Below are 286,757 nucleotides of genomic sequence, written 5' to 3' on the forward strand. Positions count from 1 at the left end.
GGTTTTTGTCTTGATTTTGATTTTGCTCTTTTCCTTCCAGACTTGTCTGGTTGTTTCTGATCCTTTTCTGTGGGCCCCCTCCAGAAGGTGCTTTAGACTTGTGGCAGGCTTTGGGGCCTTGCTCTGGGCCAATCCCACTTGGGTGGACTTTTACCCACAAGGGGATGGGTAGCTTTGGGTGCTTGATTAGAAACTATGTTATTTGCCTTTCCTGTATTGTTTATCGATTGTATTAAAAGTTCCTTCCCATTAAAGTCTCATATGTTTTGTGTTGATGCGGCGGATGGCAGAACCTATTTAGAGCAGGCAGGTTTGCGGGGTCTGGGCTGCCCCTCTCCCTGCCCTGTAACACTATCTGAACTACTTTCATCCTTACAACCACCTTACCAGGTAGTTCCTGGTAGTACCTTACCTCCATTTCACTGAAAAACAAACTCAGGGCTAGTGTTTCTGGCACCAGAACCCACTCCCAACAGAAGTCTAGAGCCCTGCTTTTAACCGCGGCTCCACACCTCTAATATAAACAGTGATACCACAGGAGGCTGTGCTGAGGGAGGGCAGCCACGGGCTGTGGGATCCCAGCCCAGAACAGGTAAAATGTTGAGAAAGGTGGTGTGTAGATTTAAAATGAAGTGCAACTAGGGCCTCCCCGGTGGCGCAGCGGTTGAGCGCTGGGTTGCGAAGCTGCCCGCGGCCTCTGCGGCGCCGGTTCCATCCCCGGCTGCTCCCCGGCCACCGGAGGAGGGTCCCACATGGCGCGCAGACCTCTCCTGCCGCCCGCTGCTCCCCTCAGCAGTGTACTTCGGTCCTTCTGCCTGCTCTGCTCCCCGCTCTGGCTCTGGTGAATTCTCTCACCTCCCACGCTTCTGATTGTACCCAGTGCTTGTATAAATAAATAAATAAACCTTTTAAAAAAAAAAAAAAAGAAGTGCAACTATAGGCCCAGAGTTACGGGGATCCCAGGAGGCTGGTGGTGGTGAGGATGGTGAAATATGGGGCTGGGGAAGGAAGCAGTGGCCAAATGACACAGGTCCTTCCAGGCTGCACCCGAGTGTCGATTTTGGCCTGAGGAGCCACTAGTGTCCTTAGGGGAGTAACCAACAGAGGTCCATGCTGTGGCAGGTCACCTTGCTGTCCTGTCCCTAGTATATCAGGGGAAACAGGAGCATGATGTGGAGACCGTTAGGAAATGATATAGTAAAAAACTAAGGTAGGGACAGTGGGGGTGGAGATAAGTGGACAAAGAGGAAATATATTTTATAATCTATAATTAACAGTACTTGGTGATGGATTGGCTTGATGAGGATGAAACAGAAAGCAAAGGTGACCGACCAGCTACAGATTTCTAAGGAGCAGTGAGCTGGTGCCCACCAGGATGATAAGCCAGGGGGACATGCATATGGGGGACACGATGAATTCAGCTTGAGGTAGTTGCGTTGAAGTGGGATGTCTAGGAGATGTTCAAGAGACAGCTAGATAAGTGGCTTTACGGCACAGGAGAGGTCTTAGAGATCCTGCTTTGGAGGACACCGGGGATTGGATCACAGAAGTGGGCCAGAGTGCATGGAGTGGGAGGGACAGAGGCAGAAGGAAAAACCTGGATAATGCTCCAATAGGGCTGTTCTGGTGTTCTCTCCACCCACCTCCCCGCCCGAAGAATTTTTCCTTACCTTTTGGTTTCTAGGCACAGTAAATAGACACACACCTTTATCCACCTGGTTTATTGGCAAATAGCAGTAAGTTTGGGATGTGACACCCTTCTTCAGTCAGATTGCTGCTAAAGAAGGTCAGGGAGACATCTTCAGAGTGTGGGTTGGAGGAGGGGGGCATGGAAAGTTAGGGATGGTGGTGGGAGGGCTGGGGCCGAACCCTCTCAGGAGTAACTGCCTGGCCCTCCCAGGGGGATGATGAAGACTGAGATGTCATCCCCGGAACCCAGCTTGTTGTTGGGGAGACGCCAACCACGATCCCGGGGGGTGCCCCGGGCGCCCAGGACCAGAGCTTGGGCCAGAGCCGTGTACCTGCCAGGAGCACACGTGCACACTCAGGTACCAACACATATGGGGAAGGTAGAGAAACAGGCCCTCACGTGATTCCCAAGCACTCTGCCCTCGTCCCTTCCCCTCGTCATCCCCTTGCCGCCATAGGACCCCTACCTGCTGGGGTCATTGGGCTCATAGGCTGAGAGCACCCTGTCCACAGTGGCGGCTACCTCACAGTCAGTGGTGACATCCCACAGGCCATCCGTCCCCAGCACCAGCACGTCATCTGGGCAGTGCTCATACTGTGTCAGGTCATACACCTGCACCTGGTGGGAATGAGGGTGGAGAGGTTGCTGAGGTGAAGGGGCCCTGGAAGAAAGCCAGCTTGAGTCCCCCCAGAGGGAAGGCATGGTTAAGGAGGCTCCTGTTTGGCTCACCTCTGGGAAGCAAGAGAGGAAGGGCTTGATGGGCAGGGTGGAGCTGCAGACCTTGAGCTTGTGGTCACCCAAGCCCCGAGTCACTCCAATGGTGGCCATCACTCGAGCCTAAGGGAAAAAAGGAGGTGCCACTACAGCACTCTCCCGGGCCCTGAGAATATGGACCCCCACCCCTACCCTCTGGTACAACCTCCACCTCCCTAGACAAGTCATGGTGGGTCCTCCGGCCCACGCCCGCCTCTACCATGGAGTTTACCTTTTTGCCCTCCCCACAGACCAGAGGAAACCTGAGATCCTCCAGCTCGATCTTTTTGTAGGCCCTGGGGAGGGGGAGCAGAGGAGGCATCACCCAGGCATCAAAGTCCCTCTCCCCTACTAGCAGCGCCCCTCAAACCCCTCAGGGAGGGCCACATCCCCCCCAACTCCCAGCTGGGCCCAGCTTCCAGCTTCCACCTTGCTGCTGACCAGGGGTTGGTGGTGTTGCCATGGGAACGGGTCCCAGCTCAGAGAGAAATGTTACCAGCCGGTCATGTTCTGGTCCCGGTACAGCATCCTCTGCCCCAACTCCTTGGGCTGCACTCTGCGGGGGAACTCCAGGTGGGTGAATTCACCACCCAGCAGCTCTGGTTTCAGGAAGCCCTGGGTTTGGGAGTGGCCAGACAGAGCAGAGGGCCAGGGGGCATTAGGCTTGCAGCACACCAGGGTAAACAGATGACCTAATGACAGCAGAGCAGCACTGTTCTAATATTAACACATTCACTCAGCGAAGCCGCACAAGAACTCTTAAGGAAGGAACTGACGATGCACAGAAGTGAGAGAATTGCCCACCTCACACAATAAGCAAAGCACTCCAACGGGATTCAATCCCAGGCACTCCAGCTGCAGGCCAGTGTCTGAAAGCACTAAGCCAGATTGCCCCTGGGGGACCTTTGCCTTTTCCTTCCCCCACCCCTGACTACACTTCCTTCCTCAACTGGGCCCACAGTGGGAGCACTGGAGCAGAGCGGCCCCCTCCACTCCTTCCTGCTGCGTCCTCCACCCGCTCAGCCCTTCACTCCATAGTCTGGGGTATGGCCTTCCCTAAGCTCCCAGCAAGGAGCTGCCTGTCTGTATGGCTGGGTGGGAGCATTCGCGGGGATATAGGGTACAAAGAGACACAAGACGCCACAAAGAATGGGAACAGAGGGTTTAGTTTCTACTTACAAGCAGCTGAAGGCGCTGGCGCTCAGTCTCCGGGGTAAACTCCCGGGACATTGGAATGATTTCACCATTCCGGACAATGATGGCTCTGCCCAGAAAAAGAAAAGGTTTGGGCTTGGCTCTCCTCAGCATCCTCATGGAAAATTCCAGAAAGACCCACAATGACTCTTAGGCTCCCTTACCCAAACCCCCATCAGGCCGCCCTTTTTGGCTATTTCAGGCCTCCCCGTGGGTCTGTGATCTCTCCCAATCCCTTCCTATCTTTGCCTTTTTAATACCTGCCATCTCACTTTCTTCTATTCCCCCATCCCAGTGAGTGACACCCTGCATTCCCAAGCACCGCCCCCATACCTGCTGTCACCTGCATTGGCGACGTACACCTTGCCTAGCAAGTAGACCACAACCAGGGCACAGCAGCCCCCCTCCACTTGGTGGCCATGCCGCTCCCGGGCCATCTGCTCATCCTGCCATGTGAGGAAGGGTCAGGGGGGTAGATGGAGAATAGGTTCAGCAAAGCCACCCCCTGCTCCATCTGCCAAAATAAACCAGCCCAGCCTAGTCAAACTGGAGGAGAGATGACTTAGTTGAACACCCCCTTCTTCCTCCCCTCAGAACCAAGCTCTGCTCAGGTTCTCAAAGGTGTCGTGGGTTCTTAGGGTCACCCCCTCAGGCCACCTGACTCCCATGCAGTGTTCACCAGAATGTGTGCCCAGCAGGCCTTGGCCCAGGCTACCACTCACCATGAGCTGGAAGGCATTCTCAAGCGCCCCCACTACCAGACTCTCGTGGGTCACTTCCTTCTGTGAAGTCCAGCAGGAATGAGGAGCAACCAAGTGAGAGTGATCAGATGAAGCTGGATCCCCCGGAGTGGATGGGAGGCAGAGAGGAGGTGGGGAGGGGTCCTGGAGTATCTCTACCAGGTCCTTTAACTGCTCCCGGATATGGCGGTGCAGGAGCCTGGAGGCCATTTCCGCAGCTCCGCCCCCTGCATGTCCATCAAACAGACCCCAGTAGTAGAAGCAGAGGCCCTGGGGGAGGAAAAACCGGAGTTGAGAGTGTGTGGGCATCTCTGTGTGTGTGATGCAAGAAGAGCATCCACAGAAACATCAGGAAAGTAGGAGCTTGGGGTAAGAGGCAAGTTAGATTTATTCATTCATTCACCAAGGACCTATACTGTGTCAAAGAAAGGAGGGCGTCCAAAAAAGCCAAATTGAGAAGATGAAAGATGCAAAACTAAGTGTTGATTAATGAGACCATCCACAAATACGTGGGCATCCACATTTTAAGCGGAAAGTTAACCATTCATAAACGTGGTAGAATCTGTGCCAGATGAAGTTTCCACGCTAGGAGTGAGTTACAGGTAGGTCTTCCACACAGCTCAGATTTAAAACCGGATGCCTGGAATCCATGGGGAGAAGTGTTCACCCATGTCGTTGGGTAAGGAAGTTGGGGGGCTTACCTGACCTTGGCTAGTCTCCCGGGGTGCCCCAGAAACACTCCTCCGCCCTTCCACATACACCACTTCACAGCAAGCCTGGTCCTCATTGTGCCGGCTCTTACCAGCATTGATGACCCTGCCAGGCCAGAGTGACCACATCAGGCTGGACACCAGACCAGGTCCTGGAATAACCCCCACCTTAGACACACACCCCCTCTCTGGCCTGCTGGCCAGGCTGAGAAAGGTCACAGCCACCTGGGATCCAAGCCAGAGAGGGAGGTGGAGCAGGGAGGCAGGGCCAGGCACAGGACACTCTGGGTGCCAGGCCCCACCACCCCATACAACAGGGCGGCATTAGTACCTGCAGGGGGAGGCCCCCACCCCAGGGCAAAGGGAGCTTGCCTCTTGGAGCTGCCGGGGGAGGGGCTGGATGGTCAGCGGGAGGTTTTATTTCCCTGCTCGTCAGAACCCTACCTCCCACCCTGACCCCAGCCAACTGGCCCACAGCACCCCGCCTCCAGGGGCACACCCACCCTTAATCGCTAAAACCACCCAGTGAAAGTTTCTGCTGCCGTGGCTGGGAGGAAGCGCTCCAAGCCGGATCGCGAGAGCAGAACTAAAATAGGACAGGGGGAGCCCACCGAGCTGTGCAGGAGCCGCAGAACCTCCGAGTCTCCCCACGTGCAAAGCCAGGGCCACGGGCCCACCAGCCACCCCCTCAGCGCCCTCAGCGCCCCATCTCCTCGGTGCTCCGCTCTCCCAGCAGATGCATCAAAAACACGCGCTGCTCGGGGGCAAGCCGGCCGCTGCCGACCCCCCCCAGCCCCCACCCCCGGCCCGGGCCGGGGTCCACCCCCTCCCGGGCCCGCCGAGGGCCACGAGCCGAGGGGTGCAGAAGGCCCGGCCCCCTCGCTTTCCGGGCGGCCCCTCCCCCGCCCCGGAGCAGCCGGCTGCCGCCGGGTGTCGCGGGCTATTTCTGGGTGTGGAGGGGGAGGGGCGCGGGAAGAGGGACAGGGAACTGGGGCTCTCGGGTCGGGGAGCCCAGGAGCTCGTCTGCCGGCCGCCATCTCTCCTCCTCAGAAGGTCTCCCCTCCCGGACACCCCCGGCCCCTCAGCCTTGAGCCGTGGCCGCGGCAGAGAACCGGCCAACTCATCCTCCGCGGGGGCCTCCACCCCCGGCGCGCACAGGGGCGCACGGGGTCCGCGGCGGCGGGAGGGGGTGGTCCGCGGCTGGACGGCCCCCCGGAAGGCGAGACCGGCCGGAGCGAGCGCCGGGAGGGGGTGCGGCCCGGAGCCCCGCGGGTGGCACGGGTCCAGGGTAAAGGGTAGTGCAAGCCCGGGTCGCGGGGGGCGGGGGCATCCGAGCGCCGGGGATGCCGAGCAGGGAGGAGAGTGGAGGGGCCAGTCCGGGTCGGGGTGTCCCCGGGGGCGCTCACTCGGCGTAGCCCGTGCTCCAGGGTAGGCGGCGGCCGGTGTCCGGGGGGCTTTGCACGGCGCGGCCGGCGTGGTCGTCGGCGCGGCGCAGCCCCCCCGGGCTCAGCTGCAGGAAGGTCGGTCGGGAGAAGCTCGCCCGAGCCTCTGCCGTCTTGGCGGGCGCCGCGCCCCCGCTCCCAGGCTTCGCCGGAGGGCTCCTGGGCGCTTCTGGAGGGGCGGCGGGGGGCGCCGAGGTGGCGTTGGGCAGGTCCGGGGACTTGGGGCGCGGAGGCGGGGCGCCCCCGGAGCTCACCAGGTGCGCCACGGCGGAGCGCACCCGGTTTAGCATGCTGCCTCCCCGCCCCGCCCGGCCCTGGCCCCGCCCCTCTCGGTCCTGGCTCCGCCCCTCCGGGCCCTGGCTCCGCCCCGCCCGGCCTTGGCCCCGCCCCGCCCGAGCGTGGCCCCGCCCCGAGCTTGGCCCCGCCCCTGGGGCTCCAGGTGGGCGGCGCTTGCTCCTGCGAGCTCGGCGGCTCCACCCGCTCCGGGCGGGCAGGGCAGGTGGCGGCCCGGGCAGGTGGCGGCGGCCCGAGCTTCCTCCCGCTCCCGGTCACCGGGGACCGCCCGGGAGCCCGCTCGCCGCTTCTTCTCTGCCAGCCTCCAACTTCAGCCCGCCTCCGTTTATCTGGAGAAGGGTCTCTTGCAGGAGGAGGTCGCGAGCAGGAAACCCTGTACCAGCCGTGCCCTACATCAGACATCGGTTAAAACTTCCCCATTGTAACGGGAGGGGGTGTCTTCTCGCCCTTGTTGCGTCGTGGCCAAGCTGCAGGGAGGGTGATGGAGCTGATGAGCTCAGAATGAAACCAGCCGCTTCGGGACCGCTGGGTGTGAAGCACCTGGTGTGACAACACCTCTGGCGGGGGCGGCTGCAGCGAGGAGAGCGGATGCTGCGCGGCGTGGGGGTGGCAGCCACGCGGGCTGAGCCGACCCGGCTGGAGGAAGGAGCTGGGGGAAGGCAGCTGGGCCTGAGACCACCTCCAGATCTGGGACAGCGGCTGCCACTCCGACCAACTCCACTTTCTTTTTCAGAACCCGATTTTCCCCCACATTAGGATCTCCCCGGACCACAGCGGTTCCAGTTAGTAGGAATATCCACAATAAGTACATAGGCTTACTACAGAGGAGGCCCCTATAAAGCACTCTCCATGCATTAGCCATGTATACCGCACCCCAGGCCTTGAAGGTGAGTTTTCTTATGTTCTCTTCGCAGGTGAGGGAAGACTGGACCGCTCCTGTCCTTTGACATGACTTGCCCCAAGAGGCCACATAGCCTGCGAGAGATTCACGCCCATGTCGGTCCTTGGAGGCCCAGACCCGATTCTGTCTTAAGGACCAAGCTGATTTGTTGGGATGGGGGGAGAGGGGAAGGGTTAAGAGGGGGATGGGTGTACAGACACACCACCCAAAGCAGCGATAGTGAAGGCAAAGATAAACAGCTGGGACTACATCAAATTAAAGAGCTTCTGCACAGCAAAAGAGACAATAACAAAAACAAAGAGAAACCCCACCAACTGGGAGAACATTTTTGCACACAACACTAATGATAAAGGACTGATCACAAAAATCTGCAAAGAGCTGATGAGACTCAACAACAACCAAGAAAATAATCCTGTCAAAAAATGGGCAGAAGAGCTAAAAAGAAACTTCTCTGAAGAGGAAATGCAAATGGCCAACAGGCATATGAAAAAATGTTCAACATCACTTGTCATCAGGGAAATGCAAATCAAAACTACCATGAGATCCATCTTACACCAGTGAGAATGGCACATATTAAAAAAACTAGCAACAACAAATGTTGGCGAGGGTGTGGAGAAAAAGGAACTCTCCTGCACTGCTGGTGGGAGTGCAAACTGGTCCAACCACTATGGAGAGCTGTGTGGAGATTTCTGGACCTACTAAACATAGAGCTTCCATATGATCCAGCAACTCCACTCCTAGGTATTTACCCAAAGGACACAGAAACATCCATTCCAAAAAGCACCTGCACCCCTATGTTTATAGCAGCACTGTTTACAATAGCTAAGCTTTGGAAACAGCCCAAATGCCCAAAAATAGATGACTGGATCAAGAAGATGTGGTCCATATACACCATGGAATATCACTCAGCCTTCAAAAAAGATAAACACATGCAATTTGCAGCAACATGCATGGCGCTGGAAGGGATCATGCTCAGCGAAATAAGCCAGAAAGAAAAAGAAAAATACCGGATGGTCTCACTCATAGCAGGAATCTAGAAAACTTAAATAAGGGACCAGGAAAATGAATAACTATAAGAAAGTGAAAATCAAAATCAACAAAAACTATGAACCAGAGACACTCTATGGGGGGTGGGGAGGGGAGGGATTGGGGTCCAAATAAGGGGGTTGCAATTGTATGGGGAATATAAAAATAAAATTTATTTAAAAAATAAAAGAGGGGGTAAGTGGCAGAGAGGAGAGAATGTTCCTTCTCTCCCTCCACTTCTCTGCAGGCAGGTGCTGCCCGCCATCCAGGGATGCCGCGCAGGTTCTGTGCCCGCCGCCAGAGGGCGACAGAGGCCGGGCCAAGTAGGGGAGGCTGCGCGGGGAGGTTGGAGCTCCACTGAGGCCAGAATAATTGTTCCTAAATCTGGTGTCAGAGGATTAATCACCGAGCCTCCAGAGACACCTCCTACCCCGCAGACGGTGCCCATGGGGACAAATCCCCTGTGACCCTAATGCAAGTCGGATTAGCCCTCAAGGGCCACTTGCACTAAGTTCACGCTTGGGAGTCCCTGCCTGGCCTCCGTTCAAGGGTGCTGTCCTGAGGAGAACCCCATCTACTCCCCGGGTTAACCGGTGCCTCAGAAAGGGTGGCTTTCTCAGCAGCTTCCGAGAGAACATCTCAGATTGGTCATTCGGTGGTGCAGACTTGCTGTAATTATGCCTGCCTGGGCAGAGAGGGCCAGAGAAAAGAAGTCACAAGTTAAAAACAAGCAAAAAACAGACCCAAAGGCATGTAGACCAGCAAAAGCAAAAGCGAGACAAAGATTGTGCTACTACTATGGGTACGTCCCTCCCGTCTGAGCAAAACAGAAACCAGCTCTCAGAGGAATGGTATAAACCGCAACAGCTAGCCAAAGACTGCAGAAAAAGTACAGCATCCCGGCTATGTTTATTATTCAGTGTTTCTGGGACAGTTTACTTGCCACCTCTCCATGTCCCCCAGCTTCCTCATCTCTGCTCTGTGCATCCCACCGTGGCCCCTCAAGTGGGCCACACAGCTGGGGACCCAGACCCCACCCCACCCCCAGCTCCAGCGCCAAATGGTCAGCAGAGATGACAGTGGCACCCTGGGGCTCCAGAAGAGCCCCCCAGCCCTCCCTACCCACATGCTAAGGCTCTCCTCTCCCGGAGCTTCTCGCCTGCTATTTCTGGCTTCATCACACCTCCTTCACCCTCAGACTGCCCCAGAACTGGGAGGTCACCACCTCTATTCACCCCTGAGGCAAGAGAGGATGAGAGGGCTTGGGGGCAGGGTGGGAAGAAGCAGCCCAGTGAGACAGACTTCTCTGCTGAGGAATGAGTCTGCTCCCTGCGGGGCCCGGCCCCGGGATAGGGCATCCCCAAGATGGACCCTTTATCCTGGGTACATGCGTGACTGGCTCAGGGTCCAGAACTGGGCATTCTGGGCCCTGCCTCTCCCTCCCCATTTCTGTAACCGCGAAACCCTCTGATGGGGATAAATTCCCAGACCCTCTTCTGTCCTCATTTGCCTAATACTTTCACGTGCAAAATCTCATCCTATGAAGAATTATACATTTGCAATTAAATTTTAACAGCACAGGGCTAACCACATCAATTCAGAGCTCTTCCACCCCATGCAGCAGCCCCTGGGTACTGTGGCAGGTGAGTATGGGGTGCGTTAGAATGAGAAACTTAATTTCTAATTTGTTTTCTTTTAGATTCGAATTTCCAATAACCACTTGGTGGGCAGCACAGCTCAAGCATCTCCACGGCTCAAAACCCCTGTGGGTCCGGGCAGTCACTCCTCACTCAGCTTCCAACCCCAGCCCCAGAGGTGCCCCGACCTCGGGGGATTTGAGGGCGCTCCCTGAGTCACCCTGGCCTGCACCAGGACAGAACCCGGGGAGCTGGAGGTGCCCTCGGGCCTCGCCGTGCCCTCTGCCGCCAGGGGCCGCTGCGCCCGGCGCGGGGCGCAGGGGGGGCGGCCCCCGCGAGGTGGAGGCTGCGGTACAGCTGCGCGATCCTCGACCTGCCGGCCGCTGCCTCGTAAAAATCCCCGCTGAGTCTCCAGGGCTGGCGACGCCGAGCCCGGCGCTGCCCTTCCTTGCCCAGAATGGGGTCCGGCAAGCCGGGGATACCAGCTCGGCCAGACCCGCGCCGCCTCCGGGACGCAGCAGCTCGGTGAGGGGCGCACGCTCCGCGCTGGACGGACCCCGCCTGCCTGGTCCGGGATCAGAGCCAGGAAGAGCCTCGGCCGGGCCGGCGGAACCTGTGGGCACCGCCCGGGACAGGTAGGTCCTCCGCGTGGCGGCTCAGGATTTGGAGGCGGGTTCAGGGTTCAGGGTGGGGATCTTGGGGGTGCCGCGGAAGAAAGTAAGGGAAGGTTCGCATTCTCAGCTCGCTGCTGGTATGCAGGCTGCTAACTCAATCCTAGCATGGAATTGGGGTTTGGGGGAAACTGAGGCAAGAGTGAGGAAGTCCAAGGACAAATCCCCAAAGCTTTTTCCCTCCCGGTGTCTCTGAGGGAAGGAATAGCCTGCCAAAGAAGCCAGTTCAAGAGTCCACCCCCCAGGGATTTGGGGTTTGGGGTGCATAGGACAAAAGAGAGTTGAGTGGACGGGGTGGCAGCTCAGAGAAGTGGGATGGGTCTGCCTGGGAGAGGACAGGCTGCCTCATGACGGAAATGAAGTTTCCTGGTGGGCACAGGAGAGGGGCGCCCACTAAGAATGCATCTAGCGGGGTGGGATGCTCTTGGCCCATGGAGACACCCACCCCCACAGACACCACTGCTCCATCTGCCCCCAGAGTTCTCTCCCAGCTCTTGCTCTGGGGCTGGGGCTTGGGGTGTTGATCCTCACTGTCCTTCCTACCTGCCTCAGGTCCGCCTCCCTGTGCAGGGGATATGGGAGAAATGGAAGGCTGTGGGGGCTGTGGCCAGTCTCTCCTGGCTAGACCTGGAGGACCCCCCCCTCTAGGGTCTAGGGCCTTGGAGTAGGAATGGAGGAGAGGGTGGCAGAGTTGAGCCCATTCCCTGTGGATCTAAGGAGCAGGTGTGATGGGGCTGGGAGGTGGAGGGGAAAGGATTTCGGTCTCGGAGTCTTTGCTGGGGGCCTTGCTTGTAGCCACAGAGTCTGCAAGGGACCCACTCTGGTCTTCAACTCCCTCCAAGGCCAGAGAGGTGACAGCACCCCCTCCTTTCAGCCCTGCTCCACTCCCAGCCTCCTCCCAGGCTGACCACTCTGTGCTCCCACAGTCTGCAAGGATCCTGCCGGTTCCTAAGGCTGGGGAGAGATTCTGCCCACTCTCCTAGTACTTTGGGGAACAGCTTCAGAATGGGGTGCTGCTTTAGTGCCCAGCTCACTCTCCTTTACCTTCCTCCTTCACCTCCTGCAAGGCCAATCGCTCCCTCTAACCCTTGCACCCACCTCACCGCCACCTGCTCCCGTTCCCCCCACCTCCCCCAGAATCTTTCCTATTCCTCTCGGTAGAGTGGACCTTCTGTGGATGAACAGAAGCTGAAGGATTCCCCAAAAAGGTGAGTTTAAAAAAGGGAAGAGATCAAGCCCCTGGACCCAATTTGGTCTCATATTCCAGCACTCAGGGGGACCCCAGTGAGGCCCCCAAGGGGCCAGCAGTGCAGCTGAGGGGCTGGTCCAGGTCGGCCTCTGGGCTCCCAGCCCTCTGCTGTGCTCAGCTCCCAGCTGCTCTGTGCCAGTTTCCCAGGGGTTCCCTCCACTTTTAACCCACACTCTGGGATGGATTTGGGAGTCCTCTAGGATGGAGCAGAGGGGGAAGAGGAAGAGCCCAGGCTGGGTGATGTGGGTGTGTGGGAACATAACAGCGTCTGCCCTCCCAAGTGCTGTCTGGCCCTAGGCAAGTCATTTGACTGGATTAGCTTCAAATTCATTCAAATCAAGTTGCTAGTATACATTCCTACCATTAAAAAACCCAAAAGAGGGCCTCCCCGGTGGCACAGCAGGTTGAGCGCAGTGCTGTGAAGCTGTCCGCAGCCTCTGCAGCACCGGTTTGATCCCAGCCGGCCAGGGAGATTCCCACATGGTGTCCAGGGAGCAACCCGCAGGGTGCAGCAGACCTCTTCTGTCTCGCCCACTGCTCCCCTCAGCAGTGTTTTAGGTCTACCTGCCTGTTCTGTTCCCCTCCTGTCTCTGGTGAATCCTCTCACCCTCCTGTGCTTCTGGCCTGTACCCCAGTACCCCAGTTCTTGTATAAATAAATCTTTTTTTTTTTTTTAATAGAGGCATGTTTTATTTATTTATTTTGTTTGTTTGCTTGTTTTGTTTATACATGCACTGGGTACAGTCAGAAGCGCGGGAGGGTGAGAGAATTCACCAGAGCCAGAGCGGGGAGCAGAGCAGGCAGAAGGACCGAAGCACACTGCTGAGGGGAGCAGCGGGCGGCAGGAGAGGGCTGCGCGCCATGTGGGATCCTCCGCCGGTGGCCGGGGAGCAGCCGGGGATCGAACCGGCGCCGCAGAGGCCGTGGGCAGCTTCGCAACCCAGCGCTCAACCGCTGCGCCACCGGGGAGGCCCAAATAAATCTTTTTTTTAAGATTTGTTTATTTATTTATTTGTTTATCTATCTATCTATCTATCTATCTATCTATTTATTTATTTATTTATACAAGCACTGGGTACAGTCAGAAGCGCGGGAGGGTGAGAGAATTCACCAGAGCCAGAGCGGGGAGCAGAGCAGGCAGAAGGGCCGAAGTACACTGCTGAGGGGAGCAGCGGGCGGCAGGAGAGGTCTGCGCACCCTGTGGGACCCTCCTCCGGTGGCCGGGGAGCAGCCGGGGATTGAACTGGCGCTGCAGAGTCTGCGGGCAGCTTCGCAACCCAGCGCTCAACCGCTGCGCCACTGGGGAGGCCCTAAATCTTTTCTTTTCTTTTTTTTTTTTTAATAAAAACAACCCAAAAGAGAGAGCAGTAGGGAGAAACGTAAGTTTCCCCCGTGTCTGTCTCTCAGTCAATGGGTTTCCCTCCTTGGTGGCAACCAATGTTACTGTATTGGTACGTTCCAGAATTAACTTATGTGTGTTTGAGCAACATATTAATCCTTTCCTTTTACAGATCTTATATATACTGTCCTGCCCTTTGTTTTTTTCCCCCCCTTAAAGGATTATCACTGGCGCGCACTGCGTGCGTCCGTCTATGAAGCCCCACTCATTCTTCCACAGCCGCCTGGATGGGGCTGCCTTGGTATGGATGATCCACCTTGCATTAGCCAGATCTTCATTGGTGGCTGATAAGTTGCATCCAGGCTGAGTATCAATTCGCTTATCTGTAAAATAGGAACTAATAGTCCTACTTCGTAGGACGGCTGTGGGGGATCCAGGTTGTGTCTAGGAGGGGCCTGGGTTAAGTGCTCAGAACATGAGAGCCACATGACTGTTTCCCCATATCTCGGCCCTCCATGGGACCATGTCTGGCTCGTCCCCAGGCCTCTCCTGAAGCTCATCTCCATGAAGCTTTTCATGCTCTCCAGGCTGGACAGTCTCCCTCCCCACTCCCCTTTCTTGCTGTCTGGGGCCAGGCTTGTACCCGGCACCCCCAGTGGGGGCACCCCCAGTGGGTGGCAACAGAACTGCTGGGACTGGGCATTGGGGGGCTGAGCCGGGTGTGTGCCTCTCGTTGCAGGATGCGTGAGAGGGCCACGAGGAGCTGGAGCAGAGGTGGCTGGGCGTGGGCGCTTTGCCTGGTGGGGCTGTGGACCCTCCTGGCCTCGGCTTCCTTGCAGCCTCCGACTCCCACAGGTTTGAGGGAGGTAGAGGTGCCTTGGGAGGGGGTTTTCCAGGATGCCTGAAGAGCTAGACACCATCTTGCTCTGCTCCATAGCCGCAGAACTGAAGCAGAGTCAAACCTGCATGTTCTAGGGATTTGGGCAACTCCTCTTTCTTCACTCAGGAAACTCCCAGCTCTGCTGTCCCACCCAGAGAAGGCCTGGGGAGACCCATCGCTCACCCTCCCTTCCAGGTCCAGGCTGGGTTTCTGCAGAGGGAGAGGCTCTGGGTTGGGGCTTAAGTCCAGCCTCCTGGCCTAATTCTCTGGCTTTCCTTCTGGAATGGCTAAGCCTACATAAGCCGATGATCCTCCCCACGCATTGTAAACCCAGGGCCCTTCCCCTCCCCACCCCAGGAAGAGGGGGCAACGTTGGTGGGGGTTGGCTTGGGACTCAATTTATCTCTTGCTCAAAGGCCAGATTCTACTAAACACAGTGTGGCCTCACCGGGGAAGGAGGAAAGGGACAAGAATGTGTGAAGGGCGGGAAGGTCTCCTCCCCCAGCAACTGGAAATCTTTTAAACCCCCCACCCCGCCCAAGCTGGGAGGAGGGGCTGAGGAGCCACAGGGCCGGGCGGGAGGGGAGTTGTGGCTGGACCCCTGATGTCCTGCTGGTGCCTTCAGCGCAGGGGAAGCAGGGCGCCTGCGAGGTGATCGCTGCTCACCGCTGCTGCAACCGGAACCGCATCGAGGAGCGCTCCCAGACCGTCAAGTGCTCTTGCTTTTCTGGCCAGGTGGCCGGCACCACGCGGGCAAAGCCCTCCTGTGTGGATGGTGAGTGAGAGGCTGGACCGGGCTGGGGGGGTCTGATCAGAGAGATAAGGTCTGCCAGGCCTGGCCATCTGCCGGGATACAATTTCATGCCTGCTTCAAGGAGTCTCAAATGATGGGGCAGACTCCGGGGGCCTGGGGGGCAGAGTGACCCTCTTGTTTCATAGATAAGGGCAGCTCCTGTTCTGAACACGCCTGCCTCCCTCCCTCCCGTGGGCATGTTCTTCCTGGCACAGGCACTGCAGACACATTCCCTCACACCTCCCAGCAGACTCCAGGCTTCACACTCACCCCTCAGACACCCACAGTGTCACCTGCTGCTCCCGCCAGGCCTCTTACACATGCCCAAGGCTTCCAAGCCGGCCTCCCTCGCCCCCACATGCACACACGTGCGCGCACACACGTAGGTCTCCTGGGTGTTCTTCGCACCCACCCCCTTCCCACAGCTCCTCCCAGCATATTTTCTCCTGTGTCTGTGTGTTCCTGGGGCTGCGTGCTCACATGCACAACTACTCGTGCCCTCCTGGTCCGGGCACCCTTCCAAGCTGTTCAAACACTCGCTCACATACACTGGGGTGGGGGTGGGGGTGTTGAAGGCTGGGCCTCTGCTGAGGACCCAGCGGCCCCACCTTCAGCATGCACTGTCTGTGTTGAGATGTAGGGTCAGTGTTGAGATGTGGGGTCAGTGTTGACACCCTTGTGTGCTCAGGTCTAGCCTGAGGGCTGCCTGCCTGGGTGCCCTGAGTAGAGGAGAGACAGGGGTGCTGCAGGGCTCCAAGCCCGGGGCACGGGAAGGGGCACCTCGCTGTGCATGGACCCCCAAGCCCAGGACTGCTTGCTGTGCTCACTTGGAGCTTCCCTCTCGGCCTCCTGCCCTCACAGCCTCCATCGTCCTGCAGAGGTGGTGGTGTCAGATGGAGCCCTGCCTGCCGGGGGAGGAGTGTAAAGTGCTCCCAGACTTGTCAGGGTGGAGCTGCAGCAGCGGGCACAAGGTCAAAACCACCAAGGTATCCAGTGATGGACACTTCACCCCAACCTCCTCCTTCCCTTCCTCTGGGGTGGGGAGGGCACAGGAGCCCTGGGGTCTGGGAAGTCACTGCCCCAAGGTGAGACCTGGGACCATGTGGACATACCTCAGGCAGCCCCTAGGACCTGCCCTGCCTGCGACCCAGCCTTAGGGCCTCAGGATGTGAAGTCCCATGTCCTTTGGGCCAAAGTCCTGATGCTCCCTAGGCCTTGGGTTCCTTTTCTGACTAGAGCAAGTTTGCCTCCCAGAAAATGTCAGATGCACAAGAACAAAGCAGAGCATGGAAGAAACTGTCTAGATAGTTAAGGGAGGACTGGCTGCACTAGCCACAGGGCCCTGCCCTGTATGGGTGTCCCTGGTATCCATACTCCCCGGATTCTTTTTATTTTTTTAATTTTTTTTTATTTATTTATTTATTGTGGGACCCTCGCCGGCGGCCGGGGACTGAACCAGTGCTGCAGAGGCTGCAGGCAGCCTTGCAGCCCAGCGCTCAACCGCTGCGCCACCAGGGGAGGCCCCTTTTTTTTTTTTTTTTAAAGATTTATTTATTTATTTATACAAGCACTGGGTACAATCAGAAGCGTGGGAGGGTGAGAGAATTCACCAGAGCCAGAGCCGGGAGCAGAACAGGCAGACTGACGAAATACACTGCTGAGGGGAGCAGCGGGCGCAGCAGGAGAGGTCTGCGTGCCATGTTGGGGCCCTCACCCAGCGGCCGGGGATCGAACCGGTGCTGCAGAGGCTGTTGGCAGCTTCGCAGCCCAGCGCTCAACCGCTGCGCCACCGGGGAGGCCTGGATTCTTAACTGCCTTCAGCTCATGCCTGCCTGCCATCTCTAGTCAAATTGCTGCACTGTGACAACCCCTGAGAGGGTTATTATTTTCATGATTTGCTGCCTGCCACACAGAATGAGGGGTAATTCAAATAATATCCAATCCGTTAGCATTCTACTGTGGCCAGGCCAAGCAGGTGCGTCGCTTCAAGCCAGAACTCTGTCTTTTCTCCTTCTTGCTCCCCTCTGCCCATTGCATACTCAGTGCAAACAAACAAATTCTTAGAAAAGACAGAAGGAAAGACAGCCTTGGGGGTTTTGTAGAACGCAACATTTTCATAAGGCACAGAACAAAGAAACGGTGAGGTCAGATGGAAATTAGGGCTTCCTGTCTCAGGCAGGGTGGGGAGACAGCTGGTCTGAGTCCATTCCAGACCAAGAGAGCGAGACCCACCACAGAGCTTGAGACATTTGTCACTATTTTCTGGGGCTGGGTTTGTAGCCTATGAAAACCGAGCTTGCAATTTGGGAAGCTACTCTGTGAGGCATGGGTGATTCTTGTTTGCATAGGTCACCTCGCTATGCTGCCCCCAGCTAGACTGCTTTAGGGGGAGGGACTTGGTGTCAATGACCTACACTTGACCTGCATGTCCTGGGGAGTCTTTGGTACACGGGGATGGGATATAAGCTTCCCCATCACTTTCCCTCTAGGTCACACGATAGCTCTTGGGGGTCACAGCCTGGACAGGACAACTTGCTTGAGCCATGGACTGAAGGATGGTGTCCAGTTATCAGCAGATATGGAGATTCACTTACCTGGACTCATACCCCGTGACAAATGTGACATTTTTTCCAGGTGCCTTTCAGCTAAGCATCTCGGAACATATGGACAGAACCCCAGCCATATACCCAGTGTGGGGTGGGGCTCTTCTGGGGACACAGAAGAAGGTCAAGATACACTGATGCCCTTATGGCATGTCCAGTCCAATTGGAGAGTCGATGAAAGACAGTTGAGATCTTTTAGGTTAAAGCAGTTAAAGCAGATGGCACTAGATTGTGGCTTCTGGGCCATATGCTACGGGCATGTTGGGCACACCCTGCCCTGAGCCACCTACTGGCACAAAAACAAGAGGTCCCACTGTGGCCCACCACCTCCCTCACTCACATCAGCAGATTCCCCAGTACGATGCTTCGGGGTTGAAGGACAGCACTCTCCCTCCTACCAGACCAGTTGAACTCCCTTGAATGGGACTGGATTGTCCAAGGGGATGGGAGCAGAGATGAAGCCAAGCAACTTTCCCTAAAAAGTTTCTGCTGAGGCCTGGCCTGGATCAGGTGATTCCGTGGGTGTGAGATGGACAGGACCCTAAAATCACTGCCATCCTAGCCCTGTAGGCTTTCATTTGTTGGCTTGTTTTAACAGATGAGGAAACTGAGCCCCAGAAAGGTGACTTGCCCAAGGCCTCACAGCTTGGACTCCCAAATCTCTAAGACCTCTCACCGTTTACTTAGCTTCCATGTTGGGATTCCAGCCTGGGCCTTCCATGTTGCTTTTATCTCAAAACAGGAACCTGCAAAGACTAGGCTGGAACACGCCAATGTTTTTCTCAACAGATGCTCCAGCAGGAACTTTAACCAAGGTCACTGCTCTCCAGTGACTGTCTGGAATACTCCAGGATATCTGCATACCAGGATGTGGGGCTGTTGGGTCACTGCTCTGCCCTCAGTCCCTAAAATTCCAAACAGACCCCAAGACAGCCTGGAGGTCACTCAGCACAGTAACACGCAGAGCACCCTGACCTGCTGCCTCATTGCTCACTCTGGGTTCTTATGTTCTGGCTTCGCTGGGCTGGTCAGGAGAGGAGCCCCTGCTGGACTGGGTGGTGCCTCTGCCCTGGAATGAGGATTGGCACAGTCAGGCTGGACCCCTAAACTTCAGAGACACTGGCCGCTTGGATGTGTCATCGATTAGAGAATTACAGCTGCATAGATTGCTGGCATTAGCAGGGATCAGCTGGGATGACCCGGATGGCAGGGATTACAGGGGGTGGGTGGGCCTTGATGGGTGGGTTCTGGGTAGAGACCAACCTGACAGCGCTGAATTCTGACCTCAGAGAAGACCAATGACAGGACGGTTGCTGCTGAATCATAGCCCACCCTCTCTCCCTCTCCTGCAGTAAAACCAAGAATGTCCACCCCACTCCAGAGTTTGCCTTAATGGTGTGGTTTGGGTAATAGAGTGAGTAGTGACATCAGCTGTAAATCTCAGAACTCTGCCCACTTTGAATCTCTGCAGACAGTGGGGTAGTCAAAGAGGAGGTCAAAGGTCATCATCACCTCTTTCAAGGCTGGGAAATAGATTAGGGACTGGACCAACTTTTTCTGCAAGGGCCAGATAGTAAATATTTCAGACTTTGCAGGTCACCTACAGTTTTTGTAGCATATTCTGAGTTTTTTTTATTGTCTTTTGTTTGTTTTGTTTCCTTTTGTTTTAAAAACCCTTTTAAAAGTGTAAAAGCCATTCTTAGCAGGAGGGCTGTACAAAATCAGACCCAGCAGCCTTGGAAGGTGGCCAGCCCCAGGGAACCTTTGAAGGCAGGCCAGTCTCCACTCAGGAGCAGCCTCCTGGCCTGACTTCCATGCGGCAGGAGCCTGAGCATGAGGGCTGCGTTGGGTTTTGTTTTTCTTCTGATGCTTCTTGAGAGATGGCTGAGTGAATTATTTAGGCTACAAGTGAGACAGCCCTAGCAGAGTCAGACAATAAAAGCCTGCTCTCCTGGAGGCCAGGGTATGGGTTTCCAGGAGGGAGCCAGAGGACTCCAGACCCATGTCCATCTGCTGCATCCACCAGCCACTGGGCTCTGGGCTGGGGGGGTGAGCCTGAGAGTAGGGGATGATGCCTACTTTGTCCTCCCGCTCCAGGCTGCCAACTCTTGTCAGCCTCTGTCTCAGCCAAAGTCCATGTTTCCTGACCCGCTCGAACCTCCCTCATCCTGCTTACAGAGAAGACCGCTTTCCTTTGGCACATGCTGGAATTGCTAATTCATTTTCTAACCCCTTAAAGGTTCCACTTCCTCTTGACTTATTCATATATTTATTTGGTGGCTTTGATAGTGGCCTTTATATGGCCAGGGCCCCGCGCAGAAAGGGCTAGCAGAGAAGGGACAGCATCCCACCTGGCATCAGTAGTTCCCTAGGGGCCATCTAATGAGATGTTTATGTGCATTTTCTAGCTCCTTCAGTGGCAGCTTAGGAATGCAAATTAATTTACCCGGAGGTTGTTGGGGTTATGTGTCTTCCTTTTCTCCCCTTAGTGGAATGGATCTCAGATTATCTGAAGTCAGCTGGTATTCCTCAGTGGGAAGGCCTTGGGAAGATTGCCAACTGCAGGAGATCATGTGGGTAATTTCTGTGACCTTCTAGCTGTGTCACTACAGTCAATGAGTGACATCCTAATTAATTACCCCAGACAGTTGGCTAGAGTTGAGGTAGTAGCTCTTAAAATCATAAACTTAGAGCTATAAGGGATTTTATTTTTATTATTTTTTAAGATTTATTTTATTTATACAATAGTTGGGGTACAGGCCAGAGGCATGAGAGGGTGAGAGGATTCATCAGAGACAAAGCGGGGAACAGAACAGGCAGATAGACCGAAGTACACTGCTGAGGGGAGCAGCAGGCGAGACAGAAGAGGTCTGCCTGCCCCACCATGTGGGTACCTCCCTGGCCAATTGGACCCTCGCTGCAGAGGCGTGGACAGCCTCACAGCGCTGTGCTCAACCCCCTGCGCCACCAGGGGAGGCTCTAAAAGGAATTTTAGAGATCAGTTAGCCAGCTCCCTCCTCTGACAGATGACGAAAGGGAGACTCAGAAGCGTTAGGTGGCTTGACCAAAGTCACACAGCAAGCTGGTGTCTGCTCAGAGACCCAGAGAAGCACCACTTCCCCTGTTGCACATCCCCTCTTGCCCGCAGTGCAAAGAGCCTGAAAAGAAACCAGGATTTGAGCAGGAGTGAATGTGTAAAGAGTCTCAGTCTAAAATTACCCAGCACAAAGAATGGGAAGCATTAGAGATATAGACACAGAAAGAAGAAGCAAAGAGCACAAGGAGGGATTGAGAACACTCCTTCAGAAATGGTCAAAACACCAAAAACGCAACACGAGATAATTAGAGGGAAACTGAAGCCACATTCAAAACAGGTGAGTTTCGTCCTTTCTGGCAGACACAGAATGGAAACCCTATGAATCTTTGGAAGACCTGGGAAACCAGCCTCAATGGCTCCGGGGCCTGCAAACTAAGACCAATAGGCCAAATTTGGCCAGCTGACTGTGTTTGCAAATAAAGTTTTATTGGAAGGTAGCTGTGCTCATTTCTTTATATTGTCTATGGCTACTTTCCTGCTCTGACAGTGGGCTGAGTCATTGCAAAGAGACCAGATGATGCACTGGGCCTGAAATATTTACTTTCGACACTTCAGAGACAAAGTCTGCAAACCCCTGCCCTAGCATTGCTGTGTGAACTCACCGGTCCAGCATAAACTGTGTTAGTTGCCCACAAAATCATAAAAATGGTCATTCACAGCAGTGATTCATCAGGTGGTATGTATACCCGTATACATGATCAGACTTGAGCAAATGCTAAAGGCAAAGCCAGTTGCATGAACAAGGCCCCTGTGCCCGTGGCTCCTCATCCTCACCAGATGTCCTCCAGGTAGTTGACTAAGGAATAAAAAATATTCTGACCTGCTTTCCAGTGGTTCTGCCTGGTCTAGGTTGGTTCTACATGATTTGAACAACTCTGCTCCACTCAGAGAGAACTTGAGGGAGAGCAGGGGCAGGGGAGTCTTCTCAGTGTGCAGAACTTTGAGCATTACACACAGCTGCTCATTTTGCCTGGAAGGAAAGATGGCAAGAGGCACAGACAGACACCAAAGAGGTTTGGGATGTGCCTGGCAATAGGTTTAGTTCCCACCCTTTGGGGCTTTGGTCTTCCCTTTCACTCTGGCAAGGTCATTTCTTTGACTTCTCTTTACCCAAAGGGATTCCCAGACACAGCTTGGCCTGCTCTGGTCAGGGCCTGGACTGAGCCCGAGGAGGCACAGGACCAGCTTCTTTGATGTGCTTTTTAGACAAGAGTGGGGAGGGGGACACTGACTACTGTTCACAGCTGGCTAAGACCCCACAGAGTTTCTTTCAGGCAAGCTGGGGGGTCCCTTCTGTTTCTGGAGCCGATGGACTGAACGGCAGTAGTAGCAGGAACTGCTCCCAAGTCCCACCTTGCACCCTCTCTAAAGGCTGCGAAGGTTGAGCTGAGAGGCATGGAGGCCAAGAGGATAGGAGTGTTGAATTTTTCACCTCAGGAGTGGTGCTTGGGACAGTCTTCAAGTCTGGAGGGTCCAGTTCCCTCCTCCAGGAGCTCAGTCTCTTCCACCTCCCAGCCTGCACGCAGGTCCCGGCTGCAGAACCAGCGCCAGTCACAGTTGCTGATTGTCTGCTGACAGCTGCTGATTTTTAGATTCCGTTGCTAGTGAACCGGCTGAAATTAACAATCCTTCCGGAAAAATCTTTTAATTAAGTTTACACAGAAACAATTGGTTGCAATTGTAGACATTTCTCAATGAGAAGGGGTGAGAGAGGCAGAGGAGAAAGGAGTGGGGGGTGTGTGGGGACTGGCGTGAATGGGGTGGTCAGGGGAGACTGTAGAGCGTCTGCAAGTTTGGGGGAGGGAGGTGCGTTTCTGCTGTCAGCAGTGCAGGCTGCAAGGGTGGGGTGAGCAGGGTCTGGCCTTCGGCTCCAGAAGCCCTCTCGCCGCTGGAGACTGGGCGCTGCAGCCGGCGACTGGAGAGCACAGGTCCTTGTCAGCAAGGTGCGCCTCTGCGCGCCATCCGTGGGACCCCGAAGGCGAGCCGCCGCTGGGGTCGCGAGCTCGGGGCTCCCCAGGGGAGGTGGAGGCTGAGCGAGGGGATTCCCTGGCGGAAGGCGCGGGCTGCGCCCCAACGCCCACTAGCCTGGGCAGCCTGGCGCGGGGCACAGCGCCCTGCAGTCCACTCGGCGCCCCGCAGAGGCTGCTCGTCGCCCTCAGGTTGCGCTCGCCCGCCCAGCTCCGCCTGCCTGGGTCGCTCTCTGGCCCAGTCAGATGAATCCAGACCTCGGGACGTGACGGTGCAATTCAAAGGCTCGCGGAGTCCAAGGCCGGTCCCGCCCAGAGGCCGCGCGCCGTGCGCCCTGGCTGGAGCAGCGGGAGGGAGGCGTGTTTGGGTTGAGCGGCGGGGATCGCTGTCCCCACTCCAGGAGTGGGAGCGACAGTGCAGGCTCCCGCCCACCCGCTCCTCTGACTCGCTCTTGTACCCAACTCGGGGCACGCCCGCCAGTTCTGGGGCCCAGGAGTACCCCGGAGCTAAGTTGTGGATTCCTCTCAAGGGCTGCCCGAGTCCTGTGCGCATGGAGAGGAGCGAAATGTGCAGATAGCGCCTGTTCCAAATGAAGCCCCAACGGGTGGTGTGCCTCCTGATTTTTAAAATTCAGCTTTATTGAAGTATAGTTAGTGTGAAATAACATGCACCCATTTTTAAAAACGAAGAGAACGAATCCACTTAAATTTATTAGTTTTCCAATAAGTTTAAATCCTTGAGAGGCCCAGCATGACACGGGGTTCGGGGCGACCCCTGTGGTCTCAGCAGGAAGGTGGCTTTGGGATTTGGCACCAACCTGGCAGCAGTTTCAACAGACACGTCTTATCTTTCCCTAAACGACTATTTTATTGGGTTTGCCACCAGGAGTCACTGTGTTGTACTTTGCTTTGTGCACACAGGCACATCTCTTGCGTAGATAGAATTCATTTTCATCTTGAGCATAAACACCTTCAATTTTAAGAAGAGAGGCATGCTCCCTCTGATTCTGGGGGCCCCCACTGTGGTTAGTAAAAGTGGCCTGGGACCACAGCCTTCCAGGCATATTCTAGAAGTCCCGCCCTTGGGGCCCAAGATGGCAGAAAGAGCAATGCACCCATTTTAAGTGGACATTTAGATAAGGTGGGACACATCTGTACACCAGAGCAATTCCATCTCCTTAAGAGTTTTTTTTTAAAAAAGATTTATTTATGCATACAAGAACTGGGGTACAGGCCAAAGGTGTGGGGGGTGAGAGGATTCACCAGAGACAGAGTGGGGAGCAGAACAGGCAGATTGAAATACACTGCTCAGAGGAGCAGCAGGTGAGCCAGGAGAGGTCTGCTGCGCCATGTGGGTAGCTCCCTGGCTGGGGATCGAACTCATGCCGAGTAGCTGCGGACAGCTTCATAGTGCCGATGCTTAACCCCTTGTGTCACCACGGAGGCCCCTCAGCTTGTGATTCTGTCCTTGATTCCCAGGTTCCAGGGCCTCCAGGGTTGAGCTTCTGAGTCTCTTAGCAGGTTGGTTGGGCTCTAACTTGTCTCCTTCTCAACCTTCCCTGCACGCCCTCTCAAACCCCAACTGACCTACTGACCTTCTCCCTGAGCAGTCACCCAGTGACCCAGGGTGGAGATGCGGTGGAGGAGGGAATGACAGTGATCCCACATTGGCAGCTACTCCCACAGAGGGGAGCACTGCAAGGGGTGCAGAGATCAGTGCGGAAGCCACCAAGTGCCAGGGAGGCCCCGAGCATCCTCCAAGAGCCTATTGCTTGGCCCCACATCTTGGCCCTGCATGGGTGGCCTTGCCATGGGTGGGCGGCCCTGTCTGAGAAGCGACTAGCAGAGGGAATGGTCCTGTGCCGCCTCCAGGCTGATCCCCCATGGTTGGTCCCGCACGACTGATGGGTATCCTGGGTCCACTTGCTCTAGGTTCCCCTTCACCCTTGTACCAGCCACTCACCATCCCCAAATTCAAGTCCTGGCCTCCCTCAGCCCCTTATGAGGACTCCGGGAGCTGCCAGGGCCCGGCCTCCAATGAGCACTCTGCTGTGACGTCCCCGTGTGGAGGAAATAGACTTGGGGCTCGTCCAAGGCCAGTGACGCACCGTGGTTTGGACTGTGGCCTTGGAGCCAGGCCACTGGGCTCTGAACCAGTTCCACCGCTTATTATCTGAGTGTCTGTCAGCAAATTATTTTAACCTCACAGTGCCTCGGTGCCCTCATTGACAAAGCCCAGCTAATGAGAGGATGTCCGTGACGTGTCTGTGCAGAGCAACTGGCGTAAAATGAGATTTTCTGTCCCCTGGGGTGAGTGGGGGTAGGGCTGGGATGCGGACTGGTCCCAGCAAATACCAAGCACCACTTTGGGAAGTAGGGGGGCAACACCATGCTGGGGGCGGGGGGGGGGGGTGGGGTGGCGGGGGCAGGGCACACATCTTCCAGAGGGAGCTGAGTCAGAGGGCACGGCCTCCCTTCTGGGTGGGAGCTGGAAAGCACTGGGGGGTGGGGGGTGGGGGGGGAGGGACCTGGGCTCACCTCTGGCAGCGTCACCTTGGGCACCAGGAACCTGCCAAGTACACGATCCACCAAATAGCTCTTTCTACCGAAGAGCAGGGATGGGAGAGATTTCAGCCCCTTTCTGGAAGTCTGGCAGAGAGGGCGGCGGGAGGGAGGGGCTCAGCTCCAAGTTTCTCTTTGGATGTTTTCTCTGTCCTTCGGCTGAAACTGGTGACTAATTTCATGAATGGTTAAAACGTTTTCCCAGCAAATAGCAAGGGAAGGAGGGAGAGGCAGGTGAACGTGCATGAAGCTCTCTTAAGCACCAAGCTTTCTTCTGCAGAAAATGAATTGCCCCGCAGAGGAAGCTGCTTCTTCCCATTGAGGTCTGTGGGGCCGGGGGCTTTTTCCACAGAGTAGCCATGTCGAGCGAGTCAGGCTTTGGGCCACAGAAGCAGAAAGACGGGATTAGAGTCTGGTTCTGCACTTACAGCTCGTTGGTGTTAGGTAAGTGACTTCCCACCTCTGAGGCACTTTCCTGGTCCAGGGAAAAGCAACTCCTACTTGATCGAATGAATCTGCAGATTCGAGAACAATCATGTAATGTCTTTCTATGCAGTGGGCACGTGGAAGTAGCTTGCTGTCACGTTTCTCTGGTTTGTGGGGCACAGACCTATGTGTGAGTGTGTGCAGCATGACACAGACGTGTGTGCGGGCCGGGGGTTCGTGGTGTGGGCATTCGCGCCTGTGGGGTACAGCTGTCTGTGACTCTCCGAGGGTCTGCCCCTGCTCTCTCTGCAGGAGATGAGTCCACCTTCCCCATCCTTCTGTGGAGGTTGCTGTTGCTAGTCCTTCCCAGCCTCCTGAGGCGTGTGTGTCTTTGAGGTTATTGCATAGAACTCGAGGAGAACACCCTTCCCCTCTGGGGTGCCCCAGCCCCTCTACAGCTCTATCTGTGCTCCTCTTCCAGCCTCTCCCTCTCTGGAGGCTAATTAGCATTCACAAACATGTTCTTTATGGTTCTATCTTCATTGTTAAATGTGAATGGTAAGTGAGGTTTCTAGTCTGAAGTTTCTCCTTTGAAGTCTTTTACCAAGTCACCGGGGAAGGTGAAGGCATGGAAGCCACGTCTAGAATACTTAGATAGGGCCTGGGAGCTGTGGCCACTGCAAGGGAAGGGCACTGCCCCCTCCCTGCTTCCAGCAGCCCTTGAGCACCCCCTCTGAGGTCCTCCACAGGAGGGTGGTAATGGTGGATGGCTCATCTGCACAGCCTACACCACGCAGGCTCCCAGAGTCCACAAACTCACCCACCCTCACCACGCATGTGGGGGCAGCCCCGCCCCCATCAAAGGACAGCAGGGACCACCTAGGATAAGGTGTGATAGGCTCTGGAGTATGGGGTATGAACTGTCCAGGCTCTTACCCCCCAATCTTTTTCCCCTGTACCCACTAACTCCCAGCCCGTTATAGCTGAACTCCTACTTAACAGAAAGCACCAAAAAATGAATATTTAGCATGGGGTACAAATACTATTATTAATTCTAACAATATCCATACGCGGTAGGTACTTAAAAGTAGCTCCACTTTACAGCAGGAAATTGAACATCAAAGGTCACGTGGGTAAGGATGCTTCTGTTTTTTGGGGTCTTGAAACTTTGGTTTGTTGCTATCAGATTATTTTGATCTTCATTCCTCCCATTCTGACTACCACATAACACATGCTCCTAAAAGGCATTTCAAAAATACTGAAAGTAACAAAGAATATAAAAATCATTTGTAATCTGTGGTAAACTCTTTTCCTTATGACTTTGATAATATTTGTGGGTAGTGAGATGCTCTTTATGAATGCGTCAGTGGTAAGAGACAACTTGGCTACTGATACAAAGATAAGAGGTATTTGCAAAAATATATTCATTTTTCTTGTATACTGGGAAATCTGTACAGAGGCAGTTACCTACGCTGCTGACTTAGTGGTTCAACAATAGATTGACATCTTGAATATGCGCTTAGCATCTGCCTCAGGGTTACAAAATGACTGCTGCAGCTCCAAAAATCACACCAGGTTCAAGGTAGTAAGAAGAGAATGAAAGGGCCTCCCTGGTGGTGCAAGGGGTTAAGCACCGTACTATGAAGTGATTCGCAGCCTCTGTAGCTCGAGTTTGATCCCCGGCTGGCCAGGTGGCTGACCCACATGGCACAGCAGACCTCTCCTGTCTCGTCCACTGCTCCCTTCAGCAGTATATTTCAGTAGCTCCACCTGTTCTGCTCCCCACTCTGTCTCTGGTGAATCCTCTCACCCCCAACACCTCTAGCCTATACCCCAATTCCTGTATGCCTAAATAAACCTTTAAAAAAATTAAAAAAAAAAGAAGAGAAGGAAAAGCACTAGCATCAACTACTCTTTATGAGAAAAGAAAAAGCTTTCCTAGAGGCTCCTGGCTGACTTCTATTTATAACCTATGTGCCATAACTCGGTCACAAAACAACTCCTGCTTTAAGGGGGCCTGGGGAAAGCATTTTGCTCCTCCAGACTCTCAAAGTGAAGTGGGCAGGGAGAAGAGGGATGGGCACGGGAGTTGTGTCAGCCAAACGATGGTGTCCGCCACAGACGCAAGGCCCTGACTGGCCAGGTCTGGCTCTCATGTGCACCTCTGGAGCTGTGATGGACTCTGCTGTCCCCCCCAGTCATGTGGACCAAAACGGATGGAAGAAAACTGGGTGCTCTCAACATAAAGGGGAGATGCACACTAGGAAGGCAAGAATGAGAGTCGTTCCTTGCAATCTGCATCCATTAGCTTTTACTGTATACCAACTCACCCCCAAATTTAGTGGCTTCAAATAGGCCTTTGTGATTCCTCACTGTTCTGTGGATCGGCTCAGCAGATCTGCTGTTCTGGGCCTGCTCAGATGACTTCCTGGGTCCTTTCCAGTTCTCAAGAGCCAAGTAATGATAGCCCCAATGCCTGGAACCTTCTGTTTCTTTTATAGTAATGTTAGTCTACTTCTAGGATTCCTCACACTTCCCTCTGGCTACCCCTGGTATCCATTAGCTTATAGATATATTTTTTTAGGATCTGTTCACTTGTTTTATTTATTTATTTATTTTTAGAATTATTTTTATTTATTTATACAAGCACTGGGGACAGTCAGAAGCGCGGGAGGGTGAGAGAATTCACCAGAGCCAGAGCGGGGAGCAGAACAGGCAGAAGGACCGAAGTACACTGCTGAGGGGAGCAGCGGGCAGCAGGAGAGGTCTGCGCGCCATGTGGGACCCTCCTCCGGTGGCCGGGGAGCAGCCGGGGATCGAACCAGCGCTGCAGAGGCTGCGGGCAGCTTCGCAACCCAGCGCTCAACCGCTGCGCCACCGGGGAGGCCCCCGTTAGCATATTTAAAAGGATCTGTATCCTACTGAGTATATTATATTCAGATATAGGTTAGTTTTTGAGGTTCAGCATTAGGGGCTCCACATAGGTAATTTTGTAAAATCCTCACCGTCAACCCTCTAAGGTACTGTGTCCACTCACAGAGGAGGCAGTCTGGAAGAGGTCAGGTGACCTGTTCAAGGCCCCTCAGCTAGTAATTCTCAGTGACCAGTCTATTCATTTTCCATGCTCTTTCTGACAGACCACCACTGTGCACTGGCTTCCTCAGAAAACTGGACCCACCACCATGAAGTCAAGTTACTGCAGAAGTTTCTGGAAACTTTCTTTTCCGTGGAGAAATAAATGAAGTGACAGTTACTTTTGGACTAAGGACTCTTAGTGCCCTCAAGCAATTGAGCACATATATAGGACTAGAAAGGTGTTAGGGCTGAGGTGGTGAGGGAACTCCCTTCATCATGGGACTCCAGAATTGCCCACATGGCCCACAGGGGAGAGGATATTGCCCCTGCCCTATCCTGCCAGTGTTCAGGTTAGGGATGTACAGGGGCAAGAAAGGAGTGATGTTTTCCTAACTCCCCTTTGCAGAGACAGCTCTCCAAATAAAACTTCTCTCGCTATCGATGGGCATTCAACTAGAATTTTATGCACCATTGACGAGGAAGGTGGTACTTCTGTTGTTTTAAAAACCCGGGCTTGCCTGTGTCTGCTGGCTGTTGTACTGGTGAGTACACAAAAACAGCAGGCTCAAAACACTCAGTGAGATGCAAGATGAGGAGCATGTATTTCAAGCACATTTTTCCTCAGGGCATTGCTGTTCACTAACAAATCACATGATGCATTTGATATCGTCTTTTTTGACAGCATTTATTGTCAACACAGGTAACTTCATGTTTAACTTCAATATTAAAGAATTTGAGCTGCTGTTGGAAATGGTTCTTTTCTTCTTCTTCTTCTTTTTTTTTTTTTTTTGCATTAAAGAACCAGGGTGTAGGCCAGAGAAGCAGCGGGTAAAATGGGGAGTAGAACAGACAGATCTACTGAAATACACTGCAGAAGAGACAGGAGAGGTCTGCTGTGCCATATATGTGGGTTAAATCCCTGGCCAGGATGGAACTCCAGTCGAAGGGGTGATAGCACTGAAACCCAACACCTAGGCCATCAGGGAGGCCCCTGGAAATTGTTTTTTATTCTTTCTGAAGGGAAACCCCACTATTCTTTTTTGAAACTTCTCTTCTGGAATTAAGATAATTGAAGAGGATCCTACGATTGCAAATTTTAAAACACTGCTACTCTTTACAACTATTTGTGTGAATCAGGATTTTTTTTCTCTGTGCAACCAAAGTAAAGTGAGAAATAAATAGGAGACCTAAACAGGAGACACCTATCATCCATTATCTCAATTTCAAATTTTCCTAATCATCCAACCAACCTCTTGATCATTAGTTTAATATTCTAAATCTTAACTTACACAACACAGGCATGCATACAAATTATAAAATTAGAAGTTTACATGAATTATATGAATAAGCACATTAATTGATAACACACTCATGTTTTATATACTGGAACTCTTGCTTGAAATTCAATTCTGAAAATTTTTTCTGCCCTCCCATTATCTTGATTTCACAACAGCCACGGGTAATCAAGGTCTTATCATGATTCCCATTTCACATGGAAGGAAATAGGCTCAGAGAGGTTAGCTCACATCCCAAAAGAAATAAACATACAAATAAATAAAGCAGCAGGAGGCAGAGCTAGCACTTGAAACCAGCTCTCCCAAGTGCAAATTCGGCTGCTCTCCATGGTACCTCTCTGCTCTCCACCCTTCCCCAAACTCCTTGGGCTATGTGTGCTGAGGTTGATGTTTAACCAGAAGGCACCAAGGAATGGGAGGAAGCAGTAGCAACAGTTGCTTCCTCGGCGCTGAGAATTCTCCCCAAGAGCCCAGCATATGGGTGTGCTGACAAGTTTTCTCCCCAGAATCTTGCAAACACAAAGCTCCCTCCAGGAGGCAGGAAGCATGACCTAGTAGGGATTCCCCTCTGCCAGGGCCAAGGAAGGTGGACCAGGAGCCAGATCCCTCAGAAACCTTCCTGCAGATGTTGTTCCCTGTCACTCTGGCTTCAGGAGAGGAACAAAACCTTAAATTTCTTTTCCAGGGTGGGGTGTGAGTGCTTCCTTTACTTTGAGTTGAGGCAGGAAAATGTAACTTCAGCCCTACAGGCTTTGTGGAGTTTGTACACCACTCATCTTCTAGAATGAGGGTCATTAGAAGCTTGATGAGCCGTACATTAATGGACACGCACATCATCAGTCACCGCCAGGGCTTCCTGCGGCAGGCCCTTGGGTCCCTTGCAGCAGGTGGAGCAAGAGAAATATCCTCAATTATGCCCACTGCTGTCCTGGGGACATTCCTTAAACCTTGGCACTCTGCCTCCCGCCCCCACCTCTGGTGTCCCCATACCCCTCTGCAGTTTATTTTCTTTTTTCCTTTTCTTTTTTTTTTTTTTCCTATCAGCCCTCTGCAGTTTAATGCTGCCTTCCTGGTCATGAAATGCACCCAGGAAGTTACACTCCCTTCAAATGTCTTGTCTGTCTACTAGACTTTCCTTCCCTTGGGGTTATTTTTTGAGCATTGCTTCTCCCGAGCCCCGGCTTCCTGCTTTCAAGGACAGCTGCCCTGTTCTCAGCACACCCCCAGCCACATGGGATTGGCCCCAAGTCAGTTTTCCCTGAAGGCTGTAATGGAATTTGCTCTTGAGCAGTAGTGGTAGCTAATATTTCCTGAGCAATGTTCTAAGCACTTTCCTGGCATTAACTCCCTGAGTCCCTACCCCAACCATGTGAATTAGGCACTGTTATTAGCCTCATTTGTAGACACAAGTTTAACTTGCTAGAAAATTGCAGTCAGAAATCTAGATCCCTATCTCCCTCCTCACCCTCCTGTCTCTTTCTCCTCTTGCAAAGTTTTCAACATGCAGAATGAATTCCCATATTCTCATCACCTGGATTTAACAGCTCTTAACATTTTACCACACTTCATATTTTATTAAAAATCTAAAAGATAAGTACTTAAAAAAATCATTGCCATAATATATGATCACATTCAACTAAATTAACAGTAATTTCTTCATATTCAATCCTCAGTCCATGTTCAATTTTTTCTGACTTTATCAAAATGTCTTCTTACAATGACCATTATTTTGTATAAATGAGGATTCCAAAGTTTACACAAATTTGACTGATATGTCTCCTTAGTCTCTTTTAATCTAATCTATAAGACTCTCCCTTTTATTTCTTTTTTTAAATTTTTTAAACTTTTTTTAAAGATTTATTTATGCATACAAGAGCTGGGGTACAGGCTAGAGTTGTGGGAAGTGAGAGGATTCACCAGAGACAGAGTGGGGAGCAGAGCAGGGAAACTGACTGAAATACACTGCTAAGGGGTGCATCAGGTGAGACAGGAGAGGTCTGCTGCGCCATGTGGGTCGCTCCCTGGCCTGGGATTGAACTCATGCTGCAGTGGCTGCAGACAGCTTCATAGGTTGCTTCTTAACCCCTGTGCCACCAGGGAGGCCCTCCCTTTTATTTCTAAAGGTATTAACTTGTGGAAGAATGGCTGTTTCCCTGTCCTGGACTTGGCTGGTACGTTCCTGCAGTATCATTTAACCTGTTACTCAACTGGAAACTAGCAGTCAGAACTAGAGGCCTGACTAAGCGCTGTCGACGGTGCTCTGCCCCCACCCCACCAGTCACTCATGCCTACAAGTCAAATGTTGGCCTCTGGCTGCCTACGAGCTTCTTGTCTCACTGTGACACATTTGCCTGTGCTCTGGGCACGCTGGGGAGACAGGAGAACTGAGGTCCACAGACTCCTCCTTCACTCCATGGACCGAGAGATAAATGCCTCCTTTTCTCGCTCCTTGGCCAGAGTGACTCTGATATTTGTTCGACCCCGTCCCTGTTCTGCAGCGAGGGTGATTCTGGCATCTGCAGTGTAAGTCTCGCTTTCCCACGCCTTATTGGACTTTCCAGGAGCAACCTCCCATATCAAGTGCTTAAAGAGAATCCTGCCCCCAGGGTCTGCTTCTAGGGTTACACAAACCAAGGCAATCACATTCCTGTTCATGCTCTTTGAATGACTACGTCCAAGGTCGTGCTGTGCACTTCCTGTTGCCTCGCATGGAAGGAATATGGTATTCAGCCATCCCACTTTTATCAAAGAAAAGATTGATCCATGGGTTCAGATAATGTCAGTCTGATCCATTTACTATAAATTTCCCAATGAGCCTAATGGCTACCTAGAGTCATTATTTCATCATGAGTAATAATGATGGTGGTTTTCTATTTCTGTAATTCCTCCTGAAATTATTAGCTGTGATTCTTAAGTTAAAAATATCTTATCATCTGTTTGATTAACCTGAATCCAATTTCTACAAGAGAGGCAGGACAAATGCTTCATTCATTTCTTGAATCAATTTTCAGAAAAAAGATTGTTCCAGCAACCTCCAAAGGTGGCAAACGATGGATTTTTTATTTTAAAGTCTAATTATAAAGTCTGAGCTTTTGCTTTTTGATGTGGTATCACCCATTGCTGTCATTACTCTTGATGTTCATATTTTCCCAACTTCAGTTAACGGGGACTGATCAAGTCGACTGTTGTGTCCTTTTGACATTACCCTCAAAGCCTTAAAAAGTTCCACTGATTTCAGGCAAGACAAGAGGCCTCAGGCTTATCTTGTACTTTTTTTTTTTTTTAGATTTACTTATTCGTGCATACAAGAACCGTGGTACAGGCCAGATGCGTGGGAGGGTGATAGGACTCACCAAAGACAGAGCAGGGAACAAAAAGGCAGATTGACTGAAATGCACTGCTGAGGGGAGCAGCAGGCGTGGCAGGAGAGGTCTGCTGAGCCATGTGGGATTCTTGTGGCCGGCCGGGATCAAACCCACGCTGCAGAGGCTGCAGACAGCTTCACAGCGCTCTGCTCAACTGCCTGCGCCATCAGGGGAGGCCCCTCTTATACATTCCCAGCTCCAGATGGAATTAACCGTTTTCCCACAGAGCCCTGGTTCCTTTCAGCATGCTGAAATGAATTTGTAGGGCCAAGGTGGAGGTTCTTCGGCCAGGGTGTCCCTTCATCAAACCCAGCTTCTATGTTCCCACATCTAAAAGTCTATAAAATTCACTCTTGCCCAAAATTGTTTGGGGACGATGTTCTGCTGCTTGTGAGGCCCTGGAGTCTCCCAGTCTATGGACTGTTTTCCCTTGAATAAAGGACACCAAACATTACCAAACAGTTTTGGTTTTGTCATTTGACAGTGGGAAACAGTTTTTGAGAATACAACATGAAGACGAGCAGTGTTCACGACTGTCACCTTGTCTCTAATTCTAGGTCTTTTTTGGTGAACAGAGCTTAGACATGCATCTTTCTTAGAAAAAATAATTTTTCCTAAAAATTAAGTTAAAAACAAAATGTTTACTACAGAAAAGAAAAACATTCTGTGCTCAGTTATTTACAACTGAAAATATGTGTGATGTTGAAGTGAAAATAATTATTGAGCAAATGAATATAATAAAGATTCCAGCGGAACTCCCAGCCCAGGTGCAATGAACACTCCAACGCAGGCAACATCAACAAGTTTGCTTATTTACATACAGCTCCTTCCCTTTCAAGATTCATGGCCAGGGCCTCAGCACTCTTATCTACAAGGTCGGGCAGCCGGTCAAGCTGGTCTGTCTCTCCAAGGCCATCCCCGAATGCCTGCATCTTTCCCCCCTTGCCTTGCCACCCTTGTCTGGGGACTTTGCCGCAAATGGTTGTGCCTGCTGGAAAAAACGATGCTATCCGTGTAACAGGTAAGGACACAGTTGTGTATGAAAGGAACCCCTGGTCTTTAAACAGGTCTTTAAAGTTTACGGGGCTCCCCAGGTCTGGGACCTCATGCATGAGTAATAAAGCTTCTCCTGACCTCACCATTCCTGAGGTACTGCTTGTTCTTCCTCTGCCTGGGTAAAAAGTAGAATTTATTTCTACAACAATGGAATTCATACTTCTTGGTTTTTTGTTTTTGCATGTCATTTGTATCTCTTTTATTCTGATTATTTTATCTTAAAAATTAGAATATATTAAAAAATAAGAATCTAGTCATCAATACACTAGTGTAATAGGGTGACCACATTAATGGTGAAGGGGTTCAGAATAGGGGCCCCCAAGCTGTGCCTCTATAGCATATAGATTATTTTGAGCCGAAATCAGTCAAGTCTTTGCAGGTTCAAGATAAACTTTTATCATTCCCTTAATTTAGAAGAATGTAAATTGGGGGGTGTGTGTCTTATCCAGAATCAAGATTCTTTTTTTTTTTTTTTAAAGATTTATTTATTTATTTATTTATTTATACAAGCACTGGGTACAGTCAGAAGCGCGGGAGGGTGAGAGAATTCACCAGAGCCAGAGCGGGGAGCAGAGCAGGCAGAGGGACCGAAGTACACTGCTGAGGGGAGCAGCGGGCGGCAGGGGAGGTCTGCGCGCCATGTGGGTCTCTCCTTCGGTGGCTGGGGAGCAGCCGGGGATCGAACCGGCGCCGCCGAGGCTGCGGGCAGCTTAGCCACCCAGCGCTCAACCGCTGCGCCACCGGGGAGGCCCCCAGAATCAAGATTCTTACCAAAAAATAATATTTCTATCTGCATAACCTATCTACATGACAGGACAAACATCTAATCACACATCTGCTTTTCTCTTGTGTTAATTACCCTCATTCCCTCCTCTTAATTATCCTCATTCCATCCTCTGGAAGCCCCAGGCCTCTATCCCATCCTGTAGATCAGAGCGACACATTTTTTTTTTTAAAAGATTTATCTGTTTATGCATACAAGAGCTGGGGCACAGGCCAGAGGAGTGGGAGGTGAGAGGACCCACCAGAGACAGAGTGGGGAGCAGAACAGATGGATCCACTGAAATACACTGCTGAAGGGAGCAGCAGGTGAGACAGGAGAGGTCTGCTGCACCATGTGGGTCACCTCCCTGGCTGGGGATTGAACTCGTGCTGCAGTGGCAATGGACAGCTTCATAGGTTGCATCCCAACCTCCTGCGCCACCAGGGAGGCCCCTCAGAGTGACATATTTAACCTTACATTTAACCTTACTGTCCTCTGACCTCTCTGTCTATGTGGGTTCTCATACATATGAAATTGGTTTTTCTCTCCTGCTAATTTGATCATTTGAGCAGACTGAGAAGAACCATGAAGAGTAAGGAAAAATTTCCTCCCCACGAGAGATAATAAGTGTCTGGTTTAGGAGAGGAAAGAGGGCGTTAGTTCGACATCCACATGAGCAACTTCTTTACCACTTGAAAGCCTCCCCCTCCTGCTCAGCTCCCAGCCCCCCGCCACAGTAAACACTAGCCCTCTGGAGCAAAGCTCCTGATCTCCACCTCTCAAGTGGGCCGCAGTCCTTCCATGCCCATGACTTCTGCGAACGGCACCACCATCCACCATTCAGGCAAGGCAGAAGATTCATGTCACCCCAATTCTCCCATTCCTGAGTCCCAACCACTACACATTCATCCAAAGCAGCAGCATCAAGTATTTACTGTGTTTCAGCACCGTAGTAGGCCCAGAGAACTCCTCAAGGAGCTCACAGGCAAGTGAGAAATTACAATTCAGAATGATTATAATCCAGTGAGATCACCTCTTATATTGTCTCCATTTTACAAATGGAGTTTTCAAAAGGACAACTTGTCCAGGCATGAGAGAAGCAGGTGGAGCCATGGAGAAGGCCAAGATGACAGGGGAGCCCAAGCATGTATTATTTCCTCTCAGAACAAACTAGTGTCAAGCTTTAATGAAGGGACTAGAAGCGGTGGAGGGGATTTAATTCCAAGAATGAAGTCCTTCCTGGACTTGGGTCTGGAGATTTCCAAGGCCAGTTTCTGTTCTGGCCACCTCTGCTGCTTGGGACTTTTGCTGGTGCATTCAGGGACCACGTTTCCCTTCTACCCTTCTTAATTCTAGCTCCAGCCAAGCCAGGGACTGGCATAGCCTCCATTGTGGAAAGACCACGGCTGGGCATCAGGCTGGGCCCTGACAGGGAGCGCCCCTTGGGGCACATTGTCTTCTCTGGGCTTCCAGTTCCTGACTTGTAAATTGGGAAGTGAAATCTCAGCCTGGTCCCCACACGGTTGTTGTGAGGGTGAAATGTGGTTGTGGAAATTCCCTGTTTTCTGGTTTGACCCTCCCACTCCACAATCCCAGGGCGGAAGTGTCTTCCCCAGTCATCGCTGTTCCCATTGCCGGGACGAGGCCCTGGCACAGAAGCTCAATAAAAACAGGCTGGGTTATTCATTGTAAAGTGTCTCCTCAGCTGTCAAGTATCACGGCCTAGGGTTATGTTTATTGCTGCTTGTTTGATTTATTGATTTTTAGCCCCTCCGACCACTCTGGCTACTTCATACAAGAGCGAGAAAAAGGTGGTGGAAGTCTTCACTAACCCTCTCTGTAAGGAAAATGGGTTGAATCAGGCTCTTTTTCACCTTCCCGCCACTAGTCTTGTTTCCTCCCAGCTTCATCACCCACACATGCTACTGTGTTATTGCAAAAGGCGCTTGGGAGCTCGAGCACAGGCCGGGGTGCCTATAATTACGGACACCAGGGCTGAGAGGCCAGAGAGCACAGGGTGCATGACATGTAGATATGGACCCCTGGGCCGAGAGAGAGGAGAGAAGCCAGATGAAGGGGGAGGAGAGAGTGTGGAGCTGGTGGGGGCTGGGAGGTCAGTTGCAGCCTTGCGGCCTCCCTGCCCACTGGTCTGCCTGTGTGCCTGGTCCCCTGCTCCAGCATGAACCTGCCCACCCTGGGGTGGTCGCCCCTGCAATGTCCTGAAGCAAGACCCTGAGACTCAGATGTGGATACATCTGAGGGTGCCCGGTGGAGGTGGGAAAGTGAGCTAGGGAAAGGAAGGAAGCTGATAAAGGGGTGTTATCAAGCCAGTTACTGTGAGGCCCATCCTGCCAGGTCACTTCAGGTAACCGGGAGGGACAAGCCAGAGTCATCTCAACAGAGGGCCAGAAAGCCAGAGATTCCTCCCCTGTCCTTGTCATTTGCCGAGGGCTGCTCAGAGAGCTCCCTGTTTGCCAGGCATGCAGATACCCTGACAACAGCCTTGGATGTGCAGAGGGAATGCCGGTGGGGGGCACAGGAGTCCACTGAGGTCTGGTCAGGATGGTTCCAAGCCTGGCTCACTGTAGGGTAAGTAAATGATGTCAGGCTTTTCTGCCCTCCTGCCATCAGGATAGATGATGGATCTGCGGTCCTGAGCGCATGCCTGATGGCGGGCACCTGCAGTAGGGTGTGGGCATGCGTAGATAGCATTCACCTGGGCTAAGGCTGGGCTTATAAGGGCGGCGTCATGGGGACCTCAGCAGAAGTAGAGCAGAGAGCCAGAAAGAGCAGAGCAGAGATCAGAAGAGAACGAAAGCAAAAGGAGCAAAGAAGACATAGCCCCGAGAAAACGCAGGAGAGCTCAGATAGAGTGAAGACTTGCTGGGAGGCAAGACATCACCTGCCTCCCAGCACCCAGAACCCCTGCCTGCTGTGTACCTAGTAAATCACAATAAAAGCCTGCAAAAACCACCGAGGACTCTCCAAGGGCTCACTCCTTTACTGTCTGCTCGGCTCATAGAGACCCTGCTCTGGCCCTTCCTGCCCTTATACCCAGCCTCTTTGGAGCCTCATCCTCAGCACCTGTGGACAGGTAATGCTTCACCTTCCCTCGCTGGCAGTGGCGAGGTTAGAGGAGTGAAGGGGGGCGATGCACTGAGAAGTGGGGGGTGATGGCAACCGGCAGTGCTGACCAAGGACAAGCCCTGCTCTCCCAGCACAACACGGACTTAGAAATCAGATGCCAGAGAGAAAGCTGGGCAGGTGTCCCCAAAAGGGAATGGTTTTAGAGTCAGATTCTTGATTAAATTTCTGAGTTGGATAATGATGGAAGCAGGACGCCAGGCTGTGCCCAATTACTGATCAATTTATACCCAATCCACGCCCGGACCTCTGGGAGGAAAAGTCACTTTCATCTCAGCTCCAAGCTTTGTTTCAGTTATTGCTCCCCAGGCACAGGCGCTGCTCGGGGAGAGGAAAGCTGCTGGGAAAGTGAGCTGTTTACCGTCTGGCAGGAGGAGAGGCCAGAGCAGGACACAGTGGATGAAGCGGGTCCCTTGGACACGGACCGCTTGAAGATCTGGACGTGTAGAGAGGGCAGTGGGCAGAGCAGAATGAAGGAAAAGACCAAGAAAGGGACAGTTCTGCGCTGATTCTGCTTTTTCCCCCTTCAGTGGCCAAGGCCACTGCCAGTAAATCCATCAAACCAATTTGATACAAATCTTGTTGGAAGAAGTTACTGTAATTTGGTTCACTGGCAGGATAATTAGGTTTGACTTAAGTTCATACTAGTCTGCAGTAGCTGCATAGTTTTTTTTTTAAGATTTATTTATTTATATAAGCACTGGGTACAGTCAGAAGCGCTGGAGGGTGAGAGAATTCACCAGAGCCAGAGCGGGGAGCAGAGCAGGCAGAAGGACCGAAGTACACTGCTGAGGGGAGCAGCGGGCGGCAGGAGAGGCCTGCGCGCCATGTGGGACCCTCGCCTGGTGGCCGGGGATCGAACCACCGCTGCAGAGGCTGTGGGCAGCTTTGCAACCCAGCGCTCAACCGCTGCGCCACCGGGGAAGCCCAGCTACATAGATCTTGATGAATATGGTTTTTAAAATTCCTGTGTTCTGATCTTAGGACAGGAGAGAGAGAGAGAGAGGGCCCAGTGGCTTCAGGGCCCAAAGAGGCTCACAGTTGGGTTTCTTCCCTGCACCCCACCCCTCCTCATGGCCTGCTTCCAAAGCCAAAGGGGTCCTGATGGTGAATGGGCCATCAGGCTGAAGAGGATGGATAACTGAAGGCTGACAGGGTAGTGACTCCTGTTTTGCAACCATCCCAGGCCGGGGAGGTTCATCGCTGGTTCTTGGAGATGAAAAGATAATTTTGGAGCCTTCTGTAGATTTTTACAGGCGCTAATGCTGAATCAGGAGACAGGCCAGCTCCCTCTCTCTATTGGAAGCCTCAGTGAGGCTGCCCTTATAGCCCCTCGCCACAGGTGTCCTCATTTACATACGCACATGCCCAGTGCTTTCTGAGCACAGGTGTCCATCATTACGGGTGCCTGGGTGCTCGTGCAAGACCACAGGTGCCGGTCATAGATGCTAATGGCGAGAGGGCAGAAAAAAGCCAGATAAATTCATTTTTCCTACACTCCCTACTTCCTTAAATCTAAAAGTCCAATAACCCTTGATCCAATCAGTCAACAAACAGTATTCTCTTTTAGAGATCTTTATTTTACAGTTTCTGCTGCAGCAAGCTTGGCAAAATATTCTTACCAATATTTTTAATTACCTATAGTTTGTATTTAAAGTCATACACATATTCCATACAAATTTTGTGCCTAGAAAAATTGCTCTGAATAACAACTATTTTTTTTAAAGATTTTTTTATGCACACAAGAGCTGGGGCACAGGCCAGAGATGTGGGGGTGTGGAGGGGCGGTGAGAGGAGCCACCAGAGACAGAGTGGGGAGCAGAGCAGGCAGACTGACTGAAATACACTGCTGAGGGGAGCAGCGAGCGAGACAGGAGAGGTCCGCCTCGCCATGTGGGTTTCTCCCTGGCTGGCCAGGGATCGAACTTGTGCTGCAGAGGCTACGGACCACCTCATAGCGTGGTGCCCAACCCCTTGCACCACCAGGGAGGCCCTGAATAACAACTATTAATCAGTCTAGCAAGCATTATAAGCATATGCTGTTCTCAGAAACAGGAGGCTTTTATGTATGTTTGTTCTAACAACAGGCACTGGATTCTTAGAGGCAATAATGGGAGGTCAGAGGGGAGAAGCCATGTTCTGGAAGGGTAATAAGGAACCACTAAAGCCCTCGTAGCAAGACAAGGTCTGTGGGACAATAAGTCATATTTTATTTCTGACTTAACACTACAAACCTCTTTTCTTCAAATGAACAAAACACAGACCCTGATTGCAGTCCAAACCAAGCTACACACATAAGATGCATTCGGGAGGTCCACCTTCAGGTTCTGGACTTGGGGAGTGTGTGAGGAGCCAGGAAGAATGTCCTTAGGGAGAAGAGGGCCTGGGCAGGAGCATCTGAGGGGGACCTGGCCCAGGGCCATAGACATCTAGGAGTAAATGTCCTGGCTGAGGAAAGTGAGTGTGTAAAAGAACGGGAAGGCCAGGCAGGAAAGGTCACACATGGGTTTTCAGCCCCGAATCAGACTCCTCAGAAGGTATATGATAAAGGAAGGTCAGACCAGCAAGGTGACCTGCCAGGTGGGGCAGGCGGATTAGGAAGAGGTGAAGCCTGGGGCGCTTCACTTAGGAGCCTTAATCAGCTTGGCAGAGCACAGAAGAGTAATTCATCCATCACCACACTTCACCGACTCCCCTTTCTTCTGTGTTGCCAGTGCTGTAATGGAGAGAAGGGGATAAAGCTGAAGCAGAGTGACTGTCTTCACTCTGTCAGACCTGGCTGGTAGCTACCTGCACGGCCCCTGGGGTGAGAGCACCCCATTCGCTTTGGTGCGAACAGGACGCTGCAGGATTCTGTGACTTGGCTCTGTTTGGCGGCAGCGGAAGTCAGTTCTGGGGATGGCAGAGGTTTGTTTCTCTGCGGCAAGAGCTAGCAAATGAGTTTTCAAGTAATTTTCTCCCCTTTGTCCCTTAACCCCAGGAGATTGGTGAGATAGTTACAGACAGTTCTTGTCATTTGCATTTCAAAGTAATACATGCAAAAATAATACCTCTCAGCGCCCACTCCATTAGCATATTAAAACAAGTTGACTTTGGGTTCTAGCTTTTCATCTCTTTCTCATTTTATTTATTTTTAATTAAAGATTTATTTATTTTACTTATGCATACAAGGACTGGGGTGTAGGCCAGAGGTGGGGTGGGGAGCAGAACAGGTGGCCAGCAGTGGCAATAGTTTGATAGTGCTGAGACTTTAACCCCTGTGTCATCAGGGAGGCCCCCCCCCACCATTCTCATTTTAACTCCACATTCCCTCTTGCATTCTTTTAAAACAGGAGGAGGAGCATTTGGGGGATGGGGGTAGAAGTGAGAAAAGGGGAGCTGGGAACTATTGACTCTCAAAGTGTGGCTGAACTCAATGTGTCTATCTCTTGGTGGGCGCCGGGGAGGAGTGAAAAACACTGCCAAGGCGGATGCACAGAACAGGTTGGCTTCACCTTGGGGCACAGTAAAGGTTCCTGCCCACTTGTCCCAAAGAAGAAATCTCTACAATTGAAGGTTAAGAGATTAAAAGATGAAAGTCAGATCCCCAGCCCGGTGACCTGTGTTTGTCTGCGGACTGCCTCGCCTCCTGCCACCCACACGTCCCTCCCGCTCCTGGCAGTAAACAAGTGAGGTGTGCAGCTCTCTACAAAGTGCTGGCAATCGACAGGCTCCCTCCGTGGCCAGACTCTACTCACTCTTTAGGCCAGACTTTACTCACTCTCTAAACCCGCTTCTGGATTCGGACTTGACCTGGCCCTCCCTGCTGTGTGCCAGCACAGCCCAGCCTTAGCAAGGAATCAGTTTAGTGAGAAGTCCCCACCCTGGAGAGCAGAAAAAGCTCATCTCCCACCTTTTGGTGTTTCCATCCTTGACTTGCCTTTAGCAAGAGTCCTGCCAAATCACTTTAGCAAGAGTCCCTCTACTTTTGATGTCACCTCTAACATTATCCATCCACTGAGCCCTCATTCTACTCCTTGTTTATCTCCAGCTGTCTTTGCTCACTGAGGGTGGAGCCCCATCTCTCTCCTCCACTGCAGTGCCCCTGTGGCGGTGGTCCTGAATAGTCTTCCTATTTTAACAAGTGTCAGAATCACTCTTCTTTAACAGAGTAAGAATAAAGTGAAGTGTGCTGCAGCACCAGCACCACAGGGCAGTTCTCTCAGGGTTAGGGCAGATGGATGAAGGAGAGTCCCGCAGCCCTCGGGGCATTTTTCAGGCTTTAATGCTCTCTCAGGGAACCTGGTGCACCAGGCAGGGAGGCTGGCACGCAAGGAGGCAGGCATGAGCAGGGCGGGGCATGCTAGGAGGGAAGCAGGCAAGGCGCCTCCCAGCCTCCAACAAGCTCTTTTTTTTTTTAATTTAAATTTTATTTTTATATTCCCCATACAATTACAACCCCCTTATTTTGACCCCAATCCCTCCTTTCCCTGCCCCCCAGCCCCCCATAGAGTGTCTCTGGTTCATAGTTTTTTGTTGATTTTGATTTTCACTTTCTTATAGTTATTCATTTTCCTGGTCCCTTATTTAAGTTTTCTAGATTCCTGCTATGAGTGAGACCATCCGGTATTTTTCTTTTTCTTTCTGGCTTATTTCGCTGAGCATGATCCCTTCCAGCGCCATCCATGTTGCTGCAAATTGCATGTGTTTATCTTTTTTGAATGCTGAGTAATATTCCATGGTGTATATGGACCACATCTTCTTGATCCAGTCATCTATTTTGGGGCATTTGGGCTGTTTCCAAAGCTTAGCTATTGTCAACAGTGCTGCTGTAAACATAGGGGTGCAGGTGCTCTTTGGAATTAAAGTTTCTGTGTCCTTTGGGTAAATACCTAGGAGTGGAATTGCTGGATCCTATGGAAGCTCTATGTTTAGTAGGTCCAGAAATCTCCACACAGCTCTCCACAGTGGTTGGACCAGTTTGCACTCCCACCAACAGTGCAGGAGAGTTCCTTTTTCTCCACACCCTCGCCAGCATTTGTTGTTGCTAGTTTTTTTAATATGTGCCATTCTCACTGGTGTGAGATGGTATCTCATGGTAGTTTTGATTTGCATTTCCCTGATGACAAGTGATGTGGAACATGTTTTCATATGTCTCTCCAACAAGCTCTTTATGCGCTTCCCCTGGGCATTCTGGTGTTCTCTCGTGGTGGTCTTGCCTCTTCTGCAGTCACGTGACCCCCCTCATAGCCGCCCTCCCCAGCCCTCCTCAGTCTTTGAGCTACGCTGCCTTTACAACCCGACCTCCAGCTCAGGTGTGCCTGATGTCGTTTTTTTGTGGAGTTGCCGGTCCTTGGGTTTACTCTGGGAAAGGTTTCGCCTGAGCTCCCGTTTTGGCGCCCCTCAGTGAGTTTCTCCACGAGGCAGAGACAGTAGTGACTTTAAAGGACAAGTTTATTAGATAAGGGGTAGGATAGTAAAAGACACTTGCATAGACACAAGCGGGCAGGAAGAGCTGCCCCTTAGTGGGGGCAGCGTGAGATTTTATCCTCTTCTTTTGGTGGGGAGGGGATCATCTTTGCGAGTGGTCAGATTGTTAGATTTTTGCAGATTTTGGACAACTATTCAAAATCAGGAAGGGACCAGAGATTCCAGGGTGGGGAGCAGAGATTCCAGAGTGAGCTCAATCTCTCTATCTTTACCCTCAGGTCTGTGCTCCACTCCCTTTAGCAGTCTGATCTTGCTTGGGCCTTATGACTTGTGATAAGGCACTGGTGCCTAAGGGTCACGTCCTCTAAGTTAGGTTAATGGCGCTGTTATTTTCTTCTACCCCCACCTCTTGTGAGTCAGATTCTGGTCTTGGGGCACCTCCTTTTCAGTCTTTCTATTCTTGTCCTCCATCATGCCCATTCACACGTGCCCACACCATGCTCCCCACAATCAGGCACCCGTGCCCCATGCTCATGCTCCTCACCTCCTGCCACCCACAGGAGAGATGCCTTCTGCATCAACATGGTCAAGGCCACAGGTGACAACCACAGAGGCTAGTGGTGCAAAAAGCCTGATTAATTCATTTACCCTACATGTGCCCATTTCACATGCATCCTCAGCCCCCCACTGCCAGCACGAGTCTCCCTCCTCCACAGCAATCCCGCTGGGTTTTGTTGCCACTTTCATGTGGGTGCACCTTGCTGCCTACCTCTAATTAGAGATCTCTATGTAGGCGAAATCCTAAAGATCTTATTGATCTTCATCTCTTCCAAAAATTTCACCATGCCTGACCCATGACTAGAAGTCAACACACAGGGTGACCACATTTTCCAAACCACAAATTAGACCTTTTGCTGTTCCCCACATGGTCTGACAACATGTTATATATGTTTAAAATAGGAACTTGTAGGGGCCTCCCTGGTGGCATAAGGGGTTAAGACACAAAACTGTGAAGCATTCTGCAGCCTCTGTAGCATGAGTTTGATCCCCAGCCAGGGAGCTACCCACATGGCACAGCAGACCTCTCCTGACTCCCCTGCTGCTCCCCTCAGCAGTGTATTTCAGTCTCCCTATCCTGTTCCCTGCTCTCTCTCTGGTGAATCTTCTCACCCCCACCTCACACCTCTGGCCTGTACCCCAGCTCTTGTATGCATAAATAAATAAATCTTGGGCCTCCCCTGGTGGCGCAGCGGTTGAGTGCTGGCCTGCGAAGCTGCCCACAGCCTCTGCAGCACCGGTTCGATCCCCAGCCACCAGCAAGGGTCCCACATGGTACGCAGACCTCTCCTGCCACGCCTGCTGCTCCCCTCAGCAGTGTATTTCGTCAGTCTGCCTGTTCTGCTCCCTGCTCTGGCTCTGGTGAATTCTCTCAACCCTCCTGCGCTTCTGACTACCCCTTGCGCTTCTGAGCGCTGGCTTGCGAAGCTGCGCGCGGCCTCTGCGGCCCGGTTCGATGCTGCTGTCCCACATGGCGCGCAGATCAGCAAACTGTCCCCAATGTATAAATAAATAAAGCATGCCTCTAAATAAATAAATCTTTTAAAAATAAATAAATAAATCTTTTAAAAAAAGTAGGAAACTTGTAACAGAGACTGGTGAGAGGGTCACATGCCATGTCATTTCCACACCTCCTGGTTCAGGCCCTCACCATCCGTCTCATGAACTACTCAAGTAGCCTCCTACTTAGTCTTGCTGCTTCCTGGCTCTCTGTCATTAAATTCACAAAATCCAGTTGCCCATTTGAGGATTCCCCCTTTCCTTCCATGTTTAGGAGCATATATCATTTGGGGTTTGCTGGTTTCAAGCAACAATGAGGGACTCCAACTAAAGCAGGAGAATTCCCGGAAGAATACAGGACATCCTGTAGCATCACAGGAATATCTTGGGAAGGACAGGAATTAGGGAATCTAGGTAGCAAGACCTAATAACTTCGTCAGAACATAACAATTAGGGTGATCAGCACCCACCATCTCCCTTCTTTGTGTTGCTCCACTCAAATTTCAGATTCCAAGGGGAGAGAGTGAACGGCGCACCTGGGGTCTTGGGCCAACCTCTTGGCTGAGGGGTGTCTTCTATTCCCTCCCAGATCCACCACCCACCTACCCCAGGGGGATAACCTATATGGATGGGCACACTTGCCCTCTGGCTGCCCACTGGGTTTTGCAATGTTGGGTCCCAGCAGGAAGCTGCAGGGAGGCAGGAAGGTGAGATTAGGGCACTGACTTCACCATTTTCTTCCTTATGGAGTTGCTTGGGATGAGCTGTGACCCCCCCACCGACGATGTCAGCTATTCTCATGGCAGCCCTCGCAAATCACCCTCTCCTCTTGGGGTGCGAGAAGTAAAAAACAAACAGCTGGTTTCATTTTGTGCCTTTCTACAATCTAGTAAGAACAATATATAGATGCACAAACTATTAAATAGGGATTATATAACTGGTGATTCTGGCTATCAACTAAATGAACTTACATTTGCATTTGAAACTGGAACTGTGCAAAAGAAAGAGGAACAGTAAAATTTATGTTAATTACTCATTGCTATTGTTTTAAACTTAGAATGACATTAAGTAGCAAATAAACCCTGTAACAAGCCAAGAGAAATTGTGGAAGACAGGACTTTGTATTGGCAAGATGAATGGCATTTTTTGGAACAAGGGGCCATCCCACCCCACTTATTAGTGTTACCTGGGAGGCCCTGATGAGGTCCCCCCACCCTTCAGCAAAAGGGAGAAGCAAGAAAAGAGATCAGAGCGAGTTGGGGAAACAGGCAGGATGCCATGTTGAAGTGAAATTGCCCTGTGAGTAAAAGCACCCATAAAAAAGACTGCTAGGAATTTTAGGAAATTGGGCCTCCCTGGTGTTGCAGGGGTTAAAGTCTCAGTGCTATCAAGCTATCACCAGCCACTGAGGCATGAGTTCAATCCCCAGCCAGGGAGCTACCCACATGGTGCAGCAGACCTCTCCTGTCTCGCTCACTGCTCCCCTCAGCAGTGTATTTCAGTCCCTCTGCCTGTTCTGCTCCCCACTCTGTCTCTGCTGAATCCTCTCACCCCCAACACCCCCACACACACACACACACGCCTCCGGCCTATACCCCAGTTCTCATACGCATAAATAAAAATAAACCTAAAAAAAATGGAATTCTAGGAAATTTCTAATGGATTCACCTGGTAAGCTTGAAAAGCCATATATTTATGATCAAAAAAATTAAATATAATCAATTGAAATGTTTAACATTGCTTTAGTATCATGATCTATTATATTTTCATGATAGAGTTTCTTACTTTCTCTAACAGTAAATTAGCATCCACATGACCATAAAATAATGAAAAGGCAAGTGAATGACAGAGTCTTGGGGGGGCATCGGGGGGAGTTCTAGCAGCAACCTCTGAGCCTAACCCAGAGACCGCCCCTCCAGCCTGGCCAGAGATTTTGATTCTCCGCATCACATTTCTTTGCACTTAAAATAGCCAGAGTGGCTTGTCTCTGGCAGGCCCCTGGTGATAAATGGTCTGCGAGCACAGCCGGCCGAGGGAGCCAAATCGGAGAATTGAGAGGAGGGCACTGGCTGCTGTGCGTTTCTCTCTCATGTCAACAATAAATCCCTCTCTAATCAATGAAGCCCATTTACTCCTTACTGCCCTCTGTGGTAAACCAGAAGAGCTAGACATTGGGCTCCACTTCAGATATTGGGAATTATCTGCTGGAGAAAGCTGTGTCTCAGCCCGGCCTGCTTTTATCTAGTAGATGATGCTAAGATTCCCACTCACAGGGTGGTTTAAGGCACTCCTCATGAGCCTTCCAGAAGTTTCATCAGAAAACAGAATGGGGGGCCTCCCTGGGAGTGCAAGGGGTTAAGCATCGCACTATGAAGCAATCCACAGCCTCTGCAGCACAAGTTCGATCCCCTGCCAGCCAAGTAGCAACCCACATGGCACAGCAGACCTCTCCTGACTTGCCCGCTGCTCCCCTCAGCAGTGTATTTCAGTCAGTCTGCCTGTTCTGTTCCCCATTCTGTCTCTGGTGGATCCTCTCACCCCCCACATCTCTGGCCTGTACCCCAGTTCTTGTATGTATAAATAAATCTTTAAAAAAAAAAAACAGAATGGGGCTGGAAAACACCACTAAGCCACATCTTCCATCCCTACAAGATTTATTTCTTGAGGCAAAATAACTAGGACACCAAAGCCCTCCTACCTTGGTTCCTAGAAGCTAGTTTCCCTTTGGCTGATACTGTGAAACAAAATGTATTAATACTCGTGATGGGTGATCAGCCTTCAATAAATAATGCTGGCTGTTCTAATGTACCTGGCATGAAATATTCAGAGCTATTAATGCGTTTCAGTTTAAATAGTCACCAGGGCTTTCGTCCAAATCAGTGGTGAGCTGAGGTCCTATCATCTCTTCCACACAGATGGGGTACAGGGTGCAGGCTGGGAGTTTCAAGAGAAGGTAGCAGCTGGCTGAGCCTGTGCAGGAGGTCGGGAGCTGTGGGGCACACCAAGGCAAGATGTGATGGGGCAGTGGCCACGGTCCTTGGTGTGGCATTAGCTACACTGACGACTCAAGGTCAAGGGAAATTGGGTGGGAGGGGGCATCACGGGAGGCTCTCCCTCTCCCCAGCCTGAAACGTGAGCGTTTGCAATGCTTCCAGTCCCTTGAGGCTGTGCAGGGTATCTGTAGGACTAGACAGAGTGGGAACGAGGACACAAATGACCAAGCATTAGGACCTCCCCCGCAAACTCTGGCTAAGGAGCTTGAGGAGGCGCAGCTGGCTTGCCCGTGCTTGCTGGCGGACAGGTCCATAAATCATGTTTGCTCGGGGGCTGTCCTGAGTGGCAGGTAGTGATGGTGGAGCTGAGAGCTGAAGGCTGAGTTCAGAGAAGTGGCCAGTCTGAACCTGGTGGGCTGCAGTGCTGCTCCTGTTTTGTGAATTTGTAGGACCTTAAATCAGATGTACAGAAATGGGGGCAGGGGGCGGGGGGCGCTCTCCAGACAGACAAGGGCATTGTCGAGGCCCCATCACCAGTGTCCCTACATCCTCGTCAGCTGTCTGCCGTTTCCCACCCTGCCCCACCCCAGGAGAAGTTCACCAGGAACCTGAGCTAGAGGGACAAGCAAGGAGGACGAGGTTACTGAGCTCAATCAACGCTCCTGCATCTTCTCCCTGTCCTGACCGGAGCTTTGGAGAGAAAGATTTGCAGTAGAACAAGCTCTCGAAGCTCTGCTCTCCCGGCCACCAGCTGAAGGCCTAAATATTTTCTCCTCCTTAGTCTGGGAGTGCTGACCTCCCTCGCTCCTGTGACTCTTCCCATCTCTCCATCAACTTGGGCCACTTAAGTGCTTTCTCACGGGTTCTGCCAGCCAGCTCCCAGCAACTCCCTTCTGAGCTCAGGGTTAACAGACCGAGGCATTTGCCCTTAACAGACCGAGGCATTTGCCCTCATGGGGCAGCGGCTCCTTGGATGCCTGCTTCCCCGGCTTTTCCTTTACTCGCCTGTCGGGTAAGGAAAAATATCAGGCTTTTCTGCCCTCCCACCATCAGGATAGATGATGGATCCTTGCGGTCCTGAATGCATGCCTGATGGCGGGCACCTGGAGTAGGGTGTGGACCTAGGTAGATGGGATTCACCTGGGCTGAGACTGGGCTTTTAAGGGCAGCGTCACGGGGACGCCAGCAGCAGCAGCAGAAGTCGAAGTCGAAGCAGTAGCCAAAAGAGAAGCCAAAGAGAAGCCGAGAGAAAGCCGGAGAGCCCAGATAGAGTGAAGACTTGCTGGGGGCTGGGAGGACTGCCAGCCTCCCGGCCCCCAGCACCCCTGCCTGCCACGTACCCGCTGAACCCCAATAAAAACATGCAAAACCACTGAGGACTCTGACTCCTCCTTTACCCGGTCTGCATGGGATCAGAAAACCTGCACTGTGTCCTGTCCTGCCTTTACCCGCCACACCTCAGCGCTCAGAGCCCAGGAGGACAGGATGGAGGCAGCCCTGCTCAGGCTGAGGGCAGGGGCCAGACCCGGGTGTGCGGGCCGTGCAGCTCTTGTCTCACCTCCTATACTCTTCCTTGTGACACTGGGGCAAGAAAGTTTAAACTCCCTTTCTGTTCCGTTCCTGCAGGGTCAATGAAGCTATCCGGCTTTTTCTCGCCCTCCTGCCCACGAATGTGGATGCGCGGGGCCGAGGGTGCAGGGCACGTGTGCCTTGACCGCGGACACCTGGGCCCAGAGAGCCCGGGCGTGCAGGTGTGAGAGTGCTCACTCCTGGGCTGAGGGGGTTGGAAAGGCAGCGGCGGCAGCACGGCTAGACTTCTGCGGCCATAATAGGCATCTTCAATTTAACATGAACCAGTTTATGTCTCCTCTTCCAAACATAGTGTTGTCTTCTCCATCTCAGTGGACACTGCTATCATCCATCCCTTGCTCACGCCAGAAAGAAAAGATTCTCCCCTCTCTCAACTCTTCCTTTTCTCTTCAAGCCATCAGCAACTCTAACTCCTGAGCCTCTTTGCTGCTTCACTCTCCTCCAAGGAACCATTCGGCTCAGGCTGAGTTGGGTGGAAAATTAGAGCTCTCCACAGAAGGCTTCTAGAGTGTTCCACTGCAGAATCTCAGGGTGCAATGACTTTTCTCCCTGAACAAAAGGAAGTGGGGTGACTCCAGAACCGTGAAATTGAGGAGAGGGGCGGGGCCCCTCGAAAGGAGCAGGATCTTAGGGAGCTAAAAATGGAAAGTTGCTCTTTTTGATGACTTCAGCCCCTCTGCCTTGGGGCGGGGAGGGGGCTCAGGCCCCGCCTCATTACCTGCACCTCACTGGGACTGTGGGCTGTACTGGGGAAATGACACATAATTATCCATAATGACTTCGTGGAGGCTCAGCCCAGGTAGGAGCCCAGATATTTCAAGATAATGGTTTTTCTCCCCTTTTTATTCTGTGTTAGCTCCCTGCATGGATTGAAAGGTGCTTATTAACACAAGTACCCTTGATAATTAGGTTGGTCCTGGCTTCATTAAACACAGATAAGCTTTCTGCTTCTGGGTGCAGATGAGAAAAGGAGTCAACACCCCGGATTCTGTCTTAAACAACTGTCTGGGAGACAGATAGTTGGGGGTGCTTCCTCTCCTGCTCCTGGGTTGCACTGAAGCAGGGGGAGAGCAGTAGGCAGGATCCCCTGGGGTGGGAGCAACTGGAAGAGATCTTTCTTCCCTTCCTGCCATCCACAAGCAGAGCCTGGGTTGGCTTGTGTGGGGCTCAGGACCAGAGAGTGTTGGCGCTAGCAGGGACCTCAGGCATGAATGCTGCTGTGCAACCATCCCAGGCCAGGTAGCTTCATAGTCGATGCACGAAGACAAAAAGAGAATTTTGGAGCCTTTGGTATCTCCATCGTGCCTTTAATGCTGAATCGGGGCACAGACCAGCGGGCAGGGAGGCAGCATCCAGGGGAGCCCCCTAGCCTCAGAGTAACACTGCCAGAGCTAAGACTTTATCCCCCCTTCTCGGCCCAGGTGCCCGTGTTTACATGAGCACACACCGCGCGTTATCTGGGCCCAGGTGTCCATAATCAAGGTGCGCGTGCCCCGTGCCCATGCAACTCGGCCCCAGGTGGCCGCGCGTGCCCTGTGCTCACGCTCCCAAGTGCTTTTACATGAACACATCCCGTGCGGGCAGTGCAACCTGGGAGGGACGCAAGGCTGCAGGTGCCGGCCCTAGAGTCTATCAGCAAGAAGGCAGAAAAAAAGCCCGATTTACTCCATTATCTATACAGATGTCCACATATTTGTCCCACAGAAGAGATTCAGCTAAGGGGGCTGAGGGAGGAGCCAGACTTGCCCGACATCACACAGCCTAGCTGTGCCAAAGCCATGCCCAGAATGCAGGTCTTTTTTGCTTGCTCCAGGCTCAGTGATTCCTACTGTGCCCCCCAAAATGGTCACCAAGACCAGGAGGTGGAAGAGAGGAGAGAAAGCGGGTGAGCACAGACACATGAAGTGTAGAGAGAGGGGTGCCTGTCTGGGGATGGGGAGCGGAGGGTGGTTGAGTCCTGGGTTCCAGTCTCACGTACCAGGCATGTGGGCTGAGCGGCTGGTCAGCCTCCCCGAGGCTCGTCACCTGCTCTGCCTCCCAGGGTGACAGGAAAGAGCAGGCCTGGGAAGGTGCCTTGAGAAACTAAGCCCATCCAGGGGTGCTGAGAGCTTGCATCATGCTCACTCTTCACTGTCTCCCCCGTTCTCTCTGTCTCCCCCACCCCAGCCCAGGGTGCTCTCCGAACCTGTCCAGCAGGCAGCATCAGCAACAGCTACATCTCGACCTGCTTTCTGAATTATTCAGCCCTCCTGTCCCCAACCCACGCCCAGCCCTGCCCAAATAGGCCGCCTTTAAATAGGCCTGGGGAAGACATGTCTCCTCCCGGTCACAGCCTCTCTCCGCAGCGGGGAGCCCAGCGTGGTGGAGAAGGCTCATCGCCACTGGCGGTTTGCCCTCCACTGTGGCTTGTGATGGAGTCGGCCTGGGTCCCAATTCTCGGGAACAGGCCGCCTTGAGCCTCACCCTGGGCTCCGTCCTCCGCAGGGTTGGTCCATCTATCTCTGCTGAGCACTTGCTGAATATTTAATGTCCTTCATCCAGCAAGACAGGCCAGTGCAGGAGCTGGGAGGCTGGCTGGGAGCTCGCTTTGCCTCAGGCTGGCGCACAGCTCACCCAGGGCAGCCAGCGGTGGCGTGTCCCACTGCCCAGGAGGATTAGCTTCAGGTGGTCTTCGCTGCGCCTGGAGAAACTTGTGTGTGGACTGTCGGGAAGCCTGGGTGTGGGTGCCGCAGGGGGCAGGCCAGGGTGGAGTGGGAGAAGCAGGGGGGCTGGTGAGGAGGGGGGACACCAGAGAAGGAGGCCTTCTGAGTGGGGAGCTCAGGCCAGCCAAGTGGGCCTGCGTCTCTGCATCTTACACATTTGTGGGTCCTGCAACCTGGACAAGCCAAGGGTCCCATCGACCTTACTCTACTTCCTGTCCTGTAGAAAACCAGTGCTTCCTGCAATCAGCAGTAGTTTTGCTCTTTGAGGGGTTCCCAACCCTCCTGGCCCCTCAGTTTCCTGCCTGTGGCCCAGGCCCTGCACCCTAAGTGGGGTGCAGCCTCAGTCTGCACCACTGGCATGCCCTGTGCCCCTGTGACCATGCCGAGCCTTCCTCTCATGTCCTCTCCTGAGGCCGGACCTGACCCTGAAGCTGGCAGCCACCTGGCACCCCGCCTTTCTCACACCCTCAGCCTAGGTGTTCTGCACATGACTCAAATCTCTCTTGAAGCAGGTTCAACCTGGACCCTTTTCCTTTCCTCCACAGGGAAACCGGGAGGCTTCTCACATGGAAATGAGGCTCCCCTCCTCCCTCTGAGGCCAGGGATCAGATGACCTGCCCAAGCTCAAGGACTTTGCACGGCTGGGGGTCCGGATCCCAGCCACCCACTGACTCCACCCAGAAGCAAACAGAGCCCTCACCCTTGCAAGGCGCATCCTGCTTCCCCATGACCCCCACATCCATTATTGAACTCCGGGAAATCTCTGGGGATCCCTAGGCAGGGCATAGGGGAGAGCCCTGGAGAGGCACACCGAGCTCCATCTTCAGTTCTGCCCTCTGGTCTCCTGCCTGAGGCCCTCTGAAACCCCAGGGCTCACTTGCAAATCCAGAGGGTGGCGTCCATCTTTCAGGCTGCAGAAGTCGGAAACTCCATCTGCCCCACGAGAAAGCCTAGACGCCCAGGCTTCAGGACAGCTTGTCGGGGCCCCAGGCCTGCTGGCTCGGGGCTCAGTCTCCCACACCAAGGGGCTGACCCTCACCCACAGCCCAGACTCCGAGCCCTGTGTGGAGGGGGCTCAGGAGGACTCCTTCCTGCATCCCAGAGCCTCTCCCCACCTCTGCCCAGTGAACTCTGACCTTCCTAACAAGCACACAGCAGAAGGAACTTCCTCTCAGAGCAGGGCTTAGGGGAGCCTGACACCCCCAAGTTCTTTGGGGGCGCTCCCTGCGTGTGTGACTACCTTTATTTCTGTCTCCCCAATCAGTCTGTCACCCCAGGCAGAACAAGCCAGTGGTAGTGGTGCTGGGGGTCGAGCGAGCAAGGGTTTCCCTGAGTCCTGTTGGGAGGGCTGGGCGATGTTTCCAGTGACCGTGGCCTCAGTAAAGGGCTTGGGCCGGGGTCCAAGAAGCATGTGGGCCCCTCCGCTAGGATGCAGTCACCAGGGTGGGTGCACTGGCCCATCAGGCAGGGGTAGGTGGCAGACACGACGGGACACCGCCATCTAGGGGCACCCGGAGCCAGAGCAACAACGGAGGAAGGGACGAAGCGTGTCCACTGTCTTTCCGAGCATCTCCCCTCCCTTCCACACATTTGTGCAGACTTATTTTTGCAAGGTCAGCAGAGGCTGACCAGCAGAAGCCAGAGGAAGCAAGTTCTGAGAGGTTAGCTGATAGGTTCTGACAGGTTATCCAGCCGCTGTTACGGGGCACATGAGCAAAAGCCAGAAAAGACGACCAGCAGGAATAAGCTCAGAGTGTCGGCCCCTCCAAATCCCCCACGGGGCACAGGCAGCCCTGCCCCCCATGAACTTGTGACCCGTGAGGACCAGGAGCAAACATGTCAGGCAATAGGAACCCACACCTCTCCCTTCCCCGACCAGACCCCCCCACCCTCGATTTCCCGCTCTCCTTGAAAACAACGAGTCACTTAACCTCGGGCAGGGTGGTGGATTTGAGCTGGGTCTCCCCCTCGATTTTGCGCTATTGGTCCCACAAAATAAAACCTTTTCCCTCTCCTAAAAGCCCTTCGCTGGTGGCGGGCACCGGGCCAGTTAGGGTCCTGCCAACATCTCGATGCAACTGCTGGAAAGTCTCGGAGCCAGAAGACTTTCCACAGTTTAGCTGCTTCTGTGTCCCTGACCTCGGGAAATGCGCGAGATAATAAACCTTTGCTATTTTAAGCTGCTACACTTTGGGGATAGTTACCCGGGATTAGATAATGGATGCATGCCCTTTGAGAGGCGTAGGACACTGAGAAAATATTCGGAGGTTAAAAAGGAGAGAGTCTGGATTGGCTGCAGGAGCGGGGCTCATGTGCAGGGGCAGGGGCAGGGTCCTGGCCTGGGATGCCAACTTGGGGGGAGCCGGAGGAGGAGGAGGCAGAGAGGGGTGAAGGTACTGTCCGTCCACACGCTGGCTCCCGTCTGGGTTTGCTGTGTGGTCCAGTCTTGCAGAAGGTCAGTGTGAGGTCCCTTGTGTTTTGAACCTACCTTGCTGAAATTATTAAAAAATTGGTCTTTCTTATCAATAATGACCATGTGCAGGATGTGGGGGCAGCTAAATGGTGTTATTGAGCCCTTATCAATATGAGCACATGGTCACTGACACCACAGCCATGACAGCAATGTCCATCATGACCATTTTTAACTTGAAATACCAACATCCAACTCTCTAGAGTGCTGGGTCTGGACAAGGCTGCCCTGCTATCTAAAGAGCTCTGGGAAAATCTTGAGACACTAGTTTCTGCCGCAACAAGGAGACTCCATTCTGGCAGTGGTGCTAAAGCTGCAGTTGTCTCAGGAAGGTCTGGAGGCATTTGCTCCCACCAGACAGCAAGGGGCAGTGTCTCAGGAAGCTAAGGGACACCTGATTCCTGAGGCTACTCTCTGCAGGCAGAGGCTCTAGCTGTGAAGCATTCCTTGGAAGGAGCAACCTAGGGAATAGCCCAACCCTGACACCTTTGTCCTCTGGCATCCAGCTCAGTCACAAGGGACTTTCACTTGACCTTGGCACCGAGTGTCCTGACAACCCACCGGTGGAAAGGTACATCCCAACTAAACTCAACCTTATTGCTGTCATCCGTTGCCAGCCTGGACCAATAATGTAATTCATGCGTCATTGCTAGGATGAAGGCCCAGTTAAGGGGCTATTCGTGAACACTGGCTTATTAAGAGCAGCGTCAGAAAAAAACATACCATCACACTATCACAAAAGACACGGTGGCATTGGCCAAGGAGGATGTCTACCTGCCACATACTCATCCTACAGGTGCTGGCACTTGCCATGTGCACTCCTGGGCGCAGTTGTAGGCATGCAGGATTCATTATGGAGCAAAACATATGGCAAATGTTCAAGATCCCATGAGGCCAATGGCTCAGTCCCACAGGAGGCCCTTACTTCCAGGCACAAGGCCCTGCTGGCCACCTGCACTCATTTGAACCAGCTCTAAATTAGGAGTTCTCATCAATCCTTCCTCAGGTCCGAAAATTTGTTAGAATGCATCACAGAACGCCAGGAAACACTGATTATGAGTGATTTATTATAAAGGATACAAGTTAGCAACAGCCAGATGGAAGAGATAGTAGGATGTGGGGGCAAGGTTTGCGGTGAGCAACAGGGAGACTCCAGGCCTCTAGGCCTACCACATCCCAGCACTTTGGGTATTCACCAACCAGGAGGTTCTTTGAACCCCACTGTTCAGGGGTTTTTATAGAGGCCTCACTCATAGACATGACTGATTAAATCACTGGTTGTTTTAATGTGATTAAAACTGATTCAACTCCTGGCCCCTGGCTCCTCCCTGTAGATCAGGGTATGGGGCCAAAGTTTCCATTTTCTAATCCTGCTTAGGTCTTTATGGAGACCAGCCCTCATGTATTAAAGTCCCAGATACTGGGCAGCTAATTAGCATGTAATATAAAAGACACTCATCACTTCAGAGATTCCAAGGGTTCTGGAATTTGTGTCAGGACTAGAGATAAAGTTCCAATATATTTTTCTCATTTTGCCAGTCACATACTATGTGACTCCATTTGTTCTATTCTGGAAATGGCAAAAGAACAGAAATCAGATCAGTGGCTCCAAGGGCTATAAGCAAGGGTACTGAGGGACAACAGAGGGCAGGGGGGGAATTATTTTGGCCATTAGAAATGCTTTATATTGGGATGGCAGTTATTTGATTAAATACCTCAAAACTCATCAAACTTGATTCTGATAAAAGGGCTATATGAAAAGTACACCTTAATAAGTGTGACTTCAAATAAAAGCTATTTCCTTCATTCATCTTTTGCAAATGCCCTGTCCCCAGAGGATACAAACTGTACTGGAAGGGAATGAAATAAAAATTCCGTCAACAAACACCTGGCATGACTTCTGCACGAATGTCCACTCTCTGTGGTGAGCACCAGTAGCAGAACATGGCTTAGTAGAATATTTCAGGTATCATTGGCCCAAAGCCCCTCTGTTTATCCATGATTTCAGACTGGGAGTTTCTCCTCTTCGGGGTCTCCTGTTGTGGGGCTTTTCTGTTCTCTGGGTCCCGCTGTTGTAGTAATTTCTTTTGGCTCCTGTTCTTTACTGTCCTTTTTCCACTGCTTCTCTGCTTCCCGTTCTTTTGCCAGAAGCCGATAATTGATGCCCATGCTAATGAAGAAATAAATACCCGCGATGGTAAGGATTATGCCACATGCCCAGTAGGTGTACTTGTAGTCTCCATACACATCATTGAGACGACCTAAAGGGGTCAAAAAAAAAAAAAAAAAAAGTTGTGTGCGTAAACGTGATCAAGTGTACTCTTTCCAAAATAAAGTTTAAGGATCCACGTGAAAGATGTCAAGGTAATCCTCAAAGAGACTACAAATGGCATTAGTCTAAAAAGGAACTGATAAAAATAATCTGGACCTTTTTATTTGTAGTGTCATACAGATGTTGAATGGCCTTGCTGAAAATAGGGTGTTAGAACAGTTAGTGGGGTCAGGAAGGCTTCTCTGCAAGGGTAAACTAAGAGACTTACAACAGATGTTGTCTAGGAGAAAGGGGGTGGGGAAGGAATCCAGGCAGAGAACAGTGAGACAAAGCAGGGATAGGAAGCTCTGCCACTGAGAGGGGAAGGGAGGAGGGTCCTGTTGCTGGAGCAGAGAGAGAAAAAGACAAGGGGTAGGAATCCAGCAGGAGAGATGGGGGAGGGCGAGGTGGGGCTGGGCCTGGAGGCCTGTAGCCACTTAGGGTATCTGAGCTTCGGCTTAATGAGGAAAGCATGTGGAGAGTTCCAAAACTCAAGAATAGCCAGAGTGGATACAGGTGACCCAGTGAGAAGGTGAGTTAGGATCTGCCAGAGAGTGGAGGGGACTGTGGACAGGGCGGGACTTGTGCTGGGGGAAAGTGGGCAGATTAGAGAGAAAGAGGTTTAGGAGGTGAAAACTAGCAGGACTTGGAATCTCACTGGGCATAGGGAGGCGAGAGGGTGGGGAGTTTTCAAAAGTCAGTACGTCTTTTAAGTCTCCTTCCTTACCACATGATGCCCCAACTTAAAAAGCACGAGTCATATCCAGAGGAAGCCCAAATTATTTTACATAATAAACACGTTAAAAGAGAAGTGATTTGGTATTCTCAGAGAAGAACCCATCAGGTCTGATGGTCTCTTATTAGCTGTGTGATCTTGGGCAAGTACTTTCACTTTTATAGAAGCTTCTGTTTCTTCATTTGGAAAGTGAGGATGGTAACAGTTCTACCTCATAGACTTGTGAGCTATGACTGGATCTCTAAAATCACTAGGATGGTGCCTGGTAGCTACTGTAGTTATTTAAACTTTATTACTAAGATAGATGCCACAATTAAAATCACCAACAGTACCTTAAAAATGGAATGATATTGGGGCCTCCCCTGGTGGCACAGTGGTTGAGCGCTGGGCTGCAAAGTTGCCCGCAGCCTCTGCAGCACCAGTTCGATCCCCGGCCACAGTCAAGAGTCCCACATGGCGCGCAGACCTCTCCTGCTACCCGCTGCTCCCCTCAGCAGTGTATTTTATCAGTCTACCTGTTCTGTTCCCCGCTCTGGCTCTGGTGAATTCTCTCACCCTCCCGCGCTTCTGACTGTACCCAGTGCTTGTATAAATAAATAAATAAATCTTTAAAAAAAAAAAGGAATGCTATTATACACTTTTAAACAATAAACACATTAGTTTCATGATTAGGACATTTTATTTCCATACTTAAACTGTAATAGCTTTTCATTCCCCTTTCAACTTGATGCTTCATTTTAATTTAATTCTTTAAGCATCTGGGCAATCATTGTGCTCCAAGTCAGCACTGAGGGCACAGAAAAAGGAAGACTTCTCCCTGCCATCAAGCAGCTTGCTGATCTCTACTTCTGCCACCTTTTTTTAAAAAAAAATTATTTATTTATGCATACAAGAACTGGGGTATAGGCCCACCAGAGGACCCACCAGAGACAGAGTGGGGAGCAGAACAGGCGGATCCACTGAAATACACTGCTGAGGGAGCAGCAGGTGAAACAGGAGAGGTCTGCTGTGCCATGTGGGTCACCTTCCTGGCTGGGGATAGAACTTGTGCTGCTGTGGCTGCAGAATGCCTCATAGTGCTGAGACTTAACCCCTTGCACTACCAAGGAGGCTCTTCTGCCACCTTCTTAATCTTCTACTCTAACCTTCTACTTTAAACAGAACCACAGAAGTAAGGACACATACTGTACCTAAAACCGGTGGTCCCAGGAGGATAGGACAGCATTCCACAATGGTCACCAACCCCACGGCGCTGGGGAACCTCTGAGGTCCAACAAGGTCCATCAGTGTTTCGAACAATACCGAGCTAAACCATCCAAAGGCAAACCCAAGGAATCCGGCATAGACACAGAACTCAGCATAGCTAGAGGACAAAGGTGCTAGCATATGACACACTCCAATTGCAATACAGGAAGCAGCAAAGAAGTACTGAACTCGAGGTCTTACCCACTTTGTGTTGGCTACAAGTCCCAAAGAAGGTCTGGCTACCATGTCAACACAGGACAGGATAGAAAGAAGGAAGGCAGCCTTCTCACTAGGGAAATGTTGACTCTTGGCATAATTGCTAAGGAAGACCAAAGGTGTGCCCAGTCCAAAAGCCATGATCACACTCCCACAGAGGTAGAGTAGAAAGCCTCTGTGCGTGAACAGGGTTAAGTCCAGGAATTTGTTAACTTTTTGAAAAACTGATTGTTTCTCTTCTTTGAGTATTCTTCCATTGCATTCTGTATTTGCATCACCTGACTCTTTTTTTGCATCAGATTTTCCAGCTTCCAAAAGGGACTGTTTAGACTTCTCTTTCCCTGCGCTGCCTGGTGGGGGCCCTATTGGTCGCATCAACGATCCAGCTACACAGCAGTTTAGTAGTAAGCCCCCAAGGATGAGGAAGCTTCCTCTCCAGCCAAAGACATTAAAGAGAACCTGATTGAGGGGGGCCAGGGTAGAGAGGAACACAGGGCTGCCTGCCATAGCCAGTCCATTTGCCAGTGGTCGTCTTTTGTAGAAATACTTGCCAATCATGGTCAGAGCAGGATTCAAGTTGAAGGCAAGCCCAAGGCCTGGGAAGGAGAAAGAAAAATAATCATGTACTATAGTATATGTGAGAAACATACTTATTATTAATTAATCTGAGAAACTAAATGGAAAGAACACCAACTCATCATTATGAAAAACATTATATCATTAATGAACTGTTATTATGAAAATTCACAGTTCCTTTATGCAGTAAATAGCAAGCTATAACATTAAAATAATAATTCTTAGTTCAGCAACAAAAAGAACAATAAATGTAGCATTCTTTAATTTCATAACTTTAGCTTTTGTGAGGATTAGGGATTAAAAACAAAAAGGAGAAAGGGTAAATTTTATAAATTCATAAAGTAAGATGAATACGCAGTAGAGGACATAGGGAACAAAAAAGAGAAAGGGCATGAGGAGGGAGGAGAGAAAATATTATTGGGCGGTAAAAAACACATTATCGGGGCCTCTGGGGTCGCACAGGCGGTTGAGTGCTGCACTGCGAAGCTATCCGCAGCCTCTGCAGCGCCGGTTCAATCCCGGCAGGCCATTGAGAATCCCACATGATGCAGCAGACCTCTCCTGTCTCGCTCGCTGCTCCCCTCAGCAGTGTATTTCAGTGGATCTGCCTGTTCTATTCCCCGCTCTGTCTCTGGTGAATCCTTTCACCCTCCCGTGCATCTGGCCTATACCCAGGTTCTTGTATAAATAAAAAAATCTTTTAAAAGAAAAAAAACACATTATTAAGATGCTAACACTACTTCAGTTAGCTCATTAATTCAATGCAATTTCTACAAAAATCTTAGGTATTTTGTTTTTTAAATATGGTAAAATGACTCTACACCTGGAGACAAATGCATTAGAAATATTTGAAAAGGATAAATGATTGGTCGGTCCAGTCCTAACAGATATATGAATACATTATATAGCTACAATAATTAGAACAGTATGGTACTTATTCAAAATTAGAAATACTGATCAAACAAAGTGAGCAAAAAAGTCCAGAATCATAACTAAAAGACATTTAAACTAATAAGGAAATAGTGAATTTTTCAATTAATGGAGTAGGGACGGATCATCAGCTCACTAAGCTACTCAGTATTCTCCCATTCTTGCTCCCCTATGAGGTAAACCTCATGAGGATGGCCTCTCATTTCAATCTCTCCAATGACTGCCCATTTGTTCCCTTTATTGCTTGAAAATACATCTGGCTTCTCTACCAGAAAACCGCTGCTTTGTACCTGACATTCTTAATTTGAGCTTATTGAGTGACTGCATTTCTTCTTGGGTGGAAAGGGTCATGAGTGTGAGTACCAATGATCTCTCAACAGTTTGTCACACTCCTTTTACATATCACTGTATCTTTCTTTTTTAAAATTTTTTCTTTTTCTTTTTTTTAAAGATTTACTTATTTATTTATGCAAGCACTGGGTACAGTCAGAAGCGCGGGAGGGTGAGAGAATTCACCAGAGCCAGAGCGGGGAACAGAACAGGCAGACTGATGAAATACACTGCTGAGGGGAGCAGAGGGCACAGCAGGAGAGGTCTGCGTGCTCTGTGGGACCCTTGCCAGAGGCCTGGGATTGAACCGGCGCTGCAGAGGCTGTGGGCAGCTTCACAGGCCAGCACTCAACCACTGTGCCACCAGGGGAGGCCCTCTTTCTTTTTTTTTAAAAGACTTATTTATTTATGCATACAAGAACTGGGGTACAGGCCAGAGATGTGTGAGGCGAGAGGATTCACCTGAGACAGTGGGGAATAGAACAGGCAGACAGAAGTACACTGCTGAGGGGAGTAGCAGGCGAGTCAGGAGAGGTCTGCTGCACCATGTGGGTTGCTCCCTGGCTGGCCGGGGATTGAACTCGTGCTGCAGAGGCTATGGATTACTCCATAGTGCACTGCTTAACCCCTTGGGAGGCCCTCACTGTATCTTTCTTAAGACAAAAAAAAAAAAAAAAAAAAAAAAAGATTGAAAAAAGAAGAGAAACTCTCCACTCATTCATCCAATAAAAAACCCCCAAAACATCAAATACCACCTCTAGGTATATATCTAAAGATTAATAAAAGGTGTATGTGCTCCTATGTTCCCTGCAGCATTATTCACAATAGCCACAGCATAGATCCAAATGCCCACCGAGAGACAACTGGATAAAGACATTATGGAATACATGCTCGATTGTTGAGACAATTACTGAATGCTTCCCCTCATTTGTGCAACAGAAATAACTAAAGAAAACAAACTGACAAAAGAACAAAAACACTTCTTAAACTCTGAAAAATATACTGGCTACCAGAGAGGACAGGGTGGGGGGAGTAAAGAAGAGAGGGTAGAGGAGGGAAGTTGACAGAGTGTGGTCCTGGGGATTTGGTGAAGGATGAATCATGTGCACGCATGGAGGTATGAAGTTGTACTCCCCAAATTATACAACTGGGGAAACGAATGGCAAATCAATAAAATTTGAGAGGAAAAAGGAAAAAAGTAACACCTATGAAGTACCAGAACTTGCTTTAAATACTTGCTTTTCTGGTACTATTAAATTAACATACCTGTCACTCTTTAAAATGGCAGTGTCATACCTTTTCTTTTTTTTTTTTAAGATTTATTTATTTATTATTTATTTTATGTATTTATACAAGCACTGGGTAGAGTCAGAAGCATGGGAGGGTGAGAGAATTCACCAGAGCCAGAGTGGGGAGCAGAGCAGGCAGAAGGACCAAAGTACACTGCTGAGGGGAGCAGCGGGCGGCAGGAGAGGTCTGCGCGCCATGTGGGACCCTCCTTCGGTGGCCGGGGAGCAGCCGGGGATCGAACCAGCCTTGCAACCCAGCGCTCAACCGCTGTGCCACCGGGAGGCCCAGTGTCATACCTTTTCTAACAATGATGTTTCACTTCACAAAAGAACTGGTGGATGATAGAAAAAAATTCAATGCTTGAAAATACATCTGTCACAACTCACCTCCAATGAGTCCAATGCATACGTAAAGTCCCTGCACGGTGTTACTGAAAGATGCTGCAATCAAGCCACAGCCTGCCAAGCAGCCGCCAGCCATCATGACGGGGCGACTGCCATATTTATTCACCAGAACACTGCTGATGGGACCTAGAACATAACCCACAACAGAGTGATCCTGAGGAAAAGCTCAGCCCTCACACCAATGTCCCAAGGCACATCTACATGGCATTAATGACATGAAAGGCTGCCAACACATAAATCCCCCATCCTGCAAGATGAACAGGCACAACAGAAGGCAGAAGAAGACACTTTCTATCTTTATTTCCGTGCCACAGGTTTGTGTAATGGGAAAAACACAGCATTGATTGTACAATTTCTATAGACCTAGAATACACTGGATGGCTTTAAAGCATGAAAAACCTTAACCTCTTTTAAGGCAGAATACATTACAAATACACTGGCTTTAAGGAAACTTCATATATCGAGGATATAAGCAACATATATGTATGGTTATCTGGAGTAAACACACAAATATGACATTATGTGCAAATCCCATCAAATGCCAGAAAACATTTACAAACTAGCTAAACAATGATAAAATTACGAAACACAAGTATCCATACCATAATCACTTTTCTTCAACACTATACAGGTGGTCCAAGCCCGCTCAGTAAGATAGGGAGGAAGTATAACTATCAGTATTTATAGGAGATACATTTGCCTATCTAAAAATTTTAGGAAAAAATCTACCAATAAACTATTGGAAAGAACGATAGGTTAGGAAGGTTACAGGATATATGATTAAAATACAAACATCGATTGCCTTTCTGTGTACCGGCAACTAACACAAGACACCTTATGAAAGAAAGTTATTATCTTTTTTTTTTAAAGATTTATTTATTTATGCATACAAGAGTTGGGGTACAGGCCAGAGATGCAGGGGGTGAGAGGATTCACCAGAGACAGAGTGGGTAGCAGAACAGGCAGACTGACTGAAACACACTGCGGAGGGGAGCAGCAGGTGAGACGGGACAGGTCTGCTGCACCATGTAGGTTGCTTCCTGGCTGGCCAGGGATTGAACTCGTGTTGCAGAGGCTGCAGATTGCTTCACAGTGCGGTTCTTAACCCCTTGAGCCACCAGGGAGGCCCCAAGTTATTCTTTTATAAAGACACCTGTTTTATAACTGACCTAGTAGAGTATATAGTTGCTTTGTAGCTTTTATTGTTAAAAGGAATGAAAAGTATGAATCCAATAAACTAGCTTCAAGGACTAACTTTTTCGATATCTTACTGATAAAGGCATCGAGAACAGAGAGCACTTGATTCAGAGCTTTGGTCAGCCGATGAAAAGTTGAAGGAGTGGACCCGCCGGGGCACTTACCTCCACCATATATGACGGCAAACATGATGGAGGATATCCACGACACTTCACTGGTGCTGGCGTTAAATATTTCTTCAATTTCTTTGTAAAATATAGAAACAGATTTGCCAAACGCACAAGAGAAGCCAATGGAAATGAAAGCTCCAACCAGCACTGCCCACCCCCAGCCTCCATCTGGGGGGGTGTATCCAACTGGACCTCCAACTGCCATTGTAAGGAAAGATGAATTCCAAAATACAGCTCAATCCCAATATCTAAAGGATATGAAATTAAAATAGTACATAACAAGTAGGTCAACAACAAAACACGTCCATCAACTTGCTTACATTTACATTTCAGATACCTAAAATGTTTTTCAATGTTATTAGTTCTCCTTTAAATACAGTAGAAAAACTCTAACAGCCATAGCAGAGAGGCCTAGGAATATGTCAGAGCTTATCAAAGCCCCCTGAAGACACTTCATTTTCACCTAGTTTTTCCTTATAGATATTTGATCAGCCTTTGTGTTTGCACCAATTGTTTTCCAACATGGGTAGCTGAGATGTTAAATAATTGCCCAGAACTGTTTTTTCACAAATATCTTAGGGGAAAGGCTGTTTGGACTGACAAAACTCTGAATCAGGTCAAAGACAAGCCTATGGGTTGGGGTTTCCAGGAACTGCGAGTCATGTTAAAGAATGTTAAAGTCGGGCCTCCCGGGTGGCGCAGCAGTTGAGCGCTGGGTTGCGAAGCTGCCCGCAGCCTCTACAGCGCCGGTTCGATCCCCGGCTGCTCCCCAGCCACAGGAGGAGGGTCCCACATGGCACGCAGACCTCTCCTGCCGCCCGCTGCTCCCCTCAGCAGTGTACTTCGGTCCTTCTGCCTGCTCTGCTCCCCGCTCTGGCTCTGGTGAATTCTCTCACCCTCCCACGCTTCTGACTGTGCCCAGTGCTTGTATAAATAAATCAATAAATTTAAAAAAATGTTAAAGTCTCAGGGTATGAGACTCTTCGGCAGGCTATAAATCCAGTCTGCCCCACCAGTGGCTACTATGGTGCTGGTTTTCAGGGCAGTTATGATTGCAAGGACATTTGTTTGCAATGCTACCACAGAGTTGGGGAAAGAAGGATGGGAAGAAGTCATGTTAAAACATAAATCTTGCTATTCTTCCTGAGATTCAGATTTTTTTTTAAGATTTATTTATGCATACAAGAGCTGGGGTACAGGCCAGAGATGCAGGGGGTGAGAGGATTCACCAGAGACAGAGTGGGGGACAGAACAGGCAGACTGACTGAAATACACTGCTGAGGGGAGCAGCGGGGAGACAGGAGAGGTCTGCTGCACCATGTGGGTTGCTCCCTGGCTGGCCGGGGATTGAACTGGCGCAGCAGAGGCCGCCGATTGCTTCATAGTGGGGTGCTTAACCCCTTGTGCCACCAGGGAGGCCCCAGATTCAGATGTTTTGTTGACTACATTCTTTTTGGATTATTGCAAGCCTCAGATAAAGTTTGAGTTCTAAAATGTTGACTTTAATAATTTTTGCTAATGTTTTTCTAATTGCTTTTATAAAGGAGCAAATTCTCAGAGGGACTTATTCTACCATCTTACAATTGGTTTTTGAATATTAATCTTTAGTTTGGCAAATTTACAAGCATTTCAATATTTGTAATAGTTAACTAGTAGATTCTTGCAGGTTTTCTGCATAATCATATTGCAGTTTGTTTTTCTCTTTTTAAATTCTTAAACCTCCCCTTCTGAACACTCCCCCCTCCATTGTGCTGAGTTCATCCTTAGTACAACTGTTGGATAGAAATGGTGATGGTTGGTATAATTGCTTTCTAAGGCTGTCATAAGAAAATACCATAGGGATCTCTATGGTAGTGCAAGGGGGTAAGTCTCAGTACTATGAAGCTATCTCAGCCAAGTTCGATTCCCAGCCAGGGAGGTGACCCACATAGTATAGCAGACCTCTCCTATCCCATCCACTGTTCCTCTCAGCAGCGTATTTCAGTACATCCAACCTGTTCTGCTCCCCACTCTGTCTCTGGTGATTCTTCTCACCCACCCCACACCTCTGGCCTACACGCCAGTTCTTGTATGCATAAATAAATAAATCTTTTAAAAAAATACCATAGACTGACATCTTAAACAACAGAAATTTATTTTCTCAAAGTTTTAGAGGTTAAAAGTTTGAGATCAAGATGTCAGGTTTGGTTTCCTCTGAGGCTCTCTCCTTGCCTTTTAGACAGCTGCTTTCTCACGGTGTGTCTACATGGTCAGCTCTTTCATGTAGATGTCTGGTGTGTCTATTCTAAGAACACTCGTCATATTGGATTAAGGCCCACCCATATATCCTTCTTATTTTAATTAACTCTTTAAATGGGCTATCTCCAAATACTGTCACATTTTAAGGGATGGGGAGTTAGGGTTACAAAATGTGAATTTTGGAATAAAACAATTCTGTCCCAAAGAGTTGGACTTGTGTTTTGTGATTTTAAAGGCAATGCAACATTTCATCGTCAAGAAATGTATTTACTCCAGGGTTTGGTAGATATACTATTGGATTTATGAAGCATTATGGGTGCTGGGCAGTCCTTAAACATGAATCATGTTTGCCCTAAGTGAACATTCTGCGGACTCAGAACTCATCTGCTCTACCGACTTCCTTATTATTGGATGACTCAAATCACAAGCCAAACCAGAACCTGGAAGTCACCTTCCTTTCATTGGCCCTCATACACCATATCTGACCTACTAGATAGTTCCTGGACTTGTTCTCCCTTCATGTTCACAGTCACTACACCTAACCTCAGGTCACCACCTCCCATGGGTCAATATTATAGCATCCTTAATTAGTTTCCTTTCTTTTCACCTTTCTGTCTTCCCTTTGCAGCCCAAGTGATTTTCTAAAAGTAAAGCTGGTCATTTTGTTCCCTTTCTTAAAACTCTTAAAACAGATATACCACCTTAAGAATAACCTCTTAACAGGGCTTCCCTGGTGGCGCAGCGGTTGAGCGCTGGGTTGTGAAGCTGCTGGCAGCCTCTGCAGCGCCGGTTCAATCCCCGGCTGCTCCCCGGCCACCAGAGGAGGGTCCCACATGGCGCGCAGACCTCTCCTGCCGCCCGCTGCTCCCCTCAGCAGTGTATTTCGTCGGTCTGCATGTTCTGTTCCCCGCTCTGGCTCTGGTGAATCCTCTCACCCTCCTGCACTTCTGACTGTACCCAGTGCATGTATAAACAAAACAAACAAACAAACAAATAAAAAAAAAAAACCTCTTAACAAAGTATTCAAAAACCTATTTCTTTTTTTTAAAAAAAAGATTTATTTATTTATTTATACATACAAGAACTGGGGTACAGGTTAGAGGCGTGGGGGTGTGTGGGAGGATCCACCAGAGACAGAGTAGGGGAACAGAACAGGCAGATTGACTGAAATACACTGCTGAGGGGAGCAGCGGGCGAGTCAGGAGAGGTCTGCAGCGCCATGTGGGTAGCTCCCTGGCCAGGCATCGAACTTGTGCTGCAGTGGCTGCAGATTGCTTCATAGGTTGTGTCTTAATCCCTTGCTCCACCAGGGAGGCCCTCAAAAACTATTTGATTCTCAACTTTGTGTGCCTCTCCAACTTCCTCTCTCCCTGCCTTTCATCTGCACTATGCTCTGGTCTTAATGGAGCCCTTGAAGCTGTGCTCTCCCATCTTCTGCCTCTGCATATTTCTGTTCCCTGTGCCTAGTCCTAGCTCTCCCACTGCTGACTGCTAGTCCTGACTGCTTTCAGGTCTCAATTTTCCTAAATCATCAGTATTAGACTTGGCATTTCTGCTGTGTGTACCCACAGCACCCTATCCTTACCTCTGTGGTAACACCTGCCAGTATAATTTGTTTGCCAGTCTCTCTCACTGTGCATGCCCTTGTGAGCAGACACTGTATCTGCTGTTCAATGATACACCTCATTATCTAGAGTAGGAAGGTTCTGACAGATAGTAAGTATATTTGTAAAATTAATTGATGCCCCATTTTGCCAATGAAGAGGTATCTAAGGTTGTTAATGACAGAGTCCTTAACCAAAGCTAAGTGAGGCTGATTCTAAAACTATGTACTTTAATGTACTTTTTAAGAGGAATAAAATGTATAGACTGCTGGGTTGTCAAGTTATTCTAATTGTAATACTACATAGTACATATTAAAGATAGTGATACTAAACAAAATCACTACAAATGAACATTAATTTACAAGATGTTTTGCTGTAACCAGATTAATGCTGTCATCCAGAGTATGCTTATCCTACAACTGATATGTTACAATCCAGTCTTCTTTAAATCCTGAACAATCCCAAGGGCATAGTTGTTTTTTTTTTTTTCCAAGTGAAACCTGGTCCTATCACTTTCAAAATTTCTCCCTGGGGCTGTGCATTCTGAATTTTATTTGGATTGTTTCCCCAGATTTTATACCCTAGGGGCAGTGCACCACACTAAAATCTGGGATGAGTGAGGTAGCCTTTCATTTTGAAAAGAAAGAGGGAGGATTTGTGTGAAATAAGTTGCTAAGTACTGAGGTATCCATTCCCATCTTCAGGAGAGATCACTTTAAATCTAGGATCCGTATCAAACTGAGATCTGCAAAACAGTTCCATGAAACTACACCACCATTTGAAAGGGAAGGTGACTTGCCCCAAGACATTTCACCTACCAGTAGAATAACAAAAATATTTTCAACTTAAAGTTTTCTAAGATTTCCACCAGAATTATAGAAGCTGTAACATCTCAGTTCAAAGGAAACGATCTGGGTTCTAAGAGATTACATGAAATTGCAATGCTACAGAGCATGAATTTTACAAGTTTATCTCTGAATTAAGTGTCAAAAGACAAAGTTAATTCATCACAGACTATTTATGCTTAAATCTACATGCCTACTCAATTACATCAGAGCTGTACTTGAAGATTCACTTGGAACAGTTAACACGTACTGCATGTGATTAAACTCTGGGCTTAGTTGCCAGTTATGATTTCTCATAATTCCTCATTTTTTTTTTATCACCCAGCTGTTGCCTCACAGCCTCAGTAACATTGTCTTGTATTAAAACCTTTATTCTATAGTGTCAAAATTATATTGAAAACTGCAAGATTTAGAAAGAAAAGGGGATTAAAATATAACATCCAAAACAAAAATCCAAAACCTAGGCATTGACTCAAGATAGTTCCGGTAAATTAACAAATTCCTTTCCTCATTATTTGAAATTTCTTATTTTGGAATACTTTCTATATAGAGATCCACTTTTTTCCCCTTCACATTTTAAAAAAGACAGAAGAGGGCCTCCCTGGTGGCGCAGCGGTTGAGCACTGGGTTGCGAAGCTGCCCGCAGCCTCCGCGGCGCTGGTTCGATCCCCGGCTGCTCCCCGGCCACCGGAGGAGGATCCCACATGGCGCGCAGACCTCCTCTGCCGCCCGCTGCTCCCCTCAGCAGTGTACTTCGGTCCTTCTGCCTGCTCTGCTCCCTGCTCTGCCTCTGGTGAATTCTCTCACCCTCCCGCGCTTCTGACTGTACCCAGTGCATGTATAAACAAAACAAACAAACAAACAAACAAATAAATAAATAAATAACATGCCTCTATTAAAAAAAAAAAAATAAAAAATAAAAAAGACAGAAGAGTCAGAAGTGATAGTGAAAAAAAGAATAGAGACTATCCTTTAAATTCCTTTAAGTGTAAAAGAGTTTTGCTTGGTAGAATTTTCGATTATAATCTAGAATATAACCCATACATTTTCCGCATCAATCCAAAGTAGACTCTCCAAATCAAAACCTAAGTGGACTATTTTATTTGTCTCTGACTGGCTCTGTCCCAGAGTTTGAAGCAGAAATGTACAGGCTCCTTTGAAATAACAAACAAGTATGAATGTTCTGTTGGGATATCATTTATATTGGGTGATAGTCATTCACACTGTCCTTTTGAGCAGAAGTTACGGTATCCCCGTGCTGACATCTACTTCAAACAGTTTGAGGCCAAGATGGGAGAATGAGTCACAAAAAAGAAGCCAGCAGAATGTTCTTTTTTTCTTTGGGGGGAAAAAAGATATGAATTGAACTACTCACAGAAATGTTTAACACTTTAACTAGCTTCACAGTTTTATAGTTTTTTTTTAAGACTTTTTTTTAAATGTTTATTTTATTTTTTTTTTATAGAGGCATGTTTATTTATTTATTTGTTTGTTTGTTTATACATGCACTGGGTACAGTCAGAAGCGCGGGAGGGTGAGAGAATTCACCAGAGCCAGAGCCGGGAGCAGAGCAGGCAGAAGGACCGAAGTACACTGCTGAGGGGAGCAGCGGGCGGCAGGAGAGGTCTGCGCGCCATGTGGGACCCTCCTCTGGTGGCCGGGGAGCAGCCGGGGATCGAGGAGCAGCCGGGGATCGAGCCGGCGCCGCAGAGGCCACGGGCAGCTTCGCAACCCAGCGCTCAACTGCTGCGCCACCGGGGAGGCCCCACAGTTTTATAGTTTTAAGTAAAAGTATCTCATAGGTTTTGATAACTAAAATTCGACTTCCAAGTTTTATTTTCATTCCAAACTTGACATCCTTACATTTGTCCCCTTGTAGTTCTTTCTTGTATAATTATCGTTTAATATTCCAGGAATGAATCTAAACATCATTACTGCTACATCTGAGCTCATGACTTCACAGGAATAAAATTTTGGTTTTGTAGAGTACCTGATAACCCACAAGACTAATAAATTGAGCATTCTTTGTCAGGCATAAGCATTACTTACAGTAAGCAGAGATAAATGGTCATTTGCAATGTCGTTTGAGAAGGCATTTATGGATGCTAAGTATCAAAAAGGAAATTTTGCTACCCCAAGACACACTTATAGGTTAAATCTAAACATTTTTAAGTGGTGACAATGCAAGTCTTTGAATATACAATCACTACAATAAAACTCACTTTCTTTATAATACACTTCCAGTGTATTCCAATCTGTGTCACTTTCTTAAAAAGCACGTGTGCATCTGCTGCCCTTCCCAGCTGTTTTCTGTGACAAAACACAAATGTCACCATGGCCAATGACCACTGACGTGGTCAGCAAATCCGTTTCTAAATTGCTGAGCCATCACCTGCAATAGGAGGGTCAACGACCCCTTAGGGGTTACCGCAGTTGAACTGCGTGACAAAGTCCTGCATCTTAGAAGGTTCCTGAGGACTAGGCTCGGGGCTAATTGAAGTGAAGTAACCTGGACCCCCAGAAACCAGGACCCCTCCGACCCCGGAGTAACCCCCAAAGTTGCTCAAGACGCCCCCATTCCACTCGACTGCGCTGCGGGGACAGGAGAGACAGCCCCTTAACAAAACTTAAACTCTGCTAAGGGGAGAGACAATAAACCAAAACAATGCAACTAGCTACGGGGCACCTGACACCCCAAATACTATGGACAACAGGGTCGGCTGAGATTTGGGGAACAAAAAAAGGGACTTTCTACGGGTGGAGCCAAGTCGTGCAGGATCTAGAAAGGGCGACGACTCAATTTGCGAGGGTGAATGCCAGGGGCAGGAAGGGGGTCTGCAGAGCAGGATCCTGATCATGGGGTGCACGCCAGGAACCCCCCACGCCAGGAGAACTCTCCTCCTACACCACGACCCGCGGAGGCGCGGCCCGGGGCGCCTTGAGGCTCGAAGCGAATCGACCCCCTCGACTCCGGGGCGCGCGCCCTCGGCGTCCAGATCAAAGCACCCCCGCCGGGCACCTGCCCGCCGCCCTCCGCCCGCCTGCCCGGCCCCGCGCGCCCGACCCGCACCCCGCCGCCCACTGACCGTTCGCGCCGGGCGAGAGCGGGGCGCGGGGCTCCCGTCGGCACCTCGCGCCGCTCCCGCGGGGAAGCTGCCGGACCCGGCCCGACGGCTGGGAGCGCGGCCTGGACCGAGGCTCGCCAGGCCTGAGCCTGCGCGCGGCGAGGCACCGCCCCCCGCCCCCCGCCCCCGGCCCCGGCCGCCCGGGCCCGCCCCCCGCCCCTGGTCCCCCCGCCCCCGCCGCCGGGCCCCGCCGCTCCGCCCGCCGCCACCGCCCCGGGCCCCGCCGCCCCGCGCCGCCCGGCCCTCAGGTGTTTCCCGCCAAGCCTGAGGCGACCCGCGCGCGCCCGGACGCCCCGAGGCAGCCGTCGGACCAAAGGTAATTCCAGCGGGTGTTTTGGGGGGCGCCTCCCCTGCGCGCGCCGGAACTGTGGGGGGGGGTGCTGTGGACATTTTCCTGAGAAAGGCCCCCAAGTCCCGTCGCCCCGGGGCCTGGTGTTGGCAGAGCCAGGGAGGGTCTCACACCGGGGCGCGCGCTGAGGGGATGATGTCGGCTTTTAAGAAATGCTAAGAACGTCTTCAGTCAAGGCCCTGCCTTTGAAGAGCGGGCGGGTTCTGGGGTGTGAAGTTAGTTGAGGGAGAAAAATCAGTGTTTATGAAGCATGATAGAGCCTGGCCTGTAGCAAGCGGTGTTTGTTAAAGAAATAAGTAAATAGAAAAGGAAATTAAAACAATTCTGTTTACCATAGCATTAAAAATGCCTAGGGAGGGCTTTCCTGATGGCGCAAGGGTAAGCACCGCACGATGAAGCAATTCGCAGCCTCTGCAGCACGAGTTCGAACCCCGGCTGGCCAGGGAGCTACCCACATGGCGCAGCAGACCCCTCCTGTCTCTGCACTGCTCCCCTCAGCAGTGTATTTCAGTCAGTCTGCCTGTTCTGTCCCTCACTCTGTCTCTGGTGGATCCTTTCACCCCCCTGCATCTCTGGCCTGTACCCCAGCTCTTAAAAACACACACACACACACACACACACACACACACACAAAACAGTCTAGGGAGAGCTTAAGGACTTTATGCAGTCTAAAATTAACAGCGCCTACAAAACTACCCCTACTTCGGACACGAGTTGCAAGTTTGGGGAGTCCCAGGGCCATGTCACTTGAGATCATTTGGCCACAAATTTGGGGTTTCCACAAACCCTCAGGCTCCATACTTTCCCAGAAAAAATTCAGAACTCACTGCAAGCCTTTGTACTCAGCATCGTGTTTATTCCAGGGAAAGGAGACATTGAAATTCATCAAGAGAAGAGCAACATCAGGCAGAATCTGGGGGGGTCCAGATTGAAGAGCAGCACAGCCCAGATGATGTTACCTCCTCCCAGGTAGGATATGTGGCAATGCTCACACAAAGTATTGCCAGCCAGAAAAGGCAGCAAATCTCCAGTTCCAATTTCCCTCCCCACCCCCAGGATTGAGCTGTTATTTGTTGCAAAACTCCAACTCTCCAATCACATGTTTGGTCATTTTGTTATTAAGTGAAATTAGAAAGTCACAAAAGGTAAAAAATTGTATGATTCTGTTTTATGAACTAGCCTGAGTAGGTAAATCCATAAGAAACAGTAGATTAGTAGTTGCCAGGGGGTGAAGGAAAGGGAGTAATGGGTATGAAGTTATCTTTGGGGGAAATGAAAAGGATTTGGAACTTGATAGGGAGAGGGTTCATATCACTGTGAAGCAAACCAAGCCATGTTTGCTTCAAAAATGGTTAACTTTATATCATATGAACTTGCCTCCATAAATAAACCAAATAAATATGGACTAACAGATACCCCATGAATATAATGAAGTTTATGTGTAAATAGGATCACATCTGATTTTATAATTGGAACTTTGTATTTTTAAAGAGGACTCCTCGTGTGGTAGTCAGAATAAGTTCCTCATCTTTGCACAAGATGTCATGTCCTAACCCGTGGAAACTCTGAATGTGTTCTGTGACATGACAAAGGGAAATTAAGGTTTCAGATGGGATTAAGTTTGCCAGTCTGCTGATCTTAAAATAGAGAGATTATTTTGGATTGTCTGGACACACTGTATGTACTTTAAGAGTCCTTAAAAGTGAAAGAGGGAGGCAGAAGGTCGGGGTGATGCAGTGTGAGGAGGACTTGCTCTGCTGGTTTTGAGGGAGGTAGGAGGACACCAGCCCAGCAGTACAGGTGGACACTGGAAGCTGGGAAAGTCAAGGAAACAGATTCTCCTTTCAACACCCCAATTTTCAATTTTCATGGGGGACTTCTGACCTCTAAGAGGATAAAGCAACACAATTAGGTTGCTTAAGCCACTAAGTTTCTGGCAATTTGTAGTCATGATGAAAAACTAATATAGCCAGGGTAAATGTGTATGTTTCAGGTCCCACAAAGCCTGTATTTTCCCATTGGTAGGGAATTTATTGTTATGAAGAGTACAAGCTTTGTAGTTGGAAGATCTGGGGCTGTGCTTTGCTCGCCATGTGAGTCATTAACTAAGTAATTAAACTCTTCCAAGCCTTATTTCTTCACCAAGTGCATTGGAGATAATACCTTCAGACCTGCTGTTGTGAGAATCAAAAGAAAAAATGGTTAGTAAAAGTTGGAAAATACAGCAAGAGTGTTTATGTGTTATTATTCTAAGTTGTCAGTAAAAGGTGCTTAAGAGGGTGAAGGTCGAAGTGCCTCTCACCTCCTTAACTGGAAACAGAAATAGTGAAAGTGAGGGAGGCACTAGTTTGAGTGATCTGGATAAAATGATAAAGTTGACACAATTCTTACTATTTTTCCAGATGTCATCCTGGTTTTAAGTCAGTAAAAGCTAGGAAGTTTAGAGTTGACCAGAGCTTGGAAATCAAGTAGCCAAACCCCCATATTTTGCACAGGTGGACATTGAAACCTAGAGAATTTGAAAAACTCCTAAGGCCATCAGCAAATGAATGGTTTGACCAATGAATAGACAGTTCTCTGGGCTTCACTGTACGAGAAAGATACCCTTTAAGATCAAAAAATGTTCCGCGCAGACATCTTTACTGCAAACTAGAGAGGATGTAGTGCCATCTAGTGGTTTCTCATTTTATCTTACAAATCCCTGTTGCAGCCCATTTCTGTTTTAAATAAAGGTTGAGAACAATTAGAGACGGTGCAGGTAGGCTGCTTCAGAGAAATACTTTACAGCCACTTGCAATCTCAGGAAGATTTCAAGCAACTTCCAACTTAAGAAATGAAGGACAGGAATGAGAAACACCATTAAAGCCTGAAGGGGTTTTGTAAAAGCAAAATTGGAAATTTACTTATGCTAAATACATTGCTCAAGTATTTTATCTGGAAAATAAGAAAAATGAATTTCTGTTGTGTTTTCACTGACTCACTCAGCCGCCTCACTTTCATTCCCTCATTTAATTTTTCTCTTGGGTGACAAATAACAAATCTTAACCTTATCTTACCAGTAATAAACCTTTTTGTTTTATTGATATAGTCCTCATGACCTAAAATTCAGCATTTTAAAGAGAACGCATAACATGCTTTTTTAGTATATTTACCATCACCACTATCTAGTTGCAGAACATTTACATATCTCCTCAAAGAAGCCCTATATGTTTAGCAGTTAGTCTAATTTCCCCCATCCGTCCATTCCCTGACAATCATTAGTGTGCTTTCTCTCTCTATGGCTTTGCCTTTTTTGGATAAATCATATAAATGGAATCATATAATATGTGACCTGTTGTATCTGGCTTTTTTTACTTAACATTTTTAAGGTTCATCCGCTTTACAGCAGATATCAATACTTCATTCCTTTTCATGATTGAATAATATTCCATTACTTGCATTTTAAAAAAAGATTTATTTTTATTTATGCATACAAGAACTGGGGTGTAGGCCAGAGGTATGGTGGGTGAGAGGTTTCACCAGAAACAGGGTGGGGAGCAGAACAGGTACTGCTGAGGGGATCAGTGTGCGAGACAGGAGGGGCCTGCTGGGTCATGTGGGTCAGCTCCCTGCCCAGGGATCGAACCCATGCTGAAGTGGTTGGCAATGGCTTGATAGCACTTAGACTTTAACCCCTGTGCCACCAGGGAGGCTCTGTTTGGATATATATTACATTTTATTTGTTCATTATCTGATGGACATTTGAGTTTTTTCCACTTTGGAGCTGTTGGGATAATGCCTCTGTTAACGTTTGTGAACAGCTTTTGTCTGAATACATGTCTTCATGTCTCTTTTAAGTTTAAATAAGAAGTAGAATTGCTGGGTTGTATGGTAACATTGAACTATTTTTGTAACTGCCAGACTTCCCACAGCAGCTGCATTGTCATTTTATAATCCTACCAGTAATGTGTACAGGTTCTACTTTTTCTATATCCCTAATATTCCATTATTATTTATTATAGTCATCCTTATGGGGGTAAAGGAATAACTCATATGGCTTGTTTTTAATTTTGGAATAGCTCTTTCCCTCCTTTTTTATTTTTATTTTTAGTTGTGGTAAAATACACAAGACGTAAAATTTACCTTCTTAACTTTTAAAGCTCATTAGTGTTAAGTAACACATTATTGTGCAACCAATTTACAAACCTCCACCTTGCAAAACTGAAACACTCTACCCATTTCACAACTCTGCTTCCTTCCTTCCCCTGCCCCCTGGCAGCTACCACTTTGCATTCTGTATCTAAGTGCTTGATGACGCTAGGTATCTCATACGAATGAAATTAATTTATATTTTTCTTTTGGTGACTGGCTGATTTCACTCAGCATAATGTCCCCCAAAGTGCATTCACATTGTAGCATGTGTCAGAATTTTCTTCTTTTGTCAGGCTGAATAATATTTCCATTGTATGTATACAGTACATTTTATTTATTTATTCACCTGCTAGTGGACCTTGGGCTTGCTTCTACCATTTGGCTTTGTAAATAACATTGCTTTGACTCTGTGTGTATAGTGCTTTCAAGTCATTTGCTGTATGGCCAGAAATGGAGTCTCTGGATCACATGTAAATCTACTTTGAATTTTTTGAGCAATTACCTTACTACTTTCTATAATGACTGCACCATTTTATACTCCCACTAACAGTACTAGAGGGTTCCAGTTTCTCTTGTTTTCTGTTTTTGTTTTTTTTTTAATCATAAATAACCATCCTAATTGGTGTGAGCTGGTAGCTCAGTGTGGTTTTGATTTACTTTTTTTTTAATATTGTAATTTGTTTTTCAAAGATTTATTTATCCATACAAGAATTGAGGTACAGGCCAGAGGTATGGGGTGAGGGGGGAGGTTGAGAGGATTGTACCATGTGGGTAACTCCGTTTCACAGTGCTGTGCTTAACCCCTTGCGCCACCAGAGAGGCCCTTGATTTACATTTATCTAGTAACTAATGACGTTGAACATCTTTTATGTGTTTGCTGCCTGTTTGGGTATTTGGAGAAATATATTTCAAATCTTTTTTGTTTTTATTGTTAAGTATATGCATTCTTTTTTTTTTTTTTTAAAGATTTATTTATTTATAGAAGCACTGGGTACAGTCAGAAGCGCGGGAGGGTGAGAGAATTCACCAGAGCCAGAGCGGGGAGCAGAGCAAGCAGAAGGACCGAGGTGCACTGCTGAGGGGAGCAGCGGGCGGCAGGAGAGGTCTGCGCGCTATGCGGGACCCTCCTCCAGTGACCGGGGAGCAGCTGGGGATCAAACCGGCACTGCAGAGGCTACGGGCAGCTTCGCAACCCAGTGCTCAACCGCTGCACCACCGGGGAGGCCCAAGTATATACATTCTTTATGTATTCTGGATACAAGACCCTTGTCAGATAATATGGTTTGCAAATGGATTCATTTTATTTTATTTTTTATTTTTATTTTTTTTAAGATTTATTTATTTATGCATACAAGAGCTGGGGTATAGGCCAGAGATGCAGAGAGTGAGAAGACTCACCAGAGGCAGAATGGGAAACAGAACAGGCAGATTGACTGAAATACACTGCTGAGGGGAGCAGCAGGCGAGACAGGAGAGGTCTGCCTCATCATGTGGATTGCTCCCTGGTTGTCCGGGGATCGAACTCATGCTGCAGAGCCTGCGGATAGCTTCATAGTGCTGTGCTTAACCCTTTCGCCACCAGGGAGGTCCCTCAAAAATTAATTTTTGTGAAATACTCGGAGAAGTTGAAGGGGTGGTCAGTATTCACTTAATTTCCTCCCACAGACATCCAATTGTTCCATCACAGCTTATTTTAAAACTTTTTCTTCCTTGGGCCTCCCTGGTGGCGCAGTGGGTTGAGCGCAGTGCTGTGAAGGTGTCCGCAGCCTCTGCAGCGCGGGTTCGATTTCCGGCCAGCCAGGGAGATCCCCACATGGCGCAGCAGACCTCTCCTGTCTCGCCCGCTGCTCCCCTCAACATTGTCTTCGGTCCATCTGCCTGTTCTGCTCCCTGCTCTGGTGAAACCTTTCACCCTCCCATGCCTCTGGCCTGTACCCCCGTGCTTATATAAATAAATAAATATTTTTAAAAAAACACAACTTTTTCTTCCTACATTAAATTGCTTTGGCTATTTTGTCAAAATCAATTGAGGTATGTATGCGTGAGCCTATTTTTGGGTTCTGTCATATACCATTGGTCTATTTGTCAATCCTTATGCCAGTACCACCTTGTCTTTCATTATTATATCTTTTTATTTTAATAAGTCTTGAAATTAGATAGCATATGCCCTAGAGCTTTGGCTCTTCTTCCAGAGTATCTTAGCTGTTCTGAGACCTGTCCATGTCCATATAAATTGTAGAATAAGCTTTTCAATGTCAGCAAAAAAGACCTATTAAATTTTTCTTGGAATTGCAGGCTATCTGTAGAACAAATGGTGAGAATTGTCATCATAACAGCATCAATTCTTCTATCCATGAACATAATATACCTCTTTACTTCTGTAGGTCTTCTCTAGCTTCTGTCAGCAATGTCTTATTTTAATGTAGCGGCTTTGCAGCTTTATTAAAATTATTCTACATATATTTTTGTTATTTATTTATTTATTTATTTATATTTAAAAAACAGTTTTATTAGGGAAAGGGACAGAAAAATAAAGGACATGTGTATAGACACAGGCAAGCAGGAAGAGCTGCCCTGAATGGGACAGGTTTGCTAAAACAGGCCTGCATGGTTGCAGGTGGGTGGCCTTGAGGAGAGCGGCCTCTACTGAGGGAGGTCAGTGAAGAGAAGATTGGCATGGTACTGGTCACAGGCAGCCAGAAAGCTGCTGCCCTGCAGAGGAAGAGAGTTGGTGAAGAGAAGCACCTGCATAGGCACAGGTGGGCAGATGGAATGCTGCTATTTTTGTTATTTTAAATAGTGTTCTTGTAATTTCATGTGCCTGTTAGTCATCTGTATGTCTTCTTTTGAAAATTGCTATTTAGCTCTTTGTCCATTGTTTTCTTTTTGTTGAGTTGCATGAGTTCCTTGTAGATCTTTGATATAAGCCCCTTCTTAGATAAATGGTATACAAATATTTTCTTCCATTCAGTAAGGTGTATTTTTCCAATTTTTTTTAAAGATTTATTTATTTATGCATACACGAGTTGGGGTACAGGCCAGAGATGCAGGGGGAGAGAGGATTCACCAGAGACAGAGTGGGAAACAGAATAGGCAGACTGACTGAAATACACCACTGAGGGGAGCAGTGGGTGAGTCAGGAGAAGTCTGCTGCGCCATGTGGTTTGTTCCCTGGCAGGCAGAGACTGAGGATTGCTTCACAGTGTGGTGCTGCTTAACTTCTTGCGCCACCAGGGAGGTCAGTAGGGTGTATTTTTGTCTTGGTTAGGTCTCTTTCACTGTGCAGAAGTTTTTTAGTTTGATGTAGTACCAATTGTTTTTATATTCTTTTCTTTTCCTTGGAGATGCAAAGACATTACTGAAGCTTACGTTGTGAAGAGTTTTACCTGTGTTTTCTCATGTGTATTTTATGGCTTCAGGTTTTATATCAAAATCTTTCATTCATTTTGAGTAGGTTTTTTTTTTTTTTTTTTTTTTTTTTTTTGGTGGGACCCTCGCTGGTGGCTGGGGATTGAACTGGTGCTGCAGAGGCTGCAGGCAGCCTTGCAACCCAGCGCTCAACTGCTGCACCACCAGGGGAGGCCCTTTTTGAGTAGATTTTTGTGTGTGGTATGAGACAGTGGTGTAGTTTCATTCTTTTGCATGTAGCTGTCCAGTTGAAACTGTCAGAATTACTGAGGCTGAACTTTTCAAGGTTAGGTTGACCCACCCAAAGTTCTGCTCAAACTTGCACAATACTTTGAGTCAGAACCTGGTCCTGGAGGGGGTTCAGACAGCCTAGTTGGAGGGGTTGTACTGGCGAAGACCTCACTGCTTCATCAGTAGTGTCTGGATGAAGCCCTCTGTGGAATTTGTATAGCATTTTAGAAGCTCCCAGATTTCCTGACTGCTCTCCTCTTGGCTCTCCAATTCCAATAGTTCATCAGTGTTGAACTCATTGGACATGACACATCTGCCTCCTGCCATGGTGCAGCTCCTCCAAGCTCCCTTCAACCACTTCTCCATGCCCAGGATCTGCCACGGTCTCCATGGTCATACTTGACAATGAAACACGCCCTAGGCTGTGGGCCTGTCACAGAGACTACAGTTTGCTCAGCATCTGCTTGCCCTGCCACTGAACTGCCATCTGAGGCCGAACAGTGGTAGCAGCTGTTTTATTTAAACCGCTGTCAGTGGTTTTATTGTTGCATATAGTAGTGTTTCACAAAACCACCAAGGACTTTGCAAACCATTCTGGAACTCTTACACTCCATGCATAGTCTATTCTGTAGAGACTAGAAAGGTGGTGCTGATACAAGCAGTGTCAGAGAAAGTCTGCTAAAACAGAATTCAAATAAAATCCAAAGTTCTATGGCATAATACCCAAAAGATTCATGTTTCAAGCAAAAATCACTCAGGCAAGAATCAGGAAAATCTCTCAATGTGAATGAGAAAAGACAACAATCAGATGCCCATCTCTAAATGACACAGGTGTTAGAATTATCTGACAAAGGGTTTGAGAGTAGTCATCATAATGCTTCAGTGAGCAGTTGTGAACACACTTGTAACCAATGGAAATATAGAAAGTTCATAAAAAAATAGGAGGCGCCAACTGGAAATTTTAGAACTTAAAAATGTAATCAACAAAATTAAAACTCAATGGATGGGATCAACAGCAGAACTGAGGGAACAGAGGAAAGAATCCATGAATTTGAAGCTAGAATAACAGACATTATTCAATCTGAACAACAGAAAGAAAATAGAAAAAAATGAACATAATCTCAGGGATTTATGGAGCTATAACAAAATATCTAACAGTTGTGTTGCCAGGGTCTTGGAAGGAGATGAAAAAATATTCAAGAAATAATAACTCAAAATGTCCTAAATGTGGCAAAAACATAAACCTACAGATTCAAGAAACTAAGCCCCAAATAGCACAAACCCAAAGAAATCCATGCCAACACACACACCATAATCAAATTTCTGAAAACTAAAAGCAAAGAAGAAGTCTTGCGAGCAGCCAAAGACCAGAAATGCTTTTTCTGTGGGGGTGTGGGGGTGCTGGGAGGCTAAAACAATTTGAATTGCTATGGGTTTTCTCAGCAGCAACCATGGAAGCTAGCATTCTTCAAGTCCTGAAAGAAAGGAATATCAACCCAGAATTCTCAGTAAAAATACCTTTCAGGAATGAAGGAGAAATCAAGCCATTTTCAGAAGGACAAGTAAGAGAATTGGCCCAGCACATCTTCCTTAAAAGAATGACTAAAGAAAATAAAGAAAGAATCTTAGAACATCAGGAAGTAAGAAAACAAAGGAAAGACTAAAAGCATAATAGAAACATATTGGGGTAAGTGCTATTTTGATTCACTGAATAGAGAGGAGCTCCCCACTAACACACATCAACTAGCTTAGATTTTGGTTTTACTAAGTCATTAAATTTTTGTTGTATACTTTTTTTCGATTGCGTAGTCTATTTATGCTGGTTAATTAAGCCATAATGGGACATTTTTAATTTTCATTTGTCTATTATTTTCATTGTAAATCTTTAAAAAATATTAATATGAAAAATAAAATTGTCATAAAAATCAACGTAACTTACCACATAAACAGAATAGAGGAGATAAATCATATAAGCAGGAAAAAAATTGGCAAAAAAATACTTGAAGGAGAAATTAATTAGAGAGGGTGAAGAATGCATGAATTGAACATAGAACTGAGTCAGAAAGACCTGCCTTCCAATCATGACCATGTCATAAAATATCTTGCACATTGCTTAACATTTCAATGATTGTTTCTACTTTGTAAAATGAATTGTTTGGAAGACTAGAGGAGAGATATATCAACCACCTGCTGTCTAGCACATAATAGGGATTTAATACATGACAGTTATTAATGTCATATTGTCTACATATATGTTAAAGTCTTTTTTTTTTTTTTTAATAGAGGCATGCTTTATTTATTTATTTATTTGTTTGTTTGTTTTGTTTATACATGCACTGGGTACAGTCAGAAGCGCGGGAGGGTGAGAGAATTCACCAGAGCCAGAGCGGGGAGCAGAGCAGGCAGAAGGGCCGAAGTACACTGCTGAGGGGAGCAGCGGGCGGCAGGAGAGGTCTGCGCGCCATGTGGGACCCTCCTCCAGTGGCCGGGGAGCAGCCGGGGATCGAACCGGCGCCACAGAGGCTGCGGGCAGCTTCGCAACCCAGTGCTCAACCGCTGCGCCACCGGGGAGGCCCCATATATGTTAAAGTCTTATTCTAATGGAAGATATAAAAACAAAGGACCTGTTTAGAAAAACAAATGAAATAATGCTTATATTATTAAGAGGTTCCAGAGGATTAAATTCTACACTATATAAATACCTCATTTATTTATTTATTTATTTATTTATTTATTTATACAAGAACCGGGGTACAGGCCAGATGTGCGGGAAGGTGAGAGGATTCACCAGAGACAGAGCGGGGAACAGAACCGGCAGACTGATGAAATACACAGAAGTCTGCTGCGCCATGTGGGACCCTCGCTGGCCGGCTGGCCGGGATTGAACCCGTGCTGCAGAGGCCGCAGACAGCTTTACAGCACTGCACTCAAGCACCTGCGCCACCAGGGGAGGCCCTAAATATCTCATTTAAAGTTATGATTTTAAAAAATAATTAACTGCTCACATAAATAAAAGTTATGATTAAAGTAGACCCTCAGTGGATGGAAAGTGAATGTGAAGAGAATTCACAAACAGAAATGAAAAGAGTAGGTTTTGACACAAGTGGAAGGGAAAATGTTAATCTTTAAGAATTTTTTTTCAAGTGTGATGGCAAAATTAAAGGAAAAAATATATATTCCTTTTCTCTGTGTGCCTACAATCCACTATCCTATTAGGATTTTCTCCTGTGGGGTGTCTTGGAAGATGTTTTAAGAATAATTTTTTAAAGTGTCTCTTCAGGGCCTCCCTGGTGGCACAAGGGTTAAGACGCAACCTATGAAGCAATCTGCAGCCTCTGTAGCACTAGTTCGATTCCCGGCCAGCCACAGCACAACCCACATGGCGCAGCAGACCTCTCCTGACTCGCCTGCTGCTCCCCTCAGCAGTGTATTTCAGTCAATCTGCCTGTTCTGCTCCCCACTCTGTCTCTGGTGAATCCTCTCATCCCCCCACCCCACACCTCTGGCCTGTACCCCAGGTCTGGTATGCATAAATAAAAAAATAAATCTTTAAAAAATATGAAGTGTCTCTTAATTGCAAAAACTTAGGAAAATGTTTAATGAATATAGCCAACTATGGTGAAGTTGGGGTAAAATAGGCACACTCATGGAACTGTGACAGCAAAAATTGAAAAAAAAATAGCCTTGAAAAGTCAGAATTCTATAAAAAATAATGCAAGATAAATTAGGTTTTATATTTTATTATTCTCAGAAAATGTTCATTACTACTTGACAACAAACGATGGAAAGGTCAGGGTTAGATTGACAGTCTCAAATGTGGTGAGTCCTGTGGAGTCCAGGAGTTACCCCACTGCTCCTGCCCTTCCAGCGCTTGGAATGTCCTGTATCAAATCCCACGCTGCTTAGAAACCTGCACTCTCTGTGCCCTGCACAGAGCCCTAGCCATGAAATGGATTTGACAGCATAGCCCAAAGGGCAGTGTAAGAGATTCAGCAGGATAAAAACAGCATTCCAGCAGGAGAGACTAGAACTGATTACTGAGCGTCTCTCATGGCACCTTAAATCCCTCCTAACATAACTAGGACTATTTATTTCTTTTCTGTGGCTTGTTGACGGAAAAGCTGCACATGTTGAGCTCCAATTCAGACATCAGAAATTAACATCTCTGCTAAAGAAAACTGCATCTTCATCCCCACCAGCTGGTGACTGAAAGGCCCTCATGATGGAAGAAACTTTGTCAGAAGTCAAAGTGAGTTTGGGTAATGCCACTTGGCCACATTAGCCTTGTCCTTTGACACTGTGTCTTTGGCTGACACTGTGCAGTAAAATATATTTATATCCATGATGACTGATCAGCCATTAATAAATCATGTTGGTTTGTCTACTGTACTTGCCATGAAATATTCAGAGCTCAAATACACTTATTTAAATGGTCACCAGGACTTTAGTCCAATTCAGTGATGAGGTCAGGTTTTATCGTGTTTTTGGACGGCTGCATGTAGAGCTCAGGTCGAGAGTTCTAGGAGAAGAGCCAAGTGACGCACCCCAAACCATGGTGGGATTTAGTGTGGTGCAGGAATATGAGACGGGAGGAGGGCCAGAGCCTTGGTTTCTGGGTGCTAGCCCTAGTCTGACAGTGGCTTTGCTCAGTGACTCATGCATTCATGGAAAGTCACACCGGGGTATTTTAGGATGTCTTCCCCAGCCCTTGAGTGTAAACACTTAAAATGCTCCCAGTGTCTTGAGGCTGTAAGGCAACATGAGAGAGTGGAGGTATGGACAGAGTTGGGAATGGGGCTAAATTAACAAGCGCAGGAAATTAGGGATGACTGGATGTTGGGGAGGCTCGGCTCAGATATTCTGTATAGAGATGGTGGACACATCTATAAATCATGTCTGACGAGCTGTGGCGCTGAGTGGCAGGTGGTAAGTGTGGGGAGCGAATGAAGGGTGAGTTGACACAAGGAATTGAATCTGCCTGCAGTGTGGAGAGTGGCTTGTTTTCTGGGCAGATTCCATCTGATGAACGGGGTTGAGAGCGCAGGACAGAGGGAGCAGACTCAGCATGATGAAAACAGCAGCCCAGCCAGAGAGACTAGACCTCGCGACGTACCCCTGTTCTCTTTTCATTTTTAGGATGTAATCAGAGCCCAAGGAAAGACAGGGTTGAGATGTAAGCAATGCAAGTGAGGTTCCTAGGGCACAAACTTAAGGACACACTCACTCTTAGGGACCAGCTCTGCGTTCGTCTTGTCTTGAGAGTGTCTCCTTATATTTTGTGCCTTCTTGCTGGCAAGGGAATCCTCTTCAGTAGACAGCGGTGTTGCCCAGGCTCCCCCACCATGCATGTCCCCTCTCTCCCTATTTCCCAGATCTCTGAAGTTTCCCCCACTGCCTACCCCAGGTACAGTACCATGAGAATTTAATCTTCGATTAGGTTTGAAAGGAAGAGCGGTATAATTTAGTTCCAATCAGACCTCCCTGCATTCTCTCCTGCCTAGACCGAAGCTGGACATGGGGAGTGATTTCCACAATGGACACATCTCCCACTTTGCAGATCAAGTGCAGTTGCACAGCTAGGTGATTTCTTAATTTTGGGGGGATGCTCGCTTCTCCTGCCTCTTGCCTCACTTCCCATTGCTTCTCTCCCTCTATCAAGTGCTTTCACTGCAGATTCTCTACACTGTCAGCTCCAGGGTGCTCCATTCTGATCTCAGGGCTCTTGGATGGAGCCACTTTCTCCATTATGGTGACTCTCTTGGACGCTGCCTTCTTCCCTTAATCTTTGCTTTATTCAGCCACCTCTTGGCTCTAAGACCTTTGGGGCCAGCTCCAGGGTGAAGGAGACCCTGAGGACTCAGAATGATTTTAGGCAGCTGGCAAACAAGTGTGGAATTTCAATAAATCTTCCTATTTCCCATTAAATAATTTCTAGTTTTATTTCTCAGATATGTATCTCTTCATAGACTGCAGACACCCCTGGAAAGGCCAACTCTTTAATTTGTTATCAAGCATGCCTTGTGTGCATCAAGGGGATGTTATGAATAGATTTTGGTAGAGAGGTTGAGGCATTAGGTGCCATGAATTAAAGAGGCTTCTAAAGGACAAAGTAAGGGACCAAATGTTGTCCATGACAGTGTTACACAGAGCCTTCCTCAAAGTCCCCCTCTCATCAGTCCTCTATTTTCCATTCACTTTGTTATCTCCTCCTCTCTTGGCACATTCATGCTGTTGACAGGAAACCTAGTCCCTCACTGTCCAAGACTGCTCAAGAAAGCTGCTTGAATGTTCTTAGGATGTGGCAGCTGGCTTCCCCTGGAGTGTGGGACCCAGGAGAGAACAAGAAGAAAGCGCTGCTGCTTTCTCTGTCCTAATCTTTAAAGTCAGATACTGTCACTTCTGCTGCATTCTAGTCAATAAAAGTAAGTTGTAAAATCTAGCCCACAGCCTGAAAGGAGGGAAACCTTTGGAAGAAAACAAAAATCTGTAGACATGGGATGAGCCACTGGCCTCCTCCATCCTAGTTAGTCCATCAGCAGGTCCCACTGTTCTATATTCCAAATTTATCTCAAACCTGGCCATAATATTCCATATTATTAAGTTATGATTTATACACAGAAAACTTGACCCCTTTTTGGGTTAGCACTGCAGATTATGACACGTATGTATAGTTACATAAGCAACACCAGAATCATGATACAGAAATGGAAACACAGCCCATGTGCATGGATTAAGGCTTAATATTGTTAAAATATTACCCAGAGCAACTACCCAAAGGAATCTGTAGATGCAATGCAACCCCCATCAAAATCCCAATTTGGGGGGACAGAGGAAATTCATTTCCACATGGAAATATGCTCAGTGTCACTAATCCTTAGGGAAATATAAGTCAAAACTATATTGAGATGCCACCTACACATATTATCAAAAAACAGAAAACAAGTGTTGGCAAGAATATGGAAAAATTGGAATTTTGAGTACTGTTGGGAATATAAATGGTATAGCTACCAGTATGGTGGTTCCTAAAAAAATTAAAAACAAAATTGCGATATGATTCAGCAATTCTATTTCTGGGTATATACCCCAAACCATTAAAAGCAGGGTTTTTTTTTTTTTTTAAAGATTTTTATTTATTTATGCATACAAGAACTATGGTGTAGGCCAGAAGTGGGGGGTGTGAGAGGATTCACCAGAGACAGTGGGGAGCAGAACAGGCAGATCTACTGAAATACACTGCTGAGGGGAGCAGCGGTTGAGACAGGAGAGGTCTGCTGCACCATGTGGGTAGCTCCCTGGCTGGGGATCGAACTCATGCTGCTGTGGCTGGCTACAGCTTCAAGGCAATGAGACTTTAACCCCTGCACCACCAGGGAGGCCCAAAAGCAGGATCTTAAGGAGATTTGTGCACCCCTAATAGCATTATTATTATAGCTAAAATGCAGAAGCAGCCCAAGTGTCCATGGATGGGTGGATAAACAAAATGGGATCATACATATGAGTATATACATACCTTCCATATCTGTATCACCATTCCAAACATACGGGATAATATTCAGCCTCGGAAAGGATTGGCATTCTGACATGTTACATGAGTGAATATCAAGGACATTAAGCTAATTGAAACAACCATTCACAAAAGGACAAAAACTGCATTATTCCATTTATATAAGATACTCTTAAGAGCTCTCAAATTCTTAGAGACTGGCTGGAATGAGTGGCCGTGGTGGTGGATTGGGGAGTGATTGTTTATGTCAGTTTTATCAGATGAGAAGAGTTACGGGAAAGGATGGTGATGATGGTTTACAACATGATGAAAAACTTCTGAGCTGTAGACGTGAAAAGGATTAACATGGTGAATTTTATGTGGTATTTTGCAATTAACATTTTTTGAAAAAGTGGGGAAAAGGCAAGAAAAAATACAGAATTTAGGTCAGTGGCTACTTACAGGGAAAGACAGGCGGGAAAGTGGAGAGAGATGTGCGTTATTAAGTGATGTTGCAACCCTGACGGATGCAGCCTCCCAAGTGTTAACTATTACGTTTTCCAGTTAACATTTTGGTTAACGACATCCTTTTACATGCACGGAATACTGAAATTTTTTTTTCTAAAGATTTATTTATTTATTTATTTATTTATTCATACAAGCACTGGGCACAGTCAGAAGCGCGGGAGGGTGAGAGAATTCACCAGAGCCAGAGCGGGGAGCAGAGCAGGCAGAAGGACCGAAGTACACTGCTGAGGGGAGCAGCGGGCGGCAGGAGAGGTCTGCGCGCCATGTGGGACCCAGCCGGGGATCGAACCGGCGCTGCAGAGGCCGCGGGCAGCTTCGCAACCCAGCGCTCAACCACTGCGCCACCGGGTCAGGCCCGGAATACTGGATTTTAAGCTGTGAATAACACAAGATTCGGAGGGAAAAGGCGGGGGCGGGGGGAGTCTGGGGTGGGTGGGCCAACCCGGGTCCGAGGGGACCCGCAGGCGCGGGCCGGGGGGCGGCCAGGACGCGGGTGGACCCGGGGCCCAGGGCCGCGGCGGAGCAGGTGCGCATGCGCAGGGGCGGGGTCCGGGCGGCGAGGCTGCAAGGGCCGCTCTGGCCACGCGGGGGCGCCCTGCACCCGCACCTCCCGCCCGGGGAGCCGCCTCGGGGGGATCCGGGGGAGCCCTGGGGGGAGGAGGCAGAGAGGGGTGAAGTGCGGTCTGTCCACAGCCGGCTCCCGCCTGGGCTTGCTGTGGGGCAGCCTTGAAGGTCAGTGTGGGTCCCTCTGGCAGCTGGACGCACAGCCGGCTTCAGGCCCGGGGGCCCCTGCGTGTGGGTCGGGGGTGTCTGCCTGGGCGGGGGGGTGTTTGCGCTTGGGGCGAGCGGTCTGCCTGCGCTGCGCCCCGAGCAGGGACGGCGTGTCGGGGTGTGGGTTCCCCAAGGACTCGGGGGCGGGCGGGCGGCGGCGGGGAGAGCCAGGTCCTCTTGCCCAGGGTTGGGGCTGGTGCTAACCGGGGGCCCCGACCCAGCCCGGGCGCGGCCACGTCCCCAGCAGGGGCGCCCCGGGTCTCCACGAGGAGAGGTGAGCCTTTGCCTCCGGGCCGCTGTGTCGCTGTTCACGGCCCTTCCCCAGGGGCTGGAGACCCCGAAGCCATCTAGCGGCCGAGCGGCGCCCCCACAGGCTGATTCCCCGGCGCCTGCCAGGCCTGGGGCGGCCCGTGCTGCTCAGAGCCCGGGGGGCGCCGCGGTGTGCCCGGAGGCGCTGCCCAGCGCAGGTCCTGGGACCCGAGGAACTACACTCCTCACCTTAGGCCAGGTGTTTCCCGCCTGAAAGCTGCCGGGTTCTGCACCAGGTCTCGGCAGGGGTGAGCGAAGGCAGCGGAATGTGCCACCTCAGATCAGGCCTCTTTGGCACAGGATTATTTTGAGTGGATTATTTTGAGAAAGAAGATACAGGAGAGGCTCCGAAAACAGTGGAAATTACTCTTGGGAAGGATTTACACATTTATAAAGGCGCTCCCCATCCGTCGGGCTGTCTCCCTGTCTGCCCAGTAGCCCTCGCTGCGGACAGTGGGGGCACATTCCTCAGCCCCGTGCTTGCCCGAAACCCTGGATAGTGCCAAACCCTGGATGTAGAAAATGTTTTTGCCTGTACGTACATGTACATTTGCTGTGATAAAGTTTAATTTATAAACTAGGCACAGTGAGAGACTGTCAACAGTAGAACAATTCTAGCAATATACTGTAGTAAGTCATGTGAGTGTGCTTTCTCGCCCTCAAAATATCTTTTTTAAAAAAAGATTTTATTTATTTTTGTGTAGAAGAACTTGGGTGTAGGCCAGAGATGTGTGTGGGGGGAGAGGACTCACCAGAGACAGAGTGGGGAGCAGGTGGCTCTACTGAAATACACTGCTGAGGGGAGCAGCGGGGAGACAGAAGAGGGCTGCTGTGCCATGAGGGTCAGGTCCCTGGCAGGGATCTAACTCAGGCCTCAGGCAGCCCTAGTGCTGAGACTTAACCCTCAGGCCACCAGGGAGGCCCATCTCTCAGAATATCTTATGGGAAGAGAAGATTTGGTGGGGGGAGGGCTGAGCCCTAGACTCCCCCCTCCCTCAGGGCACTGGTGCTACCTTCAGGGCTGGGCGCACACCAATTTTCCCACCAGGATAAGGAGCCAAACTCTGGCCCCGATGACTGGACACCACCCTCACCCCCAAACTAGAGGGGACAACATCTGCATAGTGCTTCAGTCCAAACTCCACCTGTGACCTCCAGAGCCAGAGGCTGCTGTGGAAGAGGGAGCTGGGTGGCTATTTGGAATCCTTGAAAAGGGAGTAGTGCAGGTGGGGGTCTCGCTGTCTCTTTCCTCAGAGCTGCTGCTGACTGTGGCCCTCCTGCTGGGTGGGTGGCAGACCTTCACCCTGGGGTGGGAGGGTGGGAGCTGGCAACCTTAGCCCTCGCAGCCCCCCTGCCCGTCCTGTACCTGCAGCTGCACCTGGCAATATTTGTAGGTAACTGCACCTTCTTCCTCTTCCTCTGCCTTGCTAGTTCTCCCTCTGCCTCTAGCCTATCAGGTAAAATAAATAATTTTTTTTCTTCAGTTGCCCCTTAAATTTGCATGACAGCCTTACCCTTGTTTACCTTCCTTTCCCTGGTCACCTCCATAACTGGCCTCCCCAGACACTCCAACTTTCTTCCGTTTGTCTTTAGCTAAGATGGTACTTAAGGTGGTGGCTTAGACCACCTGGGAGAGCGAATTCATTTTCCGCTGGGTCTCTTCCATGCATACGTTAGGAATACATGTTTATAAACTGCTTGTCTTTCTCTTGTTAATCTTTTATTACAGGGGTCTCAACCCACAATTCAGAAGTGCAGAGGGGAAATTATTTTTCCTCCCTTATAGGGGGAATAGCCACTTGGGGCCTAAAGGCTTCTCCCCATCGCCACCCTACCCTCCACCCTACTAGTGCACACGAGTAAGCTCTGCCAGCTGTACCCTGGCCTGATGTCTCAGCCGGGGATTTGAGAGCATTAGGGATGGTGGAAATTAAATCCAGGGTGGGAGCCTCAGACCTGGAGGCTGAGGCGCTGGATCATATGCCAGAGCAGGGGGATTCACAGGCCTCTCTGGACTGGAGGGGGAGGAAGAATAGTAAGTCCCAGAAGTTGTGGGTGCCTGAAACAAGTCGGGACAAGAGCAGGACTCTGCAGTGCCCCAGCTGGGGAGGGAGAGAGGGGACTGCACCTCACAGGGCTCCAAGCAGGCCCTCAGCGAGCTGGCCTGGGCTCTGTAGACCCTATCCTTTCCAGGAGCTTCTGCTCTTAGGTCCAACCAGACAACCAGAAGGCAGATATGTGAGGCTATCTGTCTGGGACACACCTCCCTAGGAAGTAGTGCCACTTGGCAGGGAGCAGGGCCCCAGAGAGCAGGGTAAGTGGCCAGGTAGTCAGTACAGAGGCACTGGTGTCAGACTGACATGGTTAAAATTCCAGTTGAGCCGCCTATTTGGTATCCATGTGATCCCAGACCAGCACATCACTTAACCTATCTGAACCTCGGTTCATCATCTGCAAAATGGGAATAATTTAGAAGATTTAGAAATGAGGAATGTAGAGTGTTGTTATTTTCCAGTGCACACACTCTCCTAGGGTGACTCCAGGCCGCTGACCTTTCTACCAAGCAGGCGTCTATTCTAGGCTCAGAGGCTAGAATTTACTTGTACTGCTGTGACCGTGAACAGGTAGGGAGTTCACGTTACCTCGCCGGAAGGGGCAATGTCTAGCCATTGAAAAGTGCCTCTGGGAAAATGCCTTGATTCCAAGTGAATATCTTGTATGATTGCAGCAAGTCCTGTGGGTCAGTGGGCAGGTAAGCCTCTTCCTGCGTCTAGGATCTCACAGCCAAAGGCAGGAGAAAGAGGCCACAATGGGTGGCTGTTCCAGAGGTGAGGCCTCAGGGGCCTTGTGTAAGGTCCTGCTGATGTCCTTGTACCTTCCTGTGGGGAGGGGGTTAGAGGTCGGGGTCCAGTTCCTCCAGCGCTGGGAGAGGAGAGAGGGCCTGATGTAGGCTATGTGTCCATAGCTTTTCCCTTTTCCCTGCCCACCTTCAGCCTCCCGACCCTGCTGTGGAGTCCCTTAGTCATCCACTGAAAACCCTCTTGGGTGAGCAGGGAAAACCTCCCTGGTTCTTAGCACATAATAGCTGCTTAATAAATAAATGTTGGTGGAACTGGTGTGCAGGCAGGCCATTCGGTTGATGGGAGCAAAGGGGCTTTTCTCGAACTCAGGGCAGGGGCAGGGAGCCTGTGGGTGGGCACCACCCTGGTATCAAGTGCCAGGAGTAGATGGGGACCCCACCCTTCGGGTGTGTCTGCTCGCAAAACCTGGCAGCCACTCAGGCGCCTCTGCTCATGCTCCTACCCTGCTCCTAAACTCCCCTGAGTCTGCTCTGCCTTTTCCCTCGTCCGCCTCCAGGCAGCCATTATTTCCTGCCCAGTTGGCGACAATATCATAAGTGAAATCCTGCGGTCATGTCCTCTGCCAGCCTGATGCACAGGCACATCCAAGTGCTAGTTCTAAAACCAGGACGGTAATGCTTCTTCTCCCTGCTTGAACACCACCGTGGCTCCCCACTGCCCACAGGATGAAGCACAGGTTCTTCCAAATGACAGGTGGAGCCCCATGAGACCTCCATGCCGCTGCCCGCCTGCCCTCTCTCCCTCCCTTCCTCTCCCCTCTCTTTGTTTCTGTCCCTTCCCCTTTCTTGCGGTCTCTCTCACACACACACCCTTGTTTCATCCTGTTTAGTGTGTTTAATTTCTGGTTCTTGCTTCAGGCTTCCTACCAGACACCAATGCTGCTGGAAAGCCGGCACTGACTTCCCCCACTCCGCCCCCAACATAGGTGCCTCTGTCCTCACAGCTCCCTGAGCTCGCTCTGCACGCACCTTTTCATGACACACGTCTGCATTGGCCACTTTCCTTTCTGAGGCCAGTTTCTGGTGCCCCTGGAGTCTTAGCGCTGCTGCGGGGCAGGACCTGTGCTCGCTCCTACATCCTCCCTGGGCTGGCCACGACGGGCATGAGCGTCAGCCCTGGATGATACCCACTAACGCTGCCTTTCCCAGCCTGACTCCTTCCAGGGTGGTGGCTGCATATTGTGCTCCAGGCTTAGACCCTCCGTGGGGCTTAGCAGGTGGGAGGGATGTCGTGCGCCAGGCTTCTGGCAGGGGTCCGTGCAGACACGCATCCTCCTCCCTGCCCTGCCCGGGCCCGGGGAGCAGTTCCTCTGGCGCCTCAGCCTACCATCCTGCCCCACCCAGCCACCAACCCTCTACCACCACTTTGTGCTCGAAGTGCCTCAAGTGCTTCCTGTTTCCTGCGCTGAACTGTGGCTGACACATTATTATCCTCATTTCACAGATGAGGAAACTGAGGGACAGAGATGTGGTCTTCCCAGAGCCACACAGGCAGTGAGCGGGGCTGAGCCCAGAGCCCCTGGCCTGCCTTGCCTGCGGGAGCCGGTGTGGGCATGGGCCAGGTGTGGCTGAGGGGCCGCTGGCTCTCTGGCAGTGGGCTGACCCCCGGGGGGCAAGGGTCCTGAGCAGGTTCCCAAGGTGCCTGCCCCTTCTTGGGATGCAAGGCTGGGCCTGACCCGATGGCACAGAGGGGCTAGGGAGGCTGCTAGAAGAGCACGCTGTCCGAGCGCCTTGTCAGTTACCTCCCGGGGCGGTGTCAGGATTTGCCAGCCCAGATCAACAGCGACTGGAGAGACACGGCAGCCATCATGGCAATAGCTAAAGGGGCGAGGAGGTGGGGTCATGGGGCCTGTGGGTCAGGGGGCGCCTTGGTGGTGAACTTCCAGTGGTTTGGCCTTGTAGGCACTCCAGGGCCTGATGAACAGCTAAGGCTGAGGTGTGGACCACGACTCAGGTAGGGACGGGCAGGTGCTCAGACTGGAATGTTCCTGCCAGCAGGCTGACCGCAGCCTTTCTTATCTGGCAGCTCAGAGTGTAGGGGAGACTGAAGGATTACCTGGTGAGGAGAAAAGTAAATCAAGAGTTGTTTGATGTTCCATGTAGCTGAAGGACTTCTGTCTTCAGCTCACTACATCTGAGGGCACGGAGCCAGCCCCCGCTGCCCGACACGGGCACCCCAGTCGCCAGCCTCCACTCTAGCTCTTCTCCCCCTGTTTCTCCCGCCTCCTCCCTCCCTCCTCCTGCTCGCCTGCCTCCTCCCACTTCCTCCCGCCTGCCTTTTTCTTCTCTTCCATAGACCCAGTCAGTGAGTGCCAGGACACAGCAGGCTATGCAGAGACCCACCACCCCCACCCCCTGCGCCCCCGCCTCACAGGACCGCAGTCCAGGGGAGAAAACCCTTTCCTGATTGGCACCAACACCATGTTCTTTGCTGGTTGCCTGAGGTTCTGGGAACGCTGAGGGGACCCACCAGTAGTGAAGACTTGCACCCTGAGACGTGAGGGTGCTTCTCCTCCACCACCTGCCAACAAATTCTCGCCGAGGTAGAGTGGTCGGAAAAGAAGGGAGTCTGTCAAAGGGTTTCTATAGAGCCGGCACTTTTCCTCGAGACAGTGTCTGTGTTCACAGACCTCTCCTCTGTGCTGGGCCTTCCTCAGACCTGGCTGTGGGAAACAGTTCACTGGAGTCCCTGAAGCTCACGTGCTGGACTTCATAGCTCTTACAGACTGTGTGGTGAGCACTGATTTGTTACCCTTGTAGACCGTTTTTTGAAAACAGATACCAGGCCTCAGTCATGGTTTTATATTCCTAGCCCAGGGCAGGGGCGGGGGCCATGTGGCATTCTCCCCTGTCCGCCTCAGCTCGCTCAGGCTGCTCTGCTCCAGGAGATAGGAGCCACCTCCTGCAGAAGCTCCTCCAGCTCCGGAAACCCAAAAGGACTTCTCACATGGCATGGCCCTCCCGCTGCAAGAGCCCAGTCTGGTAGGGGTTTCGAAAAGCAAATAAGTACAGTGCACTGTGGTGCGAAGGAAAATTGTGAAAGACTTGAAAGCAGGCAAAGGCTTCCTGGCGGTTCTTCCAGGGGAATGCTGTGCATGCCCCAGGGCTCCAGGTTATTGGGTTCTAGAGGGGTCCGCACTTTTGATTGCTTTTGCTAGGCTCTTTATAGCTCTGCAGGATGAAAGTTCACAAGGACCTGAAAGCTGACTTAATGGAGGGAGGGTGGCCATTCAGATGTTTCCTGTCCGGAGTGTGCTGCAGATTGTTCCAGTTCATGGCCATGCAAATGAATTTTCTTCGGTAGAGAAGAAATCTCCTGAAGTTTATTTCTCACTTAGAATAGTCTTAGAATCTCCTGGTTCCCTCCTTTCTTTTTCATTTTTTTGATATTTAAAGAGGAGGTTTAGGGCCTCCCTGGTGGTGCAGCGGTTGAGCACTGGGTTGCGAAGCTGCCCACAGCCTCTGCAGCGCTGGTTCGATTCCCGGCTGCTCCCCGGCCACCGGAGGAGGGTCCCCACATGGCACGCAGACCTCTCCTGCCGTGCCTGCTGCTCCCCTCAGCAGTGTACTTCGTCAGTCTGCCTGTTCTGTTCCCCCCTCTGGCTCTGGTGAATTCTCTCACCCTCCTGCGCTTCTGACTGTACCCAGTGCTTGTATAAATAAAAATAAATAAATCTAAAAAAAAAAAAAGAGCAGGTTTATTAGAAAAGGGATAAGATAGTAAAAGACACTTGCATAGACACAAGCGAGCAGAAAGAGCTGCCCCAAAAAGGACAGGTTTGCTAAGAGAGGCCTACGTGGTCACAGGCGGACAGCCTTGAGGAGAGCGGCCTCCACTGAGGGAGGTCAGTGAGAAGTCCTGGCAGGTACAGGTCACGGGCAGGCAGGGAGGCTGCTGCCCTGTGGAGGGAGAGAGTTGGTGAAAAGAAGCACCTGCAATAGTCACAGGTGGGCAGACGGAGTGCTGCCTGGTTCCCCCCTTATTGATGAGTTATATCAACATTTGTTCATTTTTTACCTGTATGAAGCATGACTTTACCATTTTGAAAATGATCCTCTAAGAGTGGGTTAAGAAATAGCTAAGGGGCCTCCCTGGTGGCACAGGGGGTTAAGCACAGCACTGTGAAGCTGTCCGCAGCCTCTGCAGATGAGTTCGAGCACCGGCCGGCCAGGGAGCTACCCACATGGTGCAGTAGACCTCTCTGGTCTCGCCTGCTGCTCCCCTCATCAGTGTATTCCAGTGTATCCACCTTTTCTGTTCCCCACTCTGTCTTTGGTGAATCCTCTCACCCCCCACCACACACCTCTGGCCTGTACCCCAATTCTTGTATGCATAAATAAATCTTTAAAAAAAAAAAGAAATAGCTATGGCAGAGATAGTGATAAATAATACTTATCGAGGTTTCCAGGAACGAGTTAACCTATGGGAAAGTCTGAAATTAAGAAATTCAGTTGGGCTGGAGAGTAGGGTGTGGACTGCAAAATGGCAAGAGATAAGACTGAAGTCTGCTGCAGTTGATCAAGAAGCCATGGCTCAAGCTAAGGAGTGTGGACTTTCTCCTCTAACTACAGAATTTTAAGCATAGGAGTAATATGAGTAGATGAGTTTTATTATTTTTATCTTTATTATTTTCTTTGAAGTTATAAAAGTAATGTGGAGAGTCGGCCTTTTTAGAAGGATCATTTCGGTAGTGGTGTTAAGGCTGAACTGGAGGTGGAGAGAATAAAGGTCAAGAGGCTTCTAGAGACCAGGCCTACTGCAGGGGAAAAGAGGTAGTGGGAAGAACAGGGGAGCAGTTTAATCTACCCATTGGGCGCTGAGGAGGTGGGTGGGGGGTGGGAACAGGGGCGGTAGGGAAGCCTGGAGCTCAGGCAGAGGTTAAGCAGTTCTCTAACATGCCTAGCTCATTAAAGCCCCAGTTCTCACTCATCCTTGACATTTGAGAAACAAGATAGTACTTAGGATTTGAAAGGAAAATGTCGTTTATCAAGAAGGGTGTCCACAGCTCCCATTCTGAAAAGCATATATAAATAGGGCCTGATACTAAGCACCCAGGGCCAGAAGAGGGAAAAGAGAAAAAAAGGAAATAAAAAAAAAAAAAAAAGCAATGAAGAGAAAGGAAAAGAGAAATCACAGCAGACAGCCCGCATTTATAAACCTTTTTTGGATAACCTTGTCCGTACAGATTGTCAGCACACCAGGTGATTTTGCATCCCAGCCCAGTTTGCCTCCTGACTTCTTCATGGCTGCTAGCCACTTCCTCTTGGGACTTGGCCAGAGTAAGCTCAGGAAATACAAACTTTTATTTCTGGAATCAGTGTTAACACATTAGGAAAGGAAATCCACAAGTGAAAAAATCTCATTATAAATCCCAAAGCCAAGGAAGAGGATGGTAAGTTTGATTGTTGGGGTCAGGGCCATTGGACCCAAGTTTGTGCAGGACCAGAGTGATTTGTCACCGTTCACCCTTTAAGATGACCAGGTTTTGGCCTCTTCCATTCTTGTGTTTCCAGACTTCCCTCCATTTAGCTTAGCCACAGAGAGGTCTGCAATCTTGTTTTGTGCTCTTCTGATAGCAGGGAAGGAGGCCCAGCTGAGGGGCCCTTCTCATTATACCCACCTCTCCAGGGTTTTGCATGAATCAGGTGATAGAATGTACCTGAAAGGCCTTTGTACGCTGATGAGCCACACAGATGCCACCAGTTATTCTCTGTTGTTGTGGCCGATGGTTTAGCTGGTATGTCCAGTACTGCGCTATGGAATATTCAAGCAGATGATGATTCTATTTTTCAAACTACTATGCACTCAACAGTATGCTGTGTACTTTCGCACTTAATCCTCACAATAATTTTATCAGCGGCTCAGAGAAATGAACTTGCTCAAGAATATAGTGGGTTTTTTTTTTTGTTGTTGTTGTTCTTTTTGGGCCCTCTCAGGGAGGGGATGGAGACTTCCCCATGTGCTGCCCCATCACAGCATTTAGGGCACAGTCCTCCCCACTAGACTGCAAGCTGAGAATGTCAGGAAGTTCATTGTTTTAGCCCCTTATCCAGCAAATAGTCAGGCATGTAAATATGCTCTCAAAAATACTGTTTAGATGGAATGAATGAGCACAGACCTCATATCCATTGCTGTATTTACAAGTTACTGTTCACTGTCTTCCCCAACAAAAAGTTAGATGTGTGGGAAGACATACTATGTTTTGTTCATGGGTGGATTTGCAGCCTAGAACATGATTTGGGTAACAGTAAGAAGCCAATAATAAAGACCTGTGTGGACAAAGTCTACTTTTTTGGTGACATCAGTATATCCTTTTCTGATGATTTCTTAGTCTGATAATGTTTAAGACAGTAATACTGTGTCTCAGGAAGGTGCTGAATGCTCAGAATCCTGAGTCAAATGTTCATTTGCAGCTGAATATTGACCAGAAGGGGAACCACAGAAATGCTGCCCCCAAGAGATGCTCTGGGCAGGAGGCACAAGCTGCCCCTGGATTCCACACACCACATCTTTGGTCCAGCAACAGCAAAATCATAGCTTGAGACCACTGTGCTCTTGACTTCCATGTCTATTCACTTCCCTTTCAACAGATGCAAGTCTTGAGGGACAAAAAACATGATCTGTTTGTAATAATCATCAGTTTCATTTTCTTAGTTATGGTATGTGTCTCTTGCCAGAACTCTTCTAGATCAAATGTAGCCTGTTCCTTCTGTAAAGCATAGAATGTGCTACATTAAACTTTTCTTTTAGTATAAAAGCAAACATTTAAAATATGGAAAATTTAGAATATTGAAAACATGTAGGAAAAAATCAACTTGAATTTTACCATGTTCACAAAGTGATAAGCCTGTTTTTTTGGTTTGTTTTTAAAGATTTATTTTATTTACGCACACAAGAACTGGGGGTAGGCCAGAGGTGGGGGGAGGGTGTAGTGTAAATGATTGTTAGGCTTTTCCTTATGTCATTAGGATGGATGATGGATCCCTGCGGTCCTGAATGCATGCCTGGTGGCGGGCATCTGGAGTAGGGTATGGGCATATGAAGGTGGGTACACCTGGGCTGAGATGGGGCTTATAGGCGGCATCATGGGACGCCAGAGGAACGGAATGACTAGAAGAGAGAGAGAGAACAAGAGCAGAACCAGGAGAGACCACCAGAGAGCCCAGAAAATGAAGACTCGCCGGGGTCTAGGAGGCCTGCCAGCCTCCTGGCCCCCTGGCCCCCCTGCCTGCCTTGTACCTGGTAAAATCTCAATAAAATCTGAAAAAGCCACCGAGGGCTCCAGGACTCCTGCTTTACCCATCTGCGTAGGATCAGAGATCCTGCTTTGTGCCTTCCCACCACTACAGGGGGTGTGTGTGAGAGTTTTCACCAGAGACGGAGTGGGGAGCAGAACAGGCGGATCTACTGAAATACACTGCTGAGGGGGAGCAGTGGGCGAGACAGGAGCGGTCTGCTGCGCCATGTGGGTTAGCTCCCCTGGACATGGACTGAACCCGTGCCACGGTGGCTGCTGATAGCTTGATAGGGCTGAGACTTTAACCCCTACGCCACCAGGTAGGGCTGTGATAAGCCCATTTTTAAATGTCTTTTTCCCTTTGCGTGTGTGTGTATATATTGTGTGAAAACTACATGTATACACACACAGAATGGTTGCGTCTCCAGAGTGAGCTGTCATGATAGTGTTTTTTCATTTAACATTGTGCCATGTTTATAGCATAAGGACTTCAAAACCCCCATTAAGTAGTTATGGATACACATTTTAGGATTTTTCAAGGACTTGTTCTGCAAAGACAGACATAACTTTCTTATGTAAGTTTTATATCTGCAATTCTTAAGGAAAACAGGTGAACTCATGGTACTAGACACATAATTTAAGTCACATCACTGATGTAGGGGGAAAAAACAGCAATCTTTCAGTTTACACCTAAGAACACTGCTAGGGACAGAGAAGATTTAATCATGATTGTGTGGGGGAGCAAGTATATGCCACCCCAAAACATGTCTTTGGCAAAAGGTTTACTTCAGGGAGGGGCTCTGAAGGCCGGATAGAAGCTGCTTTTGATGTTTACATCTAAACTTCTCGCTGTCTTTCCCAGCTTGCGAGATGGCAGGTGGGAAAGCTGAGAAGTCAGCTACTAAAGAGAGGATTCCTAAAGCCAAGAAGGCTGATGGTGGAAAAGTAGAGAAGGTAACCCCAAGGCCAGAACACTCAAGCAGCTGAAACCCTGGCCTAGTCAGAGGGATTGGCAGGTATTCCTGATCTGCAGTTTTCCAGAGAGGCCATGTACTAGGGGAAATATTCAGCCGCTAAATCCAGAATTTAAGAATAAAAAGGCTCTTGCTACTGTCACAAAGCTACTTGGTGTGACAAGAATGGTGGTACCTGGTTAAATTTCACCAAATACTTAGATACTATCCCACTGAAGATGTGCCTCGAAGGCTGTTGAGCCATAGCAGCCTACTGTGGTTACAGATACACCAGTGTGAGAGGGGGTAGGGGAGAGGAACATGGAACAGGCGCCTTTTCCCCTGCCCCCACTTCTATGTAGCCATGAACCAGGTTTGCTGAGTGGGGAGCAGCTGGGAAGGAGTAAGGTGGATATACAAAGTGTGGTGGAACAGGGGTCCTCCCTGCTGGTGCAAGAGGTTAAGTCTAAGCACTATGAAGCAATCTGCATCTTCTGCTGCACGAGTTTGATTCCCCGCCAGGGAGCAACCCACATGGCACAGCAGACCTCTCCTGTCTCACCCACTGCTCCCCTCAGCAGTGTGTTTCAGTAGATCCGCCTGTTCTGCTCCCCACTCTGTCTCTGGTGAATCCTCTCATCCCCCCTCACCTCTGGCCTACACCCAGCTCTTGTATGCATAAATAAATAAATCTTTAAAAAAATTCAATAAATAAAACAGTCACTTAACGTAGGACTAAGCGGACACAGACTGGATTAGGAAACCCAGCTGCTTCCAGCACAGCACACAATGCAACACGGAATTAGCCGATTACCAAGGAAGAAATGGCACAGAGTAGCCCTGTACTGGATTTTAGTGTTGGCTGTTACCAAAATTGATATTGAATAAATTCCTTAAGCTCGTCGCTCCAGTGGGGAAAACTGAGTGATAAGGTTTAGTTCTGGCTCTGAGCCAGTTTTTTTTTTTTTTTTTTTTTTTTAAGATTTATTTTTACTGGGCCTCCCTGGTGGTGCAGCAGTTGAGCGCTGGGTTGCGAAGCTGCCCGCAGCCTCTGCAGTGCCGGTTCGATCCCCAGCCGCCAGGCAAGGGTCCCACAAGGCGTGCAGATCTCTCCTGCTGCCCGCTGCTCCCCTCAGCAGTGTACTTTGTCAGTCTGCCTGTTCTGCTCTCCGCTCTGGTGAATTCTCTCACCCTCCCCGCTTCTGACTGTACCCCAGTGCTTGTATAAATATATAAATAAGTCTTAAAAAAATTTATTTTTACTTATTTATGCATACAAGAACAGGGGTTTAGGCCAGAGGTGCGGGAGGTGAGAGGGTTCACCTGAGACAGAGTGGGGAGCAGAACAGGCAGACTGACTGAAATACACTGCTGAGGGGAGCAGTGGGGAAGGAGACAGGAGACGTCTGCTGTGCCATGTGGGTCAGCTCCCTGGCTGACCCTCATGCCTCAATGGCTGGTGATAGCTTGGTAGTGCTGAGACTTTAACCCCTGTGCCACGAGGGATGCCTTGAGCCAGTTTTTAACCTTGTTTCTGAATACAGCAACTTCAGAACTTGAGTCCATACCATTCAGCTAAACAAGCTTCAACTACTGAATGAAAATTAAGTTGGAATGGGAAAAATGACACTACACACCTGCTTTATATTAAAAAACACCACCACCATTGCCTTTACTTGTATTACCTCCCCCATGGTAATCCTTATTTTTATAGAAGGGAAAAGCACATAGAAGTTATGTTAAGTCCACAGAATATGGCACAGTCCAAACTGAAGCTGAGGCTGCCAATAATCATAGCAGCGCCCTCCTCCATCTGCCATGACACTCAGGCACAGAAATGGAGCTTGCATCGTATCCTTAAGGGTAACTGCTCTGGATGCTTTTATTAGAATGTGACCGAAGGGTACCCAGGGGTTCTAAACTATCAAGGGGTACATGCTCTGAAAGGGATTTGGACATTTTTGTGCATAAAGGCAAAAGCAGACTCTTAGTGTGAAAGATATTTAATAGAATTAACAGGCACAGAAGGGAGAAAAGAGAGGACACTTCTAATGATAGTTTCCCAGTAAAATTCCCAAATTACCCATCCTCATATGGGCAAATGCCCAGTCATAGAGGGTTGGCTTGAAACAGGGCAGACAAGGCCTGAAATTCTGTCACGAGTCTAAGGTACTTTCTTGTGGCTTCTCACAAGAAAGCGGTTAGTTAAGCAGGTCCCAGAGAGGTGGGGACAGGAGATATATCAAGACAATGGCTGCCATTGTCTCTGCCAAGAACAGCCTCCCTCATGTGTCTCACCCACAGATATCTTCCAGGTCCCCATGCCTCTCCTGCAAGTCTCCTTCCCAGTAGTACCAGGCTGCAAGTCAGGCTGCAGAAACAAGAGAGATGGGCCCACCTGCCTCCTTTTTATGAGGCAAACATGGCTGCTCAGCTCTGCCCCTAGTTACCAGTAGCTGCCCCACTCAGGAAGTCCAGTTGATGGCATAATGGGACTTGTAGCCTTGGGCAGCAGCATGTAAGTGGGGGCAAGGAAAATGGCACCTCCCTTTCATGGAGGTGTATCTAACACTTTTAGAGAGGTGGTTTCAAAATTCCTCTCCTGTTTGTCTTAAGGAAGAATGGAAGAAAATCAAAATAAAATAAGTATATAAACAAATCCCAGAGCACAAAAAGCTGAATTATTTCATATCAGCAAGGGACAAACTGAAACTCGATAATGAAAACTAAAGACACAAATGTTTTCCTCAAGAAAATAAACATTTGAAGAAACATTTCTAAAAAAATGTTTATTTAAAAAAGTCAGCCTCTTACACAAGGTTTTGTACCTATCTACACTTTCGTTAGGTCAATTACAATATTTTAAAATGTATTGACTATATATAGTTCATTCAATGTCTTACCATTATCTTCCTGCTTCAATTAAAAGATATTAGTTAAAAAAATTTACAGTTTTCATTCTAGTCCATCCTCCCTCCTATCCTTAACAGAATCCATCTCTTTACTTTTTAGTAATTGAAAAGGGTCACAAAAATTTTAGGTAACTCTGGAGAGTAAGGATATGTCCATAATTCTAACTTCTTTAAGGCCTCAGAAAAAATAAAAATTTATTAAAATTAAGCATACTTAGCAACTTCCCTCCTAATCTTATCCTCATTGGTCATATCCCTCTTTAGCAAACATTGGGGAAAACACACACACACACACACACACACACACACACACACACACACACACAATACTCTCAGCTCTAAGATAGATGCAGAAATAAAGAGAAACATCATAAATCGAAGGGCAAAATTCTAGGAAGAACAAACAATAAGTTCCAACTCTCATAGCTTTACTGAGGATTTGGAAAAACCTTAGGTGACTCCAGCTGCTATTTGAAATAGCTGTCTACATTTAATTAGATATGTTGTATTTTCTAAGGAGGCACAAATATATAGTTTGGTACATTTTAATACAAACTTTAACAGTGAAAAAATAATACTAAGTGATCTATAATCATCTAAGATGTTTCTTTGAAAAGGGGAGCAAAAACAGTAATTTAGTAATTTAATGATATCAATTCTCAAGCACTTGGCTTCTAATAAGCATCCCATGAAAAGATACTGGAGATGTGCTGATAAGTACAATATGTCTAGGATGGCCAAGAAGTTTCCAAAGTTTTATGATTTAAATTTCCTAAATACATAGCTAGCAGGCCCATATGCCAGGCAACTATTGATGATGCAAAGAGATCTTTTAGTGGGGTCTTATAACCCCCAATTTTCAACCAGTATTTCTGCTCAGAAATCTTCCAGTGACAATGCCTGACAATATATTACAAATAACAATGAAGCAAGATTTATTTTAAATTTTAGATTTGCCTCAAAATAAGTTAGCTTTCCTTTTAATGTAACACTTAACATAGATGAATTCAGTAGAATGGTTTAAAAAATTAAGGCTCCCCTAAAGAGTTCTAAAGACTAAACTTAAGGCACATATTATAATCTTCATGACACTGTTAAAAGCTAAAATTAACCAAAAAAAAAAAAAAAAGAAAAGAAAAGAAAAGAAAAAAAGACTTCCTTCCCTCATTCTTTGCCAACCATTCCCTCCCTAAAAGGACATGTCATGTTTAATTCAGGCTGCTGGGAAGGAGTGAAACAAAAATCCCATCAATGAACACTTGCCATGATGTCCACACAAATGTCCACATTTGCATTGAGCACCAATGGTGGATTACAGGCTTGCAGAATATTTTAGATATCTTGGGTCACAAGCTGCTCCATTTACTTTTTGGCCCCCTGGCTCAGATTTGATTCTCCTCTTCTTTGGGGCTTCCTTCTGTGATTTTCAGCTCTTGCGATTCTGCTGCATCAATCACTTCTTTTGGTTTGTCAACAATATCTATACTGATCTCCTCCTCTTTATTCTCCTCTTTTTGCTTCTCTGCTTCCTGTTCTTTTGCCAGAAGCCGATAATTGATGCCCATGCAAATGAAGAGATAAATGCCCGCGACAATAAGGATGATGCCACATGCCCAGTAGGTGTACTTGTAGTTTCCAAACTTATCATTGAGATAACCTAAAAGTGTCCAAAAAAAGTTATGTTGGTAAAAGTAAAAAAATTAACTTTCCCAAATAAAACCTAAGGATCCACTCAGAATGATGTCAACCCAATCTTTCAAGAGTCCACAAATGACAAACCAGACTAAAAATGAACTGCTAAAAATGATCTAATCTCTTGTTTATGTCACATTTGATTCTGGATAACCCTACGTATGTGATTTCCAGCAACTTGAAAAAAAAATTAAATTTTGGCAAATTTGAATTTGGAAAGTTCTAGAGATCATTTGGAATTAATCCTCTCAATATGCCATGGAAAAAATTGTTGCTTGAGAAGTTGAGGAGTCTTGCCCAAAGCAATAGCGCTAATTTCAGGCTCCCAAGACAGTGCTGTGGCCTGTAGTCACCTTAGGGTATCTGAGCTTCGGCTTAATGAGGAAAGCATGTGGAGAGTTCCAAAACTCAAGAATAGCCAGAGTGGATACAGGTGACCCAGTGAGAAGGTGAGTTAGGACCTGCCAGAGAGCGGAGGGGACCGTGGACAGGGCGGGACTTGTGCTGGGGGAAAGTGGGCAGATTAGAGAGAAAGAGGTTTAGGAGGTGAAAACTAGCAGGACTTGGAATCTCACTGGGCATAGGGAGGCGAGAGGGTGGGGAGTTTTCAAAAGTCAGTACGTCTTTTAAGTCTCCTTCCTTACCACATGCTTACCATGCTTTATGCCCCATCTCATAAAGCATGAGTCATATCCAGAGGAAGTCCCAATTATTTTACATAATAAACACGTTAAAAGAGAAGTGATTCGGTATTCTCAGAGAAGAACCCATCAGGTCTGATGGTCTCTTACTAGCTGTGTGTGATCTTGGGCAAGTACTTTCACTTTTAGAAGCTTCTATTTCTTCATTTGGAAAGTGAGGATGGTAACAGTTCTACCTCACAGACTTGTGAGCTATGACTGGATCTCTAAAATCTTGTGGTAGCTATTGTTATTTTAGCTTACTGGGGCCTTTACCCGTTAGCTACTGTTATTTAAATTTTATTACTGAGATAAATGCCACAATTAAAATCACCCACAATATTTTACAAGTGGAATGATATTATACACTTTGATACAATAAACATGTTATTTTTATGATTAGGACATTATATTTTAATAAATACTTAAATTTGCAAGTTTTTCATTCCCCTTTCAACTCAATGCTTCACTTTATTTGATTTTTTTAAAGATTTATTTATTTATTTATACAAGCACTGGGTACAGTCAGAAGCGCGGGAGGGTGAGAGAATTCACCAGAGCCAGAGCGGGGAGCAGAGCAGGCAGAGGGACCGAAGTACACTACTGAGGGGAGCAGTGGGTGGCAGGAGAGGTCTGTGCACCATGCGGGACCCTCACCTGGCGGGCAGGGATGGAACCAGCGCTGCAGAGGCTGTGGGCAGCTTCACAGCCCAGCGCTTTTAACTGCTGTGCCACCGGGGAGCCCCTCAATGCTTCACTTTAATTCAATTCTATACGTGCCAGCACTGAGGGCACACAAGTGAGGAAGCATTCCCCTCACCGTCAAGAAGGTTGCTGATCTCTACTTTCTGCCACTGTCCTAAAAATCTTCTATTCCAGCCTTCTATGTTAACTTAGCATAGAGGAAAGTAGATATACTATACCTAAAACCCTAACCCACAGAGGTAAGGACACATACTGTACCTAAAACCGGTGGTCCCAGGAGGACAGGACAGCATTCCACAATGGTCACCAACCCCACGGCGCTGGAGAACCTCTGAGCTCCAACAAGGTCCATCAGTGTTTCAAACAATACTGAGCTGAGCCATCCAAATGCAAATCCAAAGAATCCAGCATAGACACAGAACTGAACGTAGGTGGTGGAGAAAGGTACTAGCATATGACACACTCCATTTGCAACACAAGAAGCAGCAAAGTAGTACTGAATTCGAGGTCTTACCCACTTTGTGTTGGCTAAAAGTCCCATAGAAGGTCTGGCTACCATGTCAACAAAAGCCAGAATGGAAAGAAGGAAGGCAGCCTTCTCACTAGGGAAATGTTGACTCTTGCCATAGTTACTAAGAAAGACCAAAGGAGCAAACAGTCCAAAAAACATAAGTACATTTCCAGAGAGGTACAGCAAAAAACCTCTGTGCTTGAATAAGGAAAAGTCCAGGAATTTATTAATTTTTTGGAAGACTGATGGTTTCTCTACTTTGGGGTTTCCTGCAATTAGATCTGTATGTGCATCAGATTTTCCAGCTTCCGGAAAGGACTGTTTAGACTTCTCTTTCCCCACGCTGCTTGGCGGGGGCCCTATTGGTCGCATCAACGATCCAGCTACACAGCAGTTTAGTAGTAAGCCCCCAAGGATGAGGAAGCTTCCTCTCCAGCCAAAGACATTAAAGAGAACCTGATTGAGGGGGGCCAGGGTAGAGAGGAACACGGGGCTGCCTGCCATAGCCAGTCCATTTGCCAGTGGTCGTTTTTTGTAGAAATACTTGCCAATCATGGTCAGAGCAGGATTCAAGTTGAAGGCAAGCCCAAGGCCTGGGAAGGAGAGGGAAAAAGAGTCATGTACTGTAGTAAATATGAGAAATACATTTGCAATTATCTAGCCAAAGATATTAAAATAAAAGGTATAAATAACTGAAAGGAGACAAAAATCCTCATTAGAGGACATTGTGTAGTAGTAAAAAGTGGGTTCTAAGCCACAGCACCTGCGCCCAAATGTCAACATTGGTATGGGGCTTAGCACACGGCAGAGCATCTGACTGCAAATGTCAGCTTACCACTTACCGCTGTGTAATGTTGGCCCTCCTGAGGCTGTTTCCTAATTTGTAAAAAAGGCACATAGTAATGTTCTGAGTAAAGCTGTTAGAATGGTGTCTGGCATGTAGTAAGCACTCAGTAAATATTAGTTGTATTATTGTAATATTATTTGAAGGTGAATAATACTTGTCAATCTAGCAAAGTCACCTGAAGGATCAATATTAGAACCAGGGAAGATCCTTAAATAAAGTTATGAAATAGAGAAAACAGTTCTACAATAGAAAATGCAATACAAAATTATTCCATCTACAATGGTACCAAAAACTAAAAAATGTGTGGAGAATTAAAGATCCTACGACACATGCACACACAAAGATTTTGGATAATAAAACACAGCACTATCAAGATGTCAATACTCTCCAAGTGAATGCATTAAGTTAATGCAATTCCAATGAAAATGTCAGTGTATTTCATTTTGGAGATGAGGTAATTGACTCTAAAATATACTTGAAGAACAAACATATGTGCTTCAAACAGTAAATTTTGGGTGGTGCAGTAGAAGGAGTAGGACTAACCACAACGGGTAATTTTTCCTTTCAACACACACATAAAAATATTTTTAATATTTTTAAATCATATTAGTTACTTTAATATTAGTTACTTTAAAATGTGTAAGAATTAGAAATAGAGGTTCACACTTTTTCAGAACAATAGATATTTAAAAACTATAATCATTAGAACAGTATTGCTCTGACTCAAGACAAACACCAAGCAATGAAAGTCAACAGAAAATTCAGGAACAGACTTGAAATATGTAAGAAACAATGTAAGATAAAAGTGACATTCAAAATTTCTGCCTGAAGTGTCACTCAATAAATAGTGCTAGAATAAGTAAACATGCAAACAACTTCTAGATGCTCTCCCAGGCCCCCTCTGATTCCCTGTCAACATATGTTTCAGTTATTCACAGAGGCTTAAACCAATATACCAGAGCAGGTCACTTCCCTATTTCCAACCTGCTAATGGTTTCCTATCCTTAACATTCACCCTGGTCCTCATATACCTCCTTGATCTCACACCACTTGACCAGTCTCACCCAGAGTGATAAGCATGCTACTGAGTTAGGGTCTACATTCCCCAAGTTTTCAGAAAGCTAGTTCCCTACTGCTACTGCGATCTCTATTAAAGTAACCTCTTCCATGAGCCATTACCCTTGTTGACTACCCACTCCTTTCCTGTCAGAACAGTGTTCTGAGACTTTGTAATAACATTTATCACTATCTGACATTTTTCTTATTTATTGATATGCTTATGGTAAGTGCTCTCTGCCTCCTCTCCATGACTTGGCCTGACTTGTGCTCTATCCCCATAATACCCAGAACAGTAGCTAATGTACATGTGGTTGCTGCTCAATAAATGTTTGAGCAAATGAACAAACTATTTCTAAGAATAGTATCCCAGGTAGGTACAGAGAAGACTGAGTTTTGTATACCTGATAATAACAGATATTTAATGAGGAAAAAGACTAAAATCAAAAATTCTTTTCAAACAAAATTCAACAGCAAAAAATTGAGAACAGATACTTATATAATTTATGTTCACAGCAGCATTATTCACAATAGCTAGAAGGTGTAGCAACTCAGGTGTCCACAGAATGGACAGATAAATGTGATATATGCACATACAGCGGAATATTAACCTTAAAAAGGAATGACATTCTGACATATGAACTTTGAAGACATTATACTAGCCACAAAAAGAGAGGTATTTAGAGTCATCAGATTCACAGAGACAAAGCAGAATGGCGGTTTGCTGATTAATGGATAGAGAATTCAGTTTTGCAATATGCAAGACTCTGGAGATAGATGGTGGTGATGGTTGCAGAAAAACGTGAACACAATACCGCTAAACTGAACACTTATAAATGGTTAACATAGTAAATTCTATTTATGTGTTTACCAAATTAAATACGAGAACATTAATTTGGAAATATACTCATGTCTTCTGGAAAGAGATATTTTAATGTGTCAAGTTATTGTACATTATTCTTAAATCAATAAGAAAATGAATACACAAAAATGGTAAATATTTTGTAAAACAAAAACAAAACACATACATAGTTACAAACATAACAATATTTACTCTCCTAATAGTTAAAGAGATCCAAACTAAAACCAGGAGATACTGGTTCACTGTTTCAACCAGTAACAGTTACAAAAGCAAATATTCCATTGTTATCAAGCATCTATCCTCGCTCATATATTCTGGTGGATTTATAAATGAGTATAGCCTTTCTAGAGGGCAATTTTGTTTTAATGTATTTTAAAAAAGCAAAGCAGTTCCACTTTTACAAATTTATCCTAATATCATTGTAATCAATACTGCTTAATAGTAAAAAATGTGGAAAACAAAAACCCTAAATATTCAACAATTAACTAAGTCACTGTTCAAATAAAAATTGGGATCCTTATATAATGGAAAAAGAGATTTTAAATGTTATTTCTATCAGAATATTCAATGTCATGGACAGATGGTCATGATATACTACTAATTAAAAAAAATAGTTACAAAAATACATCATCTGATATTTTTCCTAAGAAATAGTCATACTTTTTAATATACTAGTGATATATAGATAAAAGTCTGGAAGGATATATATGTTGACATGTGAAGTAATATACTGGATTGTGAATATATGAGTAACACTTATGATACTCATCATCAATTCATTATCTTAATTTGGCTATTAATAAAAGCAAGGAAGGGATTATCAAGTGGATCCTCTCTCTCTTAGTAATGTATTGCAATACTCTTATCAGATCATTTCTGCCTTATGTTGAATACTCTCCTGCTCCAATAGAAGCCCATGGCTCACAGGAAGAAGTAATGAGAGAATAATAACCAACAACCACTCTTGCTACACTATGGGACACGTTTTATCTATCGCCACTGACTGTTCTTGGGACAAGGGACAAAATGATCTCTTCAGTTCATTCATTCATTCAACATTGAACACTTACCATATGACAGCAATTTCTTTAAAAGTTTGCTTTTCTTTTTAACGTACTTACGGTTCTTCAAAATGATAAATAATTTCTTTTCTTTCTTTTTTTTTTGGGGGGTGGGACCCTCCCGGGGGCCGGGGAACGAACCTGCACTGCAGAGGCTGCGGGCAGCCTCGCAGCCCAGCGCTCAACCACTGTGCCACCAGGGGAGGCCCGATAATTTCTATAAGTAACTTCACTTGAGATTTCAAAGATGAATATGGGTAAATATCAAATAGCCAGCAATAAATTAATGCTTAAAAATGAACAATAGCAACTCACCTCCAATGACTCCGACACACACATAAAGTCCCTGTACAGTGTTACAGAAAGAAGCTGCAATCAAGCCACAGCCTGACAAGCATCCACCAGCCATCATGATGGGACGACTGCCGTATTTATTCACCAGGACACTGCTGATGGGACCTAGGAGATAACTGAGACTTAGTAGTATAGAGGAAAGGAACTACTCCCCCACATTTACCCAAAGCATTAATGACAGGAAATGACAGGTCCTTCAAAATAAACACAACAAAAGGCAACGGGAAGAACAGTCATAGATATGAATACGGGAAAATAAAGATACTAAAAATCATTATTGTATATCTCCTTCTCCCACCCCAAATGTTAGAAATTTATTTATTTAAGCTACTTTGTTATACAGAAAGTAAAAAATACGGTTATGATCTTGGTGTACCTGGTAGTCAGTCACATATTGTTGACTCACTAACCACAAATATCCACCCTACGGCAAGTTCTTACACAGAAACTTAACAAATCTTAAAATTTTGTTGAGGAGACGTCCCCAAGTGTAATGGTGGATTTCCAAGCAGGACTAAATGGAGGAAGACAGACTGTCACAGGGATTCTCTGGCTCTCTTTTTGGATGGGTGGGTGTCTTGGGGTTTATATCACAGCTGCTGTTTCCTGCTGTTAAGCAGCTATCAAATCCATGTGAGCACTCTAGCCAATACCGAACACTTCTTTTTTTGCTCTTGATTTGGGTTTTGTTTTTAATTTTTTTTTTAAACAATATTTTCTCCCCCCCACCCCCTCAGGTTGAGATGATTTGGGGTCTTAATCATGTTATCCTTCATCATCTGTTTCTCTCTCCCCCTTTACACAATTCCCACTTTCTTCCTGCTCATAATCATATCTTCATCAACCTCTTCTGTCCAAATTCATCATCTTCGCTGGCTTGTCCTCCACCTGTGCTACATCTTCGTTTCATCTTCCTTCCCATCACACTCTTCCTCCTCACCAGCATCATCCTCTCCTCTGCCATCATCATTCTCTTGATCTACACCATCTGCCTGACATTGGAGTCAGGGACTACACTAGCTTCTGTAGAAGCCACACAGCACAGTCAGCGGGGGCAGAAGCATGAAGATGCTGGCTCAGCAGTCCTTCAGATCAATAACTTCACAGCTGAACAGGCTTTTCAGACATAACCACGTCTAGCCCTCCAAAGAGTCTACTGTCACTGAGTTCATTTAGGTCATTTGAGGAGATTTAAAACATTATTAAAGTACTCTAAATTCATAAATTCAGTTGTTAAAGCCTCAGTTCTCCCGTGATTTGACTTGCAGTTCCCTAGGCCAAGATCTGAACCAGGTGCTGTGGTCTGCTATCTCAGCTCCAAGTGCATCCCCCTCTTCATGTCCATGGGTCTTCTTCCCCCTCTTCAAACTTAACTTTCCTGGCAAGTGCAAAAAGAGAGGAGGTATCCTGGCTTGCGTGGAGAGAGACATAGGAAGGAATCTGTCTTCTCCCAGCAAAGGTGGTGGCCTGGTCCTAGGTAGTGGGCAGTGTGAAGACAGGCAAGAGGAGCCCCTGGAGCCCAGGAGCTAAGTTACTCAAAGAGTGGAAAGAAATCCGAGGGGAAGGGGGACCAGAGTGCTGCGCTGGTCTCACTACCCCATCCCCACAGTAAGTCTAGTTACTATCCATCACCATTCGCAATCATAAATTTTTTTTTCTTGTGGTGACTTAAGATATCTCTTTGCAACTTTCAAATATGCAATTCTGCCATTACTAACTACAGATAATATGCTGTATTTACAGTCCCCTGCCTTATTAAGACTACTTTAAAAACACAAAGAATGGGGCCTTCTGGTGGCACAGTGGGTTGAGCGTAGCTCCGTGAAGCTGTCCGCACAGCCTCTGCAGCATGGGTTAGATTCCCGGACGGCCAGGGAGCAATCCACATGGCTCAGCAGACCTCTCCTATCTTGCCTGCTGCTCCCCTCAGCAGTGTTTTCAGTCTCCTGCCTGTTCTGCTCCCCGCTCTGTCTCTGGCGAATTCTCTCACCCTCCCGCGCCTCTGGCCTGAACCCCAGTCCTTGTGTAAATAAATAAATCTTTAAAGAAAAAAACATAGAATGTACATATTCAGACTATACTTTTGATCTATTTCCATAAACACTACAGAAAATGCTTTTCAGCGTTGTAGTATGGTGTACTGAGATTACAAAGATAGGCTCTAGCCTAACAGGGAATCCAAATTCAAATTATATAATGAATATATATGTATGTATGCAAGAAGGCATAAAAGCTTTGGATATTCTAGTGTTTCAGAGGACCAAGTCTATCTCTCAGATTCAGTTAATAAGTGGCTGCCAGAGGAGACTTCAGGCTCAATCAGGGATATGAATAAAAAAGTTTTCATTGACCTTCCAAGTTATTTCTGAAAAATATTAGGCCACAGATGATTTGGAAATAATCTGAATTTTATAGCTGGCATAAAATGAAAAAAATGAAATACTGAAAATTCATTAAATATTTCCATTAATGACAACATTTTCTATAGTTAGAATCACAGGGATCAAAATAAAGGCACAGTGTTTTACCCTGTGAAGTGGAAATTAATGCTGTCATTTGCAGTATTTTAAATTCTAGACTTGTAGTGTTAAATAACATTCTGTGGAACTGAAATACATAAATTTACACTTTCAGGTTAAAAAAGGAAAAACTTAAATAACAAACCAGGAGTAGGCAACTGAGATCTGATAAAAATTATACTTAAACTATATCATCAGATTATATCATCTGTACCAAAGCACAAAAACAAACAAAAAGCAAAACAAAAAACTTAACCACTCATATCTCAAATATATTAGTATTCAAATATATTAGTATTCATGCACAAATTAAAATGATAATTCTTAGGGGACAAATCATTTTCATGTCAATAAAAACCATTTAAGAAAAATTCTGCTGCAAGACTCATGATAGGCAATTTGTCTTTCAGTTATTTTAGGACAGCTGGCCCTAATTAGCTATCATTAAAAATAGAGAGGTACGATTCATTACAGTCCTATTCTAGCACAAACTCAGAGAAATGTGCTAGTTAACTCTGGGTAAGGACAAAGAAGAAATTGTTTTCCCAAAGGGAAGTGTCATGTGCAGTTAGTACAACTGACCTCACTCACTTTTCATGCAAAGTGCAAGGGGCTCTCAAATTCTTTGGCAACATGTGACAATTTGGTTTGCAGTCAGCTTAAAGATACACAGAGCACTGGAGAACCTCTGGATATTTACTTTTATTTAATTTTTTTAATTAATTTTTTTTTAAAGATTTATTTTATTTTATTTATTTATACAAGCACTGGGTACAGTCAGAAGCGCGGGAGGGTGAGAGAACTCGCCAGAGCCAGAGCGGGGAGCAGAGCAGGCAGAAGGACCGAAGTACACTGCTGAGGGGAGCAGCGGGTGGCAGGAGAGGTCTGCGCGCCGTGTGGGACCCTCGCCCTGCGGCCGGGGATCGAATTGGTGCTGCAGAGGCTGCAGGCAGCTTCGTGGCCCAGCGCTCAACCGCTGCGCCACCAGGGGAGGCCCTATTTATTTTTATTTTTTAAAGATTTATTTATTTATGCATACAAGAACTGGGGTATAGGCCAGAGGTGCAGAGACTGAGAAAATTCACCAGAGACAGAACAGGCAGACTGATTGAAATACACTGCTGAGGGGAGCAGTGGGCGAGACAGGAGAGGTCTGCTGCACCATGTGGGTAGCTCTATGGCCAGGGATCGAACTTGTGCAGAGGCTGCGGATAGCTTCATAGTGCTGTTCTTAACCCCTTGCACCACCAGGGAGGCCCCTCTGGATAATGTTTATAACAATTTCTTCAAACTATAGTCAAAACCTGGTTGGAAATTCTGGCAAATGGAGTTTAAAGCCTGCAAAGTCCCTTTTGATTTCCCTGAACTTAAAAAAATACTACAATCTAACACCATGCTCTTTAAAAAGCACTTAACAGACAAAACTGACATATGTTCAAAAGTTAAAAGGCACAGAAACATATATAGTGGGGGGAAAAACTCTTCCCTGCCATCTAGTTTATCTCTCTCTAAAGCAACAAGATCACTAGTTTCTTCTGTGTGATGAAATTATCTACTTAAATTATGACTTCAACTATTTATTCCTGTTTCATATATTTATGTTATTGTCCCAACAGAATGATAAACTTCTCAATGGCAAGGACCAAGCTCTCTCACTTGGAACAACTAGCCCAGCTGCAGAATATGTGCTCAATAAATATTGGTTGAATCTGCTATCTGCTTAGAAAGGGCTAAAGTATTTACAGTTGAAAAATAGGAACTTTATATTGGCTATTAAAGAGCTATATGTGAAAATAATCTGTGTACTAAACTGACAACAAAAACAAGATTAACAGAAGTGAAGACTTAGCTAAATAAACAACATGAAACACTGACAATCCCAGTAAATAAATATGCTTGTCCTTAGAATTCCTGCTAAGCAACTATATATTTTAGGGGGCCTCCCCTGGTGGCGCAGTGGTTGAGCGCTGGGCTGTGAAGCTGCCCGCAGCCTCTGCAGTGCCGGTTCGATCCCCGGCAGCCGGGCAAGGGTCCCACATGGCACAGCAGACCTCTCCTGCCGCCCACTGCTCCCCTCAGCAGTGTACTTCAGTCCTTCTGCCTGTTCTGCTCCCTGCTCTGGCTTTGGTGAATTCTCTCACCTCTCACGCTTCTGACTGTACCCAGTGCTTGTATAAATAAATAAATAAATCTTAAAAAAAAAAAAACCTATATATTTTAGGTATCTATTTTAGTTATATAAGTAATATAGATTTTTATTCACGTGTTAAATCGTGAATTATCTTCGAAGGTGAAATTAACTTTATTTTAAATGACTTTAAATAAGCAACTTACTATCCACATTCCTACACACCAAAGGGGAGGGAAATGAGAAATTTAAGTTCAGAGTACAGGTGAAAGCTTTCAGAACTCATAACATCACAAGGAACAAGGGGAAAAGTTTATTCAGTTCTTTAATTCTAAAGCCATGAAAAGATTTTACTTAATACTTTTTTTTTTTTACTTAATACTTTATGCTATTCAGGTTTGACTAATTGTTGCAACATCCATTTTATAAAATCTGTATTCATGTTGTATCTCAATAGTCCAGTAGAGAGCAACGAGAAAAATCAGGTGTGCACATGTGATTTTTCTGAGCTTTTTTAAGCTCAATGAATCTGAGTTGTTCTTCACAATTTTTCATTCTGTCTCAGAATACTACAATAGCACAAACAGCAAAAGTGGTCATTGTTGAAGGGAATGAAAAATGTGACTCTAAATATAAAGCTTTGAGAAATAATGTTTTTGAAACAGCTCACTAAATATGACAGATTAAAAAAGTTACCTCAAACTAAGCCTCTGGTACTTAAAAATTTTAAAAGCAGGCTGTAGTGGGAACTTACCTCCGGCATACATGACAGCCAGCATAGTAGAGGATATCCAAGACACTTCACTACTTGTAGCATTGAATATCTCTTCAATTTCTTTGAAGAACACAGTAATAGATTTGGCAAATGCGTAAGAGAAGCCAATGGAAATGAAAGCTCCAACTATCACTGCCCAGCCCCATCCTCCATCTGGGGGGGTGTATCCAACTGGACCTCCAACTGCTGGGGGCATTTTAAGTGTAGATGAATTCTAAAATACAGTTCAAATCCAAATATCTAAAAGACACAAAATTTTAAAAATAGGTTAACAATAAATCACTCCCACCTATTATCCCCAACCACAAAGTACTACCGCCCTTTAAACCAAGTCTCAAGTAACAGTATTTTTTTTAAAGGATCATTATTTATTTTTGCCTAGAAGAACTGGGGTGTAGCCAGAGATGCAGGGGGTGAGAGGACTCACCAGAGACAGAGTGGGGAGCAGAACAGGCGAAGTGACTGAAATACACTGCTGAGGGGAGCAGTGGGTGAGACAGGAGAGGTCTGCTGTGCCATATGTGGTTTAGCTCCCTGCCCAGGGATCAGACAGAGTCCTCATTGGTGACAGCACTGAGACTTAACCCCTAGGCCACCAGGGAGGCCCAATAGTATTGTTTCTCAAAGTTCTTATCACTTAGAAGGTAATGCCTATTATCCTCTAAAGATAACAGCAGAAAGAGTCTTGGAGTCATGGTATTGCCCATAGTGTTTAGTAGCTTAAAGGAAAATAGCCTCTCACCATTTAAGAAACCACAGATGAAATAAATCCTTTTCAATATATGTAGCCTTTATAGTTGCTTCAGAAAGAATTAAATACCTCAGAATCAACCTAACCAAGGAGGTTAAAGATCTATACAATGAGAATTACAAGATTACTAAAGAACTTCAATAGTGATATAAAGAGATGGAAGAATAGTCCATGCTCATGAATGGGGACAATCAATACAATCAAAATGATCACCCTGCTCAAACGATATACAATTTTAAAGTAATCCCCATCAAAATATGTTTTATATGGAATCATGAAAAGCCTCAAATTGTAAAAAAAAAAAAAAAAAAAACCCTGGAATAAATCCATGCACACACCAGCACCTCATATGATAAAGAATCCATGACCACAAATGGGGGAAAGACAGTCTCTTTAACAAATGGTGGTGGGGGGCCTCCCTGGTGGCGCAGTGGTTGAGGGCTGGGTTGCGAAGCTGCCCGCAGCCTCTGCGGCACCGGTTCGATCCCCGGCTGCTCCCCGGGCACTGGAGGAGGGTCTCACATGGCGTGCAGACCTCTCCTGCTGCCCCCTGCTCCCCTCAGCAGTGTGCTTCGGTCCTTCTGCCTGCTCTGCTCCCGGCTCTGGCTCTGGCGGGTTCTCTCACCCTCCCACACTTCTGACTGTACCCAGTGCTTGTATAAATAAATAAATAAATAAATAATAAAAAATTTAAAAATTAAAAAAAAAAAATGGTGCTGGGCAAATTGTAAAGCCACACATAAAAGAATGAAATTGGATCACTCACTGAAACCATACACAAAAGTAAACTCCCAATGGATTAAATATTTAGATATAAGACCTGCAACAATAAAATACATGGGAGAAAACATTGGCAATAGGTTCCATATCAACAATAAAGATATTTTTGGTGGTTCAACCCATATGGCAAGAGAATTAAAAAATAATTGGGATTACCACAAGTTAAAAAGCTTCTACGCAATGAAAGAAAATAGAAGGCATCCTACTAAATGAGAGAAAATATTCACACAATATATAATTGATAGGGGATTTATATTCAAGATATATGGAAAAAATCCAGTTAATAAATGGGCAGCAGATATAAACAGACAATTCATAAAGGAGATCCAGAAGGCCACGGAATATGAAAAAAATGTTCATCATTACTTCCAATTAAAGATACAGATTAGGGCCTCCCCGGTGGCGCAGCGGTTGAGCGCTGGGTTGCGAAGCTGCCTGCAGCCTCTGCAGCGCCGGTTCGATCCCCGGCCACCGGAGGAGGGTCCCACATGGCGCGCAGACCTCTCCTGCCGCCCGCTGCTCCCCTCAGCAGTGCACTTCGGTCCTTCTGCCTGCTCTGCTCCCCGCTCTGGCTCTGGTGAATTCTCTCACCCTCCCGCGCTTCTGACTGTACCCAGTGCATGTATAAATAAATAAATAAATCTTTAAAAAAAAAAAAAAAAGTTTAAAAAAAAAAAAAAAAAGATACAGATTAAAGCTACCATGAGATACCATCTCACACCTGTGAGAACAGCACAAGTGCTGGAAAGGATGAAGAGAAAAAGGAAATGTAGTATGTTGTTGGTGAGAATGTGAACTATGCAAACATTAAAGAAAGCAATCTGGATTCACCTGAAAAATAAAACTGAAAATGGAAGTACCATAAAACCCAGCAACCCTCTTTTTAGGCATATATTCATAGACTATGAAACAATCAACAAAAACCCCAACATGTTCCACAATGTTCACACCAGCAATGTTAACAATAATTAGGACATGGAAGTAGGCGATTGAATCAAGAAGATGTGGCATATACACATCATGGAGTTTTATACAGCCATAAGCAAAGACGGAATGTAGGCTTTCGAGAGAATTTCGTATAGCAAAGTCAGAAGGATAAAAACAAATATTTGACATTTACATAGCAGACAATTCGATAACATAACACTTTCAAAAATTAGTGCACATTAATAAAAATCCCGAGTTTAAGAGAGAGGAATGGAGGGAAAGGATTACAACAAGGTTATGTTGTAAAGTTCTATTTTGGCAGACTTGGCTTTATCTTTTTTTTTTTTTAAAGATTTATTTATGCATACAAGAACTGGGGTACAGGCCAGGGGTGTAGGGGGTGAGAGGATTCACCAGAGACAGAGTGGGGAGCAGAACGGGCAGACTGACTGAAATACACTGTGAAGGGAGCAGTGGGTGGGGCAGGAGAGGTCTGCTGCGCCATGTGGGCTGCTCCCTGGCCAGCCGGTGATGGAACACGTGCTGCAGAGGCTGAGGACAGCTTCACAGTGCTCCACAGTGCTTAACCCCTTGCACCAACAGGGACGCCCTTGGCTTTATCTTTTTACCATCCAGGTAGCTGGGATAAATTTGCCTGCCAGCTCCTTTTGCTTCTGTATGTCTCCTTCTGCCCCTGAACAGATTTTATCCCTGTTATCATTGTTTAACTATTTTTTTTGTTTTGATTTGCTTTATCACTTAACATTTACATACAATAAAACTGACCAATTTTTAAGTGTACAATTCAGTGAGTAACTACTGCCACCATTACAACAGGGCATTTTTATGATTCCAAAAAGCTCTCTCGTGCCTTTTTGCAGTATTGCTGAGTCATACAGAATTTCCAGTTTTATGTTCTTGAGCTAGCTCCATACTGTTTTCCACAGGGGCTGTACCAGCTTGCATTCCCACCAACAGTGGATGAGAGTTTCTTTTTCACTGCAACTTCACCAAATTTATTAATTCTGTTCTTTTTTATATGGCCCATTCTCACAGGGGTCAAGTGATTTCTCTCTGTGGTTTTAATTTGCATTTCTCTTATAGTAAGTGATGTTGAACATTTTTCTGTATATCTGTAGGCCAGCTGAATAAATGTCTTCTTTAGAGAAGTGTCTATTAAGGTTCTTTGCCTATTTTTTAATTGTGTCATTTGTTTCTGTTTTTGGATTATGTAAGTACTTTGTAAATTTTGGAGACTGACTTGTCGAGGTGTATGGTATGCAAATATTTTTCCCCATTCTATAGGTTGCCTACTTGTTTTTGCAATGGTTTCTTTTGCGGTACAAAAGCTTTTAAGTTTGATATTGTCCCACTTACTTGTTCTGGGTTTTATCACCTTGCTGTGGGGTTATATTCCCTAGTGCATCTGTGGTAGATAACTTGTAGTGTGTCCCCTATATTTTCTTCTCAGTACTCTATGGTTTTGGTTCTTATGTCTAAATCTTTAATCCATTTTGCATTTATTTTTGTGTATGGAGTTAAATTTGGATCTTGCTTCATTTTTGTGCATGTGGCTATCCATGTTTCCCAGCAGCATTTATTTAAAATGGAAAACCATTGTATGACCTTAATTCCTTTGTCAAAGATTAACTGTCCATATTTATATGGATTTATCGCTGGGCTTTCAATTATGTTCCACTGGTCTGAATTTCTGTTTTTGTTCCGTAGTTATACTGTTTTGATTACTCTTTACTGTGTAATATTGTTTGAAGTCAAGAAGAATGATGCCTCCATTTTCCCTCTTTTCTCTTAACACTTTAGCTATTTGGGGCACCTTGTGGTTCCATATATATTTGATATTTGTTTGTTCTATTTCCTTAAAAAAAAGTCATGGGTATTTTGATAGGTACTGCATTAAATCTATAAATTGCTTTGGGTAATGGCCACTTTAATGATGTTAATTCTTCCAATCCATGAGTATGGGTTATCTTTCCATTTCTTGGTGTCTTATTTATTTCCTTTTAAGAGTTTTATAGTTTCCATTGTACAGTTCCTTCACCACCTTCATTAAATTTATTCCCAGATACGTCACTTTTTGGCATGATTGTAAATGAAAATGTATTCCTCATGTCCCTTTCCTCTGATACATTGTTTGCACACAGAAATGTCACTGATTTTTGTGTATTGATTTTGTATCCTGTCGCTATATATTCATTTGTTATTCCTAGTTTTTCTGTAGAATCTTTTGGTTTCACTACATTTGTTCCTTTTTATTATTGAGTAATATTCCAATACCACTATATAACAAATTGTTTATTTATTCACTTGTTGATGGACATTTGTGTTGTTGTCAGTTTAGGCTTCTGTTTTTAGCTCCAGAATCTCATGGATCCCATGTGACCTGCTTCACAAAACTTCAAAACCAGTGACTAGACATTGAGACCTCTGTCCTAATTTAGCCTTACAAATTTCATAATTCATTGACTGGCAGAATTTAAGTCAAATCCAGAAACTTAGTTGCAAGGAAATCTGGGAAATGAAGTTTTTTAAGCTTTAAAGCCTCTACAATATAGCACAGTACACTACAAAAGAACTGATTATCTACCAGAAACACACAGTATACCATTTATACAAAATTTTAAATCATGTAATTAATAGTATATTGTTTATTGATATACACAGCTATACCAATAGCTTTTTTTTTTAATTTACTTATGCTTTCAAGAGCGGGGGTGTAGGCCAGAGGTGTGGGGGTGAGAGGATTCACTAGAGCTAGAGCGGTGAGCAAAACAGGCAGAGCTACTGAAATACACTGCTGAGGGGTGCAGTGGGCGAGACAGGAGAGGTCTGTTGCACCATGTGGGTTAGCTCCATGGCTGGGTATTGAACCTGTGCTCCAGATAGCTTGATAGTGCTATCTATCAAGAGACTTAACCCCAATAACTTTTTAAAGAGTATATGTTGACATTATTATAGATTTACTGGGTGTATCCCAAAAACAAAAAAAAAATGCTGTAAAAGTTTAAGTGTTTACTCTCAAGATTTGTAAACAAGCAGATACACAGATATTCTGGCAATACACAGCAGACCAGCAGATCATGTTGAGTAGTGCTCCTTCAGAACTATCTGTGAGAAATGGCTAAAGAACTCTATGCAGGGTCATCTCTCCCATAGTTTCCTGGCATTGGAATGTCTAAGAGAATGCTCTAGTCCAAATTGGTGTGATTGAATATGGACTGGAAAGAAATCATAGCAATTATATATTTATTTCTGTGTGGGGTTCCCCCTGGTTAGCTTATCAGGATAGATGAAATTATGTCATAGTAAAATATAATTTTTGACCTGCTCCTGTTTGTTGATATAACATGGCTGATGAAAAGTTTAAGTTTCCAAGGCAATAGACTATATAAACATACCCTCCATATTCTCCACAGTAGAGGTTTAATTAATATGTGAAGATATTTCTGAGTTTCAGATAGGTCCTAATCTTTCCAAGCATAATTCTTCCCTCAAATAATATTTGCATAGCCAGAATGTCTGGTGTGTCCTGACATCAGACACCTGACCCATTTGAGGGCCCCTAACTTGTTCTCTATGTGAAAAGTGTCACCCGAAAATAGTATCTTTTCTTTGGAAGTGTATTCTTTAATCTACTTTATTCTTAGTATGCACATCATTATATGACACATCTTTATTGCCCAGAGGCATAGTTTATTTTAGGGCTAACTCATGGTGCTGTACATTCAATGGGTCTGAACAAATACATGGTACCATTTATCCATCATACGGTGTCATAATGAGTAGTTTCATTGCCCTAAAAATCCTGTGCTCTATTCATTCTTCCCTCCTCATTAACCCTAGGCAACTACCAGTTTCTTTACTGTCTCCACAGAGTTGCATTTTTCAGAAAATCATAGTTAGTTCAGAGTATGCAGCCTTCTCAGATTGGCTTTTTTCACAGTTCTGTGCATTTACATTTCCTCCATTGTGTTTTCATGGCATGGTGGCCCATTTTTTTAGCCTGAATATTTCATTGTTTGGGTGGGACACCATTTATTCATTTACCTCCTGAAGGGCATCTTGGTTGATTCAAAGCTTTGGCAAATATGAATAAAGCTGCTACATATTTCACGTGCCAGTTGTATTTTATGTGCTTTAAATATATCAAAACTGGGGGACCTCCCCTGGTGGCGCAAGGGGTTAACACGCAGCACTATGAAGCTGTCCGCAGCCACTGCATCACGAGTTCAATCCCCGGCCAGGGAGCTGACCCACATAGTGCAGCAGACCTCTCCTGTCTCGCCCGCTGCTCCCCTCAGCAGTGTATTTCAGTACATCTGCCTGTTCTGGTGAATCCTCTCACCACCCCCTGCCCCCACATCTCTGGCCCGCACCCTAGCTCTTGTATGCGTAAATAAATCAATCTTTAAAAAAAATATATATCAAAACTTTGGTATGGGCCTCCCTGGTGGCGCAAGGGGTTAGGACGCAACCTATGAAGCAATCTACAGCCACTGCAGCACAAGTTCGATCCCCGGCCAGGGAGAAACCCACATGGCGGAGCAGACCTCTCCTGACTCACCCGCTGCTCCTCTCAGCAGTGTATTTCCGTTGATCTGCCTGTTCTGTTCCCCACTCTGGTGAATCCTCTCACCACCCCCTGCACCTCTGGCCTGTACCCCAGTTCTTGTATGCATAAATAAATCTTAAAAAAAAAAAAACAAAAACTTTGGTACTAAAGAGTTTTAGCCCAGTTTATAGAAAAATATTCACCATATATTTTTTTGTGGCAATTTCCTTTTATTTATTTTTTAAATAAAATTTTATTGATTTACCATTGGTTTACAATGCAAGTTTTGGGAGCATAGCTTTACACCTCAACATGTATATACACCTCAGCACACCCACCACTAAAGTTCTAATGTGCTTCATGTTATCAAACTGAACCTCTCTACTCTTTTTCTCCTGCCCTGTCCTCTTCCCATTTTCACTTTGGTAACCACCACATTTTCTCAGAGTTTGAGTCATTTTTGTTTTGTTAGTTCATTTATCTTGTTTATTTACATTCTACATATGAAGAAAATCATCCAGTAATTCTTTTTTAAATTACTTATATTACAGTTTTTTACATACAATATAAATGTTTAACAGCGGTAGGTCATCCACAGGTAAGGTGGAGTGGGCCACACAGTGGACCCCAACATTCGGGATCCAGCACCAAGTTCTGTGCAGCCTCAGTCTCTCACTCTGACTCCAAATAGAGTGAGATGTCACCCTCCTGCACTGGGCTTTTCACGTTGCAGAGATGATGCAACTATGGACACTTTTCCTGTGAGTGGGTCCTGCCCAGGACCTTGGTGACCCTAGCCAGCTTGTATCGATGCATGTATCTTTTTGAATTAGTATTTTTACACACACACACACCTTTTTGGATAATACCTAGGAATGATATAGCTGGAACATACAGTATTTCTATTTGTAATTTTTTTTTCAAGATTGATTGATTGATTGATTTATACAAGCACTGGGCACAGTCAGAAGTGCAGGAGGGTGAGAGAATTCACCAGAGCCAGAGGGGAGAGCAGAGCAGGCAGATTGATGAAGTACACTGCTGAGGGGAGCAGCAGGTGCGGCAGGAGAGGTCTGTGGGACCCTCGCCCGGCGGCCGGGAATTGAACCGGCGCTGCTGAGGCTGCAGGCAGCTTCGCAACCCAATGCTCAACTGCTGCGCCACCGGGGAGGCCCTATTTGTAATTTTTTTAAAAAGATTTATTTATTTATGCATACAAGAGCTGGGTACAGGCCAGAGTTTGGTGGGGGTGGTGAGAGGATTCACCAGAGACAGAGTGGGGAACAGAACAGGCAAACTGAGTGAAATACACTGCTGAGGGGAGCAGCGGAGGAGACAGGAGAGGTCTGCTGCGCCTTGTGGGTTGCTCCCTGGTCGGCCGGGGATCAAACTCGTGCTGCAGAGGTGGTGGATTGCTTCATAGTGCGGTGTTTAACTCCTTGCGCCACCAGGGAGGCCCCTCTATTTTTAATTTTTAAAGGAATTTACATGTAGGCTGTATTAATTTGCATTCCCACCAAAAGTATAGGAGAGTTCCTTTTTGTCCACATCCTGGCCAACACTTACTGCTTCCAGTCCTTTTGATATAGATCATTCTCATTGGTGTCAGATGGTAACTTGTGGTTTTGATTTGTATTTCCCTAATAGAAAGTGATGATGAACACTGTTTCATGTGCCAGTTTGCCATCTGTATATCTTCTTGGAGAAGTTTCAATTCAGATCGTCTATTTTTATTGTTTGTTACTTTTGGTTGCTGAATTGTATGAGTTTTTATATTTTTGGGTATTGACTCCTTGTTGGACATACGATATTTACCATATAATCTAATTAGCCAGTCCATTTTAAAACCAACCAAGCAAAACATGTCAGTCATATCTAATTTTAAGTGAAATCTAAGCTGATACACATCTTTGTGATAACCATTTCATACTCTAAATCTAACTCAGAAAAATAAAGAAGGAAGAAGTTTATTGTCCAGATGGATTAAGACCCACCTCTCCTCCAATATTTCTGACCTAAACCCTCTTTGGATTTCTGTCATAGGACTCTATCTGTGTGGGATTATTCTTCTGACATTTTCCCTTTTGGGGGGGGTCTGCTGAGATTTTTATAATCTGTGGAGGTGAACCACAAAAAGAATTGAGATGAGGGCCTCCTTGGTGGGTCAGTGGGTTGAGCGCCGCGCTGTGAAGCTGTCCGCAGCCTCTGCAGTGTGAGTTCGATTCCCGGCCAGCCAGGGAGATACCCACATGGCGCAGCAGACCTCTCCTGAATCGCCCGCAGCTCCCCTCAACAGTGTTTTCGGTCATCTGCCTGTTCTGCTCCCCGCTCTGTCTCTGATGAGTTTTCTCACCCTCCTGCGCCTCTGGCCTGTACCCCAGCTCTTGTATAAATAAATTAAAAAATCTTTAAAAAAAAATTGAGGTGAGAGATATACCTTTCTTTTGTATTGGGAGTAAGGACTTTTAGATAAAGCAAATTGTAAAGGGAGAAGCAGAAAGATCTTACACATCCATTCTCAGAAGAGATGATTTTTAGTTAAGGATACATCTGAATCTGAGAATCTGGACAGTAATTCCCTTAAAAATATAGCCCAGTTTAAAGATCTTTGTCCTAGGGCATTTCGTCTACCTATGATTCAGATGGGATAAACATATTTACAAGTTGACGTTTTCTAAAGTTTTTATAGAAATGAATAAAAAGCCATAAAAAAGTTCAATTCTACTTAAGGAAACAGTCTTAGTTCTAAAACTATGTAAATGGAACTGTTCCAGGCATTAATGAGTTTTTCCTTCATCTAAATCTGAAAAAGAAAGAAAAGCACTTGAAAATTTTCAATCAAAGAACCACTAAAAAGATTAATTCATCTCAGAATGTTTACACACAGAGACACCCACACACAGAGGGTAGAACTATTTAACACATCAGGCTCCGACTGGAACAGCTAATACGTGCTGGACATGATTAAATGTTGAGCATAGCTGCCAGCTATGATTTGTCCCAGTTAAAGCAGTTACATTTTTCAGTCACTACGACTTGCCTCATGAAGCTAATAATACTTTATTCCTCAATGTCAAAATCAGATTTAAAACTTCAAATCTTTAAAAAGAGTCATAAGGAAATAAGAACACGTATAAGAAATAAAAGTATCCAAATTTTGAAAAAGAGAACACTTCAAGAAACCAGACATCGAGGCAAAACAATTCTATGATCATCTATAAACAGGCTATCCTTAGTAAAAATTCTAAGGATGCGTATAGGGAAAAAGTATGTAATATCAATATCTAGACATATTACTTCCTTTTAAATTGACCAAATATTAGCTATACACAAGATTTGATCCCAAAAAAACAAATTATGAGAGTATACCGCTTGCACAGTACTCAGAGCCCCTGTGATACCAGGGAACACTCAAATCCAGAGACTAAAAGGGATTGAAGTTTCAGATTTTAATCCTTATGATGTTCAGAGCAGCCTCCCTATTAGCTTAGCTATTATTGTATGACTCTCCCTAAGTAGTTGCCTGAAAGTGATGGAAGCTAACAATGTTAAGGTGTGAGAAAGTTCATCAGTTCACCTTGCAAAGGACAATGGGAAACAAAAACCCTAATTTTTCTTGGCAAAGATAATGGTAACAAGAATCACCTTCTAGATTTTCAGACTTAGCTCCTTTTTTTAAATTCTAAGGAGCTGTGCGAGTAAACTGCAAAACTTAAGCTGTGCTCCACACACTCGAGGTTCTGCCCAACTCAGGAGAAGAGTTGCAAGAGGCCTTGGAATTCGCTTTCATTATGTTCTCTACACTCTCTCCATCAACTTGTAAAACAAAGCCGCTGTCTTTCCTAGAATGGCAATGACCAGTTTGTGAACTTTGAAAAGGCAGAAAGTATCTAAAATCAATAATCTTAATAATCTTAAAATAGATTACTATGTACAGTTTAAGGTTTCAAGTTCACATGGAATCATTTAGTGAAGAACATGGAATCATTTAGTGAAGATATCGCTACTATAGTAGCTAATCTAATGTGTTTTTAGCTGTCCCCAGTGCAACTTTGTACCTTATAAATCCCAATTTTCAAGATCTACCATTTTACCATTTTTGCCTTATTTTCTACTTTGAAAGTGAAGAAAACAAAATAGAAAGCACAAGTGAAAGAAGAAATATAACTACTGTACACCTGGCTATTCAAACACTCAGCAGATATGAAATGCATGATTTTGATCAAATTTCTTATAAAGAACCTAAACAAAAATTCAAGCCTGTCTCTATGAACTTCCAACTGTTTGCATCTCCCCTTTCATTCAGGTCAAATCCAAGCTAATTACATAAAGTTAAACATACTCTCCTTGAAGGGCAATTTAACAGTTTACTAACTAGAATGCTTAAAGAAGGATTCTGGATCTCTCTTTCAGATTATAAGAAAATGGATTCTACATATTATTTTCACTAGCTCATACTTATAAAATTCCTAAAAATATTTTAGTTACTAATATTAATCCATATTTTCCTATTATTTACTTGGTCAAATCATCCCACCAATAAGTAGAAAGTATTTTTTTTTAAGATTTATTTATTTTATGCATACATGAGCTGGGGCACAGGCCAGCGATGTGTGGGGGGGTGGTGAGAGGATTCTCCAGAAACAGAGCAGGGAGCAGAACAGGCAGACTGACTGAGATACACTGCTGAGAGGAGCAGCGGGAGGTCTGAGACAGGAGAAGTCTGCTGCGCCATGTGGGTAGCTCCCTGGCTGGCCGGGGATCAAAATCAGCTAAGTCTTTCTTTAAGACAACAGATTTCAAAGGTTTGGGTTTTAAGCAGATGTGTAGTTGGGAAGAGGCATACTAAAATAGGCTTTTCAGATAATTATGGCTATCTATCTTTGATACTACACTGAAAATTGATAAATGATTGTTTCGTAATGACTATGGAATCTAAGGACTACCACTCTTGAGTATTGAGGTCCTTGAGGGATCTATACAGGTAACATTTTTACCTGTCTGTATTTCTAATATGATCTAGAAAAGGACTCTTCTGTTTCAAGTAAATTTATCATGTGCTAAAGTATATGTGATGAAGGGTGTTTTGTTAGATTTCAGGTCCTTTTTATGATCTCAAATAAGACAGAAGGGTGTATCAGAGGTTGGGGCGGGGTGGGGGGCGGCGGCGGCGAGTTCTTCAGCCATAAAAAACTAATACCTCTCCCAGTCTTTCTGCTACCTTACTATCCACTGGAGTCTTATGCACATATTATTCAAACATGACATTTTTCTACCTTGTGAATGACAGTTTTCTGTGAAGGATCTTTGCTATGTATTAGTTAGCTACCTTTTGCTCAGCTGAGCAAAATCTCAAGGCTGAAATTTTTTGAAAAGGCAAAAACACTAAGTTGTCAATGACATATAGAAACATATAGACAAAGGCCCAGCATTGAAAAAAAAGATTTACAGAGAATGAAATTTAGTACAGGGATTTCCTGGTAATCAACATATCACCTTATATATCAACATGGTATTTCTGTTAGAATCTAGTTTACTTCCAGTATTCCTAATTCTAATGGGGAGAATAAAGGGGTTACATTTTAAGAAAAAGGGAAGAAAACTTTCTTTTCTTGTAAAAAGATGAGTTTAACTATTCACTCACAGAATTACTTACACCAAAAGTTTCACACATCTTAAATTTTGAAGACTAGAGACTAGTTATATACTAACATTTCCATGCAAAGTTTTACTCATTTCAAAAGTTTTCATAGGAAATACCTCATTCCTTTCCTTTTTAAATCCTTTTAAAATTTATTTTAAAATTGACCTGGTTGGTTTAATTGTTCTTTCAGCACTTGGCTAAGTGAAGACTTCTTGAGGAGACTCACTTTTATCTTACCAGCTGTACCAGACATTTTGATTTTCCTGCATGTACCTATGCTGGCTTGGCTTTTAAGACCGGGGTAACCTAAAGCAGTGGTGCCTCCTGTTGACCAGTATGTCCTTTTTTCCCAGGGGAGTAACATAGTTGACTTTGTCTACCCTTGTTTATTCATTCATAACTTATGTTGCCTACAGCGTGATTCCATTATAACTGTACATACAGACACCTGTTAAAGGTTCCTTACACCTTATCCTCCTCTACCTCTGTTCTTTAACAGTAGCCATATAAAAGTATCTTTTTTCTTTTTCTTTCTTTCAAAAGTGCCCATTTTTGTTAATATGTATAAAAAATGCTGATGATACAGACAGTATCAAAGGAAAGAAAGCTTGTAAGTATATATTGTAATTATGATTGACCTAACTGGTTCTACTAACTTCTCTTGAAGCTTTGAAACATCCGTGATAGTTATTTTCAAATCTGGACATCCTTATCTGCCTCCTTTATCCCTATGAGTAAACCCCAGTATTAAAGAGAACTAAGTTAACTGGATCTCAAAGTTTTTGTTTCACTTAACAGACATCCAGTACTCTAAGCTCCTCTGTGGTGTTGCTCAGAAATACCTACTCAAATACTCATATTCAAAGTAAGATAAGTATACAATCATAATAACACATCTATTTATAATATTTATCCACCCAGTATATTTCTCCTTTGGATTCTGGAAAAAGGTGGGTCATATATTAGTAAGTTGAAATGTCTCACTTAGATCTTGATTTGCTGAATATATTTTGGGATTACTACAGAAAACAGAACACATACAGGTGTTCCAGAATATAATCTGGAATTCTATCCCACTCTTGAGGAACATACCCTCTAACTTCCCTTTCTTCACTGCTACTTATATTCTTAGGTTTTATGAAATGTGTAATGATTCCATATTTGAAAACTCTTGCCCAAGCAAGAAATAAACCTGTGAGAGGGAATAGGACTTGATCTCAACATAGGCAATAGTCAGTTTTTCATCCTGTGAGAAGCAGGCAAAAAGCAATAAATATGGTGATATAGTAGTAATTCAGAAAGTGAGACTGATCAGATAAATTCTAGTGTCAATTTGTATTCAGTAATTTTTTTTCTTTATTTAAAAAACAAAACCAAAAAGATCCTTTCCTGCCTCTTTGACTGTAGAGGGCACTAGGTTGAAAAAGTATAACAAAACTGGAGGGTTATTTTCTGGGTTCATATTTTTCTCTTCTCAAAACTAGAAAAATCGGATTCCTTAAAGTTCATCAAATTCTTAATATTTGGTCATGAAGGAGAGGTTAATAATTAATGGCCTATAAGCACATACCTAAACTAATCAGGGAAATATCACTTAAAAGGAAGTAACAGACATATAACTTACTAGATTCTTTAAAATGATATCCAAGAACAATTTAATAAGATGTCATAGAGGGAATTAACTCCATGTGGTAAGGTATATTCAGAAAAACAGTAAGGATATTGGTGGGCTGAATAGAACCTACAGTTAGGTAAAATTAGAATTATGGAAATTGCCAGTTAATGAAAAGTAATTATTGCAAATTACTGAATGTGCTTGTATCACATCATGTGAATTTTGAACAAAATTATACTCTTTTTGCCTTTGTTTCTGACTTGGCCTTTTTTTAAAATCTGAGTAATACTGGAAAGGATTCAGGGAAAAGGGAATCAGAGAAAGAAACTATACTTTTCATAGGAAAAGTATACTTTTCTTTTTTTTTTAAAGATTGATTGATTTATTTATACAAGCACTGGGTACAGTCAGAAGCGCGGGAGGGTGAGAGAATTCACCAGAGCCAGAGCGGGGAGCAGAACAGGCAGACTGACGAAGTACACTGCTGAGGGAAGCAGTGGGCGCAGCAGGCGAGGTCTGCTGTGCCACGTGGTTTGCTCCCTGGCAAGCCAGGGATCAAACTCGTGCTGCAGAGACTGTGAATTGCTTCACAGTATGGTGCTTAACCCCTTGCACCACTAGGGAGGGCCAAGTATACTTTTCTTTATTAAAAAAAAACAAAAAAACAAAAAACAAAAAACACAGAAACAAAAAGATCTATATTTTTCATAGGATATAATAATCTGCTTTAAAAAAATATATTAAAGAAACTAATATATTTTTAAAATTTTTTCTCCCTGGTGGCTTAGAGGTTAAGTCTCAATGCTATCACCACTAAGGGCCTGAGTTCAATCCCTGGCCAGGGAGCTGACCCACACAATGCACAGTACACCTCTCCTGTCCCGCTGTTCCCCTTAGCAATGTATTCAGGAGATCTGCTTATTCTGCTCCCCACTCTGTCTCTGGTGAATCCTCTCACCCCCTGCACATCTGGCCTACACCGCAGTTCTTCTAAATACACACACAAAAATATAGTAGTGGGTTTAATAACCACAGTAGTGTTAAGTTTAAACAATTTCAAGTAGTAGAAATTACTGTATTATTACATGAAAAGATGTGTTTTTTTTCTATTGGTGACAAGGCCCTACTAATAATGTTATTATGGCTTGTTGTCTGCATTCATAGTTGAAAGAAATCTAAATTGTACTTAGAGGTTAATGTAAAGATTTTTCCCAACCAAGGTCACAGACTCCCTGTATTCCATCTACAATGGAGGCTCAAGCTTCATATTAAATCCAAGGCTAACACCCCCTGATAGGGAAACAGGAAAGATGGTTGATGATGAGAAAACTTAGCTTAAGTTCTTAAATCTCAATTTACAATGAGCAATATCATTAGGCTTTCATTCATTCAATAATATTCAGAGGATTTATAAAAAGGAATAAAATCACAAGGGAGAAACATTTTTAAACCAATGATTAAATATGTAGCTTTATAATACCCATATTCTTGGGGGAATTTCCCCTTTCTATAGGTTAAGTCATTATAATCAAACCAGATTCAATAATATTATGAATTGTGGTTAACAACAGGGTAGTGTGGACAACCAATAGAGCCGGCCCCTACTTCTTTTACACCATGATAGGTGGCATTCCTCAGGGGCTCAGCCTTTGCAGCCAGTCTCACTGGTGCGTACTATGACCTCAGAAGAGAAATCACTGTTACCATAAGATTGTTAATGTTTTAATCACTTCTCTCCAGGACACAGTTCATCTGCACTATTCTTCCTGCTATACAGATCCATTATAAAATGGATCCTATGACATAGTTGAAAGAAATCTAAATTTCAGCAAAAAAACGTGGACAAAAAGTCCAGTTTGTCAGGACAAATTATAAGGAAGAACATATACAACTTTAAAAGTTTAATTGAAACCATATATTGTAGAAGCTTAAATATCTCCAGATAAATAAATTTGGTAGGCAGTAGAAAGGCATGAGAAGTTAATGGCAGGATCAGAACTGCAGCACATTGTATATAAGTCAGAGTGGAGAGTAGGGATGGCAATGATGGAATGTACAAGGTCACTGGTGGCAGCAACCTATCCCAGCAATAGTAAGAAAGAAAATGGGAGCATGGAGAATATGGACATAAGTGATCACAAAGGGGAGAAGGATCTGGCACATAAGTGTATCTGATAGGGCAGGGGATCTACTAGGGAAATACTATGAGGGTTTAAGCCTGACTATCTGAAAGAATGGTAGAAGGAAAAATTAGGTTTGCAAGATGAAGAGAAAATTGAGAAGAGGTGGAAACAATGAGCATTAAGCAACATAGTAAGAATGAAATACCCAAGAGTTAAGAGGAAAAGCAAACTGTTGATAAAAAGAGTAGCCAATTTCTATTGTCATGGAATTTAAAATCTATAATCTGGTTATAGAGATTTGGATTTGGCAATGACACTACCAGAAATTCCCAAAAAGCTATGGGGACAGATAAACTCTTCAAGAAAGAACAGAGAAAACCAAAGAAACCTCATCAATTTAAGAACAAAATTTCTAAACATTCCAAATACTAAAATTCATTTGAAAAGTTAACATCAAAAGTTCTAAAAACGTTTCAACAAAATACTGGATTTTAAAAAGAACATACCTTGATACATTTAAATATATTTCTCCAAAAAGATAGTGTCTCAATCATACATGATATTGTATTAAAACACAAACTTTAACTTGCCCTTCGTATTTAAACTACTTCTCTTTAGGGCCTCCCCAGTGGCACAGCGGTTGAGTGCTCAGCTGCAAAGCTGCCTGCAGCCTCTGCAGCGCTGGTTCAATCCCCGGCCGCAGGGGAGGATCCCATATGGCATGACAGACTTCTCCCACCGCACCCACTGCTCCCTATTTCTTCAGTCTCCCTGTTCTGTTCCCCACTCTGGCTCTGGTGAATTCTCTCACCCTCCCACGCTTTTGACTGTACCCAGTGCCTGTATAAATAAATAAAATAAAATCTTAAAAAAAAAAAAATACTAGGGGCCTCCCTGGTGGCACAAGGGGTTAAGCACTGCACTATGAAGCAATCCATAGCCACTGCAGCATGAGTTTGATCCCCGGCCCGCCAGGGAGCAGCCCACATGGCACAGCAGACCTCTCCTGACTCGCCCGCCGCTCCCCTCAGCAGTGTATTTCAGTTAATCTGCCTGTTCTGTTTCCCACTCTGTCTCTGGTGAATCCTCTCACCCCCGCATCTCTGGCCTGTACCCCAGCTCTCTTGTATGCATAAATAAATAAATCTTAAAAAAAAAAAATACTACTTCTCTTTATAGAGGGATTCCAGTTAACCAATTAAGTTGGAATGTAGGATCAAAGGTACAATTAGTTTATTGCCATTTGTCACTCACCCATGCAATAAGGGAATGAGACTGTTAACATAGCAAGATGAAGGGCAACCAACTATCATATATGCTTCCTGGTGGAAAAACACAGAAACACACATGAATTATATGTGCTCTCTCCTACTTGCAGAAATCAACTCTGAACTGATCTAAGCTTGCTCAAAGTTTTCAATCTAGAGCTACCAATTTACAGGAAATACAGAGGATAGAGGGACCCCAATGGGACACATTTAAGAAAATTCAGAGTGAGGGAAACTGCAAGAAAAGTAATCCAGTTCCTTCAAGCCAAATTATCAGAAAAATAAGGGGAACCTGTAAGATTAAAGATGGACCAAATCAAAGAAACCAATTATTTTAAAACAATTTAAGAAATTTGAATGCTGTTTGGTTTTTAAGGGATGTTAATTTTTAAAGATGGGATAATGATAGTGTGGTTATATTTTTAAAAGTCCTGTCTTTCAGAGATACACTGAAAATATTTACAGATGGTGTCATTATATATCTAAGATGTCCTTCACAACTCTCCAGTAGGCATTTTGAGGATATAGATGAAACAGTAGCAGTAACTCAATTGTTAGTGCTTAAAATCTTCCATAATAAATTATTTAAAAGGGAAAAAAATAAGAAAAACCATCAGTTAACAACAACAAAAATGTAAGAAATGGGTTTAAGTTTAGTTTCTAAGCCTTACAAGTTGAGCAGCCCTGGGTTAGATATGCAACCTCTTAATGTCCCCACTGGTTAAATGAAGACAAATACCACCTAATAAACTCATAAACTCACACATTTGCTAAAGTCATAAACCCGGGAGATATCTTTAACTCCCCTGGCTCTCCCAGTCTCGCATATATGGGTCTACCACTGTATCCCCTTCCAATCTTCTGCGCCCTCCGCCCCCCATCTTGTCTATCACTTGGTCTCATAACACTCCTATAACCTTCCTCCAATCAGTTCTTTACATTGTATGCAGAGTTATGTTCCTAAAATGCAAAATCTGATCAGGCTATCCCCAGTCCTACCTAAAACCCTTGAACTTAGTTGGCTTCAAGACAATAGTGCCTTAATTTTTGAAACCTAGTCTGGGGCCTCCCTGGTGGCTCAGGGGTTAAAGACACAGTGCTATCAAGCTATTGCCAGCTACTGCAGCACAAGTTCGATCCCAGCCCCACCTGGCCAGGGAACAAACCCACATGGCACAGCAGACCTCTCCTATCTTGTCCCTGCTCCCTCAGCAGTGTATTTCAGCAGATCCGCCTGTTCTATTCCCCACTCTCTCCGATGAATCCTCTCACCAACGCCCCCCCCCTACACCCCAGTTCTTATATGCATAAATAAATCTTAAAAAAAAAAAAATCTAGTCCCTTCCCCAATTCCTTAAAAAGACAATATATATTGTTTACCTCCCCACTTCCATCTTTTCCCATTCTCTTTGGCCCCTCTTTATGCTTTAGTTTTGGTGAAATTCTTTCAGTTTTCCTAGTGAACCATGTGATCTGTGGCTATAGCTTCAACACTTGTTGGGAACGCTCTTTCTACTATCACTCCTTGGCTTCATTAACTTCTAATCATCCTTCAATTTTCAAATTAAATGGCACTTCCTGAAAGAGGCCTACCCAGATTGCTTTGAGACTAAGTTGGGTGTCTTCTCACACTTCTACAGTATTTGTTACCCTAGGAACCTGTACTTCCTCTATCATCACACTCAATGCTTATTTGTAAAGAGCACTTTCACGATAATTATGCATTTATATGTTTTCTATTTAGACCATAAACTCCGGGAGGGACAGGGCTAGAAATTCTTCACTGCAAAATCCTAAGTCTCTATTAGTGCCAGGTTGCCAATAACAAATTGCTGAATACATAAAAATTCACCAACTTTCTAGACTGTATTTCTTATACCCAAGTCCCATTTTCCTAGTCCTCACGTGTAACACCTCACTTGGTTATGTGGGTATTTACAGGAGCCTAAATCCTACATAGGGATATATATTATAAAGTGGAATTATGACAGAATGGGAATGAAAGACATAAGAAGATGGAGAAGGCCATCATTCAAAACACGTATTTTCAATCTGAGATCATTTATATCCATATTTACAATTTCATTTATATTTAAATTTTAAAGAGTGCCAATCTAATTAAATGGGAGTCAAGACACACATAATTCTCACTCGACCATTAACGAATGTCAAGACCTAAGATAATATGTCACGTAACTTCCCAGTCTCAGTTTCCTAATGTTTAAAATAAGGGCCTCTCACTAGCTGGTCATTAAAATCTCTTCCAGAGTTATTATATTCACCCATATTTAAAAGGCCAAAAGATATACAAACTATTGAAACACTAAGCAGTTGGTTTCATCCTGTGATGGCATGGTCCTTTTTTCCTCTTTCATCGCTCAGGTATGTTATAGCTTATTAAGCTTACAACTAAACTTTTACACCTATTCAGCTATAAAAGTCTCACAAAATGCTCCCCAGACTATTAACTTGCATACTTAACAAGGGTCACTACAATCCTGGGTAAGAACAGCATCTATCTAAACCCTGAATTACTGAAGTATGTTCAACTTTTTAAATACTGTCTTAAGGCCTAGATTGTCTTGAATTCTTGATCATTTCTATGACAATTCAAAGGCAAAGTTGTAGCTCAGGGTACAGAACTTGGATTTATGGGTACTAATAAATGTCTAAATAAAAAGCTGAAGACTGGGGCCTCCCCGGTGGCGCAGCAGTTGAGCGCTGGGCTGCGAAGCTGCCAGCAGCCTCTGCAGTGCCGGTTCGATCCCCGGCTGCTCCCCGGCCACCGGGCGAGGGTCCCACATGGCGCGCAGACCTCTCCTGCCGCCCGCTGCTCCCCTCAGCAGTGTACTTCGTCACTCAGCCTGTTCTGCTCCCGCTCCCGCTCTGGCTCTGACATATTCTCTCACCCTCCTGCGCTTCTGACTGTACCTAGTGCTTGTATAAATAAATAAATCTAAAAAAAAAAAAAAAAAAAAAAAAGCTGAAGACTGTTTGCTTTGCCTCACCCGAGGGATAGCTGACATCAAAACTGTTTATTAATGACTAATTCCTCCTCAGTCTTCCAAACCCTCAGATTCACCCTACCACGACATTCCAGAAGTTACTAACCCCACATTTGTTTAATCAGGCCACTGACAAGAACACATTTCAAAACCAGAATAATTTTGGGGGGGAAAAAAAAAAATTCAAGACCAGTTACCGGTTAATATATTACTGTTATCAGCGGACACCCAGTTTACAAGCAGACATGTGGCTAAAGGCGGAACGCGTTTTATTCTTGGTCAAGAAGCACCGCCAGTCGCTAAACTGCGTGTCGGTCGCACCAAGTAAGTTATGGCACAGAAACGAAATGTTCAAAATGTTACGTGGGAAAACAAGGATGTACTTGGAACAAAAAGCGTGCATCTGCCCCAGGGTAATACACGCTCTCCTGCGGGCTCCTCCGGACAAGGCCGCCTCGCCTCAAAGTCCAGGAGCCCGAGGGCGCCGCGGACGTTCCGCAACCACCACAGGTTGAACGACAAAGGGCCCCCGTCAGCACCGGGCCGGGCGCTGCCAACTGCACCGGCCCCTGGGCCAAGTCCACTCGAACCCTGCAGTCACGCCTCGACTGCGGGGACTGCAGTTCTCCAAGACACCGCTGCAAGCCACCAGGTGGGCCCAGGATTGGCTGGCCCGGAGGGCTGAGGCGGGCATGCCACGAGTCCAAAATAACTCCCGCCCAGATTCCCTTCCCTCCTCTCCCCTTGCCTCGGCGGAGCAGGGCGCCAGGAGAGTCAGCAGGCACCACGTGAACCAGCCCCCGGCGTCCCTTACCCTGATCAAAAGCATCTCTTGAGACGCCTACTCGACTCGAGGAGGGAAGCGACTTCCCCAAGGTCACTGGCTGCGCGGCCGGCTCCCCGGCGGCGGCGGCCCGCGTGGACGGGCGCCGCTGGCCCGCGCGGACGGCCGCGGGGGGCGGCTCGGCGGGGAGAGGCGCTGTCCGCGGCGGCGCCTCAGGGTCTCCGTCCCCCGCGCTGCGCCGCCGGGCCCCGCGGCTGAGGGCGCCGGCGCCGCGGCCGGGCCGCCCCCTCTCCGGGGGGCTCCGGTCTGGGGTCCCCCGAGTCTCCCTCCCAGCCTCCCAGCGGCGAGCGAACCCCGGGTCCACGCAGAGCGCCGCCGCGGCCGTTACCCGACTAACCGTTATGCGCGGCTCGCGGACGCGGCGCGAGCGTGAGGCGGCGGCGCGGCCGGGGCTCGGCGGCGTCCGGGGTCTCGGTCGCGTCCCGTCCCGTCCCGTCCCGTCCCGTCCCTGTGACGCTGCGCTCGCTCGGCACCCACGCGCCCGACGAGTCACGTCGCAGCTCGCCGGCACTTTGTCGCGCCGGCCCGCGAGGCCGCCTTATAACCGGCGACCCGGAGCATGCGCACAGGGGGCGGAGTCGGCCCTCCCGGCCGCCGCCCCCGCCCCTCAGGAAAAAATACCCGAACCGCGACTCGCGCCTCCACACGCTCGGGCGCGCGCGCCCGCCCGCCCGCTCGTTCCCGCGCGCCGGCGCCCCCTCCCCGCCACGTGACCGGCGGCCTGGCGACCCGCGCTCGGCCCTCGCGCGCTCCGCGCCGCCCGCCGCCTCCGCGGGGCTCGCCTCTCGGCCCCGCCGGCCCGGGCGCCCGGGGTGACCTCCACGCGCCCGGGACACCGGCGCCGCGCGCACCCCTCAGAGTGCGGCACGGAGAAGGGGAGAGCCGCCCAGGGCGCGCGGGGCGGCCCCCCACACCCGCCCGGGCCTGGCTCAGGTGGCGGGGCGGGGGGCGCGCGAGGAGGCGGGCCGCGGCCGGGGCTGGAGGGAGCCGGCGGGGTTTGAATGGATGCGGGCGCGCCCCGGGCCCGGGCCGAGGCCGAGGCGCTGGCCTCTGCGGGCGCGCGTGGCTGTGGCCGCGGCCCTGAGTTGAGCGGCCCCGGGCACCCCCGCCAGCCCTCGGGGCCTGTTTCCTGTTCTGCGAGATGACAGCAGTGATGGAACCGACCTCCTGGGCTCTTCGGGTGGGTTTCACGAGGTTATGGAAATTTCGTGCGGCAGAGCCTGGCCCCGGGCTTTTTGGGCGTGGTGGGGATTAAGCGCAGAACTCCGGGGAGAAGAGCGAGGCAGAGGGTGGTCCCCAGAGTCTGGTGCCCGGAGGGAAGATGTGCACGCGGCTCGTGCTTCTGGACAAGGAGTGTTTGGGACAAAATCAATTGTTAGCTCACTGTTTGGAAGGGCTGGTCTGATAGTAGATCCCCTGAAGGCGCTTGCAACCCTCCGAGGTAGGTGCTGCAATGGACATTTTACATAGTAGGAGCCTGAAACCCACACCCTTAACTTCGGGGAGGTCGCAGAGTGGCCAGCATTTGAAGGCAGGCTCCAGAGCTTTGTTTTGTCTTAGAGCTGTTGTAGGTTCTTGGGCAAGTCCATATACGATGCATCTGTCAAAGTGTTCAAATTAAATAAAGTAGGGAATATCTCTGAGGTCCAGGACTTTGGAGAAATATCAAAAATGTGTGAGTCTAGGCTACTGCCTCTAAAGAGCTTTCAAGGTAGGCAGAAGTCAACTTCAGAGCGCCTACTCTGCCCGGCCCTAACTTTCCCTCTCCCCCTCTACACACTTAGCACCACTGCCTTGTTAGTTTGGCCTTAAATATTTGTCTTTCGGATGAAAAACCTTAGATTGTGGTGGTGTGGGGCTTGATGGGTAGGGTTCTGAGGACTCCCCTGTGCTTCCCCCCCCCCCCACTCTGCCTCTGCTCATGCAGCAAAAAGTTTTCAGTAACATTTCAAGACATTAAAAAATGGTATGAAATTTATGGCCAATGCTGCTTATGAGCAGTCACCGTTTTCTGTATTTGATAAATTCAGAGAAGATCGGCACTTAAAGTCGCTGCAGTAGCCAGGACTTAGAACGGCAGTGCTTTATAATTGTCAGGTTGTAGTATTCAGGGTGGATGGTAGGAGAGTTAAGGCTAGGGAGACAAAATTGGACTGGTTCAGATATGAACCTAGCAGGACCTGAATAATGGTATGTAGTGGGGAATGGTGGCATAGGATGAGTCCCAGGAAACCTCAAAATTAGGCTTATAGAGGAGCTGAGGGTTTACATGATGGATCCAGGAGCCAGATCTCCAGAATTACAACTTTGATGACTTGGCACTTACTAGCTCTGTGTCCTTAGTCATGTCACTGTACCTCTGTGAGCCTAATTCTATGTAAAACAAGTATAATACCTACCTCCTGGGGTTATAATAATAAAATAAGTATTTGCTTCAGTGTCTGGCATATAGCACATACTAAATAAATGTATAATCATGGGATAACATAAAACATAATCCTAAAGATTAGCCTTAAAGGCCTCTAACTTGAATAAAATCTACTACAACAGTGTTATAACATTCCTTTCCTTGAAGATATCCACCCAAGTTGTATACACCTTAGGCTTCACAAAATTCAGATTTATGGATTTGCCCCAGTAGGATCTGTAGTGTTGTGAAAATATAGACCTCAGAATCAAAAGACTTATTCTTATAACTTACTATCCATATTAGGGTGGGCATTTAATTCACTTGACTATCCTGGACCTCAGTTTATGACCTGGATAAATTGAAGCTGTTGTGATCATCAAATAAGCTAGTATTTGCACAGCACTCAGCAAGTACTTGTGAATGAACATTATTAATATTGGTCATTAAGTGCAAGAGAGGGAAAGATCAAAAGCAGCTCAGTTCTTAGCCAAAAAAGCAGAAACAGGGCGGGTGAGCTAGCAAAAGCGATGAAATGATACAGGTAAAATTCTTGCTTTTCTGCCAAGTGTCCTTCCTGATTATGACACATCAAAGAAATAAGCTAGTAAGTAAGTACAGGAGGAGGTTGAAGATTTGCCTGTACAACCCCCCACATTTTACAAAAATGGAAATTGAGGCCCAGAGAAGCTAAAAAGTTTTCTAAGGCAACCCATCTAATAAATAGTATCAGTATAACCAGCTCTCCAGCCTGGAGGTTCTTCTTACTGTACCAAGTGCAATCTTTAAGAAAAAAAGCATTTCATCATGGTGTCTTTCAAAGTCATTACATCAAAACCAAAAAAGGCATTTTGTTCTCTAGCGGCTTTTGACTTCACAAATCTCCCTAGATTCACTTTTCGGTTTTAAAGGTTAATAAACTGGATGATGTCTGAATAATGCTATTTACAAGCTTGTTAAATGACCAATACTTTGGAAGATTTCAAGGTAACAGTTATAACTTCAGAAATTAGTAATGCCATGAGAAATGCAGATGCAAAATCTGAAAATTTAGAGCACTTATTCAAGTTGAATAAGTTACTCAATTGCTTTATGTGGAGGAGAATAATAAAATCTCTGTAATTAAATTACAGAGGAGAATAATAAAATATCTGTAATTAAAATACTTCACTTACATTACCTCATTTAGTCCATTTCAGTGATGTAGGAAATAGGAAGGTGCTATTTTCTCCACTAACACCAAACAAAGCAGGAACGGATTCTTTTAAAATAGTAATACTTCATTGATTAAGAACACTCCCCAATTTATAATTTATAGGAATAGGGAATATGAAAATGAAATTTGTTTTGTGCCATATATGAAAAAAAATTGCTAAGCAAATAAATGTAAAGGAGATAATGCTAATCCTGAAAACATTCTTTAGAGACCTCTCTCACCCACATCTTCTTCCTCTAGTTTCATGTTAGATGTCGAGTGTAGTCCTGCTGCTTTCCACGGACTCAGTCTGGAGCTAAGATGAACTCCACCCTTAAGGGAAGAGTAACTCCGACTTGGTGAGAGGTACTTCATGCCCCTTCCTGGCCTCTGCCCATTTCTCCTTGACTTCTCTTGCTCTGTTTTGACCCTTCACTTAATCTCACCAGCCTGTTGGCATCCTAATCAGTTGACTTTTCTGGCTCTCTGCTGACTAGAGATGATTCGTTCAAAACAGCTTAGCAGAAAAAAAATTGGTTGCGATAAAATTTTTTTCAATGTGACTAGTCAGTCAAAAATGAATATTTTCAACCACTGACTTGTGGGATGTTTGGTAATTTTGGTGACCAACAATTTCCTTTACTGCTCGTTTGGGTCTTTGAGAGGTGTTTTTGGTGCACAAATATGTTTTTCAAGGAAGGATCATATTATATATACTACACATTACTTTTTTGATATTTGTAATGGCTTGATAGTAAGGGACATTCACATTATTTTCAGATAGCTGTCAAAAATTTATTAAAACAGACATTTTGGGGGAAAACTAAAAAATTATGATGAACTAATAGTAATGCTTAAAGACTTTAAAGTTTTAAAAGACTTAAAGAATTTAAAGGTTGCAAAACAATCCATATAGGTAGTGCAACAAGCGTATTCCTTTTGGGCCTGTTTATCCTCTAATTCAATTTGTTTTCAACCAAATTGCCTGAGGCTTATCTCTGGCAGTCTAGTTTCCATGCCCTCACTCCTTTCCGTGGTATGATATGACTTGCCTCCTGCTCTTTGTCTCTGCCAGCACAGGGACACTTGGGCCCTATGAACTTTGTGGCCTAAAATTACTGTGTTTAGGATTTTTTCCTTGTAGGCATGGTCCTGCATAGTTGCAAGACTTGTCTACCTCCCTGCCTCTGATGAATTCTGAGCTTTTCCCCTTTTTCTGTTTTTCTCCCTCCTACTTTCCCTTCTTCCTTCCAATCTTTCCTAAGGTATTCTCCGCAAGTGGCATGGGGGTTGGAGATGATGGTGATGATGATGATGTTTGATGATAGCTAAGATTTATGGGGTACTTACAATCTATACTAGATGTTGATCTAGGCACTTTATATACATAACTTACGTAGTACTCATAAAAATGTTGTAAACCAGGTACTTTCATAATCCCCATTTTACAGATAGGTACAGAGATATAGAGTAACATATCCAAGGTCACATCATCAGTTTTGTCTGGAATGATCAGGAAGTAGTCATCATTTAGTTCTCACCAAAAATATATAAGCAGAAATTGTCATTTGTAACTACTAATACCATGGAGACAAATCCGAGGACTTAAAGGCCATCTTGACTAGGAGGACCCTGTTCTAGGTTCCTTCTATCCCTGGTGGAGCTAAATAATCATGATGAAAGCTATTGGCTTAACCACACTTGAAGCCAGAAAGTGTACTGCAGAGAACCACCCACCACCCCCGCCCCCCCCCCCCCCCCCCCCCCCCGCTTATCTGAATTTAGAATAGTTGTGAACCTCTAGGCAACTAAGTTTGGGGGAGCAGAAATGTAAGGACCTGTTTTTTTGAACATTTTAAGATCACCTGTATTCCAGGAAATTCTGGTTGTCCTGGCGCCATATTTCATTCTATGAGGTCTTTCAGTGTGAACTTGTACCTTAATGTCCTTATGCAACAGCAGCAGCAGGCCAGTTAGCGCTTCTGAAAGCTGCCCCTCAAGCCTGATGTGACTGAAGATAGTGGGACATGCAGTGAAGGCACCCTCTAATCATAATGACTGGCTTTGTGTATCCATCTGCCTGTGGAGCCAGACTTGAGTATTCTGACTGGATCTTGTTATGCTGTACTGGGGAACAAGCCGAGGCTTAAATAAAGCACAGAACCCAATCTCTGGTGACCTCTGAGAACTAAGAATCTGTCCCAGTGCCCTGCATCACACAGGTAATGTCCAAGGGCTACCAACCCCACTTTTTATTTTTAGCATTTTTTTTTTTAAAGAAGGCCCGTTTATTTATTTATTTATTTATTTAGACATTTATTTATTTATACAAGCACTGGGTACAGTCAGAAGCGCAGGAGGGTGAGAGAATTCACCAGAGTCAGAGCAGGAAGCAGAGCAGGCAAAAGGACCGAAGTACACTGCTGAGGGGAGCAGTGGGCGGCAGGAGAGGTCTGCACGCCATGTGGGACCCTCCTCCGGTAGCTGGGGAGCAGCCGGGAATCGAACCGGCGCTGCAGAGGCTGCGGGCAGCTTCGCAACCCAGCACTCAACTGCTGTGCCACCGGGGAGGCCCTATTTTTAGCATTTTTTTGTTTAATCTTAACTTTAAAAACAATATTAATTTTTAAATATTTAAAAGGTCAGATTTATTATAAAAAGGGAAGGAAAGGGAAGGATGCTTGCACAGACACAAGTGGGCAGAAAGAGCTGCCCCTGAAAGGGACAGGTTTGTAAAAGAAATGCCTGCGTAGACACAGATAGTCAGTCTTGGGAGGAGAGCTGCCTCTGCTGCTTTGCAAAACGAGAAGGTTGGTGACAAGAAACACCTGCATAGTCACAGGCAGGCAGGAGAGCTGCTCTCAAAAAAAATTTGAAGTAATATTGTTTTATAACATAACAGGTTTCAGATGTGCAGCATTATAAATCAACATCTGCATATACTACACTACGTCTGCCACCAAACACAGTGGTGTACGGTTTCCATCCTCTACCATACAATTGACCCCTTTAAACCTGCTTTACCCACCTCCCTTCTACCTTCCCTACCAACTCCACTTCTGAGTTGTATATTAGGAGAGTGAAGTCTCAGCACTCCCCACCTTACCTGATGTATAAATCAGAAGTTCAGATGTTAAACCTACTGTATTGTACAATGACAGCATTATATTTTTGTGGTCAAAGGATAAGGCCATACCCTCAGAGTAGGATGTAAAGCTTTCCCTAAATCATGAGGGAAAGGTAACGGCCTCATTATCAGTCCTTTGAAATAGGGAATTCTCATGCAGAAAACCTTGGAACATGAACAAGTGGAAGGTGGCAATTCTGAATTTACCTTTTTTAGAGTTTGGACTGAGAAATGAAGGTAAATATTCATGCTTTGTAAGTGTTTATTGATGCACCACTCTACTTGCCCCTGAAGTTTAGTCAAGTTTAATCTAAATCAAGAGTTCAAACTGAAAAATCCTTCAAGTATAGGGAATGTTCACCATCCCAGTATAAGATGATAAAGAGTGATGGTAAGGTGTCCAGTACTGCCAGAAGCACTTCTCTAGACAGCACGGACCATAGTCCAGGTTTCCCTGACATTTCTATATAATATGTAATTCCATGATGCAGAAGAAAAATAACACTTACTCTTAATCAATATAAAGGGGAAAACAACAATAACAAAATTGTGTGGAGTTTAGAAAATGAGGATGGGGGGGCCTCCCTGGTGGTGCAAGGGGTTAAGACGCAACCTATGAAGCTATCTGCAGCCACTGCAGCACAAGTTCGATCCCCGGGCAGGGAGCTACCCACATGGTGCAGCAGACCACTCCTGACTCACCTGCTGCTCCCCTCAGCAGTGTATTTCAATCAGTCTACCTGTTCTGTTCCCACTCTGTCTCTGGTGAATCCTCTTACCCTCCCCACCCCCGCCCCCCTGCACCTCTGGTCTGTACCCCAGTTCTTGTATACATAAATAAATCTTTAAAAGAAAAAAAAAAGAATATGAGGATGGGTAGGCTCCTCTGGAGTGGGTCAAGCAGATTGCAGCAGGGTAGTCTATTTCAGCTTTGTCTCTACAAAAAAAAATGAGAGAAATGGAGGTATTACATTACCTGACTTTATATAGCAACAGTAAAGAACAGTACAGAAACAAATACACATATATCAAAGCTTAATGTATGATAAAGGAGCCATGCCTATACTAGTGGGAAAAGGAGGATGTCTTTCACAATGGTGCTGGGAAAACTGGGCTGCCACATGTAAAATAAATGTTGAGTCACTCTTACTTGGTACAGAAAGATAAATTCCAGATGGAGTAAAGATTTAGCTATAAGGCCTGAGGCAATAAAGTACATAGACTAAGACATTGGCAGTATTTTCAATGATGAGCCTGTTTTTGGAGACTCATTCTCTATGACAAGGGAAATAAAAGCATAAATAAATAACCAGGATTACCATAAATTAAAAAGCCTTTACATACAAAAGATATATGTAAATAGATTGAAAAGACATCCTACTGAATGGGAGAAAATATTTACACATTGCACAACCGAAAAGGGGTTAATATATAAAATATATTAAAAAACCTCTACCTGGGCCTCCCTGGTGGCGCAAGGGTTAAGACACAACCTATGAAGCAATCTGCAGCCATTGGAGCACGAGTTTGATTCCCAGATGGCCAGGGAGCAATCCACGTGGCTCAGCAGACCTCTCCTGACTCACCCTCTGCTCCCCTCAGCAGTCAATCTGCCTGTTCTGTTCCCCACTCTGTCTTTGGTGAATCCTCTCACCCCCCACACCTCTGGCCTGTACCCCAGCTCTTGTATGCATAAATGAATAAATATATCTTTAAAAAAAAAAACCCTTTACCTTCTAACAAAGAACCCAGTTAATAAATGGGCAGCAGATCTGAACAGATATTTCATCAAAGAGATATCCAGAAGGCCAACAGAGACATGGAGTAATGTTCATCATTTTTGGCAAGGGACATGCTGGTTGAAACTACAGATATATCACCTCACACCCATGAGAATGGCACATAGTTAAAAAAAAAAATAACATACCCAACAACAAGTGTTGGAGAGGACGCGGAGAAAGAGGAGCCTTGTTACACTGGTAGGAGTGTAAATTGGTACAACCATTTTGGAAAGTGATCGGATTTACCATAAAAAACTAAAAATGGAAATGCAATATGACCGAGCAATCCCACTCCTGGACATCTATTCAAAGAACACAAGACCAACTAAAAAAATATATCCTCTATTTTGTTTATTGCAACACTATTTACAATAGCTACGACATGGACGCAACCTAAGTGCCCTCTGATTGATGACCAGATCAAGATGTATATCCACACTATGGAATTGTATTCACCCATAAGGAAAGACAAAATACGGCCATTTATAGCAAAATGGAAGGCCAGGGGTATTATGTGTAGCAAAGCAAGTCAGAATGGCAGACAACTATTTATTAGATATTTACATAGCAGATTATTTAACAAAATACTTATTGAAAACTAGTGCACACCAATTAATGAAGTGAGGTTAAAAGGGAAGAGGGACAGAGAAAGCATCTGAGGGATGTCAATGATGGTGGTGGGGGAAAAATTAGGCAATTTTTTATAAGTGCTTAACCTGGCATTTAAACCTACGTCTACATAATTCATATCCTGTATTCTGAAATGCTAAGCTGTTTTCATTTATTTTGTTCAAAATTCTGAGGTCTGAGAGAAGGGTGGAAGCGAGGGGGATGATAAGAGACAAGAAATATAGGCTACATCATAGTCCCAACCTTGAGCCTCCAGCATTTGTATGTAGTGTTTCTTCTGAGAAAGCACTTCAACCTGGTGAACTGTGTGTAGAATAACATGGAGCTGAAAGAGACAGACTGGCAGGGAAGCAGTGATAGTAATTCTATTATATAATTAAACCTCTTCATAACCCAATTTAGCTTCCCCACTAATTAATGTGAACTAATAAGGTTTCATAGCTATCATATCTACTAACTAGTTTATTTTTTTTTACATAATTATTTACACTGTAATATATTGCTTAGGAAGGCCACCTCCAAATACAAGTGAAATATAATATGTTTCATTTCCTATTTACTTAATAGGCTACATGAGCATTTTGGAAGAAGTGAAGAAGCATTTGCTTGAGAATTAAATTCCATATCTTGCCCTACCTCCCCGGAAGACCTACTTTCTCTCTCTCTCTTTTTTAATTATATTTTCATAGGGCTTACCAATTCAGGAGAAAGGGTTCTTCTAGGCTGTTAGTGCTCTCCTAAGTACTAAGCACCTCAAGCAAAAGTGTTTATAGTCTTTATACTTTAAGATTCAGGCATTCCAGACTCCTAATGTGTGGCCTCCTCTTTAGAATGCAAAAACCATAGAATTCAGAAATTATCTTGAGAGTATTGGACATTTTGTGATCTAATTTTTAATTCTCCATATAAATAACTTTTCCTGTGGTTAGCACAGCAAATTAAATTTCTCCTTGTTTTCACATGAGAGAAAGCTAGGGGGAGGAAGAGAATGGGTATATTTTAATGTAGATAAGAAAGCCCTAATGCATCAAGGATAGAGTTTCTACCTCTAGATTAGAGAGTTTAAGTTATGTGTTAGTGTTTGGTATGACTTCCTGCCAGTTTGGAAATTTACCCTCTTTGGAATAATGCCTACTAGAAATTAGGACTCTCTTTTCAGAAAAATTTTTGCCTGCTCATTTTCAAAGAGATTGGAGGCTGCTTAAGAACATTTTCCACCTCTCGACTATCCAGTAATAACACTGTTATTTTCCCTCTCTTCCTTCTCATAGCTTGGAAGGTATCTAAAAGTAAAGATGTTCAAAGATAGAAGCACCTATAGAAGAAGGCTGAGGACATTTTCATGCTTCTAGCAGCCTTCCTCCTGGCCTTTCCTCTTGGCATTCTACTGTTATCAGGAAAAATTAAACAAATAAAGATTAGGGCCTCCCTGGTGGCACAGGGGTTAAAGACACAGCGCTTGACAAGCTATCGCCGGCCACTGCAACATGAGTTTGATGCCCGGCCAGGGAGATAACCCCATGGTGCCTACATCCCAGTTCTTGTATACATAAATAAGTCTTAAAAAAATTAAAAAGATAAAGATTACTCTATAGGCCTCCCGCAGTAGACTGTCTTTCCTGGGAATTTTTTTTGTTAATTTTTTTTAAAATTTATTTATACAAGAACTGGGGTACAGGCCAGAGGCGTGGGAGAGTGAGAGAATTCACCAGAGACAGAGCAGGGAGCAGAACAGGCAGATTGCCTGAAGACACTGTTGAGGGGAGCAGCGGGTGAGGCGGGAGAGGTCTGCCGTGGTAGCTCCCTGGCCAGCCGGGATCGAACCCACGCTGCAGAGGCTGCAGACAGCTTCACAGCGCGGCGCTCAACCCGCCTAGCCACCGGGGAGGCCCTGATTCAGTTAAATTTTATGACACCAGAATTTGTTGACAATTGATAATTATTACTGTATAATTTTTTTCTATTTATTTTAAACATTAGTTATCTCTTCTTTTAATTCATTTGGGAAAGAATAACTGAATTTTTCTCAGTCTTTAATGCAGGACAAGAGCTAAAATGGTAAAGGACATTGCCTCAAAAACTAAGTGTTTTTTTGTTAACAGTTTAACTTTCTATCTTCTTCAAAATGTATCTTTATAAACTTATAAACTGGGACTGTTTCTTCTTTTAGTATCATACATATTGCTTTGTCTGACCTAGTTGTGGCTAATAAAAATTTGTTGATTATTTCAAAATGGTGTCAGTATAATAATAATGAATGACAAGGCAGCTTGCCTTCGCCTCCCAAGATTGCCTGCCTCTCTTTTCACTTCTCCTTTTCCTAATAAACCTCCCCTTTTAAAATTAAAAAGAAAAGATGATGATAAAATTTTTTTAACCAATTCAGACTTTTTCTGTTCTTGAAAAAACACTTAGTCTTATGCCATTATGAAATGTCGCCAGCAGCTAGAGGAAGATTAATAAAACTGCCATTAGACAAGTGTGGGAGCTGACTTTTTTTTTTTTTTTTTTTAAATTTTTTTTTTTTTTTTATAGAGGCATGCTTATTTATTTATTTGTTTTGCTTGTTTGTTTGTTTGTTTGTTTATACATGCACTGGGTACAGTCAGAAGCGTGGGAGGGTGAGAGAATTCACCAGAGCGGGAAGCAGAGCAGGCAGAAGGACCGAAGTACACTGCCGAGGGGAGCAGCGGGCGGCAGGAGAGGTCTGCGCGCCATGTGGGACCCTCCTCCAGTGGCCGGGGAGCAGCCTGGGATCGAACCGGCGCCACAGAGGCTGCGTGCAGCTTTGCAACCCAGCGCTCAACCACTGCGCCACTGGGGAGGCCCGGGAGCTGACTTTTTACTATTAATTTGTGCCTTTTCTTCTTACAGAGATGTTCTTGCCAGTAAATAGTAATTCTTCTACAGATTTAGGAGATGCAGGATAATCACTTTGTTTACTTGGAAATTTTTGAAGTGCTAACCTATAATCAACTCAAAAAATGTTCTTCTGTCAACCAAAGTTCTTTTCTTAGCAGTGTCACACACTTCTGCCATTTCTGAAGGTATTTATAGGTATTCACCATTTATGACTTTAAAGTTTGTTACAGTATTTGTGCTATATTCATAACATTCCATCTAGTAGAGATATGTTTGTAACAACATCACTGCTATACATTGTGGAATCCACAAGACTTTCATAATCAAAGTGCAAGTTTATGACATTCATTTTACTTAATTCATTTGTTTATTCATTTAATCATCCATGTTTATTAAATCCTACTATATTGAGTAAAATTTTTATAATTCTATTTTTTTAAGATTTATTTTTATTTTATTTATACAAGAATCGGGGTACAGGCCAGATGTGCGAGAGGGTGAGAGGATTCACCAGAGACAGGGCAGGGAACAGAACAGGCAGACTGACCAAAATACACTGCTGAGCGGAGCAGCGGACGAGACAGGAGAGGTCTGCCCCACCATGTGGATTGCTCTGCTGCTGGCGGGGATCGAACCGGCACTGCAGAAGCTCTGGACAGCTTCACTGCACTTCGTTCAACCACCTCTGCCACCAGGGAGGCCCTATGATTCTATTTTCAAATTATTTTAAAATGTTTAATGCCTGTACATGTAACAAAATTTTGAATGTACAAAGGAAAAATCTTGCACCCCAGTTACTCCACCATTTACCTCACCTCCCCAGAATCAACTGATATTATCAGTAACATCTTTATGCTACCTTTATATCCTGGAGGTATTCTAAATTCTATGTAAATGTAAACATATAGCTATTGTTTTTGTTTATAATGGAAGTATATTGTATACACTATTCTGCACCTCTTCTTTTTTCAAATAATAGCTTCTAAGATTTTGCTCTAGATTTTATATTCGATAACCACGTTTCAATATTAAAATGTTAAAAAGACATTGCTTTCTTTAAAGTCAACAAGGAGTTTGTTACACAATCAAAAATGTATTATAACCATTTACCTTTTCTAAAAATCAAACCCTAGAAATAGTTAATACACATGAAACAACTCAAAAAACAAAAAAGAGAAGTTAAAGGAGAATAATAATAATAGACATATGCTTAGAAAAGAAGGCCAGGAAAAGCTGGAGGGACAATAAGTTATGTGGATATGCTTTGTTATTCTACACATGGCCAGTGAATTACAAGCTGTTCTTTTGAATGATCAACTCTCAACAATAACCTGCTCAGCCAGTAAATCAGAACTCAGCAAGGGGATCCTGCAGGGCTTCCAGTGTATCTAGCTTGGTGTTTCTTCTAATGCTAAAGCTTGGTATTCTTTCTAGCTTAGGGTTTCTCTACATTATAAAGGGGTGTCTAAAAATCAGCACTCACCTATATTGCTTTTAGGAGTATTCTAGTCATGAGTATCTTTAAGGAATAATCATATATTCTTATACAAATTTATTCACTGTGGGGTTATAATAAAGACTATAAACAACCTTGCTGTCTAATAATAATGGATAACTCAAAAAGTAATGTTTCTAAGTGATGGATTGCAAATTCAACCATGGGAAACAAACATGCTTTAGAAGAATATGGGGAAGTGACTGTGACATTAAGAATGCAGATTCAGGGACCTCCCTGGTGGCGCAAGAGGTTAAGCACCGCACTATGAAACAATCCGCAGCTACTGCAGCACGAGTTAGATCCCCAGCCAGGGAGGTGACACACATAGCGCAGCAGACCTCTCCTGTCTCACCCACTGCTCCCCTCAGCAGTGTATTTCAGTCAGTCTGCCTGTTCTGTTCCCCACTCTGTCTCTGGTGAATCCTCTTACCCCCCGCATCTCTGGCCTGTACCCCAGCTCTTGTATGCATAAATAAATAAATCTTTAAAAAAATGCAGATTCAGAGCAGTAAGTACAAAATGATCACAATTTTTTAAAATAAAGATGCATAAAAAGTAATATTAGAAGAGCATAACTAGAATTCTAATGTTATCCCTATGAGGTGGATTACAGGGTGGTGTTTATTTTCTTCTTTATTGCTTTATTTGGGTATTTTTAAGTGATGCCATAACTACCTGAAAAAAAAAAAAGGCAGACATTCTATATAGAGGTAAGCACAATTTGAAAAAAAGCAAAGACTTTGCAATCTCTAGGTCTAACCTACCTGACAAAGTGGCTCTTAGCTGGTATATGAACAGCTGACCTCTACTGTGTCTTCACAGGAAACCCTCCGCGCCCATATCAACAGGGGAAGAGAACAGCTGTAAGTGACCTGTGTTCTGATACGGTTCTAGCACCTGGGCAGAATCTTTTCAGTAACCTGTGCTTTGTCACTTTCTAACAAGCACAAATACAAAGCACTTGGTCTTGAGACTTAACCAGGCCACAAGATTCCAGACCTCCTTGAGGGTAGGAGAGATGGGTTCCAATAATATTCGCAGCGTTTGGCTGTCATTTTCAGATGCTTCAGAGACAAGTTAATGAGCAGGCACCATGCTAGGAAGAGAAAAATGAACTTGGATCTCCAAGGGTATGTACTCTGAAGCTGAAATCATGAGCCAGAATATCTGATGTGTATGTGTCTCAAACACAATGAGGGAAGAAGGGAGGGCTACGGATGGAAATGTCATACGCAGCTGCTTTTAGCACTTGGCTCTCACTGATGGAGCTTCCACCCCACCCCCTGCCACTACACCCACCCTCTTCCTGCATGAAAGCCATTTAGGGCTCTTTAGTTCTCATCCTGTTCACTGTGAAATAGGCTATAATTTATATTTATTGCATCAATCTAGTTCGTGGCTGGTTGATGTTCATGATGGGCTGTAGGAGTGACTGGCTCATCTACTGTTTGGGTCAGGAGCATGTACCTGAGACAGATGATTGTGGGCGCTACCCTGAAAGATAAGGAATATGGCATATGGTTTTAATTAAGCTACTTATTGATGTCCTCTGAACAAGTCACTTTCTTCTACCACTTTTCCACCTGTACAATTAAGCCTGTAATACTGTATGACTTCATAGTGGGCTTCAGAAGACAAGCTATTTCCTTCATCTAGAATTCTTTTCCCTTCACTTTTCCATTGTGTCCTTATCCAGTTGAAGTTGAAACATTAATTTCTTGTGGAGACCTTCCCCGACTGCTGCTCAATATCAGGTAGTACCAATACCAGTTCACACTATAGCACCTAATATTTCCCGTTCTGCAACCTATGTCATACTTATTAGAGTAATTATTTCCTATTAAACTCTCAGTTCTATTAGGGTAGGAATCATATCTGTCTTTTGCACCTGAATCTTCAGCACAATATATTGGGTTATTACATTTTTGGTGCTTAATAAACATTTGTTGAATGGATGAACAATGAAATGTATCTTATAATCACTTGGAGATTCCTTTGTGAAAACTCAATATTGAACTCTCTGTGCCTTCCTGATCATTATGGTAATATCAAAAGCAAGTGTTTAATGGGGGCCTCCCTGGTGGCACAAGGGGTTAAGACGCAGCCTATGAAGCTGTCCCCAGCTACTGCAGCACGAATTTGATCCCCGGCCAGGGAGAAACCCACATGGCACAGCAGACCTCTCCTGACTCACCCGCTGCTCCCCTCAGCAGTGTACTTCGGTCAATCTGCCTGTTCTGTTCCCCACTCTGTCTCTGGTGAATCTTCTCACCCTCCGCACCTCTGGCCTGTACTCCAGCTCGTGTATGCATAAATAAAAATTAAAAAAAAAAAAAAGCAAGTATTGAATGAAAGCCAAAAGGACTGCTGTTTATTGTCGGGCTCAGGTATTGCCTGACAACAACTTGCCTTTCATATCATCACAATCTAAACTCTTGTCCTCATGGCAGATTGTTCCCAGTTCCCTAGGCAGTCATTTCCAGGAAGATGGCAGTCTGTGTTCATTATAAATAAAACCAGGAGTCCAAACTGGCTTTCAGAGTTGATTATTGCATTTCCTCATATTTTAGGACCAATTTAAAGAATCATTAAGCTTCCATAGAAAGATTTCATGTTATCTATAATTACACTTGGGAATGAGTTTGCCAATTTCAAATAAATTCTTACCAGAATACCTTCTTCTTATTAACACTAGTTATTTCTGAAATATTAACCAAAACTTGAGAGTATCTAATTCTATCTAGAAAATTTTTCCAGATTAGATTTATAGTTGAACTAAAGAAAAACAACTTCAAATGCCAATGATTAATTGATTGATTCAGTAATTATTAATGAACACTGTAAGTCAGGCACTATTCTAGATATTTGGGGATATCAGTAAATAAAACAGACTATTGCGATATAAACCATATGAACCCAATATCCTATTGCTCCTCTGCTTTCCCCAGTTTCCTTTTAATAAATTTGGGGTTATGTGATTACTTTTGGCCTGTGAAGAAAGTGACTTTATCACTTTAAGGCTAAGAAAGTTGTGAGCTGATGTGTCTCCACTAATCCTATTTCTCCGTGTCACAGAACCTCAAAGACTACCTTCTCCACATGGGTACAGTTACAAAATGCTGGCACCTGAGCAACACACAACAATCTCCACTGGTTGCCAGCCTGTGCTATATATAATATATAACTTATGTGAGATAGAAGTTTTTGTTGGTCAACCATTAAGAATTCAGGGTTTGACTACTGGGACAACCAGCATTAACTACTGTAAGTACTACAGTCCCTGTTATTTATTTAATAGCTCTCATGTACTGGCATACTTCTAAACCATTGTAATAATGACTTACTGTTGCTAAAACACTGACAATTCACTTTTCCTGCCAAAAGGGAGGCATGTTCATCAATATTCATTCTGAGCTACTACATTCATTCTCTCTAGATGTGCTGCTTTTTAAAAAAGCGGTAGCATTAAGATTGATATAAGTCTTGAAATTTTACAGGGAAAAAAAGGATTTTAGGCTTAAAGGACTAAAATATGTTGAGCCATTATACTGTTTCTATAACTGAGTAGCTTATTTAATCTGCCTTTTTTTCTTTACAGATGAAATTGGGGCTAATCTCCATATTTTGTTCCTAATGTCACAAGGTTATTATGTCGACTAAAATTAGCTAACATAAACTGCAAAGATGTATACAAATGTAATCTGGCCATTCTCTTTGAATATAGGACAACCATTTGTAAGGCACAACTATATATACCATTCATAAAATAAATTAATGCTGCAAGTTATTCTATGACACATATGTGCTTTCTTTTTTTTTACAATTTATTTGTAGGTATAACTTTATTTTTCTTTTCTAAACAACCATTCCTTTTGTCCTCTGTCCCTTTCCCTCCCATCCCTCTTTCCCTCAGAGCCCTCAGGATTTTTATTGATGTGCACTGGTGTTTGAAAATGTTTTGTACTATTTTTTTTAAGATTTATTTTTTATTTATACAAGAACTGGGGTACAGGCCAGAGGGGCAGGAGGTGAAAGCATTCACCAGAGACAGAGCAGGAAACAGAACAGGCAGACTGACTGAAATCCACTGCTAAGGGGAACAGTGGGGAGACAGGAGAGGTCTGCTGCACCATGTGGGTTGCTCCCTGGCTGGCCGGGGATTGAACCCATGCTGCAGAGGCTGCGTACAGCCTCAGCACTGTGCTCAACCCACTGTACCACCAGGGAGGCCCTGTTTTGTACTATTGTCTGCTGTGTAAATATCCAGTATTCTTATGGTGCCCACTTACTGTGCTACATATAATTCTCTCAAATTATGCATTTTGCCCTTTCTTATGGCTATATAATACTCCATGGTGTGTATATACCTCATTTGATCCATTTGTCCATCAATGGACAAGTTGACTGTTTCCATGTCTTGGCCATTGTAAATAATGCTGCTATGAACATTGTGTTGATGGTTTCATATTCTGTGGATATATACTTAAGGGTGGGATTCCCAAGTCGTATGGTATTTCCATTTTTAGTTTTCTAAGGTAAATCCAGATTGCTTTCCATAATGGTTGCACTAGTTTATATTCCTACCAAGTGTAACAGGTTCCAGATGTTCTATTTTAAAGATTTTTTTATTTATTTATGCATACAAGAGCTGGGCAGAGGTGTATGTTGGCGGGGGTGGAAGGATGAGAGGATTCACCAGAGACAGAGTGGGGAGTAGAACAGGCTGATCGACTGAAATACACTGCTGAGGGGAGCAGCAGGCGAGTTGAGAGGTCTGCTGTGCCATGTGGGTTCCTCCCTGGCCGGGAATCAAACTCGTGCTGCAGTGGCTGAGGATAGCTTCATAGTGCGGCGTCTTAACCTGTTACACCACCAGGGAGGCCCTGTTCTATTTTAGAGCCTTAGGCTCAAGTCAGTAATCCTCACTCTACACCCCCACCCCTCCAGGTCTCCAATAGTGCACCCACCCTTGTCCTGTGTGCTAGTTCTCCTACCCCCTTATCCAGTGCAGTGCCAGGTCCCAGGAGTCCCCCATGTTGGCGTGTACCCAAGTCATCAGCTGCAGGTAACTGCACAGCAGCTGCCTATCACTCTTGTGAGTTGTACTGTCCCATCATCACTATAAACAAAGTTCACTTAAAATTCTTCCAATCCCTTTCTGCTGGACCCTTGCTCCTAGTTATGTTGTGGTGTCTGTTTTTCCCTCATGGAGCTTTTGATTTTGTTTTACTGCGTTTATTTGCGAGTAACTGGAGGAGGTGAGCCCAGAGTCTTCTCCCCACTATACTTTATTACTCAGCCCTTGTTAAAGGGCTTACTTAGGTTTATTTAAACATTGATTTTTATCATATGTCACGTTTGTTCATTAAAAGGAAATTGTTAAGGTAGTCCAAATTGTCTTCATATTCAGAGCTGTCTTCTGAATCACTTTTCAAATCTAAGTCAGTGCTGTCAATGTTTTTCAATGCGGTTTTGTCTATGTTGTCCTCTGTGCTGTGGAGGGCACTGGTGATTCAGCATTCCTTAAGCGGGGCCCGCCTTTTTTTCTTTTGAGATTCTCTTTCAAGCTTTTGACATCTTTTCTCCTTGCTTTGATGTTGGTGCTCTCTGCATCTTATTGAAAGAGCCACTGGGTGGTTTTCAGACAAGAAAAAGTATTCTTGTTTCTTATCTAAGTGATGCTTAAATGTTGTTGTCTGAAATGCCCATGGGTTTCAGTTTTCTATTCATGCCACCAGGAATAAACCAAGTTTGCTGATGAGCAGACAGTAGCAGCTACATTGAAAGTGCCGAACAGTAGAAACAGCTGAAAATTGCCAGTTGTCTCAATTTCAGATATGTTAAAATGTGGAAATAAATAAGTCTTGGGATAGACAAAGTATTGCCTTTTTTTTTTTTAACAAATAAACATATACAATAAGGCCCTAAAAAAACTCATTTACCCAGGAGCTCACAGGTCTCTCTTTATTTTCCATCCCATTGTTAGCACTCTAATCCAAGACTTCACTATCTTAAATCTTGGACAGTGCAATAAAATGAGTTTGGGGTGTACAGGAAAGAGAATTGGCTTTTACTGAGTGTGACTCAGTCCTAGCATTACTCTTGAGGACAAGTCACTGCTCTGGGCAAAATTTCTAATTCATCAGTCTTTAGGGAAGACTTAATATATGTTAAGCACTTTGTAAACAGCAAAATCTGTACACAGAGGGAAGAGAACTAACTTTTGTTGAGTACCGGCAACTGTGCTGGGTACTTTGCTTGCATACTCTCATCGATCTGATGTAAATGCTAAGGTATGTGTGTCTTAATGGTCACCTTGCTATTTAATCCATTGTATGCTTTCGTATTTTTTTCTAAAATATCCTTTTTGTTGCCTCATGCTTTAAAGCAGAAATTTTCTATGACTACTGTTTGAATCACAAACAAGTTGATGACTGTGATCACAGATCTGCAGTCTCCTACTTGCTCTTGACTTGTAGCCAGAAACATTTGAAATGAAACCCTTAGGCTACCAGTTACTGCCTTCTCTGTGACTCTGGTGCCAAAAATAGCCCCCAAGGACTATGCGGAAAATTTTTACTTATGGTAAAATGTCCCAAGTGGATCCAAGATTCAGGTTGTTGAACTGAGAGATGTTTAGAAAATTTATACAGATTCAGATGCACAAAAAGTTGGTATCCAAAAAACCTGGAAATAGAAACTAGAGACCCCAGCGACAAGGAGATTATGTTTGGAACTTTACTCATGGAAGAAAAAGTTAAAAAAGCAAGAAATCTAATTCTAGGGAATAGAAATATCAAGCAGGACCCCCCCACCCCCGCAAGCCTGATTACCTTTGAGACTGATTCCTTGAATTGACTTAGTCTCTTCATGTCCTTCTAGCATGAACAACTGGAGCTCTTGACTGGAACTGTACCTTAGACTACAAGTTAGGATTATTGATTCAAGTTCAAAACCTAGAGGGATGTGGGGTTAAGTTAAGCATGTTACTGCACTAGGCATTTGAAATGCTATCTTGATAGATGGGGGTGAGGTGGAATGGGGTATGTGTAAAGCAATGAACTTTATTGTATGTCCACAGAATAGAGGACTTTGTGATGCCTCAGAGGAACAAAGACCCAGAAAAACTGGGGAACTCCAAAGACCCATTTCAAGGTCACCTTCTGCACAATACCTTCTCCAACAGCAAGGTTATAATGTTTAGTTTGTACTCAGTGTAGCATTCATATTGTTTCCTAATTGTAAATATGTATTTACACATTGACTTCCTGTTAAAATTTTAAGCTTGAGGGCAGTAAAAGCATCTTTTAAAAAATATTCTGTATGTACAATACCTAGGATAAGTGTCGTGCAGAGCGAAGAAAACTTATTAATGTCCCTGCTTCCTTTTTTTAATTTGGAACTGATTATATCTAGCATGCTCTCTGTAAAGGTGAGAACCCAGATTACTTTTTGCCATTCAGCACATGTTTTTCCGTGAACCCAGCCACTCCAGAAAATCTATCTTATTTGCAGAACTATTGCAAAATCTGACACTCCTCTTCACTTCACTGGAATGCCCTTGTAGTTGCCAAATGTTGCCTTGCCTCATGAAAATTCTTGGCCAGACCTATGGATTGCCAGCCCTTGCAGCTGTTGACCCTTGAAGTCCAGTTCTCCCATAACATCAAATCAAGCAACATTTCTTAATGACCTAATAAGAACGGACATTGGGATAGTTGCCACTGAAAGTGTGAAGATATGATGGCTGCCCTCAAGTAATTTATATGAAAACAAGCCTATGAATATATAAATATCAGGTGGAGACTTGAGTGACAAGAATAGTAGAAGGGATAGCAAAGGCTATGATAAAGAAAAAATGACTAAGGATTTATAGGAAGAAGAGACTTCGTTTCTACCATTTCTGTCTAGAAAGCCAAGAGTCCAGTGTAGAAGCTCCCCATGCCGTTTCCTTTCCTGTCCCTCTCTGGCCATGCACTTAGGGAAGTGAAATGATGTTCTTGTCCCATACAAATCACTTGACCCACCTTTTGGGCTTTGGGTTCTCACCTGAGTTGCGGTTGGTGACTCATGGCACTCATTGAGATTCCTGCAGTGGGAAAGGTGGACCCTCCACTCTTCACCACTAATTCTGTATGTTAGAGTCTCTACTCTTGTTGCTCTTTTTCTTTTTTTAAGTTTTTAAGATTTGGGGACCTTGTCCACAGATATATATTTATTCATGTTATCACAAGACTTACTCTATTCCCCTAGGATATTGGGCCAGAATATGTATGATCTCGCCCTTCTGCCTGGTGTGTAGTCTTCCTGGAATTGACTTTTCTTCTGAGATGGAGAGAGTTTGTCAGAAGCAGCTTAATAGCTACTGTCTCCTATTCCTTCATCTCATTTTCCCTGCTCCCTCCCTACCCTCTCTTCCTTGGCAACTTCATCTGTTTCCCTATGAGAATGAATATTATCCCATTCCAAGTCTTCAATCAGTGTGTTCTAAAAGGAGAGAGAGCCTAAGAGTATGAGTCAACTTTATTCCTAGTACTGAACCCTGTTTGTGCTTGTTAGTTGCCATGAGGAACAAGGAAGAGAAGTGCAATTTCTGTTTCTCTATTAAAGGGAAGTGAATGATAATCAATTTCATTAATTTAAAAGAGATACATTTTTAAAAAGGTGATAGATAACATGAGCTCCTGTTATGTGTATGTAGGTCATTGCAAAGTGTTTACTTTATGGTATTTAGCACGTTAAAACTAATCTTGGTGTTGGCATCTTAAACAGAAACAGAACCAGACCCCCCCACCCTCCGGCCCCAACCCAGGAGATTAAAAGCCCTCTGCTAGGTGGGAATGCTGTCCTTCAGCTTTCCCCATGTGGAGAGTGCTACTGTCCTTCTATCCATACCTTATATTACGGTGATTTATGCATGTACTTGTTGTGTCTCCTCTTTGAGGAGAGAATCCATTGTCTTATGATGTTGTTACTCTTCATCTTACCAGGTGGTACTCTGCGCATGCCAGTGCTCAGCAGATGTCTTTGAAGCAGGCAGTCAAGCAAACCTAGATAATGTGGTAATGTGTTGCTGTGATTGCCTGGTTTCATGGAAGTCTTGCAGTAGTGCATGTGCCAGCTTTCTAAGCGTTAAAAATAACAACTCTTAATAGTGGGAGTTACCTGTGGCAACTCATGGGAGCCAATGATAGCAAGAGAAAGGACAGGGAGTCCTGTTGGTGGCATAGTCACCCAGATCCTCACACAAGCAGAGCAAAGGAAGAGCTCTGAGGAATGCCATCCAGAATGGAGCCACTGTGGAGTGCCCACACTCAGCAGCAGCACCTCTGACTTTCAGTGTTTGGCAGGCAGACTCTGAGACACCCCGCACCAGGTCTCACACAGAGACTAAAGAAGGGGAGGCTCCTTCTCTGGCCCCAGATTGTAAACTTGAGAGGTTCCCTGACATGAGGATTGCTGAGAGACTGAGCAGATGCAATAGGAATGCCTGTGCTCTTCCCCGACTGCCTATTTTGGCCATCACCCTGCTTTTAGAATCTGCAGTGGAGGGGGTCAGAGACTTGAGCCAATCTAAAGATACTGGAGAAAGATCTGGAAACTACCTCAATGGGTAAGGTCAATTAAGACAAGAAGGAGTGCCTAGAGGGAAATGTTCAGAAAACAAACTTTTTGCAAGAATCTGGAGTCATGAAGGGGCCAAGTCTTCCCACTCAGCCAATCCCTAAAATGACGGGAACTTCATTCTAATGAAGGTTGGGAAATCACAGTATCTTTAGTGGCTCGATCTGACAGGCTGGTCGCCTGGTTGGCCTTTAGTGAAGAGAACCATAGCTTGTCTTCCCTAGTCAGCCCTGCCCTTTCTCCTGTGCACCAACTCCCCCGAGAGCTGGCACAGTCAGGGATTCTGTAGAGTCATGTAAATCTTCCTCCAAGCAGTCTGTCTCTTCAGTAGCTACAGAAACAATGTTTGTTACTTTTCAGCTTTCTGCAGATGGGCAAAAATCCATGACCCTCTGTTTATGAAGCCGAAGAGCCAATCCACAAAGTCTTTAGAAAGGAAGATGCAGCTTCCCTCAGAGGGGTCTTGTCTCCTGTTGCTGTCAGTGTGCTGGAGCCTCAGCAGGAGGACTCCCCACCAAGAACCTGGAACTAAGTTGTCCTTTAGACTTAGACCTTCAAATCAAGGCATAATGGATCAAAGTAAAGCTGTTCAGAATCAGTGAAAAAGAATTGAGCTACAATCTGAAAAAAATTAACCTAAATTCAAGAAAGAATAATCAGAGTCAGGACAGGCCAGCCCCGAAGACTTAGGGTAAAAGAGGATCTAAGGGGCAAATGCTGGTGTTGTCTACCCAAGCGTTTTTAGGGGAGAGCTTATACTGGCCAGCCCAGTTCTAGAGGAAGGTAAGTTGAATGAGTTGGGTTTTATCAAACATTCATACATAGAATAGATCCCCTTGTTTCTAATTCCAAACTCTGCAAGCAATCCATTCTTCCCTCCTGATTCCTAACTGTGGTCATAGGACATGGATGTTTTGGCCTTGGCTCTTCTATTTCTAGTCATTACTTTCATAAACTGGTGTTCTGATTTTTGGATACCAGTCTCTTGTGGCTTGAGTCTGCTTTGGGTGATGAATCCACAATCTGAATTAACAGATTGTATTTCTAAGCCCTTAGGTCTGAGGATTAGCACCTCACCCTGGTCAATCACCAAGGTAAGATCATGCCATGGAGGACTTTTTGGTGTCCCTGGAAACTCCCTGACTGACTGGTGTTCAGTATCCTTCCTACTCGGATATCAGGCTTAGTGAGGGTTTTGTTTGTACTGAAGGACTGGCAGGACAAGAGTTGTTCTTGGGATCCTGGTCTGGAGTCAGACTTTGGGTATATTCTTTCTTCCATTTCTAACTTAAGCAAATTGCATAATGTTTTTGTGCCTCAGTTTTTCTCATCTGTGATTTGAGGATAACAATAAATGTCTATCTCATAGAATTGTTAGTGGAAAAAATGAGACAAGATCTTAAGCACTTCATGTAACATCTAACATAAAATGGTGCTGAATAAATAATAGTTAATCTTGTTATTGTAGCTCTTTCTAGATGCCAGGCACTGTGCTGAGCATTGATAGATTTGCCCAAAGACAACAGCTGGTAAGTAGGAGTTGAACCAGGCCAAAGCTAATGTATTTGTACTAAACTAATTAGGGTTAAACTGTTCTTGGTAGTTTAGCAAACAGCAAAACTTCTACTTCAAAAAATGTCCTCTCCTAGAAAGGAATGAATTTGAAAGATTGTATACTTTTTCCTAAGCCTATGCAATACTACTCTCTTGGGCTTATCTGAAAAATATGTGATATATTTTTTGAACATCCTTAACAAGGGCAAATCTTTGTTCTTTAAGAGAAGATTTGATCTCCCTTAATAACTAAATCTTACTCAGTGCCAAGTCCAGTAAATAAAGTGGAGAATTTGAGCGGGAAATCCCATCTTTGGTTGAAATGCGTGTGACCTAGAAAGCAACTCCAATATATAAAGAACTCATACACTTCAGCAACATAAAAAACAAATAACCCCATCAAAAAAATGAACAGAAGATCTGAATAGACACTTCTCCAAAGAAAACATACATATAGCAAACAGGCACATGAAAAAATGTTCATCATCACTTATCAGCAGAGAAATGCAAATCAAAACTAGAATGAAATATCACCTCACCACTGTGAGAATGGCCTCTATCAAAAAGACCAAAATAAGTGTTGTAAGGGTGTGGAGAAAAAGGAATCCTGTGCATTGTTGGTACAGTCTTTATGAAAAACAATAGTGAGGTTCCTCAAAAAAATTTTAAAAATCTACCATATTATCCAGATAAATAGATCCCACTCTGTCTATCCAAAGATTACAAAAACTCTAATTTGAGGGGCCTCGCTGGTGGTGCAAGGGGTTAAGACATAACACTGTGAAGCTAACCACAGCCACTGCAGCCCGAGTTTGATCCCCGGCCAGGGAGGTGACCCACGTGGTGCAGCAGACCTCTCCTGACTCGCCTGCTGCTCCCCTCAGCAGTGTATTTCAGTCAGTCCACCTGTTCTGTTTGCCTCTGTCTCTGGTGAGCCCTCTCACCCCCACACCTCTGGTCTATACCCCAGTTCTTGTATGCATAAATAAAAATAAACCTTTAAAAAAAAAAAACCCTCTAATTTGAAAGGATATATGTGCCCCTATGTTCATGGCAGCACTATTCACAGTAGCCAAAATAATGACACAACCTAAGTGCCCATGAATGGATGAATGGATAAAGAAGATACGGTGTTGAATATACACAATGGAATACTACTCAACTATTAAAAAAGGTGAAATCATTGCACGTGTGAAACCTGGATGGAACTTAAAGGGATTATGCTAAGTAAATAAGTCAGAAGAGAAAGAGACAAATGCTGGATAACCTCAGTCATATGTGGACTATGAAGAAACAAAGCAAGGAAACAGAAAAAATAAACACTTGCACTCTAACTGAAGAACTGACATTACCAGATGCGGAGAAGAGCGGGGAGCAATGGTTTGTGGTGGAGAGTACTGGTACTTTGGTAGTAAACATGGTATAATAACATACATTTGAAGAACCTGTGCTCTTAAAACAGATACAGTGATGTATTTCAATAAAAAAGATAGGGAATATGCCTCCCTGGTGGCGCAGGGATTAAGGACAGCACTATCAAGCTGCTTCTAGCCACTACAGCATGAGTTCGATCCCTGACGGGTCAGGGAGCAACCCACATGGCACAGCAGACCTCTTCTGTCTCACCCGCTGCTCCTCTCAGCAGTGTATTTCAGTCAATCCGCCTGTTCTGCTCCCAATTCTGTCTCTGGCCTGTACCCCAGTTCTTGTATGCATAAATAAATCTTAAAAAAAAAAAAGATAGGTGGGCCTCCCGGGTGGCGCAGCGGTTGAGCGCTGGGTTGTGAAGCTTCCTGAAGCCTGCGCAGTGCCGGTTCGATCCCCGGCTGCTCCCCGGCCACCGGAGGAGGGTCCCGCATGGCACGCAGACCTCTCCTGCCGCCCGCTGCTCCCCTCAGCAGTGTACTTCGGTCCTTCTGCCTGCTCTGCTCCCCGCTCTGGCTCTGGTGAATTCTCTCACCCTCCCGCGCTTCTGACTGTGCCCAGTGCTTGTATAAATAAATAAATAAATCTTTAAAAAAAAAAAAAGATAGGAAATAAAATACTGGTAACAGAAGGAAAAAAAAAACAATTCAGCAGTTTTTGTAGTAGTAGCAAATACTTCATTGTCACAAAAAAGCATTTTCTATTGTTGCTGCCTTCACTTTCCTATCACACCTGGTCATGTATGGAATGAAATAAGGAAATATGTGTTTATATTAATAAATTAGGCTAGCTACAAAGGGCTGGATTATTGTAATTAATTTCCCTACTATCATTGATATGAAAGTATGCTCATCATACCTGTGAATCAAAGTTGGAAGGGGTGATTATAAAGAGGGGAGGGATTGAAAATTAAGTTAATAGAATTAAATATAAGATCAAGTAGTTAATAGAATTAAATATAAGATCATGTAGTGCAAGCTAGGAAAAAAAATAACACATGTGCGTTATTTTTATTTTATTTTTTTTTTAAATAAGTTTTTTTTTTTTAAAGAGGCATGTTTTTTATTTATTTATTTGTTTGTTTGTTTGTTTGTTTGTTTTTTATACATGCACTGGGTACAGTCAGAAGCGCGGGAGGGTGAGAGAATTCACCAGAGCCAGAGTGGGGAGCAGAGCAGGCAGAAGGACCGAAGTACACTGCTGAGGGGAGCAGCGGGCGGCAGGAGAGGTCTGCGCGCCATGTGGGACCCTCCTCCAGTGGCCGGGGAGCAGCCGGGGATCGAACCGGTGCTGTGGAGGCTGCGGGCAGCTTCGCAACCCAGCGCTCAACCGCTGCGCCACTGGGGAGGCCCTGTGCGTTATTTTTAAACCTAACAAGCAAATGAGAAGAATACTTGGAAGCCTTAGTAGATAGAAACAATCTAAATTAATGATTGTCAGGAAAAAATGGTAATGTATTAAGCTGAATTAAAGGAAGCATGGATTCTAAACAAAGGAGGTGACATTTACTCTGCTTAGATTTCTAAGTACTACAATTTAAGAGGGATATGATCAAGCTGAATTATATTTAGAAGAGAGTAATATTCGTGGTAAAAGAATATGAGAATGGTTAGATGTGTTGTTTGAAGGTGAAAATATTGGGGGTACGATTTCTTTATTCCCCACGTACAATCACTTGGGGAAAGGACTCCGTTCATTCCATATAGTAGCATGGAATTGGATAGGAAAGGTGAGTGGAAGCTTCACGGAGGTAGATTTCTAGTTCAGAATGCAAAAGAAATGTATAAAAATGACATGAAGTTTCAGGAAAATTTCTTCATATCTTGAAGTGCTCCCACAGAAACAGAAACTGAACAACACTCTTTCCACCCAAAAGAGGGCTCAAACCTATCAGATCCTGTTTTTAATCATTAGCATTATCCAAAAGCTGCCTTAAGCCACCCATATATGTTGTGAAGCAAGAGTGACCAACTGTCCTGATTGTCCCAGGACAGAGTTCCTTGGGGTGTGGGAATTGGAGTGCTTACACTAGAAAAAGTTCCACGCAGACCTCCATGAATTGATCACGCCAGAGGTGAAGGAGTAGACTCCGCTAAGGCATGGTTGTGACAAACATGGTATGCAATAAAACCTTCATGGAACCAACACGTGGATGAATAAGGGCATTTCCCTTTCTCATTTATATACATGAAATTTCTATATACATGAAAATTTCTTACACCAACAAATTCATGCACATTAGATTTAAAATGTCCGAAAGTATATTATATTGTGCCTTGTGCTCCTATTCATACAATATTGAATATATATTTGTCTTTTTTTTTAATAAGAAAAAATTAGAATTGGGATATAGGGCAATAAAAAATAGGTGAGACAAGTTTTGAAGTCTCACAGGTGGGTTTGAACCTTCTTTTGTTAATTACAAAATGTCAAGTTACTTAATCTGTGTCTTGGTTTTCTCAACTATAAATTAGGGATATCTCTGTACCTCCTGCACAGAATTGTGTCCCATCCACCCTATTAAAGCTCTCAGTAAATAGGAGGTTTTGTATCATTGTTAATAACCACCAGAGTTATTATCTGAGCTAAAAAGCTCCTGCTAGTTGCATTGTCTTCTAAATCATCTGAACAGGCACTGCTGTCTAGTTGGTAGTTTTATTTTTTTCACCTTGTACATAATTACTGACAGAGGAAGGTGGTACAACAGATAGAGCCGCTGTCTGTTATGAGTTCTCTGGTCTATATACTTGATCGCTTTACCTTACCCACAGTTGAATAATTATGAGAACACTTAAACCTCCCAAAGAGCAAAGTACATGTGGTTTTTGATGTCTATTTACCCTTTTATGTCTAGTCCCTGGACTGTGTTCCAAATACTTGGGAATTCTGGCAACATTTCCTACCCTTACGTGTGGCATCACAAAAATCAATCTGCCAATTTTACGAGCAGTTTGAAGTTAAAATGATTATGTTCCAACATAATTCTGCAAAGGCTCTTCTCTTTGTTCTGCCACTCATTTTGTCAAAAAATAATTCTTTATTCTTTTATGGTTCCTCAGATCCTGAAGAACTACTCAGACTCAATTGCTTCTGAACCTCATTCGTTTTCAATCTAACAGTAATAGTTTTTCCCTTACAGCATTGTCCTTGATCCCATGCTGAAAAAGCAGTAAATAAACATGCACTTGAGATCCATCAGGAGAAAATTCATATAAGCAAAGGAACATGGCAGCTTCCATGGCTGTTCCCTTCACATGGATGCACCCTTGTCTGTCCTCTCGCCTGGAGACCCAACCCTTCCAGGCCGGGTCTGTGGACTGCCACTTTGCCACCTGTGCTCCTCAAGTCAGGACTGGACAGATCACCCATTGAAGTTGTTCTCTTCAACCAGTATTTTCTTCTGGAAGAGAGAAAATACTTCAGAAGAGCAAATAAAGTCAAGCACGCTGCCATTAGTCACAGGTCTGCTTGAAAACCGTAGAATTTTTAAAAATCTCTTCAGTCCGAAGTTAACCTATTTGAAACTGACCCTTGGGAGTTAGCCTCCTGTCTAAAGGTTTAGCTGTAAGTAAACAATCTAAAAAAAATTAAAGACCTTGTTTTTGATCAGACTGTTCAAAGAAAGACTTTTGTGGGTAAAAGTTCACTAGGCTAAACAATGGAGACATCTGAGAGTAGAATGTGGCCCTCCCTCATAAAACAGGGGGTCTTAGTCCACCTTGACTAGGCACCTTCGTGGGAGGACATGGGCAAAGACAGCTTGGTTCACTGCTCAGAATTTTGCAATATTTGATCTTTGATATTAGGAGAGTTGATTAGAAGAGACTATGTCCCGCAGTTAGGTATTTATCTAGGTCTAGGGAAAACTGGGAACAAATGTCAACGGGGTTGGTCTTCACTTAGCAAATAAACTCCTGAATCATTTTTAATGATTAAAAAGCAAAAGGAAACAAGTAGCAGCTTTCTCACTCCCTTGGCGTGGTATCAGCCACACTGTGGTTTCTCAAGCTGCCTTTAAAAAAAAAAATACAGAATCGAAAAGATTACCAGCCAATCAGACCCACCCCCGATTTAAATTTTATCTTTAACCTTTAGGAGATAGAAAAATAAACTTAATCCTTCCTTAATGAACCCCCACATTAGGAGAGGCCTATATTAATCACTTTTTCAAGAGTGTGAAGGTAACTACACGTCTGTGAATTTGCCTGTGAATTCTAGTTGTGGCAATCATATGTCCTAAATGATCAGATTTTACTTATATACTTTATTTTAGAAGTTCTTTATTCCACAGATCATGGAATTAAGAAAATTTTCTTTTTGTAAAATTAGGATTATTTTAGCGATTGCCTCATAAATTCTGTTAACAAGCATGATGTTTAAAGCTGTTTTAGGCTGAGGGAAGTTTGTCGAAGAACAGCGTTCTTTCATTTCCTTATGACATTTTACCATGGTAATAGTCATACCCATATGACTAATGCACACCAAAAGAACAGTGCTTATCACAGTCACTGCTAGAATTATCCTGCCCCTCTCCTTAATCTAGTGTAAGTGGCCCTTGCTGTGGGGTATTGACCACACAGACCTGCTAGTTCGAGTGATGTCCATAGTCCACTCTCATATCTCTCATGTCACTATGGTTTCATCCCAGTGAACCCCCAAAAAAGTACAGAAGGGAGATCAGCAAAATAAATGCCCTTTTTCCCACTCCCCCCCACCACCACGTAAGAGAAAGTTGGTTTGGAGAACAATGAAATTAGTGATACAAGTGGACCGTGTGATGTCTTTTTCCTACTCCTTAGTTTCAGTGTACAATGGGAGTCCTGCTGTATGACCTGGCTGATAATCCCAGATATGCCAGCAAGACGTCACATCTTTCCCAGCAGTTTGCCTTGGAGGTAACTCAGTCTCTAATCTCTCTCCCCTTTCCTGGGGTCTGCTGTTCCTAACCTCCGCGGTGCTGTGTGGATGCCCACCCACCTGCGGGCCGATCTAGACTTTACCCATGGAGTTACTCTCATTCCAGGAGCTGTCTCTTGCTGTTCCCAGTAGTTTACTCTCTGATTGTTCAGTCAGAAAAAGCCCTAAATGCTTCAGATAGCTCCACAGCGCAGTCCAGGTGGCCTTTGGCACTCTGGTGCCACAGAAGAATCATGTGGTCACATGGTGACCGGCCAAGTGTGACCCTTCATCACTGTGAGCAGCAGATATGCTTCTTTATTCTTAAAATTGTACATGCAGTCAGTCACTGTTGGAACACAAGTGTGTGCCTGTGTGTGCACGGGCGCGCGCGCACACACACACACACACACACACACACACACACACCCCTTTCAAGGACAAATGTTAAATTAGAGATACAATATAAAACCCTCCTGCTGCCTATAAAGTGAATTCATCCCATGGACATGTCTGAGCGGTGTAGTGTTTTGTCGTGGCTGCTGTCTTTAAACAGTGTTTACTGTCTTTAAAAGGAACGTGTCATTCTCATTTTCCCCAGTCCCTCTTCCTTCCTGTCGTTTCCACCGAGTTTCATCAGCCATTTATATACTAGCCTGACCTCTGCAAATGTATTTCAGAGTTTGAGATCCCTATACCTAAACCCAGAATGATGATGATACACATTATCGAATTACCTTGACTATGTGAACATATTTCTTCCCTTCCCCCCACCCCCTTCTGCTTTGAGACTTTGCCCCTTGGATCTTAATGTCATAATAGGCCACTCCTTAGCTACTCCCTGACCATGTGAAGTTTCTAAATGTTCCTTTAAGGATCTGGGTAAGTTCTTAGCAAGACATATTCTCTACCCCTGCCTTTGAACTCCTGGAGATGAAGAAGATGGCTGAGTCTTCATGTCACTTTAGTGGAAGTCATCTTCCTAGTTCTTCCTCAGTAGTCTCACTGATATTGTTTGGGATACTAATAATTGAGGAATAATTCCTTTCGCATATAGTTTTGGGTTTTTTAAAAAAGATTTATTTATTTATGCATACAAGAACTGGGATACAGGCCAGAGGTGTGTGGGGCGAAGATTCACCAGAGATAGAGTGGGGAACAGAACAGGCAGACTGGCTGAAATACACTGCTGAGGGGAGCAGTGGGTGAGACAGGAGAAGTCTGCTGTGCCATGTGGGTAGCTCCCTGGCAGGCCAGGGATCGAACTTGTGCTGCAGAGGCTGTGGATAGCTTCATAGTGCTGTGCTTAACCCCTTGTGCCACCAGGGAGGACCTCAAATATAGTTTAATGATTTTTCATTTCCTTCGGTTTTGCCACCAAACATTTTCATTTGTTCAACAAATATTTATTGAGCTCCTACTATGAGTCAGGCATACTCATGCTGGAAATAGAGCAATGGACAAAAAAAAGTTCCCAGCCATCATGAAGTTTACATTCTACCAAGGGAAACAATTTTAGTCTCCACAGAAGAGAGCCTATTGTTAATGTCTGAAATGCAGAACATTTAATACATTTTGGCTTTAATTCAGAATTATCTGGTTTGCATATGCATCTTTCAGGAGATTTTTATCTCAATTCTAAGTAATTACATAGTATTAAATATTCATTTAGTAATAAAATGTTCAAATCTAACCAGTTTTTGACTAGTTAGTTCAAGAGATAGGGAAGATTATAAATGACACCAAGGTCATTAACTATTGGGCTTATTCTAGGCACTAATTAGTTCATATCCTTGAGTCTCACAGCTGCAGAGCACTTTGCCAACCTGACCATTCCTTCAAAAACATACAGTTGGAAATGAGAGAAATTGTGAAATGATAGCTTACTTGTCTATTAGCACTGATGGAAAAAGAACTCAGCATCCACAGCCTGACGGTGGTTTTCTCAGAAGCATGCAGGACACAGGGTCCTCTTCAAACTGAAAGCTCTCCAGGCTCCCTGGGTCTCCACCAGCAGGAGGACCAGGAGAGGGTTCTTTTCCTTGGATGAGATCTTTGGGATGGGGTTGCAGTCCCTTTATTCCTGAGCAGCTTCTGTGGTATAATCCTCTGTCTTCAAGAGAGTCTCTGAATTAAACTATTGATGCAGATCATTTATTTATATATTTATTTTAAAGATTTATTTATTTATGCAGACAAGAATTGGGGTACAGGCCAGAGGTATGGGGGGTGAGAGGATTCACCAGAGACAGAGTGGGGAACAAAACAGGCAGATTGACTGAAATACACTGCTGAGGGGAGCAGCAAGCGAGACAGGAGAGGTATGTTGTGCCATGTACGTAGCTCCCTGGCTGGGGATGGAACTCGTGCTGCAGTGGCTGCGGATAACTTCATAGTGCTGTGTCTTAACCCCTTGCACCACCAAGGAGGCCCTGATGCAGATCATTTAAAGGCATTACACATATGAGGGGATGTTTTGGAAATGTAAGCTGATCATTGTATTCTTCAAACACCTCTGGAGGACCTGGCTGCCAAGGTCCACATATGTGAAGGTCTAGGAAAGAGTTCATTCTAAGGGAAGAGAGGGTCACAAGACAGGATCGGAATGCTGGGCACAGACTAGAATCATGTTTGAATCCTAGGGGAAGGGAGCTAAAATAAACGACATGTAATAATGTCATACCTAAAAAAAGTAGTTTCCACAAGGTCTCTGTGAGCCATCAAGACTTTAAAGCAGCCCTTCTAGATCTGCTGAGTCACGGTCAGAGCATATTTGGGGTGAAGAGTGCTTTTAGCAGTTGGAATGTCTATTACAAGCATAACAGGCTGGAATGGGCAACATCGGAGCCTCAGAAGAGGCAGAGACAACATCACTGCAGCAAACACTGGCGTTGCCGCAGACAGCAGTCGCCTCAGGTGCTTTTGGCCCTAACTTACATGACTGAAGGTACAGGTTAGTTTCAAGATGGCAGGAAATTGCAATGAAATGAATCAGAGAGGAAAGAGAATGCACAAAAGATCTGTAAGTATAGTTAAGATTCCAAAGATTTCTCACTAGCAGAGAAGGAAGTTATAAATATGAAAAGGAGGAAGACCAAAATGAACTCAGCAGTGCTAGACTGAAATTGGAAATATCAATATGAGCAGCTTGTGTTATAAGTTTGTGTGTGTGTGTGCGTGTGTGTGTCTGTGTGTGTGTGTGAGAGAGAGAAAGAGAGTCTGTTTTCTAAGAGGACCTATAAACAATGAAACACCTGGACAAATGAATATACTCAGAACCCAAACCTTTCTAAATATTATTCTCTACTAAAGAAATCAGGGCTTTGTAGAGAAGTGGCGGATTTCAGGGCTAGTGCTATGAAAATACAAGAAAAACCTAGAATATCTTGTTTCAACAAGTTAGGAAGCTCAAGAAATTTTGGAGATGTGTCAAAAGGATAATTTGAAGGGATCCCACTATCCACATCAGGGACAATGAGAATCATAATAAATAGGGTTAGTAAGATTATAATCCTTTGAATAAAATAGCAATCTGTGGATCTTAAGGTATACATAAATAACTAAACAAATCTTTCCCTTAATTGCTTATAGGCTTATAAAATCACCATTTGGCAGTCAAGAATCATCAGTGGATGCTAAAATTAGTGGGTAAAGTTTAATGAGGAGCAGGATATTTAGGAAGTCTCAAAGTATCTCCCCACAAGATGTTGGTTAACTATAAAGGGGGGAAATGCTAATTTTAAAATGCAGAGGCCTGACTTGCAACATACATTGACACGGGGCACCTGATGAAGGGGCTTTAATGCTACCTTAACTGAGTCATTGGAGGTAACTGCAGCCATAATGGAACAAGTAAACTCCTAGTATATACTAAAAAGATCACATCACTTGTGTGGCATTCCTACTAAGAATGCACAACCTGAACCTAATCATGAGTAAACATCAGACAACCCACGATGAGGAAGGAACACTAACTGACCTGTCACTTCAAATATGTCAAGGTCATGAAAAACAAAGTGTGCAGAATCTAGTCCAGTTTAAAGAAGGTTAAAGATGACTTGACAACTGCATGTAATACACAATCTGGAATTTTCTTTTACTCTAATGGACACTAGTGGGACAATTGAGCAAAATTTGAATGATAGAACAAAGAGAGCAAACATTTTAAAGAGAATTTGGTGGTGCTTCTGTCTGTGATCTGTGTTGGTTTTTAGTCAGCTTTGACTTCTGCTTCCAAAATTTTTTTATATTTTTAAAATATAAAAGAATATAAAACCGTTTGCTCCAGTATTTGTTTGCTCTCTTTACTCTATTATATCTATAGCACTTGTGGAAAGGAAATAGCCATACTGAGAGACAAATTGTATTTGTTTCTTCAAAAAAAGAAAAACAAGTAGATGGTTTATTCTAAGAATCTCCAGGAACTTATACTCTAAACGTCCATAAATACATATTCTAGAGACTCTTATCATCCAGAACCCCACTGCAGCTTCTCTTTAATCTTTTTAAACATCCTGTTATATAAATTGCAGCTGCATCTATAGCAGGAAGAATAAGACATAATTGGTCAAACATCAAAAGCACTTGGGTGGGTCTTACACAGACCTTTAGTTTTCTTTCTTACCAACGTCATGTGCTTAGATTTTTTCTTTCAACCATATTAATGTATTTTTTGCTTGTTTCTTCTTTTTCCTTCCTCCTAACTAATTACTATGAATTTTGGCCAGGTCAGGAATTTTTCCCAGAAAGAGACCCCTAAGTAATAAAAAGCAGACAAACAGTACCTGAAGATAAAATGTAAATTCTTTTCAGTCCCCCCACCCCATCCCTTTGACTTCTTTGTCCTTACTGAATGGGATTCATTGGTTTGCACGTCCTCAGCTTTGTAGAAGCTCAGGTCTTTCACCTGAGCTATGCTAGGAATTTCCTACTGACTTTCCTGGGATGGTCCTCATCACCCGGGAATATGTATTCTATAATGTGATATTACATATATAACGGCAGCATTAAGTCAAATTTTGGAGGGGCCTCCCTGGTGGCACAGGGATTAAAGACGGGACTATCAAGCTATCGCCAGCCACTGCAACATGAGTTTGATCCCTGCCAGGGAGCAACCCACATGGCTCAGCAGACCTCTACTGCCTTGCCAGATGCTCCCCTCAGCAGTGTATTTCAGTAGATCTGCCTGTTCTGCTCCCCACTCTGTCTCTGGTGAATCCTCTCACCTCCCACCTCTGGCTTACACCCCAGTTCTTGTATGCATAAATAAACAAATCTTTTAAAAGAAAAGTTTTGGAAGTCATTTAGCTTATCTTTGCTTCCAATGCAGACATTTCTCCCTTAACTTTTTTGACAAATGGTCTCCAGCCAGGACTCAGTTATTTGTTATAACAAGGGACTCCCTGTAGTGTAGGGCAACCCCTCCATTGCTGGACAGCTCTCATTGTAACCCTTGTTTCTTGCTGTGGTTCTTTGGAGTCTCAGAGAACAATAACCCTTCACACATGTGGTGATTGCTAATTTGTTCTATAAAGCTACTGAGAAGGTCTCAGAATGATTTTTCAGATCCCATTAAATAAATGCATAAAACATCCAAAGTTAAAAATAGTTAATTCTGGAAGGTCAGTTCATACTCATGTTTCTATTTTCTCGCTTGTACGAGAAAATTCTAATTTTCACAGTCAATATTTATAGGGCAGTACAGTGTTTCTTCTAGATGCCAGTTCCTGGCATGCATATAAATATCCCACAGTAACTCTGAAAGATAGGAGTTTTAACTATGGCATAGAGGGATTAAGTAATTTGCTTGAGGTCATCCAGCTAAATAAGTGGCTAAAAAGAAATTGAACCCAGATTTGCCTAATTCTTAACCATTTCTCTTATAATAAGAAAAACTACTTGTTTTGGTGATGGGAGGATTTTTAGTGTGTGTTCAGATATTGATGCAATATGCTAGATTTTTGGTGGTGAGTGTTGTATGTAAGACACTCCTGAAGAGGTAGGATCTATTTCTGAATCATACACAATGTAAAGCAATGTTACCTTAATGAAAAGAAATTGCAGAAAAATCCAATGTGCGGTCTCCCTGGTGCCTAGGGGTTAAGTCTTAACGCTATCATCACTACGGCCTGACTAGGGCCTGAGTTCCATTCCTGGCCAGGGAGCTGACCCACATGTGGTGCAGCAGACCTCTCGTCTCACCCACTGCTCCCCTTAGCAGTGTATTTCAGTAAATTCCTTGTTCTGTTCCTCACTCTGTCACTGGTGAATTCTCTCACCCCCTGCACCTCTGGCCTACACCCCAGTTCTTCTACACAAAAATAAAAAAATGAATGTTTCATTCTTTAAAAAAAAAATCCAATATGCTAGATTTGACCTGAACAGCATAAAGAGCACTGTGATTATCACATGTTTTGTTGGTCACAGTACAATCTCTTAATGTCCCAAAGATGACATCTGATTTTTCACCTGTGATAATGAGATTATTGGTTCATGCAGAGATTTAAAAAAAATCCCTTGGTTCTTATTTTCTTTTTCTTTTTTCCTTTGAATCCCTCTTACCCCTTCTCCATCACCCCACCAACTCTTACCCCTCCTGTAACCATTTTATCAATCCAGTTGTTACTATTTTCCCCACGCTCATATAATCACATGTAGACAAATACAAATGCATTCAATACAGATTTTTTTTGTCATTTAGAAAGTGACCACATTTTTGCTTGTTTCTTTTACTAAAACACTTCCTTGTGTAAAAGCCCTCCAAATAAACTAGTGGAGTACAAATTTATTTCTTTTAATGGATGGACCAAAATGTAGCTGCCCTGTAACTTTTACACCACTCCCCTATTGATAGGTAATGCATTGCAATAAGGATTTGTATGTGTTGCCACTTAAAACACTGCTCCAGGGCCTTCTCGGTGGTGCAAGGGGCTAAGACACAACCTATGAAGCTATCTGCAGCCACTGCAGCACGAGTTCAATGCCCTGCCAGGGAGCTACCACATGGCACAGCAGACCTCTCCTGATTCACCCACTGCTCCTCTCAGCAGTGTATTTCAGTGGATCTGCCTGTTCTGTTCCCCACTCTGTCTCTGGTGAATCCTCTAACCCCCCCACCTCTGGCCTGTACCCCAGTTCTTGTATATATAAATAAATAAGTCTTTAAAAAAAAACTGCTCCAGTAAATATCCTTGCACATATATACTATGATGTTTTTAATGCAATGATTTTATTTCAGTGGGATAGATTCCCAGAGCTGAGATTGCTAGGTCAAAGGTTATATGTATTTTTAAAAGAATAACTACTGCCAACTGTTGCTTTCCAAAAAGGTTGTTACCCTTTTTATTTCCATAGCTACACATGAAAATACCCGTTACCCCACATCCCTCCAACAAAACGTAATACAGGGTCCTCCCTGGTGGCACAAGGGTTAAGATGCAACCTATGAAGCTATCTGCAGCCACTGCAATGTGAGTTCGATGCCTGGCCAGGGAGGTGACCCACATGGCACAGCAGACCTCTCCTGACTTGCCCGCTGCTCCCTTCAGCAGTATATTTCAGTAGATCTGCCTGTTCTGTTTCCCACTCTGTCTCTGGTGAATCCTCTCACCCTCCCGCACCTCTGGCCTGTACCCCAGTTCTTGTATGCATAAATAAATAAATATTTTTTTAAAAAAAGGTAATACAGCCTATTCAGCAGCCATTCTAATAAAACTTTTGTGAAACTACTTAATGTAATAAAGTTAATTTACTGCAAATCAACAGCAATTATAATTCTAATTAGCAAAATATTAAAACTCTTTCAGTCCAAATCAGCAACTACACATTGAGCTTTTAATTTAGTATACCTCCCAAGTCTTTAATCTTAAAATTAATGTGTAATGAATATGTGCATATAACAATATGCATACATGCACAGATCAATGAATTATTACAAAATAAATACATCCCTATAACCACCACCCAAGTCAATAGACATTACCAGCACCTCGATATTCTTTCTCACGCTCCTCCCAATCACTGTCCCCTTGAGAACCATGGTTAATGACTCTTAATTTTACTTGGGGTTTTGAAATATATAGAGATAGAATGATGCAGCTTATACTTTTGTGTATGTCTGTTTTATTTCCCTGACAATTATCTTTGTGAAGTTTCTCCATGTGGGTAGCAGTAGTTCACTCATTTTTACTGATGTTCATTGTATGAATAATATACACAATTAATTATTCTATTTTTAATAAACTTTCAGGCCCTTTGGAATCTGAAACCTGTTATCCAATATATTAGCCACCAATACTCCCAGTCTTATGTCATTAGAAATTTGATCACACCTTCTCTGTCTATGCAAGCCATTGACTTTGCCAGGACCAGACAGATTTGGGCCAGTCAACTAGAAGTCTTTCTTCAGGGCCTCCCTGGTGGTGCAAGGGGTTAAGACACAACCTATGAAGCTGTCTGCAGCCACTGCAGCATGAGTTCGATCCCCGGCCAGGGAGCAACCCACATGGCACAGCAGACCTCTCCTGATTCACTCGCTGCCCCCCTCAGCAGTGTACTTCAGCAGATCTACCTTTTCTGTTTCCCACTGTCTCTGGTGAATCCTCTCACCTCCCACACCTCTGGCCTGTACCCCAGCTTTTGTATGCATACGTAAATAAATCTTTAAAAAAAAAAGGAAGTCTCCCTTCAAGTTAACCTTAATACCCCAATTATTATTGAGAAACTTGTTCAATTTACTAAAACTATAGCTATCTGCAGTATCATTTAACATACCTTCCGCACCTTATCTGATTCAAATTAGTAAATATTTCTTGAAAGTCTACTACATTTCAGATGCTGACAGGGGCTGGAGCAGTGAACAAAAGAGCAGAGCCTGGGCCTCCCCGGTGGCGGTGGCGCAGCGGTTGAGCGCTGGGTTGCGAAGCTGCCCGCAGCCTCTGCAGCGCGGTTCGATCCCCGACTGCTCCCCGGCCACCAGAGGAGGGTCTCACATGGCGCGCAGACTTCTCTTGCCGCCCGCTGCTCCCCGCTCTGGCTCTGGTGAATTCTCTCACCCTCCCGCGCTTCTGACTGTACCCAGTGCTTGTATAAATTAATTAATTAATTAATTAATTAATCTTTAAAAAAAAAAGAGCAGAACCACACACTCGTGGAATTTACATTCTGTTTGATGAGGCAGATGTAAATGAAAATATCATTAACTTGATAATTTTATTTAAGTGTGTGATGAAAGTGAAACAGGGCAATATGATAAGAAGGGAGGTGGACAGCTTTAGAAGGTTCTAGCCACTTAAGAACGGGAATATATCATTCCAGACAAGGGAGCAGCAGCCCTGAGAGCCTGGAGGAGGGGATGAGCATCAAGTTTGGTGGACCTGGAGTGAACTGTAAACAAGCAGCAGAGGAGAGGTAGGCATGAGCCAGATCATTTAGGATCTTTCTCTTTTTTTTAATTTTAATTTATTTGTGTGTAGAAGAACTGGGGTGTAGGCCAGAGGAGGGGGCAGTGAGAGGATTCACCAGAGACAGAGTGGGGAACAGAGCAGGCTGATGTGCTGAAATACACTGCTGAGGGGAGCAGTAGGGAGACAGGAGAGGTCTGCTGAGCCATATGTGGATCAGCTCCCTGGCTGGTGTTCGAACTCAGGCCATCATGGGCTGTTGTGATGATAGCACTGAGACTTAACCCCTCGGCTACCAGGGAGACCCCCCCTCTTTAGGATCTTGAAGTCCTTTTGTTCTGGTTGTAATGGTGGAAGGGGAAGGAGATGCTGCAAGGACTTGCCACCCAGACATGAAAAGTGTGTCAGCAAACAGCCTTGAGCTGACAGGCTTCTGCAGGGTCTACCTCAGTAGCAGAGAGCCTCTGCTACCTGGGGACTTGTGCTTCCTGGGCAGACATCTGTGACTGGGGGAGGACAGGGCACTAAAGCCTCAGCCATTGTGATCTGGCCCTAGACAATTCTGATTTACAATGTTTGCGTCAAAGCTCCTGATGGCTTGGTCAAGGCTTTGTTGAGTTTGAATCACTGATTTCTTCCTCTGCCCACTCCTGCTTCCTCCCCATTCCTTTCACAGGTATTAAACCATAACATCTTGAATCCCAAACTAGTTCTTCACATCTCTGGAGAACTCAACTTGTAACAAATGGGAAGCCATTGAATGATTTCAAGCAACGAATCAGGTGGTCTGATTTAGTTTTCAGAGCACTCCAGCTACTGAACAGAGAATGGACTGTGGGAGGTACAGTGAGAACAGTGATGTGAGGGGAAGGTGACCTCACCTGAGAGGAGAAAGAAATTAAGCAGACGTAGATGCACTTTGGGTTTAATTTGTTTATAGAATTCATAACTGTCGTTCATCCCAAGCATTTTAATCAGTTGTTTTGCTGAAAACTAATTCAGCATGCCTTTCTATGCTTTTCATCTTCCTGTCCGGCATTCACTTCAAGAAAAGGAAAGAGCATTAGTTTGGGCCTGGGTGATACAGCCCCTAGTTACCTGGAGAGTCTCATCCTCACACACTCTCTTCTGTTTGCCATTCCAGCTCCTTCAGCTCTTTCCTGTCCCTTGGTGTGGCAAGTTTACTGCTGCCTCACACTTTTTCCACATGGGGTTTTTCCCACAGTGCCTTCAGCATTCCCCACACCTTGCTTACTGACATTCTGTTTATCCTTCAAGGCTCACCTTACATGGAGCTTCCTCACAGAGGATGGCTTCAGTGCTCTCCCTTCCTCCAATGAGGCTAATACCTCTAATTAAGTGCTCACAAAAAATCCTGTGTTTTCTTTCATAGCATTTATCACAAGTTATAATTATAATTGTTTATATTTTTTGTCTTCCTCAGTAGAGTTCCACAAGCTGCAGGAACATACCTGTTTTGTTTTCTGCTTCATGCCTGGTGCCTTGTTCAGTACCTGAGAGAGACCCAGTGGGTGCTCAGCAAGTATTCACTGAATAAATGGTGGGTTGTACTCATATTGACACCCAAGATCAAAACATTTTATTAATTATTTTATTTTATTTATTTATGATGTAAGAGCTGGGATGTAGGCCAGAGGAGGGGCCGGTAAGAGGATTCACCAGAGACAGAGTGGGGAACAGAACACGATGATCTGCTGAAATACACTGCCGAGGGGAGCAGCAGGTGAGACAGGAGAGATCTGATGCGCCATGTCAGCTCTCTGACTGGGGATCAAACTCATGCCGCAGTGGCTGGCCATAGCTTCATAGTGCTGCATCTTAACCCCTTGCACCACCAGGGAGGCCACTTTAATTATTATTTAAACTATATGTAATGTTTAATGTATATTTAGTTATCATTTCTCAAATTATCATACATCTTGTGAATTTAAGTAGAATGAAATAAAATCTAACCTTCAAATACTTTCCAAATGCAATAAGCTTTCTTTAGAATGTTAATTTCTGGACCTCCCTGGTGATGCAGGGGTGAAACAACACACTATGAAGCAATCCGCAGCCTCTGCAGCACAAGTTTGATCCCTGACCAGTCAGGGAGCAACCCACATGTCGCAGCAGACCTCTCCTTCTCATCTGCTGCTCCCCTCATCAGTGTTTTCAGTCCCTTTGCCTGTTCTGTTCCTCACTCCGTCTCTGGTGAATCCTCTCACCCCCTGCATATCTGGCCTGTACCTCAGCTCTTGTATGCATAAATAAATAAATCTTTAAAAAAATAGAATGTTAATTTCTCATTAATAACTTCACGTTATATGTGTAATCATTTAAAATTTTATTCATTTATTCAAAAATGTTGTGCACAAACATGACTATTTTAAATGTTAATTTTTTTAATTTAATACATTCATATGGTAAGCAAATCCATCAATTCAGAAAAGTTTAAGTATAAAAATAAAATCCTTTTTCCTATCAGCTATTCCTATTTTCTAGAGTCTAGAAGCAACCACCATTGACAGCGTCTTATGTGTTCTTCCAGAAAAGTTGCATGTACACCCCGGCATGATAAACACCTAAAAATACATAAATGGGTGTTGTATTTTACATACCGTTCTCTTCTCATTTTGTAATTACCTGGGAGATTTGTCTCATACCTATAAATTTATTTTATTGTTTTTAAATGTTGCATAACATTCTGCAGGATGAATTATAATGTATAGAGCTTGTGCCATATAAGCAGAACTTTTTAAAAAATGTTTTAGCTTTTTTGGAGGGGTGATATGATGATGACATTTCCTGTCTTGTATTAGAACTGTGTTGTTATACTCTCTCTGCAATTGATTCTCTTAATTAAAAACAAAAAGAAACAAAACCAGCCCTTAGGGTGTGATTTGCAACAACAAATTCAACAGGGAACTCAGAATCAGTAAGTGGTTTCTGAATTCACCTATTGGGGAATAGATGATGGTCCCTGATTGCATTTGCAGTAGAGACCAAAATTAAATTATCTGAAGGTAACTGCAAGTGCGGATCATTCATTAGAAGAGTTTGCCAAAAACAGCTGGAAACAGGACAGAACCTCTATGGAGGAGCAGAGCTGGGCAGAGGCTCAGTCCTGAGCTGGAAAGGCACAGCCAACACAGATATGAACTCTGCCTCCTAACCTGTTTCAATTCTTTTTTTTTTTAATTTATTTATTTATGCATACAAGAACTGGGGTACAGGTCAGAGATGCTGGGGGTGTGTGTGTGTGAGAGGATTCACCAGAGACAGAGTGGGGAACATAACAGGCAGATTGACTGAAATACACTGCTGAGGGGAGCAGCGGGAGAGGTCTGCTATGCCACATAAGTGCCTCCCTGGCTGGGGATCGAACTGTGCTTCGGTGGCTGCACCACCAGGAAGGCCCCTGTTTCAATTCTTAAAGAAAATTTGATTAATAGTGGAGAAGTGTCACCTCCTAAAAGAGTGTCTTCGTTGTTTTCTTTCCATTGTTTTCCTTGGTCAACAGTGAGCAAAGCTTAAGGATCTCGGTTCAACTGTGCCCTTGAGAGGTCAATGTGATCCAGTATTGGGAAGGCGAGGAAGACACTTGTTAGTAAACTCCTCACATTTCACCTATAAACAAAATCTAGTTTGTGTCAAGCTGATTCTTCTAGAAATGTATGGTTGTGGGGAAATTCATCACGTTCAAAAGCCTTACATTATCTTTTGTCTCAGTAGCTGACTTGGGGTGCAGACTAAGGAAGACCCAGAAACTTGGGGCCATGTGAGCCATGGCCAAAGTGGTACAGGCAACACCAGAAGCCCGCAGAGGTGGGGTCAGGTTGGTGGAGTGCATTCCAGAGTCATCTTTGACACGGTTACCCATGTGTCTGGAACAGTTGTATGAAGCATCACCACTTAAAAAGGAGTCAGAGCTTCTGTCCAGTGTCAGCCTCAGTAAACTGCGCTTTGGTCAGGGAGCAGATACGGTGCATGTTGCCAAAAGCAAGCCTGGAGCTGCTCCTAGTCCTGAGGTGGTAAAATTGGGCCCCTGCAAAGTTCTGGAGGAGGGAGAGCTCCCAAAGCGATCTGGCCTCCTGTAGGCCAAATTCTTTAGTAAAAGAGCTGAGGTGCTGTGTCTTGGTGCTTGAAGCCAGATGACATAAGGTTCATTAAATGCTAGACATGTCTTTCAAAAAATAAATCCTGAAATCATATTTGCTTTAGTGTGGATCCCTCAGGGCTTCTGCACATGGGTGTATGATTGAGGAAGGGAGTGGAGAGAACAAAATATAATAGCTGAGAAAATAATGATTAGGTTGATGGACAGAAACGCCTTGAGGCAACATACCTGAATTTTACCATTACCCTTTTCGTGTGTGGTTCTGGAAGCAATGTCCCATCTTTGTTTAGTATAAGGGGGAGCTTTTTCCTGGTAGGTCACTGGGAAGGTGGTACCAGGTTGGCAGAGGATTTGAACAAAGCGTTGGCTCTCACGACACTTCTCAAATCACATCACGTACACAGAGTGATTTGATTTCTCTTCTAATGCCTAGAACCCTCTCTGCGGATGCTGAAAAAGAGTCTCTGGATGCTCCACCGTGGTCAGGCTGGTTGATGGTCAGATGAGGAAGGAGAGTCACTTTTCAAGTTTCATCTTTTATATCTTTTGAATTGGTTTTAAGAAAATGTATCATTTTATTTAAAAAAAAAGTTGTTTTTCTAAAGACTTAACTAAGTTGTTTTTCTAAAGACTTGATTAAGGCTGAGAAAAGAAAAGTAAGATTTTTGTTCTCTGGTCAGCATAGCCTCCTGGATTTACTTCATTTCATCCCCTACTTGTTTGCTGGATTTGTGATTTCATAGTGTGCTATTTTAGCTTAGGAGCCTCTCCCTGCAACCACACACTCAAAAAAAGTTAGCTCTACTATCCTGACAGGACGGCCTCCGTGGGCCACCTCATTTTCTTCCATCCTACTTTCTGTTTTCCGTGGGCAAACAAGACATATTGTTACAAGGAGACCATCGGCCTTAAGCTGGAGATCAGAATCACAGTCAGATGCCAGCCCTGCTACTTATTAGCTACGTGACCTTTTGCAGGGCACATAAAATGCTCTGGGATTTGGTTGCCTCCTGTGGGACCCGGGAAGGTGCATTCACTAGATCAGGGGTTAAAGAGCGTGGTTCAACTCCTGTTTCTGCCACATGCTGTGTGACCCTGGTCACACTGCTTGGCTGTGCACTTCAGTTTCTACCTGGGGGTGGGAGGATGCAAGATAATTCTTCCTTCCAGGGGAGTTGGGAAAATGAGAGAAGAGACATAAACTGCCTGTGTCCAGGACACACAGGCTCTAAAGCCCCATTAGTGTCTTCCTTTCCTGTATCTTCTTCCCATTTTTTGTTTAGTTTTAACTTTATAAAATGGGAATGCAAACTTTGTAAGACCTGCCTGCTAAGCAGATCCCCTTCCTCTCACAGTGCTTTATAAACTGTAAAGCAGAAAACAGACTGTGCTTGTTTTGGTACCAGGAGGATGTGGGCTCCCAAGCTGTGAATTTCTCTGACCTCTTAATTGTGCTTGAATTCCAGAGGAGAGCTCTGTTTTGTTAGGTGGAAATTAGGTCAGCCTTTCCAGGAGCTCACCCCAGGATACAAGCTGAGGCTGACGGCACCCCTCCAAAAGACCCCACGGAGCCACCTAGGGAACATGGGGTGGCTATTTTTCCTGGGAACCACCTGGATGCTGCTCACTCCCTCACAGGAGAGAGGCTGCTCAGGCTTTTGAAATACTTTATTGAAAACCTATTCACACTTAAACGGAAGCCAAACTGTGAGGGATGCTGCTCCACCTCCTGCTGCCTCTGCTACTGCTGCTAGTTATAATAATAATAGTAATAATAATAATAATAATCGACCACACCCGCTGTTCACTATGCATGCTATGCTCTGGGATTAGATCAGAATTCCTTCAACCCAGTACTTAATTTGGTTTTTAAAACTTTTATTGCATTTCTATCTTCTCTGAAGTTCTACTTCTACAGACACATCCAGGTTTAAAATAAAAATTCTTAGACACATAAAGAGAAGACAGAAAAATGAAAAATTAGCCATTTTAATCATTTTAATTAAAGGGAGAGAGACGTGGAAGTTTATTTATTCTTTTAAAGATTTATTTGTTTATGCATACAAGACTGGGGTACAGGCCAGAGGCTTGGGGGATGAGAGGATCCACCAGAGACAGAGTGGGGAACAGAACAGGCAGACTGACTGAAATACACTGCTGAGGGGAGCAGCGGGTAAGAAAGGAGTGGTCTGCTGCGCCATGTGGGTAGCTCTCTGGCCGGGGATCAAACTCGTGCTGCAGAGGCTGTGGACAGCTTCATAGATTGCGTCTTAACCCCCTGCGCCACCAGGGAGGCCCACAATAATCATTTTGATGTGGATTCCAGGTGTGTCCAAATTATTACTCTCCCTAAGTTGTTGCCTTAAGAAAAAAGACTGGAGGGGCCTCCCAGGTGGCGCAATGAGTTAAGACACAAGCTATGAAGCTGCCCACAGCCTCTGCAGCACGAGTTCGATCCCCCAGCCAGCCAGGGAGCAACCCACATGGCGCAGCAGACCTCCTTTGACTCGCCTGCTGCTCCCCTCAGCAGTGTACTTTGGTCAGTCTGCCTGTTCTGTTCCCCACTCTGTCTCTGGTGAATCCTCTCCCCACACCTCTGACCTGTACTCCAGTTCTTGTATGCATAAATAAATCTTTAAAAAAAAAAAAAAAAGACTGGAAAGAGTGAGGAGAAAGTGGTATTCATTGCCCTACAAACATTTTAAGCAGGTCACTTTTCAAAAGGCAGGGGCGGAATTGGAAGTTGAACCACGTGTGCTGCCCAGCGCAGGGAGTCTGGCCATGTCCACCTTGGTAAATATGCCGCTGACTGACTGGACTGGGCCGCCTGCCCAGAGCCAGCCACATCCAGGAAACCTGACAAATCAGTAGCATCCGTGACTTCTTTATTTTTATTCTTTATGACTAATCAGTCCCTCTGTACCCTGATAATGGCTGGGACGAGGCATTTCTAGTACATATAGGAGCAGGGACACACGTTCTCTCCTCTTTCCTTTCTAAAGGACAATGTCAAGGACACATCCAGGCCAGGTCAGAAAATGTTACATCAGAGATACTGCTGCTATTTTTACCCCCACTTGCCTTTCAAGCAGAGCAATTTATGTGATGAAAAATAGCGGAGACAAACTGTCCTGGTATCTTCAGAGAAGAAAAACAGTGGATGATTTTACATTGCAGCAATTTTCTCTGGTGGTCACATTTCCCTTTTCTTCTTTCATTTTACTTTTTAATATTCTCTATGAGGATAGAGCTAAAGAGACTTATTACATCAGCCCAGGCCCGGAGACCTGCAGTTGCTATTCAGGATTTAATCCATTCCAGGCTGTCACCATAGATTTGAGTCAAGAGAGACTAAACAGAGAGAATGACAAGCAGTCGTGGCTGGATTTGCTTTGGTCTGGAAGTTTCCATATAGGCCGCTTGCACCCACTCCCAACCCCACATTCACCCACTGACCCCCTCTTGGATCAATTATTTTTATTTTCCAGACCTCAGTTTTCTGCTCAGCAAAATAAGAAAAAATCACTTCTGTTTCACTTAGAGAGGTATTTGTTAAGAGAATAAATGTAAGTGGGCCTCCCCTGGTGGAGCAGGCGGTTGAGCGCAGCGCTGTGAAGCTGTCCGCAGCCTCTGCGGCTCCAGTTCTATCCCAGCCAGCCGACGAGGGTCCCACGTGGCGCTGCAGACCTCTCCTGTCTCACCCGCTGCTCCCCTCAGCAGTGTGTTTCGTCAGTCTGCCCATTCTGTTACCTACTCTGTCTCTGGTGAATCCTCTCACCCTCCCGCGTATCTGGTCTGTACCCGGGTTCTAGTATAAATAAATAAATCTTTAAAAAAAGAATAAATGTGAGTAAAGTCTTGAAAGGACAGGAAGGTCATGCAGCTCTGATTCAATTCAACCATCACTTCTTTTTTTAAAAAAAGATTTATTTATTTATGCATACAAGAGTTGGGGTGCAAGCCAGAGATGCAGGGTGGGGGTGAGAGGATTCACCAGAGACAGAGTGGGGAGCAGAACAGGCAGATCTACTGAAATGCACTGTAGAGGGGAGCAGTGGGCGAGACAGGAGAGGTCTGCTGCACCATGTGGTTGCTCCCTGGCCGGGGATCGAAATTGTGCTGCCGGGGCTGCGGATAGCTTCATAGGTTCCATCTTAACCCCTTGAGCCACCAGGGAGGCCCAAACATCACTTCTTCAGCTGGTATTAGGTTCTAACAGAGTATCACATTGTACCTACCTTTAAGGAGTCAACAATCTGATAACTGGAGAAAAAAGAAATTTACAAAGAACTTTAATGCCAGGCAGCAAATGATAGTAACCCCAAGTTTCAAAAGATGGAATGTTGAGAGAATTAAGACAGCATCAGTGGATGTTTCTACATGTGTTAGGGGGAAAAGGCTGTCCTAAAGCTAATTCCATACAGGCTTTGTGGACTCCACCCCCACCCCAGGCCAAAGCCAAAGACACTGGGAACTCCAAATCCCATCCCCACCCAAGGGAAGGTGGCTGGGACCTGAGGGTGGGGTTCAGCAGCCAGGTGGGTATAAAGCCTGACACGTGGGCTTTGGAGGGGTCCCCCATTTTGGCTCTCCACCAGCTCGCAGCGTCCGGCCACTCGGAGAGTGATTTTTGGGTTTCCAGGTCGGCGGATCGGGTAGGACGCATTAAAGACTTTATTTCCCTATTTTCTCCCTGAGTTGTACATTTTCTTCTTTCCTTTTCCCTTGTAAATGAACCTTTTGTGTGTGCCTGTAGTAGAGTATTCATAAGTCCCTTGTAAGCGCGCGGGTGAGGACCCACAGCCAGGCAACCCGTTTTATATCGGGGCTGCCCTATAACACATGGAAGAGCACATTTGAGATAGGCAGGTAGAGAATAAAGATGAATGTGTGGAGGAGCCCAAGTTCAGGACATGGTCAGGGAACATGTGAGGGAGCAGTGGGCAAAAGTGGGGACCCCTCCTAGAGAGGCCAAGGAGTTTGTGTTTTGGTTACCAGAGGGGTTGGGGGATGGGGTGGAGGGAATGAGGGAGGGAGGCAGAAGGGATATGTACACAGTGGTTTGGTGGAGAGAACAAAAAGGTGTGACTCTTATAGGTAAAAAAATCTTTTTAAATAAATAAGTGATACATAACTAGTACTCCTGAGGTTCCACTCGATTTTTGTCATGAGGTATACAAATATGTTTCCCTTGATGCCTGGGTGATTTTATATTGTAATGATGTCTGCTGAATTTTCATGATTATTTGCAGATTGTTGAGGTATCAAGGCTCATTCTGTCTGACCAGGTCATATTTCATTAGTTTCCAATCATCAGTGGGATTTCAGCTCGTAAAGTCTTTTGTGTCCATCCTAATCTTGTTCCAATCAATGATGATGTCACTTTCTTAAGGCAGTGATAATATGAGCCCAAACTTTTAAAATGCTGTCATGCTTGTTTTTTTTTTTTTTTTTTAAAAAAAGAAAAAAAGTCTGTGTTTTATTCCATAGTTGAGGAGTGAGGAGATTGAATGAAGTCATACTTTAGGGCAGCTGCTGTGGGGTGGGGGTGTGTGTACAGATTGGAGAGATAAAAGGAACAGGTGCTTCAATGACGGTAAATGGCAGCGTTCTGGACCTGTCACCCACACTGAATCTCTGCTAATGTCAAATATTGTTAAAGAGAGAATGTCCCTCTCATCTCTTTCCCAAATCTGTTTTAGGTGGTTCTGTTTTCCAAGCATGAGCCTCTCTCCCCAGCAGAGGGTGAGCTTCCCAAGAACAGGACCCTTTATTTTTTCTTTTCTTCTTCTCTGTACCAGCCTGGCTGTAGCCTTCACTCAGTTGAAAAGACACCCACACACACGCCTTTAGGACCCAGCCTGTCTTCAGCCCTTCAATCAATATACCCTTCTCCTCCAACACAATGGCTCTGTGGCGGAAATGTTTACTGAAGGGGTTGATCCCTTTGGTTTAAGACTTTGTTATCGGAGATTAAATTGCAAAAACACTACCTTTTCAATGCTAAGTAGCTCTCAATACTTCAAAAGATTTTAGCCTGCCAGGCAAATATCATTTATTAATTAATTTCATTTCCCCTAAGACGACCAGCCTATTACCCTGAATTGATGGGATTCCAGACAAAAGCAAAGGAATCTGAGTAGCCTAAAAAGAATGGACGGTTTCTGTTAGGCTCCTTTGAAATGGAGAAAACAACTCTCAGACCTCCTTAGAGTCTCCAAGGTAGTGGGGGAGGGTGGCAATGAATGTCCTGCTCCCCACTGGAAACCCGTGCTTCTTACCTTTTGTGTGAGAATGCCTGAATGTCTGGCATTTTAGAGAACTCTGTCTGACAGTAAGGGAGCCAAGAAAGGGAAAAGATTGGGGCATCTGGGAATAAAGGAGAGAGGAAGGGATGGATGGTGAGTCAGAAGGAAGGACAAATTGAGGGGCAGAGAGCCATTCTGGGTGTTTTCCTGCCTTCGTGTTGATGCCTGTAGTTTTTAGTTAATTAACTAAATTAGAGGCCGCTTTGGTTCAGTTGAGAAGGCAGTATGGAAGGACAGAAAGATCTTGAATTCTGAAGAGAGGCATATTTGAATTTTAATTTCTGCTGCTTCTCACAATCTGATAACTCTGATCTTAGGGAATAAAATAGCTACTTGTTAGGATTGTTCCAAACAAGATAGATTATGTAAAAAATACCTCCTGAAAGTAATAAGCATTGAATAAGGGTGATTTATTAAGTCTCGAGAGCTGTCATTTTGCTTTGATTTAAGAGGCCTCAGAATAAGACAACTTACATAATTCAGACTAAGAATTTCAAGTCTCTGATCTCTAAAAAATATGGTTGAAATACACTAGAAAGACAAATACTTTCAGGAGATGATTGTGGTCAAGCCAAAGAGCATGACTTGAATTTACTGATTTTCAGGGAAGATTGTTGGCCACCAAATTGTTGTTGGAATTTTTCATTTGGCTTTCTGACATCATCATCTTGCTCAGTTTTAGATGAAGAAAAAGATCACCAAGTGACGTTATTGCAAGTTAAAGAGATAATTTTTGTTTATTTCTGTTTTTTAATTTTTATTTCAAGACCTGCTGGGTTGGAGGCTTAATATTTTAAGGGTCTAGTTTTAGCTTCCACAGACTTCTTCCTGATTTTCTTTCTTTTTTATCTTCTGTAAGGCTCTAGCCCCAGGGCCCTGTCCAAAATAATGGTCCTATGGCTGCAATGACTCTAGAGAATGCAGGGAGGAATTGAGTGGGGGCAGGGTTGGTTGACTAGTAACCTAAGTGCCCCTGAGCTAGACGAGGGGGGTAATGTTGGTTTGTTTTCTTTTTTAAAGGCATCTCTAAGCAGTGACAACATTTCATACGAAATAGTTATTTTTGCTGGATTCCTGAGCCCCTTAACTTCTAAGAGTGCAAAATAAAACTAAACACCCTTACCTCTACTGTAATCAATTTTAAAAATCAAAGAATGAGTAAGGTAGGTATGAGCTCTCACTGCCCCACCTGTCCCCTCAGAAACTGGTTTGGTCTGGTGGGGGTTGATGGATACTTTTCTCTCTCTAGAACCTAGAGTAGAAAATGAGTATTTGGCAGGCCACTCTAAAATTGGATAGATGCTCTACATACTAATATAACAAAACAGCAAGGCCATCACAAGGGCAGGTAGGGTCTCTTGAGACCTTCCTTCCCACTTCTTCCTTGGTTTAGATTCAGCTTAGAAAACCCCTTCCCAGGGAAGCCTTTCCTATCTCTTCACCCTCCATGAATCTGGGTTAAGTGTAGACTTAAACCCCCACCCCTACCACCCATTGCCTTAACCTCTGTGTAGCATTGTATTGAACTGATTACAAGTTGATTGTCTTGCCAGAACATATATTTCTCAAAACATTTTTTTCACCCCCATCTGTAGAAACTAATCCAAGATCTGGTATGTAATAGGTTCTTCATACCAGTTTGTTCATGGAAGGAAGGGAGAAAGACGTTCCATCTGTTCCCCTTTTCACCCCCCCCACCCCCCCCCCCCCCCCACCCCCCCCCCCCCCCCCCCCCCCCCCCCCCCCCCCCCCCCCGCCTCTCTGCTCTACTTGAGAGGACACTTTCCACTTCAATTACCAGCAGGGAGCAGCAGTACAGGTTCCTGAGCACTTAAAAAAAAAAAAAGAAAAGAAAAAAGAAAAAGTGCATGTTGAGCTCCCAATTCATTAAAGTTTCTCCATGTACTAGGTCTCAGTGATCTGGCATATAATAATCGACAATGGCAGAGAACCACATAAAAACAGGCAAAATGTTAATGGACAAAACAGCATATTTTAAGATTTCTCCCCATTGAAATCAAATTTATTTCTTTTGGGCAGAATCTAGGTCCAAATAAGAAAAGCTAAGAGTTCTAACCCTGTTCCTGATGCTGGTGGTGACTCAGGGGCTTTGTTTTAGTTTCAACTTGTTCTTCTGTAAAATGTATTTTAAAATGTGCCTTGTGATCTATTAGGAGGTTGTGTCATCAATTGAGAGCATCACAACTGGCATTTTAAAATTGAAATCCTAGGGCAGGGTGTTAAATATAGAAAAAACAAAATGGAGTCTTAAAGCTGGGCCCTCACCCAGATGTAATACCTAATCTCAATGCAGTTTCATCCTCCCCCAAACTGATCCTAAACCAGTCAATTTGCATAAATATGGAAGACATCCCTCTTTCCCCAGGGAAGGTGCCTACCTGAAATAATCTTTTCTTTTATAAATGTGTGCCCCACATATGTGTCTATAAATATCCTCCAGTTTTGTAACCCTTTGCAGTATCTAGATGAGCTGCTATCTGATTCATGCATCATTTAATGAAAACAATTAGATCCCTAAATTTGTGAAATTTGTTTTCTTTTTTTTTAAATATTTATTTATTTATTTATACAAGACTGGGCACAGTCAGAAGCGCAGGAGGGAGAGAGAACTCACCAGAGCCAGAGCGGGGAGCAGAACAGGCAGACTGATGAAGTACACTGCTGAGGGGAACAGCGGGCACGGCAGGAGAGGTCTGCGCGCCTTGTGGGTTTCTCCCTTGCAGGCCGGGGATCAAACTCGTGCTGCAGAGGCTGCGGATTGCTTCATAGTGTGGTGCTTAACCCCTTGCACCACTAGGGAGACCCCAGACTTGGTTATTTTTAATCAAGAAGGATTATAAGATTTTAAAAAGTTTGAGGATCCAGGTGAATAGTCAGGAATGCCTCCCATCATTAACCCCCCCCTCCACTGACTCTTTTCAGGGTGACAAAGGCAACCAATGTGAGCAAATCTAACCAGAAAGACATTGACCTGGGTCTTTGAAACCCAGCTGCAGAATGACTGGGGTGAAGAGTTCAGGCCACAGTGCCAAGGCCGTCTGACTTCACAAGTTCCTTCTAATTTTCAGACTCCAAGATTTTTAGGATTTAATGAAGAGACGAGAAGGGATAGAAGGTTGTAGCAGGTAGCCACTTTGTTCTGTGAACCTTAGGACTAGAGTTCTTCATATATAAGTTTATGCCTCCTGCTCTGCCTAAGATACTTCTGGAAAGGGCTTAGTGAAAAGCCATGAAAGAATGGATTGTTTTCAATGCTTGTATCATAAAAAGATATTAAAGACCACCTTTCTAGAATTTTCAACAAGCTTTGAGTCACTGCCTGGAAATTAGAGGTGGGTGGGCTACCCACCTGGGCTCTAGTCCTTTGCAAGTGATCAACCAAATGAATTTTGACATCTGGTTTGGCCTCTCTGCTTCTCATCCTTTCTTTCCATTTTTTTTTTTTTTAAGATTTTTATTTATTGGGCTTCCCCCATGGCACAGCGCAGCGCTGTGAGGCCGTCCACAGCCTCTGCAGTGCCCATTCGATTGCCGGCCGGCCAGGGAGATTCCCATGTGGCGTGGCAGACCTCTCCTGTCTTGCCTGCTGCTCCCCTCAGCAGTGTGTTTCGGTCCTTCTGCCTGTTCTACTCCCTGCTCTGTCTCTGGTGATTTCTCTCACCCTCCCGTGCCTCTGGCCTATACCCCAGTGCTTGTATAAATAAATAAATCTTTAAAAACATTTATTTATTTATTTATGCATACAAGAGTCCGATCCCTGGCCAGGGAGCTGACCCACATGGCGCAGCAGACCTCTCCTGTCTCTCCCGCTGCTCCCCTCAGAAGTGTATTTTGGTAGCCCCACCTGTTCTGCTCCCCACTCTGTCTCTGGTGAATCCTCTCACACACGCCCTGCCACTGCACCTCTGGCCTGTACCGCAGATCTTGTATGCATAAATAAATAATTCTAAAAATAAAAATATAGTGCTATGTACTGGAGATGACACCTGTATTTTATTTATTTATTTTTTTAAATAGAGGCATGTTTTATTTATTTATTTGTTTGTTTGTTTGTTTGTTTGTTTTTGTTAATACATGCACTGGGTACAGTCAGAAGCGCGGGAGGGTGAGAGAATTCACCAGAGCCAGAGCGGGGAGCAGAGCAGGCAGAAGGACCGAAGTACACTGCTGAGGGGAGCAGCGGGCGGCAGGAGAGGTCTGCGCGCCATGTGGGACCCTCCTCTGGTGGCCAGGGAGCAGCCGGGGATTGAACCGGCGCCGCAGATGATGAAGGTAATGTCAAATTACTATGATATTTACATTCCTTAGGATTCATTGAAATACGACTTCTTATTGTATTGGTTTTTGCCAAAGAACAATAACTGAATTTTATAACTCTTTATGTTTATGATGAAAATTTTTATTTTTATTTTTATTTTTATTTTTTATTTTTTAAAGATTTATTTATTTACGCATACAAGAACTGGGGTACAGGCCAGAAGTATGGGGGGTGAGAGTATTCACTAGAGACAGAGTGGGGAGCAGAACAACAGGCAGATCAACTGAAATACACGGGTGAGACAGAAAAGAGAGGTCTGTCCCATGTGGGTTGCTCCCTGGCCGGGGATCAAACTTGTGCTGCAGTGGCTGCGGATTGCTTCATAGGTTGCATCTTCACCCCTTGCACCCAAAAATTTTTAGATACCAACTTAGAATTTACAAGAGGGCACATAGTTCATTTATTTGTTTGTTTGTTTGTTTGTTTGTTTATTTTTGTGGGACCCTCGCCAGTGGCCGGGAATCGAACTGTACTAAAAGGGGTCAATTGTGTGGTGGAGGATGCAGTATACATGATGATGTTGAATTGTAAGGCTGTACATCTGAAGCCTATATAAGGTTGTAAACCAATATTGCTTCAATATAATTTTTAAAAAAAATGAAAATGAAAAAAGAAAAAAATCAGAGCTGCACATGCCCTGTGAGTCACATCAGTATTAAGGAACGTCATGAAGAGCCTCCCTGGTGGCACAGGGGGTTAAGGCACAGCACTATGAAGCAATCCGCAGCTACTGCAGCACGAGTTTGATCCCTGGCCAGGGAGGTGACCCACGTGGTGCAGCAGACCTCTCCTGTCTCTCCTGTTGCTCCCCTCAGCAGTGTTTTCGGTTTGTCTGCCAGTTCTGCTCCCCACTCTGTCTCTGTCTCTTTAAAAAAAAGGAAGGACATGAGTGGAAACTGAGGCTGAAATTATCCACAGGCCAGTACCCTTTGGAAAGTTTTTACATACCCAGACCACTGGCAGCCCTGCTAGTTTCTGTGTCAGCTGTTCCCTGTCTCCCCTCGATGCACACACCCCACATACATCTGCCTTGAGAAAGAACTGGCTCTGCCTACTGCACTGATTAGATGCAGGCTGCCCTGGTACAGTGCTGTGCCACAGCGGCCACCGGCCTCAGCACACTGCCCATAAGCACAGCATGCCTGACCTTGAAAGGTCTTGTTCCCACGCTAGCTGCCTTTCTGTTCTGATGGAGGAGCTACAGCCATTGCCTGCTGTCTGCCCCCAGCCTGTCCATGCCCACCAATGGCTGCATGCATGGTGCCATAGGGCACCCGAGCACACTGCATGCCTTGCAGGGGGAGGATGAGCAGCTCCTGAGCACGAACTCACCCCAAGTCGGCTGCCTTGCAGATGTGCATGCAGGTGATTGGCGGCAGGCTGGGTGGTGGCAGCTGCAGCATGTTCTGTGGGACTGACAGCTATGAACATGAGACCAAAGTCCCAGAGCAGGGCAACTCAACAAGGGGCAACTGCCGCTTTGGCCCCTATGGGACGGGTCTGGAGGCTGTTCCTCCTTCAATATCACTCTAAGCGCCTTTGGGTGTCAACTGTCTTGATGGTAACCAGCTCATTCCACCAGCCTCTGAGTCTAGAGGCTCTGGGGTTGGGAGGGTTCAGAGCAGGGTTCAGAAGCCTGGGGCACAGTTACTGAGTACATCTGTGGCTGTAGAGGTAGAGGCTCCATCTCCTGCCCAGGGGTGAAGGAAAGGCCTGTTGTGACTCTCCTGCCAGTTGGGATGAAAGAAACAGTTGATAGAAAGCCAGCCTATTATCTGAACCCAGCCCCCTCCAAACAATGCTCTGGTTGATACATTCTCTGCTCCTTTCCAAGGAGGAGGCTGCTCTATGAAATCTTCTGGTTTGTCATTAGAAGGATCTGGACTGACTGTTCTCGGGGAGTTCATCTTATCAGGATTTTATCCAAGCAAGCGCTGACCCAGATCTATACAATCTATTCACTGTGGTTGGTGAAAATGCGGCCCATCACTGGCAGCCTGAGAATTATCTCAGGATTGTTGACAATGCGCATTCTTGGGCCCCACTCCAGACTCCTAAGTCAGGATTCCTGGGTACAGCCCAGGAAGTTGTGTTTTTATAAGTTCTCCAGGTGTGTGTTTGTGTGTGTGTGTGTGGGGGGGGGGGTTTGAGAGAAAATTTGTGTATATCCAATATAGTATGCCATACAGTACTGTCGATACAGTACTATTTTGGATGCATGTACATCCTCTCTCTCATACACACACATACACGCGCACACGCACACACACGTGCACACACACACACACACACACACACACAGCTGCCCACAGCTCCTGCCGGTGCTAATGCCACAGGGTGGTTTCCCAGTGGTTTCCCTCAGCAGGGCGTTGGGATTTGTTTTTCTCCACTGTGGACCTTGTTCTTTTCCTGCTGCTTCCAAAAGGTTGGGAGAGAAAAGGGAGCGAGGAGGAAGGCTGGAGGGAGGGGGAAGGGGTTAGCTAAGGCAATGGAGCTTTCAGGAATGAAAAGGAAAGTGCTTAGTGACAATGTTCCTTTGTGAAGCGTTAGCTTTATGTTGATGGAGCTGCAAGTCATTAGCAATCTAGGCAGCGGACTGGAGTCGCCCAGGTCATCCTCCATGGCCAGATCGCCCTCTGCTGCTGGCTGATAAATAACTGTGGGATTCTAGAACTGCCAAGGAAAAGAGTCTCTGGGGCAGGGGTGGGAGAGAGGACGTGACTAAGGCCAAGAGTTCAGTCACTACTTAGCGCAGTAGAAGAATCTCGCTAAGATCCTGTTTGCAGAGGAGGAAGAAGTAGCCAATTCAGTGGGTGTTTCCAGGACTGATCCTACAAAAAGTGGGATTCTGCCAAGATCTCTTCTGGCTCCCATGAATCTGTGGATGAGGAAAAATAATTTTCTCTCTAACCTTCTAGGTTCTTGGCTGAGAAGCTCCCTGTAATACAAGACATTAACAGGAGGAAAAACAAACAATTTTAAAACAGGTATCCATCCTGTATACTGGGGAGACACCCAGGAAAGCTGAGTAGCTCCCAGAAATAGCCTTCACCTTAAATACCCCAGTTTGGGCAGTTTCCCAGAAAACCGCCATACACAAGGGCACGTCGTTGTGTAGATTTTAGTTGCTGCCTTCTCAGTAGATAGGCGTTTCTGGAGATCTGCTCACCTCGGGGCCTCACAAACGTAAATTTCCCTCATAAATATCAATGTCTCTTACAAGAGGGCCACTTCTACTAGGTTTTCAAAGCTTTTCCAGAGGCTGCTGTGGCTTCCAAATAAACAACCCAAAATAATCCTTATGCCAAAAAGTCCTATTTTGGAGGGTGTGTTGTGCTCCCCTTCAACTTCAAGACACTGCTTGATTTGGCTTCCCCTCCCCCACCTTTAATTTTTGCTCACCATCACCTCCCCTCCCCTTGAAAAGGAAGTGTTAGGGGGAAAAGGCTGTCCTAAAGCTAATTCCATACAGGCTTTGTGGACTCCAACCCCACCCCAGGCCAAAGCCAAAGACACTGGGAACTCCAAATCCCATCCCCACCCAAGGGAAGGTGGCTGGGACCTGAGGGTGGGGTTCAGCAGCCAGGTGGGTATAAAGCCAGACACGTGGGCTTTGGAGGGGTCCCCCATTTTGGCTCCCCGCCAGCTCACAGCTTCCGGCCACTCGGAGAGTGATTTTGGGTTTCCAGGTCGGCGGATCGGGTAGGATGCATTAAAGACTTTATTTCCCTATTTTCTCCCTGAGTTGTCCATTTTCCTTATTTCCTTTTCCCTTGTAAATAAACCTTTTATGAACTTTTTGTGTGTGTCTGTAGTGGAGTATTCATAAGTCCCTTGTAAGCGCGTGGGTGAGGACCCACAGCCAGGAACCCGTTCAATATCGGGGCTGCCCTATAACAGCGGGAGTGTTTAATATAGAAAGAGGGATGGAGGAAAAAGAGACTTTTTTTGGTGTGGAGGCAGCTAAGAGCGATTAGTCAAAGCTCAGACTTTCTTTTAATCTCATTTTCTCTGAGTCTTTGTTTCCTTTGTCTCCTTGAGAGCGCTGTGTCCTTCTGTCTTTCTTCTCCTGCCAGGGAACTCTTACCCCACAGATGTGGAGTCAGCCCTTCTCTCCAACTTCATTGCCCCACTCTATTGCCATTGGGAGTTGTGGTTCACATGGGTCACTGGTGAAGAGAGCAAAGATTTGTTCCCAAAATAAAAGCTCAGGCACAGCAGTTGCTCCTGCCAGCCACAGGGTAGTGACCCATTTCCTCGGGCTTTTAGCTTTTGGCCCTCCCCCTCCTGACGGGAGCCAGCCACTGGTGGCCCTTAGCCCTCCACCCTTCGCTCCAGGAGCTTCTGCAGTGAGGCCCTGCTGCTGGGGAGATGCCTTCACCTTTCCTAAGTAATCTAGTCGGTTTCTTCATTGCAAGTAAAGCGGCGTGTCTCTAGCATTTCTGTGCCTGGACATGGACTAGAAGGCCAAAAAAGGAACATTATCAGGGGCTCTTGGGCTGGGGAGTGTGGTCTGGTCTCCGTAAACACAGCAGATGGGGGTGATGTAGAAGAATGATTACTAGAAGGTGTGATGGTGACTGTGTGTGGAGATGGATGTTAACGAGACTTATTTGGTGATCATTTCACAATATAGAGAGATATTGAATCATATCTTACACCTGGGACTATCCTACTTGTATGTGGTAACTTCATCTCAAGTTAAAAAGAGAGGGTGTAAATCACTCCATAATTAGGCGGGCCCAATTATGTAAATACAGGGTCTCTTCAAAAATCACACAGAAATTCAAGGTGGCAACAGCAAACATTATATGCGGAGCCCCTGCAGGTGTGGGGGAGCCTGTGCGATTGCCCAAGTCAAAAGCCCACAGAGTCAGCCTGGTGGAGGGTCACCAAGGAGAGTGTGGGCGTTAGGTTTCCCGCCATTGCAGTAGCATTCATTCTTTGCTCCTCAAGGTCAGGCTTTTTTCAACACGTTCTAGCTGTTTCAGCAGTGCTGTGGGGAGGAAAGGTGGAGCTTGTGTCCAGTTTGGGGAGACGTCACAGGGGCGGATTGGCAGCAGACTCTGGGAAGAGCCAGTCCCCAGATGGTATCAGGGGGTCATGGAGCTGTGGCAACTGCAATGGTGGCAAATGTATTTGAGGCGGAAACCTGCTAAGACCAGGATCCTGTTGGCTTTCTTCAGGGATTTCCTGCCATAAACGAGAAAGAAAAGGGGAATCCAATGAGAATCAGCATCCCATTCTCCAGAAAAGAGGACTTGGAGTCATTGAAAAGTGTATATTGAAGACATGAGACCTCATCCTATAGTCTTGGTGTAATGAAGTCTTGGGACACTTCTGGTTGTATAATCAGGCATAACTGATATGACTGTGCTTTGTAGCTAGAAAATTAAGTATAGTCTCACCCTTTCAATTTCCATGAATCACTGGAGCCCTAACTGCCTTCAGTGGTAGGAAGTCCAGAATCTCCTTGGAGATCTTCCCATCATGGGTCAGGATTGTCCAAGAACGGAGGTGGGGTTCTGCATCTCAGGCCAGGTCCTTGTTTTGGCTGCAAGGGGTCACTCAGAGAGTAAAGCACACAAAATCTGGGTGTTCACTGAGGTTGAGAAAGCAGCACTGTGCTAGTTTAATTTTATTCCCCTCCCTTGCTGCGTAGAACCAGTGCTATATTTATGGTTGAATGAGCCAAGTACTTCCTTCCTGACTTTTTTCTCAGAATTTGAAAACCCTGACTAGCATTCAAAAGCTTATTTTTCATAAACACTAGTCATTAACATATTAAGACTCAAGCAACATGCTGATGAAATTGAATATTAAGGGGTATCATAAAAATATTTAAACATGTTTAAAATACATTTTTGAATGTGTTTAAAATTTGCATTTGAAATGTGTATTTATGAGTCTCAATAATTAAAACTGCTATTTAGAATGAGAGTTAATTGTTGTCTCTTCTCCCTTCTAAGGCAGATGATAAGATGTTCAAGGAAATACATTTTTGTTTCGGTGCCTTCGCTTCCCCAAGTCTGCTGGGGAAGGAGAAAGGAAAAGAGATTTTGACTGACATTGAGGGATTGGATCTGGGGAAAAAGTTCACCAGCAGGCTGAGCAGAGTTATAAGTCTAACTCTGCAGAGAAGCCTGGGGTTAAGTAGGTGTGGAGAGGTCAGTGGTTTTGCATAACAGAGGGAAGAGAATTGAGCTTCTGGAGATCAAAGGAAGGGTAGGGCTCTAAAAATTGAATAAAGGAATAGGCCTTTGGGAAGAAATGATAATCAAGATTCCATCAATGGATGATGGGATAAAGAAGTGGTATCAGAATACATGTGGGCATGCTTGTGGGTATGCGTACCACCCCCCCCCCACATACATACATACAGAGGAATACTACACAGTCATGAAAAGAATGAAATCTTGCCAGTTACAATAACGTTGATGAACTTAGAGGGTGTTATGCTTATAATACTGAGACAAATACTGTATGATTTCACTTATATGTGGATCTAAAAAACTAAACTAAAATCCTAAGACAGACTACCATAGGGTAGAAATTTTGGGGGAGGGGACTCAAGGAGCATAAAATAAATAAGTCAAAGAGATATGATGGACAGCATGGAGACTATAACCAATAATATGGCTTTGCAAATTTGAAAGTTACTAAGATGGTAAATAGACTCAAAGTGATGGTCATTTTACAGTGTATACAAATGTCAAATCATGATGTTTCATATCTGAAGCAGATAATGTTGTATGTCAATTATATTTCAATAATAATAATAAAATAAAGCATTGGTTTGGGTTGCTTGTCTTTTATAATGTAAGCAACCCCCTATCCCTTCCCTCATCTTCAGTAAAGTCTGCTACATACACAAACATCTTAGACTAATAATTAATAAAACAACATGTTATACTTTCAATGTATCATACTGCTTAAGTGTTTTACATACACTGACTTATTTAATCTTCATTAAAAACCTTATAGAATCAGTAATATTCCATTTTTTTGTGAATGAAGAAACTGAGGCACAAAGAGTAAATAATTTTTCTAAATTCATTCCTGGTTAATATACTTCGAAACATCACTAGGTATTAACATGCTATTATTTATTTAAATGCCAGTAATTCAAAAGATTTGAAAAATGATACAGCAAATACTTGACAATCATTTTAAATTACCAAGCTATAAACTGGTGGAGAGCTATCACATGGAGGGGCGTAGGCTAGGACTGATTTTTGTTTGTTTTCTCTTCTGAACTAAAGGAACACTGAGGCCAACATTCTAGACACTGAAGACCCTGTAAGGAGAATGGCATTAGCACAGCAAATGTAAAGAAAAGACCAATGTTGAGGAGGAATTGAAGTTGAAGAGAGTAAGGAGATGGCAAATGAGCTTTAAAAATATGCCCAATAGAGGGCCTCCCTGGTGGGACAGGGGTTAAAGTCTCAGTGCTGTGAAGCTATCGCCAACCACTGTGGCATGAGTTCGATCCCCAGCCAGGGAGCTGCTATCTCACATGGCACAGGCAGACTTCTCCTGTCTTGTGCTGTTGGGGCAGCAGGCCACAGTGGTAACCTGAGACCTAACCCCTAGGCCACCAGGGAGACCCCACAATACATTAATTTCTCTGGAAGCAGGAGGTAGATTTAGATTTCTATTAGAATAATTTATTTTTTCTAGCCATAATGGATAGAAGCCAGTAGCTTTCTTTGTTGTTTGGTCATATTTACCATCGTTAGCTCATAAAATTATTTGCAAATAAAAGTGTGAAATAGTAAATAATAATAAGAAAAAGACCCAGCTTAAAAAATATTTTGTTTTATGTGAAAAGGTGGCTCCACAGGGCATTTATTAGGACAGTTGGTCCATATATTCTACATGTAAGGAAAGACTTTAGTTATAATCATTAAAATTGTCCCAAAATAGAATGAGTTACTTAGGGGAAAAAAAAAAAAAAAAAAAAACCAGACACGTAAGTGTGTGTGTGTGTCTGTGTGTTTAGGTTCTAGGTGCTAGAATATGTTAGTGGCCAAATCTCCTGGCCTCAGGAAGTTAGTTCCATTCAGTATTTTGAAGTTTCTTACAAGGTGTATTCATGATAGCTGGTGACTCTGTATTCTTCTAGGAAGTAATGACAACTGATTTGGGTCTATAGTAGGTGACAACTTGGACTGGTGAAATTTCAGGCTGCATGCTACTCAATGATTACTATTTTAAAATATCTGTATAATTAATGCTTAAGATTTGATAGAGGGGCCTCCCTGGTGGCACAAGGGGTTAAGTCTTAGCACTATGAAGTAATCTGCAGCCACTGCAGCGCCAGTTCAATCCTGGGCCAGGGAGCTGACCCACATGGTACAGTAGACCTCTCCTGTCTCACCCGCTGTATATTTATCTGCTATATTTATCCCCTCAGCAGTATATTTCAGTCAGTCTGCCTGTTCTGTTCCCCACTCTGCTCCCCACTCTGTCTCTCTCCCACTCCCCACCCCTCTGGCCTACACCACAGCTCTTATATACTTAAATAAAATAAATCTTAAGGGAAAAAAAAGACTTTATAGAGATGTTAGCAACAACACTGAAAAGAAATGGTTATCATGTTCCCACTATCACTCTACCTACATCTACCTCACAGTTTTTTCTGGTGTTAAATTTTAAAGTTAAACTGGGCCTCCCTGGTGGCGCAGTGGGTTGAGCGCAGCACCGTGAAGCTGTCCACAGCCTCTGCAGCGCCGGTTCGATACCTGGCCGGCCAGGGAGATAACCACATGGTGCGGCAGACCTCTCCTATCTTGCCTGCTGCTCCCCTCAGCAGTGTCTTCGGTCCGTCTGCCTGTTCTGCTGCCCACTCTGTCTCTGGTGAATCCTCTCACCCTCCCGTGCCTCTGGCCTGTACTCTAGTTCTTGTATAAATAAATAAATCTTAAAAAAAAAAAGTCAAACTAGCTTGTGTGTCTACACAGACTTGTACCCAAACATTCAGAGCAGTTTCATTTGCAAGAGACAAAAATTGGGAATAACTCAAATGTCCATCAATAACGCGTGGGTGAAGACACTGAGGTACATCTGGACTATAGACTATAACTCAGCAATAGGATGATCTATTGATGCACACAGTATGATGGAATTACAGGGTGTGAAAGAAGCCATAGAGTACATGTTGTGCAAAATAACTTATATAAATTCTAGAATTTGTAGATTAATCTGTAGTGACAAGACCTGTGGACAGGTTAGATAGGTGTGGGGGACAAAAGGTGGATGACAGAGGAGCATGAGAAAGCTTTGGGAGTGATGATGGATGGTGCATTATCTTGATCGTAGTTATGGTTTTGCAGGTGGATACATGGGGCAAAACTTGCTGAGTTGCATGCTTTAAAAATAAGCAGCTTATGTTATGTCAGTTACACCTCTGCACAGCTGAAAAAAAAAAAAAAAAGAAAATGCATGAAAGGAAAGGAAATACAGGAAACTGTCATCAGTAATTACCTCTGCAGTCAGGACTGGGGGCCGGATGACAGTTTCACTTTGTTGTTTACTTTTTTATGAAAACAGCCAAATAACATGTTTAAACAGTAAAGCTATTCACATGAGTAAAATAAAATAGCAGGCATTTTTGAGTTCATTAATTTCTGGGCTCAATTTCTGGACTCAGAAATTAATGGATTTGGAAAAACTTTTCAAAATGGGTGCATATAAAACCAAAAAAAGCTGCCGTCAGGAGGTCTGCTCTGAGGTGGCCTAGTTACTGAGAACCCAAAGGCTGAGCTGTAAACTCTCTTCAAGGTTCCTCACATTCCTCTTCCCTTGGGGTCAAAGTCTTTGGATTCAGCAGTAATCAGAGAATACAGTCTGCCTCTCTGGGATTAAAAATAGAAGTCGTTAGTTTAAGAAATGTGGTCATTGTTCTTTTTAAACAAGATGTACTTAGTACTTAATCCATGTAAGTCACTGTGTTGGACACTAATTGTCTTCATTGTCAGTTGTAATCACTATTGTAATCAGTAATGAGTATTGTAATCATTATTGTCATAGCAAGGCACTCTGCTAAAGGATTTTTCATGCAATATCTTTTTTTTGATGTAATATTTTGATTAATCCTATCATCTATGATCTAGGTATTATTTTGAATCCTCATTTTACAGATGGGGAAATTGAGGCAAAGAGAAGTTGAGTATCTTACCCAAGATTATAGAGCTGGGACTTTATTTATTTTTTAAAGATTTATTTATTTATGCATACAAGAACTGGGGTACAGACCAGAGGTGTGGGGTGTGAGAGAGGATTCACCAGAGAAAGTGGGGAACAGAACAGGCAGACTGACTGAAATACATTGCTGAGGGTAGCAGCAGGGAGACAGGAGGGGTCTGCTGAGCCTTGTGGGTTGCTCTTTGGCCAGCTGGGAATCGAACTCCCATTGCAGAAGCTGTGGATTGCTTCACAGTGCTGTGCTTAACCCCTTGCACCACCAGGGAGGCCCTTACAGCTGGGACTTTAGTCTCGACCACCTTCCTCCAGAACTAGTTTACTTACCTATCACATTGTACTGCCCCTCCAGAGATTTCAGACCGAGGTATTGAGGTATTCATGGTCTGGGGGCTGAAGGGGTGGAGGTAGAGAGACTAGCATAGAACACCTGGACCCCACCATTGATACAGGATGATGAAGTGGTATAGAAAGTATATGACAAGACAAAGAAGGCCCCTGACTCCATTCGGGAAAATGGGGGTAGTGGCATTTGAATGGGGTTGGATCTGAGGATGTGAACCCCTGGATAGAGGCTGACTCTAAGTTACTGGTGAATATTGGACTGCAGGGGGAGGAGGTCCTGAGTGCCCTAACCCTGCATTGTTCAAGGGTCAGCTATGGTTTAAAGAAAGACTAGATAAGTGCAGTGGGAGATATGAATGGAGCCAACTTATGAGAAGCCTTGATGAGTGTTGAGGAGACGTGGAAATTGTGCGGGATCCAGCCAACTGACATCCACCATTAGTTGAGTCCTTGAATGTGGAACCCCTGGGTAGAAAAAGATCTGCCTGCAAGTGACCCTGCACAGTTCAAACCCGTGTTGTTCAAGGGTCAGTTGTATTTGCTTTTCTCCAAATCCGATCTGCTTTCATGTTTCATTCTCCAGTGCCATTTGCACAGGCAGTTCCTTTGCCTGCCACACCCTTTCCTTCTTCTCACGGCAAATTCCCTCTGTTCTTCAAGGTCAAACTCAGAGCACCACCTCAACCACCTAACTAGGAGAATCTAAGACTTTTGCCACAAGTTCTACGAGACCATGAATGCAAATGGATTGTAACTTTGAAAGAAGAGGAGTAACTACTCTGTTTATTCGCCTTTGCTTAGGTAAGTCATCCTTGGACTGCTGGTTCAAGAAGAGGGTCTAAAAAATACTTGTTATTTTCCTATCAACTGGGAAAAAACATAGGCTTGTCTCCTTGTCCATTATCACGGCTACTTACATAAGGATATTTATTGTCAGGATGCTTTCAGTTGCAACTAACAGAAAAATAGACCTGAGTAGGGAATTTATCAGTTCATGATGCTAGAAAGTCCTGTGGACTCTAGCTTCAGATGAGGCTTGATCTAGCATTAAGATAATGTTTTTCTTCTCTGCGGTCTTCTTGCTAAAGCTGATTCCCTCTGGGAGTTCCAACATGACTAAAAACAGCGCCCAGGGCTACCTGTTTTCTCATTCACACTCAGTAGGAAAGACGTCATCTTTGTCCCAGCATTGCCAACAGTTATGATTACAACCCTGATTACAACAGCGTTGTTCACAGGCTGTAAACCAATCATCGTAGCATAAAATGCAATCATAACCTTAGCTTTAGGCGTCATCTGCTTGCCCCCTGAAGTCAGGGAAGGAGACAGTTGCCCTAGGACTGCATAGAACTCCACATATAAAACAGGATTTCTGGAAAGGGGAAAGGGGTCATCCGATAACTGTCCTCTACGGTCTGGTGTCAGAGATTCAGAGGACTTGCTCAATCAAAACCTTGATCTTTAGATCCTCATTCATTGACTCTTAGTAGCCCCTCCAAAGTTCACACTCATGGCAGCCTGTTTATTTTTATTTATTTATTTATTTAAAAAGATTTATTTATTTATGCATACAAGAACTGGGGTACAGGCCAGAGGTGCGGGGGTGAAAGGATTCACCAGAGACAGAGTGGGGAACAGAACAGGCGGATCTACTGAAATACACTGCTGAGGGGAGCAGCGGGCGAGATAGGAGAAGTCTGCTGTGCCATGTGGGTAGTTCCCTGGCTGGCAGGGGATTGAACTCATGTTGCAGAGGCTGCGGATATCTCACAGTGCTGTGTTTAACCCCTTGTGCCACCAGGGAGGCCCAGCAGCCTCTTTTTAAAAAGAGATTCTCCAACACCTTCAGAGATTCTGATTTCGTTGGCTTAAACATAAATGTTTTGTGTTCAGCTCACCAGATGATTCTAAGGGGCAGCCTGGGCTGAGAATCATGGCTTCATCTTTCTTATGCTGTCTCTTCTGCTATATGCTCAAGTTTTATGTACAGCTGAAATATTCTGACTCTCAACAAACAAGAAAGTAGGCAAACATGTAATAAAAATTGACAACTAGCTCTGAGACTCACATTTCAGGCATTTTGCAGGGTGTTTTGCTTTCATCGTGTCATTTCATCCACCATCTTAGGAGACAAAGATTATTATTTCTTTTTCACTAATGAGAAAAAATGAGGGCCAGAGAATGAATTACCCAAGGCATGCATCTAGTGCATGGCTAAGTTAGAACTTGAACGCATGTGTTTGTGAATCCCACTTAACCCCTGGTACACATTGTCTGTTCATGACTATACGAGATCTCAGGTATGGTTCATTTCTCAGCACTTTTCAGCCCATGACTCACTTTTGTCAGGGATTTGTCAGGGCCTGCCAGGTGCACCACCAACCACACTTTATGTACATTGTATGATACACAAAGACATTACATCTGCTCTGTAGCTATAGGCATAAAGTGGAGTGTGGTCTGAATGTGTGTTCACAAATTATACATCGTGCACTTGCCTTTTGTAGTACGCACACAGAGCTGTAATTTACACACATGTAAAAGATGTGGCTGCAGTAAAAGGGAGAGAACATCAACTTAGAGTCCACTTTTGGCTAACACTGTAACCTTAAGCAAAAGACAATGCTTGCTTTCACTAATTACATGATTAAACTGAGGGTCAAATAAGATCTCAGGCCTAGCAAGGTGTCCTGAAGATATATTTTTCGCCTGCTTATAAACTGTTCACAAGAGCTCTAGTCATTATCTATGATGTGTGGGCATCACCTTTATCAAAATAATGTTGCAACTGTGCATTCACGTTGGTGAGCCATCAACTCCCTCTACCCTTGTTTTCTCCTTTACTGACAAACCTTTGGAATTCTGTGTTATGTTCAAGGGTTGGTCAGAGGTTGTGAATTTAATAGAAGGCAGGAGAAAGGACAGAAGGAAAAGGAAAGAGTGGGAGAGGCATTTTTACAACTTACAGACCTGCATTTTTTTTTTAATTTTTTTATTACAAAACAAGTCACTGCTGGCTAGCTGGGATGGGCCCTTTTATATGCTCTTGGTGGGACTGTAAATTGGTATAAAAGTTTGAAGAGTTAATTATCAAATTGAAGATTAACATTTCTATTCCACTTTATATAAGATAATTAAAAAATTTAAATATAACTTCTTCTTTATACAAGATTTTGCAGAGAAAGGGATGAAAAGATAGATGATGCACTGTTAGCTGTGGTTCTCCCTGGTGGGTGGGGATGTCTGGGAGAGAAAATTTCACTTTTTACTCTCTGTTCTGTATGGTTTGAGCTGCCTAAACGTATTTATGACTTTTTGCAAAAAAAAAAAAAATACGGGGCCTCCCTGGTGGCGCAGCGGTTGAGCGTTGGGTTGCGAAGCTGCCCGCGGCCTCTGCGGCGCCGGTTCGATCCCCGGCTGCTCCCCGGCCACCAGAAGAGGGTCCCACATGGCGCGCAGACCTCTCCTGCCGCCCGCTGCTCCCCTCAGCAGTGTACTTCGGTCCTTCTGCCTGCTCTGCTCCCCGCTCTGGCTCTGGTGAATTCTCTCACCCTCCCACGCTTCTGACTGTACCCAGTGCATGTATAAACAAACAAACAAACAAATAAATAAATAAAACATGCCTCTATTTAAAAAAAAAAAATACGAAAGAAGTCTAGAGCGGAGGAGAGCTCGCTAGACATGCATGAACCGTGTCCCTGCGCCCTCAGTCCCAGGTTCCTCTCTGTCAGGCCAGCCCACAGTCCCAGAAGGGCACTGACCCCTGCCTGCCAGGCTCTCCTCGTGCTGTTTTGCAGCCCATTACCAGCTGCTTAAGCAGCAGGTTCCCGGTGGCTGGTCAGCTGGAACTGCTTCAGGAGAACAAACAGGATGGACAGAGCTGCCAGTGAAGATTACCCAGTTGGCCTCATGAACAGAAAAAAATTTAAATTTTAAAATGTCGAGGAAAACGTTAGGCACTGAACAAGTTCTTCAAGGCAATGTCTGAAGAGGAGAGTGAACGAAGTGGGTAGCCCCAAGGAATCCTTGTAAACATCCTAGGCCTCCAGTTCCATGTCCTGGGCGCTTGTCCTGTGGCTAAGATCAGACTTGTGTTCCATAGTCTGAGTCTCCTTGTCAATCCTGACCCCACCATGTCAAACTAGAGCTTCCTGGGCCTCCCTTGTGGCTCAAGGGGTTAAGATGCAATCTTTGAAGCTGCCTGCAGCCACTGCAGCACGAGAGTTCGATCCCTGGCCAGGGAGCTACCCACATGGCACAGCAGACCTCTTCTATCTCGCCCACTGCTCCCCTCAGCAGTGTATTTCAGTCGATCTTCCTGTTCTGTTCCCCACTCTGTCTCTGGTGAATCCTCTGTCTCCCCACATCTCTGGCCTGTACCCCAGTTCTTGTATGCATAAATAAATAAATCTTGAAACAAAAAAACAACTAGAGCTTCCTCTATAGAAAAATAAGCATCTTGCCATTCCTGCAGCGAGATGCCTGCAGGAGATCAAAGAGAGATGAAATAATAGAGGCAAGGAAATAAGATAAGGACTCAGGTAGAGGCATAGCAAATCCCTGGTCTGACATTTCCTAGTTCTGTAGCCGCAGGCAAATTATTTCACCTCTTTCAGCTTATATTTTCTCTTGTTTAAAATAGGAAAATGGGGCCTCCCAGGTGGCGCAGCGGTTGAGCGGTGGGTTGCGAAGCTGCTCGCAGCCTCTGCAACACCGGTTCGATCCCAGCGATCCCCGGCTGCTCCCCGGCCACCAGTGGAGGGTCCCACATGGCGCGCAGACCTCTCCTGCTGTCTACCGCTCCCCTCAGCAGTGTGTACTTCAGTCCTTCTGCCTGCTCTGCTCCCTGTTCTGGCTCTGGTGAATCCTCTCACCCTCCCGTGCTTCTGACTGTACCCAGTGCTTGTATGAATAAATAAATAAATCTTAAAAAAAAAAAATAGGAAAATGAACCTACCTGTCACATAGAGTCAGAGGTGCTGGAAGGGTTTAGCACTCTGCCTGAAATAAAGGGACACAAAATTAGTATTCCATTTATTTATGCTTGGAGCCTTCTTTCCTATCACGTACCACAATGGCAGTGGTTGCCAGTCTGGTTCTGTTATTGATTCCAAGTGTGGACTTCGGCAGATCTCAGTTCTCTCACCGGTGAAATGAACATAAGTATCCCCATCTCGTGTGGATTTTGCAAAGATTAAATGACACCCATGCACATGAAATGTGAAGGGCCTGGCTCATAGCCCCAGGAAATAGGGCCAATACAATTTGCTGGTGAAAAATTAGCATGTTTCCTAAAAAAAAAAAAAAAAAAAATAGGACTTCTGTAAAATAGTCTTCCAAATCCCGGTCTGCCTCCTCTCAGACATGCAGAAAACAAGCTGCTGGATCCACCCCTAATCTAGTCCTGAATCCTGTGCTATGAGTGCTCCTGTCCCCCCTGCCCCCCAGTCCTTCTTATTTTTGCAGCTTCTCTTCCTCTCCTTGCCCAGGCCCCTTGTTAGTCCCATTAATAAACTGCTGCTGTCATTCCCGCTCAGCCCCAGGAGCAGAGTCTCTCCAGGATGTGTGCTAGGCTGGGAGGTGAACCGTGGAGCGGCAGGAACAGCACCATTTCCACGGGGAAGTGGCACAAGGAACCAGGTTTAGCAGCAGATGCACCTCCCTGGGGCACCATCAGATAATCAGAGACTTTCATTAGCACCAGAGCCTGGCCCTTTGGCAAAGCTCCAGGGTCCCATTCAGGGACTGGAAGGTTCAGGCCTGGAGATAATGACCAGCCTGAGGGCACTGGTCTTCTGCACACTGACCTACAGTGCCCCCAGGGGCACGCATGCATGCCTGGGCTTCCAGGCAGCTAAGGAGTGTGTGGGTACTTTCCAGGCCTGAAAAAGCTGGGGAACAGGATGTGGCTGGAAAGCCCAGAAATGCACGACTGCTCTTGCTGATTGCTGACAATATTGGAACCCCGAGGTTCCCAAAAGCCTATTAATCCACCACAAGTGTAATCCAGAGAGAGCAGGTTCCCTCCCAACCTTGAAAGGATAAAGCACAATAACACTAAAGAGGTCGCTCAGGAGCTCAAGCAGCCCAGGCTGGTTTGTTGGGTATACAAGGGAGGTCAACATTTTCTACCCTCCCTTCACACACACCTCGGGGTGTGTGTGTGTGTGTGTGTGTGTGTGTGTGTGTGACACACTAGAGTTTATGCTGAGGATGGGGAGCTGGGGCACGTGTGTGTATGCGTGCGTGAGGGGGCAAAGTTTGCTGGGAAGTCAGCCCAGTTGTTTCCTCAACCAGTTACATCATACACAACCTGTTCAGGCATATATTTAGGGGAAAGTGAGTTCACGTCAAACTCACTGCTGACACGTGGTTCCTACCTGCTGCACTGTCAGCACTCCTATTCACCGCCTAGAATTATGAGCTTCTGTGCTGGCTGCAGCCCAAGGTGAACGTGAAGGAGGTCACATCTTCTTTCACTTTGTTTCTCAATTCACCACAAACATAAAAAACGCATGCGCAGTGAACCAGAGTCTGACTTGCTCTCAAAGTGTGGTTTTCAAAGTGTGGCTCACGGGCCAGCTTCTGCTTCATTTGTCAGCCTGATAGAAATGCAAATCCTCAATTGTCACCTGAAACCCACCATACCAGAGACTCTGGGGTGCCAGTTCCCCAGTTTGTGTATTAGCAGCCCTCCAAGTGATTCTCGTGGGGCTGAAATGTAAGAGCCAATGCTGTGTGTTTGAGGATAATTAAAAAAAAAAAGCCAATGTAAGGAAAGAGACTAAATTAAAATGGAATGGTAAATATGACTGTTTGCAAGTCTACAGAAATGTAAAAACTCTGGGGAGTTTTGCTTTCCTCTCTGGATGCCCACATGAGATTGATTTCTTACCATATTAAGATAATACAAAGTATGTGGACACACACACACACACACACACACACACACACACACACCCATTCCCTACCCTCTCTCCGCAGAGGCCACAGCATTCTTGGACTCAGTGTTTATCATTCCAATGTATTTTTCTTTTACTATGCATTTTCTATATAGTATTTTTGGCATTTTTTAAACTTTGTATATGTTGGACAAATTATCCATATCTGTTGGCAATTTGCTTTGTTCCATTTGCCATTGATTTTAAGATTTGTCTTTGGTGATATTGTAACAGGGTGGTCCCCAGGAAAGGGGGAAGTTCCAGGTTCCCTGCCCCACCCAAAGGAGGGTGGAGCTGAGCAGGGAGAGGAGAAGCTGCAGAAGAGACTGAGGAAGGAAGCAGGATGGAGCCAGAAGGAGACCTGGAGGAGGCGCATGGAGCCTAGAGACATGTGAAGAAACTGCGCTTGTCTTTTGGTCGTGGACTGGGTGACACAGATGTGGGTGAGACCCGTGGGGAGGTGACCATGGCAGCTTTTATCTTGATGTTGATTTTGCTCTTTTCCTTCCGGGCTTGTCTGGTTGTTTCTGATCCTTTTCTGTGGGTCCCCACTGGAAGATGCTTTAGACTTGTGGCAGGCTTTGGGGCCTTGCTCTGGGCCGATCCCATATGGATGGACTTTTACCCACGAGGGGATGGGTCACTTTGGGTGCTTCATTTAGAAACTAGACTCTTTGCCTTTCCTGTATTGTTTCCTAGTTTTATTAAAGTTCCTTCCCATTAAAGTCTCATATGTTTTGTGTTGATGCGGCGGATGGCAGAACCCATTTAGAATAGGCAATAGGCAGGTTTGCAGGGTGTGGGCTGCCCCTCTCCCTGTCCTATAACAATATTACATCTATTTTCATTTTTTAAACCAAAAAGAGGTTCAATAGTAACGCATATACTTCCTGCATACATGGTAGAAACCTAGAAAAACTGGGCAATTCATCCACATGGCTTCAGTCACCTCCTTAAATTACCTCAGCTAACACAAAGGGCTTGAAGGGGGCGGGGTTAAGCTCTGTTTTTCTGATGGACATTTAAGTTGCTTCCAAATTATTTCAGCTATTATAAATAATGCTGCAATTAACACTCTATATTCAGGTGTATGTCCCTTTGTATCAATATACAAGGGTTTCTCTCAGATATATACCTATACTTGCATTAATTTGATTATTATTAAAGTCAAACATTTTTAATGTTTGGTTTCCTCTGTGATTCAGGTTTCCCCTGTGATTTTATGTGTATCTCCTTTGTCTATTTTTCTATTGGGTTGTTTGTCATTTCTTCACAAACTTGAAGCATTTTTTAAATGTACTCTGGGTATGTATTATAAATATCTCCTTTTAATCACAGCTTATATTTTCACAATATTTATGATGTTCTGTGGTACAGATATTTTCCATTGTAATGTAGTTAAACTTATCATTTTCCCACCAAGTTGGTGCTCTGAGTTATGTTTACAAAATACTCATATTAGTAAAGACAGGTGCTATAAGAAAGAAACCCCAACATACAGTGGTTAAAGAAACAGAGATGTTTTTCTCCCTCTCACAAAACAGCCCTGGGGTGAGTTGTTCCAATTGTTGAGGTTGCTTTGCATGACATAGGCAGGCAGGAACCTTCCTGTAGGCTTACCATCCTTTTGGGCATATCATCACCTTGTACAGTGAAAGCTGGGTTACTGCCATATTCAGATTCCAACCAGCTGGAAAGAGAAGGCGCGCACAGAGAGGAAGAATACCTAAAGTCAAGTTCCAGAGCTGCAAGTGATACCCACCACTTCCTGCGAGTAATCAGTGAGCAATGTTTCATGTGCTTTCTGAGTATATTCATTTCCTTTTCGGTTGTTTGAGTTGTAGGCATTCTTTGCAAGTTCTGCTATTTTGTTGCTTTTGATTGTTAAAAATATCTTTTTATGGTATCTTTTATAAATGAAAATTCGTTTTGATGTGTTCAAATTTATCATTTTTTTATGGTTAATTATTTTTTCTGTTTTAAGATATCCTTTTCCACTCTAAAATGAAAAGGATAGGTTTACTATTCTCTTTTAAAAGCTTCAAGGTTTTGTATTTCGTTTTTAGGTCTTGGATTGATTTTTATATGTGGTGTGAGACAGGATCCAGTTTCACTTTTTTTCCCCATATGATTATCTAATGATCTCAGCTCCGTCTATTGAAGATGCTATCTCCTGATTTCAAATTCTACCTGTCATAAATCAAATGTCCAATCAAGTCTCTGATGTGTGCCAATACTGTACTTTTAAATTGTTATTGTTTAAAAACCTATCTTTTAAAAGGCTTCATTGAAGTAATATTGGTCCACAACACTGTACATGATTCAGGGGAACAGGTTCACATTTCCTTAGACAGATAACACCACGCCACCACCACCATCAAAGCACTCCTAGTCCTTTAACCTAGGTCACTGGGTCTCCTCCTGCTTTTACGCCCACCCACCACCTGAAAACTATCTTGATAGCTGGTAAATCAAGTTCTTCTACCTCTTCCCCCCCAAAGTGTCTGCTGTTATTTTCCCTGTGCAATATCATATACATTTGGGATTCTTATTGGGATTGCATTAAATCTACAAATCAACATGGAAGATTACCATCTTTAGAAGAAGAATCATCATCCTATTAGTCTAAGAACATTGTGTAACTTACCATTTACTTAGATCTTTTTTATACTTTCAATGTTTTATAATGTTCCATGTACTTTTTTTTTTTCTTGCACTACTTTGATCAAGACATCTTTTAGTTTTATTCTAGGTGTCTTTTAGTTTTTATTGCCATTGCATTATGCTATCTTCAATTTGTTTTCACTTTATAATTGCTGATTTATTAGAATAATGCTTATATCAGTATGTTGATCTTATAGCGACAGACTTGTTGAGCCTTTTTTTTTAAAAGATTTATTTCTTTATGCATACAAGGACTGGAGTATAGGCCAGAGGTGCTGGGGTGTGTGTGAGAGGATTCACCAGAGACAGAGTGGGGAGCAGAACAGGCAATTGACTGAAATACATTGCTGAGGGGGGCAGCGGGCAAGACAGGAGAGGTCTGCTGCGCCATGTGGGTCTCCTCCCCGGCCAGGGATCGAACTCGTGCTGCAGTGGCTGCAGATAGCTTCCCAGTTCTATGTCTTAACCCCTTGCGCCACCAGGGAGGCCCAGGTAACAATAATTTATTCAACATAAATATTTATTATCTGTGACATTTGAGAAATTACAGTTAGCATTGGAGATAGAAAATGAACATGGAGATATCTTACTTAGTGGGAGGACAACCAGAAAAAGATATTTTCAACACAATGGGATAATATGAAAGTGATATATATATTATGAATGCTATGAAATGTGGTTGTAGAATTGATGCCTAGAAGAAAAGTCAGAAAAGTCTTTGTAGAGGAAGAACACAGGAGGACAATAGGAAATGCCTGGCCAGGGAATGTAGGGAAGGGCAACCACTAGAAGGAACAGCATCCACAAATCAGAGTAATCATGCCTGACCCAATTTATAAAAGGTAAATAATTTCCTATGGCTGGAATATGGAGAAAATAGTGAGGGGATATGGGAAATGTCAGGCCAAACAATTTGGAATTTAACATTATAGGCAATGAAGAGTTGTTTACATTTTTTCCTTGTTTTCCAAAATAATTCATGTTCATTATAAAATTTTGGAGAAAACAAAAATAATAAAATAAAAACCATGGGGAACAACAGCAGGTAAATTTTTCTAGGAAGACACTAACGGCAAACCAATACTAGTATGCTTTGGAAAAGTAATTCTCAGAGAGGGGAGAGTTTGGAGACGTGCTCAGAGGTTATTGCATTAACATCCATGAGAGATGAAAGTCTGAATAACGACAAGAGTAAGGAGGGAGTAGGGAAAAGCCTGAGACATTCCTGGAGGAAATCAACAGAGCCTAGTGACTGGATATGAGAGAAAAGAAAGAGGGGGATGTGTAGGTGACGCTGAGATTTCTGGTTTAAGAGAACAGAATTGATCAGATTAGTTAGCTATGACTTAGGGAAGAGTACAGTCCTGAGATAATGGGATATTGGGCATCTGAACTGAAGGGGGATGGTATTTACACAAAGGCCTGGACTAGGAAACTGAAGTGAGTTTTCCAAATAAATGAACACAGCTAAATAAAAACAAACTCTTAAACTACAAGAACTAAATAGTGGTTACCACATGGAAGAGGGAGGGTGTGAGTAAATTGGGTAAAAGGGTCAATTCTATTGCGGTCAAGGGAAATTAGACTTACTGGTGATAAGCATAATGTAGTATATACAGATGTTGGTATATAAGTCTGTAAACCCAAAATTGATGTTATAAATTAATGTTGCTTCAAGGAAAAAAACAAAAAAGAACTAACTCACCTTGCAGAAAAAAACAAAACTAAAATCCAGGTGAGGAGTGTTTGTAAGGTGCCTGGAGCTGAGATATTCTCTACTTAAGATTAATTATACAGGGCCTCCCCGGTGGCGCAGCGGTTGAGCGCTGGGTTGCGAAGCTGCCCGCGGCCTCTGTGGTGCCGGTTCGATCCCCGGCTGCTCCCCGGCCACTAGAGGAGGGTCCCACATGGCGCACAGACCTCTCCTGCCGCCCGCTGCTCCCCTCAGCAGTGTACTTCGGTCCTTCTGCCTGCTCTGCTCCCTGCTCTGGCTCTGGCTCTGGTGAATTCTCTCACCCTCCCGCGCTTCTGACTGTACCCAGTGCATGTATAAACAAAACAAACAAACAAATAAATAAATAAAAACATGCCTCTATTAAAAAAAAAAAAAGATTAATTATACAAAATTCTAACAACTCTACCCAGATACTTGGCACCAAAACTTTCTTCTGTTGTTACTGAAAAATGAATCGTTAAAATATTAAAATGTATATTTGATAGATATGTGGGGACTTACACTATGATTCTTCTTATTGCTATGTATATTGAAATTTTTTATTAAAAATTTTAAAAGAAAAAATTTAGATGATCTCATCGAGTGGAATGTAAGATAATCTCATTATCTTTTCATTTACCAAACATTTATTGTCTATTATCTGCCAAATACAGAGATATAAGCTGCATGTAAGTGGTATCAGAATGGTAAAAAAAAAATGATGTGCAGAAGGAATAAACAACTGGGAGTTATTCCTAGCTAGTGTGATCTACACCACTTTTCGGGGGAACTCAGGATACAGAGCATAGATTTCTAATGGCCAAAGAGAAGCTTTGAAACTACAATGCAGAGAGGTACTAAGACACCCCCCGCCCCAGGACCTCCCACCCCCAACACACACACTTTTCACGGAATTCTTGCTATGCCCAGGGGATTAAGTGGAAGGAAGGCTAAGAGTAAGTTTCACTCTGATGTCTGGCCTTCAAAAGCTTGTCGTAGATTGGAGCATGGATATGGTCTCCATTGCAAGAAATAGTCAATATCAAGAAAGGAAAAACGTTTTTAAAGCAGAAATGTGACTCCAAACCTGTCACGGAATGATTGATTTCAGTTGCTTTCTCAATCCTAAGGCCCAGGCATTATCATTCTTTTTAACCTGCTCAGGTTTTCAATTTACAAGAGTTCAGAAAACCCATTGTATCCTCTGCCTGCTTCTGCCTCGGGGCAACTTGATGTCACCTGACTGCATTTGTTTCCTGACCTAGCCTCTGCTTCAGGATAAATAAAAACTTCCCTCACACCCAGCTTTCGCTTTGTTGACTGTTCAACACCCTCTTTACTTTCGGAGAGAGGGAATCTGGGCCAGCGGTCTCCCAAACAGAGGAAAGATGAGCCTTAGCGGCCAGCTTTGCAGGTGCAATCCCATCAGCATCTATTGGACTCCAAGAAAAGCAGCGTGGGGCCCACACAGCAATAAACAGGGCCTGCCCCCCGGGAGCTTCCAGGTCCCCCCCTGATGCGATGACAGGCAGGCTTCCTGGAGAGACGATCGCCCCCACTGCGGGGCCGCACCTGAGCCAGGTAAGCAGCCGGGGGTGGGGGGGGGGCAGAGGAAGCCCCAGGTCGGCTCTAGGCGCCCACCAGACCGGCTGGACTCTCCCGCACCCCATGGAGGGCCTTTCCCCCTTCCCGGAGCCTGCGGGAGATGAAATATCCTTTCCCTACTACTGTGGTAATTGACTCTCAGCGCTTCGGGCCCCGATCCCTTTTGAGGAGCCACTGCGCCCCCCAGCGGCTAGACGGCGGCGGAACCCCCCCCCCACCCGGGCAGCCGGGAACCTGAAAATCCTCCTTAAAGAGCTCGCGGCCTCTGGCCCCGCCCCTCCGCGAGTCCCGCCCCCGACGCCACCTCGTCCGGCGGCGCCGATTGGTTGGCTCCCGTGCGTGCAGACGTCGCGTCGCGGGGCGGGGCGGGGGACGTCGTCTGTGGGGCCTCCGCCGTGTCCTCGGCCGCCGCTCCCACCGCCGCGCGGCGTCCGCCCCTCGCCCGACCTCCCGCGGGCCGCGCGCTGCCGGGGCGCGGGCGGTGTCGCGGCGCCCACGTCCCCGCCGAGCCTCCGCTGCCCGCCGGCGGCGCTCCCCGGCCGGGGCCGGGCGGGGGAGGGGTGGAAGATGGCGCCGGCGCCCCGAGGCGCCCGTGAGGAGCCGCGGCGGGAGCGGCGGCGCGGGCCGCGGGGCCGGCTCCTGGGCCTGGTGCAGGCCGCGCTGCTGCTGCTGCTGCCGGCCGCGCGGGCGGGCCCCTGCCCCGCGCCCTGCTCCTGCCGCGCCCCGCTGCTGGACTGCAGCCGCCGCAAGGTGCCCGCCGCGGGCTGGGGCGCGCTGTCGCCGCCGCTGCCCCCCGACGCCGCCAGCCTGTGAGTGGGGCGGGGGGCGGGGCGGGGGGGCGGGGGCGCCCCGCGGGGGGCCGGGGGGCCTGGCCCGAGGGCGCGGCCGGGCCGAAGTTCTGAAGGGAGACGCCGTCGCCGCGTGGGGGGCTGCCCCGGGAGTGGGGGGCCGGCGCCCCTGTGCGAGGCGCCGAGCTCCCGTCTGCACACGGCTGCGACGGGCGCCCGGGCGCGGGGCCGCGGGGCCGGAGCAGGTGGGCGCGGTGGGCGCCCCGGCTGGGAAGCCCCCGCGCGCACTCGGGGTGGTTCGGGCGCGGCGAGCTCCTCGCCCACTTCGGGCCTCCTCGGCCCCCCAGCTGGAGAGGTCTCCAGGCACGTGGTGCTGGAACCCAGATCCCCCGCAGGCCTGGGGACTGCCTTGTTCCCAGTCTGCGTCTTGGTGGTTTTGGTACTTTGCAGGGTTGAAAACCTCGTCTCTGTTTGGAGCTCCGGCCCCTAAACCCAAACATAGATCTCTCCACCTGGCGTTCTTGAGCTGCCGTAGGATTCAGTGTAAGGAAGGGAAGGAAAGCTCTTTGCAAAATCATGCGATGCTTTAATTGTTTTCAGTGCATTTCCTTGTGGCAAAGAACCTAAAAATCATTCCTCTTTATGTATGTGAAGCAAGCCCCATGGTTGGAGGAATTCTTCTGGAGACTCCTGCTGAGGGCTCATCTTGACAGGCCTGTGTTAGACAGTGGCACCTGGAGAGCTCATTAGTCTGAGTCAGCCTGTTGGCTTTAAGAGCAACAGTAGGTATTAAATGCTGAATTACGGGGCTTCCTAACCACTAACATACAGTTACTTCGCTGCCACTAACTGAGCAACACGTTTATTAATTGACAGACGTCTGATAAGTAATGATTTGTATTTATTTATTAATTGACAGACACCTTAAAAAAAGACTTGTCAGAGAAAAAGAACAACTTGTGATACATTTAAAATAGGAGGCATTGTTTGGGTTTTCATTGGAAATAGACTACAAAGCGTTTTCTACTTCAGAGGTTGGAGTTTTTTCCATTCGCAAATAGGCTGAGCTTAGATAGGAAAGAAAGCTACCTCTCACAGTCCTTGAGAAAATTACAGTAAAATAACCAAATGCTGTAGTAACATCAATTTGCAATATAATAAATGCTTTGTTATTTTATGATAACAAGATTTGTAGCTATTTCTGGTTCTGTTGATGCACATAAAATTAAAAAGATTCATATTAATGTAGCCACAATCTGAATCAAACCGCATACAGCATCTTTGTTATGCAGCACGTGCCTTTTCCTAAGAAATTCATGGACTAGCTACTTAATTTTGAGAGAATAAAACTGGTGCAAGTTTCAAAATAAGTTTTATTTAATGGTAATTACAAGAAATGTGGCCTACTTTTCAAGATCCGCCATTGGTAGATAAACAGTAATTAGGAATAGTTTTATATATTCTGTGTGGATTTGATTTTTGTTTAATAAAGACCAAATTACCCAAAGCCAAATGACATTCAAAAATTTTTAAAGTCCCATGATGGAATTGACATTTTCACTTGAATTGAAATCCCTTGGAAAATAACTCTGTTGATGAAATGTAATAGGGTGGACGTTTTTTTTTTTCCTTTTTTGGGAAGTCTTACATTAGAAGAACTTGGAATATTAAGATGGGTTTGTGCTGTTTTAAGCTGAGAAATGTAGCATAATCCAACAGTTGCCCTCAGCTACAAAACCAGGTATACATACATGGCTCAATCCCTGTCTCCCTGTAAGGGGAGAGGGGCTAGCGATTGAGTTAATAATTGGCCATGCTTACATGAGGAAGCCTCCATAAAAATCCCAAAAGTATGGAGTTTGGAGAGCTGCTGGGTTCGTGAAACATGTGCCTCCTGGGAGGGTGGTGCACCTGAATTCCATGCTTTTGCACCAGACTTTTCCAGATCTTGGCCTGCGGTCTCTCTTCATCTGGCTGTTCATCTGTGTTCTCTCTCATGTCCGTTTATTGTATAATAAACCAGTAAATATGTTTCCTTGAGTTTTGCGAGCTATTGTAGCAAGTGATTAAATCCAAGGGGGGTGTTGTGGGAACCTCTGATTGTAGCCAAGTCAGTTGTGGGTACATGGGGACCTACTCCTTTGTAATTGGTATCTAAAATGGGGGGCAGTCTTGTGAGACTGAGCCCTTAGCTTGTGAGGTCTGACTACAGTTAGTGTCATAATATAATTGAATTGTAGGACATCTGCATGGTGTCATAGAATTGGTTGCTGTGTGGGGAGAAAACCCTTACATCTTATGTCAGGAGTATTGTGTGTATGACTAAAGGAAGAAAGAGGTGACAAAAACTGTGTGACCACACATTAGACCCCTAAACTTTCTTGTAGGCCCATCTGTGCATAACCTTGTAAAATACAGTTTTAGGAAGAATCCTGCTAAAGTCAGTATATCAAGAAGGCCCCCACCCCCCTGTATTTGACTCTTAATATCTGATTGGGTTCTTGCTCCTCCATGTGTCACCACCCTAGCTTACATTCAGCAAGAATCCTGTTAGGTGTGATTAGGCAGAGATAACCCCTCATCTGCCATTATTTCCTTTTAGAAATTTTTTATCCATTGACCCCATCCTGTTCTATTCTTGGCTATAAATTCCTACTTACTCATGCAGTATTTGGAGTGAACCAATTTATCCCACTGCAAAATTTCATTGCATTGTTTCACACCTATTGAGAGATCATTCCTCCCATACACACCCAGGTCTTCTTCCCAGTCTTTACCAGGTGTCAGTGAACATTTTTTCTTTAACAATTATTGTGTCAAAACTCACATAGAATCAGATTCATCATTGAACACCCTCCAGGCCTTTCACTCTGGACCGTTAATTCATACCTTTGAAGTTTTTTTTTTTTTAAATATTTACTTATTTATGCATATAAGAGCTAGGGTACAGGCCAGAGATGCAGGGGGGTGAGAGGATTCACCAGAGACTGAGTGGGGAGCAGAACAGACAGATGTACTGAAATACACTGCTGAGGGGAGCAGTGGGAGAGACAGGAGAGGTCTCCTGTGCCTTGTGGGTTACCTCCCTGGCCAGGGCTAGAACTCGGGCTGCAGTGGCTGCGGATAGCTTCATAGTGCTGCGTCTTAACACCTTGTGCCACCAGGGATGCCCCCTTTGAAGTTTTATCTGCATTCCTGACTGACTGACTGACTGGGAATCCATTGGTGAGTCTGAATCCTGAACTATTGCTCTGGACAAATGACTGTGAAGCTGGTAATGCCAGATTTTGATTCTCTCTCTCTCTCTTTTTTTTAATAATAGAGCTTTTAGGTGTTTTTGTTTTTATCTTTTTTTTTTTTTTTAATACAAGAGCTGGGGTACAGTCAGAGGCATGGGAGGGTGAGAAGATTCACCAGAGACAGAGCGGGGAACAGAATGGGCAGATGGACCGAAAGCACTGCTGAGGGGAGCAGTGAGCGGGACAGGAGAGGTCTCTCTTGCTATGTGGGACTCTCCCAGGCAGGCCGGGAATGGAACCCGTGCTGCAGAGGCTGTGGACAGCTTCACAGCATGGCGCTCAACCCGCTGTGCCACCGGGGAGGCCCCAGATTTTGATTATTAAGAGTCTAAATAGACTCCAGAAGATGAATTTAGAGTCCCACATTTCTTTGCAAGAAGCTTGGTTAAGAATCCAAGGCAGTAAACTTTTTGTAAACTGAGTTGAGTTGTTGAGTCTTAGGTTTCTTTGAAAGGTACCTGCTAGGCTGGAAATCCTTTCTTCCTAGCTCTTTTTTTCTGAATGGGAGTTAGACCCTGACCATCTGGGCTGAAAGTTTCTTTTTCCTGCTTTATTTAATTTTTTTTTAAGATTTATTTATTTATGCATACAAGAGCTGGGGTACAGGTGAGAGGTTGGGGAGAGGGTGAGAGGATTCACCAGAGACAGAGTAGGGAACAGAACAGGCAGATTGACTGAAATACAACTGCTGAAGGGAGCAGTGGGTGAGACAGGAGGTCTGCTGCTCCATGTGGGTTGCTCCCTGGCTGGCCAGGGATAGAACTCATGCATGCGGCAGTAGCTGCAAAGAGCTTCACAGTGCTGCAACTTAACCCCCTGTGCCACCAGGGAGCCCCATTTTTTAATTTATTTTAATAGTGATCTCTGACTCCTGGCCCTGAATGTCTTTCTGGCTCCCTTATGATAATTCTCAGTTTTCTGTGTTGGATCCTGCTGCTCATATTGGAACCTTCTCATTTGACTCAAGCCTTCTTGAATCCTTGATGACTATGTTTCCACCAGCTCTGTTTACTTTTCTAGGGATGACTTTGCTGAAAATGATATGGAACTTAATAAACCTATTTGGGGGACATGAGAACTCTGCAAACTGGATCCTTTAAGATCTCTGCCTTTTTATTGCTGCTGCTCCTCCTTCCCATTACCATCTTCAATTTTCCCTCCAGCTCCCTTGAATCCTTTGATAGGGTCCTCTTCCAAGCTCCCTCTTTTTTCTCCTGTCAGACCTATTTTTCCTTGAGTCTCTATAATGACTTGAACTTTGGGTCACCTGCCCTCCACCGTAGACTCTGAGGGGTCTTGGTGGGGAGGGGAACCCATGTATTTAACCTTTTTAGGTTTTTGCTTTTGTGATGCTTGCCTAACATGCATGTGTTATAAACGTAGGTGACGGGGGCGATACCTTGAGATGATGACTATCTTTGGTGTTGTAATATGTCTACCTAAAATAAAAGTCTAGGTCATTCTAGGTGAGATACACTATTGAAACATTCATTACTAAACACAAATTTCGGTTTATTTTTGGCATCTTGTTTTTATACAGTATAGTTTGTGCTGTTTTATACAAACTATATATTTGGAACTGTTGGTAAACCTGTCCTTTGCCAGATTGATTGTGCCTCTAGAAAATGGAAAACTGTATATTTGTAAATTTACTTTTCTATTGCACATCACTGATTGATAGACCCTAATTGGTCTACTTTCTAATTGTTACTGTAAAAAGGAAGGTCACTAATGGTTGAAAATTAGAATCAATATGTAAAAGTGAAAATACTAGAAAACATATGAAGAGAAACATTGTATGCAAAGTATGCAAGGTATGAAGAATACATTTTTTTCAGGGAAGAAAATAATTTTGTTCTAAGGTATGCTGACTGGTTGCTTCAGAATGAGAAAGAAGAAAAATTGGACAAAAACTAAATGGGTATTAGCAAGATGGTTGTTGAAGGTTTACAAAATGGGAATTATATGTGGTCAAGTTGCTGAGTATGAATGGAATTAAAAAGTTAAATTTTAGGGCCTCCTTGATGGTACAGGGGTTAAAGACAGCACATCAAGCTGTCACCAGCCACTGTAGCACAAGTTCAATTCCCCACCGGCCAGGGAGCTACCAACATGGCGCAGCAGACCTTTCCTGTCTTGCCCGCTGCTCCCCTCAGCAGTGTATTTCTGTAGATCTGCCTGTTCTGCTCCCCACTCTCTCTGATCAGTCTTCTCACCCTCCCCACCTCTGGCTTACACCCCAGTTCTTGTATGCATAAATAAATAAATCTTTAAAATAAAAATAAAACCAAGACTCGGATCATTATACTGTCTCATTACAGGGACAGAAATATCATTAAAAAAATTGAATTTTAGTATCATAAGTATGATGGAAAAACTGAATCAATGTTTTCTTTTTGTTCTGCTCTTTTTAAGAAATTGTCAAAAGGCTTTCTTTTACCTTTGAAATAGTGTGCTTTAAGGAACAAAGATTTTATGTCTTATCAAAACACTTTTCTGTGATTCATAAACCTACTGTCAGCTACAGGTAAGAATGTTCCATGATGGTGTCAGTTGAGTGACTTTAAGACCGTATCACTGGACTGAAGTGAGAATTGCTAGAACTAATGAAACTGATGGATTTACAAAACTGGTAACCCAAGATCAAGCAGAACAAGAATTCAGTACATGGGATTGAATGAACTGATGAGGATGATTATAATTTTTTAAAATGACTCACTTTGAAACATTCTGGGTTCTTTAATATTTTTGAACACCATTTTATCTTGTTACTTATAATTTACAATGACCTGGTAGGTTATACATTTGTGAACAACGATGAAACTATTTTTTTTTTACCCTACCTCACCCCTATATAATTTAGAAACTTTTAGTATTCTGATATTTATGATAATATATTTGTTTGCAGAAGTTCAATAAGAATCTGCTTATACCAGGATACAGTTGGCAACATTGGTTATATTACCAAGGCTTTGTTTAGGATGTTATATTTGAGAATGACTTGCATAGAATCTGGTTCAAGGGACTAAGGTTGACTTTATGTAGACAGTGCTTTTGGAAAAAATGACCAGGTACCTGGTCTACATTGTTCCCAGCCTTATTAGGAGAGTAAGGAAAGTAACTTCCTGGCAGGCCCCGAAACCTCAGAGTATCTTGGGAACTTCAGGAAGAGAGCAGTGTATCCTTCATCTGTAGGAGTGGCAGGCGAAGATGGTGGCTAGTTCCTGGATTGACTTCCTAGCCTTGAGAGATTTTTAGAAGTCTAATCTCTGTTCAAAGTTCTAGCAAAGTAAACATGAAAGTATTTTATATGGTCAGTCATTATTCTTGTTGCACAAATCTAGTAAGACCAGAATTTTGTAAACAAGAACCAAAAGTTTGGCTGTAGAGAACCTTTTTTTTTTTTTTTTTCCTTTTCTTTTTTAACTTCAGCGGAAAACTACAGTGCACTTTTGTGAATTCTGTTTTGTGCATTTTGACAGCTCTCACCCAGGCCTACTTCAGTAAGTTCCTGTTAGGTGTATTTGGCCAGAAGCCCCATTATATCCCTGATGTTTCCTTTTAGTAACCTTTTATTCATTGACCTACCACCCTGTCCCTTGACTTAAATTCCCATTTACCCTGTGCAGTACAGTCATCCCATGGTATCCCAGGGGATTGGTCCAGAACCATCCCTGCCCTTCAAGATACCAGAATCCTTGTGTTCAAATCTCTATATAAAATGATGTGGTGTTTGCATATAAACTATGCATATCCTCCCATGTACTTTAAATCATCTCTAGATTACTTATAATACCTAATATGGTATAAATGCAATATAAATAGTTGTTATGCTGCATTGTTTAAGGAATATTGACAAAAAAATCTGTACATGTTTATTACAGGCACCACCTCATGGACCTAAATACGGGTACATAATTTTGATCCAAGTGTGGTTGAATCCACAGGTACAGGACCCATGGTGATGGAGGGCCAGCTGTATTCGCAGTTAATCCCATTGTTCACCCACTGCAGAATTTCATTACGGTAGTGGCTACGCCTGTTGGAAAGGCCTGCAACAATCTTCAGTAAAGTCTTCCTGTGCTTTCACGGCTGTCATTGTATATTTTTCTTTTGACATAGGGAGTTTTCCCTAGTACATTTTTTTAGTGTCACAGAAGTGAGATTTACTAGAATGGCCCTGGCGCACAGAAACATGTAGTGGGGAATGAGAAAGGATAAGTGGATGGGGGAGTGGGAATCTTGGACTCAGCAGTCATGTGGCCATTGCATGGAGAAGTGCCTAGGCTGCTCTCAGTTGCTAAAGGTAAAAGTTACCAATGGGATTTTAAAGATGGATCCAGTTTTCTGTACATTGGCTTACTGGATGCATAAGGGAATAGAAACTAATAAGAAAAAGGTGAAATGTTCAGTATCTTTGTTATTGTTATCTGGGTTTTTGTTGTTGTTATTACTATCTGTAATAGTGAAAATGAAATTACAAGAGACCTTGGTTGGACCTTTGTGTTAGACCAAGCTTAGATTTCATTGAGTCTTGAGTTTCAGACTCTAGCCTCAGTTCTGTCCCTCAAGGAAAAAAGTTCGCAAGGACAACAGAAAGTACCTTTTAAGACATCTGGAAGTTGGAGCGCTGGTTGGGACAGTTCTCTTCGTGATAACCCTGTGTGTATGTGTTAGACTAGGGCTTAAGGCAAAAGCCTATGCGTGCCTCCCAGCAATGAGCAGTAGAACTTTGGACTAGAAAATTCATTTGAAGGGCAATTATTGACTTACTCTTGGACATTAATTGAAACTGCCACTATGACTGAAGTCATAAAAACAATCTTGAGACTTGAAATACTCATGCTATCTTATGTAGTAATGTTGTATAAAACACTCCATTAGGGAGGGCAGTGCCCAGAAGGGTTACATAATAAATTGGAAGTGGTTTGTATAGGATCGCTGCTGTTTGGGGAACGAAAAGAGGAAATAACTCACTAGTGGAGAGCCTCTTTTTTCCTAGGATCAACTGCACAATTGTGTGAGGATTCTGTTGTCACTGGGCAGTGTCCTATAAACAGCTCACAACTGAACAACATAAAGCTGTTTGGTGTGTGGATGGCTGTTTCAGGTGAACTTACTGTTTGGATGGCCATCACTCTGAAGAAGGTAAAGACAGATTACTTCAGTGGGTTGAAATCCATGCTGTTTTCCTAGCAGGAAAGGAAGACTTGAACAGTAGTCAAAGCCCTACCCACCCTATGTTTGATGCATGGCCAGTGGCCTGACCACTTTGTCAGGCATAAGAGCCATGGGAACCTGGTCTGTTAAAGGGGATGCCCATTTGGGGCTTATCCCCATGGAAAATGCATACCTGGGAATCTGAGGAGTGTATGAATATATAGGACATGTCAGGGGCCATAGAAAAACTTGCCTCAAAGTTTTGAAGGTGATTGCTTTGAGGTAGCCATGACTTGAGTAGATATGGGGACTGCAGCAATGCAGAGATGGGACCTATTCTTCTTGCACATTGTGAGGCACAGAATGCCAGTAAGAACTGTTTGCTGCAGCAAAAGAGACAGAGACTGTAGATGACTCTGTGGCACACTCCCTGCTGGGAATACCCTGAACATAGCTGCAAGTAAGGCTGGTGCTGTAGTGCTGGGCTGCTTCACACAGCTCCTGACAGGCACAGACCCAAACTCTGGACTGTTTTTGCTTATCTGATGGTAGATGGACTTGTTCACTGTGCTGTGAAAGCCAGAACAGGAGATGATTGTGTCAGTTTGGATGACCCACCATCATTTCTGCAGGCTGCAATCGGGGGAAAGACATGAAGGGTTGGCTTACATGTGTCACGTTCCACATGAGTTGCGGCTGAAGGAAAGGGCCCACTGATAAGAGTTCTCTTTTTCTGGATCTGGGAGAGGGGAGTGGGGAAGGATGCTTGGAATGACTATGCAGTTCTTACCAAGGGAGGAGTGTGCTGGCATAATGACAGCACTTTTTCCTTCCCCATTATCACGTCAACTTATTTTTTTTTCCCTTTATCTGCTATGCAGTGGTCATACGACCAGGGCTGCAAATACTAGTAATGGAAACAGGGATGATTTCTAAGCAAGAAGCCAATTATATTTTAAAACTTTGGGTCATAACTCCTAAGGGCCTGAGGGGGTAGGTTGTGTCTTATCCCCTAGCAGCTGTATCGCTGGTGGTACAAATAACCTGTTGGTTCTGCACCTATGTGATGTTACCCTAGCCGAATGGGGGTAGACTTGGGGATGATGGGGTGGGGGATAACTTGCTGGACTACTTTTGTTGTTTGCACTCTAGACCAGCACAATGGCCGAATCTGCTGTCCCTTCCCAAGGTGGACGAGTGGGTGTAAATGGAGAGAAGTGATAGCTGAGTGTAAAGGAATAAGCAAATGGTTTGTACAGTGAGGAAAATACAATACTGACACCTCGAAAGAGGCTGACAGTAAGTGTTATCATCTCTTAGCTTTGTTATGCCAGATGACTGAAAGGGTGACATCATTTCTGCCTAGACCACTATAATTTTGAAACCTGACAGGATGGAATGGAAGCCTGTAAACCTGAGTGGTCTTACCCTAGAAGGCATTTTCATACCATATGATGGGCTATTTATTAATGATTGAATAAGATTCTAATAATGGGCTAGTAGCGTATGAGTTGTGCATTGTTTTGTTTTGCTCTGAGGAGTATTGGTGGCCAAGTGGAATAGACACTGAAAGAATAGAAAAGTATATATTGGTCTCTGACTCTGGTTCCCAGCACAGAGTTTTTAAAACTCTAAAATATGAGGAGCATCTTTAAATTCTAATATTTGATCTTTGACCCTCATTCCTGACATCCCAACTCCTAAATCTTTTAGAATTTCCTGGGTAATAAGAATACCTTTCAATTTCATGAGGTTGCTTTTGGTGGGCTCCTGGATAGCCCCAGGATGGGGTCTGGTCCCCACAAGGACCAAGGCATGATCAGAAATTTGGGGCTTTTGGTCCCATCCCCAAAGGGGAAAGGGACTAGAGATTGAATTAATAATTGGCCATGCCTATGTGTGAAGCCTCCATGAAAATCCCCAAAGCATGGAATTTGGAGAGCTTCTGGGTTGGTGAAACATCTGCCTCCTGGGAGGGTGGTGCACCTGACTTCCATGCTTTTGCTCCAGACTTTTCCAGATTGCCCTGCGTATCTCTTCATCTGGCTGTTCATCTGTGTTCTCTGTCATGTCCGTTGTTGTATACTAAACCAGTAAGCTGTTTCCTTGAGTTTTGTGAGTTATTGTAGCAAGTGATTGAATCCAAGTGTGTATGTGGGGGGTATTGTGGGAACCTCTAATTGTAGCCAAGTCAGAAGTTGTGGGTAACATGGGGACCTACTGCTTTTGTGATGGGTGTCTAACATGGGGCAGTCTTGTGAGAATGAGCCCTTAACTCGTGAGGTCTGCCCTACAGTTAGTGTCATAATTGAATTGCTAGACATCCACATGGTGTCAGAGAATTGGTTGCTGTAGAGGGAGGAAACCCACACAGCTTGTGTGAGCAGTACTATATGAGTAAAGATAGAAAATGGCATTTTTTTTCCCTAGCAGAACTTACCTAGATACTGTTTTTATGTCTCTATATCAAAAGCTCTTTGAAATTTTATTTGGTTATTTAAAACTTGACTAGTTTCTCAGCAAGTGCAGAGCTTTTTTTTTTTTGAAGATTTATTTTATTTATGCACAAAAGAGGTGGAGTGTAGGCCAGAGGTACGAGGTGGGGGGTGTGTAAGAGGATTCACCAGAGACAGAGTCGGGAGCAGAACAAGTGGATCCACTGAAATACGCTGCTGAGAGGAGCAGCGGGCGAGACTGGAGAGGACTGCTGCGCCATGTAGGTCAGCTCCCTGGCTGCAGATGGAACTCATGCCCCAGTGGCTGGCTATAGCTTGATAACGCTGAGACTTTAATCCCTATGCCACCAGGGAGGCCCTAGTTCTTCAGTGTACAAGAGGACATTAACGTACATTGAATAGCTCTACAGAAGTCTTTCCAAATGTATAGTCATGTGTGACCTGAGCTTCAACCTCTTTAGCTGTCGCTCTTTTGAGTGACATTGGCAGAATGTTTTCACTGTTAGTTAGCAGGTAGAGTTGACCATGATCCCTTCAGGGGCTGTCACTGCCAGTGACATGTGCTATCAAGCAAAACTGTACACCTTTGTTTAAAATTATGATTGATTTCTTAAAGGGATAGATAATTTCTAGTGTCCTCCTTTTCTGTGTTGTTGTTGTGGCATGGATTAGGTCTACAGTCCTGGGTTTTAGAAGGGTAATTGGTTCCAGATGTTTGTTTTTCTGAAAAATACACGCTTTCAACATTCTCTTGCATGTAGAGGATAAAGATTGCGAAGAAAACTCTGTTAGACGCAGAAACATGGTTTAACATAACTTGATTCTTCCCAGTAGAAAATTCAGCTGTAATGTGAAAAGAATTCACTTTAATTTTTTTAAACCACAGGTGGAGAACTGAAAATGAATCCTTAAAAAAAATTACTTTTCTTTTGAGGCTGCTTATGTTTACCTCAGTTGTACTGAGTTGTTACCTTTATTTTCCGCTTCCTTCTCCATTTTGTGTCCATATTTCCCCCATAATTCTTACAGAGAAGCGAGACTCTATGGGACTGAGCATACATTGGGTTTAGGAACCCGGTTTACTCTGACCAAACCCAGGTAGGACTTTCCTCTCTATACCTCCTTGGCAAGAAGCAAGAATCTTCTTACACATTTGTTCTGTTTCCACACTAAGAACTAACTAAACTCTTCCTGGAAAGTTTCCCCTGCCTTTCCTGCTCTTCACCCGCATATCTGTGTTGCCAACCAGTATCTCCTGTGAGACCACTGGCACCAGGCTCACATGCCCTTAACTCAAGTGGGCACCACTCTCTTCTCGGCTTTGCTAGGCTTTGTCTTCTCACGTGCCACATACTCACTTTTTCTTTTCAGTAGAATGTAAATAATGTGAGGCATTACATGAACATTTTGTTCATTGCTGTAGATTAACAGTGATCATCAGTAGGAACTCAAAAAATATTTGTTGAATGAACATTGTGTGTAATAGAAGTAAAAGAAAGTATATGACCATTCCTTTTGCGGGAGATCAGGAGAAACTCTCAGAGCAGTTAATGCTCATTTTCTCTTTCATTTGTTTCTCTAGTCTTTTAAATATCTTATTAGATGATTTTTTTTAAAAGCTACTTCATTCTCCATAGTAAATATTGTAAATGAGTTAAAGAATTGTCCTAGCTAATTATTTGTATTTTAAGATCTTTTTTAAAAAGAAAAATTCTAAATATAGGCACATGAAGTTACTACTAAATGCTGTTTTCCATCTTACTGTCTCAGATGTTTTGTCAGATTGCATCAAAATTCAGAAAAACTTGCATTCTTCACCCTTCTGTGGTGTAAACAGGAATTTATAGAGATCTCTTCTGCATAGTAAAAATAATTAAATGGCATTTCACTGTCTCATTGGGGCTTTAGTTTAAGGTGATCCCTGTAAATTCTAAAGGGAATCACATCAATTTTGCTTTGCTTACTACTCCATTCGGTGCTCCATTCGGCAGTTAGTGTCAAATCTTTGTTAACAGACAGGTTTATTTGGATGTAAGATGAGAAAAGGCAAAGAATTGAAGGAATCTTAGCAGAGCATCATCTGGCCATTAGGTTTTTGGGTTATTATTAGACTGAGCTAGTGCAGTGGTTCTACAGGGCTGCCTGCACATTAGGCTATCACTTAGAGAATGATACAAAATACCAGTGCTTGGACCTCACCCCCCTGTGATTCTGATTTGATTGATCTGGAGTGATACCTTAGCCTCAAGATTTTTATTTTTTATTTTATTTATTTTTTTTAAAAATATTTATTTATGCATACAAGAGTGGGGTATTGGCTAGAGACGCAGGGGATGAGAGGATTCATGAGACAGAGCGGGAAACAGAACAGGCAGACTGACAGAAACACACTGCTGAGGGGAGCAGAGGGGAGACAGGAGAGGTCTGCTGCGCCATGTGGGTTGCTCCCTGGCCAGCCGGGGATAGAACTCATGCTGCAGAGGCTGCGGATTGCTTCATAGTGCAGTGCTTAACCCCTTGTGCCACCAGGGAGGCCCCAGCATCAAGATTTTTAAATTTTCCCTGGTGATACACTACATAGCAGTAGTGAGCAACTGACCCATAAATAGTTGTTGCTTATTGAATGTTAATTGAAGAGAGCTGTGCTTTGCTTGCTTCCTTAAAAGTCCTTTATGCTTTTGAGGACACTCTTTTGGGTAAAGATTATTGTCCTAATTATGTTTCATTATATTAAAAATATTTTGCAGTTTCTGGTGTACAATGTAGTAATCAGCACGTGGATAGCCAGTTACCTGTGTATTAAGGTAATCATTTATTTCCTGATGTTAGAATATACATTTCCCTCCTCTTAGGCCCATGACATCTATATCGTATACTGTATTTTTTATTTTTTATTTATTTTTTTTATTTTTTTAATAATAAATTTTATTTTTATATTCCCCCATACAATTGCAAAAGCCCCATTCTGACCCCAATCCTTCCCTTCCCGCCCCCCACCCCCCAAAAAGTGTCTCTGGTTCATAGTTTTTTGTTGATTTTGATTTTCACTTTCTTATATTCATTTTCGTGGTCCCTTATTTAAGTTTTCTAGATTCCTGCTATGAGTGAGACCATCCAGTATTTTTCTTTTTCTTTTTGGCTTATTTCACTGAGCATGATCCCTTCCAGCGCCATCCATGTTGCTGCAAATTGCATGTGTTTATCTTTTTTGAATGCTGAGTAATATTCCATGGTATATATGTACCACATCTTCTTGATCCAGTCATCTATTTTTGGGCATTTGGGCTATTTCCAAAGCTTAGCTATTGTAAACAGTGCTGCTATAAACATAGGGGTGCAGGTGTTCTTTGGAATTGATGTTTCTGTGTCCTTTGAGTAAATACCTAGGAGTGGAATTGCTGGATCCTATGGAAGCTCTATGTTTAGTAGGTCCAGAAATCTCCACACAGCTCTCCATAGTGGTTGGACCAGTTTGCACTCCCACCAACAGTGCAGAAGAGTTCCTTTTTCTCCACACCCTCGCCAACATTTGTTGTTGCTAGTTTTTTTAATATGTGCCATTCTCACTGGTGTGAGATGGTATCTCATGGTAGTTTTGATTTGCATTTCCCTGTATATCGTATACTGTATTTTTTTAAATGTCCTTCAGTTCTAATGGAAAACTGACATTTAAGCAGTAAGAACTTAGCAAGAAGGTTAAAAGAAAAATTGAATGCATTCTTACATCATTTTTTTTTGCGCCAAAGTAAATGACTCATTTATTCTGTACTATTATTTCAGTCATCAAAAATGTTAACTGATGGGGCCTCCCCGGTGGCGCAGCAGTTGAGCGCTGGGTTGCAAAGCTGCCCGCAGCCTCTGCAGCGCCGGTTTGATCCCCGGCTACCCCTGGCCACCAAAGGAGGGTCCCACATGGCACACAGACCTCTCCTGTCACCCGCTGCTCCCCTCAGCAGTGTACCTCGGTCCTTCTGCCTGCTCTGCTCCCCGCTCTGGCTCTGGTGAATTCTCTGGCCCTCCCGCGTTTCTGACTGTACCCAGTGCTTGCATAAATAAATAAATAAATAAATAAATAAATAAATAAATAAATAAATCAATCTTAAAAAAAAAGTTAACTGATGAAAATAAAAAATAAAAACAGTTTAGGTAGTTATATTCCCTCCAAATTATTTTCATGTTTGGAACAAAAACCAGAGGAATACAAGCTTTACTTTGCTGCAGACCTTTTTTTTAAAGTGTATGTTTTCTGTACCTCTTGCTCTTTCTCAACCTCTTCCCGTCCCCCTCCCCAGTGTAATTATGTTATTTGTAATAAATTAATTGCCAGAAAAACTAGTGATGATTAGCAGTTTTAAAGTTAAACAGTAAACAGAGCAACATTAGTGAACTGTGTTGTAAATAAACTTGTAACTAAATGCTTTTAAAATTTGGGTTTCTTTTATACATTTTAATTTTTTATATACCTATTTCAAAGTCACAATGTCATCTTACTTACATAAGCAAAATCTTATCAGGTTGCTGCAGGACAAGTGTAGCCTATGCTAATGTGTGTGCTTATTTGTGGAGATAGGAGACTTGGTGCCAGGTTAAACTTCATGGGTATTAAGAAATAATGGATTACATTAGTAATGAAACCCAACTAATGCTTGGCTTCATTAGCTCTTCCTTCTCTGCCAATAATGTAAGTGATATGGCAACTTCTTGTTATACTCATTTCTAAAGAGCTTTATAATAGTTATAAAATTTTGATAGTTTGATAAAGATGTGTGAACATGTTAAATCACAGTACTGTAATTGATCATAATGATAATCCTGAATATTATTATTTTTTAAGTAAGTTATGCGGGCCTCCCTGGTGGCGCAGCAGACCTCTCCTGTCTCGCCCGCTGCTCCCCTGAGCAGTGGATTTCAGTGTCTGCCTGTTCTGCTTCCCGCTCTGTCTCTCCTGAGTCCTCTCAACCCTCCCACGCCTCTGACCTGTACCCCAGTTCTTTTATAAATAAATACATCTTTAAAAAAAAGAAGTAAATTATTCTAGGTATGCTCCTACAGGACAGGGGCTTCCATTTGTAAAAGAAAGGGCAGAGTATGCTGAATAAATGTGTGAAGCATTGTCATACTCAAACTATTGGTATATTTTAACTTTTGCGAAGGGCCCTTTTGTCAGATTTTGTTATTCACAGTTCAGCCTCTTGGTGCTGCAGATTTTTGAAAACAAAAAGATAGATGAGGACTCAGGAGTGTCTGGACTGAAGAAAATTCCTGCATCCCCATTGCTGCAGGACTTCTTTGCAATTAGCTTGCAGAACTTGATTCTCCTCCTCAAACTGTTGCATTTATGTATAAAACTTATAAATTATTTACACCCTGATGGTACTAAGTGACTACATTAATGGCACCTCTGGCTCCTTGTGATACCAGGAACTTTAATAATTCATCATTTATTACAGCTACATCCCTGTAGGTTAGCATGAGTGACAGCTGAGTTTACAACAGTTAGATAAGGTCATTTCTGAGACCATTCTCTAATCATTGTATCATGATTATGTTCAGATATTATTGATAATAAAAATAAAGGAAAGATTATTGAATATCATGTCACAAAACTAGATTTTAGGTTGTATTTATCAAGTATTGGATTACTTCAAGTTCTTAAGTATATTTTAGGGATATTTGAAAGGGGAAAATCTTTGAAAAACAGTTTTCCACTTCAGGACTTTGGGTTTTAAAAGTCTTTTTTGTCTTTTAAAATAGACAGTCAAGCTAACATTAACTTATGCATTAACATTAACTTAGTGAATTTGGCCCCTGCAAGGAGTAATGAGAGACTTTTAATTTAAAATATACATATTCTTAATCTAGAAGTTTTATATCTGATATTTGAAGTCTTCAGATTTCAGTCTTTAGGAAAAGTGTGCTCATGGAGAGTAAGGATGTGGTTGTGTGTTCTCATAATGCCCCATCGGGTTAAATTCCAGAGTGAAATCTAACTACAAAAGAAAGTTACAGGGCCTCCCCAGTGGCGCAGCGGTTGAGCGCTGGGTTGCGAAGCTGCCCGCAGCCTCTGCAGCGCCAGTTTGATTCCTGGCTGTTCCCCGGCCACCGGAGGAGGGTCCCACATGGCGCGCAGACCTCTCCTGCCGCCCGCTGCTCCCCTCAGCAGTGTACTTCGGTCCTTCTGCCTGCTCTGCTCCCCGCTCTGGCTCGGGTGAATTCTCTCACTCTCCCGCGCTTCTGACTGTGCCCAGTGCTTGTATAAATAAATAAATAAATCTTTAAAAAAAAAAAAAAAAGTTACACATTCCTAGTGAAGGGGAGTAGTGGAATTGACAGTGAATTTCTATTTCTGTTTTGGATTGACTCCACCTCTGTATAGTGTGAATGTTGGTCTCAAAAGAGACGGAACAGCTCCTGGAGTGTTTTTAACCCTAGCACTTAGCCATGTGCAGCACATGGTTCAATATATATTTACTGCACATACGTGATGATACCTTGTGGTTTGATAACTTGAACAGCTACACTTTTTTTTTTTTTTTTTTTTTTTTAATGCAGCATTAGAGCCCTCACAGTAAACCTGACAGCTTGGTGGAACAGAGAATTGAGAGAAGATAGGTCAGGAGGGTAGCTTAGTGGGTCAGGACAGCTTTGGGCATTAGAACAGCATAGTCTGGCACATGTACAGATGAACTGTCTTTATGTATATTCATCTAAACAAGGAGTGTTACTTCAATAGCTGCAGAGATGCAAAGAGAAAACAATACATACAAGAGGCTTGGCCTTGAAGAAATTAGCTTCATTAAAAGTGATTTAATAAGGCACCTGAAGTTTCAACTTGAAAAAACAAAACAGTAGATTCTTTTTTTTTTTTTTTAAGTTTTTTTTATTTATACAAGCACTGGGTACAGTCAGAAGCGCGGAAGGGTGAGAGAATTCACCAGAGCCAGAGTGGGGAACAGAACAGGCAGGCTGACGAAATACACTGATGAGGGGAGCAGGGGGTGCGGCAGGAAAGGTCTGCGCACCATGTGGGACCCTCGCCGGCGGCCTGGGATTGAACCAGCGTTGCAGAAGCTTGCGGGCAGCTTCGCAGCCCAGCGCTCAACCACTGCGCCACAAGGGGAGGCCCAAGATTATTAATATTATATGAAAATGTGTCTCTGCGTAATATTTTTTCAGTAAATGTAACATTAATTCTAGTTTTTCTAATATATAGTGATTTATAATTGCATTCTTTGAGTACTGTTTTGGGTGGGGATGTATTTGAGTCGGATCTTTTAATCCTATTCAAGTGAATTTGTTGCAGAAGGGTCCAAAGAGCCTTATTTTGTGGGTGAGTTTCTGACCTATGAGACTGTTTCACAGCATACATCCTTAAGGTTGCAGTACCCTCTGGAGAGGTTCCAGAGTATTTCTGGAATCCGTTGCATTCTGTGGAAAAGTCTAGAGGTTCTTCAAAGATACAGAGGAAGTTCCTCTTTCCCCAGTAGAGATATTGAACATTCTTTACTGGTAATAAATACAAAGTGGCTTATTACCATGCATATGTTAAGTTTAACTTGATTTAGATTTTGGTAATGGGTTTCTTTAAACCATTATTCTAGTCATCATTGACATCTGTGAGAGAACCATGGCGTTAGTAGTCAAGAGTTACACTGCCAGGAAGATTAGGGTTTGGAAACGTATAATGAACACTGTTAGATTAAAAGAAAAGCCCTTAATCTGTAAAAGGAAGAAAAAAGGTTAAATTTTGGTAAGCATGAGTTGTAGAATTAAATTATACTATGCTACCCTGCTATACAGATACTTGTTCTCTGCCAGACCAGCCACCTTTGCGTATATGAAATTCTGCTTGCTGTTCAGTAATGAGTGTAACTTGGATGAAAGTATCTGATGTTAAAGTTTTTATGTGGAATACCCCCCACCTCCAGTGGTGCAGGGGTTTAAGACACAACCTATGAAGCTGTCCGTAGCCACTGCAGCACGAGTTCCATACCCAGCCAGGGAGCTACCCACATGGCACAGCAGACCTCTCCTGTCTCCCCTGCTGCTCCCCTCAGCAGTGTACTTCAGTCAATCTGCCTGTTCTGTTCCCCACTCTGTCTCTGGTGAATACTCTCACCCCACACCTCTGGCCTGTACCCCAGCTCTTGTATGCATAAAATAAATCTTTAAAAAAAAAAAAGTTTTTATGTGGAATGAATTCATACTTTCCTTTTATATTTTCCATATGCTTCTCCATTCTTAAGTGTCCTTGAGTTGATACTTGGTGCTAGATATCCGGGAATAAAGGTTTTAGTACTATGGTGGAAAAGTGATTTTTTTTTTCTAGCCATTAGTTATGCATGGTGTAAAGTAAACTCTTAAAGTGGTTAGGTTTTATAGATGGACGGACATGAAACTAGCAGAGAACAAATTGTTCTGCTGTGATAGAGACATCATTCAGACCGGCATGCATCTGCCAGCTGCCTGTGGTGGCACAGTGAGAGACAGTGATCTGTAATGTTTCTCTAGTGTTTCCCTCTTGCTAGCCATATTGTAATGTATAATATATTCTTAGGCAGACAGCTTGTGTGGGCTGGATTCCACCTAAGCCTTGTAAAGCTGCCAGGAAGCATCAAGGTGAATTTTTTTTTAAGCCTATTTAAATATTTAGATTCATGACTAATTTCAGTGAAATCCCTATCTAATAAACTGCTTGCTAGAAGTGAGATGGAATTTCAAGTTTATGGCTTCCTTATTAGTTGTGTGACCTTAGATTGATAAATTATTAATCTCTGCCTGTTTCTGTATAAGGAAAGTAAAGATAGTAATAAAGTATTTGCCTTATAAAGTATGGCTTTAGGTAGCTAATATGTATAAATATTAAAAAAAATAGAAGAGTGCCTGGCACTTAGTGAGTGCTAACTGCCACCACCGTCATTAGCATAATTTTAAGAATTTCCCTTCCCTGAAGCTAGATTGCTTGAATAAATGGAAAGAACACATCCCTGTCAAGGATATGGTCAATTCCATTTCTAATATGGAAGCTCTCTATCTTTGACTTGTGAAATGTCTTCTTTATCTCTAGCTAAATAAAGTATAATATGTTACTTTAAAAAGTATATATTATTAAGGTATTTTTTTTAAAAGTGTTTAAAGTATATTTCACTGAAAGGAATGAAGAAATGATAACATTGCTTCAGAATGTATTGTTAAGTGAAAAAAGCAAGGGGCAAAATTATATGAAATTATTTGTGTAATAATTTGCTGGTCCATGCATAAAGAAGACTATAAGAAATGGTGTATTTTAATTTGTTGGGGAGGGAAATTGAATGACTGGAGATAAGGATGCGGAGATTGCTATGTATCTTCTTATGTTTTTTGATTATTGAACCATGTGAATGTATTCTCTAGTTTTTAAAAACCTAAAAATAAAAGAACAGCTAGTTTTGAAATATGTATACATTTTTGCTCATCCTGTATAACATTTCTTTTTATACTATTCAGATTCACATTTGAAAGGTCTTTTACTATTCTTAATTTTTAGTGTTACTTTTTTTTAAGTCTGTTTCCCAGTGCTAAACTAAACATGAAATTTCGTCCATTCAGGGATTTGAGTCATAATCGGTTGTCTCACTGGAACATCAGCTTGGAATCTCAAACACTGCAAGAAGTGTAAGTTACATTTATTTAAATTTACATTAGATTCCTTGAGGTGATTTAGTGAATTATGAATTTGGGATATTTAAGAAATGCTGTCAAAAAATGAAGGAAAAAATTAAAATAAATTTATTTAAAAATCTATGAACTGTTACCCCAGGCTCTCTGGGCTTTGTGCCATTGGGTTGGTGATTTTAAGAAAACTGTAAAATTTAGTCTATTTTCCTGGGACCAAAAGTAAGATTTTTCACCCCTCTTCAAAGTAAATATGCTTTGTTTCTTTTTTACTAAAGTTTCAGCCAGTGAAACACCTAGTTTTTATGCCTGGACTTGTCTAAGGTGAAAGTGCCCTGTCTGATGCAGATTTATAAAAAAGTTATTTTTAGTATCATCTGGAGTGTGGGTAATGTAATTCAGTTTTCCACTTAACTGGAAGTTTTTCTTTTTAACACTGAGATGTATTGTTTTGTATTTTCTGGAAGAAAATTTCTAAAATATTAATACCAATTATTGCATTATGATATTCCAGGGCAGAGGCTATTGAGGTATAGGCCTGTTTGTCTCTTCTAAACACCTCCAGAACTCTCATATTTGTTTTTCTTTATAATTTCTTGCTGATAGGTAACTTCTTTGTGCTCTCATTGTCCTTGCATTCTCTCTTTCCCTGCCTCATATTTATTGCTCCTTATCATATGTATTGCTGGCTTAACAATTGACAAGCTTACTAGCTGAAAGAATAGACTCTGAGGAAAGACCTGACAAATACTACAGTATTGCATGGACTTTGCATGGACTTTGTAACTTCTGGTTGGTGTCTTGGAGACCTTCTGGTTTCTTTTCTGTATTCCAGAGTGTTGACATTATTCAATGATTGAAATCCTGATTAATGAGATGTGATTACTTTAGATTTGCACTGAAATATTTGACAGCCTTTTTAAAGAGCTGCTTAGACAACTTGGTGACATATATGACATCTGTAAAATTAATCATAGATTTCATTTCTTGATGGGCAAATTCATTTCATATGTGTTCTCAAGCAATCCTCTCTAATATATATAAATAATAAATAACAATTACATAAATTGTATAAATATTTGTGTTATTTATGTATTGTAAATATATGAATATATTCATAGACATGTATGTAGCAATAGATATTTGTAGAAGTATTTATATTATAAATTACATACAATTTAATTGTATATTATTGTACGTAAATGCATATATACATATACATATCAGTGTAAAGAGATGGATTAATTAATTATTCTTTAAGAAGAACTATCATAAATGTAACTATTCAAAGAACCTTGCTGGTATTAAAAAATATTTAAATGTGTGTTTGTTTCCTAACTGTTCTAATATTGATATCACTAGTGTATCTGCCCCTTGAAAACACATGTGTTATTAAAATCTCTAGTTTCTCAGTAGTACAATACTTTTTTATCATAATCTAAGTCATTCTGAGTCACATGCTTTTTTCAACGTTGGCATCTAACCTCAATAATATGCCTTAGTCAGAAATCAGAACTCAAGAGGTAACATTTTCCTCGCTAAACTTTTACATCTATTTTCCACCTGTCCAGGAAAATGAATTACAATGAGCTAACAGAAATTCCCTATTTTGGAGAACCAACATCTAATATTACTCTTCTCTCATTGTAAGTAAACAGGATTTCAGATCTTTTATTTGAATTATGAACAGTATATAGTTCTTTAAATTTTGTTTTATGTTCCCTTATTATGTAATCACTGGCAGTAGCTTTAATATTGTCTTTGTTTTGTAGAGTTCATAATATAATCCCAGAAATAAATGCAGAGGCATTGCAGTTTTACCCTGCTCTTGAGAGTTTAGATCTTAGCTCAAATATAATATCAGAAATCAAGACATCTTCATTTCCTCGAATGCACCTTAAATACCTGTAAGTAAAATAGTTTAAATCGATCTACTTTAAAGTGTTTAAAATAGTTTAAATAGATGTACTTTAAAGTGATTATTGATACTTACCTTTCCAGAAATGTCTGTTATTATAATTTGATATGTTTATGTGAAACAAACCTAGGATCAGCTTTTTGGGTTTCTTTCGTTGTTGAGTTTTTTTCTCCCCTCTGAAAGAAGGGCACTATTGTCAGAAAATAATGATGAGTATCTAGGATAATTTTAAGGGTTTGATGCTGGATTTTTTTTCCCCACTAATGATTTTCTAAAAGGTAAATAGCAGCGATTTGTTAAATGGTGACTTACTCTCTGTAACGATGATGATGATGATGATAATTAGCTTGTGTGCCAGTGTTTTTTTTTTTTTTTTAAAGATTTATTTATTTATTAATAAAAACACTGGGTATAGTCAGAAGTGTGGGAGGATGAGAGAATTCACCAGAGCCAGAGTGGGGAACAGAACAGGCAGACTGACGAAACACACTGCTGAGGGGAGCAGTGGGCGGCAGGAGAGGTCTGTCGCGCCATGGTGGCCGGGGATCGAACCGGTGCTGCAGAGGCTGCAGGTAGCTTCACAGCCCAGCACTCAACTGCTGTGCCACCATAGGGAGGCCCATGTGTGCCAGTGTTTTTACAAAGTATATTCACACATACTGTTGTATAATCCAAATGAAGTAGGTGTTACCCTTATTTTATAGTTGAAAAAACAAAGCAGGTAAATGATTTGTAAAATTATATATGATTTCTGAGTTGTAGGTCTGGGGCTCATAGACTTTGGGCAGTTTTCCAGAAATAGAATTTGTTGTTTCACTTAATATATTTTGTTATCTTGTTCATTTTAGAAATTTGAGTAATAATAGGATAACCACCTTGGAGGCTGGTTGCTTTGATAATTTATCAAGTTCCTTATTAGTGGTAAAGTTAAACCGGAACAGAATTAGCATGATTCCACCCAAGATCTTCAAGCTACCTCACCTTCAATTCTTGTAAGTAACTAAATTGATTATAAGAAGATAATGTTTCCATTTATAATGTCTTTTTCTTTTTGATTATTATTAAAGCAAATCACCAAACCATTTTCTCATGTTAAAAGTATTTTTTTGATTAAAGGGAACTTAAAAGAAACAGAATTAAAGTTGTGGAAGGTCTGACATTCCAAGGACTTGACTCCTTAAGATCTTTGAAAATGCAGCGGAATGGAATTAGCAAACTTAAGGATGGTGCTTTTTTTGGCTTGGATAACATGGAAGAACTGTAAGTACTAGGTGGAGCCTAAATAGATTATTAGGAAAGGAGTAGGACTAGGATTTTTACTGCCAAATGGCTAGGGAGTTACCGTAATTATCCGTATATTAGTTCTCTCTTTCGTTTGTTGATATGAAGTAAGTGTGCACAGAACTCTTTAAGCTTTGTTAGATAATCTGCTATCTTTGTCATCATTTTTCCCAAACATTTTATCTAAAAGTTTTATATTTCCTTAATGTTTTGACTGATGAAAATTTTCAGAATTTATCCAGAACAGGTATATTATACCTCTTGGTGTGTTAATTTTATAAATCTGATATTTTAGCATTTCTGGCACTGAATCTTAAGATACAAATACTTACTGAATCGCATTTGACTCATTTGGGTTGGACAAAGGTGTATGCCTCTCTGAGCAAAACTCGACACAGATTTTTGTATTCTCATTGTCGTGCCTGTTGTGAAATGCCTTGTTCTGAAACCTTTTCTCTCTGCTTTCTTTGATTTTTAGAGAGTTGGAGCATAATAACCTCACAGAAGTGAACAAGGGGTGGCTTTACGGCTTGCGAATGTTACAACAACTCTATGTGAGCCAGAATGCTGTTGAAAGAATCAGCCCTGATGCATGGGAGTTCTGTCAAAGGCTATCGGATCTGTAAGTGTTGGGTGCTATATCAGTGGGGCTGGTGGAGAAAATCATTGCCATGGCCAGTAAGAGATCTAACATCCCTCTTTAGACATTAGTTAGAATAAGAACATGAAAATTGAACTAAAATGCAATGAATTTCTTACTTGTTTTCTATTTTCAGTGATTTATCTTATAACCAGTTGACCCGCCTGGATGAATCTGCCTTTGTGGGTTTGAGCTTACTGGAGAGATTGAATTTAGGGGACAACAGAATAACTCACATAGCTGATGGTGTATTTAGGTTTCTTTCCAATCTTCAGATACTGTGAGTATATTGTCTTTATTTCTCTCTAATGTTTTAAATCAGTAAAACAAATAAAACAAGTCAATCTGTGAATTTATATGTTAATGTTTTGTGGTTCTTTTACTATTCCTTCTTATCTATCGCTGACCAGTTCAGTTTGTACTTTAATTCTGAGTCAGTCTACTTAACAAGAAAGCATCTCTCGTTGTACCAGTTACTGGGAAATAAAACAGTCGTTAGTGTGAGAAATTCACATTCTCTTGTTCCTCTGACTTGAACAGTGTGCTAAAACTCATTCAGAGGGATGCAACATGTGTAGTAGGAGCAATACTCACAGGAGGCCTGTTGGCTGTTAATAATTTGTTGCATGACTTTGAACAGAAAAAAACTTCTTATAGGGGCCTCCCCGGTGGCCTAGCGGTTGAGCGCTGGGTTGTGAAGCTGCCCGCAGCCTCTGCGGCGCCGGTTCGATCCCTGGCTGCTCCCCGGCCACCGGAGGAGGGTGCCACATGGCGCGCAGACCTCTCCTGCCGCCCACTGCTCCCCTCAGCAGTGTACTTCGGTCCTTCTGCTCCCTGCTCTGGCTCTGGTGAATTCTCTCACCCTCCTGTGCTTCTGACTGTACCCAGTGCTTGTATGAATAAATAAATAAATCTTTAAAAAAAAAAACAAACTTATTATATGCTGGTGTTTCAGATTCTAGGCTATTGTTCTTTTCCACGTTATGGGGCAGAGGTTTACAGAGATTGAAATGATTTGTTTTAGTCACATAGTCTGTGTTTGGACATTAGAACTCAGATCTGTTTAATATAAAACCTCCTGTGCTTTTTTCCATACCATGAGATGAACAAACTCACTTAGCCTTTCCTGGGTGACATTTTCTTTGTCTTTTGGTTCAGTGAAGGAAGGATATAGGATTAGATGGTTGCCAAGGCATTTCAATTCTAAAATTCTATGGCTCTGTAAATTGAATGTAGTGTAAATTGATCATGGAATATAGTTTTATTAGATGAGATATTTTAATGAAAGACAGTAATCTAGCATAGCGCAGAATAAGAAAGAGATTGTAATTAGAATTTGTAGATCTTAAGTTCTTGAATAGGGGGCTTTCTGGTCATCAGATTCAGAATTAATGAAAGATCTCAGAAAAGAGGGTTTCAACGTTGGGAACTAAAGAAATAAAGCATGGTTATTTGTGAAAGTGTGTAAACGTGCGTGAATATGAGTTTGATCTTATTTTTTAAATTTAATGAGATAGTCTTCCTTCAGATTTGGCTTTGAAAACTTGGAGGTGATTTTCTTTCTTTTTTTCCCTTTTCTACATTTTCAGAGGTGAAACAAGATAGTCCAAATTCAGGAACTTAGATGCAGCTGTAGCCTTTTCACAGATCAAGAGATGGCAGGGCCTCCCTGGTGGTACAGTAGTTAAGTCTCAGCAGTATTACCCCTGGGGCCTGAGTTTGAGTCCCAGCCCATGGAGCTAACCCACATGTGGTGCAGCAGACCTCTCCCATCTCACCCACTGCTTCCCTTAGTAGTGTATTTCAGTAGATCTGCTTCTTCTGCTCCCCACTCTGTCTCTGGTGAATCCTCTCACCCCGCACCTCTAGCCTACACCCACTTCTTTGATGCATAAATAAATAAAGAAATAAATTAATTAAAAAAAGATGGCAGACAGGGTCTTTTGGTAGACCTCTGATGATTACTTTTTAGTGTTAAAGATTAGGAAAGTAATTGCAGGAATAAATGATTGTCTAATGCTGTAGAGATAAAGCAGAGTTAGGATCAGACCTGAGAAATTCTGACTTTAGTCCAGTGCTCTTGATAAAGTGAATTTTGTTAGCTTTTCATGTCAAGTAAAGATAACTAAATGAGAAGGGTTATCTCTTATCTCTTTACTATAAATAATGCAACTTTATGTTTTATAAAGCAAAAAGGTTTATGCTTTATTACGAGATGACTTAAGGAGGCATAAATGATTAAATATCTTCTACTAGTAGTTTCTCCATCAGGACATCGTGTGGTGCATTTCCTCTGAGAATGGATTGGAGAATTTTAAAAGTCCATAATTTTCCTTTCAAAGGAAAAAGAGTGATCACTTTAACACCTGGGTATATCGAACTTCTCAGAGAGCATGTTCAATCGCCATGAAGCTGTGAAGCTCTATATTGATAATATTCTTAGTCATTTAAATTTAAGGACCAAGCGGAAGGCTTGAGTCCCCAGAAATCCTGTCAGTCTGAAATCAGATTTGTTAGCCATATCCCCTGCATCTTTAAATACTTTTGCTTTTTGCAGGACCTGACTATAATTTTTAATGTGCTACTGTAATTAGGGGTATTAGCTAGGAAAATTAATTCTTAAGTTGCTTGATTTATCAAGGCTAGCTTAATTGCTAGCTTATAAGAATCACTTCTTACATGCTTATTACAGATAGTCCTTAAAAAAGAAGAGTTAAGTCTTCATCATAAATAACTATTAAAATGAGGATCAGAAGTAGAACTTGTACCATGGCATTGCCACGCCAGGATGCTGCCTGAGGTGTAATTGTCATGTTGACTAACAAACTGTCTTTCCCTGAAAATTTTGTAGAAATTTAAGAAATAATGAAATTTCATGGGCCATAGAAGATGCTAATGAAGCCTTTGCTGGACTCACCAGTCTCACTAAATTGTATGTATTTACAATAACTGTGTATCTACAAAGGTATATTTTGAATACCCAATCGTGTGGCAGAATTATGTCTATTTGGTATGGCTAGAAAGTCTGAGCCTTCTAATATCTACTAAAGGAAGAAGTTTGGTTGTTTATATTGTTTTTTGAGGTATTTTATTTTGTTTTCTGTGGTGGGGTACTTAAAGGAAAATTATTTCTGAAACAAATTTCTATTCAAGTAAAGAAATGCACTGAGAAATGAGTTGAACCAATAATCTGCTTAGTCGTGAGATTTATGGGTATTTATCTAGCAAGAGAGAATGCTTTCAAGTAAGATTTTAGATCTTCTCCCATGCGAACTTCTCCAAGGCTTCTCTGTTTGTCAGAAGTTCTCTGACCTGGTGATTTTTTTGCTAACATGGGAGAAACTGGGTATAAGATGTAGTTTCACATGTGAAAACTACCAGTGTATCAGAGGGTGGTTGTTCGCAGGTACCTCATTGGATTCCAGCATCTTTATAGACTCCTTCATTCTGTGTTTTGCATTGGTTAAGTAAAGCTTTGAAGCTTTCTTAAAAACTTATGTTAAGCGTTTTCCTACCTTTTACAGGTAAATGTTTAATGAGTTAATTTTGTTTAGTGGAGAGTCTTATTAGAAAGGTCTGTTTGTATTTCAGAATCTTACAAGGAAATCAGATTAAGTCAGTTACAAAGAAAGCATTCTTTGGCCTTGAATCCCTTGAGCATCTGTAAGTATTTTGCATCCATTTTGCTCAGTATATAAATAATCTTTGCTACTAGCAAGGTTTTCATGACCATGTAAAGTGTTTATATAACTTAATTATAGAAATGGTGACTGGGAATGTTTTATTTCTCTTCATTTCAGAGATTTGAACAACAATGCCATAATGTCTATCCAAGAAAATGCTTTTTCTCAGACTCGCTTGAAAGAATTGTAAGTAACTAAAGTCTTTTTATTACCAGTTAGATCATTATCTGTACTTGTGCTTAAAGTATGATGAATGTGACCCAAAGGTTTCTAGAAGTACACAGTTCAGGCAAGAAAACAGAAGTTTCAATACTCAGTTATTTTAGTGATTGGATGTAACTAAAAATAACCCAATAGTGAGAAGGTAAGTGTCACCAAACCTTTTTTTGGCCTGTGTTGCTGCCCATGGTTATGGTTAAAGAGACTGTAGTACTGCTCCCCTGCTCTGTGTATACTCTCCTGGTCCTCCCCGTGCCCTCTTTAGCCCCTTCTTCCTTTTATATTGTCAGAAGCTTGTGTTCCCAATCCTTCCCCTTGGGGGGTGTTTAAGGTATTATGTAATGTTTTTTAAACCTTCTAGCACTTTCAATATAATGGTCATAGACAACATTTCTGATCTGTTCAAAGTATTGAAATGTTCAAAAACTGTTAAATAATTGTAATAGGAAAACCATTTTCATATTTTTTTTGTTAATTGCTCTTAAAGGTTTAGAGATTTCCCAGGGGGAGGGATGGTTAATTTTAAACTTGGGTGATTCACATATTCAGCACGGGGTAAGAATCAGTGGGCTATAACTGTTTATCTTGCCTTGCCTGAAAGCTTGTCAAAGGAAGGTCTGTGGACCAGAACTGAGATAAGAATAGACATTTAGAGTAAGCATTTAGAAACTTGTAGCTTAGAACAAGTTAACATTATTGAGACACCTCTATTTACTTTATAAAAGTGTTGCTCTAAGATTGGATATTTGAAAAACAGATGTTCTAGAAGTGTAAGTTCAAATGCCTACGTTTAAATTCTTTTCCCATTCTTTCTAACAGTGGACAAATTGTTTAGCCTGAGACTCAGTTTCCCTTTTTAGAATGTGATGACAATAATTTGTTTATTCAAGAAATTCTTTTTTTATATAATTTTTTAAAAAGATTTATTTATGCATACAAGAGCTGGGGCACAGGCCAGAGGTGTGGGAGGTGAGAGGATTCACCAGAGACAAAGTGGGGAACAGAACAGGCAGAGCAACTGAGATACACTGCTGAGGAGCAGCGGGCGAGTCAGGAGAGGTCTGCTGCACCATGTAGGCAGCTCCCTGGCCGGGGATTGAACTCATGCTGCAGTGGCTGCAGATTGCTTCATAGGTTGCGTCTTAACCCCTTGCGTCACCAGGGAGGCCTTATTTAAGAAATTCTTATCCTCTACTGTGTGAGTTACCGTTAGAGATGCTAAAAGCAGTAGTAAACAATACAGAAGTCTCTATCCTAAAAGTCTCTTGCGATAAATGCTTGTTGATAAAATAATAGTATCTAATTATATTCAAGATTTCCTCATTGCCAAAAAATGTCCTTTATAATAACTATTTTTTCCAATTAAAGATCACAGATTACATTGTATTGGCTCTTTGGTCTCCTTTAATCTAAAAATAGGTCCCATTCCCCCCTCCTTTTTTTTTCCAGTACTCTTATGACACTAATATTTGAGGAATTGAGGGTGACAGTCTTGACTTTGTTTTCTCATGATTAAATACAAGATATTTCTTTTCCTCTTTGTTTCCGCAGGATTTTGAACACAAGCAGTTTGCTTTGTGACTGCCACTTGAAGTGGTTGCTTCAGTGGCTGGTTGATAATAACTTTCAGCATTCTGTGAATGTAAGCTGTGCACACCCTGAGTGGCTAGCAAGGCAGAGCATCCTAAATGTGGATCTGAAAGATTTTGTCTGTGGTTCGTATTTCTGCTTTAAAACTTTGTATATCACACTTATTATCTTACCATAGTTAAGAATGAAACCAGGGTGCTTTTTAATTTTTATATGGTGTAATAATAGATTAAATTTTATATTCTTTGACTTAATACTTAGAGGCAGTTCCCCCCCCCCCCCTTCACGTTTGTTCTTACAGTATCATTTTGAATGGCAGTATAATGGCATTTTAATGTGGGCCTTTCCATTTTTGGAGGATTATTAACCTTAGAATAAATATTCAGATGTAAGATTCCTAAATCAAAAAGTATAGTTTTTTTTTTTTTTTACATGAGTTCATTCAAAAGTAGGCATTTTTAAAAGTAGGTCTTGAAAGTGCTATATAGGTATTTTCACATTAAGAAGACAGCAAGCACTGGTTTATGTTTTCACTAGCAGTGTCTCAATGTACAATTTTTTGAAGTTTGTATTTTTGATGCATTTTCGTAAGGCTTAAGTGACAGGGATTTGGATTGTTTTGGAGAGGGAAGGGCGGGCAGTCATAGACAAGTTGTCTTGATTCTTGCATTTACTTATGATTGCACTAACTTATAAATTGAATCTATAGAAGCAAAAATATAACTGACATGCCTCCTGCTCCATTTCCCCCCCACTTAGATGATTTTCTGAAGCCACAGATAAGCAGGCACCCTGAAAACACGATTGCTCTGCGAGGCATGAACGTGACTCTGACGTGCACTGCAGTGAGCAGCAGTGATTCACCCATGTCTACTGTGTGGCGCAAAGACAGTGAAATCTTGTATGATACTGAGATTGAGAATTTTGTTCGTTATCAGCAGCAAGCTGGAGAAGCTCTGGAATATACTAGTGTCTTACATCTTTTCAATGTAAACTTCACAGATGAAGGAAAATATCAGTGCATTGCAACTAATCACTTTGGTTCTAATTATTCCTGTAAAGCCAAACTGACTGTGAATGGTAAGGAATTATGCTCCTGCATCGTTTTGTAGATAGAAGGGTTTTTCATATTTAGTTTTTGACTCACTTGACAAAGAAAATGAGGTTAAACCCAGATGGTTGAGGGGAATTCTGTTTTTGTCTTGGTTGTGAAAATGTATATAGACTGCATTGCCAGTTTGCCTACTTACTGTCCCTAGTTGTTTTTTGGTTAAGGGGGTAAAAGGTGAAATCCATGGCCACAGGAGATCGGCTGTTTTCACTGTTGTTTGTGCTTTGATAAAATTCTTTTGAAATTATCCGTTTTCTTTTTAGAACCAAAAGTGTTCTGAAAACTATGAAATGTATTTCTGACACTGTTCACAGAACCTTCTAGTACCTATAGCTGGTATTTACGGCATCTCTGGATCTAGTGATAATTATTATCTAAATGTAGTTTTTTGAAATTAGTGCTCTTCTTGATTGTGACTGTAAAAAAACCCTTCAAATTAGTTTGGTTTCTCTTTTGCCTATCAGTTTGAATTAACTACAGCATTTTAGGCTTATGCAACCAAAAGATGTTTTTATCTTTTGGTTGTGAGATTTCAGAAGGCATACATTTTTTTAATCATGCAGTTGTCCCAAGAACTTTGTAGATGTTAGTTTGGGGAAGTTTATTCTCTTAAGTGAGGAGTCCATAAATATCAGATTTTAGAATAGGAGTTTAGAAAGGTTTGTAGCCTTCTGCTTTCCTGTTCTAATCAGGGAGGTCAGGTAGGTGTGTCTTGCATCCTAGAAGAGTTAATCCGTCACTATGCTCTACACATCTGAGGTTCTGGGAGAAGAGATGGCCTCTGGAACTAAATTCATTATCATCCAGAAAATAAATCTTCTCAAAGAAATGGAGCATTATAGTAGTTGGTATTTTGCTTAACAGATTCCCCTGTTTATATATGTATTTGTATGTGCGTGCACACACACACAGAGTAATTTCCCCTCACTTGTTGCTCTTTCTTGGAACAGAAATGCCATCTTTTCTGAAAACACCAATGGATCTAACTATTCGCACTGGTGCCATGGCCAGACTAGAATGTGCTGCGGAGGGGCACCCTGCACCACAGATTTCCTGGCAGAAAGATGGTGGCACTGACTTTCCTGCTGCTCGAGAAAGACGCATGCATGTCATGCCTGAGGACGATGTCTTCTTCATCGCAAATGTGAAAATAGAAGACATGGGGATCTACAGCTGCATGGCCCAGAACACAGCAGGAGGCCTTTCAGCGAATGCCTCTCTTACAGTCTTAGGTATGTCCCTTGCTTATGTTGAAACTTTTTTATGGGAATTTACTCTTGGTCTTTTTTTTTTTTAAGTGTCTGTTAGGAAATTTTTTTTTTAAGATTTATTTATTTATGCATACAAGAACTGGGGTACAGGCCAGAGGCTGTGGGGGGTGAGAGGATTCACCAGAGACAGAGTGGGGAACAGAACAGGCAGACTGATGGAAACACACTGCTGAGGGGAGCAGCGGGCGAGACAGGAGAGGTCTACTGCGCCGTGTGAGTCAGCTCCCTAGCCAGGGATCAAACTTGTGCTTCAGTGGCTCCCCATAGCTTCATAGTGCTGCATCTTAACCCCTTGCGACATTAGGGAGGGCCCCTGCTCTTGGTCTTAATGGCGATAAAAGTCTAATTTAAGATTTCAGTTGTGATCCTTTTATCTTGGTCACCTTATTTTGCCAATTTACATGGGGTTAGTGACAGCCTAGGGTATTAGTAGACCAGATAACTGAAATCTGGGGAAATTCTGGGGGCAGAATTAGAGGAGTTTATCACGTGAATTGAAAATTGAAATCTTGGGCCTCCCTGGTGGCGCAGCGGTTGAGCGCTGGGTTGCGAAGCTGCCTGCGGCCTCTGCAGCGCCGGTTCCATCCCCGGCTGCTCCCTGGCCACCGGAGGAGGGTCCCACATGGCGCGCAGACCTCTCCTGCCGTCCGCTGCTCCCCTCAGCAGTGTACTTCGGTCCTTCAGCCTGCTCTGCTCCCCGCTCTGGCTCTGGTGAATTCTCTCACCCTCCCGCGCTTCTGACTGTACCCAGTGCTTGTATAAACACAAAACAAACAAATAAAAAAAAAAAAAAAAAGAAAATTGAAATCTTTATTTCAGTCTTTCCTATTCCATTTCCCTCTTTAAGATTTCTACTTCAATACATTTTTTTCTACTGTTCAGCTTAATAGATACTGTTGAATCAGTTTACATGCTGCTTCACAGAGAACTCAAGACAATTTAACTGTTTTCTCCCTTGTTCATTTTTAAAACACTAAAAATATTCTGGATAAATTTCCTGTTTTCCTTCCATTGTGTTCTTAGTCCTATCCTTTGGTTGAATATCTTTTCCCTGACTTGACTAGGTTTTTTTGCTTATGAAAACTTTTTTTTTTTCCATAGAATTCACATCCAAGTCAAATTCTACTTTCTAATTCTCTATTCCCCTAAATGTTAAGGTGGTTTTTTAAAAAGTGTGTTGGCTTGCATTTACTTGTATATCAGAAAAATAAGTTTTTGTTTTAAAAATTTTAAATATGCAGAATATTAGGGGGAAAAAGAAGGGAAAGTTAAATAAAGACATTTTGGCATATTTGTTCTGGAGCTTTTTTAATACTCATTTTTATGTAACTATACCTCCTCTTTTCCACTTAATGTTGTATTATAAGAGTTACCCTATCATAAAATCTTCATAAATTGAAGGTTATTAATAATAACTATTGTTATTATAGTATGGCCATATTGTAATTTACTTTCATTTTTCTGCTAGATTTTAAAAAGGTTTTTAAGATTTTTCTTCTAATGTTTAAAATTGCAACTAATTTTATAATAAACATTTTTGTGTATAAAACTTTGAATTTATTAGAATAGCTTGCCCCAATTGGAATTATTAAGATAAAATGTAGATTTTTTTTGAAATTTGTGCTCTTTAACTTAATTAACTTAATCCTCTTGTGAATATATGAAAGAAGTCATTTCACCTTAACCTCATATTTCACTGGCATGTAAGACATAAAATTGCTCAATACGATTTTTTAATACATCTTTTTGTTAGAAACACCTTCCTTTATTAGACCCCTGGAGGACAAGACGGTGACCCGAGGGGAAACTGCAGTGTTACAGTGCATAGCTGGAGGGAGTCCCGTCCCCCGCCTCAACTGGACCAAGGATGATGGGCCACTCCTGGTGACAGAACGACACTTCTTTGCTGCAGCCAACCAGCTCCTCATCATTGTAGATGCTGGCCTAGAAGATGCTGGGAAATACACCTGCATTATGTCTAACACCCTTGGCACAGAACGTGGTCACATTTACCTGAATGTCATTTCATCCCCTAATTGTGACTCTTCCCAGAGTAGCATTGGGCATGAAGATGATGGCTGGACCACGGTTGGCATTGTCATCATTGTTGTGGTCTGCTGTGTTGTGGGCACCTCCTTGATCTGGGTCATTGTTATTTACCATATGAGAAGGAAAAATGAAGACTATAGTATCACAAACACAGGTAGGTGGTACCCAGTTGACACCTGGGCATTATATTTGACTTGAGAATATAGTATAGAGTTTACTGTAAAACAAAGGAAGAAGCTTTGAATATTTACCTATGTGTGGTAAATAGTAAATAGGAAAGAAAAGTTTTTCTGTTAAAATATTCATCTTGCTATAATGAAGCCTCACTGATGACTAATTCCCAAGAATTTGTAGACACTGCTCCAGAACTTACAAATACATAATGGGTACCCTTTTTTTTTTTTTAAGATTTATTTAATTTATTTATTTATACAATCACTGGGTACAGTCAGAAGTGTGGGAGGGTGAGAGAATTCACCAGAACCAGAGCGGGGAACAGAATAGGCAGACTGATGAAATAAACTGCTGAGGGGAGCAGAGGGCGCGGCAGGAAAGGTCTGTGCACCATGTGGGACCCTCCCCGGCGGCCGGGGATTGAACCAGTGCTGCAGAGGCTGCGGGCAGCTTCGCAGCCCAGCGCTCAACCGCTGCACCACCAGGGGAGGCCCAATAGGCACCCTTTCTTTAATGCCCTAAAGCTTATTTCCTTGGTAATTTCCCTGAAGGGAAGAGCGAACCCCTCATGACACATCAGTCTTTCATACCCTTCCCCTCAAAATCTTGTGAGAAAAGAGGTCCAGCTACAAAGATTATGGTAGCGTGTCTGTCTGGAAAGATCTTAGACTTTCTTTTGCTAATGCTTTAAAGTGAAGCTTTGATAAGAATTCTAGTGAGAAATATTTTGGAGGGAAATACAGCTATTGAGTTTCTAGGTCCCTAACATTTTTCTGGCCAACAGTATCAAAGTATAAAGCATTCACAAAACAGTCGTTTGAGTGTTGGCTTAAGTTGCTTAACTTTGAGAGTTACAGGTGTCTCTTTTATAGAGGAACTTAATCTGCCTGCAGACATTCCCAGCTACTTGTCTTCCCAAGGAACTCTGTCCGAGCCCCAGGAAGGCTACAGCAACTCTGAAGCAGGCAGCCATCAGCAACTTATGCCTCCTGCCAACGGATATTTACACAAAGGTGCTGACGGTAAGGACTCTGTCATATATGCTTACAGTTTCAACCTACCCCATAGAGTTTCCTTTTCAGTATATAGTTTTCCCCTCTAATTTAAATACTTAAGTAAAATGCTCAGTGAAATAATTTTACCTCAAGCAGAATAGGATGAAAACTAAATAATGTCTTAGCAGAAGAGGAAATCTTCTAATAGAAAGGAGAAACATCTTCACACAAGGGACTGGAGTGCACAGCAGAGGCACCCAACCAACGTACTATTGATACATGAAGGAGATAACCCTTTTATTCTTTTCAGGCATGAGAATCCTTTTGACCATACCCAAGGAAGGTTTATTTCACCTGCTAATAGGTAGATTCTAAAGTTTTAAGGGCAGTGATGGTCCTCAGCATATATTGGATAACATAAGAGAGATATAAAATGTCTCTAATTAAATGAACCCAACTTTTTAGCTCTTCAGCTCTTCCCAGTCTACCCTCCCCATGGTTGTTGACAGACACCAGGGAGGTGAATTAAAGAATAGAAAAATTAGTAGAAAAATTGGGCTTAATGCTTAGCTCCCCTTTCCAGCTCTGTAACCATGAAAAAGTTACTTAAGATCTGAGGTTGAATTTCATCATTGAAAAATAAACAGTATTTTATAAAGCACTTCTTTCAAGATTCCTATAGATACTCTCAACAAATCTATATAGTACTTCAAGTGCCCTACAAATGAAGGGTCCATTCTACAGAGAATTTTTAAGTTGAGTGAACAGAACGTCTCTATTTAATCAACTGGTAAATTTAATTGATGAATTGGTTTTAGTTTGACCTTCCATGGAGAAGGGGGTATTACACTTTTAAAAGAATACCTAAAAGCTCTGAAATTTGTGTGAAATAACAGTTCTGTTGCTTAGTCATGAGTAAATAAATCGCTCTTTATTTTTCACTCTTTCCTCTCATATTTCCTTTTTTTTTTTTTAAATTTATTTATTTATCCATGCAAGAGCTCGGGTACAGGCCAGAGATGCAGTGGGTGAGAAGATTCACCAGACAGAGTGGGGGACAGAACAGGCAGATTAACTGAAATCCACTGCTGAGGGGAGCAGTGGGCGAGTCAGGAGAGGTCTGCTGCGCCATGTGGGTAGCTCCCTGGCTGGGGATTGAACTCATGCTGCAGTAGCTGCAGATAGCTTCATAGTGCTGTGTCTTAATCCCTTGTGCCACCAGGGGGGCCCTCAAATTTCCATTTTCAAAGTACATACCAGTCTAGGAGTTTATTATTAAAGCTTCACTTCCGCCAAGCACACATATGTCAGGCAGGATTCTTGACCGTAAGCGGCCTTCTCCAGGGGTACGTGTAGCAATTGGTGTTGCTTAACCTCTTGACTCACACAAGTAATACAGGCTTTTGTGAAGTGAAGTCATCATTAGCTCCCTTGTTCTCTGCTGTAGTTTGCTTAAGCCAAACATGTATCCTGTAGCACAGCCAGCTTTATCTTGGCTTCCTCGATTTGAGTCTGACTTTATCCAGGCTGGACAAAGATGGTTTAATGTACTGCAAGAACATGGGCTCTGGAGCCAGAATGCCTGGGTTCAGATTTCAGCTCCTCGCCCTGGCACCATGTCTCTTGGCAGATTACCTAACATCTCTGTGTTGTAGTTACACCATCTGTAAAGGTGGGAAAATAATAGTATCTGCATCATGGGGATGCTGTGAGGATTAAATTAGTTAATTCACAGAAAGATCTCAAGACCTCCTTTGGTGTAAAGAAGATGTGAAATAGGGTCTCCCTGGTGGCGCAAGGGATTGAGAAGCAACCTATGAAGCTGTCCGCAAGCCACTGCAGCACAAGTTCCATGCCCAGCCAGGGAGCTGCTCACATGGTGCAGCAGACCTCTCCTGACTCGCCCGCTACTCCCCTCAGCAGTGTATTTCAATAGATCCACCTGTTCTCCCCACTCTGTCTCTGGTGAATCCTCTTACATCCTCCCATACACCTCTGGCCTATACTCCAGTTCTTGTATACATAAAGAAATCTTTAAAAAAAAAAGATGTGAAATAAATGCCAGCTGTGATGAAAATGATAAACTGTTGAAGAAAACTTCAAGTTGATTTCTTTTCTTTTCTTTTTTTTTTTTTTTAAAGATTTTTTTTTATTTATTTATACAAGCACTGGGTACAGTCAAAAGTGCGGGAGGGTGAGAGAATTCACCAGAGCCAGAGCAGGGAGCAGAGCAGGCAGAAGGACCGAAGCACACTGCTGAGGGGAGCAGCGGGCGGCAGGAGAGGTCTGCGCACCATTTGGGACCCTCCTCTGGTGGCCGGGGAGCAGCCAGGGATCGAACCGGTGCTGCAGAGGCTGCAGGCAGCTTCGCAACCCAGCACTCAACCACTGCGTCACCAGGAAGGCCCTTCTAGTTGATTTCTTAACTTAAAGGATGTTTGGATTCTTTCCTGTCTTGTCAATAGGTGGCACTGGTACCCGGGTTATCTGCTCTGATTGTTATGACAATGCTAACATCTACTCCAGGACCCGAGAATACTGTCCGTATACCTATATTGCCGAGGAGGATGTTCTAGATCAGACATTGTCCAGCCTCATGGTTCAGATGCCTAAAGAGACATATTTGGCACATCCTCCCCAAGATGTCTCTACCATGGAGAATTTGGTTTCCTCAGCAGATAGAGAGGCGACTGCCTTTCCCACCAACCACGAGAGGATAAGTGAGAAGAAACTCTCTTCCACACAGATGAGCAGCGGTAAAGGCCCAGTTTTTGTTTTCATTTTCACCTACCGTCTGTTCCACTGGTATAAACTAGATCTAGAGAATTATTTTAAAGGGTAGAGTTACAAAGAAGTCTGTCTATAGGGTCAAAATAGCTTTTTTGGGAATAACAAGATCATGTCTAAAAACTCAGAGGCCATACAGAAAAAGTTTTATGTGGTGTGAAGAATTTCCCCCTCACCTTTATTTAAGTAATGGAGATTTGAAATGTTAAGTGTGTAATTTGGGCATAATTGGAAAGTTTTAACTGAGAAGATTTTAAAATGTTTTATTTGGTTGCTGTTCTATCAGGTAAATACTGAATGTCAGTGTCATTTGATAGGTGTTTCCTTTTTGCCTATGATTTTATCCTCAGGGCTATAAGTGAGAAAGTGGGTGTGGGATAGTGTCCACATAACCTGAGAAAAGAAGTATGTGGCATATCAGGCATTGAAAACAACTCTGTCAGTAAAGCAAAACAAAATTCTTTCTAGACCATGAAGGGCACTTACTGAGCAGTTCTCCTTGTCCATCCAGACTTTTTATCAGCTGTCATTCTCCAGTCAGCCTGAGATAGAAGAGCACTTGGAGATAGGGTGGGACTCAGATCTGCAGAACTTGTTAGAAATGCTGATCATGGGTCCCGCTGACCCCAGACCTAGTGAACCAGAATCTGTAATTTAACAAGATCCCCAGGTTTTTTGTGTGCAGATTAAAGCCTGAGAAGGCCTACTCCAGCTTACCTTTCACATGGGCTTTATTTTTATTTCTGATTGTGTTTCCAGAATTTTGGCTTTTTCTAAAATGTATCCCTCTGAAGTTAATCAAACTTTCAATAAGTGATTTTTGGGGAAGGCGTTCACTACTGCAGTAAATAAGGAGAATGAGAAATACGTATGTTTGGAAGCAGAGTACATATAGATAATCTTAATTTAAAGTAGCTGCTGTAGGTTATTGTCATTCCAATTATTGGCATGCGAGAAGCTGGGGTTTGTTTTCTTTCAAAAAGTTTGTTTTTTAACATTGCTGTTTATTAAAGATGTAATAGCTACACTGAATTAATAATTATTTATGTACCATGCAGTTTTCATTGCATAGGAATACTGTTGAGTCCCTTAGTCTGTTTCCATGTGTCTAAAGAGTTTCATTTTAAAATTTTTGTAGCAGCAGAGCCACTAGTAATAGGCAAAATGATTACATATAGCGAGGTTTCAGTAAATAACTGGTTAAGTTTGTTAAGTAGAAGGGATTGAGAAACCATAGTTTCAGTTTTTATTTTGTTTTGTTAGTTGCTAAGCTAGCAAGTTTACATCTGATTTCCGTGTCCTGATTCTGGAATTTTGGACATCTTCATTTCTTTGAGGATTTGGATAAAAGTTTTAGAAAATTAATTTTAAACTTGCACTCACCACTGATAATTCTTGTCTTTCATTTTCAGAAACATTGCAGCGACCTCTGTGGAGCATAGGCAAAGAACTCGGTCTGCCTCATCCCTCCTTCTCCCAGCAGCCAGTCCTGGAGTCGCCACAGCTCCATCCACATAAGGGCCTGGCAGAGAGTGACCCAGACTGTGCCGCCTCCCCAGTGCCCTGTCAGAGGTTACACGACCACACATTTGATTTTAGTAGGACTCGGAATGTTCAAGATGGTAGCAAGGGCACATGAAACTCACTCCTGGATGAAATCTGGGCAAAGACTCTAATTAATTAATGTATTTACTACCTCAGAGTTCAGAAGAAACCCAGAGTCAGCATTTGCTTTACTCTTTGTGAGATCTGACCACAACAAGGTGGTGGGCCAGGCATTTGTTTGGACTTTTGCCTGATGAAGAAAGGGTAATAGCTGACAAAAATGGGTGCACCTACTAAAAATGTGCAGCACTTCAGAGGAGGATCCAGTGCAGATCTGCCTCCTGATGCAGCCCCAGGGGTGTCGCCAGGTGTGTGGTGTCCATGAGGAAGGATCATTGCTGCTTAGCATGCTGGTTGTCTCAGCCCTCAGAGTAATCCTGAGAAACATCACTGTTCAATTTTGCCTTTCAAGAAACAAAAATAACCCTCTGGGAAGTGTGCCTGGAATCTTCAGTGGCTTTAAAATATAATTGAGACCGGGGCTTTGATATTCAAGGTCTTTGACAAGGATTCCAGGCTTGACCAACTGTTAACAGGTCAAGGGGGTTTGTATTCTTGTATTTTTTTTTTTTTAATGGTCCTTATCACCTAGGGATCTTACTGTAAATAGATGTGCATTTATAAATATTTTTTTTTGTACTCATCACTCCCATATGTGTTCGACTGCAATGTAAATATTTTTGATATGCCAAAATTATATATAATATTCACTTAAACAATATTGACAGCGACTTCTCAGATCACAGACAGATTTTGTATGACTTGTTTTGGTGAGCTCTAAAGGGTTGGTTTAAAGTTTTAAAAAAATGTATTTGTTAAGAAGTACATGTTTAGAGGCAGGGTACCTAGTTAATGCATACACACACACACAATCTTGGGGTAACTTTTTTCACACCTGAAGGTTCGTACATCTGTTCATTAGCCATCTGTTTATAAGTGCCGTGTGTTACCACCTTTTAAGCATAAAAATTCTCTTTCCAAAGACTAGCAGTCTTGTCATAGGCCATATGCACACAGATGGAGGAAACTTGTTTTGGGAATGTCTTTCAGCAAGTACTTAGTTGACAAGGAAACCAAAGACTGTTTCTTTTCTGTGTATTTTTAAAATATTTTTTTCTTCTACCAATGCACTGTATATCTTAAGAGAGGAATGCTTTTGGGAGTAGGACGTACAGAAATACTATAAAGCTTTGGAGTAATCTTATTTTGTACAGGTGACTATTTAAACCAAAAAGTTTTCTTGAATTTCTGATAGCAAATAGCTTTATATAAACAAGGACTTAACTCTAATGGAATGTAATGGACTAAAGTTCTTGTACTGTCAGATTTCCCTACATAGACTCTCAGAAACTGTCTTCTAAATCTAGTAAGTCTAGCTACTTACTTAATAACTTAAATTACTTAAAAATATCTAAGTCGTGCATTCCAGGGTTCTAAACTCACAGAATTTCTCAGCTTTTTGCCAGAATTAGCTGAATTTTATACTAGTTTTCAATCTCTCCCATAGGCGACAGCACTTCCTTAGCTGGTTTTACCACCATGCTTGTCTCTTTCCTTTTTCAACTGGTAGCTGCTGTTCATTTTTGCTTTGAACTTCTTAAATATCACTCTTTCCCCTATCTGTTTATGTTCCTTCTTGTTACTTACTGGGTTATAGTAGAACTTATCTGGACTGATTTGGAAACGAAAGTTCTGTTAAATTCCTGACTCTGCTACTTACTTGTATAATCAAGGGCAAGTCCCTTAACTTCTCACCCTCATTTTCTCATTTGTAAAACGAGGGCCTCTTACTAGATGCTCTGAAGCCCTTTCTGCTTGTAACATTCTATGAATCTGTGATCCCTCCCCGGAATCGAGGAGGCTTATACTACTCTGATAAAAAGCTGCTTTCAGGAAATGTTTGTTATAGAACAAGAGTGATGCTGCTTGCTCTCATTTGAGCCAGATTAATTTCCTCATGGCATGACAAGAGGAGAAATACTCTGCTTCTAAACAGTACAGTGTATATGAAGAATCTTGGCTAAGTTGGACACCATCCCTTGCTCTCTAGAACAGCAGGTGCGAATGCTAGTGTTACAGCCCACCAGGGTGGCAGAATTGGTTGAGAGGTGCCACAGCTAATTAGTAATTAGTTTGTGACTCACTAAACCTTTCTAATGTATTCAAGGTTATTGCTATAGTTATAGTACCATCACTCAAGTTTTGATAGGTGGGGTTAGAGCCAGGCTACAAGTGAGCATTAGCTGGCCCATGTGAGCGGACAGAAAACAGGCTGCAAACCAGTGCTCTAGAAAACTTCAATGCTGAGTGTTGCTTCTCTGCTTAGTAGTAGTCCACCTGCTGGTGGTGTTGAGACTGGTCTCCAGAATGACCAGGTTCTCCACTATGTCAATTCAAATGGTTGAGATGTCCTCCCAGATATTTACTACCTTGCATAAAAAAACTAAAATACCTGTAAGGAAGTTGTTTAAATGTGAATAGCCTACCCTGGAAATAATCTAATCTTCAGAGAAGTAATTCCTGAAACATTTCATTATTACATAGGTTTTTGACCAAGTAACAATTTAACCCTTTACTATAAGCAGGATTAGTGGGTCACCAGTATTTCTGCCCAGCAATGTGTCATGTCTGCCTGCCAGTCTAAGTAAGCATGTTTGCAAAGCAAGGCAAACTAAAATGCTGAGAGTAATAATCTCTGCTCTGCTTCATCCCAGTTACCTCCCTGTATCTGTGGGGATTTACGTAGTCTCTTAATTTGTTTGTGTCCTTCTTAGACTATATCTTCAAGTCTTAACTGTCAGGAGAAACAGCATTTTCCTTGAACTCCAGACCTTACTGGCACAATTTACAAAAAAGCCACTGGCTTTCTTTCACTCAATGGCATCTAAAGTACTTTCCCTGGTATGCAGGTTACTCCAGAGAACAGAAAAGATCGAAACCAGCCCAGTGTAAGTTGCCTCCAGTATTCCACCTCAAAACTGTGTTAAGGTAACTTTCATGTTAAAAAGGTGCCTTCCTATTACCAACTAAGGAGTGGTCAGTCCATTTTCCTAAAAAGGGAGCTATAATAAAAGTTTTTAATCACAGGGTTGTCATGAGATAAGGATTAGAGTCCCTTGTTTTATTCCAGAGGACAGGAGATATCAGTGGGACAGAAGTCAAAGGAAGGATACAGTGCACACCTGGTAAGAATTCCATTTATGAGATGAGCTAACTGTAATTAGGTTTGTCTGACAATTGTATTATTCAACCTTTCTTGGGAAAAGTACACGCACAAGCTAAATAACATTTTTTAATAGCACTGAAGAAATTTCTGCATTGAGCTGTAATGTGGGCAAGATGACTTTTATGGTCTCTTTCAGTTTTATCTTTGGAAATTTCTAGAAGCAACTCGATAGTCTTAAACCTTGTCCTTCAGAACCCTTTATACTCAATAGTGTGGAGATTGAAACTTTTCTTAAGCTAAAGAATTTGAGCTTTAATTGACAAAAGGGGCCTGACCTATGTCAGTGACTAAAACATGAAACTGAAATCATTCTTTTGAGGAAATCTGTACCTAGCTAGTGACACAAATGTCACTACTATAGTTCTAAAAAGTAATACAGTACTACCTTTTATTCTTTTCATTTATCAGTGGGATTCCATTTGGCATGATAATGGAATTGTGTAGCTTTACACCCAATATTTTTTACCCTTTTTAATTGTTTTTAATGTCCACAGAAATGCCAGAAGGGTAGTGGAGCAAATAGAGGAAAATTCACTGTCATTTTATACTGCATCCTCCATTTCTTGTTTTGCTTCTTGATGCAGAATACAGAGGTAATTGTGAAATAGTTGGACCGTATAAGGTTGAGTTAAAATTTTTTGGCAACTTGCATGTAGTGTTTTATTTTTCTATTACTTGGTCTCTTTCCCAGTGCAGTTTGGCAGATGCTTTTTCCTCCTGCTTCTTAAAACTTAAAACTTTTTGTTTGGAGTACAATCTAAATCAACAACAGGCTTTTAATTTTCCTTCTTGCTTTTTTGGACAACTGCCTAATTTGTTGACAAAAATAAATTCTGAATTAAAAGATATATTATAAGCTGCTCTTAACAAAACCACACCTGGAAGCCCCTGAACCACCCGAAGTCTTTGTGGATAGGAAGAGAGGGTGTGTGTGTGGGGGGGGGGGCTATTTGAACCCACTCTCTCAAGGTTGTTGGTGAAGGGTTTCTTAGCAGTTCTAATAAAGTCACCCCAAGGGGTGGGGTGAAAAGGGGTAGAAATAGCTTGATTTGAGCCTGTTGTCAGATTTAAGGCATAAAGTGATCTTTTATCAACTGTAACTGTTTTGAAAAAGAAATTGATCACCAGGTGGTCAAGTGTTCTTGGAATATCCCTTGACTACTTCAAGTGATCTTGATCTGTAGAGAGTATTCCATCCTTTCCTCCTTTATTCCCCCGTCAGAGGAGAATTCTGAGCAGCCCCGGTACTAGATGTAACCAAAGAGAGTTCTAAGCCAAGTTGTTGTTCAGTGTGGCCCTTTCCTAGTATCTATTTATATTTTCTCACACATGAGAAGAATGTATATTTTATAAAGCATGTGTTTGTCTATTTGTTTGTCTACTGTAAAATGTCTTCAATAAAGCCAAAATACATTATGATTTTCTGGTTGTCTTTTGCCTAAGGCACAGAAGTGAAATGGTAAATTTTTAAGTTTGTCTTTTTGAGATGTACAAGTTCATAGCTGTACAAGTTTAAATGGGGGAAGTTGATGTGTATCGGGTGTCATGTGCTGCCTGGAGCCGGCCGCAGGCCACCCCAGTCAGGCCCTGTGTGTTCTTTGGCTTTCTCCATGATGTACAACTGTGCCAGGTACCTGACAGGATGGAAGCACCACACTTAATAGTTCCGTAGAACGTGAGTGCTTTCTCAGAGGGAAGAATTTGAACTCAGCATTTTCTAATTTGACAAGTCTTTTATTAACAAAATATTTGGAGAATGTCAGTTTTCTGGTTGGCTTCATCGCTGGCCTCTTAGGAGCCATCTCCTTGGAGGCTGCTAACTTTTTGAAGGCTGGGCTCACGCACTAAGCCTGTCCGCTGTGCTTTCATATCTGTGAGGCACGTTCCACAGGCCTCTCATTTGAACCTCACAGCATTCTTTTTTTTCCTAAAGTTTTTTTTTTTAATGCACATAAGAGCTGGGGTACAGGCCAGAGTTGCAGGGTGGTGGGGGCGGTGAGAGGAATCACCAGAGACAGAGTGGGGAACACAACAGGCGGACTGACTGAAATACACTGCTGAAGGGAGCAGCGGGCAAGACAGGAGAGGTCCGCCTCGCCATGTGGGTTGCACCCTGGCCGGCCGGGGATTGAACTGGTGCTACCGAGGCTGCAGATTGCTTCGTAGTGCAGTGCTTAACCCCTTGTGCCATCAGAGAGGCCCCTCACAGCATTCTTAAAATGTGGGTTGGGCAGGTCATTTAAATCTGTAGTTTCTGGAAACTGACTTGGTGGGATAATGACTTACACAATATGAAAAAATCTTTTAGGCACCAAAACCAGTGTTGGGATCCAGATTTTCTGACTCATTCAGGATTTTTCCCTGTGATATCTTTTCAGTTCTGAACAGAGTAGCTTGTCCATAGTCTTCATAAATATTTAAATCAAAAGCCCCGTGGATATTAATCATTTCAAATATGGTGAAAATTTGTACTGGGATGTGCACTGGAAGCTGGTTTTTGTTGTTCTGACACAAAAACATGAAAATTTTATTAGGTAGAATGTGGGAAAATGCCATGGTTTACTGATTGTTGTTTTGGAGTAAGATGTGCCAGGATCTAAGTCGTAATATATTGTTGAGTTATGAAAGATATTTGTTCACACAGCAATATTTAGAAGCTTATAACCCAGTGCTGAAGCTATTTGTTACAAGACAAGTTGCCATGGATCAATCTTTTTATGAATATGTATGCAATGTGATGCAATACAAATGCATTTTTAAAAAAAGCAAGATGTAAGCATACGATTTAAATTATATATTTAACAGACAAAATTATCAAGCAGCTATTAAAGTTTCTAAAGGCATCCTGACTTCTGGGTGTTGTCATGGACCAGTAACAAGTAGTTCGAAGATTGGCACAGATGTGATTGTGATTACGTCACCCTGAGGTTAATCTTCTCACTTCTAGAGGTTCCTTTTAATCTTGTTAGTGTGGAATGGTTGAAACAGAACTGGCTTCTGTCTAGAGGCCTGACTGGAAGCAACAACTAAGACAGTTTTTCAGCTCATGCACCCCTGCCCCCGAGCTGAAGCTCCTGGGGTCCTTCCTAGCCTGCCATTTGTTTTCTATCCCTGCTCTCATTCTGGCTAGTGCTTTCTGACGTGGGCTGCCCGTGACTTAAGGGAAACTGCCAGGAGACAGGTAAGAGGAGAGGAAATGTGTGGCTCATCATACCAGGGAGGAGGTGGTCTGATGTTGTGCAGTCTGCTGTGGGTTTGTGGGTAATCACAGTAGTAGGGCTGCAGTGGGGTAGTTTCATCAGCCATCTCTGCTGCTGTCTTTGTTCAGTCAACTGTTTCTTGAACTCACTAAGATTTGTTGCTTTATTTAGTTCACAGACCATCACCAAGGTTAGTTGCCAGTGCATTTGGACAAAAAGGCAAGTACAAACCATTAATCACAGTTATTTCTAGAAAGAAACAATGCAACAGTAGCAAATACATTTAGCCTGTCCCTTCCAGATACTGTTGAGGACCTCAGACACATGCTTAGCACTTTATCCTCACTACAATCCCTTTGAGGAAGATATTCCTGTTTCATAGGTGATGAAACAGGTTAAGCAACTTGCCAACTTCCCTTACTTAGCAAGTAGTAGAACCAGGAGTTGAAGTGCTTTGTGATTTCAAGGCACGAGCTCTTTCCCTATGCCAAAGGAAAAATGGGAGCTTTTATCAAGTCCCTATTTTGTCCATCACCTTGTTCTGGGATAAATCATGTGTCCCCCAAATTCTTGTGAGGCCCTAACTTCTAGTACCTCAGAAGGTGACTAGAGTTGGAGATAAGCCCTTTACTGGGGTAGAGTGTGCTGAAGAAAGACCACGTGGGCCCTCAGCAAGCAGCTGGCCCCCCGAAAACCAAGGAGAGGTTTCAGAAGAAACCCAGCCTGTCTGCATTGATCTATAACTACAGCCTCCAGAGCTGTTATAGAATTAACTGTTGTCTGGTACCCAGTCTCTGGCATTTACGACAGCCTGCGCAAACAAATCGGTGTTTGAGTATCGGAGCCAGGTTGGTGGGGTTTTCTTAGAACTCCAGCTATATGACTCTCCTACAGTCACATGCTCTTTCTACTGTGCCCTGCTGTCCTCTAATCCCAGCTGGTGCTTTATGTGCAAAAACGCTATATAGAGAAGCCAGAAATGAAGTCAATGTGCACCAGTCGCCATGCTTGCAGCTCTGCCTCCACACACACCATAGCCTCCCAGAAGTTCGCACAAAAGGCCACTGCAGCCTGGGGCTGGTTGCCAGCATGCTAGGGGCTGATGCATCTCCAGCATAAGCGATTCTAAGTCAAGTGCATCCCGGAACAAAGAAGCAAGGTATTTGGAGCACTCGAGTAAGTGCTTTCCAGCTCCTATTTGTCTAAGGAGAAACCAGATTTTTAATAAGAGAATTCCATTTGTGTAATGACTGGCTACTCTTGAGCTACATGCCAGATCAAGTTGTTTAATTTTGTGTCCTTTTTAAATGCTCCATCAAAGCCAATGCGAATTCCTCTGTCTGAAAAACAATAGGCATGTGGTTCAGCTCAGCAGTGAGAGGCTAGCGTGAATTATTTATGCTTGGCGAGCTCCAGAGACAAGTGCACGCACATGTGTTCCATGCCAGAAGCGGCGAGTGCAGAGAGGAGACAACTGTCAGACGGTGAATTACTGCCGTTTCCAGGACCCCATTCTTTATAAATGTGCCCTGGGGGGGCTCCGGGACCACACGGATTTGCTCTCACTGAAAAGACATTCACAGGTTAAGATTCAAGTGCGTAATGAGAATGTTTTACTTTTAGAGAAGCACAAAATCACAATAAATGGCAGATTTGGAGAAAAGGCAATGCATCATGTTGGCAGGATTTTGCCTCCTGGGCTCCACTCCTCCACAAACATTGTCTTTCTCATCCTTTTTCTAGACCACAGATGCCCGTCTCACCTGCCAAAGGGTCCTTTAATGTGAAAGATTTTCATACCCACTGTGGTAAGAAGTTTGATGCTCCCTCCTCTTCTGCTCAAAGTCCCAGCGCTTCTACCTTTGGACAGTCTTGATTAGAAAAAGCCTTAGGAGCTGACTGTTTACTGTAATTTTTCTCCCTTAAGGAAAGGGATTTTTAAAAAATTTTATTCATGTATACAAGAACTGGGGTGTAGGCCAGAGGTGAGGGGGTGAGAGGGTTCACCAGAGACAGAGTGGGGAGCAAAACAAGCGGATCTACTGAAATCCACTGCTGAGGGGAGCAGCAGGGAGGCAGGAGAGATCTGCTGCGCCATGTGGCTCAGCTCCCTGGCCGGGCACTGAACTCCTGCTGCAGTGGCCTGCCATAGCTTGATAGCGCTGAGGCTTTAACCCCTGTGCCACCAGGGAGGCCCTAAGGAAAGGGATTCTGTAAAGAGAACACCAATTTAGAGATTAGTGGTTCATTTTTGCCCAGAAGTCCTTCTTATATCAAGGGTCTAGCTGATTCAAGACTTGTTAGTGAAATGGTGGTGGTGGAAGAATTTAAGAACAGTATAGAATTTCCCTTGTGGCTCTTAGGCAGTTTGGCTGTTAGACTACCCTTGGTTTAGAAGACAAACCTGTTCTGTTTTCTTTCTGTCGCCGCTCAACTTCCAGGCCTGAATGTTTTCTTCATTATTGGTGCTTCTACTCTCCCCCCAGACCCCCAATAAAAGAGTTTGGACAGAAGCAGGAAGAAACAACTCCCAAGCCCCCAACTTGCCACCTGTGGGGCACGTCCTCTCTGTGAGCTTGGCAGGGGTTGTAAGTTTCTGCAGGGGCAAGATTCCCTGAGGCCAGCTAAGGTTTACTTTGCATTTTCATGATACGGTTTTTAAAAGTCAGTGGTTCTGAGCCCTGCCTTGGATGCAGAACAGAGCTGGGCCCCATCCTGCCAACCCTTAACCAGATGTAGGAATTGATGCCAGTTCTAGGTGCTACATGCCCCCTCCCCCGCCCCATCTATCGAATAGAAACGGGCCTATTGTGTGTGGTTCTTGAGACTTAGATGAGCTGATCTCTATGAAGACCAAGCACAGTGCCTGGCACGGGGGCACAAACTCAATGGCTGCCAAGAGGCACGGGCGTGGGCGCTCCCAGTGCAGCTCCACCTTCTCTCCCTGGAACAGCTCAAGATGGGGGATGTCAGCAATTTCCCCACAGAGTCATTTCAGGGGTAGCCCTGGAGATTTGGGTTCCTAGCTGGATTTTAGAGAGAAAGAAGATACAATCTCCTGAAACTATTATAGGAAAGTGCACTCAGCTAGAAGTAATTGGGCTGGGATATTGACCAGTTCTGCCGTCGACCATGCGCTATCTCAGGACGTCCTTGACTGCTGGCCTTGCTGTCATCTGCCGGGAGAGCTCTTGAACCGTCATCGGAGGCTCACAGAGGCCCCTTCAGCCCAACATGCCGTGGCATCTTCACCACTGACCCCACCATTTTTGTTTTTTCCATTCGCTCATTGGTTAACTCTCCCAAGAGGAAACTCACATTATCTGAAGAAGAATAATTACAAACACTTGTGTGGGGTTTTATAGACAAAGAGTCTGTCTGGTTTCAGTGTGAGGAATGAAGAGGGAAACTCAGAAAAATCTTGTTTAATTGGGAAGCTTTGAGCCTCCCAGAAAGTGCCTAAGAAGAACAAGCATTATTCCTGCAAGAAAGTCATCCTGGCCTACCAGCGCCACTTGCCAGTCCTATTGATTGCATAAGGATTGTTGCAACAATCTGTGGCTTCTCAGAATTACTTCTCAGAACATTCTCTTTAGTACTTAATATGTCGGTTGCAGCCAGGAGAAGGCGGCCTGAGGAAAACTGGAACCAGAACACTGAGTTCAAATCTTGGTTGCTTTGCTTCAGCAAAATCACTCAATTTCTTTTCGCCTCCATTTCCTTCCCTGCAAATAGCAATGATGACAATACGCATCTCAGTTGACCTGACTTCAAGATGGCTGTGAGTACTAAGTGGAATTCTTTCTCTTGGGGAGAAGCAAACACTTCAGTTTCTGTAAATCGAGTTTGTTTGGGTCAAGGAACTTCACTTCCTCCGGGCCCCTTGGCCAGTCAGGGGAACTGCACTTCTCCCTGGGGAAGAGCTGTAGTGTGGGGGATGTCCCTGTTCCCTGCCTCCCACTTACAGGCTGCCCCCTTGGGCTGGCTCCTGGGAACTAGGGGTGGCCCCCGGCTGCCAGGTGAAGCCACACAAAGCAGAAGCAGGTGGGCTCTGGGTGTCTTCCTTCTCTGGCCTTGACCTCCTTCTCTGGCCTTGACCTGCACCCAGGGTCTTGGAAGGAGGTGGTGGAGAAGAGACACACAGAGACATTTAAGACATGCGGGCCGGAGACACGTGGGAAGGCTGTCCTTGGCAGAGACGATCATTATCTTGACTTAACCCCTGGGCCACCAGGGAGACCCCCCCAGAGTCCCAACTCTTGGGGCAGGAGAAGAGGAGCAGATGAGTCAGGGTCAGCACCGCAGGGCAAACTGGAAGGTTTCCCGGACAAGCTTGCTCTTTGGATCTGGAGTGTAGAGCATGTGGAAGTGACCGACCTCTCACACGGCCCCGGCTTTGGAGGAAATCCTGCCTGTGAACCCTTGAGTTGCTCATCAGCAGCAGGCGGGAGGTGGCTTTGACCATCTGGTGGCTATGACGAAACCTGCGTGTTCTCTTAAGGGGCTTCCCTGGTTTTTTCTTGTCCTGGGAACACCTTTATTCTCGCCCTCTGGGGAGGTAAATTTTGAAACCGACCCGGTGCTCTGCGCTGGACCGGGCCTGGCCGCTAAGTGGCGCCTCAGCACCGAGAATGGCAGCGCCGTCACCTTGGCCACCGCGTCCCAGGGACCTCATTATATAAGGGGGCTTGGGGGGTAGGACTGCACGGGCGCACAATAGAGGAAAACCTGGCCTTTGTCGCTGATTAAGCTGAGATCCTGAAAAGCTCAGGGGCGGTTAAAGGCTGTGAAAGTGTCTCTCAGAGCAACACAGCCCAGGCTCAGGTTCCTGCCAGGGCGGTGAGGCGTGGGTTTCGCCTGCTGGAGAGAGAACCTAGAAATTCAGACGTTGTCCCCGAGTCCAGAAAGCCTGACCCAGGCCCTCGGCCCCAGGCGGGGCCCTTAGCTGAGCCGGTCACCTGCTGCAGACTCTGGAAATGACCCACAGCTTCTAGAGAGAATCCGCCCCTCCTCCTCCCCACACTTGGTTCTCACCCTCTGTGATTTATTTACAAAGCACTTTCCCCCTTGTGATCTCATTTGTTGTTCACAAATTCCCAGGGAGGAGGGCAGGGTGGGGCGCCTGACTCCCTGGGCCGTTGAGGACACTGCGCATCAAAAGGATCTCTTTCTGGGTCTGTCCTTCCCAGCATTAGCTAGATCTCCTTGGGGGTAACTACTGAACTCAATAGAGTGATTCCAGGACTTAGCACACGGTGCTTGTCAGGGAGGAGGTGCCCTGAATGAATAAGTATTTAGAGATAGAAAATTCTAGAAGTTCCGGCTTGAAGCTCTTAGGGCTATTGACTTTGCTGCACTAGGTGCTGATCACATCACATGGTTTTCTAGTCAAAAATAGCTGCCTGGAGGTTAAGTCTCAGCACTAGGACACTACGGGCAGCCACTGCAACATGAGTTTGATTGCTGTCCAGGGAGCTACCCACATGGTGCAGCGGACCTCTCCTGTCTCACCCGCTGCTCCCCTCAGCAGTGTATTTCAGTGGATCCACCTGTTCTGCCCCCCACTCTGTCTCTGGTGAATCCTCTCACCCCCCACACCTCTGGCCTGTACCCCAGCTCTTGTATACATAAATAAACAAATATTTAAAAAAAAAATAAGGGCTTGGGCCTCCCCGGTGGCGCAGCGGTTGAGTGCTGGGTTGCGAAGCTGCCCGCGGTCTCTGCAGCGCCAGTTCAATCCCCGGCTGCTCCCCGGCCACAGGAGGAGGGTCCCACATGGTGCGCAGACCTCTCCTGCCGCCCGCTGCTCCCCTCAGCAGTGTACTTCGGTCCTTCTGTCTGCTCTGCTCCCCGCTCTGGCTCTGGTGAATTCGTTCACCTTCCAGTGCTTCTGACTGTACCCAGTGCTTGCATGAATAATAAATAAATAAAATTTAAAAAAAAAAAATAAGGGCTTATGGCAGGAAGGAAGAAGGAGGGATGGAGCAGAGGGAGGGAGGAAAGAAGAGAAAATGCAGAGGGTAACATTAGTAGTTATTATGGACAAGGGCCTCATGGAATTCACACTTGTCCTCTAAGATTACTGACCAAGCAATGAAAATCACCAAGGAAATGCAGTCAGCTTGGAGGGGGGGAGAGGAGAAACTGGAGCAACCTGTTACCTGACCGAAGATACCAGTCTTTCCATTGCACATGGTTCCATCAGCTCAGGCCAAGTTGAAAACTTTGCTGCTTGGGGACATCGGCGGCTTCTCCAATTGCGGTCTTCTCTGGAGACTGGCCTTTCTAAGGGTAGCTTGATACACGTTTTTTTAGCCTCCTGGACGCTCTTCTTTATGGCTAGAGACCAGCCAGTTCATCAGACACTTCTGAGGGTTTCGGCAGCAGAAAGAGATACAAGGTGGACAAGGTCTAGGACCCTTCTTAGTAGAAGCTTTTCTGACCTTGGTGGTCTTATTCCAGTTCTTATGCCAAATTAGACACCTAAGAGCTCCTCACCCCCCACCCAGCGCCTCCAGCCAGAAAGGCTTGGAGAAGATAGACGGTAACTAGAGACACTCTAGTGAAAAGTTCCATAAGGCAGTTGAAATTGAAACTCAACAAGACTTTTCTAGTAAACACATTAGCTATTTCATCGACCAGGTCATTGACAGTAAGTAGGACCGTCTCAACTGGCACAGCTCTGACTGATGGATGATACCAAAGGGTCCTGAATCCACCTCCTCACACCCAAGGAGCAAGTGCAGTGGTCACCAACAGCGTGTCACAGACACAGGATGGGGTGTACCTGCTTGGGTTGCTAATAAGAGGCAAACTTGGGAAAACAAAGATGGTGAAGTGGTCAGATACGCCCGTTTTAGTAAATCATGACAGACCTCTTAGAGAAAATTAAGTCCCATCACTTTATTGGAGAGGTGAGTACCAGCTCAGGGAGGATGCCAGAAGGGTCAGAAGTGGGGACTCAGTTCTGATTCCGTATCTCTACAATCTTGTCAGTATTCAAGAGCAGTCAGAGGGGGAGATAGCAGGGGCGACAGCTTGAGACGTTCTGGGTTGACGTTCGGGACCTGGGCAGATCCTAGAATGGAGAGTCAAGTCATTGGCAAACAGATGGAAAAGCAGAGTGTTAGCTGCTATTCTGGAAGCTTCCCAGAATGAGTTCCCAATGTGTTTCCCAAAATGAGTTCCCCGAATCACTTAGTATCCATGAGAAGTTCTAGGTATGCAGTCAGGAAAAACAGGCAGTGGTCGGGAGAAGGAGCTCAGTGGCGTTTGAGTTTGGAAAACTCTCAAAAATATTCAAGAGAATTTGCTGTAGCCCAGGGTGGGCCAGAGGAGGTTATGAGACAGAGACAATAAGCTATGAAAGCAAAAACGTAGGTAGGTTCAGGCTTTGAAAGGACTTGAATGACAGGGCGAGGGGTTGGGTTTTGATGGGGAGGCAGGTCGGATTGTGGATTGGAGGGGTCAGACAATCAGAGCTGTCCTAGGAAGAGAACAGTCACTACCACGAGGGAGAGACTGAAGAGAGCAGAGACAGCAGGGCAGACGATTAGCTGGGAAGCTGTTTTGTGGTCCACACCATGTACGAACAGGCGGCCAGGGCGGTAGCAATGGGAACGGAAAGAAAGGGCCAACCAAGGTCAAGAACCACCCCGCCGGTAGTGTTGTCAGGACCAGGCTGATTCAAGTGCACTCAAGTTCGTGAGGGCTGGGCCCCAGGGCACCGGCCAGCCCTTGTGCACGACCTAAGCACAGGCCTGCAAAGCGAGGGTGCGTTGCTGGGATGGAGGGTCTGATTAGACGGGAAGTGTCAGCTCCACTTGGGGCTGCTGAGGCCGTAGCAGAGCACAGAGCCCTGGCGGGGCTCTTCTGAGCTCGCTCATCTACCCTGAGCTGCAGGCACACGGCCGCTTAAGTCCCTTTCCGCTCCATGAGTCTATAATTAATCTTCGCGTGTGACTGTTGGAGGGGACGTGGCGCTCACCTAGTCAGTCACTTTCAAACCTGATTAAACAAAGAAACAAACCTAACTGAACAGCCGCATCTTCCAAGGAACTCATTGAAATGCAGGTTCTCAGTCTCAGCCAGGATTTGGATGCAATCGGCAGAGCCTGGGCTTATGCATTTTGCAATGTCCCACAGTGATTCCCACACAGTGTCAATTTTAGGAATTATTTAGCCCCACCACTTTATTATACAAGTGCGTAAGGTCATGCCCAGGTTGGGGCCAGGACTTGCCCAAGGTCACACTGTCAAGGACACCAGTTAATGGCAGGACCAGGACTAGAAGCCCATGCTCATGGCCTCTCCAGTGTGTCAGGAACTAAGATGTGGATCTCTTGCTTGACTTGGGCTTTGGGCTACACAGTGATTACAAGATTCAGATCCCTTTTCCTATCATCCTCCTTCACTCTGAGACCTTCAAGGAGAGCTGTTGCTTGAATCTAGAATATACGTAGGCGAGTGTTGAGGACAGACTTGTGGAAGCTTCCAGAATAGCAACTAACACTGAATGCCAGACAATGCTTTAAGTATGTTACATGTAAAGCCCTTCATCATCACAATAACCCCATGAAGTCAATATTATCCCCATTTTACCAGAGAGGAAACTGAGGCAAAGTGTGGTTAACAGGGCAAGGAGTTGTTTTTACCAAGTGGCATTCTAGTAACTGTCCTCCTTTGCCTTGGGGCGCTCCGCCCTCTGCTTCCTTTATTCCATACACTCAGAGCTGCTCCTTCCCTTGTCTCCCCACCCTGGGGGAGCCCTTTAGAACCAAGCAATGGAGGAGTTTGGCTCCAGAATCTCCCCCAGGCCAACCTTCATAATAGGCCTCCCTTTCCTGAAGGCTCTCTGGCTCCAGAGAGCTCAGCCATCAAGACTGGTTAGGCAGCTGGCAGTGTGAGCTGGTGACCAGCCTGCCAGCCAGCCTGGCAGGGGAGAGAGGCTGCCTTTCCTGCCAGCTCAAATTGCAGCTAACAGGGTGGGCATCCTCTCTCCTGGCCCCTCCTGCCCTCCCCCTCGCTCTCTGTCCATCTTCCTGCTCTCCTGTTTGGCTATCAGGGGGATGTGCCGAAACCGGTTTGGTAGTGTTGCCTCCTCTTCAATTTTTGGGAATTGTTTGCTAAGGAGAGGTGTTAAATCTTTTGAATATTTGGTGGAATTCTGTGTTTGCTGAGCCTGTCTGGTCCTGGACTTTTATGTTTTGATGACTGCTTCCATGTCCTTCCCAATAACTGGTCTATTCAGATTTTCTATTTCTTCCTGATTTTGTCTTAGGAGATTTATGATTCTAGAAATGTATCCATTTCTGCTAGGTTGTTGAATTTGTGAGAATGTGATTGTTTATAGTCATCGCTTATGATCCTGTGTATTTCTGTTGTTTTTGCTCACTGTAATTTCGCCTCTTTCAATTCTGATTTATTTGTGCCCCGTCTTTTATTTCTTGGAGAATCTCGCTGAAGGTTTGCCCATTGTGTTTATCTTTACAAAGAGCCAGTTTGTAGTCTCATTGTTTTTTTCTATCACCTTTTTAGTCTCAATTTCATTGATTTCCACTCAGATCTGTGTGATTTCCTTCCTTCTACTAACTTTGCGCCTCATTTATTTTTTTTTTAAAGTTTCTTTAGGTATAGTGTTAGTTTTTTTCTTTGACATTTTTCTTTTTTGTGTGTATATCTATTATGTTTATCTGGTTTAATGTGTCATTTACAGCTGATGTTTCCATATTAATTTTCTGTCTGGATGATCAGTGCGGGTATCAGTGCTCCCTACTGTTACTGCATTACTGTCAGTTTCTCCCTTTAGGTTTGTTAATATTTGTTTTCTATGTTTAGGTGCTTATATGTTTGGTGCATAAATATTTATAACTATTATATCCTCTCACTGCATTGATTGCTTTATCAATATGTAATGTTCTTATTTGTCTTCTACTACAGTATTTGTTTTACAGTCTATTTTGCCTGATCAAGTATGGCTACATCAGCTTTATTTTTGTTTCTGTTTGCATGGAATATCTATTTCCACCCCTCTCTTTTACTCTGAGTATATCTTTACATACCAAGTGGTCTCTTTCAGGCAGTATATAAATGAATTTTGCTTTTTAAAATCTATTCAGCCTCTCTATTTTAAGTTGGAGAATTTAGTCCATATACATTTAAAGGGATGATCGATAAGTATGTTTTTACTGTTTTTCTGGATGTTTTTATAGTTCCTCTCTGTCTTTTTCTTCTTTTTTTCTCTTCCCTGTGAATTGATAACTTTCTCTGGTATTATGTTTAGATTCCTTTCTCATTTTCTTTTTTTTTAAAGATTTATTTTATTTATTTATGCATATAAGAGCTGGGGTATAGGACAGAGGTGCGGTGGGGGGATAAGAGGATTCACCAGAGACAGAGTGGAGAGCAAGAAGAGGCAGAGCCACTGAAATCCACTGCTGAGGGGAGCAGTGGGGAGACAGGAGAGGTCTGCTGTGCCATGTGGGCAGCTCCCTGGCTGGGGATCGAACTCGTGCTGCAGAAGCTGCCGATAGCTTCATAGCACTGTGAATTAACCCCTTTCGCCATCAGGGAGGCCCTTCTCATTTCCTTTTGCACACACTTGTTTGGAAATCTCTGTTCTTCTACCTGGATGTCTGTTTCCTTTCCCGGGTAGTTTGTAGTCATTATTTCTTCAAGTCAGTCTTCCGCCCTGTTCTCTCTTCTCCTTCTGGAATCCCTATTTATGTGAGTGTTATTCCACTTGACATTGTCGCATAATCCCTTAAGCTGCCTTCGGTTTTGAAAATTCCTTTTCCTTTTCGTTGCTCTATTTGAGAGAGCCTCATGGCTGGAGCTCATTTATCCATTCTTTCGCTTCATCGGTGGGGCTGTTGAAACCCTCTGTCACATTTTTCAGTTCGGTTGTTGTATTCTTTAACTCTATGTCTTCTGTTTTGTATTTTCTTATATTTTCTCTCTCTTTCTGAAGTCCTCAAATTGCCGGCCCTTTCTTCTCCCAAGTTCAGTGAGGATTTTTATAACCATTACTTTAAATTCTTTAGCTGGTAGATTGCTTATCTCCGTTTCATTAAAGCATTTTTCTGAGGTTTTATCTTGTTTTTTCATTTGGAACTATTCCTCTGTTTCTTTATCTTGCTTCACTCTGTGTTTGTTTTCTATGTATTAGGTAAAACAGCTGCCTCTCCCCGCAGTCCTGGAGAAGAATGACCTTGCATGGATCTTGAATCTTATCTTTCAGCTTTACCTTATGTCCTGGTTCTCTTAAAACTGTGGTTATCTGGGCAGCCAGGTTCGCTCTTGATTGGTCTTCATCATTGAGGGTGTGCCAGGCCCTGTCAGTGTCCCAAGGGAGGGCTTCCTTTAGAGCCTAGTTTTAAGCTGATTGGAAGTCAGACCTTCAGGTGTCAGCTTTGTGTGTGTGTGTGTGTGTGTGTGTGTGTGTGTGTGTGTGTGTGTGTGTGTGTGTGACCCTCGCCGGCGGCCTGGGAACGAACCGGTGCTGCAGAGGTTGTGGGCACTAGGGGAGGCCTGGTGTCAGCTTTTTAAAGTGTGCCCAAGGATATGCTCCTGCGGGCCTGCGGTCACAAAGCTCGCTGGCCTTCAGGCGCGGGCGCTGTGGCGATAGCTGCTAGAATCAGTCTTCTGGATGAGTGTATGATCTGCTTTGTGAGAGCTGTAACGAACCTAAGGGTGAGCTCAAAGACAGAGTTGCTCGGCCAGCCTTCCCTGAGAGCCCCTCTGGCTTCAGCAATGCTGTGCGGCAGGGCCAGCAGTGTGGGAGGAGGCAGCGGTGAGCAATGTGAGCTCAGTGAGCTGAGTGGTGCCACAGGGAGGTTCTGCATCCTTGATCTGCCTCCAAAATGCCTCCAACATGGGCGATTGTGTCCATAGCAGGCCCTCTAGAGGTTACGACCTGGCGCTCTTGTAGCCTGAAGAGTAGAAACTTCACGAGGAAAGATTGCTGAAGGCCAAAACCAAAAAGCTTTTAAGCCCTCAGGGCCAGTGGTATTGTGGGTCTGAAGAGACGCAAGGGCTGCAGAAGCGACTGTGGTCTCAGAGCAGCTTCCTCTCACCCCCTCCCCTCCATTTCATCTAAACTACTGCCCCAGCCAAGGCCAAACATTCCCTGGGGGGGATGGGCCTTATTTTCATTGAACCCCGGCACCTGGTGCACGGCAGGCTCCTCGTCCTAGCAGCTAGGGCACTGCTGCTGGAAGGCGGTGCTATTGCAGAAGCAACATTGCACAAGGCCAGGCCTAGGATGGTGCTTCTGTGTCCCCAGGAGGCCTGTAGGGGGTGCAGCCCAGGCCCGAGTTACATTTGTCTCCTCCACGGTGCCTGGCACAAGGTTTGCCTGGGACTCACTGTCAGCAGTTATTTGTTGGATGGAATAAAAATCGCGCTCATCTCTGTTCTGCTGTCTGGACAGATTGAAACCACCTTTACAGATGGACCCTGGCGGCGGCGGCAGCAGCCTGCTCGGTGGCAGAGCATGCGGGTCCGTGCTGATCTCTGCAGGCTGTGTGGCTGCAGGGCTCGCCAGCGCCTTCTGCCCCTGGATGAGTGGTGAGTCCTGCCCCTTGCCTGCAGCTTGTCTTGGCCTTTCCACCTCGCAACCACATGCTCTGGGCTGGGACAGCCTTAAGGCAAGGGACTATTAGTGAATGAAACCCAGACTTATTCAGGTCTATTCTGTGCCAAATTGTGGGCCAAGTGCTGAGACACAGCAATAAATAAGAAATTCATGGTCGCTGCTAGTTGGGAATAGAGATTTTGAACTAGTAACTCTAAGTGGGCTGTATGTAATGAGAGGACATATAACGGAATGTGTTACTTTTATTACTGTGATAGAGAAATGCTGGAAAGCCAATGGATACATTTTTCATCCTAGAAGCCACATTTTCATCGAAGTCCTCAGTGCGCGTCCTGCCCGAGGGAAAATGTGGCAGTTATGTGCATGGCCTGATTTGGTGACAGCTGTCAGTACATCCACCCCAAAGGTCTGGTCCTATGGTTTATTATGACATAGTTAGGAGAATAATGGGATTTTGGAAAAGATTTTTTTTTTAAAGCTTGTAGATCTTTTTTTTTTTTTTAAAGATTTATTTATTTATACAAGAACCAGGGTACAGGCCAGATGCGTGGGAGGGTGAGAGGATTCACCAGAGACAGAGCGGGGAACAGAACAGGCAGACTGACGAAATACACTGCTGAGGGTAGCAGCGGGAGAGACAGGAGAGGTCTGCTGCGCCATGTGGGATTCTTGCCGGCTGACCAGGATCAAACCCACGCTGCAGGGGCTGCAGACAGCTTCACAGAGTAGTGCTCAACCGCCTGCGCCACCAGGGAGGCCCCAAATCCCAATTTTTGTTTAAGTTTCCCTCGTGTTCCCCCGTGCTTCCTGGGAAGCTGACCTCACCCTGAACTCCAGACCTGGTCTTGATTGGTGAGAGGGAAATCTCAGCTCTCCTGCCACCATCATGGGGGTAGGAGCCCATGTCCCGGCCATGCGGTGCACAGCCCAACCCACACTGTGCTCAGGAGCAGGCCTGTGGGGAGTGAATCTTAGCTGCACTGACAGAAGTTGACTGAAGATTCAGCACTTCAGAAGTTTATTAAAAGGACAATGGGAGTCTCACAAGGGAGAGTGGAGAGCCAGGTTCCAGGCCAGGCTGTTTCAGGTCATTCCACAAGAAAATGGCACCACCACCCGCTCTGGACGCAGGTACTACAGACCCAGTTCCTGCTGTTCTAGGACTTGGACTTTCCTAGAACCATTTGTGGGTAAATGAGTTAAAAATCAGGTTTTTTCCCCTCCCTCCTGCCGTTAGCATCTATGACCAGCACCTGTGGTCTTGCACGAGCACCGTAATGATGGACACCTGCGTCCAGAGAGCACGGGGCATGCGCGTATGTAAATGGGGACACCTGTGGCCAGGGGCTATAAGGGCAGCCTCACTCTGGGAGAAGAGGCAGCCAGAGAAATGCTGAGAGGGAAAGCTGGTCTGTCCCCTGATTCAGCATTAAAGGCCTGTAAAAATCTACCGATGGCTCCAAAATTATCTTTTCATCTGTGAGAACAGACAAGAACCTTCCCGGCCTGGGATGGTTGCAAAACAGCATGAATGCCACCGCAGTGGGGGCAGGGACAGGAGGGGAAGGGATGGCGGGAGAGGGAAACAGGCTTGTGCATTTCTTCCGGCCTCACCAACTCTTGAGTAAAAGTCTCATTATGTCTATGAAGGGAGCGAGAGCCGGCTCCTGCCCTGAGGAGGTGGGACCTATAATTTCAAGCTTATCCCAAAAAGGACGAATGGTTCAAAAGAGCCGTGCACCAGTATGCCGGATGTCGGCCATAAGAGTTATTCCAGCTTGGGAAAATGAGGCACAGGCGTGCTGTTTGTTGGGACTTACAAAGAATTTTCCTTATTCAAAAGAGGCGTGAGAGACAGACTCTTTTCCTCTGGACATTGTGATGTGATTGTTGCTGTGGCGTGTGGAGTGCCACAGATCACTCTGGCATGAGGGATACCTGTCTGAGAAGGGGAAAAGCAAGGGAGAAGAGAAAGGGCAGAGTCACTGTCTTATTTTTTTTTTTAAAAGATTTATTTATTTATGCATACAAGAGCTGGGGCACAGGCCAGAGATGCTGGGGGTGAGAGGATTCACCAGAGACAGAGTGGGAAACAGAACAGGTGGATTGACTGAAATCCACTGCTGAGGGGAGCAGCGGGTGAGTCTGGAGAGGTCTGCTGTGCCATGTGGGTAGCTCCCTGGCTGGGGATCAAACTCGTGCTGCAGAGGCTGCAGATAGCTTCATAGTGCGGTGCTTAACCTCTTGTACCACCAGGGAAGCCCCCAGAGTCACTGTCGTAAGCTGATTCTGGAATCTTCCAGACTCTGGGGTTCCAGTAACAGGAGCAAGTGTGACTTGGATTTTCTGTTGCTTACCTTCAAAGCATCCTAGCTGGTGCAGGAGTGATTACACCACAAAAGACCACTAGAGACAGCAAAGGGCAAGCAAGTCAGTGGGAAGACCTATGCTCTAGCCCATTCCTGTCATGTGCCTCCTGGCCAAAGCGTCTCATCGCTGAGCCACTGGTTTGCTTTCCTCCTGGAGCTGTGAAGAGAAACGAGACAGAGAGTTCTGTGCACACTTGTCTAAAGGGCGAGGATGCTTCTTCCCCAGAGGTCCTTGTAATCAAACGAGACAGGGGCAAAACCATGGTAATAAATGAACAAACAAACAGCTGTTTTCTCCGAGGCTTTAACATTCCGGGTTCCCATTTGGCCGAAGTTTTCACGTATTCTCTGTACTTGGCAGCTGGGTGGGAGGTGGTGGGAGGTAGGAGAGAGAAGGAAATGCTTTGAAGTAGAATTAGGTCAAATCTAATCATTAAACAGCGTGTAGATTTTGGGAGTTTGCTTTTCCTTTTCTCTGTATTCTTAAAGAAGCTTCGGGGAAACTGCAGGCTCTTATTCCGGGAGGAGGAAAGTAGATGCCAGATGTACCAGATGCTTTACCTTTATTCTCTTCTATTCTCCTTACAGCAGCCCTCGGAGCTCGGGTTGTTTGCCTTCACCCTCCATGTGTGGAAACGCTCCAGAGAGGTGAAGTCACCTGAGCTTGGTTTGAACTTGAACTTAATCCCATCAGATTCCCATACTTTTTCAGTACACCTCACCAGCTCCCAGGAAAACATAAAATCATACACTGCTTGGTATTTGAGCTTCAAAGGTTTAAAGTAAAGCTTAGGGAGAGCTGAGGGAGGCATTGTTTCCTCCAGTGAACTTCAAACATTCTTTTTTCCCGAGGGAGGCAACTGCCGTATCAAAAGAACATGGCCATATTTGTAAATACCAAGGATCTCTCTGGATGACACTCAAGAATGGGTCACAGTGGGTGATTTGAGGGTGGCAGGAAGGGAACCAGGTCCCTGGGTGCTGGTCTAGAGGGAGAACCCTACTTTTCACTGTTGGCAGTTTCCCTTATAAATACTGCACTATATGCCCGTGTTACCTCCTCAGGAAGGAAGAAATTTGAATGGCTTCTGGCAATTAAGTTTTGGGTCTGCTGTTCTTGACAGTGACCTGGGCTGGTCACTCTTTAATGTTTCCCTTTTGTAAAATGGGGGTAAAAATATTTGTCTCTCAGGCCTGCTTAGATGATGACATCATGCAAAGCACAGGGCAGGGCTTGGCACACAGTAACTGCTCAATAAACTAGTCATTTCTCCAAAGCACAAAGCTCTAGCCCTATGGCAACTACAAAGGATAACTGATTGCTGCTTATTCTCCAGGACATTTACACAAATGCTTCTGGAATACTTTTAGCTTCAACTGGAACTACCCCATGAAATAGTTTGGTAAGCTCACCACGGGAATAAGCCATGTATTAGAGGCAAGAACTTAGGAGCAGGGTCAGACAGATCTGACTTCAGAACCTAAGGCTGTGTGATCCTGGGCAAGGTGCTCCACCTCTCTGAGCTCCAGCTCCCTCGTAGCCCTGGGATGACTGGGTCCTTGTGGGTGGACTTTTATTCTTCATCAGACACCGACCTCCCAAACCAGACCCAGAGCCATAACATTGACTAGAAATCATTTTGGGGACATAGAAAAGGACACAGATCGCACACTATCTTATAGAAACTAAACCAAATTATCCATCGTATGAACAGCTTTCTTCTCCACCCCTCCTCCCAATTTCCTCTTCCCTCCTGGAATTATTTTTGCTCTCTCTTTTTCACCTCTACCACGTTCTAAGTTCCTTGTCCTGAATCCATCATCTATCTGCACCCTCAGCTGCTGTGCCCTACTCAGTAGAACAAAGACCAAACAGAGCCTTGAATCTGTTTATTTGGAGGCAGAAAGGGGGTGGCCCCATCCATTGCACCATGTGTAAAGGTGGGGTAGTCATATTACCTTGCTAGGCTGTTGTCAGGATGAGCAGAGCTGGAATCCGGGTCGAGGTTTCCAGCCTCAAGTTCAAATCTCTTCCCACTACTCTCTCAAGGATCTTGACTACTAGAAACACCTTGCTTGACCCCCCAGTTTAACTGTATTTAATTGCTGTCATAATCAACTTTTTTTTTAGAAGAGACAGGAGTTTGTCAGGAATGGGAAAATGAAAAGTCACTTCCCAGAACTGGAGAACTATCCTCAGTGCTGGCCTCAGTCCAAATCCAGGCCAAAGGCTTCTTCTCCCTGTATCTGTGACATCAGTCAGGGGCGTTTGAATTTATTGCACCGAGACAGTGGCATCCTCCATCTTATTACATTCCCTACCTCCACTTAGGCAAGAACACAGACTGAGATGTTTTAAAAATCATCTGCAAAACTTGAGATAAGCTGAGGTTTTCTTTTTAACTCGATTTCCCACTTTTTAAGCCTTCTAGCAAGTTGGGATGTCATTGTCTATCACCTCTGAGGACCGGAAGGGAGTACTGGCGACCAAGCAGATCAGTGGAGGGCAGTAGAGGGGGGAGAGAGACCAGCTGTCCGGGCGGTCAGCAGTAGGCCTGGGAGTAGAGTATTAGTGTCCTCGGCCTGCTGTGGGAAAGTCTCACAAACTTGTTGCTTTATTTTTTTTAAAAAGATTTTTATTTATTTATACAAGCACTGGGTACAGTCAGAAGCGCGGGAGGGTGAGAGAATTCACCAGAGCAGGGAACAGAACAGGCAGACTGACTAAGTACACTGCTGAGGGGAGCAGTGGGCGGCAGGAGAGGTCTGCGCGCCATGTGGGCCCCTCGCCAGCGGCTGGGGATCGAACCAGTGCTGCAGAGGCTGCGGGCAGCTTTGCAACCCAGTGCTCAACTGCTGCGCCACCAGGGGAGGCCCAAACTTGTTGCTTTAAAATAGGAATTTATCCTCTCAGCTAGATGCTGGAAGTCAAAACTCATGGTGGCAGCAAGACCCTGCCCTCTCAGCAGCTTTAGGGAAGACCTTTCTAGCCTCTTTCTATCTTCTGGGTTGGCAGCAATCCTTGCCATTCCTTGGCTGGTAGGTGTATCACTCCAATGCCTGCCCCCAATATCCTGTGGTCTCCCTAAGTCTCTTATCTCTTCTCATTGGACACAGGCATTGGATCAGACCCACCCAACCCAGCGGGACCTCATCCTAACCAAGCAGATCTGCAAAGGCCCTATTTCCAAATAAGATCACAGTCAGAGAGCCCAAGGGCTAAGACTTTAATTTATCTTTTGGGGGGGGCACCATTCAATGATGATGAACTAGTGGAAGGGCAGTGAGGTCCACCTTTCCAAAAAATGAGGCGATGGGGGGCTAGCTGAATCCACAGTCCCCCCCGCCCCCTTCCTGGCAGAGGCAGGTTTTCAAAACTAACATCTGAAGTGCAGGATACTTTGCTATTCTCAACCTGCCCCACAACTTCAAAACGAGCTGCCAAATGGGCATGTTCACATTTGTAAAGCACAATCTCAGAGGATGGTTAACATCCCCTTCCCAGGGAGATGTGCATGGAGCTCATTCTAGTGTTTAAGAGGGATCTCCGAGAATTCTGCTCAGATTTATTGTCAAATAACAGTCGGGAAAGATTGCATCTGATGCTGACTCAGGCCTGGCAGGGAAAGTGGCCACAGGCACTGAGCTCTGGCATTGATTCGTGACTTCCCAGCGGGAGAAGCTCAGGGGTGGAAGCCCACAGGCCTGATTGCCCTCTTAGATTAATATTTAATAGGATGACCGCCCCCACTCAGCCTGCCAGCCCAAACCAGAGCCACAAGCCAAGGCCTGGCCTCGTTGTGCACAAGGGTTGTGAGGCAGACTTGGCAAAATTTTAATTAACTGAAGATAAACATACATGGGGAGTGTGAGTCCATTAGCTGGCAGCACCACCCAGAGAGAAAAGGCCTCACTAATCACTCGCCACAGCAGGTGAAATGACCTGCGGACCGTGGTGTCCATTTGCTTTCAAATTAAAAAACATATTTTCAAAATAAATATGTGTGGGGTCTTTTGTCAGTTGTTGCTCCTGAAAGGCAGGAAAGCTGGGATGTTAATGAGCAACTGTTTTCAATATTTCAGGCCAGGAATGCTGAAAACACAAGTGCAGCCCTGCTGCACCGGGCCTTCCCTGCAGGAGAGAGGGGAGTGGCTCCGGAGGCCAAGTAAAGGCAGGCAGAGGGGAGCGCCTGTCCCCTAGGGAACAGACAGTAACAAAATCAGCCTGGCCGGCATCCGCTGAATCTAAAAGTGGGTGGAAAATCAGGTGTGGTTGAATGTTTGCTGTTTGCTCAGAATCAGGGAGTCAGCCAGGTTGGGTCTCAGGCTAAGCCTGCAACTCACCAACCTTGGTTTGGATTGCAAGATGGTCAAGCGACAGGGATGGAGCTTAAGTTTAGAATATTCGAGGAGAAGTTTATACAGTTTTAGAACCTGGTCAGGAATTGGGTGCGTCATTCCCTACTTGCGATATAAATTCATCACTTCCTGTGTAACGGGGTTTTCTAGGCCCGGACATAAGGCAGCGAAGGGGATTTAATAGTCTCTCTCCTGGTGCAGCTTACGTTCCCCTTGGGGGTTGGGGGGTGGTGGTGGAGAGACAGACGACCTGCAAGTAAGGGTTGGGAGACAAGCAAGTACAGCGAGAGTAGCTGGCCCCGCAGAGACCAGGAGAGCATCGGGGAACAGCGAGTGCCTCAAGGCAGCTGGTTGTAAGTCCGTCCAAGGAGTGGAGGAAAGGCAGTCCGCCCGAGCTCAGCGAGCACACAAGGAATGCAGTTCTCCAGGAGTAAAGAGGCTAAGGAGATTGGCCTTTATTCCAAAGTGCAATTATTAGTAATTATTTATGTGAAGCCTGTCATTCCCTCTAGACTACAAGCTTCAAAAGGGCAGAGCCAACATCTATCTTTTTTTAATATATATAATTTTTATATTTATTATTATTTTTTAAAATAAATTTTATTTTTATATTCCCCATACAATTGCAACCCCCTTATTTGGACCCCAATCCCTCCCCTCCCCGCCCCCCACTCCCCATAGAGTGTCTCTGGTTCATAGTTTTTTGTTGATTTTGATTTTCACCTTCTTATAGTTATTCATTTTCCTGGTCCCTTATTTGAGTTTTCGAGATCCCTGCTATGAGTGAGACCATCCGGTATTTTTCTTTTTCTTTCTGGCTTATTTCGCTGAGCATGATCCCCTCCAGCGCCATCCATGTTGCTGCAAACTGCATGCTTATCTTTTTTTGAATGCTGAGTAATATTCCATGGTGTGCATGTACCACATCTTCTTGATCCAGTCATCTATTTTGGGGCATTTGGGCTGTTTCCAAAGCTTAGCTATTGTAAACAGTGCTGCTGTAAACAGGGGTGCAGGTGCTCTTTGGAATTGATGTTTCTGTGTCCTAGCCAACATCTATCTTGCTCATTCAATTCTGATTTGCAAACGGGGTGCAGATCATAGAATGGACTTACCAGGTGTGATCTGTGAGCTGATTAGGGCTAAATGTACCCATCAGATGGAAACTGGTCCAATCAGGCTTGGAGCTGGGGGATCCTGGATGATCAGGTGGGGCAGGACTCTGTTCCTGGGAGACTCTCTGTTCCTGGCCTCTGAAGAAAGAAGAAAGACTATTCCTGACCTCTGAAGAAAATGAGGCACCATCCAGCAGGCGACCTTCAAAGGAAGATGAAAAGCTGGAAAGCTTCTCAGAAAAGCTGAAGAGCTGGGCCTCACCTGGTGGCGTGGCGGTTGAGCGCTGGGCTGCGAGGCTGCCAGCAGCCTCTGCAGCGCCGGATCGATCCCCGGCTGCCAGCGAGGGTCCCACATGTCACGACAGACCTGTCCTACTGTGCTCGCTGCTCCCCTCAGCAGTGTATTTCGTCGGTCTGCCTGTTCTGTTCCCCGTTCTGGCTCTGGTGAATCCTCTCACCCTCCCATGCTTCTGACTGTATCCAGTGCTTGTGTGAATGAATGGATAAATCTTAAAAAAAAAAAAAAAAAAAAAAAAGCTGAAGAGCTTTGGAGAGGCCGGGGCGGCCATCCTCTGGCCCTGCCTCTGACTTGGCCTAAACGGAGTACTAAAGGCCTGGGCCTAGGGCCTCAAAGAGCTGCTTCTGTGGGTGTGGCCAGCAACTCACAAAAAACTATAATGCTAGTGTGTCTTACAGCACCTCGTAGTGACCAGCGGTGACCGGCATTACCCGCCATAACATCAATTATTATCTCCTGTGAAGTAGGCAAAAGCTAGGGATTCAACTTAAAAATATCTGCAAGACTCTAGAATCTGTTAATTTGCCCAAGTTTGCTGTTTTTGTTACTCTGGTGGCTTCCTGTGAGTCAGCCTCTCCCCACCACTTGGGGGAGTTATCACTACCTGGACCAGACACTGACCCTTATCCTGACTGCGCTCAAAAGTCACAGAACAGGGGGTAGCTGGGGCCCGAGGGATGGTCTAGTTCAAGCCCTTATTTCACGGAGGAGGAGGCTGAGCTGGAGAGGGGGTGTAGCCTGCTCAGCAACACTGGCTCCGAGGCCTCGCTGAGCCCAGTTCTCCAGGCTGGTTATACCCTCTCAGAGCTTCTTGAAGGCAGGCTGTTTTCCATTTTTTTGAATTCCCTTCCCTTAGTAGGTGTTCAATTTAGATCTGTGGAGTCGTTGAGGGCCCCCTCTCACTTCGAGGTTAAAGAAGCCGCACCCGAGCACGAAGGTCAAGAGGCAGCAGCTGAGCCAGTGATCGGCCTCTGGAGGCCATGTATAAGAGAAGGGCAGAGAGGCAGCCCTCCACCCTGAAGCTGTTTCCCAGAATGTTAACCTCCTGATCTGTAAAATCAGGATAATACGAGCCTTGGGGAATATATGTAAAACCCTTGGCATGCTTAGGCAACCAATCAAAGCTTGCTATTTTTTAAAAATCACATCACCCTTATCTCTTCCATTTTATTGTGGAAATTTTCAAATGCAAAGCAGAACAAATTTTACAGCGAACAGCTGTCTACGAACCACCTAGATTCCACCATTAACATCACACTAAAATTGCTTTTCACATATCCATCCATCTCTCGATCCCTCTATCCAGCTATGAATCTATTTTATTTTGGTGATGCATTTCAAAGTAGATTGCAGTCATCAGAACACTTTCCTTTAAATACTCAGCAGGCATATCATTAACTAGAGTTCAATATTTGCTTAGTTTTCTCCTTTGATGTAAAATTTAGACACATGGAGTGCACAGATCTTGAGTGTATTTTTGTTGAGCTTTGGCAAATGCAAACACCCATATCAATCAAACCTCCATCGAGATACAAATGTAATACATTCCCATGACCAGAGCAGGTTCCCTCATACCCCTTCCCAGCTCATCCCTGGCCCCTGCACACACAGAAGCAACTGCTGTTTAGATTTTTTCCCCACCCTAGATGACCTACTACAGGCTGTCATGTAAGTAGATTCATGTAGTATGTAGCCTTTTATGTAAGTTTCCTTTCCCTCTGCATGTGTTTGAGACTCATCCATGATGGTGTGTGATCAATGGGCCATCTTTTTCAT

The 286,757-nt window shown here is 44.7% G+C and overlaps 5 protein-coding genes and 3 long non-coding RNA genes across 21 annotated transcripts; 5 read left to right on the forward strand and 3 right to left on the reverse strand.

The window, feature by feature from the left end:
* Positions 1–1,706: 1,706 nt before the first annotated feature.
* On the reverse strand, positions 1,707–6,848 carry PPM1J (protein phosphatase, Mg2+/Mn2+ dependent 1J). Its single transcript, XM_037498538.2, has 10 exons — positions 6,494–6,848; positions 5,079–5,193; positions 4,360–4,647; positions 3,971–4,083; positions 3,623–3,707; positions 2,940–3,058; positions 2,676–2,739; positions 2,420–2,527; positions 2,157–2,308; positions 1,707–2,021 (listed from the first exon to the last, which is right to left on the reverse strand). The coding sequence occupies exons 1-10, from the start codon at positions 6,817–6,819 to the stop codon at positions 1,874–1,876; spliced, it is 1,518 nt and encodes a 505-aa protein (XP_037354435.1). The 5' UTR covers positions 6,820–6,848; the 3' UTR covers positions 1,707–1,873.
* A 4,142-nt stretch (positions 6,849–10,990) lies between these two features.
* TAFA3 (TAFA chemokine like family member 3) lies at positions 10,991–17,864 on the forward strand. 6 transcript variants are annotated; one of them, XM_037500204.2, is made up of 8 exons: positions 10,991–11,022; positions 12,196–12,266; positions 13,866–14,008; positions 14,386–14,501; positions 14,653–14,721; positions 15,157–15,301; positions 16,181–16,305; positions 17,809–17,864. In XM_037500204.2, exons 3-8 carry the CDS (start codon positions 13,900–13,902, stop codon positions 17,818–17,820), a joined length of 576 nt encoding a protein of 191 aa, XP_037356101.1. In that variant the 5' UTR covers positions 10,991–11,022; positions 12,196–12,266; positions 13,866–13,899; the 3' UTR covers positions 17,821–17,864. The 6 variants fall into 6 exon arrangements, with proteins under 6 accessions (XP_037356101.1, XP_037356100.1, XP_037356103.1 ...); XM_037500203.2 differs by lacking the exon at positions 10,991–11,022 and having other exon boundaries at positions 11,084–12,266; XM_037500206.2 differs by lacking the exons at positions 10,991–11,022; positions 12,196–12,266 and having other exon boundaries at positions 13,895–13,947; positions 15,152–15,301.
* A 7,276-nt stretch (positions 17,865–25,140) lies between these two features.
* LOC119235634 (uncharacterized) lies at positions 25,141–29,792 on the forward strand. Of its 2 annotated transcripts, none has more exons than XR_005122869.2 (3): positions 25,141–25,296; positions 25,829–25,992; positions 29,112–29,792. It is a non-coding gene; the product is annotated as an uncharacterized LOC119235634 (long non-coding RNA). The 2 variants fall into 2 exon arrangements; XR_005122870.2 differs by having other exon boundaries at positions 25,901–25,992.
* Positions 29,793–56,446: 26,654 nt separating this feature from the next.
* LOC119236427 (monocarboxylate transporter 1-like) lies at positions 56,447–72,617 on the reverse strand. Of its 4 annotated transcripts, XM_054691710.1 has the most exons (6): positions 72,572–72,601; positions 71,708–71,795; positions 64,793–65,046; positions 63,414–63,557; positions 59,631–60,497; positions 56,447–57,654 (listed from the first exon to the last, which is right to left on the reverse strand). In XM_054691710.1, exons 3-6 carry the CDS (start codon positions 65,001–65,003, stop codon positions 57,398–57,400), a joined length of 1,479 nt encoding a protein of 492 aa, XP_054547685.1. In that variant the 5' UTR covers positions 65,004–65,046; positions 71,708–71,795; positions 72,572–72,601; the 3' UTR covers positions 56,447–57,397. The 4 variants fall into 4 exon arrangements, with proteins under 4 accessions (XP_054547685.1, XP_054547686.1, XP_037356154.1 ...); XM_054691711.1 differs by lacking the exon at positions 71,708–71,795 and having other exon boundaries at positions 72,572–72,617; XM_037500257.2 differs by lacking the exon at positions 72,572–72,601 and having other exon boundaries at positions 71,708–71,978.
* A 242-nt stretch (positions 72,618–72,859) lies between these two features.
* LOC119236667 (uncharacterized) lies at positions 72,860–211,936 on the forward strand. 2 transcript variants are annotated; one of them, XR_008550418.1, is made up of 5 exons: positions 72,860–72,926; positions 73,823–73,928; positions 142,364–142,468; positions 204,876–205,016; positions 211,391–211,936. It is a non-coding gene; the product is annotated as an uncharacterized LOC119236667 (long non-coding RNA). The 2 variants fall into 2 exon arrangements; XR_005123133.2 differs by lacking the exons at positions 72,860–72,926; positions 73,823–73,928 and adding an exon at positions 139,582–139,680.
* On the reverse strand, positions 102,836–138,882 carry SLC16A1 (solute carrier family 16 member 1). Of its 2 annotated transcripts, none has more exons than XM_037498968.2 (5): positions 138,838–138,882; positions 116,953–117,213; positions 111,513–111,656; positions 107,119–107,964; positions 102,836–105,440 (listed from the first exon to the last, which is right to left on the reverse strand). In XM_037498968.2, the coding sequence occupies exons 2-5, from the start codon at positions 117,167–117,169 to the stop codon at positions 105,166–105,168; spliced, it is 1,482 nt and encodes a 493-aa protein (XP_037354865.1). In that variant the 5' UTR covers positions 117,170–117,213; positions 138,838–138,882; the 3' UTR covers positions 102,836–105,165. The 2 variants fall into 2 exon arrangements, with proteins under 2 accessions (XP_037354865.1, XP_037354864.1); XM_037498967.2 differs by lacking the exon at positions 138,838–138,882 and adding an exon at positions 138,471–138,568.
* LOC119236668 (uncharacterized) lies at positions 168,147–180,457 on the forward strand. The gene is made up of 4 exons (XR_005123134.2): positions 168,147–168,167; positions 169,403–169,498; positions 178,815–178,907; positions 180,345–180,457. It is a non-coding gene; the product is annotated as an uncharacterized LOC119236668 (long non-coding RNA).
* Positions 211,937–217,894: 5,958 nt separating the features above from the next.
* Positions 217,895–262,482, forward strand: LRIG2 (leucine rich repeats and immunoglobulin like domains 2). 3 transcript variants are annotated; one of them, XM_037500606.2, is made up of 18 exons: positions 217,895–217,948; positions 238,431–238,496; positions 240,068–240,142; positions 240,269–240,403; positions 241,263–241,406; positions 241,531–241,674; positions 242,174–242,317; positions 242,472–242,615; positions 245,187–245,267; positions 245,927–245,998; positions 246,136–246,204; positions 247,789–247,952; positions 248,587–248,907; positions 249,889–250,170; positions 251,963–252,412; positions 253,326–253,454; positions 255,893–256,183; positions 257,627–262,482. In XM_037500606.2, the coding sequence occupies exons 3-18, from the start codon at positions 240,072–240,074 to the stop codon at positions 257,851–257,853; spliced, it is 2,868 nt and encodes a 955-aa protein (XP_037356503.1). In that variant the 5' UTR covers positions 217,895–217,948; positions 238,431–238,496; positions 240,068–240,071; the 3' UTR covers positions 257,854–262,482. The 3 variants fall into 3 exon arrangements, with proteins under 3 accessions (XP_037356503.1, XP_037356502.1, XP_037356504.1); XM_037500605.2 differs by having other exon boundaries at positions 217,896–217,948; positions 253,305–253,454; XM_037500607.2 differs by lacking the exon at positions 217,895–217,948 and adding an exon at positions 218,265–218,709 and having other exon boundaries at positions 253,305–253,454.
* The last annotated feature ends 24,275 nt before the right edge of the window (positions 262,483–286,757 follow it).

Source organism: Talpa occidentalis, unplaced genomic scaffold (genome assembly GCF_014898055.3).
Source record: "Talpa occidentalis isolate TD23 unplaced genomic scaffold, MPIMG_talOcc4v2.1 talOcc4.9, whole genome shotgun sequence".
NCBI classification, from domain to species: Eukaryota; Metazoa; Chordata; class Mammalia; order Eulipotyphla; family Talpidae; genus Talpa; species Talpa occidentalis.

What these genes read in the sequence shown, in the direction of transcription:
- PPM1J (XM_037498538.2), bottom strand. Translation starts at nt 6,819, where the DNA reads ATGCTAAACCGGGTGCGCTCCGCCGTGGCGCACCTGGTGAGCTCCGGG. An exon ending in GCCAGCGCCTTCAGCTGCTT is followed by an intron (nt 3,059 to 3,622) that starts GTAAGTAGAAAC and finishes TCCCAAACCCAG; the next exon opens with GGCTTCCTGAAACCAGAGCT. An exon ending in TCTGTGGGGAGGGCAAAAAG is followed by an intron (nt 2,528 to 2,675) that starts GTAAACTCCATG and finishes TTTTTCCCTTAG; the next exon opens with GCTCGAGTGATGGCCACCAT.
- TAFA3 (XM_037500204.2), top strand. Translation starts at nt 13,900, where the DNA reads ATGAAGCCCCACTCATTCTTCCACAGCCGCCTGGATGGGGCTGCCTTG. An exon ending in GCAGCCTCCGACTCCCACAG is followed by an intron (nt 14,502 to 14,652) that starts GTTTGAGGGAGG and finishes TTCTTCACTCAG; the next exon opens with GAAACTCCCAGCTCTGCTGT. An exon ending in AAAGCCCTCCTGTGTGGATG is followed by an intron (nt 15,302 to 16,180) that starts GTGAGTGAGAGG and finishes CTGCCCTCACAG; the next exon opens with CCTCCATCGTCCTGCAGAGG.
- LOC119236427 (XM_054691711.1), bottom strand. Translation starts at nt 65,003, where the DNA reads ATGGCAGTTGGAGGTCCAGTTGGATACACCCCCCCAGATGGAGGCTGG. An exon ending in TGCCGTCATATATGGTGGAG is followed by an intron (nt 63,558 to 64,792) that starts GTAAGTGCCCCG and finishes GTTATGTTCTAG; the next exon opens with GTCCCATCAGCAGTGTTCTG. An exon ending in CCTGGGACCACCGGTTTTAG is followed by an intron (nt 57,655 to 59,630) that starts GTACAGTATGTG and finishes TGACCCCTTTAG; the next exon opens with GTCGTCTCAATGATGTGTAT.
- SLC16A1 (XM_037498968.2), bottom strand. Translation starts at nt 117,169, where the DNA reads ATGCCCCCAGCAGTTGGAGGTCCAGTTGGATACACCCCCCCAGATGGA. An exon ending in GTGTGTCGGAGTCATTGGAG is followed by an intron (nt 107,965 to 111,512) that starts GTGAGTTGCTAT and finishes TCTCCTTCCCAG; the next exon opens with GCCTTGGGCTTGCCTTCAAC. An exon ending in CCTGGGACCACCGGTTTTAG is followed by an intron (nt 105,441 to 107,118) that starts GTACAGTATGTG and finishes GGACACTTTTAG; the next exon opens with GTTATCTCAATGATAAGTTT.
- LRIG2 (XM_037500605.2), top strand. Translation starts at nt 240,072, where the DNA reads ATGAATTACAATGAGCTAACAGAAATTCCCTATTTTGGAGAACCAACA. An exon ending in CGAATGCACCTTAAATACCT is followed by an intron (nt 240,404 to 241,262) that starts GTAAGTAAAATA and finishes TGTTCATTTTAG; the next exon opens with AAATTTGAGTAATAATAGGA. An exon ending in TGCCTCTCTTACAGTCTTAG is followed by an intron (nt 250,171 to 251,962) that starts GTATGTCCCTTG and finishes TCTTTTTGTTAG; the next exon opens with AAACACCTTCCTTTATTAGA.